Raw genomic sequence first — 288,358 nt, 5'->3', positions numbered from 1 at the left:
CACAACCCTCTTTCTTCTCTTTCCCTCTAACTTTCATAAACTCCTCCTGCTGCTTCCACTGCGTCTTTCCTCTTGATGGACCATCGCTCATTCACTCTGTCTGAACCAGCTTCTGCTTTTCGTCCCCTAAGCACCGGTTGCCTTCTCCCCAAATTGCCTTTATCTCCTCTCCCACGGTTTCTTTCCTCGCTGTGGAGCTCCCTGCCAGCCATGTTGTGCTGTGTTTTCTTCTCACCTGTGGGTGGAATTAATGTTGCAAGAGGAAAGGCCTCGTAGGAAGGGGAGGCGATCTTATTTCGAAACTGATTTCGCTTTTACTCGCACACCCGCATATGAGCAGTAAGATGCATGAACTCAAGCCGTCTGTCCAGTGGCCAGGCACCAAGAGACTTGCACCCAGTTGGCCCCGGCAGAGGTCCTTAGGGCGACCCAGAGAAGGTGGCTTGCCTGCTCAGAAGTCCTCCTCGCATCTCCTCGTCACTGCTTTGGCTGGGGAGGGTGGCTGGCTTGGGAAGTGCCCTTCGGGAGCTGCCCATGATTTTTTTTATCCGTCCTGTCCCACCTCTGCCAGTCATTAAGATTTCCTCGCTGGCCTTTCTCACCTCCTCTGAGCTGCCACGGGCTCCAGCCTGTTCTTTATCTTCCCACCATCGCCCCTCAGTCACTGAAGTCTTTATTTTAGCTTGGATATAGGCCACCCTTTCTATTCCAAGTAACTTGGAAAGCTGCACGTTGCTGTGCTAGGATCTTGATGACCTGCTAATCTGGGTGCTTCTTGCAGCCCTTCTGCCGATCCTCCTGCTTCTCCCTCGTCCCAGACCTTCCCAGTCATGCTCCCTTTATAGCAGTCGTCTTGTTTCCATTGCTGTTGTCTACACTGCAGTATATTGGGAGTCTGTGGGACTCAGGCTATGTGCTGCTGTATTTTGTAAAGCTTCTAACGAGCTGTTAGTTTCACAGTTTGCTGCTTAATAATTCTCATGGTAGGAAGGATGGATAACCCAGGTGCTGTAATTCACTAGAGATCAGTTAATTACTAGTACTCAGCATGAAGAAATGATGTTTGGATTGGCAAAGGGCACAAACTGAACTCCCATACCTGACATTCCTCTTGCTGTAAAGCTAACTCTGGCTTTGAATTCTCAGTTGAAACAAGCACAAAACTAAGCCTTAAACTGCCTGTGTGAACCAGCCACCCGAGCCCTGGGGAATGCTTCTTATTTAACTTGCAAGTATTTGTTTGCTCGGTATGCTGTTTTCCTTGTCTCGTAACCCATCATATAGAGTAACAGCAACAGCGCTTGGGTTTCAGAGACATTTTTGTCTCGACGTACTCTCTAAACCTATTAGCCTCGCGCCACCCATGTGGAAACCCTGAGGAATGAGAGGTACAAAATGCCTTCTCCAAGTCGCACTGGTCAGTGATGGAAGTTAAACTAAAAATTTCCATGTTCTCATACGTTATAAAGCACTGCCCCCGTTTTCGTGTGTGTATAGACATCCCATATCCAAATCTCAGGTATTCTACTGAAAAAGGCATTCAATCAAACTTCAGTCCTGGAGTGAGCTGCAATGTGTAATTCCTTTCTCTTGAAGAAATGCAAAAATCCAGGATGAAAATGTTCCTAGGGATATTCTAATGTCTTCTAAAAATCACGTCTCTGATTTTTTTTGTTTGTTTCTAGTGAATACACCACATATGCTGGCACATAGATGTAATTTCTGTAAGCAAAGGGTGTAACTTTGCTTTAACTGATAAATGACAGCATCCTCATGTTATTATACCTGCAATCCAGAGAAAAAAAGCACAGTTTACTTAAAGTGTGAGCAATGCTTAAAACATTAATTGGAAATACTTAATTCTAAGCAATATTAATGTTTTTATGTTCTCAGTTTTAAAGTACACTCTGAGATCTAGGCTTCCTCCAAAACCTAATCAAGTAAACCCTCCTTTTAATGAGCGGTGATCACAAAACCTGGGAATAATTGTCCTGACTTTCTGAGGAACAAAGCATTGCAGTGCCTATTGAACTCGGCACAAGATTAATCTTCCTGGGCAGCAGATTGTTGTTGTCCTGAAATAATATATACCCGTGTATAAGATCTGCACATCAGTACACTGGAGATCAATAGCGCTTTCCTTGATTCGGCCAAACGACGTTCTTTGGCTGGTGCGATCAGCCGGAGCTCTACTGGAAGGCTGAAACAAAGCATGTGTTATTGTTCGTGGTACTTTGTGTTTCTTGAAAGAGAATATGTTGAATTTCATAAGTGAATCGCAGAGTAATTGCAGACTCCTGTCAGCTAAGGCTGAGACAAAGCACTGCTTACAGAGCCCGAGTTCTTCTCTGGGGCTTGTTTATTACATGCACTTCATTCCTGATTAGCTCTTGTAATTGCCCTCTATGTACCTGCTGCTGTTTTGTATTATTTAGCTCAGGATAAAGCTTTATGAAATGTATCATAGCTAACTTTCACCTGTGCAGACTGTCCTGCTAGTTTGATGTAGTTTTATTTTCTGAGCCACGATCTGAGGTCTTGATCCCAACAACATTTACGCATGTTTTGGGACAAGGATGCCGCCTTAGCCTAGACAATAAATGTTTGAAAAAACCCTGAACTTTGCACAGGCTGACTTTCCCAAATTCAGAAGGGATATTAAGGACTCTGTGTTTTGTCAGCTTATTGATTATTTAATTTATTGCTCAGAAGCAGTGCATGGATTATTCAGTGGCCGTATGGGCAGTGGGTACAACCTCTGTCAAGAGCTCCTGTGTATCACAAGAGTTTCCTTTAGAGGGCACCATTGACTTCCCTGAGGTCCACTTAAATGTCTGTACTTGCTGTTAATGAGGCTTGTTATCCACATCTGGACATCTGAGGTCCATTTGAGTATTTTTTTTTTTTTTGCTCTAAATATTTGGGATGCTGTGGGCTAGAGCACATTATCTACTGTATGCATATATCTGACATAAAATACACCTTGCAGTAGACTTCTCGGGCTTTGGCTATGATGATTTTCTTCGTCACCAAGCAAAATGCTGGAAGGAACGTACACTCCAGGATGCTGAACCGTGTCTTCTAATAAAGGGTTTAAGAGGACTGGAAGGCTCAGCTTCAGGCCACAGAGGCCAGCACACAAGCGAGCCTTCCCTTCCACTGTGTGCTCTCAGAGCTGCAGGTTCTCCCATCCTGTGTAGCTGGCCACTGGATCTACAGAGATACTGGACTCTCCTTCCCTACTGGACTTCACCTGTTTTCCAGCAGAAGCGATGTTTCTGCAGCCAGATGTATCACTCCATCTCTCTGTCTCTCCCACTCACGCTTTCTTTTTCTGTACGCTGTACAGGATGCGGCTATGTGGTCATCTCGCTCGATAAAGTGATGCCAAAAGGGTGCAGAGGTCAATGGGTGACATGAGTTATTTTCTAGAATGAAGAAAGTTGCGTTTAGATCTCTTAATCTATTTTTCTGCTGCTTGTTTTTTAATGAAGAAGCACAGAGATCAGGGAACTACAGAAAGTGCCTACTGTAGTCTCCCAGCTTGAGGCAATGCACGGTTCAAGGGAAGTCCACGGTAATGTAAGCAGGATAATTGTGTAAATAAATGTCTGCTCAGCAACAAAAAATGAGCTTAATTTTAGAATTGAACCTTCAAAAGGATGTATCTCATTTGTCCAGGTAATTACTGTAATTTCATGGAGGTGAAGGAACATCCAACAAAATGGTCTTTCACATGCTTACCTTCTCTCTCGCTGCTTATTATGATTGCTTATACACTCTTCTGTGCAATTGCATCAACGTGGTCCTGATAATGGGGGTTTATATTTTATACTCATGCAGTTAATTAACTGCAGAGCTGCAGCGAGCCCATTTCTAACATTGCAGATGACTGGGGACTGTTCAGCGCGTTCACAGCCTCTGAACCAAATCATCGATCGTGCTCATAACATAGTTATCTTCATTGGCTTAAAAGGTACCGATAGCCTACAGCGGGAGCGGGCTGACTGGCGTGGGCAGAGTGGGAGGACTGGGTTGAAGAAAGAAGAAAAGCTCAGATGAGGGTGGAAAAGCCATCCTTTGGTGGCTCACGAAGGGTCTTTGCAAGTGCCACGGAGCGCTCGTAGGGCAGCAGCAATAGCTGGAAGGCAGCCCGGCAGACGTCCCTAGGTACGTAATCCTATGAATCTCACCAACCCATCACTTATCTCTTCTTCCATCCCTGCCGCAGGTGATTTTCATAACACCCAGTGGATTAAACCTCCTGGATGGACCTGATATTCAGGAAACTCAGCATAAACTTTTCTTGTGTTAGTGGGACTCATTGTTATGCCTCAATCCCCAAAAGCTTTGCAACCTCACTCTTGCAACACGTTGAAAATGTGAAATCTCTTCTAGAATGTTATACAATGTCCTTTTTTTTTTTTTTTCCCTTTTTTTTTTTTCCCCCTAGACCAAACTTCTGGTTTATTTGGGTAGTCCTCTATGGCAGGCATGTTTACATCTCTGTGATCCTAAACCTTAGGGAATTGCATTTCATTTCAGGGCTGCTGAGTCTCTGCAGATCCCATGAGATTTTTAGCTTTGATTTTAAAAAAACTGGGTGTTTTTTTTCTATGGTTGGGGAGAAAACCTTGAAAGATAGAAGCTAGAGTCCTCACAGAAAAAAAGAAATAGAAAGTACATTTAAGAAATAAAAATATATGATAAAATAATAAAATTTCCAAATGCCTATGTCATCTTGTACTTTTTCTGTTTTTTTTTAAATATCTTCATTTTCATGACAGAAGGCAACATTTCATGATTTTGGATGGGCTCAGAAAAATAGTTCTTTAAGTCTCCATAAATATGACCATGAGTAGTTTCAGGCTGGTTTGTGTCATTACACTGAATGCTGTATTCTTCCTAAATAAGAGAGAAATTACCCAATTAAATCCAATCCAATCAAGTAGGTGTATATTGTCAGTATCTCCGCCTTACAGGAGGAGAATGAGTACACAGAATCTGGCTCTTCCAGAGCTGCTGAGAACGCCTGGCTCTCAGGTGCATTAAGGGAGGCTTAGCCGCTCCGTACCCATGCCCAGTTGGCCCAGTTTCAGACTTGGAGTGCTGCGTTTTAATCTCAATTCATACGGGAGCCCGTGGGGCCGGTGACAACCTCTTTGTGACCGCAAGTTCGTCGTACCTCTGTTCCTCCCTCTTCTAAAAGGTAAGAACAGTGATGTGTCTCGGAGAGGTAGTAGTTAACTTACAAGTGTTCGTAACCCTTTCGGAGATCTTCCTCCCATAGTTCAAGGGTCTGAGGCACCTCAGAGTTGGGATCATTCCAGTGAAGCACAACCCAAATTTGAAGGAAATCAGTCACCTATTGATCTGTTTTCACCTGCTACGTTTCAAAACCATTTATAAAATACCTCACTCTTAAACCAGGTTCAAGAGCACTCGTGCACCTCATCCGCAGGGAAAACGGCGGCCGGTCGGTCCTGAAATCCTCCTGAGCATCTAGGGCACGAGTCTGGAGCTCCTCCGAGTGCCACGAGCCCGGCGGGCCGCAGCAACGTGTGGCTGGACCAGGGATGCTGTACGTGACATCTCGGGCTCGTAACGATTCTTCGTGAGACGAGCGGGTTCCCAGCGCTCAAAACCCAAAACTAGCAAAGGAGAAGGTGGCCGCAGACACAAACTAAACCTGAGCCTGGAGTCGGTCCTTGTGCTGACTCGCTGCTCGTGGCATAAGACATCTTCCCTTTTCAGTGCAGCTACCCGCCGCGGGCTCACCTCTAGCGTCAAAAAGGAAAGTACTTGGGACGTGGGTGTCTCGTAGGCTCCAAATTCACTTCTCTACTGCAAAGCAGCATAGGCAATTGTAGTCCCGAAGAGAGGTCCCATCGCAGTTGTGGGAGAGGCTTTCGGGAGCAGGGCAGGTTACTCCTCTTGTTAGAAGCGCACTCTTGGCTCTCCTCTTTCTGGAGGCTTGTCCCAAATATGACAGCACTTCACCTGCTTCAGCCTAAGAGAGGTTTTCTCCAAAAGAGACTTGTGCTCCTGGTCTTCTGAAGGCCAGTTACTGTCAAATGCTGCCACGGGATGGTCTGCAGTCATTGATGTGAAACTATGAAATTGTTCCTCTGTCACTATGCCCATAATGGGTTCTGCTTGAATTTTAAGTTAGACTTACCTTTCCAAAACACAGTCTGCTTCGTCCCTGGAAAGTCAGAATTCAGCTACATTTTCTTTATTTAAAGGGAAACTGCTGGTAATACAGCAATAGGGTTATATCAAAGACGATTGACTCCTTGTGCTCTGAATGTTGTCCCACAACTGCTCTGTGGGTCAGAAGCTCTCAGTGAAGAGACAGCGGTCAGTTGATGAGACTCTTCAGCACGGGGCGGGGGGGGAAATAAAAACGTCTGGGGTGGAGTGGGGGTACCACGAAAGTTATAAACCGCTCAATGACGCAATGGGTGGTGACAGTAGTATTAGAACTGAGGCGATGACATTAAAGCAACGTATTTAAATCAAATGGAAGGAAGTGCTTTTTTTGTTCAATGCTTAATTAAATTCTAGACTTGTTGCTGAAGGATATTGGGGAAGCTAGAGGCATAGATGTGGTTATAGCGGGACTAAATACATCCAAGAAGGATTGGTCCATCCCTCAATTGCAAAATGTTTGGCATGGGGCGCCATAGGAAAGATCATACCGTGGACACAAAGTTCATCCTGTTCCTCGTAGCCCTTCCTGAAAGGTTTGGACCGTGAGCAATCCTGGCTACTGCTCTCAATCGCTGTTGTCACTGTCGTACTTGGTTTCGGCTCACGTTAGCCTTTTTTTAGACTGGGCTCAGTACCAGGGCTTGCTGCGGTAGTGGGTTTGGTTTTTTTTAAATAATGTAAAATCATCTTATTTCTGAAAAATAAAGTTGACTTCTCATTTTCCTTTACGCTACCAGTCACATCCCGCGTCCCCGGTGTACGGCTTCTGCCCCTCCTGCTGTTGCCGATGGCACACCATCAAACCTCCCGTTCGCTCAAACCGCTGGCTTGCCCTTTGGTTGTAAAAGTGACGGTCAGGAGACTTCTGTTGCAGCCACCCCCGGTCATTCCGCAAGATTTAGCTATTGCCTGAATGGAAACATTGGACGATACGCCGTACGCTGTTCTGAGGGTTCGACTTCCTTCAGACATTGCTGCATCGTTAGGGTGACTTCTGACTTTTATAATGGAAAATAAATGGCTCATTGGTATGGCTGTACCTTCAGGAAGCCCGTTGCTTTAAAGCAGTGCCAGCGTCATATCTTTTTTTTATCTTTCTCAAGCTTTCTGTTTCTCTCTCTCTCGTTTTAGACACTCTCCAGTTCACCTCGATCCTGACACTGTGCCCCACTGCAGCCGTGCAAACCGCCATAGCACTCCAGCCTCCTAAACCTCTTTCACTTTTTGCCAAAAATTTTCCTTTTATGACCTTCATATAACTTTCCTACGCAGTTCAACTGTACCCACTTCTAGCCCCCGGCCCCTGTTTCAGTGTCACAGCAGAGAAGCAGACGGGACCTCTTCATCACGAAACCCGGTCCTGCACTCGGACAAGAAAACATGTCATATAATCCTCGACTTTAGCCGATTTAGCTCAGTTTTAAGTAAATTGGCTTTTGTGCCCCATGCTTCCTTCTAGAAAGCTATTCTCACTACTTTAGCGACAAGAAAGCCTCTGCTTGTCAAAATTACCCCGATGGTACCTTTCTGGTTCTCCACTGGCTGTAAGGTATTTCTGAAAGGAGAAATTGCTTTGCTTCGTGGTGCTAAACAAGTCAGGCTCCCCTTATCTCCTCTGGAAACATCGGCTCTGTAGCCCCTTTTCTGTCCTTACACCCTCCAAGTGTGTATGGAGCCCTCTCCTTAGGAGCTGGTCAGGCAGAGGTAAATTGGTGCAGGTGGCTGCTAGAGTCATTATATAGATTTTATCTTGAGTGGAAATTGATACGTGGATGTGAGCAGCTTCAAAGCCGAGGGAGCTACGACCCGGGCATATGATCTGTGCCTCATCTTTTAATAATTAATAATTATTATTTATTATTGATTATAGTAGTTTGCTCAATGAAAATGTGGCTGCAGCTCCAAAAAGCTGATAGCTTGATTAGCAGTTACATTAAAATTTTATGACAGTTCCTCAAATATATCATAATGAAATTTGTCATCCAATGTGTTGCTGATAACTGATGGGACCTATAGATAGAAGACTATATCCAACATACAGCCACAATCCCTGATGTTTTTCACCTTCACAGGATAACTGCCTTTCACACCTAGCTAACGTGAGGACAAAGGACTGAGAAGATGAGGGACAATTTCCCGTTGTTTCTGTTGAGGCCAGAAATGTTGTTTTTCAAGTAACCGGTGTTAAATATAGAGCTCATAGAAGCCCCTGCTCTTACTCAGTGTGCCATCCCTTATGCATTTAAAGATCCTGTTAACCCTTTAAGCCATCACCTTGCAGTGAAGCTTCATGATTAGCTGACCATCTACCGTGACTCTTCAACTTCTTCTCTTTTCCCCAGGGCATAATCTAAGCATAAATGTTCTTTTTCCAAGTATGTAACTATTTGGCTTCACTCTAAATGAATTCTGTTTGCTTGTTTGTGCTCAGTTTATTGCATCTGCTAGAGGGAAGACCACTCCTTTTTGTTATTTAACAATCCTCCTGGTTTTGCTTTATGTGCAAACTTTATCAGCAGTATTATATTTCTTTCCAGTTCACTGATAAAAGTCAAATAATATGAAGAGATGTGGAAACACACTAAAAATGCACCTCCTTAGTGAGGATTCCCTAGGTATGCTTACGTTTGAGATCGGTCAGTTAACTGGTTTTATCACCTACTGTTTTAGTGATGATTCAGCAGAAATATGATAATTGAAATTTCCTATATATACACATATATTTCATATATTGCATTGGCATTTATGCATTTATCAGCCAAATCTGTGGCATGATGAAAAAGGTACTGAGTTGCTTTGGAAAAAAATCTGCTTTTCTTATTTTCTTATTGATATTGATTGTACGTATCTGTTTCCATTTGTTTAATAATGAAGTCCCGCATCTGCTCTTTTGCTATATTTACTGGAACTGATATTAGGTTGACAGAAGAATGGTTAATTTTGTAATCCTTTTAATGCCTTTTGCGTTCTTGTACGTAGCTACGCTTTTTTTTCTTCCTGCTTCTTATTAAACGCACGTTCAAATGCCAGAAAATGTATGTCAAAAGATAGTTGCCTTTGGCATAAACCAGCGTATTGCCTTCTTTTCAGTTTGCGACAGGATGAGGTTACCAAAGTGCTTTTCTGTATTCAGACAGAAAAACGTGAGAGAATTCTCCCAAACAGACAGAGGAATATGTATTTGTATACTGAGTCCATCTATTTCCTGGGAGCATCCTTTAGTGATGGGAGAATTAATACCCTTTGCTTCTCTTCATCTTGTGGGTATGGTCACTGCTGCTGTGCTTTCACACTGATGCTTCTCCACCTTGACATACTCTTCTTTCTTCATTAATTTTAGGTGACTGCTGCTCTTGTCTCTGTTCTCGGCATCCTTTGTTGCTATTTACGGAGTAGGAAGGTCTGTTTGCTCTCTTGAGACTTACTTTGTTAATCCTGGCAAGATCCCATTTGTTTATCTGAGAAAATGGCTGAGATCTCATTACTTTTCTCATCAACCCACAGTGAGGTTTTCCGTTCACGTATAAATGTCTCAGACACCTGATAAGACTGGAGCTAGAGATGGGTAGGAAACAGTTTCCCCTTGCTGCAAAATTATTTCAGATTTCAAAAGCTCTCCAATCATGTTCTGGGACAAACCCAAGACTTTTCCAGGTATTTTATGTTCACACACAGGGCGAGAGAGCTGGAGGTGGTTCGGCATATGGGACATGCATTCGGACTCTGCAGCCCCCATCCAGGATGGGAATTTGGTGAGTCCTCTGCAGTGCCCACATGGCAGCTCTGCGGAGAAGGAGCAGGAGACAGGTACAGATTAAGAAACCTAAGTTTAGGTATCTGGCTGTAGGCTGTGAAAGCACGTCAGAAGTCTGAGCTTCTGCCGTTGATGAGTGTCAGTGGAGCCAGTTCAACTCTGAAGTAGGCGCCTCATGCCAAGTCAGCTGAAATATGTTGATCAGGTGCTTAGAATTATAGAATCATAGAATCATTTAGGTTGGAAAAGACCTTCAAGATCATCGAGTCCAACCATCAACCATGCCCGCTAAACCATGTCCTGAAGTGCCTCATCTATGTGCTTTTTGAATACCTCCAGGGATGGTGACTCAACCACTTCCCTGGGCAGCCTGTTCCAATGTCTGACAAAATACGTCAGACAAAAAATGCTTGATGCAGTCACCTACGTATGGGGCTTTGAAATGCCGTACGTTGCCTGCCTGCCCAGCTTTACAAGGGTGCGCACCTCTCTTACCCCTGTGTCATGTCTACTAGCCCTTTGTAACCCTTGCATTAAATAAACAGCCCCCGCTGGCCCTGGGCTAGGACTTTGGCCTGAATCCATTACCTCCCAAGTCAAGTAAAGAACAGGTTTCTTTCTCTGGTTGGTAGAGATGTCATTTACACATCGTGGAACAGCCTGGACAGCTGAGGAGAATTTGTTAGAGAGCGGTAGAAGAAGGATGAGAGCGAGCAACTCTTGCAGCTCAAAAGCTGTTGAATGTTGCCAGAGGAGGCATTGCTGATACTTCGATAAAAACTTCATGACAAAATTGTTATGAAAACTAGAATATTTTGGAAAAAAACCACCACCAAATCTTTGATAGCTGACGCCTTCCAACACACTTCCATATCCTTCCAACCTCCCCATGGCTAGGGAAGGCTCCCTTTGAAAGACGGCGTTGAACTGCTCGCTCCAGTGGCACTTGCAGCCCCGTGGCTGGCACCTTTCAGAGGCCAGAATGGCTCATTTGAAGCCTCTTTCTGTTTTCTGTCTCCACTTTGCTACTTAAGATTTAAGATTAAGAGGTTTGGAGATAAGTCTGTACTTCCAACTGTTGGCTTTTTTTTCCGCTTTAATTCCACTATAAAATGAGCCAAACCACTTCTCCTGACATCACTTCTTACCCAAGCCTTTTGGTTTTTAACCGTTGAGGAGGGAATGCAAACCCTTTCCTTAGACTGACGGGGTGTTCAAGTGATCTCAGATTTCCTCCATGGTGATGTCCTAACTTAGCTGTTGTGATTCTCTACTACTTAAGCAGTGATTTCTGCGTGATTCCTAAAGTTCAGCATGATTCTTCACCCCCTGTTGAAACTACTCTTCTTTTGAGGTTCCTGAGTCCAAAATGGCCTTGGTGCTGTAGGTTAGGATACGTCTTTTTTTTTTTTTTTTTTTTTTTTCTTTTTTTTTGCCCTCCCCTTCCTTGCTGTCTGGGATGACAAGCTTTGGATAAAAATGTCTAGGAAGTTATCATCAGCCCCAAATATACTGCTATTATATATCCACCTACCCCAGTGCAAGTCCTTTCAGTGTTACTACTTGGCTACAGTTCTCTGTTAACCATCAGGACAGATTTATTTTCCTGTTTTTTGAGGGCTGAATAAATTCATCATCTTCCTACATCTATACCCCAGCAAATCTGGAGTTTCCACTTTCAGAAATGCTTCTGAGAGGTCTCAGCTCAGAAAACTGCTTAATTTCTGACTCTATTAACAGGAACGTTTACAGAATTCCACATCTTTTCTGAGGTCCTTCATTCAGGTTCTTCTTCAGTCTTGGGGCTTGGAAGATTGTGTGCACTCCAGGTCACCCAGTGTTCAGGGTATTTGACACCCTTTGGAAACTAGAAATTTAGGAGTTGTTGGTGAGTGTTTCTAACAGGAGGATGAGCATCTTTTTGTGTACATACAGTGCTTGTTAAAATTAATCCAGGGAGGTATTCTCTTTCGGGTTGTGGGTGGCTGACAGCAAAGTACTATGGTTTTGGCAACTGTTTTCTGCGCACTTTTTTTTCTCTCATTTAAGAAGTATGCTGTCTATATATAGCCTAAGGGCATAGCCTCTGTACTGAAATGAGTTGAATTTTTTCCCACTGTTTTGTTCTTCCCTGACCCCATTCCATATATGCTTTGTCCTAAGGGCAATTACCGTCTGGAATGTGCTCTGCTGGCAGAACCAGTACGTAAGGACAAGGACAAACCAGCACCCATCCAGATCCACTGGGAAAAGGGACTCGTGTACTAAGGTCAGGCACAAATATCTGGAAGCTGGTTTAGCAGCTGAAGCACCCAAATGAGACAACTCTCATTGCAGAGCAAATACTTCTTCTACAGAGAGATACCTTCTTGTTCTCCCCCAGCTTCCAGACCTCCTCCTTCCTGCTTCTCCTTCTATTTCTCAAAACCTTACCAAGATCTTCAGGCCATCCTCCTCACCCACTTCTCTGTCTGGGATGCTCCAACGGAGCTCCGCTCTCTCTTCTTTTCTCTCCGTGTGTAGCTGCTGATCCCATATACAGCAAATATCTCTATGCAAGTGATAGAGCTGGTTTAACTTTCTTCTGGACCTCTCTCCAGTCCAGGTCTGTCTTGCTGGTAAGTCTTGGGTAATTATCAGGTCCCAGAATGACTAACAGATCTCAGCCAAGCCTTCTCCTGGCCTCCTTTTTTGGGGGGAAAGGGGGAAGATTGTGCTGGCCACCCCATGCTGCCAGCAGTCAAGGCCCTAGAACTGGGGATATGCCTCAAGTCATGCCTCTCATCTTCGGACTCTTCCTGCAACTTGCATAAACATAGACACAGACATGTCAAACGTCATAAGTATCCAATGTATTTATTGTGGCTTAACTCTTCTAGGAGATGCAGTTTCACTGTCCGTCACTTATCCAGAACTTCTGCCCAGGCTCACACCAACCCCTGCAGCATCTTCTTCTCTGGCCTCAAACTAGCTGTGCCCTAGCAATGCGACTTGGAGGGTGGCTTTTGCATTAATCTTGCCTCCTAGCATCCACTTCGGACCACGGAGGAGCATCCTTTTATCCCAGGAAAGCCACCAGATGTGGGTGGGAAGGCTCTCAGACTCTCCACGGCGAAGCCGGGCGAGAAGTCACAAACGGGTCCCAAGTGCGACTGCCCGTTCTTCCTGAGGCCGTTACACACAACCAGGTATCTCGTCGTTTTCTTACCGCTTGGTGCCAGTTCTGAGCAAGGACCTGGCATGGACCAGGCAGGGCTGGGAGATGCCCGTTGCTCTTCAGGACTGGGGAGGCAGAGGAGGAGCGGGGACTGACGCTGCTGCGGGTAACGGGATTGCCCCAGCCTGAGGTTTTCCTTGGGGTCAGCGGAGCGAAGACGGCTGCGAGGATGGCACTGTTGCCTAACGGGTGTCGCAAGGGAAGTTTGAACACTTATCGGACAACCCAACTGACTTGTCAGACAGCATCGCCCGCGTTTTGGACAGGTGAAAATTCAAACTCAGGCTCCTAAGCCAGGCAACGCCACTAACGACCTCAGATCTGTAACAATTAAGGGACTAATGGCCTTTTTGTTCTGGCTTTGTGCATCATGCAATGAGGTCTTGATCCATGACTACAACTCCTAAGCAATAAAGCAATACAAATAATTAATAATAAAAATGAGTTGGGTTTCATTACGTGTCTTGCACTGCATAAAATCCCCTGTGAGCAGTTACTGCCTGTGAGAATATTTAATGTCTTGCTGCAATTTGAAAATGTAGTGCAAATGACAGCGTAATAAACCAAAGAACTTCATCAACTTCTAATTGACATTAATGAGAACCGAACTACTGCATTGTGCATAAAAGAAGAGACTCTTCTCCAGCCTTAAAAGTGGTTGGCTCCAGGCGTGGCTCTGTTCGAATTACCTTCTTTTTCTACCTCAAACACTGTTTTTATTGCAGAAAACCAGTCTTGTTTCAGACAGACAGCAAATATCACATGGAGTAAGAAGTTAGACTTTTCTCTTGATTCCTGCAGAACTGTTTTCCCTATATACGTATCAGATCTGTAAGAAATGATGGCCATCTGTGTTTTGGGAGACTAGGAGCTGAAAATAACGTTCCTTACCTACAAGGCCATTTTCTACAATACTACTTCAGAAATTTGTGCATAGACCAAATCTTAACAAAAAAGGCTCTGTTATTTCAAGGTCATTTTATACCTCTGCAGCAGAGCTATGAAGGTTAGAAACGGCATCAGGCGAAAGCGCAGAGCACTGAGGCATGCCAGTGTGTTTGTCAGAATGGCTGTGGAAGCCCTTTTCCCATCCCCTGGCAGCAGAAGTGAATAACAGAGATGGTTGGTACTGGTCATTGCATTTTATGACCGTGCCATAACACAGGCAAATATGATTCTCCATGCTAACATTTGGCACCAGTATGATTTCACAGACCCCTAACGATTGCAGTGGGGCACAGCTCAAGCCACTCAGCTCCAGGTAACCAAAGTATTCCTGTCTTCAGAGTTACATGTGATATTTACTTTTCTAATAACTTTTTGCTATAAAACCTGCTAAACCAAGAATTGATCTTTTTTTTTTATTTTTTCTTTACTAGTTTGCACAGCTTTGCAGAGCTTTAAGAACGTCTAACTTGCTGTAAGCTTTAGCACAGCCATTTAGATCATTCCACATTAGTGTACTGCAGCTGTTTGTGTTACATCTTGTGGGTCACTTGTGAAGAGAAGAGTTGTTATGATGTTTTCTACTGCCAATAGCAGGCACAAATCAGGAGAATTGTAGTTGGAGGCATATCATTATATTTCAACAAACAGGTTTACTGGAGAAGTCATTCTTCCTTTGAGATCGCTAAAGCTGCCATTGTCCATAAACTATTTAAAAGACCTGAATAAAGGGCTACTTAAAGTCCTCAGCTGATAAGGCTTAATGCTGTGTTTTCTTCTTCCTTTGTTTCTTATTCCCCTACTTAATAGTTATATTCTTCTCAGTGCCAGAAAAAATTCTGCTCTTGGACACCTACTTTCAGTATTGTTAGAGGAATAGGATGTTTAAATACTGGCTCCGTCTAATACCTACAGAGAGACCTAAAGGTCTCTTAAGTTCTTTTGATGGCTGCAACATAAATGGACGGCTAGCTGGTGACAAAAGCGTGCCATACAAGCCTCTAAGAAGCTGACTTCAAGTGAGTGTCAGTCTTTACCTCAGATAATGTTGTTTTATTTCTTTTCATAGCAGTTATGTACACTGTTTCTAAAAATGATTATTTTTTGTATACCATCAGCCTATACCCTGGGTCTAATTCAAAGACTGTGAAGTCAATGGAGATTATTCTAAGCAAAGATAGAAAAGATTCTCTAGAAATAGGATAGAACTTGTGATATTTTGTTCTAATTTACTTTATCCAAATGCAAAGACATAAAAAATACAACTTCTCTTTTCTGAAAATGTGATTAGTCTTCCCCTTCCAGAGACTTAGAAAGCGGTGCCCAGAGTCCTCGTACTCTTCTCCAAAACGTTTACCCTCTTGGAACTAGAAACACCTTGTCGAAATCCCATCTTTCCTAATGGAATTTACTACTTCTTGGTGGAGAAGGATGCTTTCTGCAGCAGTATGATGCACTAACAAGGCATGAATCAATTTACATTTTAATCATAGGGGAGCCGATACCATCAATTGGTAAGAGTGCTTTTACTTTACCTGAACTCACAGTCATTGGACTGATCCCAGCAGATTTGCCTTTATGGTGACACTTGCTCTTACCGTGACATCCCTTGAGTGCTCAGTCTCCATAAAAATAAATTCTTCTGAAACTGTACTAAATTCATTACCAATGAATCTTCTTTCACTGTATGAAATTCTAAATAAAAAAGACAGGTTTATTTTAAGCTTTTAGCAGACTGTTGTAGTTAATGGTGTGTATCAGGCAAGAGGCTTGGTTGCTAAGAAAATCTTTGGCATGTTTCCATGGGATTTGTGTGTTATTGACAGAAAAAGTACCAAATGATAGGAAGTGCATCTGTTAATTTGAATAGTGAAACAAAAAAAAGAATAGAACAATTTTCTGCCCAACTTTTGAGTTAATGCAAGCCTAGGCCAAAAATAACATACTTCCCATCAATTTACAGAGTGGATATTTGGCTTTAAAGACTTGATTAAGATGAAAAAAATTGAATCCCCATTTCTATGTGGATAGAACATACAGACCTCCGGTTGTCAGTGGTTGCCCTTGCACTGCTGCACAGAAGTTCCTAGGGTGAGTTCAAAGCTAAATACATTAGTTATTTGCAGAAACACCCACCGTGCTTGTTACTTCCAGAAGAAATCTCAGTTGCGTTTACATTTAATGTTCTCCAGCGTGCGTTTGTCTGCCGCGTGATCAGACAGAGCTTTCTCCATAGTTTTTCCAGCTGTCCCGATTGCCATGGTCCAGAAGAGGGGGAGAAAGGATGGCCCGAGATGGGGGAAAGAAGACAGAGCGGAATCTCCTTTAAAAAGCCCTGATACTGCTTCCCTCAGCCGCAGACACGGCAGTAGGCATCCAGGGCTTTACCTGAATTAAGTCTGCCTAGAGGAACAGATGCCTGGTACTGGGACGTAGCCCGGAGCTCAAAATGCTGCCAGGGAAGTTCTGCCAGGTTCAAGGTGGACGCAGCCAGGATGCCGGCACGGACATACAGCCCTGCACAGGCCAAGGCTTAAAGACTGGCTGACCGTGAAAACCATACTTAGTCCACTTTGAAACTTTTAATTTTTGTATTTAAATATCGACTGGAATCACCTGGCAATCAAGAATCAAGCAATGGGGTTAGATCCTGTTGATATGTTCTCAGAAACTGTAATTTTAGGTGCTCTGTATTTAGACCCTTGGCTATGCTCCATAATCAGTACATGACCCCATAACTTACGATTTTGGAAAAGGAATGAGTCCCACAGGTCTACAGGCCAAATAAAACAGTGGATGCATCGTGGGAGGATATATTATTTAGCAGGATAGCAGAGTGCAATAAAGTAGCGCGGTGGACCAGGAGCCTATTCAGAGAATAAAGTTTCTGGGCACACTGAGAACATCGACCTACAGGGCAAGGTTGAGAAAATCCTGTGGAAAGTGAATTATTCTGTGAGATGATAATTTTATTTTGACTTCCTTAATTCATGTTGGGTTTAGGTATCATTTTTTATGCCTGGACAAGGAAAATCAACCCTACAGCTGAAGCCTACAGCTATACGTGGCACATGTACTGCTCAGTAATTGCCTTCTCCTGGTGAAAGAAATCTTGATTTTTGGTTCTCTCTCATTTAAATGATTCTTTCTTATTTCAGTTTAAACACAGGAGGATTTTATAGGCTGAGGAACAGGTTCCTGCCTCTGATTACTGTTGAGCTAATTAAGCAGCAAAACATCACTGGACAATGAGGGTATCTTATTGGAGGTAAGAAAATTGAGAATATAAGATACTCCGTTACAATTCAATAATAGCACTGGAGAGAATTATTCACTTGCTGGGGGAAATAAGCACTCAGGTTTTTCCTGTTTTCTTTCTGTTTCTATTATTTTACCCACTCTGTGACTTTGGGCAAGTCCTCCTAACTTCTTGGTCCCTCAGTCCTCCCTTTCCGCAAAACAACAAATCAAACTGCCTTGCCGGAATGCTGGAGGAATGGATGTAGTGCTTTATAAATACGTAACGAGCTCTATTTTTTGCTAGGAGGCAGAATGGACTAATATATATATATATATATTTAATGTTTGCCAGAGTTGTTGGTGTTTTTTCAAGACATAGCAATAAGAGAATAAACTTAAAAGCTACTGTGACATATCTCATTGAATGTCAGAGGTTTCTATCAAATATATGATTCAAGGTTCTCTGTGAGTCTGCTTTTAAAGTAGCACTGAGGCAAGGCACATTTGCTTAGCCTGCATATCCCTAGAAAGAAAACAGATATACATTTTTTAAAACATCTTCATTTACTTATGAGAAGCATATCTATCTGCAATACTTCATTTATAAAACGTTTTGTGCCTGCATAACATATGCACAGAGCATATGTTTTAATTTTAGTTCAGTACAATATTTCAAATTTAAACAAATTAGCCCAAGGCATAAAGTACCATCAACCATTTTTTTCTGTTTTTTAATACTTGCCAGATTGCAGAGAAGCCTTACAAATGAAAAGGGCAATCATATACCTGAGCATATTTTATCTGCTCCTCATTAAGGACACAATATACCTGTCTTTTTTTATTTAGAATTTCATATAGTGAAAGCAAATTCATTGGTAATGATCTTGTTATTTCTTCATAGATTTTTGTAATCATTGTTTCAAGGGCTTTTTGAGTTGAAGGTGCCATTCAAGCTTTGTTATTCAGGGCTGTTCTCCTTAAAGTTGTCCGATTTCCGTGCTCCGTAACCAAGGAACATGGACATCATGGTATCTGAACTCCTTCTAAGGTAGCTGCTAAAGATAACTAGGAAAAGCAGCTCAGAAGGCTTCAATTTTACTGTTCAGGAGTCCACATTTTTAATCCTGCGAAATGGTGTCTATTATGTATATTGAATATGTACTCCAGTAAACCCTCTTTCTCCCACAGAAAGCTTGGCTTAACATGGGATGCTATTTCTCCAGTTATAAATATTCTATGGCAGTGCAACACCAAAGGTGATTGCATTGCTAGTTATATAAAATTTATGACGAAGCCCCTTTAACTTAACTCAGAAGTCAGAATTCTCCTCCTGAAAATCCTCTCACTGAAGGGAAATTCAATAGTTAATGTTATTGCATGTTATTGAATACTCAGCTATTACAAGGGAAATTCAATAGTTAATATTATTGCATGTTATTGAATACTCAGCTATTGCAGACAATTGTGTAAGTCATCTGAATAGAAATAATGAACAGGCTGCGCTTTTTTCCTGTGCAGCAAAACGGCCATTGCTAGAAGAACATTAAAGACGAGCCCAGGTTTAATGCCCATGTGAAGCAATACCTTTAAGCCTCACACCAGAATTTATCTGAATGTTCCTTCCTCTGTCCACAAGGACCCTTTCATCACCGGCAGGGCTGCCTACAGGGCCCTCACGCCTTAAATCTTCTATATCTGTCTATCTGACCTGCTCACAGGAACCCGCCTCCGTTTGTCTTAAGCGCAATTACCTGGGATGGCCGGAGCAGAATTAATTTAGGTCTTTGCCAGCTTGGCTCTTGTTGTCAGAAATGGCTTAGGAGGATGAGGAGGGTGGAAACCTCTGGTGCAAAGAGGTAGGGAAAGGGAGAGAAAGGGAATTGTGTCTGTATTGAGGAGGAATGAGGGTGGGAGAAGCTCGCTGGGGAGGGAAACCTCTCCGCTTGGCTCAGCTGGGACTGGAGGCAGACGCGTCCAGGGCGAGGCGGCTCAGAAAGGCGTCCAAAGGATGAGCGCGGTGGAACTTGCCTTCAGGCGCTTCCCTAAAGTTGGGACACCGAGTGCAGCGCCGGGAGGTGCTGAGCACAGCGTGGGTGGCCAGGATCCCACCCTTCCCCTGGTCCCCGTGCCGCACGGAGAGATGCGCGCTCCCACAGCTCACCCTCTCCAGGCAGACGCCTTCACCCCTCAGAGAACGTCTCTCTCGCCCCCTGTTTCTCACCCGAAGAGGAGAAACCCGTGGGACTCACCTTTTAGAGTCTTCGAACAGTGAGAAACTTCCAGATCTCCCTCCCGTCACTCCTCTCGGGAGCCTCCAGCCCTGTATGGATAAAGAAATATTTGAACTTGACGTACCGTTTTCTGGAAACCTTCTGTTCCTTTCTCTACAGCAGCACCCGAGTACCCTCCTGAGGGGTTTCTGTCTCGGTAGTGAGCACGGGGGGGGTTCTGCGGGGAGCCCAGTCTTGCCAGCGCGCCCTCAGTATGTGCTGACGATGGGGGACGGACAAACCCCCGCGGGGACAAACGCTGCCTCCTCCCGGGGCAGCCCTACAGCCACCGGGCAGACACCAAACCGCTCGGCCTTGTTTGAAGGAGGGCCGCTCTCAAAATAAACGGGAGCCTGCCTTAGGTGTACACGGAACTGAAAAGCGCTCCCAGCATTAGACAGAACAGATTCAGGTCCTAAACTCTGTATGAATCTTGTTTTAATTTCCCTTTTTCTCTTCTTCGGGATCTGGTCCTAAAAGTCTTGCCTGGCATCACACAAAGATGCTGCGGTGGAGCAAAGAAGTGGAATTCTGTGTCCAACTCTCAGACTACTTGGCTACCTAATTTGTGTTTCGGAACAACTGCAAGACCTTATTTTTTTATTGAGAGATGCGTCAGTGCAGCAAAATAAACTTTTCATATGGGCTCCCACAGACCTGTTCTTGGTTTATGGCATTATACTAGAAGCTGAGTCAAGCTAATATTGTTCATCGGATATCAAGGGAACAAATTTTAAGTGCTCTGTTGAAGCGCTTTTCTATTTTGAATCATATGTGAAAACTAACAGAGTCTACTTCTACTTATTCCAGTGCGGATGAGAAGATAGTCTACTGCAACTACGGTGGATCAAAAGCAGCCTGTGTTTTAAACAGCCATTTCTTAACACGGTAGTCACTTTCTCATTTCTCTTTGTTTCTTGGTTATAATTAATCTTAAAAAGACGAATGGTTTAAAATCTAAATGAACTATAAAATCTATAAAATACAAAATGAAATATCCAAAACCAGGCACTTGACAATTACATTTATTATTGCACACTGACTGAACAAGATACTGCATTAGATACAGAAGGACAATTGACATCAAACAGGCACTCTACATAAAGTGCAACAATACGCATTAGAGAGGAAAGGCATTTGGGGGGCATTTGATTAATGTACTTTTAATTGGACTTTCCTGCCTCATTGCTTTTATTCTCTCAATTTAGCTCAAGCTGCTCAAATACATAAATAGCCAAAGCACCTACTATAATTAACAAAATACACTGTTTGCAAATTACCAGATTTGTCAGATTGTGTATAAACAAATAGTATATTATGCAAATGTTGTTGAATTCCTACAGAAATATAAACAGGCAAAGAAAGTCCAATATTCACTAAAAAAACCCCAACACCCTCCTCTTTAAAAGCTATTTGGGACACATGACCTTTGTGGTTTGCTTTCAACAGCAATTTTAACTTTAGTTCTATATTTCATTAAAAATGTTTAGGATGCTTTGCCAATGCCATTCAAGCTGGAATTTGAGTGTATGTACTAAGTTATGTGCCCCATGTGATGCTCTCTGGTCATATAAAGAATGTGTGAGACCATATTTGTATCACAAAATTCAAGCAACAAAACTGAAAAGCAGACATATATTGAAAGAAGGTTGCCTACAGCAAAGAAACTGAACAGAAAATGTTAGCTTCTATTGCTATTTATAACTTTGGAAAGATTCTAGGATTTTTAAGAATCCCCTGGTATGTGCTATAAATCTAGGATGTAATTCAAAAGGGTATTTAAAGTGCACGATAAAACAGATTAAACATTTAACAACTGAGAAAACCATATAGGTAATTTGGATTTGATACTGACATTCTCGGCAAATGTGAATGAAATCTGGGCAATAAAGCACATGGACAGAAATTCCATAGTCAGGGTATAAGTTGAGTGAACAATTTGTTGCAGGAATATTTGGAAGAAAAAGAACAGACTGAAAAATTTACATCCTCCATGATTGTTTGAGTGGTCATGTAGTTACACAGGATTTAAAAACCAGTTAGTATAATACTTCATATCTTTTTAGACATTTTGTGCTTTAACTACTCTTCAGTTACCAGATGAAGAACCTAAAAGAGCTCTCCTTCCTCAGTAAATCCTCTTTAATTTGCATTTTAGACTATGTACATTTCTACCCTGGGAGCACCACCTACTGTTGAACATCTACATGTACAGTGTGCGGGGGGAACTCCTACCAAGTGGAGGGTTCTTTCCAAACGTAGATTAGAAGAATACATAGCTTTTCATTTGAAACAAACGTGGAAAGTTAGGGGCACATTCCACAAGTCACCTGTATATTTTATGAGCCAAGAGGGAAAGATGTGATTCTTTTTGTCCCACAAAGAAGGGAAGCATTATTCGGGAGGAATCAAATGTTGGATTTATTACATAGTTACTACTCTCCACCCCTCCTTCACTACTCGCTCCTGCACAGAAGCGTCAAATGACTATTTGCTTTTTCTGTGCAGTGCTTTTCCACTTCACCTCACAAATTCAGTCAAAAAGGCTCCAATGCTTGAATAATTCTTAAAATGAATATAGTTTCCCTCATTAAGCATTCACAAATCATTTTACAAACATTATTGGGGTCCTCGTGTCTTCTTTACTTCACAGTTACAGAAAGCTAATAGTATCTGAGACAATACCATTTTTCTCATCGGGAAGGAGGATTTTTGAACTGATAGTGGTTTTGTGATGCTGATATTTCTGGGGAATACCTAGGTGACTTGCAGACTCACCGGGCACTGGGTGCTCGTTATTGCCCCAAAGCAAAAGGTTCTGTAACGTACATGCTTAGCTAAAGAATTAATTGTATAGGCGAAGAAGTTTAAATTGAATCTCCCTAGCTGTCTTGCTGAGGAAAACAGTAGTAAAGCAAAGCAAATGTCCATTAGGAGGTAATAGCTGGCGTATGCGCCAGCACCGCTGTTTCTGTGCTGATTATGTAAAACAGCTGTCAGTCAGGAAATTCCTTTGGGAAAACTGCTCTTCCTACTTTCCAAATTAATTACATTAAATGTGGTGAATTACATCAAGGAATGGGAGCATGGAGGAATGGTTATAGGAAGTTTACTTCCGTGCTCCCAAAAAGTTTCGATCAGCTGTTTTCATGGAGTATAACTGAACTTGCCATACTAATTTATTCTCCAGCTGGGATGAATATGGAAAAGACCTGGACCCTTTTAACACCTTTGTCGGCAACACGGACGGTGGGATGGAGTGCCCCCTCAGCAAGTTTGCCAACGACAGCAAGCTGTGTGGGGCGGTTGACACGCTGGAGGGAAGGGATGCCGTCCAGAGGGACCTTGACAGGCTGGAGCGGTGGGACCGTGTGAACTTCATGAGACCCAGCAAGGCCAAGTGCGAGGTCCTGCCCCTGGGTCGGGGCAATCCCAAGCACAAAGTACCGGCTGGGCAGAGAATGGACTGAGAGCAGCCCTGAGGAGGACTTGGGGGTGTTGGCTGACGAGAAGATCAACATGACCCAGCAATGTGCGTTTGTAGCCCAGAAAGCCAACTGTATTCTGGGCTGCATCAAAAGAAGCGTGACCAGCAGGTCGAGGGAGGTGACAACCGTGAGCAAGCTCTATAAATATTCCCTTGTGAGAGATCTCCAGTTTCTCTGCACATAGGTCCCACCCTGCAAGTGCAGGCAAGTATTATGTCGGGGTTCAGTGTAATTATTCGGCGCTCATAGAAATCAGAAATACTGGAGAGTGGATGAAAATCCCCCTCCATTGAAGATAGTGTATTGGCCTCAGTGAGACAGGATGTCACTCAAAGTGCAAGAAAGATTTTCTTTTTTTACTATATCCTCTAGGCATCTGCAATATACCTGAGGAAAGGCACTACTCTAACCATAGAGCTAATTTATGTCATTGGAAGTATTTATAGAAAATTGATGTTTTGATTAGTGAATTGTAATAACTATACCCAGCTGTTAAAATTGCTTATGATGCACCAAAGCCAAACTCACAAAGCATCTGTGATGAGAGATCAATCATTTCCTGGTATTTAACCGAGATGTAGCCAATTAGAACAATAAACAAGATTACACAGTTTTTCGGATTGTATCAGCAATTCATCTTTTATGATACTTAGCTTTGATTATAACCAACATTTGTTTTGCTGAATTCTGTCTAAACGTTCTCTCTGCTTCTCAACTCAAAATTGCTTTAATGCATTTCTAAAAATGTTCTAATTTACCTGTTTCGGCTTCTGAACTCACTCAAGCCCTTGAAAAGAATTTGCAGCGTATTAGCTTCTGTAACACATTATCTTTGCCCTTCATGTCATATGGCGGGTGCTTGCGGTACAAAGTATATTAATTTCAATATTGTAAGTTCTTTTGGTCTGAAGGATCATAGACAACTCCAGGGAACACAGACAACCACTTCAAACCATTTTAACACGTATTGTCATTTTATCTTGACTAGAAAGAAAGCTTAATCAACTTCAGTGCCAGATAGCCTGATCACCATTCACACAAATCAAAAGGATTTGTGGTCTCTAAGTATGTCTAAAATTCCGGCTATCAGGCGGGATTCATTTATCCAGTTTTAGCTCTCTAAAAGGAAGGGGCTTAGTCTAAGCCAGTTTCTAGATTTCACCTTCTCTCAGTGAAGAGGGACGGGCTCCTCCAGAACATGTTTCGTCCTGTCCGTCCTCGAAACTTGTGCTGTGTTCCTCCAGAAAGAGTCCAGCACTGATGAGGCTGCTAAGGGTAAAAGAGATGTACCCCACAGAGAGTGAGCAGATGAAAGCACATTATAGAAAAGCTGTTTCTACAGAAGCGAAATCAAGAAATCAAGAAAGGGAGACTAGCAGTGCAGCAACGCTACTCGAGCTTCCTCACCAGCTTGGACCACGTGTTATCACCGGCCACGGTCAGACTTCATCGTCGTGTCTTTGCAACTCCGATCCACCACTTCTTTTCGCAGCCGCTGCCCAACAGGACAGATTCCCCCATTCTTTCTCAGGCGTTGCCTGCGTTCTTTGTCCCACAGGTGTACGATTTCCCTCAGACTGTCCTGAAGCACATGTTCGACACATTGAAGAGCAATCCACGCTGCTGCCTGCCTTAGTCTCTTCGTTACTTGTTGCTTTCACACCTCCCTGTGTGATCTTCAAACATCATTAGCATCGGAATTTTGTTGCAGGTCCGGGCCCCTCAGCTGAACCCTGTGGCACCTGTAAGAAGGACCAGGTCACTGGTGATTCCAAATTTATGCCTGTATTTCAACACTGTCAGTTAAACAATTTATCCTTCTTTTATTACATAAGTGTACATATCAGTACACTTTAGATATGTACGATTTCTCAGTCAAAGGGTTGTGACATACCAGGTCATGTATTTTTTATTTATTCTATTACCTTTATAGATTAAACATGAAATCTCATTTAAAAAAAAAAAAAAAAAAAAAAATCAACATAGTAGGATTCAATCTATTTTCAGTAAACCCCTGTTAGCTGGTATTAATTATATTCCCCTCTTTTAATTCTTGATGAATCAAGTCCTATATCAGTCATTCCATTAATTTGCCCAGGATTGATATCAGGCTGTCAGAACTATAATTAGCTGGGTCATCCTGTTTGGCTTTAGTGTAAAAACTGGTCACACTCTTCTAAAGTCGTTATAACTAGATTATGCTCATTCTCTTCAATTAAAAAAAAATTCATTAGCTATGTGATTACTTGCTGTAAATCAGAATTGCTTCAAAGCAATTTTACAAAGCGGAGTTGTGTAGTATTAAAGTATCAGATTAACTCACAGTTTTCTTGCGGCCAAGGGAAGCATTCAGGAAGGGTGTTCTCCATCCTTAGACTGACGAGGGCTTGGCTGCAGCTTCCCTTCACAGCCTTTGTAAACATAATCATTTATGGCTGTTTGTGTGGCTGTTAAGGCCACCTCATCAAGCACGGAGACTTGCCTCCTTACTCTAATGAGAGCAGGGCCAGTCCCCATAGGCGCATTTCCAAACTGCAATCCAGCTGCTGCCACAGCTGTGCTCGGCTGATGAGCAGAAATCAGAAGTTATCTCAGACTCCTGGTCTTGAACGGACAATGCTTACAATATCATAGAATCGTTGAGGTTGGAAAAGACCTTTAAGATCATCAAGTCCAACCATTAACCTAGCACTGCCAAGTCCACCACTAAACCATGTCCCTGAGCGCCACATCTACACGTCTTTTGAATACCTCCAGGGGTGGTGACTCCACCACTTCCCCGGACAGCCTGTTCCAATGCTTGACAACCTTTTCGGTGAAGAAATTTTTTCCTAATATTCAGTCTAAACCTCCCCTGGTGCAACTTGAGGCCGTTTCCTCTCATCCTATCGCTTGCGACTTGACAGAAGAGACCAGCACCCACCTCGCTACACCCTCCTTCCAGGTAGTTGTCGGGAGCGATGAGGTCTCCCCTCAGCCTCCTTTTCTCCCGACTAACCAGCCCCAGCTCCCTCAGCCGCTCCTCACAGGACTTGTGCTCCAGGCCCCTCACCAGCTCGGTCGCCCTTCTCTGGACACGCTCCAGCACCTCCATGTCTCTCCTGCAGTGAGGGGCCCAAAACCGAACGCAGGACTCGAGGGGCGGCCTCACCGGTGCCCCGTACAGGGGGACACCCACCTCCCTGCTCCTGCTGGCCACACTATGTCTGACACAGGCCAGGATGCCGTTGGCCGCCTTGCCCACCTGGGCACGCTGCCGGCTCGTATCCAGCCGGCTGTCGACCAGCACCCCCAGGTCCTTTTCCAGCCACTCCTCCCCAAGCCTGCAGCGCCGCACGGGGTTGTTGTGACCCAAGTGCAGGACCCGGCCCTTGGCCTTGTTGAACCTCAAAATATGTTATGAGATGTATTCTGAAAACTGTATCTCATACCAGTACTTTGCAAGTGTAGGACATGGCTTTTGGGTTCCTCTGTTGCTACTGTCCTTCTAGGTAGGGACATAAGAAACGGGTCACACCAGTGGTCCACCTAGCCCTGTACTCTGTCGCTGAGCGCAGCAATGGGAGAGACTGTTTAGAGAGCGCACAGGACCCTTCTGGGTTCATTTTCTCCCACATCACCGTAAGCCACACTCGTATCACAGGGTACATCCCTGCTCATTTTCTTTACTATCTGGCTATCAACCCATTGGACATGAATTTGTCCAGCCCCTTTTGAAGCTGCTGATGCCATCTGGCCCCACAGCCCCCTGTGGCCACAAACCACAGAAGTTCACTATCCACTGTGTGAAGATGTACTTTCTTATACGTGCTTTAAAATGCCCTATCACTCATTTCACTGAATTTCCCTAGTTCCAGTATTGCAGGTTCCAGTGAATAACGGTTCAGTTTATCTACCACCTACATGTTTTTTTTTAAATCCCCCTTAGCTTTCTCCTCTCCAGACTGAAGAGTCCTGTGTTTTTTCAGGGGGAAGAACGGAAGGTTTTAAGCCCATCACCCTCTGTTTCATCCCATTTCCCACTCCAGAATGGCCATCCTTTCCTCTCGTTCCAAGAGCGATGGAAACACAGATAGCGCCGATGCTGCTGGAGGGGAGCGGGAGGCAGGGGCTGATAAAAAGGTTTGACTTTGCCTACGGCTGTGGGACAGCCCTGTTGTTGACAAGGCTCTTGCATCTATCCCGAGCTCCGTACCTAAGCCCTGCAAACAGCTATCCCTACAGGACTGCTACCCTCACAGGATTTGTGACAAGGCGGTTCATTAAACCCGTAACGTTGACGTACGTACGAGTGAGAGGCTCGGTGAGCTCTTTCCCCGTCCACACTCTGACTGCCGGGGCTGGAAGCTACTCCTGATGGTGCTGGTGTAAAGCAGTTTCTTCAAGGGCGACATTGAGTGCTGGTGAGACTCCTCAGCAATAGATCATCTTTTGAAAGTCCATCGGTTGAAGATGGATGTGCCTCTTTGTCTTTACAATTTTTTAAACTGCTAGTGCTTAACACTGTCTAACATGTGCTTAGTAATATATATTTGGCCAATTTTCTGCTTGCCAGTCTGGAAAATCAGCATAGAGTCATCTTTCAGTATTGAGCTTTGTACACAGCTAACGTTAAGGGAGAACACAGGACTGTTAACAAAGACAAAGAGCATGAGCTGACATTATTTCCTTCAAGCTTCATTCAGCAGGAATGCCCTGTCAAGTGGAGCACGTTATTCCCAAAAGCATTTTGAAAATGAGTGGGTGAACATCCTCTATCACTCTGTAATACTTGTTAAATATCAACAATAGTGCTGGGAGTGATGTACAGCCTCGAGGGGGTAGCTAGAGGACTGACACTCCCTAGCAAAGGGCAATAGAACACTTGTAATTTTTTAGTTAGTTCTTTGTAAAATAAATAAAGTACAGTTTAAGTGGGTGAAAAGCTGGACAAAGCCTGGCCCACGTTCACAGCTGAAATGTATGCACATAGAAAATACAGGACAGAGTCCTCTCTAAGCAAAATAATCTGCCGGTATTTGTCAGTGGATCTGTAGTACATCATTTACAAAAGCAAGAGTCATACAAATGTTTCCTTAATGGTTTCCTTAATTATTCTAATTAATGAGTGTCCAGTAGGTTGCTTCAGTCATTGGTCAACTCAAGTGCCTTGTCCTCAGGAATCCTGTAAGACAAGAAGTCAAGAATACAAAACAGTGATGAGGAAGTGACCAGCGACTAGAACTTGAAGGAAAATAATGAATAAAAGAATGACCATGATTTAAAATGTAGGTACAGTGCTGGAAAAAGTCACTGCTCCCAAGAACAGAGGAAAGATGGTTTACTGTCTTACTGCCTGGCATGATTAGTTGTGTTGTGGATTTCTTCCTTTTTTTGCTGGTCCTAGCGACAAGAGAACATACACTTGATAGAGCCTTTTCTTTCAGTATATATTGAGCTGCAACCTCACATTTTGAAAACAGCAGAGAATAATGTATTACTAGGCAATCTAATATCAAGTGATGAGCAAACAATTCAGGAATAAATTAAAGTCCCACTGAACCCAAATTGCTGCTTAAGCTGAACAAGCTATGAAAATATAATTATGTTTGGGGAGTTCATCTTGTCTTTCTGAATAACTCTAAATATTTATTTCACAGATCTGTTTATAGGTGGTGTTTTTGTTAACTTTCCAAAGTCAATTAATGCAATATAACACGAGAGTATGCGCAGTGTAGCAGTCCCATAACACTAGAGATGCAAGTTCATGTGTCTTTTGTTATTGTGGCTCTAGAAAGAATACTCTAATGTGTTACAGACTACTGGGCATCATTGCTTTGCAGTGAAATCCTGGTTGTCTGAATAGTTAGGTGACATCAAGGATTTGTACCTAATTGCAAATCAATACAAAAGAGGAAGATAATAGTGGAAGAAGTAGCTTATTAGAGGGAGAAGTTTGGGTCACAGGTTTTCAAATACTGGGGTTCTATTGTGTAATTAATCTTTCTCTTCCCAATGTAAAGCAGGTATCTGCTGTAAAATAATACTATCCATTTTTTCTGTAGGTGGAGTCAAAAGAAGCAGGAAAGTCATTAAGAGATGCTAACAAGGTGGTTCAATGGGCTTTATTCAGAACATGTCAGCAGAATTCTTTTTGCTTGAGAAGAGAAACGCTTTTTTCCTACTGACAATGTCTGAGTCCCTAGAAATCGCAGACCCTAACTGTACAATCTGATCCCAATCAACAGAGTGTTACATGCATGAAAAATGCCTCTGAAATCCATGCTGCTGACAGGGGTCCATTACGCTGATCACCTTAGAGAACCTGCCCACCAAGGTTCATTTCTAGTTGATTAGCTAAGGCATGGAAGAGAGACACGATTATAGCTGCAGTCAGCCCAAGAACATTAGCAGCACTAATGCTGTTAGTTCAAAAAGAAATTATTTGTAAACAAAAGTGGAGTCTCTGTGATCTGATCACTAATGTCAAGAAAATGCAGTAAGCATAGCCACAATTTTAGAGCAGGCAATAGCGCACTACAGCTCACTAGCTGAATTATTTTCCTTTTAATGTCAAACCGAATGTGCTGCTACAGAATGTTCAACACAGTAACACAGAGCATTTCATTAACTCTTTGCTTAGCAAAGGCTGAGCTTCCCAAGAAAGGAGGCTAGCAATAGCCAAGAGCTAGAAATCCATCCCAGTGAACTCTTTCTCTTGTATCTCTCCACTTCAGCATGAGCTTTTGAATTTTAATCTCTTGGTCTCCATTTCACATACTTTTTTTCAGACTGTAGAATTAATGCAGGAAATGTAGTATTTTTTTCCTCATAGTCTGTCTAACGATGGGCTGCACATGGCTCATTCTGGACCCCAGATACAATAAATGGTCTTAGAGACCCACGTCAGTTTTCGTTTTTCTTTTCCTTTCATAATTACAAGTGAAAATATAAAGTGATCCTTGGAGTGAACAGAATAGTATTGCAATAGTATTGCAAAATTTTGCCCTAGCCAAAAATGCTAAAACTGATTCTACCAAAATCAAAACAGAGGAAAGAAAGGCACACCCTGTATCTTCAAGTTCAGCACGGAGCTCATGACATATGAGGACAGGCTGAGAGATGTGGATTTGTTAAGCCTGAAAAGGAGGCTTAGGGGACTACTAGGGGCTTATAAAGAAGACAGAATCAGAGTCTTCTTCAAGGTAGTCAGAAATAAAGATGAGAGGCGATAGGCACAAATTGCTACAAAGAAATTCTGACTGGATAGAAGAAAAAAAAATAATTTACAGAAGAATGGCCAAGCAGTGGACCAGGTTGCCCAGAGTGGCTGTGGAATCTCAGTACCCACAGATACTCTGAATTCAACTGGACAAAAACCCGAGCAACCTAATCTGACTTTGAATTTAGGTCTGCCTTTGAGATGGAGGTTGAACTGGGTGACCTCCAGAGATCCTTTCCAACCTGAATTATCCTACAGTTCTGTTTGCCTCAATTCTCATTTTTCTAAGCTAGCCAAGCCAAACCTTTTTGTCTCCTCTCATAAAAGAGGAGAACCTCAAACTCATTTTCATCCAAAGTGGTAGATTATCATCTTTTCCTGTGTCAGCCAAGAATCTATAAGGAATGGGGTGTACTAAATTAATGTAACTGTTTGTAAGAAGTTGTCCTGGTTTCGGCTGGGCTAGAGTTAATTGTCTTCCTAGTAGCTGGTATAGTTTTGGGTTCAGTATGAGAAGAATGGTGATAACACACTGATGTTTTCAGTTGTTGCCAAGCAGTGTTTAGACTAAGTCAAGGATTTTTCAGCTTCTCATGCCCAGCCGGCAAGAAGGCTGGAGGGGCACAAGAAGTTGGCACAGGACGCAGCCAGGACAGCTGACCCCAACTGGCCAAAGGGGTATTCCAGACCATGTGACGTCATGCCCAGTATATAAACTGGGGGGAGTGGGGCTGGGGGGGGCGTGGATCGGTGCTCGGGAACTAACTGGGCGTCAGTCAGTGGGTGGTGAGCAATTGCATTGTGCATCACTTGTATATTCCAATCCTTTTAACATTATTATTGTCATTTTATTATTGTTATTATCATTATTATTTTCTTCCTTTCTGTTCTGTTAAACGGTTCTTATCTCAACCCATAAGTTTTACTTTTTTTCTGATTCTCTCCCCCATCCCACTGCAGGGCAGGGGGACCGAGTGAGCGGCTGCGTGGTGCTTAGTTGCTGGCCGGGGTTAAGCCACCACAGAAGTACATTTTCCTATTTACAGGTTGATATAAAATAGAAGCTCAGTAGATGGAGACACTTCACACTGAAACGTACACACAGAGTCACAACAAAGGGAGATGTTTTACTCCATGAGAAGTCAAGGTCAGCCAAGTACGGATGACACCTGCTCTGGCAGTGTGACATTTCCATCCTTGAAAAGGTGAGTCTATTCCTAAAACCACAGGAGGAAAATCATCTCTCGAATAATTAAGTGCAAGTAATTTGGGGGGCAGGATGACTGAATCTGAATGGATTGCCTTGAAACCTCTAGAGAAACAGTACTGGCTGTAAGAGTTCGGATGCTGTGCCAGGAGGCTGTTTCCACTGTGGGAGACAACATGTGAGAAGGACAGACAAGGAGACAGAATCAGTGAAGAGATGGGTACATCTATGCTGGTAAATAAGAGAGGACTGGGACCAATGCTTCACCCTGGGGCCAGATGGCATGGATTAGCAAAGGTCCCCACTGCTTAGGGCTAGAGCCCTCTAGAGAAATCAGCCACGTCCACACCACGGAGTACTTGGCATCGAGTCTCTTCTGGATCCTATGTATTGCCCCCAAGATCCTAAGACATAATTATTATCTTGAGTCTTTTTTTTTTTATCATAAAGTCTCTGAAACAGCTCCAGGACTACCTGGCAGCCTATCACTGTCATATCATTTGAGTCTGAAACTGGAGGGTTTGTGTTGTGTTCTCTAGGAAGCGAAAGCGTACAAAGCCTTGTAGGAGACTTTGCTGAAGGATTGCGTAGGGAGTTGAACCCGATAGTCTCTTTCTAACTGCCTGCTGGAACTGGTTGCTGGATTGAGCTACTCCCAAAATTGTATCTGGGTTTTTATCTTGCAGAGAATGTTAGAGGAGTCAAATGCAGAGCCAGGGATAAGCTGACAATTAAACAATTATATATCCATGCAGGCACTTCCCCCTCATCCCAGAGTTGCTTAGTTTCCTTACAACTTTTAATAGGACAACCATGGGGTCTAGTGTTAAAGCTCACTCCCTGGCCCTGTGTGTTTACCAGGGTAGAGGTGCCCAGTGTGTCTATAAAACGCTGACTGTAGAGAAGGAGATATTTTTGTTTTAGCTGTTGATCTTGGTACCAGCAGATTAAGCAGTTTCTTTTTGTTCCTATAAACTTTTGCAATTGTGACATCTGCTTTACATTCAGAATTAATATTTCATCTCTTTCTTTTGACCTAAGTATGATATCAAAGTAACGGGCTAAGAGGCACTGGTCCCACACCTCTCTTATTTAGCAAGACATTCCTTTAGATTGGCAAAGAGGCAATGAATTATTCAATTGGGATTTTAGCAACTGTCCAGCTTTCCTAGGATAGCCAAAGGGAAAAGAAGTGTATCCCCATGGTAGCTGCAAGAGCTGCTTTGAGAGTTTGCATCACAAAGATCGGGAAAGGAATTAGTGTGTTCCAGTGACAGCCAGAAAAGCTGTCTAGACTGTAGCAAAGGTGGTAGATGCTGGTCCTGAATGTCTACGGGCAGTTTGTGTCCATGCCTGTGTCTGCAGGCATCCTCCCAGGTGACCTTCAGACCCAGCGGTGCAGAGCATCCGCACTGTCCAAAACGAAACCTCCTCAAGCACAGACTGCTCATGCACACGCTGCACGGTACTTGACTTGGGTCTCCCTGTGGGTCTAAAACATCATCATCATCATCATCATCATCATCACAACAACAACAACAACTCTGTGTGTGTGTGTGTGTTGGTGTATGTGGTGGGATGAGGTTTCAGTTCAAAGTGACTATAAGGACTGTGCTGGATGGAGCCCACCAAAGTGCTCTTTTTATAGCATGACGGTGAAGGTAGGTATTGCCCTGGGACAAAGGATCGCCAGAACCGCACCAGAGAATGGTGGTCGATCCAAAAGATAGTCCAGGAACAGCTTTACATACGGTACTGCCACTTCCCGACACATCCCGGAATTGCATTTGCCTCTCACAGTCATATCGCCTTGGCACCACGTATTTCTCCTGCGGTCACCTGATGACAACCTCTGTACGTATAGCAAACACTCCTGTTCTTTGCTCCTAAGTCTACTGCTTTGCACTAGGCATTGTTGAATGCCATTCCACCCTCAAACTCCTCTCCAAACCTCTTTTATACCCTCTGATTCTGTTTTATACCCTCGATATTCAATCTTTTTCTATGTTAATGTTGCCTCTCAATTTTGTATCATCATCAGATTTCATTAGGATATGCACATTTTCCCATGACAATATATACTACATGAAAATATTAAATTAGAAATCAAGACAGACCAAAACTGCTCCTGGAGGAATTTTGCTACATACTTCCCCCTAGTATTATGACTATGTTTTCAGCACAAACTCCTGTCATCTGTATTCTAACTATCTTCTTTTCTATTCTTGTATATAACCTCTCCTTCATAAACTGGTGATTCTCTGTGTGGAATAGAAAGTGAGTAAGCAACATCCAAGTAGATTAAAACTATTGCATGTCAAGGGAGAGATAACAGAGAGAAAATATTTTTGTCTTAAAAAAAATGTGTTGTTATCATATAATCTACTTTTGGTGAATCACAGAATGGTTTGGGTTGGAAGGGACCTTAAAGATCATCCAGTTCCACCCCCCCTGCCATGGGCAGGGACACCTTCCACTAGACCACAAAAGAGATTTTGTTCCATTTATCCCAGACATACTGGCAAAAAGCAAGTAAGCTCAGCTTTGCTACATAAGACCCTGCTTCTTTTCTGATTGTCTTTTTGTTTATACAGCTAAAATTAAAATCTACTATTTTAATTGCCTTTACAGGATCTAATTCATCTTAACTGTCAGCAGTTCTTAATTTAGCTCTACACTTTTTGCCCTCCAGGAAACTGTTCAGTCTCTTTTTGCATTTCTCTAAGAGTGTCTACTTATTTCTAATATCCTTTTTCGGTGGTTAATAGTCCAGCTTGATTCTGAACCTTTTCATACCAGTTTCTGAACAAAAATTCCATACTATTTTTTGCAGTTTTGACTTCAGAAGAATCCAGTTCAAGCATTCCCTTCCCTAAGCACTTCAGTCCAGCCTGCTTCACTATATAGTTTTCCCAGCTTATCAAAGTTTGCCCATTTAAAATCCTCACTGTAGGTACAAATCACTTTTGTTAATCCTTCCATTTCATCACCATTCTTCGCTAGACAACAACGAGCTGCTTGGTGAATTCTCTTAGTCTAAAAGCCTATGAGTTCTGTTAGTTTTGGCTACAGTTTACATGTCCAGATGAATGAGTTTGAATGAAGTTGTTTTACCTGGGGCATCTCCCTTGCATTTGTTTGCAGATAAGATGAATGCAGTGCCCCTGGCTTTCCTGTCCTACCTGCATATATAAACATTTGAGTGTTTTAAAACATAAGGTTGTGGAGGAAGTCATGTAAATGTCTACGTCTGAGATAGTCACTGCAGGTTCCTCTTACAGTCCCCGAAGAGAAGCAGACATTTTAAGGTTGCAAATCAGAAACGAATAAGTCTAGTCCTTCCAGTGACTATTTTTGGGTAGGGAGGCTAGACAGTTAGCTCAGACGTAGGCATCTACACTGCAGATAACTGCTGTTAAAGGAGATGAATCAAACTCCTGCTGTGCTTTAACCAGTTGTTTCTGAAACAAACTATTGCACCCATTTCAGTGCTAACGAGGTTGTGGATTCTCTCTGTTCCCTATTACTACTCCTGGAGATAGGATACTGGGTTACTGGGACCTTTGATACGCTACAGTGTGGCATGTTCTTATTGCAGACATTTTTCAAGATAATTATGTCACTTAGGTTTTAGTTCACTGATAATTAATAGTAGTGAGATTCACCTACTAGGTAATAATTACTATTATCCTTCAATAGTCTTGTATATATTAAGTACAAAAGACAATGCTTGCTCAAAATGAAGTGCTGGTCTGAATATCTGCCTTAAATTATATATCAGGTTTTGTATAGAATACGATAGTTTCTGGAGATGTCTACAGTAGGTAGTGCATATAAGCTGGTGTATGTTCATACAAGGTTATCTACTAAAGTTAATTACTGAGTTGTCACATACTGCAAAAATAATGTGCCAATAAACATAAACATATTTGTCTAAAACCTTATGGTTCACTTAAATTTGTGTGGCCATAAAAAAACCCCACACAATTGCTTTCTTCACACTGAGTCGTCCTGATTAACTTTGTTTTCCCATATTATTAGTTAAGCAGTCAGTAAAAGATTAGTAAAAGATTTAATTTAATTCCTTCAAGCCAGGAATGGCTTTTCCTCTGATTGTCCATACAAAAATTTACTACTGAAAATATTATTCTAACAGCAAATAAGGCAATTAATTAGGTATTTGCTTTTGTTCAGTTATTGAATTGTTAGGTCCAACGTGCCATTTCTGTAAATATACGTTCTGGTTTGTTACTATATTAATCAGATATGTAAAGTAATAAATGATTTCTAAAGAAATATGTCAACTTTTACTGTAAGGCTAAGGAGAGCAGAGAAAACTGCACTGACTATTATATAATAAAGAAATACCTTGACATCTAGACCACTTTATGATACTATTATATCTTCAGGCTGACATATAAAAGAACAATAACACCGATATTAAGCAGTATAAAAATATCTAGTACTGCTGACATTTTGACATAAGAAAGCTTAAGGTGATATACAGATACTCGGTGCCAAAAGATTACCTGATTTCCACAAGCTCAGCTGAGATGATAGTCTGGTGAGGTGGAGGTGAATTTTCCCTGGAAGGTGGTGTGCAGTGATGGAAGGCAAGAGTACCACTTCCATTTCAGGAATGGGAAGTTCTGCATCAGGAAAGTTCTTCACAGAGCTGTACAGTCAGGGCATTTTCCAGATAATCACATTTCATCAAATTAAGCCCTACTTGTCCTTGTGAATACTTCAGCAACATTGATGACAGCGTTTAGGTTTGTAATATTTTACAGAGGTTACTTATTTTAAAATGCTTACTGATTTTTTTTATTTTTTTTTTTTGCATCAAAATTGTGTCTGGGTTTTTCCACATTATTATAAGCTCAGCTATTCTCTGGTTTTCACTGTGATGGGTTAACTCCTCACATCTTTTCTACTTCCTGATCGGACAGCAACTTTTTAAAACAGGTAGTAAACAATGGATAACAAGTACCATTTGTGGAAAAAGATACTTTCTTTTTATAAACACATAGCTACATCAGTGAGGAATAATCTAATGATTGCGGTTAGCATTACATAAAATTACCCATCACACTAAAATTAATTAATAAGTAATTCATTAATAATTGCCCATTACATAAAAAAAGACAATTGGGGTACAAGCATAGTTGTACGAGGCAGTTCTTTGGAATTTGAAAGACATACGCTCTTTACTGTAGTTTTTCATGTAAAACTGGCACAAATTTGAATAGTACATGGGATGGAGGTGGTCAAAACAGATTAGATTTTATATTTGGTTATATCAAAAGAGTCTAGCCTGAATTACCTGGTATTAATAAACAAAACCCATAAGCTATTTAACACATGCACGCCGCAATTCTATTACAGACATTACATGGTATTTGCCAGTAACTGATCTTTGAACATTAGCAGCTAGGGAACTTAACAATCAGATGCATTAAATTCAGCTGTCAAGTAGTACAGTGACTCACAAGAACTTAGAATGAATTTGGGAGGAAAAAACCCCAACTAATTCCAGGTCAGCACTTGCGTGAGAAAAAGCAGACTCCTCCCCATTGTGGCTATGATCTCAAGAACTAGTCTGAAAACCAAGTTAAAATACTTTAGAAAGCTCCTGGTTAGGAATACAGGAGGCTGAAAGGAAGGGAAAAGACATTATTTTATTATTTTTTTCCTCTTTCTTTGGTTTTCCTTTGGCTTAAAATACAGCAGAAGTGCCCCAGGGCTCTGAGCACCCTGTCAATTATCCTGAAATGTAACTAAACCAAACTTAGTACAATCAGTTCATGCTGTACTACCAGGTAGCTATATCCATACTCCCCTGTTCATCTGTCTGCGCGTTACTCCTCCAACCACTCTTCAAAGAGCAGCTAACACAAATAGGTGCTGGACGGGGGGAAGGAGGCAGCATCCCAGAGTCTTCATAGAGAATACATTCCCGACCGACCTCTTTCAATTCTGTTGCAGCATGTCTGCCAATTGCAACCTAGGCTCCCTTAGATATCGCATGTAAAGATATCCTAGGACATACTTGGTTCATGCTACTTTTAATTTATCTTACTATGCTAGTTCAGGAGAGCTTTACTGAAGCAGACTCATGTGGATTTACCCCCAGCTGTTTGAGGATAGAAAATAATAATGGAATTCGTAATTAGACAAATGCCAGTTTCATTTCTTCTGACCTCCATATCGCAGCCCGAGATAAAAGAACAACTGCTCCGTACTCCTAGATGAAAAACCATTTAGATCAAGGCTCGGCAAGGAGCCTTGGACAAACTTGATATATATATCTATTTAGAGCCATGACAGAGAAGAGCAATTTATCAACATCAGTAAATCCTGATGAATGCCAAGACACACAAGCCTCCTAAATCAAATAAGGGCCTCAACCAGGTTTTGTCTAATAATTGCTTGCTGAAAGCTGAATGCGAGGTAGGACATAATTAATTGGATTCTCCCTCCTCATAGCATAGCATAGCCCTAGAGTGCAGGCTGTGAAAGTTTAGGATGTTGAGCAGGAACAGAAAATTAACTTGCAGAAGATATAGGAATGGAATTCTCACCTTCTCCAGCAGGTAAGACCATGTGGGACTTGACAGGTTTTTTGACTGACATTTCCAAGCCCCCAAACCTGTTTTGAAAGTGAAGCTCTGCACTCCATCTGCTATCCCTGACTGTCCCATTTAGCCCAAATACTGTGAAGTTTCTGCATATACGTGGCAGATACGAGAAATCTGTATTTGTTTTAGGTACTATCTGATACTTAATTCCACCATAACAAGGTACTGATCTAGAAATGAAAGCGTTAAGGCACTATTTTGGGCTTGTTAAACAAATTAATGCACTATTTTGGCTTGTGAAACAAATCAAGCCTTGCTCCGCCAGGGAACAAATGTGATTTTGCATGACCATGCAGATATGTAATGTTGGGCAGGTCATTTACGCTTTCTTTCTCTGTTCCCTTTTTTCAAATGGGGATACCAGTGCCAGTCTGACAGCAATGGATTTATGGAAGAAACATGTGTTAAAGCTTATGACTATGCTGTAATAGTGGGGCTGTGTAAGTATCTTCCAACTAGAACAGTGACACTAATATTCCTCCCACATTTAACTAAGGTATAGAGCATGCGGATGAACCTGCAGGACCTGTGGCATCCAGCAGGTAGCAGGAATAAATGACAGAGGGAGAGCCATATTTATCCAGCTTCTGATGTTTCCCTGAGATGTAGATAATATGAGAAAAGAAAATTATAGGGTCTGCACCTGATGTGTTTGTGTTTTGCCACTGGGATACAAATATCACACACAAACACACATGCATATACGTGGAGGAAGAATTCACAGGAGTAAGCGAGCTTCCTTTCTTTTGTATCAGTTTCTTCCGTGCAGGGGGAAATAAGATCCTGAGAAACTCAATTTCCTTTAATTTGCCAGAAGACAGCTTTCCCTGAGAAACAAGCTTTCAAAATAAAAGGCAGACCAGCTCTAATATACACCCATCAGTAATCTCCTGTAAGGATTATACATTTTTAAAAGAAAGGGTTGTGTTCTGTGAAGATCCTTTTACTTCTCAACATTTTTCATAGTTGTTCTGTCAAGAAGTACTGCTTGAGAATACAGTCCTCGTGCAAGTGTGTAGGTGACGACGACTGTTGATGCTTTTCAAAACCTACTGGTAAAAATCCCCAAATCTCAGAAATACTAAATCCTAGGCATCAAGGCAATGATAGCCAAGATGCAGCTTATGTAGCTTTGCTGTCTAAAATGGAGGGTTTCCTGTTGTAAAATTAATTTAAGTGTTAGTCTCATTCTTGTAAGTCATCATCTTGGGGGGGGAGGGAGGGGGAGACAAAGGCAATGCACAGGAAATACAATCTAACCTTAATGAATGTTGAATTTCACTGACTTGTGCCAGCATGCTGCTTGTGCCAAAAAAATGGCAGAAGATGATATACAACATAATTAGTGCCTAGCTAGTGGAAGAAAAGGCAGATTAAAAGAAAATTTAGGGAAAGAGTAACCCGTTTCTTCTCCTGTGCATGAAAAAACCCCATGGAACCTGGATCTTGTAGCCACATGAAAATTCACTCAAAATTCATATGTCATTGGCTGCCACTGTCAACAACAAATTGACATTTCCACAGCCAGAGTCTGTGCTGTGAGCTGCAGGGCACCGACACCCTGCCCCAGTGGATTTACTGAAACTTACGGTGAGTGTGACCCCTCTGAACGGGGAACTCCCCAAAAAGTGTTTGGAGCTCAGCATAGGGGCTTCCCCCGACACGACCTATATTACCCTTTTCGGGGGTCAGTCAGCTGTAGTAGGCAAAAATGAACACTTCTTAGGTTGAGTAAAACCTTATCGAAACGGATGAATATAACAACTGCTCTTTGTTCAAGTTCATTATAAGGAACTGCGCAAGGGGCCTCATACCAAAACACAGCCACTTGTTACCACTCTAAACAAATGTGTGCCCTGTGAGATCCCACTCAGGAATTTGAGCTATCTGGGTGGAGGGCTTAGATAGGTGGAGTTTCTGTGGGTGCTCTTGTGGATGTGTGTGGGTGGGACAGAAAGAAAAAAAAAAGGGAGAGGGAAAGAGAAAGGCAGGGGAGGAAGCAGGAAGAGAACAGAGAGGGTATGTTTACACTTTTTTTTTTTTTCCCCCCCAAGCAGATGTGAGCTTGCTTTGGTTGTGCTCCAAGCAGACGCAACTTGTTGTGCCCACTATCAGCAAAGGCTTAGTAGCTCAGGCTTACTAACCATGGCTACACTGTTTATGGTTTGGAGCTGACTCATGCCCATCCAGAGTAAAGGCTCGCACTGTGCAGTTAAAACCAGAAGAGACCAGAAAAACAATTCCAGGCACAAGCAGAATAAGCAAGTTGTGTCTGCTCAGAAAGGTATACAGCTCTTAGACTTGCAGCGGGATACTGTCCATGAAAGTCTAAATTAATATTAGCACTGAGCCATGGGAATTTATCTTGCAGTTCTTGTGCTCCAGTGCAGTAATTTAGCACGGGGCTACACGTACTTTCTGGCAAAACTTCTGTTCTTCATTTTGAAACTGGAGGACACTCTTCAGTTACCTGCTCCATAAGTGAGCTAATCCTTACTGCTATTAAAAGTTCTGCTTTCAGCTGTGAGGTTGTGTTTGTCTCATTTTTCTGTTCTCTGCCATCTCACCCATATTGTGTGACATGGGCTAAATCCAGATGATATGCATCGAATCAAGTACCGATATGCACATAAAAAAAAGAGGGGTCAATGATTTCGGGCCCCAAACCCGGGTAAGAGATGCCCAAGTGCAAAATGACAATCTGAAAACCTTTGCTCATTCTGAACATACCACTACAGATCTCTCAGATTTCTTCTGAAGGTGTATGTGAAGCATCTCAGCACCTATCTCACACCTGCACCAGCTGAGGTAGCAAAACCATGATGTTCCTCTATTTCCCTGAGAAGAAAGAGGGAATATAGTCAGGAAGCCCGGTTGGCCTTAAAGAAACATCTGGAATCCGAGCTCTGCTTTGACAATTTCTACATTTTATAAGAAACAGTCAGCAAAGAAAATTCATGAACAGTTCTTGGAGCAAAACCTAAAAAAATAGCTCTCCCCCCTCCTGGGTAAAAGGCCCTAAGGCTGAGAAGCCTAGGATCACATCCTCTTTTCCACTGGGTGGAACTCAAAGACTTTTTTCATTCCTCTGGTGCTGATAAATTATTGGCAGTTGCAGCTCCAACAGGCTGCAGATGTCCAGAAATCCTAGCCAAAAGACCACTGATCTCAAGTTTGTAGATCTGCTCCTATTCTTAAAAAGGCATTGCTGCCACATGGCCTGAGGAGGGGAGAGATCCCTCTTACAGTGTCGAATGCCTAAGTCCCGGAGCAGAGCTGGAATTACAGCCAGCATTGGCTAGGTGTAGACAAGCCAAAACCTTAGAGCGTGCTGACTCTAACAACGCACTTAGTGCTACCTTCCTCTGACCACACGTAGTGCAGGGACCAGAGCTGACCCTATACAGAAATTTCATAAATCCTGCACGAGATCAAAGGGATTGCAACTTTCAATGCTGTGATGTTCACTCTTAGATAGAGGTGCAAACTCTCAAGAAAGATACTGATTTCTCAGCTATGGTGGTTGTATTGCATTTGTCCCGAGGATATGTATCATTTCAAGGGCAACCTTGAAATGATACATTTCAAGTCTTTTCATTTATTGATATGTCCTATGAATGTGTCTGAACTCTACACTGCAACAATCTTCAACAACAAAAGGATAATAATTCTGTATCTTGTGTTTTGGAATTTTGAGCCTAAGTAATTCAGTGAGAGGTTTGGGGTGGTTTTTTCCCTTAGTTTCAATAAGGATAGGATTTCATTCTTCATGCACATCTCATCTCTGTGTCTCACAACACGGTGGTCAAACCTGGCAATGTTTTTAGTCAGCGGCGGAGAGCGTCTCTATATTGGATAATGAAGGGTGTTACAGAGGGCTACCAAACAGAGCTGACTGAAAGCTGGTTGCTTCATGCTGGAGTGCCAAGTACATGCTGTGTGTTACAGAATTGCTCAGGCACATCTGCATTACAAGGTAACAGTAATTCTAGCAAATTTCTTTCTCATAATCTAGCTGCATAGGTAGATTCAGATAGGGTATTTAAAGGGAAACAAAGAAGCAGATGAACAGCAGATGTATGAAGCTGCAGAGGTGGGCTTGAGGCTATGACCCCAGTCATTTCCTCTCTAAGGACCAAGACAAACTTCCAATGAAGAAGCCAGAGAACCCTTAAATCAACAACGTAACTATATTTATATCCTATTCTGCGTATAAAATATAGCATGCTATATGCAACATATATTACAACAGTATATTACAATATACAATGATGTGTATTGTCTTATATTTTCTATTACATGTTATATCTCATGCCTATTTATACATTTTGTGTGTGTGTGTATATATAATTATATGCATAAATATAAGATCGAGTTTACTTCTTAATTTAATGAAAGGTTTAAAGATAAATGGCACTCAGTACAGCAGATAAATCTCACCTCTCCTCACCTTCAAAGACATGTCTCTGGCATATAGAGATACCGTCGCAAAACACTGAGGCAGTTTAACTTCACAAAGTACGCTGTAGAAGTGCTTTCAGAGTACATTAGCACACTGTGCTTCAGCAGCTTTGATTTCTTCTCAGAGAAGTTAAGAAATTCACTTAATCAGTACATCTAGGCTCAGCTTCCCAACTTCTTTTAATACTTTAATGTCTTTGTTGGAGATAGTACTGTGAACCCTCAAAAAACAATCATCACTTCTGCTGGCAATTAGGATGAAGAAAATTAAACCCGGGAGACACACTAGTTGTACATACAAAGCTAGTCCCCATGGGGGCGATTGCCTCACCTACTAGAGCATGCCAGAAACATCTCTTACGGCTTTACACCATCACCATACTGGAGAAAAAATTACTCTATAAAGTGTGTAGACCTCTGAAGTTTTCAGTTACAATGCCCTGACTTTGGCATTGCTACATCAGTAAAGGCCATACTAGTTACATAGCCTCAGCTGTGGATACCTGGTTGTTAAACAAAAATGAACAAACAAAAAGAGACCTTCAGTCAACTCCAGCTAACTATCTTCTCACTAACGTTCCCCACTGTTTAAATTCCAAATGCCTAAATTAGCAACTATGGGATCCCTTTAGCTCCTCACTGAAAACACTTGTTACTGTATTTGCTGACTTCCACTGTTCACCCCGCTGTACAGGTCCCCCTAAGATAACAACACATGCAATAGCTAATTGTTTATCATTTGGGGATTAGAAGCAGCAATATGAATTTTTGAGGAAGATCGGTTTCTTTTTAGTTCAGTTTGTGGTAAGGCATTTACAGAGCTAGTCATATAGGGTTGTAAACATTTTAAGTATAATACATATTTTCAAATGTTTTTCATCTTTGCCGTTGACAGGGAAAGGATTTGTAGAAGCACTCAGCTTTGGCCTAACTTTGCTTCTATCAAAGACAATGGTTTCATTGTTTTCAGTGGCAGCAGATAGCTGACACCAAATCCTTGGGAAATCCCACCGATGATGTCTCCTCAGTTTGAAGAGGATGCATGATGTAAAGTTTTGCGGGTTTGGAGGGTGGTGGTGCTTGGTTTATTTTTGTTTGGTTTTATTTATCTTACGGTGTTAGGAGAAGAAGTAGGTGGGCTGGTTATATTCTCGTATCTGTTTTTACTAGAGGGGATAATTATAAGATTAATTGGGGGGGGAAGGTTTGCATGTAATGAAAAAAAGAATGAGTGCAAGTATGCTGTAAAGAAAAAAAGAGTTTGTAAATACAGCCATATCTAACACACTAAAATTTTCATAAAGATATCTTATTAGAATATACCATGCCTGCATACCTATACAGGTTTTGTTTATTTATTTTTTTTTTTAAATAGTGACCAAATTTCACCAACAAATGCTTTTTTGGTACAATGTCTCTATACTGTTTACTGTACAGAAACAAGCACTCTTCCAATAACAGTTCTATCATGCATTCCTGAACTTTAAGCATTCTTTGAGCATTAATGCCTCTAAATCTCCTAAGTGGTTAGGTCTAATTGAGAACAAAACATATTTTTCAACAATGATTCTAAAGCAGCACTCTGGCAATGTTTTTTTAAAGAAGTGTTTAGAAGCTGTAATTTATGAAGTCCATAAAATGATACACTATCTTTATTTCCTGAGTTTCAATAACTGTTCCTCATGCCTTTGTTGACTGCTATGACTAGACTTTGATATATCAACAAACATAATTTCTGACTTTGTGGCTGGTTAATACGTTTACTTTACTGGTTAATATGTTGACATACTTCATTATCTAGCAGTTGATTTAGGATTTCCCATTTAAATTACACTGGCTTTTTAAAGGCCTTGTTTGATGAGGTTTCCATTGCATTGTCTTTTTCTTCCTGTCAGCTCAATCAATTATTTATTGACATATTTAGCATGAAATACACACAAAAAGGGACAAGCACAGTTAGCCCAGGAAAACATATGCAAGGAAGATGGAAAGACTTAATTAATATATATTTACACTACTTCCTTGCCACAAAATATCTAATAGACTAACTTAACGTCCCTAGTGTGAAGGCAGTATAGAAGACTGATTCATATTTAACAACTAACAGCAGCCTCTTATCCAGTACCAGATGCAGCCTCCGTGTAAAGGAGAGAGAAGGGCAATCTCATTGCTGTAATCCCACGAACTCTGTGCCAGACCACTGCAGCTACAGTTTGCGTTCTCTTGCATGCTTGCTACCTTTCCAGTTTGAGGCAGATGAATTGATAGCAGAGAACCTCTAAGCAAAGACTGAAAAGAACTAGTAACAGGGGATGCAGAGGAAGTGCTCGGGTTTTTTTCAGCTGGTCCAGAATTTCAAAAGAACATTAAAAGCATTGGTTTGAGCTGTTCAAAGAGTCACTAAGTGACGAGCTCAGAAATATTACTGTTGCTGTGTTGTAGCAGCATTTTGTCATTAGTCAAGGTGGACTCATCACATCTTCAACTACGATGAACTTTATACAGTATCTACACCAAAAAAACCACTTACCTTTTACCAAAGTAAATACGGGTGTACCCAGCACATTTAGAGAATTTTTTAAACAACTACTAAATTTTAGCTGATCCAATTAGTCCCTTTATAATATTCCCTACAGTTAAATTCTCGCTGATTATTGACAGCAGGGCTTAATGCTGTGGAACAGAAATAAGTCAGTAGTTCTTTGGGGGCGGGGGGCTGTTTTTTTCTCATTGTATGTTAACAGAGGACCTATCACTTACCTAAATTTGTCTTAAAATTAAACTCGATTTTAAAATTTAAAACAAACTCTTCCCTGGTTTTGTCCATCAGCTGTAGTATTTCAGAGAAGCATGATAGCGATGGAAACGCTACTCTATACTATCAGGAAAATATTAATCTAGATTTATGAATCTCTTCCCAGTATTTACACAGTTTTTGCAATTCCAAAGGGTCATTCAGAACCTTAACAGGATGATGTACCTCTTATAGCTGCCCAACTCCCTCCATCAATTAAAGGGGATGGATACTCAGGGCAGACAGTTTTCGGTGTTCACACAGCAAGTTCTGGCTGTAGCGAGGCTGAGTGAAGAACACCTGCGGCACTCCCAGCTGCTCACTACCACCCCCACCGTAGATTTCCACCTCCCAGGTTCCTCCAGTGTAACTTGTCTGATTGCTCCCCAACCTGTGTTGAAATGAGCCAGGCCCACTCACTTTCAATGACAGGTCTTTGCAGGTCCATTTTGGTTTGCCCGAACTAAAATAGAGAGTGACTGTTTGAAAGACTGGGCCAGCGGAATTGAGGGCATCAGCTTTCAGAGGATTTTTATGGCCAAGGAGGTGGAGGGGTCCCCTGACCTAGCAAAGCTGCAACTGAAACGGGGCATCACTGCAGTTAACTGTCTGAAGGCTAGAATGCTGCAGTACAACTGCAGTCAGACAGGCTGTTCGTTAGCAGCAGCTAAATGAAGTCTATTGCCCCCAGCTACAGATTACTGCCCTGCCTCATTAACTGGAGGTTAGCATTTGCCCAAACCCCACACTGTATCTGTGATTGCTCTCCGACTCAGGTCTATTAAACGGTTTGATTAATTAAATACTTCTAAATACTTGTGACCCCTTTGATAAGTAGTGAACGAGGGTGTGCCCACGTAAGTTGGTATATCAACAGACCTAAGAGCAATCTCTGGCTTTACCTGGTTCAGTGGTAGATGGAGTAATGTATAAGACCTTTGTTAAAGCCTTCTGAAGAGGAGTCAGGTCTAATTCTGCTCGCTTGATGTATACTGCAATGTGCAAAGCACTTCAGGGTGCTTCTCTGTTCTCATTTATTAGCTACTTCATTCTAGAAGGGCTTAGACATGCTAAGAATAAATGTGGAAAGCAGTGCGTTCAAGGTAAGTCTCCTACATTCGGAAAACAAATATTAATAGCACACTGGAAGTATGAGTGTGTACTTACAGGTATGTGTGTGTGGCTGCTTTTAGAAAGGGCTGGCATAGAATAAAAGACAGAGTTCTCAAGACAGGCCTACTGCAAGTAGGATGACTCAGGAGAAGGTTTAAGATGATAGAATTACTTCTCTGGAATTCTTGCCTAATGGAGATCAGAAAGGCTCTTCCCCTGGCTCTGCAGATTAATTCAAGATTTACTACTTTTAATACTACTTTATCTCAAAAGGCGGTATCTTTCTTGGTCCAGCTTTTGTACACAAGGAGATTAGAAGGGAGGAAGCTCAGACAAGGGACAGGAAAAATACTGTAAGAACATTGTTAGTTGTGGCAGTTTAGTGTCTATATTAGCATTTAGAAGGCATCACGGCTGGAGGTGTTGCTGAACCTGCGACAGGTGAAGGCCTTTGCTCTTGCTTCAGCAAGTCACGCAAAACAATGCACTTGTATAAATAGGTCATAAATTGCCTCAAGGATTTATGTAATAGAGTAAGCAAGCTAGAATGGCAGGTGGTTGCCTTACTTTGACAATGGGCTAGATAACCATGTGGTGTGCTTCTCATTTAACTCCAATAGTCACTTGCCTCTCCAGGGTGAGTGTTTCTACTGTACTACTGCATCAAGGCTTAACGGACTTGTTAGCTGTGGAACCCTGATTCTCCTCAGCTTTTTATAACTTACTGTCCTGCAGTCTTTATTTTTTTTTATAAATCACAGTGATTATTGTAGGTATCTAACTGTCCTGGATTAGGGAGGTTAGCCATCTTTTGCTTGGGAACTAACTATGCCTTGGCCTGCCTGTGGTAAGTGATTGCCTTTGCATCACTTGTTTTGTTTTCTTTCTCTCTTCTTCCACTTCTCTTTTGCTTATTAAACAATTTGCATCTTGACCCACAAGCTTTCTTGCTTTTACTCTTGTTTTCCTCTTCCCCTGTCCCACTGGGGTTGAGGGGGGAGTGATCAAGCAGCTGTCTGGTGCTTAGCTGTGTTACGGGTTTAACCCACAACACTTACAAACAATAAAGAACTGCTTGGGGTTCTGAAGGTCAAGGGCAGTCTTGGCTGTAGTGACCGTGAGGTGATGGAGTTCAGGATCCTGTGAGGAGGGAACAAGGCAAAAAGCAGGATCACAACCCTGGGCTTCAGAGGAGCAGATTCTGACCTGACCAGGGACCTGCCTGGAAGAATCCTGTGGGATATGCTCTGGGGGAAGAGGGGGGTGGGGTGGTGTCTTCTTCAGAAGACTGAAGAATGGTCCATCCTGATGTGCAGGAAGGCAAGCAAAAGTGGCAGGAGGCCTGCGTAGATAAGCAGGGAGCTCCTGACAAAACTTAAACACAAAAAGGAAGTGTGCAAGAGGTGGAAGCAGGGACAGATGACTTGGGAGAGATACAGAGCCACTCTCTGAAAGTTCAGTGATGGGGTTGGGAAAGCTGAAGACAGCCTGGTGTTGAATCTCGCAAGGGATGTGAAGAGCAGCAAGACTGGTTTCTTCAAGTGTATCGGCAGCAAAGGGAAGACTAGGGAAAATAAAATGGGCCTGTTGATGAATGGGGCAGGAGACCCGGTGACAGAGGACACAGAAAAAGACAAGATACTCGATGTCATCTTTGCCTCAATCTTTAGTGGCAAGGCTTGTCTTCAGGAGTCCCAAGTCCTTGAGACTCCTCGTTGGTGGAGGAGGATCAAGCTAGGGAAAGTTTAAAGGAACTGGCCATACACAAATCCCTGGGACCTGATGGGAGACACCAGCAAGTGCTGAGGGCACTGGCCAATGTCATTGCGAGGCCATTCTCTGTTATCTTTGAAAGGCCATGATGATCAGGAGAGGTTCCTGAGGACTGGAAGAAAGCAAATGTCACTCCTGTCTTCAAGAAGGAGGAATTACAGGCTGGTCAGCCCTGGTGAGACATACCTGGAGTGCCATGTCCAGTTCTGGGCTACCCAGTATGAGAGACATGGACATATCAGAGAGTCCAGGAAAGGTCCGTGAAGATGATGAAGGGATTGGAGCATCTGATGTGCAAAGTGAAGCAGAGTGAGCTGTGACTGTTCAGTCTGGAGAAAAGAAGGCTCAGGGGGATCTTATCCATGTGTACAAATACCTGACGGGAGGGAGTAAAGAAGCTGGACCCAGGGTCTCTTCAGTGATATTCAGTGGCAGGACAAGAGCCAATGGGCACAAACTGGACTACATGAAATTCCATCTGAATGTAAGAAGACACTTACTGCCATGGTGGTCAGACCCTGGAACAGGTTGCCCAGGGAGGCTGTGGAGTCTCCATCCTTGAAGATAGCCAGAACCCAATTAGACACAGCTCTAAGCAATCTGCTGTACCTGACCCTGCTTTGAGCAGAGGGTTGGACTAGACATTCTGCAGAGGTCCCTTCCCACTTCAATCATTCTGTGATTCTGTGACCTTAAATGTTAGCAACTTGTAGGCTGATCATAGCATGGAAGTGTCCAAAATAGTCCAAGTTCTCTGGGTTATATGGTGTTAGCCAAATTCTGCTCCAAACTTCATTGGTGTGGTTCCTGTTGACTTCTATGGAAACTGTGTATACCAGCTACTCTACTTCTGCAAATAATCAGGAGAAATTTACAGAAAAAAAAAAGAGAATCACTAGATTTCCAAATTCAACTGCCTTTCTAATATGCATGTGGAACTGATTGCACTTTTATTTGATTAGTATGGTAGAAAAGTTGGCGTTGCTTTCTGTTTTGTAGTAGCTAGCTACTAAATGTCTCTGTTTTCTGCTATTCCCTGCAGTATTTGTGCAGAGGACTACTGAATGAAAGTTCAAGAGGTTTAAAGTGTGGTTGTAGTGGTTCAAGGTGGTAGACATGTCCCTGAAACAATGGTAGAAGGAGCTTTGCTGAGGACTGCAACGTGTTCCAAAAGCTTGATAACTTGGAAACCATCATGATAGTAATGTGGTGAATGTGGAGCGCTTGAACTTTTTTTTTCTTATTCAGAGATAAACCATAAGGCTGTTCTGAAACTAATTTTAAACAGTTTATGGGTGTTCCTTCATACCAATTGAAGTGCTTGACAGGTTTCCTTTCAAAGGCAACTGTCTTAGATTATTTTTGCTTAAAAATAACAATTCTGAAGTAACAGTAATTTCTAAACAGCACCAGATATTAATATTGATAATAAAAGAAAATAATTACCAGGCTTCAGTGTTCCTATGTTTGAAAGAGTGGGACTAAGTAGAAGTATGTTGATTGCTTAGCTTGTATATCCGTCACCCCTTACCACCACCATTTTGAATTATTGGCCTAGAGCCACATATTCCTTTATAAGGAACTGATCACAATAATGTTTCTTTTGACAGTTCCAAGGCTATCTATCTGGGCAGCTCTGTATTACAAGTGTCATCCCTTGGACATGAAAGGTGATGTGGGGCTACATTACTTTGATCTGTGTAGTTTCTAATGTTGTTACAGAAAAGTGGTACTGTGTTACAGTTGCATCCCCTATTTAGTTAGAAACAGTGTGAAGTTAAAATAAGCTATAAACTAAATTCTATGACCACCAAAAATATGGTCAAAATATGGCTTTTCTAACATGGCCTACATCTGTGGTACAGAAGTTTTCATCACATATTGGAAGAGAGCATTTTTTGCATTTTCCTTTTGAAAACCTACAGATCAGCATTTTTCTTGTTGTTAGTGGCAGAGTTTTTCAGGCAAGAGGTATTTTTCAACACTAGCAGGTCAGGTATGATGGAAAAAGAAAACTGCTGCATAAAGAAGAAACTACCAGACAATTCCCATGCTTTTTTACTGAAGGCTGCAGCAGTAGGCCAGCCAGTCTGAACATAAATCCTGTTACAGAGGGAGGGTAACACAGGCACAGGAGGGCTGAGTATATGAGTAGCTGAAAAACAACTTGTTGCTATTCTCATGTGTCAGTGAATTACCCCTACAACCTGCCGCTATCCAGAGACTTGATAGGGCTTCTAGTGACAGAAAGTGACTAGAACAATTCTGTAGTGACCCAGAAAACACTGATGGAGTGAAGAAAGAGACCAACTGGACTGTCCTACAGAGCAGCAACTTTCCTAAGTGATTTCATCCTGAGGTGTGATGTTTCCATTGAACCAAACTCAGGTTCAATGGAGGGGAAAAAAAGGTTTTTCTTTCTGAATGGACAGCCCACAGTGAAGCTGTAGGGGTTGCTCCTATCATCCATAAATGATTAAGGACACGTGGGAAAAATGCTGGAGAACAAGTGAAAAAAAGAAATGGGGAAAGATTAAGGTATAGAGTTATTCTGACTTGTTTCCTTCTTATGTTAATCAATACCTAGGCATTACACTGTGTAAGGCAGGACTTAATCTTTTATTAGCACAGGCACCTCATGCTGAAGTGCATGTTTCTCTGTCTTTCTGTGTGGAACTATGCCACTTCATATAAAATACTTAAATGTACGGAAGCAGCATGCAAACAAGTGGGTGTGACTCCCTGGTTTGGTGGTTTATACACTTAACTGGGAGCAAACCCAGCTGGGTTCCTGCCCTGGTGAATCATTAGTACAAATTAATATTCAACAGAGCTGTTGGAACAGTATCAACAGGGCAATCTAAGTTCTCCGACATCAGAGATGCTGTAGTTTGTTGTCAAAATAATGTTATGGGAGAACAAGAAGTATGAGTTGAAATACCCTCAGGTAAAGGGGAAAATCAGGCCTTACGGCTGCCGCCACATTCTTGTGGCATCCCAAGTGCTTAGCTCCTGGCTAAAAGGCAGGTGACCAACCCCTTGGCAAACCTCTGCTTTCTGTTCTGCTGCTTCTGCAGGTGCTCAGGAGGGATCATTTAGTTTCAAACTGACAACGAGTCAATCGCTTTTCTTTTTCTCACGAAAATTTTGGAAAAAAGGCATTTGCTGGCCCTCCGACTTCACTGAAGAACTGCCTACACCACCTCGTAATGGAGCGTTTCTCTCTGCAGCACCGGTTTGCCTCGCTAGTGACTCAACAGGGTATGGGAAGAGGAGACTTAAAAAACCAGCTTCCTCACGTTTGAAGCGGGGGGGGGGGGGGGGGTGAACGCATTTACACGGCAAAATAAACCCCCGGGTCTGAGCAGGGAGAACGGTCGCGATGGGGAAAGACTGCGGCGGATTTCCCCCGAGGAGGAGAAACCGGAACCAGGGGGAGGAAAAAATGAAGGGAAATTTAAACAGGTTGCAATAATTCAGCCGTTACGACGGGCACCGTCGTTTCTTCGAGCGGATGCCGCTCGCACCTCGCCCGATGCGCCGCGACCTCCGCTTCGCCTTCCCAACCCTTTAACGAAGAACCTCGGCAGGGAGGGACGCGGTACCTGACGCCAGGCCTCAAGCGGCACCCCCCTACACACACGCCGCCCCCCCCGAGGGCGCTGGGCGGCCGAACCCGCCGCCGCCGCTCCTCCTCACAGGGCCCGCGGCCGCCGCCGCTCGCCCCAACGGTCCCCGCGCGCGCCCGCGCGGCCGGCCTCTGACCCGCGCGGGCTGCCCCTGATTAGCCCGCTCCCGCCGGAGAGGGGGGCGCGACGCAATTAGGGAACCAATCAGGAGCCGGAGCTGCCCCGTTCCGCCCGCCCCGTCGGCGAGGCGGGCGCTGGCGGTGGGGGCTGCCGGGGCGCCGGGGGCGGCGGGGCGGCGCGGCGGGCACCGGGCGCGGGCAGAGCTGCGGGCACCAGCGACGCCGGTGTCGCCGCCGCCGCCGCCACCACCACTACCACCACCACCACCACCACCACCGCCGGGCGGATCCGCGCTTCTGCCGGAGCTTCTTTTCGTCGCTTTACTTTCGCGGCCCGGAGCAGGGACATTATGCCGAAGAGAAAGGTAAGGCGCCCCGGCCCGGGGCGTGCGGCGGGTCCCGGGGTGGGGCGGGCCGGTGGGCGAAACGCCGCGTTGGGGGCCGCGGGGAGCGCCTGCTGCTCCCCCGCCGCCGTTCCGTTACGGTGCCCGCGGATTGCTCCCGAGCCCGGGTATTTTGCTGCCTGTTGCAAGCCCCCTCCACCCCTCCCCGCCGCCGCCGCCCCCTGTTTACTTTCCCGGCGCCGCGCGGGGCGGTGTCGCCCCCGTCCCCGGGGGGTGAAGTCGCTACCACAACTCCTGCCCCCCCCCCCCCCCCCCCCCCCCCGCGCCACCTCCTCCTCCTCCTCCTCTCTCCCTCCGCCGCCGGGGAGAAGCGCTGCAGCAGCTGCGGCTTCGCCCCTGGCCCCCGGCGGGAGGAGTTTCCTCCTTGCAAACTCCGCCGCTGTGGGGGTGTGTGTGTGTGTGTGTGTATGTGGGGGTGTGTGTGGGAGCAGCCCCCACCCGGGGCGACCGGATCCCACTACCACCTCCCGCCGTGCCCGGGTTGATGGCTCCGAGGTGGAAAGAGGAGGAGGGGAGGAGAGGCAAGCCATGTTTAAAACAAACTACACCCTTCTCCTCGCCTCCCGCGGCAGACCCGTATGTACCAACTCCGGCGCCCATCCGGGCAGGGCCCCCCCCCGGGGGCGGCGCCTCCTGAGGGAGCGCGCGCGAACCCCGCCAACCCCCCCACCCCCACCCCCCCCCGGAGGAAGCCATGGCGGCAGGGGGCTGAGGGGAGCCACGGCCGTGGGCACCCCCTCCCCTCAGCTCCCACCGCCGTCAGTTCTTTTTTGCTCTTGGGGCAGGGGGCCGGTTGGAAGATTGTCTTCCCGAAGGGAGAGAAACTTAGGCGGCCCTTCGGCTCGGCGTTGTGGGGGTTGTTTTTTGTGGTTTTTGGTTTTTTTGGTTGTTTTTTTTTTTTTTTTCCTCCTACCCCTCTCTTTCCTCCTTGAAGCCGGAGCCTTCGCTTGCGGTGCTGGCAGAAGGCAGGCTGAGGGGGGGGGGGGGGGGGGCTGTGTGGCAGCCGGTCCCCGCTCCGCTGTGAGGTGCCCGGCCGGCGGTCGGCTCGGCTCGGCCCGGTCCGGTCCGGCCCCCCCGAGGTCCTGGCAGAGAACTTGACCGCCCGCCTTCTGAGCGCGGCGAGAGGCTCGACGCTGGTCCCCCACTTCGGCAAGAAAGAATAGCTGCAGCCCTTCGGTTTTAACTGGGTCAGCCGAGGCAAAGCAGTTTGTGGTTTTGGGGGTTTCCCAAATGTGGCCTCCCAAAACACCGTGTCTGGGCTGGGGCTCAGATCGATTGTAATACGGTTACCGGTAGATGATGACTTCCACGTAGCTCGGTGTTCAGTTCTTGGCCTTTCCTTACGGGAGGCGTCAAAACATCAGATTGTCAAGTAAGCTGCCGAATTATTTAATTCATAGTTAAGAACCTGGTTCCCATTCTGAAAACAGGTACAACCGTGGGGTTGATTGCCTTTATTGGGATAACTGGGCTTGAAGTTAGGGAACATCGGGCAGTTTTTCCCCTTGCTCACCTGTTTTTGCAGCTTCGCGTAGGCCTCGCGTGCTTCTGCTCTTTTGGTGCCGTCACTTGTCATCAGGAAAAAGCTGAAAAGGATCCCATGCCCATAGCACTCTCTGCAACTTTGGAAACCTTGCAAACTTCCTACCCTGTTTCCTTTGCCCTCCTGTGTTCTTACGCTATGGATAGTGTTTCAGGCTTTTCTCCCTAAGAGGGGGGTAAAGTCACTTGTGTAGGTTTTTGTGGTCTGTTGTGAAATGTTTATCAAGAGAAACTATCTTCAAGTAGTAAGTCCACGAGAACATGACTTCTTTCTAGAAGATTATAAAAAAGTAATAGAAATGTTGCATGTGGGATCAGAGCAATGGAGATTAATTTTAATGGCACAGTACATTTTAGTTTACTTAGCACTGTACGGGTAAACATTTAAATTTTAAGATTATATGTGAAGTATGGGGTTTTGGAAGCACTGGTTCCAGGAAAAGTGTGTCGTTAATGGCTTTGCTTTTTGAGAAAAGTGGAATTGCAGTAAGTGTTCTAGAGTAGTCAATTTTATTCCAGAATAACATCCACAGAGTGAGAAGTTAGTGATACAGCAGTAGCTGAATAATTACACCAGTCAGCTTCCACATGGAGACAAAACCATCACGTGCAGCTAAGTCAGTTCTTCTATTAAAATTTCTGACTTGTAAAACTTTGTTAGCAGACTTTTTACAAGAAAGTAAACATAAAAAGTCATAATGAGAAATTGTCACAGTTGCGGGGCTAAGTAAATAAATAATATTGCAGAAAGGGCATGAATCCACCTGTACTTGTTTTTGCACATGCCTTAGTTATCTAAACTGGCTGGTCCTTTGTTTGCTTTTCTTTTCATCTCTATGTAAACTGAAGTCAGTTGCTGAGTCCCCGGCCTTATGTTCATTATGAATATTACGAACAAAAAAATGTAGACTGCCTCCCCTTCTCTAGAGGTCTGCGGCCTAAGGTATTGGGATATCGTTACTTGTTGCTTGAGAGTCACGGGGAAAAGGAAGGACTTTCTGTCTGTTGAAGTGGTTACTGTACTAAAACAAAAAGGGGTTGAACTCTCGACTCCTTCTGTCAGACTTCTGCACCCTTTGTCTGTTGTAATAACATGTTGTGGTGCGAACGTGGCCTTTCACAAGAATGGCATGCCAGTGTGGGATAAACCAGAATGCTTGTTGTGGTATTGATAGCAAGGAACGCCTTGAAATGGATTGGGGTGTTTTGTTCTGTCGCTTGTCTTGCTGGAATTAGCTCTTGGGTCACATTGGGAAAACTCCTTGACCTTGAAACAGCCCCAATAAAAACGTCTCGGTGTTAGCCATAAAAGGATGAAGAACCATTCTGTACCTCACGATAAGGAGAATCATGGTACGGTCACATATACCCATGTGCATAAGCATATGTACGTCAGCTTTAATGTGATCGTCATCAGGATGAACGGTACTTGCCCCTTTAAGTGGAATGTGTACCATCTCTGAGGGATATTAATAGGGCAGCTGGTGACTTGTCTAGTATTGGATGGGGAGCCTGTCAGTTAGTTGGGGTTGTGCTCCAAAATGACCCAACTTGTTCTTCAGTAGGACTCTGTGCAACATGACCTGCTCCTCATGTGTTGTTTTGAAAAGACTTGAAGTTGAATCAGATGTGAGGACTAAATGCACCTTTTTCGTCTTAATTTTTTTTTTTAAACTATAACATCTTTGAATATTGCTGTTGTTTCAGAGCAAATAAGAAATATTGTGGTCTAATTAGCCATTTCAATAGGCTATTTGCTGCCTTCTTGTAGTCAGGAATGTTAGTTTCTGCAGTACAGTCAATGCTGTAAAAATGTAATAGAGAACATCTGTGGCAGGTTCCTGTTCCATTATGCAAATTTACTTTCTTTAAAGTCAGAGAGACTAGTTGGTTGTATTTACTACAGAAAAACAAACCCTTTGAATATTTTGCTTTGAATGCTGCTGCTTTAGTGGAAGTTAGAAGGTGCCATGTTCCAGGGTTGTCCTATGGTAGTGCATTTAGTTACATGATCACGTGATAGTTTTCCTGTGGGACCCCTATGTTGCTAGTCATTTTGCCAACTGGGTATCTAATCAATGTATTTTCTAATCCTTGGGGTTAAATGCACGTTCTTACATGTACTATCCTAGAGCTGTTGAATTTTACTTAGGCTTTTTTGTCTGCACCTAAACTTAGTTCTCATTGTGAAATTCTTCTGCGTGTTTGAGTTTGCATTTCTCAAGTGTCATGGATATTCGAAGAGAAATGTTGTTCCTCATCCACTGGTAGGGAAATGGGGCATAGAAGTAAACGGCCGAGTTGTCGGACTGCTCCTTTCTTTCATCTTGGATTCTCAGGTTAAGATGTCTGTCTTGATTTTTTTTTTTTTATTCCCCCTAATAAACACCTCCTGCACTCAAGTGGTGTATTTGTTGCTACTTCTCCAAATTTGTCGTCTTGCTTCGCACTGTGTACACAGAGACTGAGGAACTTGCAATAATAACCGGTTCTCTAAAATTTTGTTGGAGCAACTTGTATGTGATCAAACACCAATTAACTAAGGAAGCTGAGGGTCCTGCAGATGACAGCTCTGTTTGCCGTGGCTCTGAATGATACCGCTGTCGCTCTTTGGTCCGTGGAATGAGGTGTAGATCTTGTGCAAAGAGTAGCAGGTGAGTTTGTGTTCGTAGTGCGGCAGTATGAAGTACACTCAAGTGCCGCTCAGCTCTTCTTCGTGTCCCTTTCCGTGTTTTGATACTTCAGCTGTGTATCAGTCCATGTCAGTTCAACATACCATATGTAACATAAGTGTTTTTTCTGCTAAAGTTCTCTTCATTTTGAAGCTACTTGGCAGGAAAAAAGCTCCAATGATGTCGTGGGGACCTGCACCTTCCAACAACTTGTTTCATCACTGAGGTTGGAAGTTCTTGGTCTTGTAGCAGAGGCAGTCTTCAGTTTATCCTAGAACACAACTCGCAGGGCACACTCTGTTAGCAGTGGGACGTAGAAATGGGGGAGGTTCTGTATTTTACTTCACGCTCTGGAGGTGATTGTAGATTAGAAGGGGAAAGGGGGTTAGTACCACATCCAGACGTCTTGGCTGCTGCCCTCTCTCCACTCCCATTCTGTCCCACTTCTTTCTCCAGACTTTCACTTGAACTGCTGCTGTGTTCCATGTTGGCTGTTTCCTCCTTTCCCCCTGTGCTACATGAGGACTAAGGGCATAAGTCAGAGCTCTGAAAAGGTAGTTTCCGCTTTTCCTGTTAGATCAATCCCAGACCATTCAGTAACTACTGGAATACAGGCTAGGCAGCAGCAGATGACCTTCTTTCCATCTGTGTCACTGAGGTACCCCTGATTGACAAACTCGTACCTAACGTGCCAGCAGAGTCCTCAGGTGGGCTTCTACCTTTGGCATCTTTTGCAGGGACAGGTAAAACGATTGTTACGCTGATATGCACTTAACGTTCAACCAAAGCAAACAGAACAGAGGCGTCAGAGCATCTTAAAAGATTGCAGGAGTCTTCTAATGCAAGGGAAAAGGATGTTTTGTCACTTACCAGTTTTAGAAATTGTACCACTCGTACTAAATTTGTAACTATTGAGAATTTTAAACCTTGATGTATTGAAAGCAATTGCAAACTGCTTAGTTGGCCTACTCCAGGTATTTGTTGACCAGACTGACTCAAAGGATCCACATCTTTCATAGAAAAATTAAGCAGAAAAGATCACAAATTTTTATCTGCGCATGGTACGCTTAGATATAATACAGTGTAGCAGTGTTGAGTGGCACTGAAGAGGAAACACACTTGAGTAGTGCTGCTACAGCATGTCACAGTAAATGATGTTTACAGGGCTATTAAGTACATGCAACAAATATTTGTCCATGTTTTATATTAAAGATACACTTTAAAATAGCTTAGAAAGAGATAATTGTATCATTTTAGCTATGACTATTTTTTAGAGTAGTGGAGATTAAAAGCTGATTTACTGAGGATTTATAGATCTCAAATGTTTCTGATCATTTTATATAAGTCTGTAAAAATCTGACCCATTTATTAACAATTGATGACAATGTATATAAATTTTCTTCTTAGACCACACTGAAATGCAATTGGACTTAATGAATGGGCAACCTAAAAATTCTTAGGTTTTGACTGAATTGTCAATTAAAAATCATTCCCAATGCTCCCTTGACTCACTAAAGCGCGATATCTGATAAGGTGTAGCCAGTAGTACAATCTACTTTGTAAGTCATCACCTCTTGAGTTCAAAACTAACCAGGTGCAGGTAATCTTTTTATATACAGTAGTTCAACAATCCAATGACAGGGGTAATATTATTTTGTATTCTAGAGTATCAGTATTGTTAAGGTTAAAAAAATAAAGTCCTGTGTGTAAATGGAATGTAGCGGGTATATGCTGTTTGGTTTAAGGCTGCTTTTCTTCTGTCTGTCTTGAAAAACTTCACTGCCTCTGGTGTTTCATGCCCAAGCAGTAGCTGTGTATAGGCCTGGTATGTTTCGAGGTGTATTGTTGTTTCAGAGAAATTGTATGAAGTTGAGTTTTGCTTGATGTGATTGTAATACTGTCTTTTGTGTAAAGGGTAAGTAAACCAGATCCAGAGGTTTCTCTTGGAAATTAGCACTTTGTAGGATTGTAATGGCCACCATCTATTTTCTGTTCTTTAACTGCACTAAGCTAGTACAGTGATTCATCCCATGGTCCAGTAGCTAAAGAGGTGTTTTCAGGTGCTGGACTTAAATTTGAGGCCATGAGCCTCTTAATGCTTATTTACTTCACAGGTTTGAATGTGCTTTTGAATTTTTTTATTATTATTATTTTTTTAATCCTGGATCATTTTACTGATCCAATTTAGAGATGCTGCACAGTGGCACAATGAATGTGTGGTAACCTGTTAATAGGGAGTAGAGCTGGGAATGAAGAACTGGCTGCATGGAGAAGTAAGATGCTCTTATACCAATTTTATTGTCAGCAAAATTGGCAGAGTGGGACTTCGCTGTTGGGACAGTAGTTCAATAGATATTTCAAGCTGGTGTGTACAGGTGAAAAGAAGCAATTCCAGGTACTCATTCCTGTCCTTAACTGTGGTTTAACCTGTGGGATATCACACGTGTTTGAGGTAGGTTTTGGCCAGACCTGCCTGCTGATCTAGCTTCCCGTACCTTGGCACAAAGAGCTAAGCTGGTTTATTGGCAGGAATGATTAGGTGGGGAAGGGCAGAACTCTTCTTAGCAGCAGCCAGGCACTCATCAGATGGCAGTCTTAGCCAGCCTTTCTTTGATTGTCCCTAACTTAGAGTGCATAGAGGAGTATTCTTTTATTCATTAGAATAATCAGGACAACTCAGTGGTCAGATTGCATCCTTGGACCATTGGGGGAGCAGGGGAAGGCATTGGGCTTGGTTTTTGTTTTGTTTTGGTTTTTTTTTTCCCCTTCCTGTCTTTGGAAATTACCAATTTTCAATTAATTACTCCTGTAACTTGGAGATACAGCTCCTGTCTTCCTGTAGTAAAGAGTGGGTGTACTTGGTAACAGTGAAAGCTGCAAATATAAAATGCTGTGTTCCCTAAGAATGTTGGGATCTGCCTGAACAAAAAAAAAAAACTGCATATGTTCCCATCAACACCGGCTTTGTTGGGACTGTTTGGTATGTTTGCTCTTCCCACCTAGCTTTCTCTGTTATCCTAATGCTACCCAAGTTAGTAGTAGGAGAGAGTGCTTCCATAGTTGGCAATCCAGTGTCTAATGACATTTTTACCTGTGCAGTGTTTTGTTCCTCTCAAACGGAGTTGAGGAGAGGTGTCGGTGCTCTATTTGTAGTAGGAAAACATCCTTTATCTCTGCTGCATCATTTCTTCCTTATCCTACCTGCACCCTCTTGAAGACATTTTACTTTTTTCTTCTCTTGAAACTGCATTTAGGTTGTCTATGAAGCTCTCCATTCTGGTTGCTGTAGTAGAGCAATGCTCCTGTTAACCCCAGCTGCAATTATTACTGGGATGTAAGAGGTCAGTGTATCTAAGGCGCTGTACCAGTTGTGTCTTTGGTACCTACCTATTACTCATGGACCTGCTACCATCATCATGGAGGTTTGATGTTCTGTAGTATCAGTTAGTTGAAACAACAACAAAAAAGGTTCTTTTCTAGATTATTGTGGTTTTATCACAGTTATGCCCTCTGGGAGGGGAGGAATTATACACCTTTTTACAGTCATTTGGAATACTTTTCTTTGTCAGAGGTGGCTATTTTCAGGAATCGTTTGTTACTGAAAGTAGTTGTCTAAATTTAATCTCTAAGTAGATGAAATAATTTTTTTTCCCTATTTTTTCAGAAGGACTTTGTGCTAGTTTTGCTTTGCAGATGTGATCAGTTCTATTTAGATACAGATTTCAGAACCTATCTTCAAGGTTTTAAAAACTGCCTCTGTATGTAGACTTGCAGGAGTTGATCAGCTTAATCTCACTTGCAGAACTAGCATCAGCTTTGAAAGGTCAGAGAAATAATATTATTAGGGATTGGATTTCATCCATCATGTTCTTCAAATCTGCCTTTTTATTTTATGGTGGAATTAAAATAGTTAAGTAAATATTGAGACAAGAATTTACTTACTACCTAGCTGAATTCTCATGTTTGGTGTTCAGGAGAAACTGAAAAATTTCAAATGCACTGTGCTCACTGCTCCGGTGGCTGATCTGTATTTTTCAAAATTCAGCTGATTACTTCACTGTCTGAAAAAGGAACTGTCTGTCTAATTTTAAATTACAATGCTGTTTTATTAAATCTAGCCCTCTAGAAACTGCTCTTATTTCTTTACTCTGCTATAGGTTGATGTCATATTCAAAAAAACTGACTACAGGGAAGACAAACTTGGAAGGAAGAATAAAAGCCAAACCAGTTGTGAGACTTCTAAAATGTCCCATCAAATATAAATGCATTTTAAATTATACTGGTCAATCTTTGGCCTCTTTTCAGTGGGAATAGCAAAACCTCAATCTACAATGAAGGAATTTGCCCTTTTGGAAAAGCATTTATTCTGTCTGGTTTTGGATATCTAGAAATACCCCAGGCCTCACTTGATTTCTGTCTCTTCTGTCTTGTCTGGAAGAGCATAAATCTCACAGAAGTTACCAGTTAAGAATTAAGGAATTTAATAAAATGCATTTTCTGAACCTGCTGATTTTGTTTATAATCAGGCAGTTTGTATTCTTATTTTCTTATATATTCTTTGAAAATGCAGTGCATGTTAACCAGTCGCTCTGGCTTGAATCTCTAAGTAAAAATGGAGACTTTGATCAGGAAATGTTTTCCCTGATTTTTTTTTTCCCCTAATTGCATATTAATACCAGGGGATATTAATGGTCATCTTTAAATATAAACTTTTAAGTACTGTTTGTCTTTTCAGAACTTTTATGATCTTGACATTCTCCCCCAAAGAATTAGAAAATTAAATATTCTGCTCTTAATAGATATGAGATGGAGGGATTTAAATTCTAAAAATGACATATTGTATAATATTTCATTGTCATAGTTCTAACCAGAAAAGATTAAAATATGATACATTTAAAGAATAAATATTTAACCAGGGTTTTTCTTGTTGTTAAGGTTTTTTTTTAGTGAAGAATATGTGCACATATATATACAAAAAACCCACCACCCTCAGATTTTTTGGAAGAGTGCAAGACATATCATTTTAGATAAGTATTTAAAAAATCCAGCCACTAACTAGATTTACTCTGTACTTCACTCGTGGTTCTGGCAGAATTACTTGCTTTTTAAATTAGTGGCATGCTTCCCCCCCCCCAATCCAGGATTAGGTTCTTGGTAGAAAAAAGAAATGAAATGGTGTAGTAGGTAGAATACCTGATTTCTTAAAGCTTTTATTAGGGAGAATTAATTTTACTTGCAAAGTTCATTCACATTGGCTTGGCAGTGGGCACTGTTATATCTGCTGAAAAAAGATCAAAGAACTAGCTATAAACAAAGGTTAACAGTAAGATGCGGGAGGAGCTAAATGAGGAAACAATGGTTAGAAGGTGTTGAAGGAGTTGGTTGGTATTAAATTAGTCAGCACGTAGTCTTAATTAATCTAAACCAAGAAATAAACAGCATTTTAATTACTTTTATGAACTGGCATGAAATTCAAGCTGCTCTGAAGACAAATAATTAGAAGATCTAGCATGTATGGGGAAACAGTTCATTGAATTAAATTTAGTCTAATGCAGAGTTCTCCTCAAAGGGAAATGAGTGGAGGAAAAATTTTAGAAAACAGTGCAGTAAACCCTGAAAAGGGCTTAGGACTGGATACGTCATCTTTTCTTGCACTGTGGTTTTGTTGCAAGCTTTTATCATATTTTGCTTGCTGAAAACAGTTGTTGGAGGAATGACCAACGCATTACATCATGGAAATTGCAGCTAGAACAGCGAGCCAGAAAAGTATCTACGGGCAAATCCCGTTGCAGGCAGTGTATCGAGATGTGGCTGAATAAAACAGCTTGCAAAGAAGGGAGGGAACGCTATAGAGAATACTCAAGTGCTAGGACAGTTAAGGCTTTCTGCCTTTCTAACTTCTTAACATGGTACTTAGAATGAAATTGGTATCTGCTTTTTTGTTGGTTGTTTTTTTTTTTTTTCACGCAGATATGAAAGGACTCACTTCTGTCCTATCAGAGCCAAGGTGTTGAGTTTCAGGTAGTAGTAAGATCCTTCAGAGAATGACCCATCTATTTAATTTTATAAACAACGATCTGTACTGAGTGTTACTTCTCACATACTTGTATTCTCATTCTTCATGCTTTTTAATATACTCCTTTATAATAGTACAATCCATTCATTTAAGTACAAATGAAATATTTATCCAAAAGCTGAACACTGCAAGTTCAAATATGTACCTTTGGATCTCTGAGATATCAATAACTTCACTACTTTGTGTTACTCTACTCTCGTTACATCCTGCTTATGTTTTGATGAGAAAAACTGAAGCTTTTTGTTTCTTCTGTGGTGCATCTCTACCAGGTAAACCAGCCTTAATAACAATAAAAAAAGGAATTTGCTTGTATGTTCTATTAAATGTTTCCTTAAAACAGTTACCTAGGTTTCTGTTTTCAACTTAAGTTCTGTAATGGTGTTGGCATTGCAGATACCTCAGTATTGTCCTGATGCGTGGAAACACTGGCTCTTATGTATACTTCACAGCTGGTGAAATGCAAGAACTGTGTATACAAACAAGCTCAATTTTAATATTCCTTTGGTTTTTTTTAAATGTTTTCTATCAGCTATTAACATTCCTTCCCCCCCCGCCCCGAATCCTCTCAAAATAATTTTCTAGGTTGTCCTTAAGAAGTGGAAAAAAGCAAACAAAAAAAAAAAAAGCTGGCTGCTGGTAGACACAGGGAATCTTGTATTCAACCTTCCAGCTTAATCTTGTGGTATAAAAATTATGCAGCTTTGACAGATCTTACAAAGCTTAGCTACAGCTTAATTTACAATCTTATTGCCCATATGTAGTGCTAATTGAGGTATGACACAATGTGTGGTCATCTGAACCTAAAACTTGCTGTTAGTTTAAATGTCAAAAGCATATTTAGAGTTAGCCAGTCAGCTTCTTTCCTTCTGTGTACCTCTATGATTGGGGGAGAATCACTATTATTTGTGTCCTTAATTGCTTTTTTATTTTATCCATCTTGTCTCTTGCAGGCATCCATACACGATCAGGCACAGCAGGCCTATAGGGACTACTTTATGAGTATAATACAGGCATATGATGGAGTACAGCTAAAGAATTACTGAGGCTGGAATACTGCCCTTGTCAAGTGATTCAGTGCTTGCATTGGTCTTTGATTTTGCTGCACAAAACTTGCAGTGTGGACAGTCCTGCTCCTGACAGTTTACGATGCAAGGCACAGTGTCCAGGGAGCATTTTAATGTGACTGGGGTGTCATGTGAAATACAGTGAGCCATAGCATTACGTCATGTGGAAAAACATGCCAAGGGGATGGGTTACTTATACTTAGTACGTTTGGTTGCTTTGAAACCAGAGGTCCTTCAGTAATTTGTCACCAGGACAAAAGATGGGGAGTGGGTTCTTTTGGAAGAGTTAGGGACAAGGACTTTAAGGATTTGGTGGTATCTACATAGAAGTCCTGTGACTTTCAGGTACTAGCACAGACAGTCACCACTTGTGGCATGCCAAGTTTCTTGGCTCAAATCTGTTCGTGTACAAATCTCTCTGGTCCCTAGGGAGAGGGGAAAGTACTGCAAAAACTAGCATGAAGATCCATATCAGCTGGGGCTCACTGGAATGTCTAAGCAGGACTCACAGAAGGGAAGATATGTTCTGTTCCTATTTTAACAAATATGCTGTAGCCACATCTGACATTTTTTTGGTGTGTCTATCAGCTTAAAGAGTCCCAGGCTGCTTGCAACTGCCCCATGCCACTTCATTCTGTTGTACTGGCTCAATTGTTTGTGCAGCTGTGCAGTAAAATGATTCTGCTGGAGCAGGGAAGACTATATATTTATAATTTGTATATATATTTATAATGGTTATGAATTTGTTTAAGCAGCAGGCTGTTTTTCAGCTGGATCAATTACCTTATTCATGGCATGGCCTCCCACACAGCTCTGCCAGCGTACTGGGGAGCCAAGGCCCTGGGAGGATGAGCGCAGCCTCCAAACACCTGGACTTGTAGCGATTGCAGAGAGCAGGTCTGAAATGGAAATGAGAGCGTGTCAGAACCCCTTGCTGCTTATTCACACCTCTGAGATTACTACTGTGCATGTCCCTCCGTGGAGAAAGTTATGTGGCCTTCAGAATTGCTGTTGGATTTTCTAAGTTGAGAGGGAATGCTGAGCTAATTCGTTAATTTAGGTATGTTGTGTAACATACAGTAGCATACAGTGGTTGTGGTTGCATTAAGAGTATTTTAATATACATTTTTTTCCCCTTGAAGTTAGCCTCATGAGCAGTTTTTAAAATCTGTTGTCAAGCAATAATATTGGCATCTAAAATCAGGCTGCCACGTCTATCAGAAGTGTAGGAGACTTGTCTTTCATTACCGCTAAAGAGAATGGGGTAGATTACTGTGTGTTAGCTGCGCAGTGTTGCAGGGTGAGAGTTTGCTCCTGGGCAATTACTGCAAGGCTATTGGCATATGGCAATGTCATCTTGTGATGATTTAGCCCTGTTTCAAAGCTCTGTGGTTCCTAAAAGTGAAGCAGGGTAAAACAGCCCGATGGTGGAGTGTCAGTCAGCTGCGTTTTGTTTATGGTGAGTTTTTTTACCCTGGCTTCTGAAGTACATGAATCATGCCGTCTTTCTGTCCCTACCCCTGTTAAGGCTTGAGCCTCTTGGCCACCCTGAGGAAAAGAATATCAAATCTGAGAGAACTTCCATATAAATAGGTGCCCAGGACAGGAGGGATGCTATTCGAGTTCCCTCCCAGGGAAAGGGTGCAGCGCAAAGTTTGTTAGACTTGAGAAAATTCATACAGGAGAAACAGATGTTACGAATTTGTGGACTACAGAGAAGCTATACGCAGAGCTTGTACCCTATCGTGAGCTGACAAGGGAAGTTGTAGGAAATAAGACGGTGTTACTGACAGGGATCATGGAACTGCTTGGTTTTGTTTTCCTTATGCCTTTTGATGCTCCCAGCATCGCTCCATCAAGCTGTAGCAACTCTTTAGTAACCAAACTGAAAGGCTTTTAAGAATGCAAACCTGAAACAATCCTGCAGGCGGCTGGTGAGGCTGCAGGAGCGTAGGGAGCAGTCAGGCTCCATTTTGGATGCCTGACTCGGTTGCTATTCCAAGTTGCTCTACGCTGCGCAGTGCCGCTTAACTTCCTGCTGTTTTCTAGCTACTTAGATGATCAGTCCTCGGCTTTTTTTAAACCGGCTGCTTTTGTGGCATGCTTCCTTTCTGTCAGGAGAGCACACAGTGACAAAGGCACGTTTTATTCTCTGGCGGGGGGTTGAAGAGTGTCTCTCGGTAAGCCTGTTAGAGCCCAATGCCAGGAGAAGCCAGCGGTCAACTGCTGTGAACTAGCCGGTCTTTTTCTCTGCTCCAAACCACGTCTAACTCCGAGACATTCCGTGTCAAAACCTGGGGGGAGGTTTGGGTTAGGATTGAAATCGAAAGACAAAGGAAAAGATAACTAGCCTGCTTCTTTACTGACTGAAAAAAGAAACAGCAACCAAATTGCCTTCTCTGCTGCCTGTTAAATGCCTTTTTGAAACACATGCCGTTCTTGCAGTTCTTTAACTGCGGCTGCTCCTTGCTGTTTTTCCAGGAATCGCTTGCTCCTAGGTGGAAACCCAGTCATTTGCAGAATGTGAAGGAATACATCTTGAGTTGTAAACAAAAGGCAGAAGCTTGATTGCCCCCTCTTCTCCCCCCCCCCTACCCCCCGCCTCGGGTGGTTAAACTAACATTTCTCTAGTACCTCTGGAAGACCAGTGTTAGAGGTGGTCGGGCTGATACTTTGCTCTTGTGAAGAAACATGTTTGTCCCTAGCTTTCCTGTCAATGTCTTGGTGTTTTACTGATTTTTGCTGTTCTGATGGAGGAGATGAGGGAAAGATACTGTTAAAGCTTCCAGCTGAGTGAGCCTAAGGCACAAAAGGAGTAAATGAGGTAAAGAAATCACTCATCTCAGTAATGCTGTGCTTTTTTGGTTCATCTTTTCACATCTCATTACTAGTTAAAGTTCATGTTTGGGAAGAAGGGTGTTAAATTTCTCAGGGATTTCAAAAGCCCTAGTAGAGAAAACCTAAGATTTCCAGTCCAGTTATGTTACCAACTGCTGATTAGATGGAGCTCCCACTGGAGCCTGTGGATGCTTTAGTTAATTGTCTAGAGGGACTGCTGAGGGATTCTGTGTGATATGATATGTATGTACCTGGTGATGATCAGTCCTTGTGTTCTTGCTTGGAAAATCTAGAATGGCTTTGGTACAATGCTGCTTGTAAATACTAACGTAAATTTGCTAGGCTGCTTTAAACTGGTGCAACGTATAGAAAGAAGAATCTTCACCATACTCTTTGTTTTGCTGTTGCCCGGATGCTTTTAAGTCTGTAATAAAAACACTGACTTAATATTTTCTTACAGTCTCCAGAGGGTGCTGAAGGCAAGGATGCAGCAAAAGTAACTAAACAAGAGGCAAGTGTATTTTTATTTTTTTTTTTTAATTTATTGTGGCATGTAATTATTTAACTGGAGATCTGCAGTCTTGTGTATCAGAAGACTGCCTTGCTTTGGCACTTCTGGTGAGGTGTTTTCAGAGAGAATAATGACAGTAAACCACATTTGTAGCTTATCTGGCATAATTTGGTTTTGGTGCACTGAGGATTCATACAGCTTAGTAGTACACTAAATTTCAGAAACACTTAGGACTTTGATAGACAAGCTCTGGTGGATCTTGTGGCAACAGTCTCTAGTGGGTTGGCAGAAGAGGGTTAATGCACACACCTCAGCCAGTCTTCTTCAAAACTATTAATGATGGAAGGGTGTCTTGAATTAAGATACCAGGCTGTAAACTGGAGCAGCTGACATAATTGTGCGTTTTCTTTGTCTGAATTTAAGGGTACAGTAACTTCTGTCAGAGAAGGCAAGGAGATAGCTGGTGATACCTTGACCTTTACAGTAAAGTTTGCTAGTGTGTCACAGCCCTTAATGAAAATTTAAAAAACAGGTAGAGAATTCTAAGGATTCATTTTCTTAGGTTGTCATCACTTGTGGCAGGCAAAGTTAAATCAGCACCTTGAAAAGAATAGGTGAATATTCAAATGAATTAACAATTAATTGCTCTTCTTGTAAATCTTTGAGCACATTTGAACAGGAAAAACAGTCTAACGAAATTTTACACTTTCTGAATTGAGAAGTTGGTTGTTGCTCTGGCAGAAAAAGATGGTACAATGGAAATGTCAAAATATTTCAAACAATAGTATTGTTTACAATAAGCTCCTGAAAGAAACAGGTGGGGTAGAAAGGATGTCTGAGAGGAACAGATTTTGATACCTCAGTATCTTCCTATGGAATTTCCTAGAAGACAAATTAGTTTCTTCTTCATAAAGTATGAAAGGGCTGACTGAATCATAGTAAAAATATAATCTCCTTTGCTCTGAATGAATGTTTTTCTCTGTCCAAGTTTAAATATTATTTCTTCAAGAGCCAGAAGAGTGTAAGTTTCCCTAAAAATCTGAGACCCGATTGCTACAATAAAGAAAAAAACCCGAAAAGCTTACAGAAATACACAGGCTCTCTGGGGAGAGCCCGCTGACTCTGAAATATGAGGGCTCTTAGAGTAGTCTTCAGTCAAGGTGAGATAATAGTGGCTGTTGATGCTACAGAAAAAAACCCACAACATTAAGATAGTCTCAGTAGATACACCTGTAGCTCTTAGTGTGCGGATGAGGAAAATAGTTGTAGAATTAGATTAGAGACTGTGGGAGCTCTTGGAATAGGTGGAACTTCTGTAGGAAGAGTGGCTTCAGTCTGAACCAAGAGAACTATGTGGATGGCACTGAGGAGATCTTCTGAATTGTGTGAAATTAAACATCTGAGGGGAGACTGGCAAGTTCCTTAGAGCAGGTAGGATGAAGTCAGAGCTCCCTATCTGGGCGGGGGGCTAGCACAGAAGCCATAAAAGTTTGCATCTGAAAAGGTAGAGAACAGTGTTGAGAAATAAAGCCCTGTTTAATTCATGCCTATGAAAACAGTTGAGCCAAAATTCAAAAGCTGCAAATCTAAATCTGGGCAACTTGGACTATCTGGCTTTAAATGAGGACATTGATAAAATGAGCAACTCGGAAATTTCTTGGGAGGCTGTGATGCCATGGCACAAATTATACAGGGTTGAGAGCTAAGTTGCATTAATGGTAGAATGGCTTTCTGTTATGTGTCTTTAATATTTTTCTAGATTAATTGTATCAACAAGTACAGCAGAATCTTTTATGGATTGCCAAGCCATGTGTAAATGGGAAGTATATAGTGTAGAAGTTGTGCCAGGTGTCATCTGACCACAATAGTAGAAGTGGCAATGGGATGTTAAGGAAGATCAGAGAGGCTCTGAGGACAGAAGCAGTGTTGATGGAGATTTCAGTTACCCTTCAGAGATTTGGTAAAAGGCATGGGATGGCATTACAAAGACAAAAAAGTTAAAACTATAAACGCTTGCTTCCTGGAGGAACAAATCAAAGGACCAGTGAAAGGATAATCAGCTCTTTATTTGGTCCTTGGTAGTATGTAGGAGCTAGTTAAAAAGACAGTTATCAGAGAACTAGTCTGTAATTATGACTGTAATATATTCAGGTTCGTTGTTCTTTGAGGAATGTAAGTGCAAATAAACTTTGCTATGCTAAGATTTGATATCAAGAAAGGGAATTTTATTAAAAATGAGAGCCTTTTAAAAGGAGCAGCTAAAAAGTTTAGTGGTTTCAGGTGGCAGAGAGGCTTTGTGGTATACCATGCTAGAGGCTTCCAGAAATGTGTAAATGTGTATTTATTTTTCAAAAGCACTGCCCCCCCCCCCAAAAAAAAAAAACCAAAAAAACAAAAAAAAAACAACCCAAAACAACAAAACCCCACCAAAGGTCAGAATGGCTTAATAGCAAAATAAGGGAAATTTATTATTTTTGAAAGGTGTTTTTTGTGTTGATGGGAAATAATGAGGAAAGGCACAAACCTTGCAGCATGGCAAATGTGAAGCTGAAAAATGGTAATGAAACTCCTGCTAGGGAGAATTCTTAGGGAGGTTCTCACAGTGGAGTCTTTTCTCATGGGTGTAGAGTCTGGAGGACATCCTTTAACTGAGTGTGAGTGAGAACTAGACAGTATTCACCAGCAATTGCCAAACTGTTAAGTGCAGTATGCAATTTACTGCTTGCATTGGCCTCAGTACCAGAGTAACTGAAGGTGATGAAATGCTTCCAGGACTTTAGATAAGGGATTCTTCTGGAAAATAAAGCCTGTGAGTCTAACTTGCAACAGTAGTTTGAAGAAGAAAAAAAAAAAAGTAGATGGAGACAAATGTATAATGGGAGAGTCAACATTAATTTTGCAGAGAGAAGTCATACTTCAGGCAGTTGAGTTCTCTGTAGAAGTCAACAGGTGTAAGAATGATAGTATGCCAGTTGATATAGTTGACTTGCATGTAAAGAACACTTTTTGATAAGGCTCCCCAAGCAGGTTCTTCAACTAAGCTAGCATAGATTAAAGGATAGATCTTCCTAAGAATTGCTAACAGGTAAAGATAAGAGAGTAGGGAAGTAGTAGTTAACTTTCATAATGGAGGAGAATTATCAGTGGAGTATTGGAAGGATTTGTGTTTGGGCTTGTGCTGCTGAATATATTCATTAATCATCTAGAAGAGGTACTGGAAAATGACAAAATTTGCTGAAGTTTATGAAAAATTGTCAGGGTAGTCAAGTGAGAGAGACTGAGAAGGCTGTTACGTCACTGATAACTAGGTGATAAAATACCAACACAAATTCAATATGGAGAAATGCAAATTAATACATGGGGAGGGGAAGACAGTGATGGTCATCAAATCAACTGTTAATTGGGGAGAGATTGCGAAATCACTGAATAGTTATTAGAAAATGTCAGTTCTTCTAAACAAAAGGTAACAAGACTATAGGAAAAAATACTAGAGGACAGATTGAGAAACATCAGTGTATCACAAGATTAATTTGTTGTGCACCCAGATGTGGGACTACTAAATGAAGTTCTCCTGACTCTTCCTTAAAAAAGTCATGATAGAATGAGAAGGACACCAAGTATAGTAGAGTAAACAGAGGATGCAGCTTAAAACAAACCAACCAACCAACCCCCAAACAAAAACCAAACGGAAAAAAAACCCCCAAAACCCCAAACAGTCTGGATTTTCTAGGATTCTTTTTATATAATGGAGGCATGATAAAATCATCAGTAACACAGAGAAAGGCAGTCAGGGAATTATTACTCATGTAACCTGAAAACGAAAGGAATCTAGTGAAAGTAAGAGGCAAGAAGTTTAAAGGAAAGGCAACAGAAGGGGAAAGTTTTGCTTTTTGTTTTCCACACAGTGCATAATCCTATTATGGAACTCATTGCATCATCACAGGATGTTATGGAACTGAACGTATAAATGGGTTCACTAGGTTATTAGACAAATTTATAGAGAAATTCCAATTTATGGAAAAAATGAGCCGCGGGGACTATTAAACACATGATGTGGGTATAATATCTAGGTTGGAAAGTTCGCAAGTGTAGATTGCCAGAAGCTGGTGCAGTAGAAGAGTGCAAAGCGTTGTTCTGTGTCTGCTCTGTTTCATAGACTCTTTCCAAAGATGTTTGCTAGTGGGGCAGTGCCAAATAGACTGTTGGGTGAGCTGCTCGTTTCTGGGTTAGTACAGCTGTTTGGAGGGGACAAGGGTTGCAAAAGCATGTTAAAATGTGACCTTTGCTGACTTCACTGCAGTTCCTCCCTTATCATCAGATAACATGAAATACATACAAACTCTGAATGAGAATTAAAATGACCTACCCATCAGGCATTTTTAAGGAACTGAGGGTTTATGCTGTCTTTCTTATGGCAATACAAGCCTTCTGTGAAACCAGTCATGGAACAGGAACTGTTGGGGATTATGGGAGGGAATTATAATTTATCTAAAACACCGTATTATCTTTTAAAAAGTAGAGCTAGCATAATATTCCTATGCCCAAATGCTGAGGGATAGAAATTATCAGTTAAGAAAACAGATTTGTAAAAGAAGATGCCTTGAGTTAGGAGTTCTTTGATTACCTGACCAAGTGAAATGCTTTATTTAACCTGTTGTAAAATAGTGCTAGGCTGCTTAACAAGCAGTTGATACATTAAATTGCCAAGAAAAGAGATTTGCCTTTTTTTTTTTGTTAATGATTCATAAATATTTGATAGCTGAAAATATCTTCAGGTGTTTTTTGACAAGACTTCTGTTTTGCTGGATGCAGACCTGAACTATTCACTGCTGCTTTCCACTAAGAATAATTAAATGGCTCCAATGAATACAAATTACTGCATTCCTCAGATATTAACGACAGCTTTTTCCTGTTGCAAGATGTGTGGAGCCATGTTTTTTCAGCTCAACTTAAATGCTTAATATGTAATTAAGAAGATATTTTTGATTCACTTTTTAAGCTGTGTTACATTGGATATTTGTTGCAGTTGAGTTGTCCCTTTATTTTGGCTACAAGTGTGATTCCAGTTTTATGACATAGACCAAACTTTAACTCTGATAACCATGCTGTGTAACTGGATCATGGGTTCATCTGTTTTAATGAATAGAAAAATATTGTGAACAAACTAATGAGCTTACAACTATTTCTAAGACTTAATTCATCTTCAGTAATAAATTTATCACAAAGAACAGAGTGAAATAAAATTTGATAAGGATGATGTGTTGAAGTGATAAAAGTGGAGGAAAGCAGAATAATCTGACTTTCTTCTTTCGTTTTGAGAATGGTGTTTAAATAGAAGAAGTAATTTCTCCCTCTCATCCTGCAGCTAGCTGTCTTTGTGCACCTGGACTATCACGGACTGGATGGAGTGTGCAGGGAACTGAGGAAGTGCAAGGACTTAGTTTCATGTTTTGAAATTGCAGCACACTGATACCCTCTAGGGAAGGATGTTAACTTTATTCTGCTGTTAATTAGATGGTATTTTTACCCGCTATTACAAGTAGCATCTGCTAGGTTATAGAAACATCATTCTAAGTATTTATGAGAAAGGTTCAGTGTCCTGTGCACAGGTAGTCAAGCTTGCTGTATTTGTGCACCTTTCATAGAGCAGCAAGGGACTTGGAAATACTTGTAAAATAGAGGAAGAAAAAAAAATTTAACCATATGGAGATTTAGATGTTATAATTCCTGAACAGTTTTTATTACTGATTTTCACATCACTTTGTGCCTTTAAAATTTAAAATTTGTCCCTTTAAAATCATCCAAGGTGAGGAAGATGGGAATTGTGTTTGGCAATAGAAATATATTTTGGGAGGGGCATGTTTTATGCTGTCACCATGAAATGACTGATATTTTGTTGCTTTGGATACTGTTTGCTGTGAGCCTATAAAAGTGTTTTCTCCTTTTTTTTCTTTCTCAGCCCACAAGACGATCAGCAAGATTGTCAGCTGTAAGTATGTGTAACAGCTCTTGGTATATACTTTTCTAGGCACATATGGTTTCTCAGACCAAACAGGTTTGTTATATTTTGCTTGATTCAGTTTTTATTCTTGCTGACAGATGTTTAAGAACTCTAGAGCTAAAGTTATCTGTGTTTTCTTGGTTTCAGGTTTTCAGGTTTCAGGTTGTTCTGACAAAAAGATGTATTTCCCCACCTCAGTGCAACACTGTCTGTTACGTGCAGTATGACTTCGTATAGTTTTACAGGCTGATGTTAATTGTGGAAATGCAGCTACGTCTCTGGGAAGGAGAAAGAGCCGTCCTTTAAGGACTTAATTTGATGCCACTACTAGTATTGGGTTTTAGTTCCTCTTCTCTCTTAAAACATTTTTTATTATTTTTTTTTTTAAATTTTTTTGTAGTGACTACTAATCTCCACATTTTACTCTTAGAATGACCCCCAAATTGCTTTGACCGCTAGATGAGTGAGCTAATGAAAATGGGTGTGTATAGTGATGAGGTGCATTTTTGTGCATTAAGGTTTTTCAGTCTTTTTTTCGAGATGCATACTAATGAGCAGGAAGTAAGGGAAGGTGTGGGCTGAGGGGAAGCTGGGGTGTGGAGGTGGCTGACTGGATTCTGGTAATGTCTAACACATTGTGCAACTAAAAATGTTTTATAGAAACCTGCTCCGCCAAAACCTGAACCCAAACCAAGGAAAACCACGAAGGTAAATGCTCTTCTTTTTAGTTGCCATCAGTGTAGCCAATAGTAAGCAAGTATACTTCTTGTTTGCATTGCAAACAGTTCAATTCACAGCGTTTTTGTGAGGCATCGGCTCCCCTGCCCTCCCTGCAGCTCCCTGCTGCCACCCCCACCCCCCCCACCCCCGCCCCCCGCCCGGAAAAAAAACAAATTAGATCATTCTTTTCTTTCTGTTCCACCCCTTCCTGGCCTCATTACTGGCCCAAACAAAACGTCTTGCCTGTTTGATATGCAGACCATGTTAGTTTGTAGTGAATTCCTAGTTTAAGAAAAATATTTACCTTTCCTATACCTTTCCTGAAATGTACAGGTTTGGTTGAGTAAGGTCTACCTGAGACCTAGCAATTTCTACAATAGAATTTGAGATCACTGTGTGCCATCCTGTTGCCTTCTCTAGAAGGGCAGTACTTCATTTCATAGTGAGAAACTCTTATCTGTTCTTGAAGCCTGGCTGTTGCTGAGAATGCACAATTATAATTAAAGGTGAAATTAAATATATTTAAATTGAATGGTTTGGGTTTTCTAGGCCAGTTACAGTCAAATTAAAATCTTATTAGTGTCTGAAATACCTTTTCAGGATTTCTGCATATAAATCACGTACTTCAGAAACTGTAGATTTATTTGTGCCCAAGAGCAATGTTAAACAAGAGCAATTGCTTCATTGGAAAAAAAACCATGCTGGAAACGGAGTCTAGCACTCCTCACGCTTAAATTTTTCAAGTCCTTTTATTGGTATCTCAGTTGGGCAAGTATCAGGATACAAAATCCATGTGTAAAAGTAAAACTCTATGACTTTGAACACATATGATTTATCAAATGAAATTACCAATAAAGTCTTGCTGAGTCCATCCTGCTCCCCTCCTAAAAACAGTATTAATAAAGAAGGGAATATGGTAGCTTCTATAGCTTTGTGTACATGTTGTGCAATGAGCTAGGTGTTATGGAGTCAGTCTAAAGTGCTCATTTCAGGCGACTCGAATCCTTTACAACATTATTCTAAGTAACTTTTAAATACAGTAATCTGCTTTTTTCCAAACTCTTAACTGGATCACATTTTAAAGAGTATGTTAATCTTGGTCTCCTAAACAGAAAACAGCAAGTGTGTGCTCTGAACCTGCTAGTAAAAAGCCAAAGATGGTATGGATTTGAGATAATTTTTAGTGTTAAAAGCTTGCAGATCATGGATTTACTAAGTCAAGTCCTTAGCTTGTTCTTTCGTAGGTGCAGAGTTAGGGCTATACTCACACCACCAATAAGCCTCTCAGTTAAGCACCACAGCTGCTGTGTAACACTGAAGCTGAAGTGTGAAAGGAGTAATTCAGGCTGCCCTGGAACTAGGATTACTGGCACTCCCTCCTCACTGCCCCACTCCTGTATTGGGGATCCCTGGGGAAAGGTAGTTAAGGAAGGGAGACTGACCTTAATATCCCTGTTCACAGCTACTGTTGCCATTTTGCATGGAGAATATGGAGCAAATGATCAACATGGAAGATCTCCACAGTGTTTATCAGAGCTACTTTAAATACTAACGTAAAATAGTCAGTTAAATACCATTTAAACTTTATCCCATTACCCTTAAAATCCTTAACCTATGTCTCTACTAGTCTTAGATAATAAATAGAAATATGTACATAGAACACAGATTTTTAAAAAAATAGACTTCAACATATGAATTGTTTAAGAGCAAATCTCCAAATGAAACTGTAGCTGTTAGCGTAGTTCCTTTTGATAAATTCTCTGCTTTGTGTTGCTGCAGATGGAATTTTATCAGTGTTTGCCTCCCCTGTGGATTGGTTAGTTCTTTCATTGACATAGAATGAGCATCATGTTATCAAACTAACAAAAGGACAGCCAACAAAAATGCTTAATTTTTAAAAAATCTAATTTAATATTTCATGTTAATTGAAAGTGTGGTGCTGTTACACAAACTGTGGTGTTTGTGCTTGGCTGAATAAGCTTTCAATATACTGTAACTGGATTTGTTCATACAGATATCTTTTATGTACCTCTGTATAATACAGCTCAGCTCTACCAAAGTAGTTTGAGGGGGTTTTGTATCCCTGTAAATTAGCAGAAACAATAAAGAAGCAGACATCAGCATTTTCTAGAAATTTTGAGAGTCTCTATATGACTGTTGTGGATATACATTTTTCCAGGTAGTCTTTAGCTGGTTTTCTGTTTCAGTCCAGCAAGTGCAGCTTGCCAAGATTTGCTTTTCAGTTCATATGAAGGATTTGGGTAAAGATGTAGGGTGCTGGCTACTTACACAATGTCTATGCCCATGTTTTTAATCTTCTGTCAGAAGGAACCTGGGACAAAGGCCAACAAAGGTGCTAAAGGGAAGAAGGATGAAAAGCAAGAAGCTGCAAAGGAAGGTACTACACCATCTGAAAATGGTGACAATAAAGCTGAAGAGGTACTTTCCACACATACCTCCTGCTGATTGAATCAGTGTTTTTTTAATTATTCAGCCTTTCAGACATTGATAGCATGTTCATAATGTTTCTTTTTATTGCCCATAATGTTATTGCAGATTCGCATCTCTCGCTCAACTGTTAGTGTTTCAACATCCAGAGGTGCCCCACCCAGCACACTGTCAGTAAAAGGGCAGATTGAAACAGTGAAAGTTAAGGGTACGGTAGAGCATTCAGCATGTGTGCAGTGAATAGAAACAGATAGTAGTGTGGTGCTTTTCAGTGTGAACAATGGAAGCTGACAGGTAAGGCTTGTATTGCTTTTGAAAAGCTGGGACCGATAATTTAAGAGAAGTGTGTGAATGTACCTGTTTCGTTTGTGTAAATGTAATACGGACATAGGTTTGAAACTGAGCTGTTGCAAATAAGAAGTCGAAGGAGTAAGGGTAGTTGGGGTGTTTAGGTATGTAATGGCAATTTACTATAGTAATTAATTTATTTCTTTCTTCTCCGCAGGCTCAGAAAACTGAATCTGTAGGTGACAAGAATGAATGAAATATCATGAAAATTTTGGGTTGATTTTATGTACCTCTTGGACAACTTTTAAAAGATATTTTTATCAAGTATTTTGTAAATGCTAATTTTTTTAGGACTATGATAGTTGACATATTAAACTGTATATGAACATTTCCCTTCTCATAACAGTGCTTTTAGAAATTCCCATTGTTGCCAAGTAATATAAATATCAACTTAATATTGCAAGGTATGTGTAAAATTGGATCAGCATTCCATACACTTGCTTTAAGAAATTAAGTCTTGTGCATATGGTGATGTTTTTACTGTGCGTATTTGAATTTTTCATGCAGTTTTTCTAGAGCAATAATCAGTGGTGCTTTTGTACTTAGGGTTTATGTGATTTTAATGAAACATGGATAGATGTGGCCACCTGCTGACTATTTTGGGTTCTTTTAATGGATTAAAATAAAAGGTCTCCTTGCCTGCAAAACTACAGCCTCCTAATGTTTTCTCTAGATCTGAGGAATGCCTTACTCATATTTTCAACTGTTACAAGGAAGACTAAATGATTTGGCAACAATTGTTTTGCATGCAGTCTGTTTGCTTTTTTGCTGATGTCTGATTAAAAATACCCACACAGGAGTAGGAGGCTGGGATTTTCTGTGGCCCACAACTTAAGGGACTTATAGATACATTCTTCATAAATACATTCTTCAGATATGCTGTCACAGGGTGAGTAGAGTTGCCATACTCTATCAGGATATTTTGTCTGTAATGAGCTATCAATACAGAATGAATTGCTTGATTGATAGGGACATACAGTAACTTAAAAGTAGCTTTGTTTCTCCCCCACGCTCTTTTCATTCATTTGCATCGTACTCTGTGGAAACCTTTCTATCTGCAGCCTCAAATTTAATATAAATAGTAATTGCTGTTCTGCTTCAGCTGAGGACAGTTGTTAATACATTGAAATCGCTGTTAAACAGCGCTATATATTTGGTACCTGGTAGAAATGGAACAATGAAAGATATTTTTGAGGTGATTGTGGTGATACGGTAGATTAGCTAATGATTTTTTTAGTGTCCATGTTTCAATTCTGCAGCTCATTCTAAGCACCTTTTATAATTTTTCTCCTTCTCTTTTCTCTAGGGGCCCTGGTATTTCTATTGTTACTTCTGGGATGGGAGGGGTGAGAGAAAAGATGTTCCCTGTTCTTCAGTAACATTGATTTGTATTGCTCAAGTGGTGGCCATTATGTCTGAGGATATCTTTTGCTTGTTTAAGTCAATAAATAAATGACTGTTGCCTGACCTAGCGTTCTATTTATTCTTTGGGAAGAAATCTCTAGTTGCCTTTTTTAATTAAAACAGAAAAGAAGCCAAGCCTCTCTATACTTAAAAATTGAAGATTGATCACTGAAACCCTATATGCTAACTAGAGCAGTAGTTAAGACCTGCATTGAGATGAATGCCACCTGTGCTCTTTTGATAGGCTTGCTACAGCCAAATAAGAGGAGTCTGTTCTCTGCATCATGAACTTAGTTTTGGAGGAAAATTTAAACTAATTCTCTGCTTTTGGTGATGGAAGGCAGAGGGCTGTAACAAAACTTGTAGCCTAATGAGAAGGAAAGTCCATATTGTTATTCGGTGATAGGTACTTTGTAGTTGTGCACAGTACTGATTTGCTTTCTGATGGACCCTGTTGAAAGTCTGTTAATTTAGACACTACAGTCATGGGAATTTTAACAGTCTGAACTTCTTCACAGAATCGTCAGTGCTGTTCCTAAGCATTTGTCGATTTACAGGTTTATCGTTCCTGTGAGGAGGGGTTTTCTATACTCTCATCATTTTGTGTGGATAACTGAGAGATTAGTTGCCTAATCCTATCTAGACAGTTGGAGTTCTTGAAATGACCCTTTTAACATAGATTTAACTTAGGCATGGCCATCACAAGACACTGCCACATCTTTGGACAGGCTTATTTTAAGAGAGCTCCTTCTAATAAATGCCTAAAAGGTGGGCAGAGTTTGGGTCCTTAAACACAGTATCCTAACCTAGTAATTTTGGCACAAAATTCTTCTGTTGGCTTGACTAGATTACGAGTTTCAGCTCAGTGCCAGAGCTCTTTTAGAAGCATTTAACAACAGAAGATCCACTTGGGTGAAGTTTAGTGAAACATACTATCCTGCTGATTTCACTTAACATTTCTGGTTTTTCAGAAGTACTTTGTAAATGTGATGCTTTCCTATCTTTTTTCCTCTGTGTGTCAAGTTTTCAGAAAAACTTAAAGCACTGTATCAAGTTCTAGAACACATTTTTTAAAATTAGAAGGGTTGCACATTCAAACATATGTAGCTAGAGTCTTCGTGGGCAGCTGGTGATCCGCAGAGCACCTTCAGGAAGTATGTATTTTAGTTTTGAAGAGGCACTTGAAAGTGCCAGGTGCTGCATCTCAGCCATGAAGAAACTTGCATCATCAGTATTTAATGACTAGCTGCTTCACACTTGAACACAAGGTTTGGAGGGATCCCCGAAAGTGGTATTTGCCCTTTGTGGGATGTAACAGATGGGTAGTTCAAGGTACATTTAATTAAAAAAAAAAAAAAATTGGGAAGGATGGGTTGTTTTTAAGTCTAAAGAGGGCAGGTACATCGGAAACAAGACAATGAATGATCAAAAAAAAAAGTAATTTGAGTAGTTAAAGGTCCACCTTCCCTTAGTTTTATATAATTTCTCTTGGTTGTGACTTTCTGCTGCTTCCCTATCCTTAACTGACTTTGGGCTAACTGGATATGTCAGCACAAGGTTACACTTGGTATTTTGTCTCTTCTAAATGGCAAAGGCAGCTTATTCTGAATGGAGAACTGTGCGGGTGAGGTGCAAGCATTTAATAGGAATGCCAATGGAAAGTTAATCTTTATGCTAAAGAGCAGTGAAAATTAAATTGTTTTGCTACATTTTGCTCAGCTCTCAAAAGTTTGAGAGTTATTTGTTCTGTTCATAACTGAAAAAAAAAAAAGTAGGGAAGGGGAGAAGGAATAGCAAGAAAATAAAGATCCCTTATTAGAATAAATAACATGTATATGTAAGAGTTAAATTTCTAGTGGAACAGGAAGAGGGTTTTTTGTATGCTCAGTTCTGTGTTTTGTTTGGTTTTTTTAATGTAGTTTTAGAAGGGGAAAATAAGGTCACTTAAATGTTCAAGGGAGAACATGGTTTAAAATAAAGCAGTTCTACAATCCTAAGGTGTACATCATGATACCAAGCCTCAAGAGCCACAATGTTGATTAAATTTCTACTGAAATTATACAAAAATTATAGAACTCTAAAGAGATTATACAACTGAGAAGCAAGTGGCCATTCTGTATTCTGTAAAGGTAAGGTGTCATCAGATGAGAAAGAGCAAAATAATCTGAAAGGTGAAGGAGTCTGTCTCTTCTGAATAAATTGCTTTTGACCCGGCTGCCGTACTGGACCTGTGTTCTCACTTGAGTCATTGTATCTGTAATACTGCTGGGCAGCTGACTGGTATCGGATTTAAAGCGACAATTTAGCCCACTATGTCAATTTACATTAAATAACTCGGTAAGCTTCTATATTTGAATCGAAGCACAAAAAGATAGAGGAGACTGTCTATAAACCCGTGGCAAGAACTCTGTCATCCTCCTAGCTGAAGGTTTATTATCATTCTTTTATTTGTAGGAAGACTTGAAGAATACTTTCACTGCTGGTTAAATTGCTGCATACATAAGAGTCAGGAGATGCACTAGAATGTTCAGTGCCAGTATTTTTTTGTAAAGGCAAGAATTTTCTACTGCTGTTCTCCATAATAAACATACTTTTTGCTTTATTCAGAAACTCTGAACTTACTATAAAGCTGTTACTTGGCTAGATATTGCTAAATTGCCACCAGTTGCCTTCTGTAATGTCCAATTCTGCATTTATAATAAATCAGAATGAAATAATTACGGCTTTCCTATAGAGAATGGACAAGATGAGAAGTAACTATTTTGATATATTACTCCCTTTGTGATGAACCATAGTATTAGCAACAAAGTTGTTCATGTGTACCAAGCATACAACAAGTGTTTGCTAGTACAACACAATCCTCTTCTAAGCACCTTCGAAAGTGCCTATAAATGAGTTCTGGTGAAAAATGACATTTCAAATTTGTCTATTGATACTAATTAGTCTTGGGGTTTTTTCCAGATGTGAATGGAAAAGGATATTTGCATACCTGCTAAGATAAGGATAAAGGTAGTAATTTAAATTCATGCTCAGAAAAAAAAGTGAGTGCATGAGGCCGTTGTGCTTAATTTTAGTACTGCATTTAAGTTACAGTAGTATAACTTGTAGGAATTTTTATCACTGTTTTGATTCTTACTCGGAAGCAAATTTCAGACTAGGGGACCATAAAAACTGAATTTGTATTGGACGATTTCAGGTACTAAGCTGTCCGCTACGAGTCTTCTAATAATGAACAATTTAATGGAAAGCAGTATAATTTAAGATGACAATGGAGTGACTGGAAGTAGCACTCTTGTCAAAATCCTCAGTCTGTTTCTAAAATGAATGTGAAATGTTACTGTAGTTCCTCACAAAATAAAGGTTGTGGAACGAGAACTTTTGCCTTATCCTGGGACTAAGCTGGAAGGCCATTCTAAGCTTTCTTTAGAAGTATCAGAATAAAATATCCTAAGGGTCTGATTTCTGAAAATCAAACCTCCTAATTTCTGATGTTATATATATATCAGAAATATTCTGTAAGACGGTGGAAGTTGTGAACTCTTAGCGTGAACGGATTCATAACCGTTAGAGAGAAAGAAACCGATGTATGTACGTCAGCTGCATCTAGAAGAACTGAGAATAAGAAAGTGAGCGGCGGGTCCGGAGAATTTCCATGATTTCGTTCAGAGTCACGTTAAGGATGGCTGCGTGGAATTCCCAGGAGGGAGGAGAGCTGCTGCTGTCGCAGCTGCGGGTTGTCCCAGGGTGAGGTTGGAAGCAAGTTCCCTCCCGGGTGGATGCGGGGGAGGAGACGCGCGAATATTCTGCAGCGATCGTGCGGCAATGTTGTTTTGTGGCAGATAAGCTGGGAGGGGAAGAAGTCTGACCCTGTAATCTGGTGGGTGGGTGCCGAGGAAGAGATCTCGCACAACACGGGAGAAACGTTTTTCTAGGAAGAGGTACGAAACGCAGCAGAATTCTTTGCATGTGTAAGCGAGCCTCAAATGTCACTGGATGTTATTTTTTTCCCCTCTCAGGTCTTTTATCAACAATTCGGTTATAGAGGGTACTTTATTTTTATTGTTTCCTCTGGGATATACTTCTGGTAAATCTTGTAACTTTAACAATTTTTTCTAGTTCTTGAGGGCGTTTTTGCACTTAAGTATCATTTGTGTATCGGTGCCAAATTTCCACTTGTAGGATAACTACTAGTTGTGTTGATGAACTTCTGGAGTTTTTTAGGAAGCTTTGCCTGCTTCACCTGCCAAGGGAACTAGGTATGTGAAACTCTAAGGTAATTCTGAGACAAAGTGCCCAGAACCTGTTTATTAAAGTTTACCACATTGTATTACACAGATTTATGAATGCATTATACTCAATTTGAAAACAGGTTTTGTGAGTCTCCAGCCAAGCCTGGCATTCGTGGTGAGAGGGTTCAGTGAGTTCAGGCTCCCTTCCAAAGCCAGCAGGAGAGCATCCTCCGCGATGTGAATGAAAGCCCACGGCAACGTTTCACCTCATCTTAAAATGAGGATAGAAGATAAAAATTTCGATGCCCCTTTTTGGCATGGAGGTGATCATACAGGATAAGCAGTCTGTCTGGCATCGAGATGCTACCGAGAAGTCTGCGATCTGCATCAGCGACAAGAGATACCAGCCTCTGAGGCGAGACGGAGGATTGCAAAGAAAGACGCAGAGCCAGGAGCAGGTCTCGTGAGCTTCGCCCCTCTGCTGCTATCCCGAGGCTTCTTTATAGAGTGGCCGTGCACCAGATGAGGTTTGCTTGGCCTCGGCAGCCAGAGGTGAGGTGCGGGCCACGAATTCCCGACGTACGTAGTGGTAGTGCCTCTGAGGGAGCGATGCGACTGCTGCCGATGTTCCGGTGCCAAGAGCAGGGGGAGGGCACGCTTCCCAGAGGTTGCGCAAGGATAGATTTGGTTGGGACTTTTTTGGCAGCTGGGTCTGTTAAATGACCGCAGTGAGTCAGACAGCTGGCGAGAATTATTTGAAGATGGTGGATGTGGATGGATAATGTTAATAGGAATTAATTACAAGAGACGGTTAGTTCTCTGGTAGTAGAGGTCCCGGTAGGACTATGGGAAGTGTATGAAACCGATTTTAAATGTTGAGTTGCAAGGGTCAATTATAGCAGCCGTTGAATATAGTTGTAAAGGTGACCCAAAGGCCAGCAAAAACCAAAACGATTTCCAAGTAGATGTCACCCTCGGTGATGGAACTGGAAGGGGGATCGCTGCCGCGTAAGTTTTCAGTGTCTGATGTTAGGACACTTTGGCTCTGTCAAGCCACTGTCCCATTCACGCTTGCAAGATCACAGGGTTGTCTTAACTTTTGAAATGCTCGATCTTTTAGGTGAAAATAATGACAACGCTTCTTATCTGATGAATGCTTCAGTGTTAGCATTGGGTTCACCCTTTCGTGGTGGAGTGGTGCTTTAGGTCTATAGATCCTAAAACTGAAGTAATACATAGGATGCAGCCTGCAGCACAAATACTGCATTCTTACAAAATTCAGCGAGTGATTCAGTTTATCACTAATAACGATAACCTTGCTTTATATCAACAAGCACGGAAGATGCTGACTGTCCCTTTTATTTCATGAAGCAATTAGACAACGCCTTTGCTGTCATCTCTCTCTTTACAACAGCGCATCTGTCACGTTTAGCAGGTTGTTACCTTTTATGTTATTGTTGGACCATGAATAAAGAGCTCTGTTATCTATTACTTTTTTCAAAACTTGGTGTTCCCCCAATAGTCCTATTTTCACCAGATGAAGAACAACGTAGCAGGAAGCTTTATGCCCAAATCCCGTTTAAGGATTCTTTTCAGTGCTTTTCATGCACTAGCCTTCCTGTTCCTAGTAAGGTCTGACAGAGTCTTTGATTCACGTAGCATCTCCTTTGCAATATCCCTCAGGCGTTTTTAAATAGGTTTGTTGCAAACAACTGCAACCAGCTCTTGACTACCTCTAACTAGAGGTGGTTACCAGTTCAGAACACTGTAAATGTTTGAGACATGCTGTGAATCTCCCGGACAGCTATTAACTTATGTTTACCTCCATTTAACGTTACATTGTTTTCTTTCAACTTCTCAGCTGCTTTGTACTTTCTGTTTTCCAGGTTTTTCTTCCACATCAACCCTTCCTTCAGTGATCCGTAGTGTGGCCCTGAGAAGCTTTTATGATCATTTTAAGCATTTCGGAACTTTCTGATTATTTGCTGGACAGAATAAAGAATCAAAATAATTTGGAGGCTGAGCGAAAATGAACTGAGACGCATTAGGGTTTGTTACAAACTAGCTAGGATTTCTCTCGGCCTCTAGAACGTCCTAAAAAAGAACACCTGTGTTGGACGTGTTCCGTACTTTATGTACTATACCTCATGATTCAGAAGTAAAGCACAACGGGCAGCCTGCGGTTTTGTTTGTTGCAGAGGCTGTGACTATGCTAGCAAATTAAAAGGTGGCAGGGAGCAGAGCCGGAGGCTTGAAGCCCGCTGCTTACACCGTTCAGTTGTTGTCAGGAGAGTCCCTGCCGTTGGACTCGCAGCGCGAGGGTTGCTCGTGCTCTCCCAAGCAACCCTTGGCGTGGCTGAGGGGTTAGCTCAGCCCCAGCTGACAATGCAGATGCGGCCATCCTGCTTTCGTGGCTAAAAGAGTTTAATAACATGGATATGGCCACTGGCATGAGGCAGTTAGTCTCAGAAATAGAGTGGGCACTAGTACCCTTCAGTTTACTAGTATGGGTAAAATTAAAAATGGAGGGATACTGCAACAAGTACTCCTTACCTGCTGCGTACTGGAATTCAAAGTTTTGTTGTCTGTAAATATGCCATGACCTGCCCTCCTGCAGAGGGTCCTGTGCTATTGGAAACATCCAACAGTGAATGAACTGAGAGGTGCACACACCGCTCTCCTAGAGGGAGGAGAAAAATCCAAGGACACTGGCTGCTGAAAAATTTCAAATGGAAAATCAGGGTTGGGAGAATACGGGAACAACACGTTTCAGAGTTACACTTAATCTGATGAAAACTTGGATGCACCGAGAGTGCTGGACCGTAAATCAAAAAGTCAATTTCAGTTGAGGGGTTTTCTAATTTTACTTGAATGTTAATTACTTAGCTTAGATTAAAAGACCCAAAGAAAGGGGATTTAGGGCTTCTAATTTGGACTGTTTTCGCTAGAACTTGTAGAAGGCTTCAAAAGAAAAGGACTTTGGAAAAAACAGAGCAGAGGTGCTGCTATGTTATTAGAATTTAAGTAGTGTGCAGTGTTTTGTTTTGTTTTGAAATGGGATTAGGTAGGTGAATACCTCCTCCTGATTTTTTAAGAACATCTACTACATAAGTTTTAAGTAATAACTTAAACAGCACCAGGGCCCTATGTTGTTAAAATGGTCAGCAGCTGCTATGCAGGGTCTGAGGAAAAGAATCATCATAGAATCATAGAACGGTTTGGGTTGGAAGGGACCTTTAAAGGTCACCTAGTCCAACCCCCCTGCAGTGAGCAGGGACATCTTCAACCAGATCAGGTTGCTCAGAGCCCCATCCAGCCTGACCTTCAATGTTTCCAGGGATGGGGCATCTGCCACCTCTCTGGGCAACCTGTGCCAGTGTTTCACCACCTTCCTGGTTAAAAATTTCTTCCTTATATCTAGTCTGAATCTACCCTTTTGTTTAAAACCATTACCCCTTGTCTTACTGCAACAAGCCCTGCTAAAAAGTTTGTCCCCATCTTTTTTATAAGCCCCCTTTAAGTACTGAAAGGCCACAAGAAGGTCACCCCGGAGCCTTCTCTCTTTCAGGCTGAACAACCCCAACTCTCTACCCTGTCTTCATAGGAGAGCTGTTCCAGCCCTCTGACCATTTTTGTGGCCCTCCTCTGGACCTGCTCCAACAGGTCCATGTCTTCCCTGTGCTGAGGATGGCAGAGCTGGATGCAGTACTGCAGGTGGGGTCTCACTGGAGTGGAGTAGAGGGGGAGAATCGCCTCCCTCGACCTGCTGGCCACGCTTCTTTTTATGCAGCCCAGGATATGGTTGGCTTTCTGGGCTGTGAGCGCATATTGCTGGGTCATGTCCAGCTTTTCATCTACCGGTACCCCCAAGTCCTCCTCCGCAGAGCTGCTCTCCATCCCTTCATCCCCCAGCCTGTATTGATCCCACTTTCTGTGTCATTGATGAAGGTACTAAACAGTACTGGTCCCAGTATGGACCCCTGAGGGACACCACTTGTCACCCATCTCTGTCTGGCCATCGAGCCGTTGACCACTACCCTCTGGATGCAACCATCCAACCAATTCCTCATCCACCGAACAGTCCACTGATCAAATCCGTATCTCTCCAATTTGGAGAGAAGGATGTTGTGGGGGACTGTGTCAAAGGCCTTACAGAAGTCCAGATAGGTGACAGCAGTAGCTCTTCCCTTGTCCGCTGCTGTAGTCACTCCTTCCTAGAAGGCCACTGGGTTGGTCAGGCAGGACTTGCCCTTGGTGAAGCCATGCTGGCTGTCTCCGATCACCTCCCTGTCCTCCCATGTGCCTTAGCAGAGCTTCTAGGAGGATCTGTTCCATGATCTTCCCAGGCACGGAGGGGGAGGCTGACAGGTCAGTAGTTCCCAGGGTCCTTTCTACCCCTTTTTAAAAAGGGGTGTGATGTTTGCCTTTTTCCAGTCACCAGGCACTTCACTTGACTGCTGTGACTTTTCAAGTATCGTGGCGACTGGCTTGGCCACTGCATCAGCCAATTCCCTCAGGACTCTGGGATGCATCTCGTCAGGTCCCATAGACTTCTGTATGTTCAGGTTCCTCAGGTGGTCTCCAACCTGATCTTCTCTTACCGTGGGAGGGACTTTGCTCCCCCAGGCCCTGTCTTGCAGTCCATCCACTCGAGAGGTGTGGGAGGAGAGGTTGCCAGTGAAGACTGAGGCAAACAAGTTGTTCAGTACCTCAGGCTTCTCCTCGTCCGTCGTCACCAGTTTGCCAGTCTGGCAAAAGGAATGGCCTGCTGGGGTTTGAGACCCTACTGTAATGTTTAACTCTCAGTAACCAGAAACCTCAATAGTAGAAGTTCAGGGGGAACCTCTGTGATTTTAAGGTACTGACTCTGAACTCTGGCATAAATCAATTCTTCCTTAACTTGGCCATTTACCTGAAGGATAGAAAGCTGCCATATCGTTTTTCTAAGGGACTGTCCAGTTTTTTAAATTTTTTTCCCATTTCTAAATGGCCTTCCTATAGCACAGGTCACTTACCCTGGATTTCTGCTGGTTTATTCACTACTTTCTCACTTTCTTGCTACACTCCTTCTTCATCCCTTAAAAACAGCAAAACCAAAACTAGAAAAACCTGACAACTAGCAGGCTCTGCAGGAAATATTTTTGGTAATGTATTAGGCAACCCTCTTGTCTGTTTGTACAAAACAAATTTTCCAGAATTCTCTGAAACTTAACTATGTCTTGAAATTTAAGCTTTGAGACATGAAAATTAAGTTCTGATGAAACTGTGATTCACAGGATCCATGTGGTCCTTTCTTTAAAAAGTCAGTATATTATTTTTAATGTTACCTAGATTTCATGTAGGTAATTCCTCTTGCAGCTCAGCAGAGCACACACACCCCCCCCCCCCCCCGCCTTGTTCTTCTCAAACCCTATGATTTTTATGAATTGTATTAGACTGCATGGGAGAAATTATGTTTTCTATTTTTATTTCTCAAATTGTGAGGAATTTTGTATTCTACTTTATTGTTCAGATCTAGAAGAAAGTAAACTGAAACCCTCAGCTTTCATTTCTAACAGATAAAACCTACAACATTGCTCAGCTGCTCTTTAAGAACAAAAATACCTTGCATGCAAACAAAAAGAACCTCACTATTTTTAGATAAGGATTTTGGAGGGTCCCAACTCCTCAAATGTCGACAAGCAGGTTTGGCATGACTTACATTTTAACTAGGAGATTCAAACTTCAGTTGTGTTTAGGTAGAAAGATTAATGAATCCTACAGAGTCACTTCCCTCTTAAAGCACTTTCAAACCTATATACAAAACACCTGATACATGGACTAAATAAATGTAGCTTTATTATAGCCAGAATAACCAACTCTAAAATTAGAACTATGTTAAAAACAAATACCCGTGTATTTCTTTAAATGCTCAAACTAGTCTTTGTAAGACACTGTGTTTCTTTACATTAGTTGATTGAGTTTTAGTGTTATTCAGTGCTTTACTTATAGGGGCCTGCCAAGAGGCAATTAGTAGTAGTCAAACTTGACGCTGAATGATCAAGTTCAATTCCTTTTTTATTTAAGCTTGGAAGCCTGAGCTTTAATAAAACGCACACGTGCAGAAACTCGCAGTGTGCTAATGCTCCAGAGCTTGTTGCAAGAATACCCATCGGCCATGAGCTGACCCAAAGCTGGGTGAGAACGTAACAGACTAACTATAAAATAATCTTTACGTTATGTTACCATTCAAAACGTAGATACTTAATTCTCTAAGAGTAAAAGTTTCTGGGTGCCTAAAAGACTTAGGAGTGTGCCCAAAGCTGCCTGTTCCGACTAGCTCACAATCCACAAATCTTCTGCTTGTCTTGCTTGCGCGCCCCATTCATGGAGCATTTCCAGAGCACGCTTACCAAACTAGGTCCCCACCAAAGTGGTGGCTGTGCCTTTCATCTAACAACTCTGTAGTTTTCACCCACTCTGGGGCGCAGAGGGATCCAATTTCAGTTCAAATTCTTCCACAGGGAAGAGAAAACAGTATTTTGTATCTCTGAAGGGAATGAGCTAGCCACCTGGGTAAATATCCTTGAAAGAGGGTTCTTCTTAGCCTCTGTTAAATAAGCTGCTCCACTTTGCATGGGAAAACTACACGTTAGTTGAGCTAGAGTGATCACAGTCTTTTAATCCTGTAGTAAGTCCTCACCTGGAAAAGGGAGGCAGACATGCCAATCTCCATCTTACATTAGTATTTGGTTACAAACAAGAAAGTAAACAAAAAATCTTAACCAGCATTACGTATATGCAAGGGTGATTTGTGGTCTAATCGTACTTCCTGTCTCTGGTACTCTAAAACCTGTAAAATCAAGAGATTGGTTCAATGGTTTTAAATCAGTGGTTACCTTACACAATTTATATCTCAATTAGCCACCAAATTACCTGGCACACCAAAACTCTTCTACGGTTTATCTGGGCAAACTGTAAAATATAAAATAATCCTTTCAAGGTACCAAGTTGATGCTATTGAGGAACAAAAATATTGAGAAATGTGGCTCAGTAGCCCAGTATTTTCTCAGAAGACTGAACAATAAATGAAGATCAGAATCTCAGTGATGTGTATTTCATGGATGATTGACAAATCACATATGCTACACAAAAGTAGGCACTGTCAGCCAAATGGTTCAATGCTAACAGCACTAAAATCTTTACTGTAAGTGCAAATATTGGTACTACTTGCACTACATCATTACTGTTTTGGGGAAAGCAGATATTTCAACTACACAAATAAAAATACTCAAACACCACTGGAAGGAAACACTCAGGAAGAACTAAGGATTGTCTTAAAGCTAGAAACATGGCAAGGCTGTGTTGGATCAGACTAATGATCTTTCTAACTAGGTGTGTGTACTGTCACTGGATGTTCTTACCTATAGAAGTGTCAGTTCTTCGGAAGACTGCTAAAATCCTTGCTCTAGTGATTTCTGAGGCAAAAGTAAAACCAGAATGGCTATACTTCGTGATGGGGGAAAACATCATTTTTAATTTGAAATCTTTCAACTATTTCAGTTCTTGAACTATGTCCTGGAGTTTACAGAAGATCCTGCTTTATCTTCTCTGAAACAGAGAACTTTTGTATGCCATACTTAAATATTACCTCCTCCAAACATTTTATTTGATTTCCTTGTCTTTAATCCTACTCCTAGAGCATTTTTTCTTGATCCTAACTATTTTCCTCGCCTATCTCTGAACTCTCATTCTTCAGAGATAAGGTGAAAGACTCAACGCAGTATTCCAACAGAAGAGGTGTCATTGTTTCGTCTCACTGGTCTCATCCTAGAGTTCTAGAAAAAAATTACCATATTCTCAATGTTTAATATGTAATAAACAGAATGGTCTTTTCAAAAGATTTACTACCGACTATCGAATAGACCTTTTTTTCTTACATTGGTTTAGAAGCCCATAAGGAGCATGACTGCCTCATATTATTTCTTCCAATAGATTATTTTGAATGTAACATAGTGAAATTTTACCTACATTGTTCTGCTCATCTCTTCTCCGGGTAGATCTCTGATATTTCTCATGGCCTCCTCTGGTTTTATCTAAATTGCACAATGAGCGTCTATAAACACTGAAATATTATTCCTTTGGCTTTTCCTGTAATTATACATTAACAAGTATATCAGACTACATCTCTGATATGACAGAATCAGTCAAGTTATTACACAGATGTAAATCTTTAATAGTCCACTGTATTAACTTCAGGGCAATTGCAAGTCTATACCAAAGCTACTGATAACCAGCCCCATTCTGAAGAGTCAAATAACCCCTCATCTGTATTTTAATAAGTTGCATTTCTAACAGGCTACAATTGTAATTGAAATAATCAAATCCAAACCCCTAATCACAAATGGCCCTAAAACTTTAGGTTAAACAGAAATCTAGACTTTCATTTAGAGAAACAGAAAGATAAATTGTCACTGAAGGACACTATTAAATTGTGTCTTAATAAACTTTATCAATATAAATAACATTTGTCGCTTAAGACTTAAAATAAGTCTTGTTAGACTTAGAACTCTAATATGAAACCAGTGAAACAAATCAATGACACACCTTATTTTGGGAGTCTTCTGCTCAGCAAAAATTGCCTTAGCATATTGGAACACCTTACTAGAAAGTGTAGTAACAGCAAACATTTTCAAGTTTTCTAGAAGTAATAATCTAGGAAAATAATTGTCAATATACAAAGCAACACAGTAAACATTCCTTCTTTCTGCTCCTATTTTCATTATGGAATAGCTCTCCTCTAAAATACACCCCATATATAAATTTTTTGAAAGCTCCACTTAAAAAAATCCACATAATCCTTAGAATTCTCAGAAAACTTTGGAGACATCAGATGGATGCGAAACTGAGCATGGCAAATAGCCAAGATTCTCTGTGAAGAAAAGCCCAATAGCAAACAATTAAGTACAGCAGTTTAATCATTTTCTCAAAATTCTCTGGGTAATTAGGGAATGTATTCAGCATAGAAAGTTGTACTGTCAAACTGATCCAGTAAATTTAATCGAAGGTCTTTTACAAAATACAGGAGCACAAATTAAATTGCTTTAAAACAAAAAAAAAAACCAAACCAAAACCCCACCATAAAACAGTAGAATTCCTTCATTCAGTAGGAATTACGTAGGCCTAATTCTTAGTTTCTTTTTGTAAGGGAAGTTTTTTTGTACTCAGAGATATAATAGTGAAACCAAAAGAATGTCATGGCTACTGCAATTCATATTTATTTGGGTAACAACAAACTAAAGAGGTTCTTAGGGTCACTGGATGAATTTCAGCCAGACTTATTTACTGCTCAAAATATAAATGGCATATAGATCTACTTTCAGAAGCTTGACAGTAAATTCGCGGTTTATTATTTATTCTTACACAAAAATGAATGATGTCTTTGTAAGTGACTTGATTTTGCTTTACCCTTCTAGCTGCGCATGAGAAGCACACCTAGAGACGTGCTTGTCAGAGGTTAATCTATTTGTGTGCTTTTACAAAATGTTAATTTGTCAATTCTGATGGTGGTTTGGGTAATACAGATACCTAATTCTACGCTACTTTTTACCAAAAGGGAGAAGCAAATGAAAGGTGAAATGGTGTGTGTTTTGGCTGGAGCGGGAAGACAGCCTTGTTCTATGGTAATGTGTGCACTGAAAAACAAAATAAAGGTAAAGAATAGAAGCATCTAGTTCATTATTTAGCATCTGATACGGGCAGAACACACAGCGGCTAAGCACTCTATAAGGAAGCAGGGTGTAGGAAGAATATATTCTTGCACGAGGCATGAACAAGCGAGTATTTAAAAGAATTTTGATGTGAAGCTACTTAAATTGTAGGTTATTGTTTAAAACTGCAGAAGGAATTTACTTATAGTAGTACTGTATTTTGGCACATTTGGTTCTTTCTTCAGGTATTTAATATACATGGTAATAATTAAAAAGTTGGCTGGCCTCCTAAGTACCATCACTCACTTCTTGCCCTTGTAAGACTAATGGTCGGTTTCAAGAGTAAGACTCAAGAGTCACAAAAAGGCAAGCAACTGGTGGTGGTAATTCTCATTTGAGGTGAAAAAAAAAAACCCACAAAAAATCCAAACCAAAACCCCAAACCAGCCAATCAAGAAAACCTGAGGAAAGCTTAGTCGATGCTTTATGTTTCTTTCAACCGACCCCCTCCCCCCCAATTTCATGCTTCAAATATTTAGCTACATTGTTCAGCTTAACAATTTACAAACCCTAAATACTTTCCTTTGTTTATACAGAAAAGATAAAGAGCAAATTTCACAAGAAACAGAAAGGATTATCATGTCAAGAACTGCTACCACCAAGTTTCAAGTAACACGCTTTCTGGTTGCAAGCTATTAAACCGTACTGACAACTGACAGAAACAATTATGAGGGAAAAAGTATCAGTAAAAAGTCCCCCCCGAACTATCAAGATACAGAAAAATCAAGAAGACACCAAAGATACCACAATCTTATCTGTCAAAAGTAACCAGTAGTTCAAGAAAATTCTAACATATCTGTATTTGGATACTTACAGTGCTTATAGCACTTTTGGGGGTGGGGAAGGGGGGAAGGAGAAGAAAAAAAAAAAAAAAAAAAAAAAAAAAAAAAAGGCCAAGGTAGGGAAACCCTCCCCCCTACAACCAACCAAACCAAAAACCAAACAACCCTTGGGATCAGTCCATAACTGACTGCAAGTTTTACTTATTAATTTTATTAACAGCAAAATCTAGTAAAATTTATTCTTGCTTTTTTGTAAAATTGTTGTAGTGAACGTGTGAATATTCGCATTTGAAAGTCACAAAATAACAGGACACAACATTTGCAAAAAGAGTATGTAAAACTATCAGATGGTAAAACAGTCTAATTACTAGTTTAAAATAATCTGAGATTTTAACTAACAATTGTTACATCTGAAAAAGGAAAATTCCATTACTACTTTTTTTTTTTTTTTAAGGCAGACCTTTCAGAGTAGAAATATCTCCTAAAAAACTATTAAATCTCACTGACAAAGCAAAACTGATCTATTTTTACTTAAGGATAATGTAAGGTGACAAGATCACACAAAAGAAAAGGAATTATTTGAAAGCAAAGCAATCAGTAAAAATTCAGAGACGAGGATATTTTTCTGCACTTGTGTACATAACAAAAACATCCTCAATTTAACTGCAACAGGGAAATTTTTTTTTTAAAATATCTCTGAAAAATTAATGGAGTATTTGTTACTGCTGCAGGAATTCTTAAGACTCATTCTAACGTGCGTCACCAAACAATAATAATTCTGCATCTTCTTTTGTGGCCTGTGTGACTCCCATGTTAAGCCACAAATAAAGAAAAAACCCCATCAGATTTCATCTGTAAGAAGAAGTGGAATGTATGTTTGTAAAAGCTGTTTATTAAATATTATTTGTAGTACTGCGGCACTGAGGCCCAAGTCAGGGACCGGGATTCCATTTTGCTTGGTGCTCTATGAAAATTAAAGACCAAACCAAACCAAAACCACAATCCTTATTTTACTGTCAAAACACCAAGAACATTTTGATTTTGTGGGCTGTATTTTAAACTGCATCAGGAAAAGTTAAAGAGCTGCCAAAAGAACAGGGAAGTTCAATATATTCAGGATAGTTTTCCTCTACTTTCAGACTCTCTAACTGCTAAAATTTCTCTATTCCTTGGTTTATAGTTTTAGTGATGTTGTATGTAAGTATACTTTCTTTAATGTAAACACCAATGGAAATTAAAATGTTAATCACATTATTCACGTAGCCCTTTGTTGCGAGAACCACCTATGAGAGATGTTACAATACATATTTTACATAGCTAAGAAAAGACTCAAGTCACTTTATTTTTTAAATCTTTATTAGATGGTAAATACGATTTCATTGCCATTTCAGTTATTTGAAGTGTGAATTTAAAATAAAGCTGAAACACAGAGTGGTCATTGTTATAAAAACTAGAAAAAGGGAGACACCCGAACATTCTGAAATATATAAAGTGAGCATAGCTACAGATCAAATGATTAAATCTAGTATGCACGATTTTACTTTACAAAAAAATAAATAAAATCTGTACTACAAAATACATTTACCCTCACGATTACAGACCACATGCTGGATTATGATTTTAATGATTTTTACCACATTTGATAATTGTATGTCAAAATACACAACAACTAGGCATCTAATTTTTATCACTTTTTGTAACAGGACTTTATGAAAATATGTAACATTTTAGCCTCCCTTCTCTAACCTTTCATGGTTACATTTGTGCAAAAAAGCAGAAGGGTGGCTGCAGCAAGCTTTCTCACCGTGCCAAGCACAAAGCTCAAGCAGTGGGCTCGTACACCGAGCTTGGGGGCCTTGGAAACGTATGTATAAAAAAAAGCTCAACTCAGCCTCCCCTCAGTTGCCCAGAAATACAGTTTCAATTGAATTTTATTAAAAGTTATACAGTTGAGACTTCAGGGTCTTCACGCACAAAATATTCTTTGTCTAGTTTCTACGTGATTTCAAACATACTTTTGGCCTCGCTTCACAAGTTACGTTAGTTAATAATCGGGGCAAAATAAATATTAAAAAATGACAGCTTCCCCCATTTACATCGATCCCTGCTAAATCCATTCATTGTCCGCAAACGATGTTCGTTCTTGCAAGGCCCCAGCTCGACCTACAAAAGCACAGATGCACTGCAAACCATAAAGACAAGTAATTACGCTCCTTTAAACCCCCTTCCTCATCGGATACCGATTTATTTTTAAAGGTAATTATCAGCGGCCATTTGCTTTGCTTTTATTTTCTTTTCCTTTTTGACTGCGAGCAGCAAATAAACAGTTACAGCACAAATCGGAGCGTTTATTCGGTACCGTCGCGCTACCGAACATTAAATAAATACAGGATTTGATCGCTAATCAGGCTCCGTACAACGCTGCAGCCTTTCAGGAACCTTCGGCACACTATTGATCCGCTAGTGAATTACCTCCAGTTCAGCCATAGGTTGCAGGCATCACCATCCCTCGCTTGTCCTCGCGTTGACAACCCTCCTCCTCCTCCTCCTCCTCCTCCTCTTGCCATCGCTCCCAGAAGCCAGAAGATTCGTCAGTCCCGCACGTCTGGTTTGGTTGGCGGCAAGAACAATGAATAAAATCGTTAATAGCTGTTTGGATTTGGGGTTTGTTTTTTTTTTTTTTAAGGAAACTTCTCAAACCGAGCTCCCTGCTTCACCCTCCGCCCCCGTGGCGTCGGCCCCAAGCAGAGCTGCCCGGGCAAGCCCCGCCGAAAGACGGCGGAAAAGCCCCTTTCTGGTGATTCTGTCGGGGTCGTTTCCCGCCCCAAACCCAAGGCACGACCCCGCGCCCGACGTGGCGAGGAGAAGAGAAGGACCACCAACGCCTGACACCGCCACTTACGCGCAGCCGCCATCGCCTCAGCGCCCCGAGGCCCCTGACGGGCTCTGAGGGAACCCGGGGCCGCCGAAACCCCGCGCGCGGGAGGGGCCTGGCGGCGGGGGAGCCGCGGAAAGGGGAAGGAGAAGGGGGGGGGGGGGTAAGGAGGAGGAGAGAGGGCGGGCCGGCCTTCCTCAGCCCGCCTCCCCAGCGGGGCCGCGCTCCCCGGGGGCATTTTGGCTTCGCTCGCTTCCCATTTCTGCGACACTAAAACTCGGTAACTTCCAGCCTCCCCGCCGCCGCCGCCGCGAATAGCGGCTGCCCACCCCCCGCCCCCCCCCTCCCGCTTCAACCCGCCCCGCCGCAGCCCCTCCTCCCCGTGCGTCGTATCCCTCCGCGCTCCGAGCCGCCCCGCACCTCGCAGAGAAAGCGCCTTTCAGCCGCCAGCCCGCCGCCGCCTTCCCGCCCACCCCGCCTCTGCCGCTCCGACATCTTCTGCCTCAGCCCGCCCGCTAATAAAAACACGTAGCGCTCGCCCTCGAACCCCCTTCTTCCCCTCAGCCGGGGGGGGGGGGGCCGCCGGAGCGGCGGCGGGGCGGGAGAAAGGGGGGGGGCTAGGAGAACCCAGCTTTTTCTCCCCCCCCCCCCCCCCTCCCCTTTTCCCCGCCTGGCCGCCGGGGACTGAGGGGCGCGGGGGGAGGGGCGGCGCGAGGGGCCGGGAGGGCTGAGGAGGGGGGCGCGGAGGAGGAGGAGGGGACTCTTTCTCCGGGCGGAGGGATCGCGCTCGCTCGCGCTGGCTGGCTGGCTGGCGGCGGCGGCGGCGGCAGCGGCGGCGGCGTTGGCGGTGGGTTGCTGTGAGTTGTTGTTTCCTCCTCCTGCCCGTGGGTTGAATGGTGGAGCCGAGACTCTTCCTGGTGAACGAACAGTGACAGCTACCGGGCGGGCGGACGCGTTTCGCTGGGCCCCGACGCTGCCGCGGGAGCGCGGCCCGAGCCCCCCCCCCCCCTACCCCCCACCCCCCTCCTCCTCCTCCTCCTCCTCCTCCTCCTCCTCCCCTCTCTCCTTCCTCCCCTCCCCTCCCCGGTTTTCGCCTCGCCATGTCCGGGGACGGCGGCAGCAGGCACACGGCGGAGCTGCGAGCGGGTGAGTGCCGGGGGAAAGCCGCCGTGCGGGGCGGCGGGAAGCGAGCGGGGGGCCAGAGAGGGGCGGCCGGGAGGGGGGGGGGGGGGGAGAAAGAAAGAAAGAAAGAAAAGCCCCGTGGGGAAGGGGCGAGCTGCAGCCCTCACCGCCTCTCCTCTCCCCTCAGAGCTCTACTTCCTCATCGCTCGCTTTCTGGAGGACGGACCCTGCCAGCAAGCGGCTCAGGTAGGGGAGGGAGAGAGGGAGGGAGGGAGGGATGGATGGATGGATGGATGGCGCCGCCGGGCCTGGCGGGGAGGGGGGCGGGCGGAGCGCTCGCAGCCTCGTCTTCTTATTTAAAAAAAAAAAAAAAAAAGCCGGCCCCCGTTTCTTATCCCCCCCCCCCCTCTCCCCCCTCCCTCCTTTTGTTGTTGCTGCAGGTCCTGATCCGAGAAGTGGCGGAGAAAGAGGTAAGCGGCGCCGCGCACCCGGCGCTCGCCCCGCCTGCGGCCTCCCTCCCCCTTCCCTCGCTCTCTCCCGCTTCCCCCGCCCCATCCCGGGCACTGCTGGGGGGCTCCCCGGGGGAGGGAGGGCCGCCCCTCACGGGGGTGTCTGTCCTCTCTTCCCTCCACCGCTAGCTGCTGCCCAAGCGGACGGACTGGACCGGCAAGGAGCATCCCCGGAGCTACGAGAACCTGGTGAGAGGAGCGGCCGGCCGCGGTGCGGCGGGCAAAGTTGCATTTTTTTATTATTATTTTTTTTTTAAGTTCCCCCTTCACTCTCCCTGAGCAGCCCAGCAAAAAAAATTGAATTTCCCGCAAAAAAGAAAAAAAAACCAAAACCACAACTTAAAAAAAACAAAACCAAACCACCACCACAAAAAAACTTTGGAGATCATTTTTTTAAAGAAAAATACCACCCTCGGCGCTCTCCTCCTCCCCGCTCTCGGCCCTGAAGGGAAACACCGGCTGAGGGAGGGGGGGTGGTGGTGGTGGTGTGAGACGGACCCCTCCGGAGCGGCGCGGGGTAAATAACAACAAGCGCCCCAAAGGGAGAGCGCCGGCCTCGCCGGGCTGCAAATAGAGGGACGTCACGGACGTGGTGCGGGCAGGGCGGGAGCAGCGCGGGGCGGGGCCAGCGCGGGCGGGCAGCAGGCAGCAGCAGGCAGCTGCCGGAACCGGCCGGGCCGCCAGCAGGGGGGGGGGGGGGGGGGGGGCGCTCTCCGCCGCGCCGCCCGCGCGCGCAGACACACACACACACACAATGGCTCCGCGCGCTGCCGCTGCGCACCGGCGGCTCCCTCCGCCGGAGAGAGGCCGCGGGTGGCCGGCTGGGAGGTGGGATCCCAGGTGGCCCGGAGGGGATATTGGGTTTGTTTCTTCTTTTTTTTGTTTCTTTCTTTATTCGCTTTTCCGTCAAGTTGGGTTGGGATCCGCACGGGGACCGGGGTTGCTTTTGAGGTGTCCGTCCCAGTTCGGTGTGTGGCTTTGCATTTTGGTTTTTTTTTTTTTTTTAGACACGACTGGTGTCTGGTGGGTAGGAATAACTGGACTTGGCAAGTTCACGTCGCAAATTTGACTTAACGTGGGTTTTTGTTTTGTGCCCCGCCCCCTCCATTGTGTTTTGTTTTTTTAATCTCCCAGCGTTTGCTTGTCATCTCAGGTGTAGATCAGTCAGTGATTAAAAAAAAAAAAAGCATTAGTTGCAGCGGTGTAGCTCTTGCTGGCAGACAGGGGCCTGGATATTTTTTTACAAATATGTTGTGAACTACAGTAGTTGAGAAAACAGCAATTAAGATGTCTGAATTGTGTCTGTTAGCAACTTGTTGCTAGTATTGTTTTCATTACAGGTGCACTGTTGTATAATTTAGTCTCTGAATTTCTTTCAGAGGAAGACTGAGCCCTGCTTGTAATGTTCATCAAAGCGAGATTTCCCTTCAGGCTTTTTGCCCGGTTTTAGTAGTTCTGAACTCCAGTACTTCTGAGACTTTAGACATGTGGAGAACTTTTGAGCTCACACAAAAGGAGGCGGAACGGTTCCCATCTGTAACGCGTCCGATAAAGACTGTTGGCATAGGCGTTATTTTAGTTATATTACAAATGTTACAGTATGCATCGTAGGTATTTACTGTAGTTGGAACGGGTTCGCTTGCTGCGTTGGTTTTCTCTGGAGCAAGAGATGGATTGGCCCAGGCATTTTAGTGCACGTGGTGTGGCAGAATTGGTAGCAACCGTCTTGTTGAAAGCATATTCATACCTACCAGTACTTTTCAGTGTTCCCTGAAATCAAAGATCATCAGGAAATTCGGTTGGGAATTCCAAAGCGCCGATACTTTTGCATGACATATTATGCTATTCTTTCTTTCTTTCTTTATTTATTTGTAAGACTGGAAGGCCTTATTATCCGTTTCAAACAATGGTCAGAAGTTGCTCGGTAAAACTTACCGTGAATCTTTCTCTTCTAGCCTATAAAATATAAAGAATTGGAGGCGCAGTCTTAGTGTGGAATGGATTTGGGTTTCTTCTGTGTAGTCGGAATATAAAAGGATGTGAAGAAAGAGGAAGTGAGGAAAAAGACGTTTTAAAGGTTGAAGTAAGAAGACTTGACTGAACTAAGTTCGTTCAGACCCTGCTTTCCAGGAAACATCTTTTGTTTGTTGGAATGCAGGTGAAGACTAATTTAGTCAGAATAGGTATGTAATTATGTAAGATGTAGTTCCTCAAAATTTGGACTTGATCCTGGATTACATATATTTGGAGATGTGATGCTGACTAGGTCCTTTCTCTGTTCCTAGTCTTCTGTTACTAGCAAAGTTTTCTTAGACTTCCTGATAAATGTTTTTGTGCCCTTTTCCACCTTGTCCCTACCTAGATGTTGGGAGGGGAGGGGGAAAGAAATGTTATTGATTTTTCTTGTTCTTGATGCTTCTCTCCATCCTCTCTGTCTGCTCTTGCTTCAGTTGTCAAAGGTGTCTGAACTTTTGTATTACTTGACATGTGCGGCCTGTGAAGGCTGGCACGAAGTGTATTTGCAGTGTGACAGTTACATTTCGTGCAAAAGAAGTGTCTTTTACAATGTCTTGTTGCATTAAACAAAAGCTTGTTTATCTCAAACCAAAGAATCTTCAGCTTGTAAGATAGAGGCTGATGATGAGCTGGCCTTCTGATTCTTCATTTTTTTTCATTTAAAAAAAATTTCCAGCTCTAAGATGCTGACTCTTCTGTCTGAGGACGGCATGTTTTGTCATGTTTTGGTACCACTTCTCAGACTTGAATGCCTTGAGCTTTTGCTAAACTTCATAGAAGGGGCTGAAGGGAGAAAAGCTAAGAAATAAAAATACCAGTAAATGTAGTGTTAGATGTCTGACTTTTACTCTAGGAGGGAATAAAGGCCCTGTGTAACCGGGGATGGAATTTAATCCCAGGTTTCTGTTTTGTTGTTTGCAAAATCATGCCTTTTACTATACATCTATTCAGGTGTCTCTTCTCAAGAGACAATGTTGTTCCTGGTTTTGTCCACATTTTGAAAACATTTATTTAGGAATTCTTATTAGAGTTAGCTTTCTTTTATTAGACTGAAATTTACAGCCTTAGATTTTATTTCTGTAACTTAATTTGTGTAAATAATGTTAAATCCAATGCAATTTTCATTGTATAGATTGCTTTCATTTTTCTGTTGGGTCAGTGAAAATAAATGTTTCATTTTCGTATAACCTAACACCATGCTGTGCATGCTTTTAATGCTGCGGGAAAATACATGAGTTCAGAAATGCCATTATGTTTTATATAATCTTAAGTGATTTTTCTTGAATTCCAAATGTTTCTATATTACATTTTTCTGCAGTCACCATTTGTGGTATAAACTGCTTGAATCTTGCTTTGAAAGTATAGTCTCTTACTTGAGAGTGCCCATCTCTTTTTTTACGCCATCAGTATTAAGATTTCTATTTGTGCTATAACCAAAGACTTGCAGAGAATTGAGTCCCTAGTAGGCCACTTTCGACCTAGGTGTACCATGGATGGTGGGACTCTTCAGTAACAGATCTCAGGATGTTTTGTATTCTCTTGCATTAGTTGTGAAAACTTACTAATGGTAAGCCAGCAATTTTTCTCTTTCTTTTTGAAAGACTGAGGATTTCTCATGATGAGGGACAGAAATTGAGGAGTTTTAAGAGTTAACAGCTCATTTTAGCAGAGCAAGGCAGCCTTGTGAATTGTTTATAGATTGTGGTTAAAGGTGTTGTTTAAGTGTTGTGTAGTTAGGCTTTAAAACATGTTTGGTAGGGCCTTGACACGTGAACAATCTATAGTGCATTATTTGACTCTGGGGTAATTGTTTTTTCATGTTGCAGTTTCACTAGGGGTGTAGCTGCTCTGATTGTATGCTGTGCATTTTTGCTGCATCCTTTGTGTAGGCACGAGTGCTCATCCAGATGTGTGGTTAGCTGGATAAGGCAGCTGAACTGTCTGAAAAATGAACAGTACAAAAATCCTTTTCAGATGGTTCAGCTCTCCATTCATGTGCAGCAACGTGGGTCCTACCACCACCATGAGGGAGATGATAGGAGTGCACGTGAAGGGCTTGGGGAATGCGTTGGGGTTGCTCCTTTGGGGATCGAAGTAGACTTCAGCTGGATGAAGCCGACTGTTAAGATTCACTGCAACAATGTAGAGCTACCATAGAGGGTGGTTGGGTGGTGTTTTTGTTTGTTTGTTTGATTGGTTTTGGTTTGTGGGGGTGTTTTTTTGGTGCGTTGGGTTTTTTTGGTTTTGTTGTTTTGGTTTTCTTTAAAGGTCTTCTAGGGCATGAGCATCGTAGTGTATATGATCAGAACCATTGTGTTAACTTTCTCTTTCTTATGCAAAATATTCACGTAACTGTCATTTTCTCTGTTGAATTAGAATTTTATTCTTGTTGGTGGTGGTTGAGGAGGAAGAAGGCAGGGAATTCGCATCAAGCAGGAAGGTGGTGCAATGGGTTTAGTAGGCAGTATGCCTTCTTGTTCTCAGGAACTGTTTATTACTATTTTGCTAACACTTGTCCCTTCCTCTTCCCCCAACCACAATAACTAAATATGATTTAAAGTGGAAATGACAAAACGCTATTTTCAGGCCATTCTACTGTTCGTTCTTTCAGGTTATGCGAAGGTACATGAAGTTACAAAGAGTATCTGTGGGACTGGGGCACATTGACACTGTATTTCGTTGTTTGTATAATACCTAACATAATAAAGTCTTTTAGGCAGCATTGTGGTTACTGTTTAATAATTCTGTTTCTCAATAAGTAACCAGATAATAAGTGGTTTGTTTCTTCAGGAAATCTTGTGCTGTAAACGTATTCAAAGAAATAGGGAGCAAAAGTAAAACGTGCATTGAGTCAGAGAGCTGTGTCATCATCTAGATTTAGTTATTAACAGTATTTTGGGGAAAGCCTGTGCAGTGTTTTGGAAGGTGGGCTGGAAGACTTGGCATTGGGGGTAAGAAAACCTGTGAAATGATTGTGGTTCTTAGCAGTGTTTTTGGTCTCATTACCAGTGCTTCTGTTGGACGTACATCAACTTAAATGATTTCCTTTTAGTTCTAAAAGACAAGCATTTCTGTTCTACAGAATATTCCCATAGCTGGGAATTCAGGTGATGTTAGAGCCTCTCTATTCAAACTATTGCGTTTTGATGAGGAGGAACTCCAGTTCATTGTGTGAAGTACCACACATTTATTTGTTCCACAGGTAATCAAGAGGATTGGCCAAGTCAACTGTTTTGTGCTGGTTCTTTCAAACTGAGACTAAGAAACACTGATGAGAGATGGGCTAAAGAGGAATGTCAAGTTTCTAAGGTGTACCTGCTATTAAAAAAAACCCAAACAACAAACCAAACCCCCAAACCCAACAAAACCCCCACAAAACATTATGAATGAGTTTAAGATGGGCAATAGCTACAGTGATAGGTATAGTTGAACATCTTAGGCCATAAGGCTGAAAATGCTGCTACTGTTCATACCTTCTCACATGCTAAGTAGCAAGTTTGTAGCAGTGTGTTTATACTAAGGTTTGAGTTTATCTGCTCTGGCCTCACACCCGTTAAAAGCATTAAACAGTTGAAAAACTAGTATGTTCTTGGGATTGCTGGTTTCATACAGGTCTATTTCATTAGAGGAAAAAGTAATCTTGCATTAATATTATAGGCATTCCTGTAGGAAATAGTGGCTCAGTATCCATATGCTTTTAGCTCAAGCATAACGAGAAAGTACATGAGAAATAAACAGGCTTTGGGGAAAATGGTTAATTCTCCAATTCTTCCCTCCCTGTTGTTTGTGGCTGCTCCCCCAGCCCCCCCCCCCCCCCCCCCCCCCAAAAAAAAAAAAAGCTTCAGAGAAAAGTAATTGCACTTCATTGCAATTCCTAATTTTAAAGTGATAAGGCAGTGGCTGGTGGTACAGGGTACTCAGATTGATAGTCTGATATAGTACAACAATTACTGTAATTCAATTTGGAGCTTGTTTTGGATAATATGTTACATAGCAGAATAGTTAAAGCTGGGGTAGCTGTGGGTAATAGTAAGATTGAGCTCTCACATCTTGAAATATAGGTTAGCTGACTGACTTAGATTTTGTTGTTAAATGGCCTTGTGCGGAAGGGTGTTTTTCTGAAAGATATTTACAGTCAAACTTGTAGTTAAGCATGTTAACTGTTAGCATGGGGGGGAAAAGAACCCCCAGCAATACTTTGGAGAACATTTTGGTATGCACAGTGCTTAGAGCAGGATCCAGAATAGGGTCATATTTTACTTGATGTCCAAAACACTGGCAGTGAATAACTGCATTATGTATTACAAATTTAACTAAAGAGTCTAGGTCAAATCATGATTCTGTAGATGCATTCATTGTGATTCCGATGCTGAATTATTCTGCAGAGTCATGCAGAATGAAAATATAAGCACTTGAGTCTATTTCAAAGGTAATAAAGATTTGAATGTTAGTCCAAATAGCAGTGTAGGTGCGTTTTTTGTATTCCCACGCTGTTTGTTCGGAATAAATAAAGTTGGGGTAGTAGGTAAAGGGTGAGGTTGAGAGTAATGCTGCTTCTTATTTTCTAGAAAATATTATTTGTGCTTAAGAGCTGAACATTTTGTACTTGCTAACAGAGTTCTGATTTTTATTACAGTAATGTTTAAGAAATGTTATTAACTTGTCTTATGTGAAAAGTCTATTCGGACAAAAAGAGGGTTCATTATTATACTTGTAAAAGCGTATCTTCTGTGCATTTCTATTGGAGGAAAAGAGCAGAATTAGATGATGCAGAAAGCCTAACAGGAGGAAAGCAGCTAGAATTTCAGCTAGGTGGGACTGGCAGAGGAAAAGATCTGTGCTGTTTATAGACTGTTTGACATCACAGTTTTGGCATAAAATTTTTAAATTCCTGTTTGTAGAGTCCAGTTTTCACTTCTCATTTAGAGCTATATGAATTTTAAATACTTGTACATCTGTTATTTTTTTCCTTTTGCTTTTACTTTCTCCTCTCAGAATCAGATTGATATCAAGACAAATTTCCATCATTCTGTTGAGTCGTTATGAGCTTTTCTGTCTCTGACAAAGCTTGTAAACTCATTTTTTTAAAAAAAGTTTTCTTTTTTGTCACTTACATCTGACTTAAAAGTACTCTTGACAGTAGTCTTTTTGTAATTATTATTTATTTTAGGAGCAGGACAGAGGGTGGTAGCTATATTTTACGTTGGTTCTAGCTTCTTTTTACAGTTTGTCAGGGCAAGAATTGTCTCCTGGTAGGCTGCAGCACCTAAGAACAATCCAAATAATTTTAGCTTTCAAGCCACTCTTTGTTGTTTAATATATCGAATAAACTTCCTTACTTTGTCCTTTCTTGACTTGTTGCTACCACATTGTGGTTCTCTCTGCAATTTTTTTTTTTTCTTCCTTTTTCAAAAGGGAGGAATCAGGACTAAGGTGATTTTCTGTTAGGCACTTCTTTCATTTGTGACTTTTACGGTTATGCTATTAGTCACACATACAAATTGGCACTGGAACAGGCTTCCTAAAGAGGCATCCATGCTCTAAGCCCGTCGGTGTTTAAGAGGCATTTGGACAATGCCCTTAACACCATGCTTTAGTTTTTGGTCAGCCCTGAGGTAGTCAGGCAGTTGGACTAGATGATCGTTGTAGGTCCTTTTCAACTGCAACTATTCTATTAGTATTGTTAAAAGAAAATTAATTTTTTCTGATGGAGAAGTACTTTACCTGGAGAAAACTTAAGTTCCACCATTTACTACTTTATAGCAGGACCATAAGGGAAAGAAGTAAGTCCAAGTAAAACCTATAATGAAATAACAGGGTTTTTCCCTAGCAGGTTTTGCAGCAAAGTGAAGCCTTTTTCATTTTTAAAAGTTTCTTGTGTGTGTCTTAGTCTTATATAGGAAATTGGGAGTCAAATATTGACTGTATGGTTCATGAAACAGTTTTATAAACTTTCTGGAACTGACAAGTGTTTAGATGGCCAGTGTCACTTTTTTTAAGTGTACAGCTCAGTCTAGTATTGTTGAATCAGTTTGTTAACGAGCTGGTTGCAAATGCCGCTTAGTAGCAAACAGTGGTTATTCAGACAAATGCTGTGCTGAAGCATCACAAAACTACTTCGTAACTTGGCATAAATAGCTGTTTTCATGCAAATGGACTTAAATGAGGAGAGACTATAGTGTGGGTGTAAGGTATATATTAAGATGAGATCTTTAATAGCTATGAGCAAGAATAATACAAATAGATTCCCCTTTTTCAAAACATTTGCTTAAAAAACTGCAGGAGGAATTGATCCTACCTAGTTTATGCTAAAATAAAAAAGTGAACACATGGCTTATGACAAATCATGGGAAGTATGACTCAAGATGTCAGCTATCTGTAGTTTTGGAACGTGTCAAAGCCGATTTGCTTCATTTACTTTAGATTTTGTGCATTTGTGAGGATGTGTAAAACTGAAGGGTCTGAAGCAGGATAAAACGACAACTGTATTGCATATGTAGTTCTAATATTTGTGGTTAAACCAAAAAAATCAGTAATTATTAATCTTTGAGAGACAAGTTTGGATTCTGCAGACATGAAGTCTGGTTTCAGATAGAATTATATGAAGGGCAGTATTCGTTAAGTTTCTGTGCTCCTTTTGATAGGAGCAGAGGAGACAAAAGCTAAGGAAATGTGTCAGGGCTGTTGATGGCAGAAACTACATAGCTTTGTCACTTCTTAGGGCTATTCTGGTATTTTAGGGCTCTCAAGCATGTATTTTGACTGATTCTTCCTTTAAGTAGAAAAAAGCAAGTTTTATTTGCATGTTACTGGTAAAAAAAAAAATTAATCAGAATAGCAAGTTCTGAATTCAGTGGATGATTTTTTGCCACTCTTCTAACAGGGTGCCTGTCTGATGTTGAATTTAGTAATTTTAAATGAACTGAGCGGCACAATCAACTGTAACTTTATTAAAAAAAATTACTAATATTTTTTAAAAAATCCTTTTTCTATTTTTCACTTGTGTGAATTTTGTAAGTCATTTAACTTTTAGGCAGTCAAATTCAAACAGCTTGCAAGGCCTTCTACAAAAGTAATATAATTCACAGAAGGAAGGCCCCGCTTTCCTGGAAACAGCTAAACATTCATCTGCCAATGGGAAGTAGTGAGTGAATTCCTTATTTTGCTTTTCTTGCCATGCAGCTTTTTGCTTTACCTATTAAACTGTCTTTGTCTAAACTCCTGAGTTTTTGCTCTTTCACCTTTCTGATTTTCTCCGCCACCCCACTGGGCAGGGGTGGGTGAGTGGCTGTGTGGGGCTGAGCTGCTGGCCAGGGTAAACCATGTCAAGAGCAAAAGAGAAAACGTTTACTCCTTCACTAGGAGGTTGTGGTGTTGTTGATGGGATTTACTGGTGTAAGCAAGGCTTCTCCAGAGCCTCCGTTTCACATAGCAGTACTCTTTATGTGAACAAACTGCTAGAATATATAAAGCGATAACAGTGTGTCAGCAAGATAGGAGCACATTTGATGAAGAACGAGGTATATTCCTGTTAATTGGGTGTAATACAGAAGCAGCGTTCTGCCTAAAATGTCAGTCACAGCCTTCTCTAGTTGCAGAATAACAAAACATCACAAGCTTTTACTGCAGTACGTTTTTTCCTCTGCAAACTAAAACTGTGAAGACATGTCTCAGGCTGTGCGAAGGATAAAACTACTGCATGCCAAATCCTGTACAAGAACTGAAGAAAATTGAGTTTCTGTCCTCGCTCTTAATTTTATTATTTTAAATTCTCTTTGTTATAGTCTAAGCTGACAATAGCTTATGCATTTAAAAAAATGCTATTTTTTAATGGAAAGCTTTATGTTAATAGGATATTACTGTTGTCACATTTTGAAGCTTTTTTCCTTGTTATATAAGATGGTCTTCTCATCTAGAATTATAGTAGCTCAAAAGAATGAGCTGGTTTTGTCTGGGCAGTCATTAATACCGGTTCAACATTGTTATAATCAAGGGGTGAGAAGACTGTTGCTGATAACAGGAGCTTGTTTTAGTACTGTGCAGTTGAAGACTAAGCAGTTACAAAAACTAGGCATGTTTGTAGGCTAATAGAGGACCATGTAGACCAATTTTAAAGTTGAATTCCTTAAGCCCACGTCTTTCTTTAAAAGCTTTAGATATTAAAAAAATCCAGTTGTGGAGCTTCGACAAGGTCTTGAAACCTAGGTGAGTTGAGGCAGAATGTTTTTGCATTGTCTGCTACACAGCTATGTTATGTATTTGGTACATGTGAATCTTCCAAAAATTCTGTGAATGTTGTTCTCCTTACAATCTTTGTCTCACCTTTATCTTACAGTAACTTAAATTGATCACACCACTATTTAAATATAATACTGAATATATACATTTTGTACTGTGATTATAAAGGAGCTTATTAGACTATGACCAACTGTGCCTTAAAGTCAGAAAGTAGTAAATACCAACAGTTCTTTGTATGAAGTGGCATGTGCTGAATAAAAGAATCAATTAGGACCAGCTGGAACACATTATTGTACTTAAAGGTCATTATTTGTTTTTATCCTTAATATACTATAGTTTTCTTATGAATTTGTGTATTAATATGGGGGAAAAAAAATTAAACCAGTAATTCTTCAGAAATACTATGTTTCTTATCAAATTTTTTGTTTGCTCTTTCATATAATAGGTGAAATATTACAGACACTTGGCACCTGATCACTTGCTTCAAATATGCCATCGGCTTGGACCGCTTCTAGAGCAAGAAATTCCCCAAAGTGTCCCTGGAGTGCAGACGTTATTAGGAGCTGGCAGACAGTCTTTGCTTCGTACAAACAAAAGTATGAAAATTTTATGAGAATTTTGAGAGTTCTTGATATGTTACGCCTTTTCTGTGTTTTCGCATGAAAAAACGCCTACATTTTTTGTGTAATTTTTTAAAAACAGGTTGCAAACATGTCGTATGGAAGGGATCTGCTCTTGCTGCACTACATTGTGGGAGGCCTCCAGAGTCCCCTGTAAATTATGGCAGTCCACCTAGTATAGGTAAGTCAATTTTATTCTGGCATTGCCTTTGTAATACCTAACTTCCAGGGTCATTGATTATTGTGATGATGAGAGCTAAGTAGTAGCTCTGTTTATATTTGTCTTTGTCATATATCTTACCTTTAGTATTATTTTTATTAAGATGTGTTGTCATATTTACCGGTGGGGGGGGGAGAAGGGTATTGTAAATTAATCTACTAGTTCTGCTACTTTTGTCTTTGAAGTATGAAATGGAATAAAATATATTTCAACAGTGAATACATACAAATAAAACTCTTTTTCTTAAAGATGTAATAAAGCTGTCAGTAGATAAATAATTAGTACTATATAACAACTTAAAACCAGGACAGTATAGCCTGCACCCATTGTTGGGGAGAATAAGTCATGGAGACTGGTAATGGTTTTCTTTGGAAAGATTTGAGTGTCTTGTAGAAGTTATCCTCTCTGGTCCATTCAGTAATGTTGTAGCTGTGCTTCGGTTTGCTATGCTATATCATGAATCATACACGCGCTGTCTGTACCATTGAAAAACTGGGAAGCTGGAGGTTGGAGGTATTCTTTTTCTTTTTTATTTATTATCTTTAAGCTCTCATATGGTCCCTAAAATGTTCATTGGCTTTCAACCTTTTAACAAGAAGATATGGTGGGTTTTTTTAGTTGCTAGAAGAATCAAGATGTGTGATATTTTGGGTATCTTTAAGGAGCATCCTTTTTGTTTTGTCATGGAGAGGAAAATGGGCAAAATCACTTGTGTCTTTTCATCTTTCTCTGCTGATGTCCAGGGAAGGGGGATTGATCAAGACCAAATTACCAGTGTGGTTTATACCAAAATGGTAGTTTCAGATGGATGTGCAGTGTTGGATTACAGTGGGCAGAGAATATTCAGTTGATGCTGCAAAGACACAGGTTTTGGTCTTGGCAAAAAAGAGACTAAAGGTATATTGGGGAACTAATGAATAACAGTGTACAAATATATAGGCAGGTGCTTTTTGCAACAGGCATTTTTAATGTGGTAGCTTGCTATTACAGTTTTTCAATCTCTAAACTCCTTTTGGAGGCCATTGGTAGCCTGTAAGTTTTCCATTAATTGGGAGATAAATATGTATTTTATGTACTTTCATATGTATGTGTGTGTGTATATATATATATGATAGAGCTTAATTTGGGCTATTTATATTATTTCTAATGTTGAAGAAACTCAAAATCAAATCTCAAAATGCATACCATTACACTTTACCCGGAGAATTACAGTTCTCTCGTAACAGCTGAAGCAGAAGCATGCTACAGCTAAGAAGCTCTTAAGTTGAGCACAGCCGATTTTGACTTGTTCAGATGGCAAAGTATTTGGTATCCTAATAGCTCTTTCATTTTAAAGCACGAGTTGCATGCTTTCCATGATATTTCTGTAGTTGCTTGGAATATAGGAAGAGAATGTGGTTTTGCTGGGTGTTCAGAGCCAAGTTTTCAGAACCTCCTCAGCTAGTATGTGTATTGGTCATAGGTGGTTCGCTTGAACTGCCATGTAGCACCTGCATCCATTCATCATTTGTTTACAGCTTCTGTTTTAGTATTCATGTAGAGAGTTGTTTCTGTGTTGTGCTCTGGATGTGGGGGAGAAAATGCTTGTTGCTGAATAGAATAATGCCCCTCTTGATTGACTGTGCATTGGCTTGAAGATTTTAAACTTGGAAAATCTTGGCCTAGATTAGCAGCTATTTCTGCAAGGTGACTGGAGGACGGAGCTTCCTAATAGCTGAGATTTCTTTAGTGGTTGCCTTACCTTTCCCTTTACTTGGGAACACATTTTAAAACGTGTTGGAGAAATCGGAATGGAAGAGGACTGTTTTGCATTGTACTGTAGCTTGGTCCATGGTATATAGTATTTAAAGGAAAAAAGACCAGTGTATGAAATGCATGGCAGCTGGAGTTCAAAGAAGGTTGTAGAGTTGCCATGGCAGTGGAATTAAATGTTAAGAAAAATAACTTTCAGACTCTTTTTAGGGAAGAACAAGTAAGGCTTTCTAAATTAATGTTATTTTTATTGAACCTTTTGCAGAACACTGAATATTTGCAAAATTACAGTTATTTCAACATACCACTTTTTTCATGACCAATAATTTCCTTTTCCAAACATTGAGATAAGTGCTGGTAAGTGAATGTGAAGTGTATTTGGATTTTTTGGATGTCTGGTTCAGAGCTGTGTGTTAAAGCATTTGTTTTTGATTTATCCTATTCTCGTCTGATCCTCTCAATGAAATCATGAACTGGAATGACACTTCTTTTATAAATTGAACTAGAAAATTTTGTTCTGTTTCCCTAAACTTCTCCATTTTCCCCTGGGAAGGCTGTATTTTATGTATTTGCCCAACAAAAAAGAAGTTGGAACCTGTTATTCTTCAGGCTGTATGTATTTCAGGTAGAGGACCCACTAATGGTTGAGGAACAGAAAAGATACTGAAGTCTTTCTATCTTGTGTAGGAAAACTTAATTTACATTTCAGTGAACATACAAAAATATTCATTCTTTTCCTAGCCTGATGAATCAATGCAATTATGATGCTGATGGGATATTCTTTAGAATTAAGTTTTTGTGTGTGTCGTTCCAGCTGCCTTGTAGGTAGCTGGTTTCTATGCAAATTTGTACAAATATATACTTCTCCAGAAAACTACAGAATATCTTTAGAACATAATAAAGAGAAACAAAACTTGAATATGGAATAATCTTTGTCCAGTTGCTATCACTTTTGCAACATATCTTATAAAAAGTTGCTGAAGTGTTTAATTAAGAACAAAAGGGCTATGTCATATGATAATTTGTTTTGTTAAAGGTCCTGTCTTCTTCGATGCAGAAACAGAAAAAGAACTCTTTCAGTAATTTCCAGGAACTGCTGAAAAAGCACAGAACCAAGGCATAAAGCTTTGAGAGCTTTGAGTTCAAAGCTCTTGGGGAAGCTGGCCACTCAGGTGTGAAGACCTGAATGAGACTGGCTGTTTGCACCAGACAATGAAGAATGTTTTTCCTGACTGGTGAATAATCTGCCTTTCAAAAATAGTATTTCATGGTCTTACTGACTACTCTACTTCAAGAAAAGTTCTGAGGCATTCTGCACTTTTCTCACAGTTTCTTTATTAAATGATGCTGCTGGTTTGGCTGTAAAGAGAATGTGAGGTTCGGAAAGTGGTGTAGATGTCTGTTGTTAGAAATATAGTAAATACTTCAGGCCCAAAAGCTAACCTAGGAGTACTTTGTGTAACTATATTATTCTGTCAATTATAGGAAAAAAAAAAAAAAAAAAACCACAAAAAACCACCCCACCTTGTGTTAAAGGATATGTGTAGAAGGTACCTGTCATACAAGGAGAAGCCAAGAGAACTGGGATTGTTTAGCCTTGAGAAGAAAAAGCATGGCATGGGGGTGTTACCAATGGGTATAAATACCTAAATAGGAGGGTGCGATGAAGATGGAGCCAAACTCTTCTCACTGGTGCCTCCTGGCAGGACAAGGGCGATGGACACAAACGGAAATAGAGGAACTTCAGTTTAAATGTAAGAAAACACCTTTTGGCAGTGATGAAAGCTCTGGCACAGGTTCCCCAGAGAGGTTGCAAAGTCTCCATCCTTGGAGGTATTCAGAACCTGACTGGACACAGCCCTGAGCAACCTGCTCTAGCTGACCTTGCTTGAGCAGGGGAATTGGACTAGATGATCTCTAGAGGTTCCTTTCTACCTCAACCGTTCTGTGGTATCAGAGCATTTCAGTCTTTAAGGCTGGTCATGTTGTATGAAGATGAGCCCAGTTACCTAAAAACTAGAAGCTAGTTCATTTTGTTTGGAACCGATTGGTAAACAACTGATAGCAACTTAAATGATAAAATTTGTGGCAAAGTTGTTTTTTTTTACATGTTTAAAACATCAACAAAATACATGGCTTTCTCAGGCATTGGTTTCTACTGATCAGTTAGCTTCATTATTAAATATGAAGGCTCCTGATTTTGAAACTAAAATGTCATTTGCAAGCAAGTGGTAGATTGTCATCCTGTGTTGCACAACAACTCTTCAGTAACATCTGGGGTTTTTTGTTTGTTTTAAATTTTATTTGTTTGTTTTTTAAAGCAGGATCTTATGTGTGAGTAGTAGACAGGCATGTACAGCTAAGTTAATGTTAATTTCCTTAGCTGGCCAGGCATTGGCTGGGAGTTCTTGCTGTGCAGTGTCCACTTCGCAGTGCCTTTCCAGCAAGGAACAGGCAATCTCTATTCTGTTGTTTTCTTCTTTCTTCCTTCCAACCCTTCTCTTCATTTTGATTGATGCACTGTGAGGCCCAGCCAGTGCTCTCTAACCCTTCCTGGGATAAAGTCTCATCCTCCTTCCCTGCCTTAATTATGTATGGTTTGTGGCTCCCACTGCAGCTGTTTAACTGCCTATACCTTATCACTCTTCCTGTGATTAACACCTTTGTTCATACTGAGTCATTTGTGTGAGGCCAAGCAAAATTTAAGCAAAGACAGAAAACCGCTAATGTGGCTAAAACAAGGGAGATACTAGACTTGCTGACACAAGGGTTTCTAAAATCACTTTTTTTCCAAATGCAGTTAAAATCAAGCTAAAATAAATTAGAGACCATATAACGCCTTACAAATGTTGATGCTAGATATGGGCAACAATCACTATAAAACCAAAGGTCTATAATGAGTACAAAGGCATTATTAACTGTAGCCTTTCTCACCATGGCTTGCACCAGAAAAGTCAACTTTATTGGATGGTTGCAGGAATTTATTCTTGAGACACAGCTTTTTAAAATTTTTTACCTGTACTCTGGAGGAAAGAAATAAATGCTGTTGTGCTAGCTAAGTGTGCAGGTGACACATTAGAGTCGTCAGTGTTTGGAATAAAAAGTGGGAACAGGTCAGAGAAATCAAGCTGGATCACTTGGCAGAGTCAGTGAGAGTAAATACAAATGTAGTTAAATGGAAGGAAATATTGAAGAGCAATGGTGGATGTGAGAATTTTGTTCAAAAAAACAACAAATAAACCAGTTTGAGAAGTCCTCTAAAAATTATATGTTTATGGACAGTGTTCAAACCTGCGGGAGATTGATTCTTCCTTTCTCCCTTGCCAGTTCCATGGTGTTTGTAAAAAAAAAAAAAAAAAAAAAAAAAAAATTCCCATAGAATGTAAGTTCATAATACTGTTTTTTTCCATGTCAAATCACTTTTTAATTAATTAAATTTTATTTTTAACTAGTTTTGGGATTTTTTTGTGTTTTTAAGTTTTGATGAAGGCCAAAGAGTGAAATAGATCCCAGTTTTCTTGTTTCCAGTATTGCTGTGTTGCCTCTTATTTCCTCCAGTAGGTTGTTACTGAGCAAGGGGCATTTCACCTGTTGAGTTTCCCAGGGATATGTGAACTAGTAGCAAGTTGCCCATTACCACTTCACATCAGCAAGAATACAATCAGAAATACTGGCTTAGGCTCTGTTAAACTTAATCATCTTCAGTAATTTAAAAAAAACCACACAAACCCAACAAACTTGAAATTTCATCTCAAGTACTTTAAAAGGTTTTTCATAAATTCAGATATATATTAAAAACTAAATGCTTATATGAAGTCATTGGTTGTTTTATCCTGAAGAGTCTGCTTACAGTTTTGATTTATTGTCAGAACATCTCTGCAAATTAAACTTTTAGTTAAGCTTTTTTCTGTTTTTGTGAGCTACAGTTTCACTTGAAGGCATTGCTAGAAGCTGATTTCCAGCAACCATCTCCATCTTACATTAAGAGCAAACAAAAGGTGACTTCTGAGTAGGTTGAGATTGTTGTGTAAGCTCACTTTATTGTTGTGACAAAGACCTTCCTTATTCTGTTTATGTGTGTGCATGTGTGTTAGGGTTTTCTGGGGGGGTGGGGTGAGGGGTTTGTTCAGTTTTTTGCTTGTTTGTTTGTTTTTTAAACTGTAGGATGATTTGTCAGAAACAAAACCTAGATTTATCTTGTGACTGAACTAATCTTGGTTTCCTGCTGTCTGAAGTAGACTGTTGGCAAGGAAAAGATTTGTCATAAAGCAAATGCAACTGCATCTTTTTCTTGTATAAGGGGAGGGTGAAGAGGATATAGTAGAGCCTTAAGGCAGTGACGCATTGACTAAAAATGCCTTGCTCCATAGTTAATGATCCTGTTCCTTCACAAAGCGTCTTGAACTAGGAAAACTTCCTTGAATCCTTAGGCTATGTAGGCAGTTAACTGAAATGTGTTAGGACTGTTTTTACGGCCTGAGGCCAGTGGGCTTGGCAGTTGTCCATACCACTAAGTGCTTTTGCTCCTTACCGAGTAGCTACAATCCAGTTTGCACATTTAATGTAGATTGACCTGTGCTGACTCATGAACCAGTGTCTGGTTGGTCTGGGCCAAAACCGAGCAATGCAAGAGGTTTGTAGCTGTTCCACAGTTGATGCTAGGAAGTGAATGTGATTCAGTGCCCAGACCCCTGTCCTGGTCCTGCTCAGTTCGCTAGTACAGACATAGCCTTGGTCACATATAAAGAATGGCTAACCAAAGTAGTAGTGAAAGTATTAGCTACCTCTCTTGGCACTGATAGATCTTGTTTTTCATGTGTGTGTATTGCTGTGGACATTGCTGGGCATTTATGTTTTTACTTTTCTCATATTCAGAAGCTGTAGATCTGAATACATTACCTGCTTTATCACAGATCTGTGGAATATACAATGTATTACTATTGCCATTCTTTGGTCTAATGATATGGGGGAGCATTTGACTGAATGTCTATGTATCCGTGCTCATAAGCATTATACTCTGTTGCTTTATCATTGCATGAGTAGCAGTTTAAAATTGGTAACACTGAGATTTATTTTTCTTCACTGAAGTTCTTGATCGAAGATTTCCATTTTGTTAAAACAAGGTAGATTCCTGCTCCTGGATCTTCTTAGCTTTTAAACTTGAAAAAAATCCCAAACTCTTTGAACAAGGTTCTGTTAGTCAAAATCAGAATTTTCTGTAAGGTTTTGGTAAATTTATATGTAATTTTTTTGTTTGGTGTTTTTTTGTTTAGCTGTAGTGGGTAGCAATATTCTTAAAAAAAAAATATTGTCTTGCAAGTGATGGATAAATGTTTGATTGCATAAATCTCAAAAAGCAGGTTGCCTTGGAGAAGATTTGAATGTTTGCTGATCTTTAGATGATAGCTACCTGGAAGCTGTTAGACTTTGTTACATTTGGGGTAGTTTATTCATCCATGGAAGCTGTGTCAGTCGTCCTGAATTTCTTACCGTAGGTATGAAGTGAGAAGCATATGTTTGGGCACTTAAAGTTGAAAGCTGTATTGCATCTTTATGCTCTGCTTGCAGTTTGGTACTTTTTTGCACACCTGTATCATAGGCTACTTTTTTGTATGTATTTTTCCCTAACTGCGGCAAAATGAGAGAATTACTATAGTAAGCTGTTCATATGGCAAGTGGTCCAGTGTTGAAAGAAACTTTCCATTCTGGAGAAGTATTTTAGTTTATGAACCCAGTATAAATGCTGTGTCTTTTTTTTTCTTTCTTTCCCCATTTGGTAGTGGATACCCTGTTTTCAAGAAAACTAAATGGAAAATACAGGCTTGAACGTCTTGTTCCAACTGCAGTCTATCAACATATGAAGATGCACAAACGTATTTTAGGACACTTGTCTTCTGTATACTGTGTAACTTTTGATCGGACTGGCAGGCGAATATTTACTGTAAGTACAAAATCTTTATTTTTGTAGATAATTTTTTTTAAAGTACAGGTAGCATGTCACTGAATTGTTTCCAAAACCTAAATGTACTGATGTTGTCTATCAAGAGTAGATAAATGCTCTACTACTGTTACTCTCATATATGCTTTTTAATAGCCATGCTGGTTTGCATTTTAAAATCATTTTGGAATAAGTGTCTAAAGGCTAGATGTGATGGTGATTGCTGATCTGTCAGAAAACTCAGGTTATTTTCAGTGGAAAGGATTTACCCTATGTAGGTTCTTTCCTCTGGACTTGTTTTCTCTAGAAAAAACATAAGCAAAAGAAAGGACCACCACCACAGAATTTGATTAGGAAGTCAGAGAGGACAATCAGTATGTAATTGAAGATCATTTTGACTCTTTTCTATTAACTTTTGTTAGATTTAAAGCACAAGTATTAAGTTTAACAGTCTGGTGATGCACTTAGATTTGGTACCGCATGTTGAAGGGAGCTAGAAAGCTGAAAACTCCCATGGCGTGTTGTAACGGATGTTGGTTCACAAGGAATTATCTTTATGAGATCCCAGGATTTTTTTTTTGTACCAGTGTTCTTAGTATTTTTAACTGTTGGCTTTTTTGTTGTTGTTAAAATATTGGATGGATGTCTGAAATCAGTTCTGAAATTGCAAGTTTCCCAAGGCATGGGAATTGTAAAAGCAGATAGATGTCAGTGTAATTTGGCTTTCTTGATAAATAGTCAAGTTTAGTAGAGCCAAAGATCTCATAAATATACACCTTGTGCCAATCTGGGACACTTTGGCTGCATTTATTGCCTTCCCACAAACACTGTATGTAATTGATACCTTTGTGGATCTAGGAGCTTGATTGTGTCTTTTCCAACCTCGTTGCAGGTAACTCAGAACAATGCAAGTGGAAATACAGTTCAGTTCTACTTTATGTATTGCAGTCCTAACTTCTAAAATTCTTTCACGGCAGTTGTAAATATAATTTGCCCTTTCACCCACATACATTTTGCTTTTTTGCGTGGAGGGATGTGCGGTGGCAGGGGTGGGACGCTTGCAGTGTTTTGAATAGACCTGTTTATTTGTTCGCTTGTTACTTCAGGCACAGCGGAGACTTTTTTCATATTTCTTTAGCTTTCATTAACAAGCTAAGTCCCTCAACAGTCATAGGCATTAAATTCTTATGTCCTGTAGTTTATGCATGATTAGCCTATCAGAAAAAGGACTCTCTGTTGTGGCTTTATTTTATATGTGACATGGCAGAATAGATTAGAGATTTTGTGTACTAAGTATAAAAATTGCCTATGCTTACCCTTTAAATAAGAACTTCTGTTTGTGCTTCCTAGATGAAGTGCATAAAAGTCTCTGTTCAGGTCTTCTGATTCTTGATTTTCCTAAAACTTCCTGTATTCCTAAAATCTTTCCTCTTCCAGAGATACACTAAACCTCCTGTTGGGTGCATCTGCAGTGATCATTTGTTGTTGCACATGCTCTTGTTTTTTGCAGTCTGATTTAAAAGTGATTGAAGAGAGGGAATTCTCTTGTCTGAAATGGAGTAGTGGGGAGCAATACTGCTTCTGCAACCCCAGAGCTTTGCTGGCAGTCCTTTGCTGGCAGATACACTGGTGTCCTGATATGATTGCTTGAAAAAGGTCCCAGTTTAGATCATGGTTACTTCAATCTAGTGTTAAATAAAGTGCCCATAGAAATAAATTGTGGCTGGTGAATTTTTATTTTGGAGGGCCTGGGACAGAACTTCTTACCTCTGCATTCTCGGGTAAATCCAGTGGTTTTTGTGTAGACGTTTAAGTGGTTGTTGGCAAATTGAAAACCAATGGGTTGTATTCCGCATTCCAGTAAAATCCAAGTTGCTGTAGCTGGTGTGATGTAGTCAGTGGATAGAGTCATGTACTGTCTCGTTGCAGTTGTGTCTGTATAATGAAATGGCGCCAATTCATTTTTAATCTAGACCACTACAATTTCTAAAGTCTCTAGTGTAGTAAGCAGAAGTAGGAATTTATAATAAAACGTAAGCCAGACTTCTTTCCAGAAGTGTCAGTTGCCAAGCATGTAAATTTGCCTGCATCAATAGGGAATTGTTCTTGCTCTACAATTTTACTCTACAACCTCCAGCATTCAGTGTGACATTAGCTAGATAAGAGTCTGTTTGAGACTTATGATTGGTTCTAGAAGATGTGTCATAACTGTTTCCTTTTCCTCCTGACCTCTGAAGGATTGAAAGTCTCTAAATTCAAGTTCTGTTTATGTTCGGCTTCAAATTAAAGGGCAAGAAAGTAATCTCGGCACATTTTTGAGTCATACTCTTCTGGGAGATGTTATCTTTGCTAGGAAGAAGATGCTCTTAGTTTGCCTAAAGGCAATGAAAACAGGACATTATGCAGTTTTCCTACTAGCTAGTAGGTCTGTATTGGGTTTGCGTGGCAAGGTTTTGGTGGTGAGGGGGCTACAGGGGTGGCTTCTGTGAGAAGCTGCTGGAAGCTTCCCCCATGTCCGACAGAGCTTATGCCAGCCAGCTTCAAGACGGACCCACCACTGGCCAAGGCCGAGCCCATCAGTGACGGTGGTAGTGCCTCTGGGAGAACGGATTTAAGAAGGGGGAAAAAAACCTGCACAATTGCAGCCATAGAAGAGAGGAGTGAGATGTGAGAGCACCAGCCCTGCAGACCCCCAGGTCAGTGTAGAAGGAAGGGGAGGAGGTGCTCCAGGCGCCGGAGCAGAGATTCCCCTGCAGCCCGTGGGGATGAAGACCATGGTGAGGCAGGCTGTCCCCCTGCAGCCCAGGGAGGTCCACGGGGGAGCAGATCTCCACCTGCAGCGTGGGGAGAGAGGACCCCACTCTGGAGCAGGGGGATGCCTGAAGGAGGCTGTGACCCCGTGGGAAGCCTGTGCTGGAGCAGGCTCCTGGCAGGACCTGCGGATCTGTGGAGAGAGAGGAGCCCATGCTGGAGCAGGTTTTCTGGCAGGACTTTTGACCCTGTGGAAGGGGCCCGTACTGGAGCAGTTTGTGAAGGACTCGCGTTGGAGAAATTTGTGGAGGACTGTCTCCTGTGGGAGGGACCCCATGCTGGAGCAGGGGCCGCGTGAGGAGTCCTGCCCCTGAGGAGGAAGGAGCAGCAGAGACAACATGTGATCAACTGACCCCAACCCCCATTCCCTGTCCCCCTGTGCCACTGCAGGGGAGAAGGGAGAGAAAATCGGGAGTGAAGCTGTGCCCAGGAAGAAGGGAGGGGTGGGGGGAAGGTGGTATTAAGATTAGGTTTTATTTCTCATTATCCTAGTCTGATTTGATTGGTAATAAATGAAACTCATTTCCCCAAGTTGAGTCTGTTTTGCCCGTGATGGTAATTAGTGAGTGATCTTTCCTTGTCCTTACCTCGACTAACAAGCCTTTTGTTACATTTTCTCTCCCCTGTCCAGCTGAGGAGGGGAGTGATAGAGCAGCTTTGGTGGGCACCTGGCATCCAGCCAGGGTCAATGCACCACAAGGTCATGCAATGACTGTTTCTATTTATATTCTTTTAGGGATTTCACAAAAGATTTCTGAAGATCAACCTCTTACCTGTTTTTTTTTTCTGAATATACAAAAATACTGTTACTATACAAACTGTGTTGTCTTGGTAATATAGGGTGTGTGTTTTTTTTTTTAATTAACTACAATTAAGGCATCTTTACTTGGCAAAAACACAGCTAAAAGACCTATCAGCCATCAGCGAAGAAAACCTAATTATTTCTGAGACTTCGTATTCTGGATCTCTTGAAAAATGTGACTTGCAGAATGCACACAGGGTAATAGAAACGAGCATTGTCTTCTCTGGTTCCTGCACTACTTAACTTTCTGACTGCAAAGAAGGGTGGCCATCTCCTTTTTCCCTACCTTTATCTTCCTGTCTCCTCAGAGATTACTCTTTCTAGGGAATAATAAACAGTGCTGTGTAATAGTCTGTGTAAGATTTCCAAACCAAGATTAATTTGTACATTTCTTGGCAGTTTCACTTCAGGCCACAAATCTGTGTAATGGTAGAAAAGTGAACAAGTTTTACTCCATACCTTGGCAATGATGTCATCAGTTCTCTCTTGGTACCAAATTTGTTCTAGTATTCACTTTTGACAAATATTTTTTAATAGGTTCATAATTCGTAGCAGTTGTAGACATAACCTTGGAAGCAGGAGCTGTGGTGTAAGCCAATGCCCTTGCTAGTAGAACTGCAGCAGTATTTTAAGAGCTGTGAATTGTCCCATTCAGTTCAGATAGAGTTCAAATAAATTCACGGGATTCTAATATTGTTATCTTGCCAAGATGCTACAGAATTTACAATTTTACCTTAGTCTTTTTTTTTCCTTATTTCCTTCTGTTGTTTTCCTTTTTTCTTGTTGAGTCTTGCTAACATTTAATTTTTCTTTGCAATGGAGACATGTACACATGCCTCTATAGCTATATTATACCCAGCTGGTAGGGAGCAGGCTCATTTTATGCTGATCTTCTTTCCTTGATTTGCTGTTATTAAATGGACCTCTGAGGACCCTGCACGTGGCATTAGGTCCCAGAACTAGCTTTTTTTTTCTTGCTGACGATTTTCCATCTTTAAGTGGTGGTTTTTTTTTTTTTTTTTTTTTTTTTTGTGCAGGTTGCTCTCCGTCAGTTACATTCTGCAAGCAGCTTTTTTGGGGTCTCATAATGCAGGGTTTGGTTTATTGGTTGACTTTTTTTTTTCTCTGTGCTTTGAACAATCTCTTCAACCAGTAAAATGACTGCAGTCTGTAAGCTTCCTGTAAAGTTAGTAGCTTATTCATAATATTGATCTGTACAATGTACGAATTGCAGAAGCATGTTTTATGTAATACGTATAGTTCTGTCGACAGTTTTTTGGGTGTTTTTTTGTTTGTTTGTTTTTAATTAGTGCAGCTCCAAGAAAAATGGGCCCAGTGGTTTGAGATTTCTAGACTATGATGCAATTAATATTAATGGCTTGGTTCTGTTCCCATGCATGTACTGCTTTGAGAAAGAGATTAATCCCCATGTGAGTGATTTCCACCCCTTGTAGTGTTTTGCAAGTTTGGGGTTTCCTATTCCCTTCTTCTTTCAGGTCTCTCTTTTGAGCAGTGAGGCTGTAATTTGTTGGCATCGGTTTTACACACCCACCCACCCCGTTTTTGTCTCCTTCACTTCTTGGGTTTTTTTGGTGCTAACTGCACTTTTGAGAAGAATACACAAGCTTCTTCATACTCTTAAGTTTAACATCATGATAACAGTAGAACAGAATGAGCTGATGCTATTATTCAGGTAATCATTGTATCAAGTAGGTATAGAGTTTGAACCTTTTTCAAGCTTTAGATACAGTGCAAATTTGAATCTAGAAACACAGAAACAGTTATGAACTAATTGAGTAGCATGGTAAAAAAAACCCAAACAAATCTGAGTGCTTTATAGAGTGCTTGTATGTTTGTTTTAAGGAAGCAAAGGGATTAAAACTAAATCTGCTTAGAGCTTTATAAGCAGAGTTTAGAGGAAAAAAAGGGGCCCTTTTTTCTCTAAACTGCTTATAAAGCTCTTAACAGCAAGTTTGCTAATTCTGTTGTGAACCTGTGTTAACTTGTTCATTGGAATTGATTTGGAAGTATGCATTACTGAGCTTGTTAACCAACTTTTTTCCTCTTCCTTTTTCCTTCTCTTTAGCTTCTCAGCAACTTAGTAGAAGTGAATAAATCCAAAGTATAATTGAAATTAGCCTGTGTGTATACAGTTGTCAAAAAGATTCTGTGAGCTAATAATTTAAAATTTTCTTTTTTTTTTTAAAAAAATAATACTGTGTGTCTCTTTCAAGTTATTCAATATGAGTGAGATTAGGAGCCTTTTCAAAAGCATTAAATGCTAACAACTACATTTAAATGCAGCTAAACATCTGTAAATTTAAGAGGTCCTTGAATCTTCTTTCTTCTCATAAACATTCTGGGTAGGTGAGCATCTTAGTGGGAGGTCCCAAGTTCTGACTATTAATTAGAACTTATTCCTGAAAGTGGTTTACTTTCTTTTCATACAGGTATTTAAGCTGAACTAAAAGTAGCAGTAAAGGTAGAATAGAATGCATAGTAGGTTCATTTATTGAGTCTTAGCTCAATAGATCTGAATCAAAAAATAGTCAGTAGTCTAGAAGGAAGTAGTCATTTCAAGGATTTGATAAATATTTTCAGAGAAAAAGATAAATAACAAATTAGAGTATTGAACACTTGCTTTTCCTATTCATACAGTCTTAATATGATGGGGCAAAGAGCAAAGACTGCAAGTGCTTGTGACAGTTTGTGTGAGGATACAATGTGAAGAAGTTTGGGGTAATTCAGAAAGACTTTTGAGGTTAATGCCAAATAATTGGGTTAGTACGTTGCTGTGTTGTGGTTAAAAGGACTACAAAAGTCCTAGCTTAGATGAAATTAAGAGAAATTACAGAATTTGTTGTACTTGTGCTAGACTGCTCTTTTTTCTTTTTTTCTTTTAAATAACACCCTAAGGATATTGGAGAAATTGAAGATTAATGGTCAGAAAAGAGTTGTGGCACTGTCCAAAGCTTTGGAAAACAGTGCCTGTTAGTAAGGTGCTCTAGCATGCTTGAGGTATAGAACTTCTAGTGTAAAAGCAAAGGGGTGGCTTGATTATTGTGCAGTTTTGTCTATGGGGTACTTTTTTTCTTTGGATCCTATTACAACTGCATTAACAGAGTAAATTCCAATTATAACAACTTTATTAAGGGCTTTAGTGATTTCTAACTTGTGGAGGTGCTGAAAGTATACTGGGGAGAGGAAGCTTTTTATTATGGATACTGAGGGATGTGAAAAGGAGAGTAAGAGGCAAATATGGGGCAAAGCATCTTTCTCAACAGGCTGGCCAACCTGGTGAGGAGAGTGTTAGAGTAGGAAAGATGTGGGAGGGAGACAACTCACAGTCATGTGAGGAAGTGGTAGACCACGTGGGTAAGCAAAGAATGTGGGGCGATGTAGTTTCAGGAGAAACCCTGAAAACAACAAAAAGGGCTGAAGAGGGACCACCCCAAGTGTATGCACACAGATCAAGAAGTGCATTATGGGGAAAGCTTTCATGCTTTGAGAAATCAGCCTGAGTGGGTTGGGTGCCCTTCTGAAGTGCCTGTACCCTAATGCATGCACTGTGGAGAAGAGGAGGAGGAATTGGATTCTGTATGTAGTTGCAGGGCTACAATCTCATCAGGACCAAAGAGGTGTGGTGGGGTTGGGTAGCTCACAGGACCCGGGGTGCTGCCGTGGATGGTTACAGGCCCTTCAGGAGGGGCAGGGCCGGATGGCAAGGAATGGGAGTTGCCCTTTACGCAAGAGTGGTGGGAATGCATGAAGCTCTGTCTGGGGACAGGCGGTGAGCCAGCTGGGAGCTCGTGGGTGAGGGTTAAAGGGCAGACCAGTGTGGTGACATTGGGGTGGGTGTCTGCTACAGCCTACCTGATGGGGAAGAAGTAGATGAAGCCTTCTTCAGGCAACTGGAAGAAGCCTGATCTGGTTCTCCTGGTGGACTTGAACCACCCTGGTATCTGCTAGAGGGGAAACACAGCAGCATGTGAGCAATCCAGGAAGTTTCTGCAGGAGTGCACTGATGACAGCTTCCTGGCACAGGTCATTTGGGAGCTGACAACAAAAGATGCTCTGCTGGATCTTACAGTTACAAACTGTAGGTCAAGGGCAGTCTTGACTGCAGTGACTATGAGGTGATGAAGTTCAGGATCCTGTGAGGAGGGAACAAGGCAAAAAGCAGGATCACAACCCTGGGCTTCAGAGGAGCAGATTCTGACCTGACCAGGGACCTGCCTGGAAGAATCCTGTGGGATATGCTCTGGAGGAAGGGGGGGTGTGTGTGTGGTGTCTTCTTCAGAAGACTGAAGAATGGTCCATCCTGATGTGCAGGAAGGCAAGCAAAAGTGGCAGGAGGCCTGCGTAGATAAGCAAGGAGCTCCTGACAAAACTTAAAACACAAAAAGGAAGTGTGCAAGAGGTGGAAGCAGGGACAGATGACTTGGGAGAGATACAGAGCCACTCTCTGAAAGTTCAGTGATGGGGTTGGGAAAGCTGAAGACAGCCTGGTGTTGAATCTCGCAAGGGATGTGAAGAGCAGCAAGACTGGTTTCTTCAAGTGTATCGGCAGCAAAGGGAAGACTAGGGAAAATAAAATGGGCCTGTTGATGAATGGGGCAGGAGACCCGGTGACAGAGGACACAGAAAAAGACAAGATACTTGATGTCATCTTTGCCTCAATCTTTAGTGGCAAGGCTTGTCTTCAGGAGTCCCAAGTCCCTGAGAGCAGAGGGATTGTAGAGCAAGGAAGACTCCTCGTTGTTGGAGGAAGATCAGGCTAGGGATTTAAATGAACTTGCCGTACACAAATCCCTGGGACCTGATGGGAGACACCAGCAAGTGCTGAGGGCACTGGCCAATGTCATTGTGAGGCCATTCTCTGTTATCTTTGAAAGGCCATGATGATCAGGAGAGATTCCTGAGGACTGGAAGAGAGCAAATGTCACTCCTGTCTTCAAGAATGGCGAGAATGTTGTTCCAGGGAACTACAGACCGTTCATCTCAATCACCTGAGGAAGTGATGGAGCAAACTCTCCTGAAAGCCATTTCCAAATGTACTAACAATAAGAAGGTGATCAGCATAGATCTGTGAAGGGGAAATCATTCCTGTCCAACTTGATAACCTTATATGATGAAATGACTAAGTTGTATGAGGGGCAGTAATGGATGTTTTTTTTCCTGACTGTAGTGAGGCTTTCAACGCTGTCCCCCATAGCATCCTTACTGACAAACTGATGAAGTACAGGCTGGATAAGTGGACAGATATTGAAAGTGGCCTGAACTGCCAGGTTTGAAGGGTTGTGATTAGTGGCACGAAGTCCAGCTGGAGGCCAGTCACTAGGGGTGTACCACAAGTTTTGGTACTGAGGCCATGTTTTTTTTAAGGACCTGAGTGATGGGACAGAGTACCTTTAGTAAATGTGCAGAAGATAACAAAACAGGAATAGTTGATACGTCATCCTGGGCAACCTTCTCTAGCTGACCCTACTTGAGCAGGGGGGTTGGACTAGATGATCTTCAGAGGTCCCTTCCCACCTCAATGATTCTGTGATTATGTCTGTCCATTGCTGTTCAAATCTACAGACTCTGGTTGTTTTCCCTGTGCTGGCACTGTAGCGGTCTAGCAGTTAGATAAGGCAAATGTGTACTACAGAATCTCGGTGTGGAAGTTTTATGCATAAGAAGAAATAATATAGGCTGTACCATTGCTCTCCTTACCCAAGAGGCAGAAAATGTAATTATTAACAAGCTTCACTTATCTCCTTTGTCAAATAGACACGTCCCTGCAACAATCCCCCTTATGACAAAGTTTTTAGAAGTAGAAATGGGCTGTTGCTTGCAGTTAACTAAACGACACTGCGCAAGGGAGCAGTCCTTGGCTGAGCGTTGAGGTTAAATGTTCAGAGTAGTATTCTTGTGTAATGCTGATTGCTCAGCCTCAGTGTCCTTAGAGGACCAAAGAGAAATGTGAAATCTCAAATGGTACTTTTCTGTTTGAGGGATGAGGGACCTTCTCTTAATAGAAGTACTTGTTTAAAATGAGTATGCAGCGACACAAGAGGTTTTTTGACAACCTTAATTGGAGGCTCAGATGCTTATGCCAAAAATGACTAGGGCAGAGGTGTGGGAGGAGTTTTCTTGCCCACATCTCTGTGTTCATGGGTGCACCTGTTGAATAGCTGGGAAGAAAGAAAAGTCATGCTCTTACAGTCATGCCCACCTGAGGAAGAGTAGAATAGAAGCATGACAGCTGGTAAATCAAACTTACCTACCAAGGCACTCCAGAAATCAAATACACAGTAAAGTTTTAAATTATCTTGATTTTGCATGTCTGGAGTCCCCCTGCAAAACATTCTGTTGTGTTAAAACGTCACTAAGGCTCCAAAGTAGCCTTTTTGCTGATGCTAAAGACCCTTCTGGAGAGAAGCAACCTGTATTTGTGATCTGTAGAAAAACATGCTCTCTCAATGTACCTAAGTACAATCAGTCGTCTTTTTACTATTTCAAGAACTGGGGCTGTATTGTATCTTGTTGTGTTAAGAGATATTTGTCTTGTCTGAATTAATACAAATGACATAGAAAGAGAGAAACTGCTGTGGATAACTGCCTGTGAGCCAGAAACAACTTCTGTTCACTAAGTGAAAAGTAAGCCTGAGGAAGTTGCCTGGTTTGCAGGGTATTGTTACAAATAAAAATGGGTGTGTAATTGTTAGGTAACGGCAGGTAGGCTGTTCCCCTCCTTCTCCCAGATAGTAGTTTTGAATCTGAACTAATGTAATGAGTAGAATTCAGCTATCCTTTCAAGTAGAGAACTGATTTTTTTTTTATAGTAACAACATAAAAGAAGTTAAGGAAATATGGGGAAATAAATTGTCTGTTCATCAGCGTTAATGTAATCTAAATAGGCTGGTCAGTATTTATTAAAAAAAAGGCAAAAAAAAAAAAAAAAAAAAAAAAAAAAGCTTTCCAAATTCTTTTATGTGTTCCAAAAACTGCAGGATGTGTCTGGGTTCCTTTTGAAAGTGTTTACTGGAGTGTTTGCCTGGCTTCCCAGCGGGACAGCTCTGCTTCACACATAGTGGCTGTGTTGGTGAAAACTTCCCAAACTGGGTATAGGTGTCATGGGATAGGGCTGCCCAGAACAGTAGCTAAATTGAGCCACGGCAGTGTGGGATTTCTATAGTTACAGGAATGTACTAAATAAGGAAAATAGACGTTATTTACCTGTTTACAGAAGCTGTAATGTTGAAAATAGCCTCTAAATATTTTTTGAGACTTTTGGTCGTTCACTGAATGCTTACTAGTCTCTTAAAAATCTGGCTGTTGGTCCCTGTACTTTGGATACCTTTTTTTATAAAAGGTGGGCGATAGTATTGTCCTGCCTTCTGACTTTAAAGAATAAATACTAGCTGAACTTGTGCAGAGGCACTGTAAGTAGATGGAAGAGTCAAAACCCAGGTAGAATTTTGTAATGATGGTGTCACATTGTAACTTGCAGCAGCACCTGTTTGTGTCCAGTAGCAGATCAGTGCTCCAGATGTTAAAATCCAACACTCAGCTTTGTATTGCTTCTGAACCTAAGCAAATAAATGTTTACAGCAAATCTCCTCTGTCAGTGTCTCTGTGCAGTGTTCAGCTGTCATTGTGTTGAGCAAGGTGCAAAGACTTTCAGGGAAGTGCAGGAATGCAATGAAAAATGAAGGGCTGAGTTGTGAAATTTTTGCTAGGGCTGTGAACTTGTTGTATACAGGCAAGCAGCTGTTACTGTGGTGTGGGAAGACCAGCAAAACGTTAGTTAAGTATGAATAGGTAGATGAAACCTCTGAAGTTTGTTGAGAAAGAGTGGTCATTTCAGTGTTTGTTAATGTGAATATCAAAGCAGATTTATAGTATTTTGACTTAATAATGGAATAGCTGTTCATACAGGCTCTTTACCTCACTGTTACTGTGGTAAGTATATGTCATGGTTTAACCCCAGGCAGCAACTAAGCACCACGCAGCTGTTCACTCACTTCGCCCGCACCCAGTGGGATGGGGGAGAGAATTGGGAAAGAAAAAAAGTAAAACCTGTGGGTTGAGATAAGAACAGTTCAATACGACAGAAAGGAAGAAAATAATAATTATAACAGTAATAAAATGACAATAATAATACTTAAAGGATTGGAATATACAAAACAAGCGATATACAACGCAGTTGCTCACCACGTGGCCACCAATGCCCAGTTAGTTCACAAGCAGTGATCCACCCTGCCAGGCCAGCTCCCCCCAGTTTGTATACTGGGCATGATGTCACATGGTATGGAATACCCCTTTGGCCAGTTTGGGTCAGCTGTCCTGGCTGTGTCCCCTCCCAACTTCTTGTGCCCCTCCAGCCTTCTTGCTGGCTGGGCATGAGAAGCTGAAAAATCCTTGACTTAAGTCTAAACACTACTTAGCAACAACTGAAAACATCAGTGTGTTATCAGCATTCTTCTCATACTGAATCCAAAACATAACACTATACCAGCTACTGGAAAGAAAATTAACTCTATCCCAGCCAAAACCAGGACACCAAGTATACTACTAACGCTGGTAGGGCATGAAGATCAAACTAGGAAGATAAGGAATGTAAGTGGTTATAATGCTAAATGGCAAACATGTTACTAATTCATAATTCATTTTCACATTTAATGTAAATTTTCATTTTAATGAATTGCAGCAGCTTCTTCAGTTTGTGCTGGAGTTTTGGAAAAAGTGTTTTACTGAGGAGCATAAATCCAACTTGCTGAAGGATTTGTGATCTGTATTAAAACGCATCATGCTTTGTATATACTATTGAGAATTACTGTAATCTTGTGTTTTGAGTGCAGTGTGGAAAACTTAAAAGCATGGGGGGGAATATTTATCTGTATATGCCACTAGTTCTATTTTTCAGTTCATTGTGTTAGTTAACTGTAATATCAAAACATCTAATGGTGTGGTTGAAATGATTTCTACCTTACTTCTAGGGATCAGATGATTGCCTTGTAAAAATCTGGGCAACAGATGATGGAAGGTTGTTGGCTACCCTGAGAGGGCATGCAGCTGAAATATCAGATATGGCAGTGAACTATGAAAACACCATGATAGCTGCGGGAAGCTGTGATAAAATGATCAGAGTTTGGTGCCTTCGAACTTGTGCACCCTTAGCAGTTCTGCAGGGCCACAGTGCATCTATAACATCGCTACAGGTAGGTTTTTGCTTTGCGAACTCACCCTAGCAATAAAATGCATCATTTGACTGAAAAAGGAACCACCTGAGAATGTTCTGTGTAATGAAAATGCGTGCCTGGCAACTAAGCCATGAAGTGAGACGGAATTTTCACAATACATATTGTGAAATAACACGTGTTTATTGTCAAAATGCCTGACCCTTGAAAAATGCCAGACATAATCCTTGTTCAAAAAAATTGCACAACACATGTGGGCAGTTCTGTTTTGAAGTATCATTCCTTTGCGGGCTGTGATTCTCAGCACAGGTACATTAAGAACTGTGGTCACTGCTGGAAACTTTGGTTTGTTTCCATTCAGAGTTGCATGCTGATGCACAACTTGGGTTGTGGGGAGGGAGAACCCAGAGTGTTTTGGCAAGTAACCCAGAAGGGTTGTTATGAAGGAAAAGAGTGACTCTGAGCAGCATCGTGTTATTTTTGTGTTCATTGCAATTTATTTTCCTTAAGCATGGTTTGAGACTTTTTTTTTTTGTGAGAAGTCAATGACTTGAGGAACTTCTTAGCACATCTGGAACAGATTAACAGGAGACCTTTTCTTTTTTCTTCCCCCCTCCCCCCAGTTCTCTCCACTGTGCAGTGGCTCAAAGAGATACTTATCTTCAACCGGGGCAGATGGAACAATATGCTTTTGGCTGTGGGATGCTGGCACCCTTAAAATAAAGTTAGTTGCTATTTTATTTGTTGCTATTTCTTTTTTTTTAAATAAGAATGATGTACAAATGTTGGAGAAAAATTTAACTTAAACAAAACTTGTCACTGGCTGGTTCACTCTGTGGTTGTCGGGTATGATCTATTTCTGACGTAGCTATAGCTTGCTTGCTTATCTTTTAAGGACTAAATTGATAATACAACTTTTTGTGGAGTGAAGCAAGTAAGTGTATACCCAGTTTTGCTGTTCTCTGTTATTTTAGTAAAAAAGTCTAATGATGGGTTTTTTTTGTAATGTGATGTCAAAATTGGCGCTTTTCAGTTCTGTTCTCATCTCTTAATCCCAAATGAAATGTAAATTATGTTGACAAAATGATTGCAATTTACACTTGAAAATCCAATATTTATTTTTGAGACGGTAATGTCCTAGTATAAATTAGGATGGGGTATTTTTTATGTTTGTTCTTTCCTTATCTGTATTACCTTCTCCTGGTTGCTCTTTGCTGTAGCATGGTAGGACGCAGAATTCTTGGGCAGCTGTGTATTGGTGGCTGAAGTTGAGCCTGAAATTTCTGCCTTCGAAGTTTAAGATATTAAAAATGTTGTCAGGACCCTCAAATAGAGATAGGTTTTTGTTGTTGTTGTGGTTTTGTTTTGTTTTGGTTTTTTTTATAAATTAACTTGTTCAATGACTTTCAAATGCTTTTTTGCTCCTTCCTTTTCTTTATTGCAAAACACCTGTAGCTTAAAATTGCAAATAGTTGTTTTAGTAATCATTGCTGATTTGGCTTTGGGGATGGAATGTGCTCTTAGAGATATATTCTTCTGGCAGGTAGGTTCCATTTTCTTGTAGTTTTGGTAATTGCTGTTAGAATCTCTTTCCTGCAGTGTGCCAAGGTTATGCAGGGCTTGTAGGTATGTTTGCGTAGGTACTTCTCTAGTTGTCTGGGCCTTAACTATTTTAGTGTTCTCTGGGGTGTTTTGGCTCTTTTTTTGATACTCTAGATGAAGCTGCTTCTCAGGCTGTTAATCCTCCGCTGACTGGCGCATGTGGAAATCAAAAGTAAGACTCTCCTCCTTACTGAGGAGAGGAGAAAACGGCTTACATGCTTATTTTTAATGTATGAAGGAGAGGAGTTGCCACCACATTATTTTTCTAAGTTCTCTCATGTCAGAGCTCTTATTGACAAGATGAAACTTTAATATGCCTGATTTGTAAACCTTTTGTGTCCACATGTTTCTCTCTCTTACTTTTTCCCTTTTTTTCTTTTTTCTCTTTTTCCTGAGTAAAGTTTGAGTCTATGGAATTGAATTTTGAAACAAATTATGTTATTAGAGAATAGTGGAATCCATGATACTTAGGTGAGTTACACTGTTATGAACTGGGAGATGAATATTTAGAAATCATGAATGTTTGGATGAGTCATGGAGTTGGATGGGATTTGTCTCAAGGTAAAACTTAGGGAGTGAGAAAGCTGGTGTCAGTTAAGGTAGGGGATTCTTAACTAATTCCTTTCCATGGTGATACATAAATGTAGAATAAAAATTTTCAGTGAGATGCACTTAGCAAATATTAAAGGAATAAAAGATTTTTGAGTAATGCTTTCATGTATAAGTAGTTGCAGCAGATGTGATCACACAGTGGCATAGAGAAAACAGATTAGTTCAGCTGTCTTGTGCAGTACAGCAAGGAAGTGGTCTGGCAACCCAAGTCATGCCAGTGATTCATGTTGCTGAACAACAGAGTGCAGAGTAAGTTTCAAGACTGGAATTTGTACCATCCTTACCTTCTGTTGTGGAAGTATTTTAAAGATTTTGCTTGAAAAGACAGAGGAACCCTTTAAGCTGTGTTTCTTCAGTCTGGAAAAAGATGAATGCATGAAGATGAGACATGTACAGCCATGAGTGTCTGGAGGAGGGCATATGATGAGTAATTGCTTGTTTGCCCTTAATGTACTAGAGGGTATCAGGTAAAGGTAGCCAATTCCAAATTGGAAGAATATGGTTCTTTACAAAACGTGCAGTTAATTTATGAAACTCCTTGCCACAGGGTATTATGCATTACATGGAGATATTAAAAGGCATCACTGTGTACTTTTTCTGCTCTTACACATCCAGTCTTGGCTACTTTGGAGGCAGGATACTGGTCTTAAATCTTTGTTTGAACTTAGTAGAGCTGTGAGGTATTTGATGCTTTTTGATTCAACCTACAACTTGTTAAAAATATGGTAAAGTCTAAATAAGAAACAGGTCTTTTGGGACTGGAACTTAATAGTATGTTACAATATCAAAATAGTCAGACACCCAGAAAAGTCTTAAAGGAGCTCTTCTGGAATTGAACAGTATACTAGTTCAGGGGAATTTGTTAGTTACAGGAAGCTTTATATAATGTGCTAAATTGTAAACGTTGTCATGCTTATTCCAGTAAACCAAAATAAATGATACTGGGAAACTTAGAGTCCAGTGTAATTTTCCAGAGGGAGGCTGCATTGTATGGACAGTGCATCTCAGTAATTAATGTATGTTGTCATAACAGTTTTTGATGAGGTGATTGTACTTCCTTACATCTTTATATCTGGATCTGCTTCCAGAGCTGTGGAAATATGTCAGGTTCCCTCCACATCCATTCAGTAATGTGCTGGGGGAAAACGAGTGCCAGCAAGATAAGAGCCTCAAAGGAAAGAAAGATTCCCATTAATTTTTTTCATAAGGCCCTTTGTGAGGTTCTTTTTTTAAAAATGTGATATGTAGGCCATCTGGAAGAGGAAATAACTGGTGGGGTGGGAAGTTTGTCCTTCCTTTTGCCGCTATAGTAAAAAATACAGGCTTGCTTCTGTTCAGTATCTCTAAAAAAGAGGAAGGCTGGCAGAGAAAATAAGATCTCTTACAACAATTGTTTAGGCTCTGAGCTTGCTGCCCTGTATCTCGGTTCTAGCACCACTCCCACCCCAGGAAGGAGAAATAGGAGCTTTCCAGCAACACCAAAAGATCTAAGTAGTACAGGTGAGGGGAGCTGTCACATGCTTAAGTCAGACCTTGATTTCATCCTCCTCCTGAGCATGACTGCAGCCTATCCTTTAAGAATAAGATTGCTGTCAGTGATGAAAGTGTGTTACTGAGTTGTCCAATATTTTAAATGGGGACTGGTGCTGAAGTCTTAAAATTTCAGCTGCTTAAAATAAAAAAAACCAACAACATATATACCCCACCTCCTGCTTTTTATAGTCAGCACTACTTGAATCATCTGGCAGGGAGTTGAGATTAACGAGATGCTGGGTAGCCTCATGATGATCATGCGGTTGATTGTAGTTTCAAGATGATTGGCAGTGCCAGCAGTACTTCACTGAACTTTTTAATGAAATATGGGAAAGGCAGCGTTTGGATACGCTACTGTGTTCAGTGTGCTCTTGAATTAAAAATAATCAGTTTTGTTCTTAACTATGCTGAAAACTGTTTCAGTGGAACCCAGCTTGGGTGGTTAAGTCTACTGGATCAACTCCCTGTGTTTAACTGAAAATTGGACTTAGTCCCTCCTGGGAGAAACTCCCTCTGAAGGGACTCTTTCCCTGTCAGCTTCTTCAGGAGATGAGGAAACTCAAAATTGTTCTTTATTCCCCACTTACAAGATGAAAATATTATGGAGCAATTATTTATCTCAACAGATAACAAATAATTGGAAAACTCACTACCTTGAAAACTAGTATTTGCCATTAAAATGGACTGTGACATCCTTTAAGCCTTCTAATGTCTAGTGCCCTACCCCAGTTCTCTTTTCCGTTTGTTTTTTTAATCTCTGCAAATGTTTATTTTGTTTCATTCTTAGATGGCAAAAATCCTTGTATTCAGCTTTGCCAGCAGCTCTGCTGCAGAATTAATAGTATCTCTGAAATTAGAGGCTTTCAGTGTTGGTCTCCCAATTTTTTGATAACCTTGTTAATTGGAGCATGTTCAATATCTAGGTCACACATACGGCCTGGACAGGAGATGCTTGGTGACTGAGCTCTGTTTTGATAACCTGCGAAAGGACACATTACAGTAGATTTGGTGCCATAGGATGAAACACAGACATTGGTATGGCTGGCCACAAAATTCTCATGTTGCTCAAAGGAGAGTAATCAGCCTTGTTCACATGCTTCTGTGACTAGTGTGGATGCATGCTCTTCAGTATTAGAGAGCCTCCTGTGTGCTCCTGTTCTTTCAGTGAGGAGATTTCTGACCAGGCAATTACCATGTATGCCTAAAAGCAGTAACATTCTAGGTAGATTAATTTGGTTTCCGGATAGAGGAGTGGTAAGGTTGGTTGTTGCTGCAGGTGGGTAAGTCAAAGAATGTGGCTCAAACAAGATTAAGGGGAAAAAAATTAAAATTCAGGCAATAAAGACTTTCCCTATATTTAGTCTCCTGTTACTATTCTGAATGGCAATAGAAAACACAAGAGTTGGATCCTGTATCAGTTGACAGTAGGGAGAAGAGAGAAAATCGGCCTTGGGTCATCAGAAATTGAAGAATAATCTGGCTCAACTTTAGGGGAGAATTATTACAACTGGTCAGTGCATCAAAGTTACATTAGTTGCACTGCAAAATATTTCCGTATGCATTTCCTCTGAGAAAGATGCTGAGTTTTCTTGTTGTTCTTCTGCCACCTGTTTGGATCACAAGTTTCCAGTGTTAGTCTGTTACTGGCAGACCGTATGAGCAAGGCAGCAGAACTGTCTCACAGATTTGGGTAGAGGAGTTTACTATACTGCTTTTCTCTTCTATTTTTCTCCCCCATAATTTTAAAAAGAGGAAAAAAACTTAGGAAAAACACGTGCTGATGATTTTGATGTTCCTGTTTTGGGTAAGGCGTCGATTTCTCAATTGTCATCAGTGTGGTGTGATACTTCCTGTCTGCTTTCTTAAGCAGAAGGCACTTGATGTTAAAAGGGCTGGTCATACGTCAGAATTTAAATATGCTGAACCTTATCCATTAGCTTGTGAACAAAGACTTAATCTGGAGAGGTTATATCACACATGTGTTTTCTGGGAAGAAGTCTTGCTTGAGCCACTACATGTCCAGAGTGAGGTTAGTCTGCAGGGCTTGGATTAGGTAACCATTCCTGCGCTGTTGCTGCATTTTGAAGATGAACTTGAGACGTTTATGTGGGTGAGCGTGTCCCTTAGTTGAGGGCACATAGACCAAATTGCTTCTTTGTCCGCTGCTCTGAGTCCAGATAATTTTTGGACTGCAGCCCTTCTCATTTCTAGATTCATGTTGAACTTAATACAGGTCTCCTCCAGGAGGAAAGTGGTTTACCAGGGCTTTTCTGGACCTGTCTGTGAAATGTTTGTGAAGGTATCTTGGTGCCTTCCAGCCACTTAATAATTGGATTGAGAATGTTTGTAAAGCAAAACAATTAGCTTTGTTTCCTTATGTTGCGAGAAATTATGCTTTTGTTCCCTTCCCTTGCTCCTCAAAAATACTGATTGCAGAGGTCATTTTGCAAAGACCGCAGTCTGCTCTATTGTAAAAGAATGCCATAATCTTTTGTCTCCTAATGTCTAAAATAACATGCATTAGAGAGACATAAGTTGGAGGATTTAACTTGGTTGTCCAAACTAGAACATAAGTGCATACTTGCTCTATTTTGCAGCTGTCCTAACTCCAAAGGCAGAGTTCACAAACCACAGTGGAAGAAAACAGCAGCCTTTTTATCTATTTACACTTGCTCCAAATTATGTAAGCTGCATATTGAATCATCTGATAGTTCTTTTTACGTCAGTATCTCAGTTAAGAAGGGTTTCAACTGTTTCGTAGAATAGGTCTTTGTCTTGTTTAGTGTATGTTGTTGTGAAGTTTCCTTGTTGTGAGTCTGCAGGGAGTTAGCTTAAAACTCCTAGAGGAAAGTTCACAGAAACAGCCTATACTGAATGGACAATTCAGAGAACGATTTCTTAACTGGTATTCCTGGTGTCTATTGCTTTGTTTTATGCACTAAGGTTTAATGCTTACTACTTTCTTTGAGAGAGCAATAGCTGATTAATGGAGAAAGGTCTCTTATGCATCTGCCTTCAGCTGAAATTAATTATATGGACCATTTTGCTTTTAAAAGAGAAAATTTTGAATAAGTTATGAATATGGATTCTTTTATGTTAAAACAAATCTTTAGTGATGACACTTGTGGGTGTAATGCTGCTGTTCTCTAGTAGGTTTATTCTTTGAGTGAAGATTGCAGATGGCATACTATGCAAGACCACCTACTGATTTGAGGTTGCTGCAGTGCATGAGCAGAATTGAAGTAATGATTGAAGAACCAGATCTGATTTGTTTTGGTTTTATACACTCTTAAAGTGCCAAATGCATTGAAGCTTTAGTTCTGCTTGCACATCAGGTTCTGAAATACCTAAAAGAAAGCACAGGCCATATAAAGCAAAATTCCTTACAAACTTCTAGCTATTGTCCTGACATTCTTTGGGCGCTATTTGAAACTAGCCCACAAAGAATGTATGTCCTCTGAAGAAAGTGGTATATTGTAATACTGTGGAAAACCTCCAAATTTATTATTATTTATTATTATTTTAATAATATTTGTATCCTTTTCTATAAAGAGTGCAAAGCTTGGTTTCTCTCTTGTAAAAGCAGCCATGTGCTGCAGGAGAAAACCAGAGTTCCGGCACACCCAGTGGTTTAAAACTGACTGTCATGGGCGATTGGCTCCAGTGTCTGTTCTGCTTTGCCAGTGACTTAAGGAGAGTGGTTTGTATAGCAATATTAGAGGGGAACAGGTTTTAAGTTGTGATACAACTCTCCTTGATACATGGATTACTTAGTCCATCTGGATATCTTAGTTTTCTAAAGATCAGATCATGAAGCATAGTCACACAAAATTGTTTATAGATGGGCAGCCATCTGTTCCTTCATATTTAATTTTGTCCTTCTGTGCTTTATTTCTAAGATACTGACTTATTTTTTGAAGCCCTATTAGGAAATTATTTAACTGTTTCTCTATTTGTAGTCCAAGGCCAACAAAGTTTACAGAACGCCCTCGGCCCGGAGTCCAAATGATCTGTTCTTCTTTTAGTGCTGGTAAAAGACTTTTTTTTTTTCCCCTCCCCTTCCTTTTTCTCCCTTGTATCAATATAAGAAGTCATTTGGAGAGTAAGATGAAGTACAATACAGTTACTGTAGCATATTTCTTGTTAATAAGATGGAATTGAGTTAAAGTAGCTATTAACACCCCCCCCCCCCCCCCCCCCCCCCCCCGATATTTAAAATAGAAAATCAGAATCTGTGAATTAACTCTTGGTGATACAGAAATTCTTGAAAACACTTAAATATAAAATGTTCACAGTAAGTTGCTTGTGACTGCAAGTCTCTTAAAACATGATATATACTTTTTTCTTAGAGTGATTCTGAGAGTTGGCTTTATCTGAGATGGAATTTATAGGGATTGGGACAAGAGGGTGTTGATTACCAGGTTCTCATGGTCTGAATTTCATTGATTCCAGAGTTGGCAATTGAAGAATGCAACATAAATAATTGGATAAAATATCAAAATGACAAAAACTTATTTTCAGAAGGGGTACTGGAGCTTTAGTTCCATTCAGTTTTTGTTAAGATAGAGGCTTCTAAGGGCTTAGTCACAAGCAAATTACTGTAGTGCTAATCTTTCAGATATAGCTGCAGATGCATATTTATCTGACAGCAAATGTGAAATAATTCAACTCCAGTTAAACCTTTGAGTTTCTAAATCTTGTTTTTACTTAAAGGTTAGTTACAGGAATAGCTGAAATGAGATACAGTTATAAGTGTGAGGGAATAAATTTTAAGTATTTGATGTTACAGCTGTTTGAAAATACTGTAATAACATTAGACTGCCTTTTTTTCTTAAGACTTATCTGTTTGTTTTTCTCAGGTGGAATGTTTTTGGCCACTGGGAGTACAGATCACATCATTAGGGTTTATTTCTTTGGATCAGGTCAGCCAGAGAAGATATCAGAGTTGGAGTTTCATACTGTAAATACTTTTTCAAAATTACATATGTATTTGATTAAAATAACAATTTGCATAAATTGAGATAGTTTGGAATCACATTTGGGTTTTTTTTCTACTTTTTTATATAGGACAAAGTTGACAGCATTCAGTTTTCTAATAGTAGTAGCAGGTAAGCACACGATTTATTTATTCAGAGCTAGTTTTTGGACATTGTGGACATTTGTAAATAGCAGTTTCTGGAAGTAGTTATGGAAAAAAAAAAAAGCTTTCTCTTTTGAGGTTCATCCAGTAAAATTATCTATAATGATTGGATTTTCACTGTTCTGTTTTCATAATACTCCTTTTTCAGTTTTACAGCTGTTTTCATTGTAATGAATGATTAAAGTATTTTGAATTTGCCAAAAATAAGGAGTATAAAAATACTTCAGATTTTTTTCTTAAGAAATATATGTGTATTTATATTCACATATAAAATACATGTATCTTTAGATATATTTAAACCTTTTTTCAGTTAAGTGACTGCTGGGTACATGAAGACTATCAAACTAGATCTAACAATATTTTGTTTAGCTAGCCCAATGTTTTTTCATGTTTCACTTTAAGTTCTGGAGGTTGAATGTGAAGGATGCTAAAGAAAAGAGTTCAGTTTGTTACGAAGTTTCTGACACTTCATTTAGTTGATGTTCTAATGTACACTTTTATTATGATATAAACCAAGCATCATTGTGTTCCACCCACCTTTTTCTCTTCCTTCTACCTCTGCACCCCAAAAAGGGGGAAGAAAAAGGTGGGGGAGAAACTCGAGCTGGGAAACACTTCTTCAGATAAGTGTCATAGTACTTACTCAACACACAGTGCTAGCTTACTGGGAGTATATTTCGTTTGTTTTAAATCATGTCTGCACTTCTGCTTGCAGGGCTCTCTTAGCCCTTAGACATTTTTACCCCTTAACTTTTTTTCCATAGCTTTACCTGGTGTGATAGGGTCAGTTTTTTAGAATGCTCATTGGGTTATGGTGTCCTGTGCCAGAGCAGTGTTATAACTCGGCAAGGTGCACCAAAGGTCAAAGTACAGTTAGTTTGGAAGGGTCTCAAGGTAGGGAAGCAGGTTCCACACTTTGCAGGCCTTCCATTATTACTGGTATGGGAGTGTTTTTCCTTTCAAACCAGTTGTACAGCATTCTGACGCTGTTTGGACTTCTTACTTATAGCTTCCTTTTTTGAATTCTAAATTCTGGAACTTCAATTTTCAAGTGCCTTTTCTGTACAGATCTGCCTTTGATATCTGAGTAACTTTTTTCCTCTTTTGTTAGATTTGTGAGTGGAAGCCGTGATGGAACAGCACGAATCTGGCAATTTAAGCGAAGGGAATGGAAAAGCATTTTGTTAGATATGGCTACTCGCCCAGCAGGGTAAGTAATATAAAATGTTCTGCTATCAGATAGATACTTGAAGGCCATTGATATAATTTGCTGACTTACTTTAAGGAAGGAAAAAAAAAAAAAAAAAAAAGGAGAGAGAAAGGGGAAAAAAGGTGGGGGCGCTTCTTAAATTATTATTGCTTAAATGCATATTATGCTTGTTTCGCTCTTGAAGTCCAGTGAAAACGAATATTTGACTACATATTCATTTGTGGAAACTAGCTTGTCCTGATAATAGCTCCACTGGTATTTTGATTAGATTAAAAGAATAAAAGATACTCAAACCCTGTTAAAAGTCAAATTTATATGACTTTTTACTTAGGTACTTATTTCTGGAGCAAGAAAACCAGGTCAGATCTGTTCTTGAGACTGCTTGCTTTTTAGTAATACTTAAAGATAGCGTGGAATCTGCATGTCCAGGAAAGCAGTATTGGGTTCTTTCATACCACATGCCAGAGCAAGAAAAGCGCTTGCTGTGTAATGGGTTCTCATTTGTTAAAACAGTCTTGAGAATTTACAAGTCTTTGTAGGTGTGGGAAACTTCTGTACACTAGAACAAGCAACAAAAGAGGCTTGAAGATGGAGAACAACTTAGTAGGATTTGTGGCTTGCACCTTTTTATTTTGGCATGGAGGAAACGTTTTCCAACTGACATACATTAGAAAGATTTATAATAGGTTTAACGGGTAAACCTTTTTCCCCTTACTGATCATACTGAGTGGTTTGAAGGATGATATTTAATAGAAGAAAAATTAAAATGGTTTCAGGAATAATCATGTGGAAAGATGTCTGACAGACCAAGAGAGAGATGGAAGAGAAGGCTAAATAAGCTATAATTTAGTTAGATGTTTAGATCGGAGAGTATTTTGTCAGTTACGGGCAGATTCAACAGAACATGAATATAAAACTGTTAGACAAGAGTGTATAAAACACTGGTACTTTGAGACTGAGTGAGTTTGTCTTGAAAATGCAGCCTGTAAAAATTCTTGGTTTTAACTGATGCTGGGAAAAATAGGAATGGATTCTTCTTCGTTGTGGTCACAAATGCTGATCTTTGAGAAAGTGAACTCCTCATTTCGGTAAAGCACCTTTAGCTGAATTCTGTTCTGCCCTTTTGACTAGAGGGATAAGTGCAGTTCCAAATTTGATCTTTTCTGCACAAGCACAATTTTATCAAGCAAAATGAAATTGCTGCACTGAAAGGAAAGAGTGAATTCAGCTTATAAAACCTCCTGGGTTCTGCATTGAATCTAGAAAGGAATCTGGCTATAACCACATTTTCTATTATCAAGTTGTACAGTATATACTATTGTGTAATGTATTGTAGTGCTTAGTATGTGGAAGATTCTGTATGTTGTCTGCCTACGTGGTGGTAACATGCTATTGTTTCATTTGGTTTATGTTTTCCCAGAAATTAATGTGCTAGAGAATTCAATGATGATTCATCTTTAAACCACACTGACAAAAATGTAATTTTGTAGTATTCTTATAGATTATATTACAGATGGCTAGTGTTTGGTTTTCTTAGGGATAAAAATAAAATACATGCAAGATTAAGCACCATTATTACCGATAGTAAAGTGATGTAAGGGTGGTGGTATAGTACTAAATACAGCCTGAGAATTTAATTCATTTAAAGGTATCAGAATACTTTCCTTATTTGTACCTACTTCCTAGAAATACTCTCCAGGACAAATTACTGTTCACTGGTTGACTAGTTTGTATTCTCGCTCTTCAGATGTCACAACAAATACTGTAGCTATCAAATTTAATTGGGTTAGGTCGTGTATAAAGAGGGCATTTTCTGGAAAAACACATCAGCATATTCAATATATTAAGAGGACCCTATAGTCATTCTTTAAACATCTACAATTCTTTGTGGTTTTATGTGCTACATAATGGAAAACATCTTGCATTTCTCAAGTTTCTTGAAGGAGTAATGCTTCTATTCTTAATAATAAAACAAAATACAGAAGTATTTTCACTTGTCATGGACATAAAAATGTTCCAGCAAACTAGGATTGTTTTGAAACTTTTTGCTCTTTTGTTTTAGACAATGTTTACAAGGAGTTGAAGATAAAATCACAAAGCTGAAAGTGACCATGGTGGCATGGGACCGCCATGACAACTCTGTTATAACTGCAGTAAACAACATGACTCTGAAAGTTTGGAATTCTTTCACTGGCCAACTCATTCATATTCTCATGGTAAGGTGTTCCATCTTTATTTACTAATCCTGAATGCAATTTTTATGTATGAGTCATCAAAAATTTTCCTTTTGCATTTTTTTTCTGTCTGAAAACTGCCTTAACAAATGTCTCCAGATAATTAAAGTGTAATAGAGGTGTCTGTCAGCTGCTTATTAGAAGATAAAGCTTTAAAGTCACAAATAACCATTGATGTTCAGGATGTCTGAAACTAATTTTGGACTTTATTTTTTTCCAAAAGTGCTATCTTTAAGGAGAGAAGGAAACAGTTATTTCTTTTTACCTTAATTTAATGTGACAAATGTAATAGTCTTCTAGCTAGAATAAATCAAACAACAGTTTTACTAATGCGTGATACTTTTTTTAACTGAGAAAATAGGTATTTCTAGGTAACTAGATGCTCCGCTAGAGATGGAAATATTTCCTGCAAAGCTTTAAAATTTAGTATTAATTTTGGAAATGTTGTTCTCTAACTTCTAGTTATATATTTGATTCTTTTTGAGTTTATATTACATTTCTAACTGCTAGTCTGCCTAAACAAATTGAAATCTGATGAGTGTTAAGACCAAAAATACCAAGTGTTGTGAACTCTAATCTTTTAAAATCATGGCAAAAGTATTGAGACATACTTGTTGTGAGGTGACATACTTGACATACCTCTTAGGAACCTAAAATTACAACTGGAAAGAGAAGAGTATAATACGCTGCTACAAAAAAAAAAAAAAAAAAAAGTTATGGTCAAAGTAGTTGTTCTTTGCTGGACACTTTCATAGGCTAATAGTGTGATTTGCTAGTGTTACCGTATTGAATTTTTGAGTGAGACAACCCTCTTGTTCATCTTGCTGTATCTTTAATTTCAGGGACATGAAGATGAAGTGTTTGTACTTGAACCTCATCCATTTGATCCAAGAGTTCTCTTCTCTGCTGGACATGATGGAAATGTCATAGTTTGGGATTTGGCAAGAGGGGTGAAAATCCGGTCTTACTTCAACATGGTAATTATTGTGCTTTATGCAGATATGCCAAAGCAACCTTTCTAAACCTTTTGCTTTTAGTACATTCTTATGTAGGCCATCTTGAAGCATGCATTTGTGTACAGGGCGAGATCCTGCATCCAGTGAAGTCAAGAGAAGTTCCTATTCAGTTTAGTGGGGCAAAGATTAAATCTGTAAAATGTAAAAAGTTGTTTCTTTGGCTGTATTTCGTAGTGTCATCTTTCTATATGCTTCATCCACATGAAGTTGGAGTGTTAGTTACATTGTCAGAGATCATGCGCAAGAGACACGGTGACAGAGACCCTCCTTTAGTGCTCTGTTTCCTGCCTGGGGAACCAAGGTGGATCTTGGTTTATTTTTGCATTACTAATTCTTAATCTGGCTAAAGCTCTTCAGGAGTCACCTGATCTCATACAATGTTGTATGCTGCCTTGGCCCATTGGACTGAATGCTGTTAGCCTTTCTGTGTAGAGCTCCTCCACATGCAGGTTTCAAATTCGGTCTGTTCTGCACTAAACTAATTCTTCTGGAAGATGGATGCAATAGGTATTTCCATCTGGTTCTTGATATTAATTGGGTCTTTGTACATATCTTTCCTCAAAAAGGTAATGATGTGTTTTGCAATTCAGACTTTGTCTCCCAGAGAAAATTGCCAGTCTTTGTAGAATATGAAGAATCATTGAGAATGCTGAGAGTAGGCAAATGGGCTTCATCCAGCCTTCAGCCATAGCGGAATGGCAGTCTTGGAGCATAAAGAAGATCATCTGAAGAAGAGACCTGCCATAGATCTACTCACAAAAAAGAAAAAGGGCATTTAAAAATGAAGTCAAGCCAAGAAGGTCACTCTGAACCTAAAGAAAGGTTTTGAGTTGTGCAGTGTGCAGTACAGTTCATAAAGTCTCTGAGGAAATTCAGCCAAGCTAAATGGGAGAGAGAGCAGCCTAGACTCCTTCAGCACTGACCTAGATTCAGTATTGTTCCCTCTGGATTGATTTCTGTAACGGAACTTACGAAGGATCAGAGACAATCATCTTGGAGCTATGAGAACAGATCTTTGTTACTCAGTGCTATTCACTGTTACCAGTTGAGGTGTATGATCTCATTGCATGGCTATGTTGCCTTTTCACTACTACTTAATGATGGATGTATGATAGCTTTCATGAAATTTAAGGTCAGAAGAGGCTGAGCTCATCTGCTCTTCATAAGACAAGTCCACTTAAGAGCTATCAGAATCTAAATTACAAATGCTCTTCATAAGACAAGTCCACTTAAGAGCTATCAGAATCTAAATTACAGATGCCTGTGATGTTAGGCAACCCCCTGAAAGACTGAGATGTTTATTTCAAGGGTGCAGTGCAACACAAACACCTAAAAAGGGTAAAAATCACATACATCTTAAGATCTCTGGAGTCAGAGAAATGTGTAGACAATCAGATCTCAGCAGCTAGTAATCTGTGTTTCATGCTAGAAATGAATGTGAGAAAGTCTGCCTGCTGTGTGAGGTAAGGGGAATTGTAAATCTGGCAATCAGTTTGTCTCAAACCAATGAATAAGTCATATGAGCCACGTATGCAAGAGAGGCATCTCTCTACAGTCTCTGAATATTTCACCAACCAGTCTTCCGTGTCTGATGCTTTAGAAGGCATGGGTTGAAATTAGGGGTTTTCTTATATGGGTGGGTGGGGGAAGATGCTTCTAGACCATGAGACTTGATTGCATAGTCACCTCTGCAGAGCTGCAAATGTTAAGTGTTCTGGTTTACTAAGGGAGGGCATGAATACACACAGAGCTGCCAGTCTTCTCCCAATTAACGAACTGGCATATCGGCTGGGAAAATCATTACATTAGCCACTATTAAATTACTCTGATAACCACTGTTAGCTTCATTGACTTGGTCAATATGTCATCTCATACTTATGAAAAACAGTGTTTGTATTTGTATTCAGGGTATGGGAAATTTTTACAGATTGGGTTCTTTTGGATCAGACAGGGAACATCGCCTGGAGGAACCAAACCTGAGAGTTGAATGACATGAGGTATCTGCTTTGCCATTCAAGAACCTCTTAATATCATTGCCTGATAAAACAGTGTCTGTGGTACCAGAACGAGCACTGGATGACTTTGTTGTAACAAAAGCTCTTAAAAAAAATTGGAGACCCTGGGGGTGTTGGTTGAATTAACAAAATCTTAGATGACTTAGCTTAATAATAGTCCAGTCAGGTATTCCCATCCTAAGATGGATTGCTTGGTACATCTAAAGCCTTGTGGCAAATCCCTAAAGTAGAGTTGAGTATTTTTAAGTTGTTTCCCTCCCTGCTCCACTTCCCCACCCCTCAATTCCTTCATTGTCAGCATCAAAAAAAAATAATAAATTCGAGGGATGCAAGAGGTGTCAATCAGTTTGAAGCTTAACTCATTTTATCCAGTCAGCAAATGTGAAATTGCAAAGTCATAGTAACCAAATACACTTTTTGTTTTGTATTTCACTTAAATGGGGCACTCAAAGTTTATTTGTGCCTTGCTGGTTACAGATAGGTGGCACTAGGAGACTCTGGTGGTCCTACAGAATATTCTCTCCCAGGTTTTTTAAATTAAGATTTGCTATTAAATCGACACAGTCATAGTTAATTTGAAGCATCTTTGGTCTGTTCACCAGATTTTGATCGTTATAATTAATAGTAAACTCAGTCTGGTAAATGACTGTCTACACACATGGGTTTACTCTCAGTAAGTATGTATATATTTTATATATTCCACATTTCACTTGTATTCTTCATTTAATCTAGTTCTGTAAGTATCACGTAACTCAGTGTCAGAGTTCATGGGCATTCAGAACTCGCTTAATTCAGTAACTTGAGTCGGCTAGACTCAGGGGATGAATTCACTACCCCAGAGAGTGAAATTTGCCATAGAAATATCAAGAGTGTGAGAGGGTTAAAGCTTTTTAGGCAATTTCGAGATTCAGCAAATAAGTCCTGGGATGGTTTTAAATTGTGTGTGCAAATACAGGTACTTGCTGTTTTGTGACCTGTGTAATATCCCTGCCAGTCCTGGCTTAATACAGCTGCTAATGAAAAACACATTCTCAGTGCATTTTTGTCATTCATTTTTCCAAGGAATCAATGAGGTCATGGCTTTGGTGTTATCATATTAGGGCAATTTCACCTGTTGTATTTCCCAGGTACAATTAGCATTTAGCAGACTTCTGAAGAAACAGGGTAATAAACCATACATGGTTGCTGCAGCCAATTGTTTCAGAGCTTATGTATTTCACAAAAATAGTCTTTTTGCTACAGAAGGACAGCACAAAGCCTTGAAAGTGTTTAAATTGTGGCTCATTACCCAGGGCCTAGGTTCAGTGAAGTACTTGACTGTTGTGGCACCTAAGTTGTTGGGGACCAAGTTCCTTAGTCTGCAAAGCGGACTGCAGTATCCTACCAAATCCTCAGTTTGCTGAGCAGTATATGAGATTTAGGTGTTTTAGGGGATGATCCAGGAAAAAAAATACACTGAGTGGTGGGCTGTCCAGTGAAAGCTGCTGCGTGATTAATGTACATAGAGATATATTTGAAATGCAGTTTCTTACTCAAAAGCTGTGATGAGGCATCTGGGTCCCTTGTGTGGTAAGGTACTTTTCCAATAACTGAGGGAGGTCCCTGCTCTCCTAAATGAGGACACAGAAGCAGATGGCACTCATCTTTTGGGATTGCCTTAACTAATGTTAAGCTATTGAGCTGGGAAATGAAAGACCTAGATTCTGTTCTCTCCTCAGTGGCAAGGTGTTCAAGTCAACATCTGCCACTTACCCAGGAGGGCATCTCAGCTATAAATGTCTAGACAGGACTTCTTCCCAACTTTCTCTTGAAGTTTTGCCACTGTGGAGAGATGTGAATCTGTAGCCTGTGGGTTTAGGCACTTCTAGGCTTGTTTACTTGGGTATGGAAATCATGTTCTAGGTAAATTTGGAAGTGTTAGAAATGGCCTTTGGCATCAAGCTTCAGGCAAGCTCTTGAACTTGCAGAATTAGTGCTGTGTTCAGTCATAAATAAAAGCTGTACACCACTCAGTTGTTGTCATAGGATCTGTTTTCTTTCAGGTGTTCTCACTTAAGTTACTTCTTAATAGACCTGTCACTATTGGTTTGTTAGGAATGCCAGGGTTGGTGCTTGGATGCTATGTGCTGCAGCTTAGCCTTACGCTTGTAGTTCCTGTAGGCTCTAAGCAGGAGTTTCTCAATTCTGAGAATGTATGAGGGGGAAAAAGAAAATTACAGGGACTTAAGAATCTTCCACATCAAAAAGGAGGTGCCTAGTAATAACATTAGGTGGATGCACAGGTTTTTGTTTAGTTTGGTGATTGGGTTTTTGTTGGTGGTGCAATTTGGACGTTAAGTACTGGTGTTCCTCAAGTCTGACCCCAGATAGGTTTGTGGTGTTACAGTGCTGGCCTTGATTTTTATTTTTTGGACTTAGGTGTTTTCCTTTAAGTGTGCTTTCCTTTAAGCAGTACCTCTCAAGGCTGAGCTCTACTGATTCAGACTGCTTGGAAAAGGCATTCTGTCTGGAGCCTTAAGAGTATGGGTTTCTCTTGTGGTAAAGCTGATAGTTCTTGTCCCATGAGTGGGCTGCCCTGTAGAAGAATATTAAAAAAAAGTTTCCTAAAAGATTGCAGGATATGTATGGGCCTGTAGCTCTGTTCTTTTTTTCTCTCTCTCTCTTTTTTTAATAATTCAGTTTACAGCATAGCTTTATGAACAGTTGCGGGAACATATGGTAACTGCAGTTACTTAAAAGTATGCCGTTGAAAATACGAAAACTGTACTACAGTAGCAAGAAAGACACACTAGGGGAGAGCAGGCATTTTTACAGTCTTTGTCACTGTAGAATGTTGGATTTTTGTACCGTATCTTTGAATGCAATTGCTTTGCCTGAATCTGATACCTGATGCAGCAGATTTGTAAGAAGGCATTGCAGTTACTGCAATGGGAAGCTTGTGTATTCTTTGATAAAGACTGGCCTTACGGTGTTTAAGAAATCCTTGTGTAATGTAGAAATTGATCAAGTAGGAATACTGATACCTTTAAATAAAAAGTGGTTCTTCTGGTCGACAGATTTCAAAAAAAAACCCCAAACAAAACCAACAACAAAAGATCTTTCACTACTAGGTGTTGCTTTTCTGTCTTACTGGACTGACTCTCATTGTGAGTTGCATCTTTGACAAGTCAGGCTTTGCTGTAGCCTGTAGTGGGTTTTCTTATGTCTGACATGATTCGTGTGCCTCAGGGGCCTCCTGTGTGCCTGGATGCCTGTTCAAGTCAGACTTCTGCTTCCTTGTAATCTTAATATGTTCCTCCTAGTGGTTGTGAAGAGTTTATTTGGACTGATTCTTGTTACGTTACCTTAATACTAAGACAGTCTTTCCGAGCACTGTCATGTATTACAGTGTTGTTTGTAACAGGCTCTGGGTGAGTGGTAGTTCTGGAACCCACTTTGAACTCAATGCAAAGGTGGCCTTAGTCCTTTCATCGTATTCTGAAGAATGCTTTGAAATACTGATACAAAAAGAATGTTTTTACAATCTCGTATTAAATTCACAGATCCAAATTCTTCAAAGTTCTCCTACCTTTGTGACTTTATTGGACTTGCTGAAAGGCTAAGCCACCTTAGCCTTTGACACTTAAAGGTCACAATATATATCTTCAGCTGTTGCGAATTTGATGAGTCTTTTTCTAAATGCCAAAGCACATTTAATCAGAGCATGTAGAAATACCACGAGTATATTTCAGAAATGCATTACAACTTGAGCTCTGTAAACTAGGGATTCAAAGCAACCTTCTGATTCTTTTTGAGGAGAGGAGGAGGAAGTAAAAAAAGAAAGCCTCACCAAACCTGTTCTCCCCCTCTACCACCTTCAGCTTCATTTGAAATGACAACTAACTCTCTTAGGTTTCTGAAAGAGAAGCTTTAATCTCTTCCAGAAACACCATTGTTCTCTTCTGTGTCACTGAGTAAATGTTGCTTGCCCTGGGAACCAGATTGGTACTTCAAGAATAGTGGATCATTTTTTACAGCAGTGTAACTGTTACTTCTTGAATTCATGTTTGTTGTTCTTATGCCTTGTCCTGCTTTTATGGAAACCATCAGAAAAAAGAAAAAACCCCAACATTAAAATTGCAAAGCCTGAGGGGGAGGCTGACCTGCCTGTTGCATCAGTGTTGGAGAAGATAAAGGATACAGTTGGATTTCTTGGCTGTTTTTGAAAAACACTGATCCTGGGGATAATACATGCTTTTTCACTGAGACCTAGAAAGACAACAATGTCTTTGATAGCTGTAGTTGCTGTAAGGTACGATGAGGCTTCTTACAGGTTTTCAGGTGTCCTAGAAAAAAAATTGTGATTTTTATCTTTTTTTAACTGGGGCATATTTTCATCTAGATCCCTGTACCAGAATCCTAGCTGTTTGCTTTCATTTCTAGGCCCTTTTCTGTTGGAAGCTCATGATGAGTAGTCCCACACTTTCATGTGTTGTGGTTTAACCCCAGCCGGCAATTCAGCCCCAGGTAGCCATTCGCTCACTCCCCCTTAGTGGGATGGGGGAGAGAATCAGAAGGGTAAAAGTGAGAAAACTCGTGGGCTGAGACAAAGACAGTTTAATAGGTAAAGCAAAATCCACGCATGCAAGCAAAGCAAACCAAGGACTCCATTCCCCACTTCCCACGGGCAGGCAGGTGTTCAGCCATCTCCAGGACAGCAGGGCTCCATCACGCCGAACGGGGACTTGGGAAGACAAACGCCATCACTCCCAACGTCCCCCCTTCCTCCTTCTTCCCCAGCTTTATGTGCCGAGCATGACGTCCGATGGTCTGGGATATCCCTGGGTCAGTTGGGGTCGGCTGCCCCGGCTGCGTCCCCTCCAACTCCTTGTGCCCCCCCAGCTCCTCGCTGGTGGGGTGGGGTGAGGAGCAGAACAGCCCTTGCCTCTGGGTAAGCCCTGCTCAGCAGGGACCAAAACAGCCCTGGCTTACCAGCACTGTTTCCAGCACAAATCCAAACCACAGCCCCATACCAGCTACTATGAAGAAAATTAACTCTATCCTAACCAAAACCAGCATACATGTAAAATACTTTACTTATATTTTATGTAAAGAGGCATTGTATCCAGAACTAGGAAGCTTGTGACTTGCATATGTTCTTTCCAATATGCTTATTAATTAGCAACAGATGATGAAACTTAAACCTTAAATATGAACACTTTTTAAACAAAGGACTTAAACACTTTTGTGTTTATTTCACAAAATGTTACAATAGTTTATTCAAAGATGAGTGACGAGCATGGTTTCTTCCATCTGTATTAAAAACCATACATTAAAACAGGTACACTGTAAGCAGCTGAATTGAAAAGTGTCAATTTTCTAACAAGCTAAAGTTTTTGCAGTTGCAATTTTAATATCAATTTAGTAATATGTGATTTTGTCAAACTTAATTTAAAATTGTCAGGCCAGAAGCAAATTACTTGAGTTTTTAGGATAAAGTCCAGATTTAACTGCATAAACAAAGTTATATTTCCTTTTTTTGTTCTTTTTTTCTTCTAAAGAAAGTTTGTGACAGCTAAAAGAAAAATGGGGACAAAACTTTTCTTTTTTGGAGTTTAGAGATCAAAGGACATCTTACTGGAACTTTATGTAAATGGTTATTGTTCCTTTCAGCAAGATAAAGTGATTTTGACTTTGCATCATATTGCCACATCAGAACTTAAATGTACTCATGCCCTTTAACAGGTACGTTAATGGGGAATAGCAACTCTGAAGTTCTTGGTACTGAAAAACTTGTCAAAGTACTTAAATATAAACTGTTGTTGAACATACCGTACCAAGGTATAAGTTACTGTATCAGTGGAGCTAACAAAACTGTAGGCTGATCTTTTTGCTTATGTTCTTGACTGGAGTTAGGGAAGTACTGTAGAAGTTAATAATCTTTGAAAGAAAGAAAGAAAAAAAACCCACCCCAAACCCGAAAAAGCTTGTAGCTTCGCAGCAGGGTAACACCATTAATGAGACTGTGAACTTTTTATCTATGGAATCATTTGGATTATGACTTCTTTTGCACAGCATTGAATTTCTTATTTTACCAAGTTGACCGGAAGCTTGGGTTGGCTTTTCTAATGAAGTTTCAAATTTGATGGGACAGTGCTTGTTATCTGAAATATAAATTGCAGAGCTGTACTTGAGAAAGCAGGTCAGGATTTCTTAGCAAGACTTAAGACTGGTCACCTGCTTAGCATGACCAACTTAATGTTTTTTGTTGTTTGGTGTTTTGTTTTTTTTACCACAAATTAAAGAGAAGATACCTGAAAAGGAAAAAAATACCACAGTTTGTTTATGTAGTTTTCAAGCAAACATGCGTAGTGCCTTTCTCAGTGTTATTTCAATTTTTAGAGAAATGACTATATATTGTTGTTACTTTAAAAGTAATTATCAATTAAACTTAAATCTCCTTTTTAATCTCTATACATCTATGTCAGGTGCATGAAGCAAGGCTATCATGTAAATAAAGCTTGATAGACAAAAAGTTGTAGTGGTTATGTCTGGGTAGTCCTTAAGTAATAGTTGTGAAGAGCAAAAGTTTTACTTCACTGGAAGATCTCTGTCTCTATATTGAGAAGATAAGACTCCAGCATCTGCTTTTTCACACTTAAAGGATTAAGACATGACCATATTATTAACAGTTACCACTAGAAAATTTAGGTAGAAGAAAAGGTGTGTTGGAAGGATCTTGTGATGATGCAGGACTGCTCATTAAAACCTTATTTACTTAGTACTCTGCTGCAGTAGCTTTCATTAGACTACGTTCTAACTTTATGCTGTGAAGTATATAATGCTTTCGTATGATCAAAAGAATAGACCTTGTTTGTGAACGCTCACAAACTTAATTTTAGGCCCCTTGATTTCCTGACCAGTCTTAAAGTTTAGACCCAAGCTCTTATGACTGTGGTATAGCAACGAAAAAGAATGTGATTCTTTTTGGTCTTTAGTTTTCTTTTTCAGGTTGCTTCTTTCTTGAGAAGCCTTTGGCTGGGGCAACAAAAAATGGATTTGATAAGCTTGTTTTGAAGGTGATCTCTGAAATTCCTTTATTTAATTTGATTGCCTTTGAAAACAAATGGAGTAGTAGAATCAGCAAGCAGATAACTAACCTACTGTGTTAAGGCCACCCTCTTCTGGTTACGTGATGATTATAGTTATATAGCTCTAAAGTGCTGCTGCTGTTTCAAATGGTGTCTTAATGAAACAGGTTATGCTTCTTAGAAATGCTGACACAAAATCAGGAAATGTAGTCATATACAGCAAAGCAGTAGTTGTATTTAAATCATTAAGCTTGTTTTTGAAATTGAAAATGTGTACTGTCACACATCCAGTGAGAAAGCTTGAAGTAAGTGGATACATTCAGACTAGTTTTGCTTTACATTCACTATGTGAAGTTCCCATGGTGAATATATGCCTTTACATAGCCAGATAGTTAATCTGTGTAAATGCAGATAAGTGTTTTATATTTAAAAAAAACCAACCTTGCATGTTGATGTTAAGGTTGAAAGTTCAGCCATATAGGCATTAAGAAATAATGACAAGATTGCTGAAGCTGATGTGTTGAGTTTTTTGTCCCCAAGTCTGTAGCTAGCTGGTTGTCTAAAGTTGTCTGGTACTATTCCTGGTTCCGTGCATTTCTTTTCAAGTGGGTCCTTAATGACTTTTATAGGATTTATGGCAGTTACATTGCATGGTCCTTTTGCAAGCTTATACATTTTCCCCAACTTTCTGACACTTAATGTATCATTTGAAAAATTTTAATAGAAGTACTTTCCTAGCTTTGTGAGCTTTGGATATGTTGTAGATTTTTTTGAAGCCATTAGCATAAGCAGTGACTGAAATTGTCATATGAAGAACTTGACCATAAAAGGTCAAGTTCAGGCAGCCCATAAGAATTTTCCTGATTTCTACAATGGAAAGTGTAGAGGGTATAATTTTGACCCTACTTGAAGTTAATGAAGGAAGAGTCTGCACTACGGTTGAAGAATCAGACCATTTGGATGCAGCGATGTGTTGGTGGTTGTCCCCCCCACCCCCAGTCTCTCTGCCTTCTTCCCGCATGTCTTACGTTTTTATATAATCAGTGAGAAAAATTGGGAATCCCCATGGAGGTGTTAGTAGTAATGTATTTCATAATGGCAACAATGTCTAGTTTTTGTGAATTTGGACACACACATCCCCTGTTTATGACTGTTTGAATGTTTTAGTACAGTTTGATCCTTGTTTTGCTTAGAATTTACTGTCAGTATTATGGCATCAACTGATTTAGGTCAAAAGGGTTTCTTCCTGCAAAGTGTCAATCAAGCAGAGGCTACTAAGTTGCAATCGGATTTTTCTGTGTGCTCCTGCTCCTTCAGAGAGCTGGTTGTTGACTCTGTCCTTTATTTTTGTGTGGATACTTCATTACAGGCAATTCCTATGCTATGCCTCCTTATGTCTGTGTATCTTAATGTTTTTCCTGCCCCATCTTTTGACGTCTGATCTTTACTGATATGTGTGATGCGGTTCCTTACTTTCTAATGCTGCTTCTATTTTCAATGCAACCTAACAGCATTATTACATTGCTTACAACATTGTTTCCTTTTTGTTAATCAGTAAACCTGCATGGCCTACCTAGATCTTTGTTGGCAAATACTTGATTAGTTTTAGTCTTAATGACATACCAAAAAAACCTGGAGTCCCTGTTGGAAGAACAACACGGAAGATCAGATTCCATCTAGGCAGTTCAGCAGAATGCTCTGTGCATGGATTTCCTGCCACGTGAGGTGATTTTTTGGACTGATGTCCAAAAGATAAACCGCTTGCTCCTATGGACAATGTATTGTAATCTCCAGTGTTAACTAGAGATTTAAAAACTGTTACTTCTTATGTTGTGGTCTTCATAAAGTCTGAAGAGACTTCCAGTTTTGCTAGGATTATATGGTATTGTATTTTTTAGGTCAGATTTTGTAGTCATCTGAAATACAGCATGACTTAGAGTAAGATTACAGAATGCGTTATTTTTGAATCAGTCAATGTAGTCCTACTGAGATGCTTTTGAAATTTTTGAGAGGTTCCACCTTTGAATAGTATGTAAGAGCAGACCCTGAAGAGCAAAGCTAGCATAATGCTCTAGTAGTCCAAGTAGAAGCCAGTACGGAGTTTGCAGGATGTTTATTAAGAAAAACTTTAACAAAAAAAAAAAAAAAAAAAAAAAAAAAGAAGCTGTAAGTACTCTTTATATAGCCTTCAGGCATCCATAGGGTGGGTGATCTATCAGATCTTTTCATTGATATGTTTATCTTTCAAGACAAACACTATTCCTGAGTGGATAACTAACTTGTGTGATAGGAAGACAGAAACATTTTTAGTAAATGTTTTAATTACTTCTTGTCCTCTTGGTACCATTTGATTCTTTGTTGCTGTTTTGGAAGCAGTGTAGAAGCCCTGTTGATTTTGATTTTTTTTATTATTTTTTTTTTTTTTCCTTAAGCTCACTTAAAAATTAAGTGTTCTTTCCACTCCTCCAAATCTGCAGCAACCTCTTCTAACTTTGCAGAAAGTCTGTAGATACTTTTTGGCTTGACATGGAAGCATGCTGTGATCGGAAATTGTTCCTTAAAGCAAAGGAGAACATAAACCTGCAAAGGAACTTCAAAATACTTGGAGACTGATTTGACTCAAGCAGCTGTGATGTAGTTTCATCACTTCTGAAAGAGGTTATATGTTTTGTAACAATTACTTAAGTTTGCTTTTATGTTAGTTTTAGAAAGTTCTAGCATACTTCTGTTGTGATCATTAGAATCTAAATTTCAGTTTTCAAGTTTGAACATTGCTTGTAGCTAATTTTCATTTGTTCCTATGCATTTAAGTAGAGTAGTTCTCTTCCTGCTAAAGGTCTTTTTGTATAGGCTTACAAAATAGTCCTCTTTCCTTAGTGTCCATGTGAAGAAGCTGAGCTCTTAGGTTTTCCGTTATCATGGTGAGTGGAAGCATTTCTTTGTAGCTGTTCCACTTAAAATTTACTTATCTTGAACGTGGGAAGCAAAAATTATGTGTATCGCTTTGGAAGAGTTTGTTCTTACTGTTGTCTGTTTGTCTAGCATGTATGTGCTTTCTCTTTCTCTTCTGGATATGCTTCTGGTATATTTTAGGATTATAGTGTTCTTTTTATTGTTACATTGTATGTGATGCATTGCAATGAATACATAGTGATCTTTCTCCCTGTGTTGCCAACTAATTGCCTCAGTCCCTTAATTTGAAGGACGGGAGAGAACGTTACCTACCTCAGGCTAGTAGAGGCTTAGTTCACTGACTTTTTAAACAGTGCTGATGAGTTGTGTTGGAAGGCATGATAGAAATGCATAGTGTCATTGTGCGTAGACTGAGTTCTATTATTTTTTCTGGCAGTAAATGTGTTAGTAAGTTATTTCTAATAACCTTACTAGGTTTCATGGCCTATTGCATTTTGTCCTGTTAGCTTTTAATTGCTTCAGTTGATACCGTTTCTGCTGTGTCTCAAATGTGTTCTCGGTGGATGATTTCCTAATAATCATTTCATCAACAGGCTGTAATTTTTTCTGTAGTCACTAACAGAAAGGCCTGGCTTGACAAACTTCACTGATGACATCCTTTTAGCTCTGTATGTCTTTCCAAAACTAATAACTGTTATCCTTTCCTTAGCAAGTTTACCTACTCTGCATTTCTCCTGTTAATCACAATCTGTTCCATTTGGACCAAGTTTTCAGTGCCATACCATGGCTGTGAAATCTAGCGATGTTGAATGAATTATATTTTCTTGGTATAAGAAAATCAGGTATTTTATTGGAGAAAGTCTGCTAAGTCTGTCTGGTACTCTCTACTCTTGATTAATTTTAATTTTACTTGATTTTTTTCCTTTTTTTTTTTTTTTTCCTCCCATGTCTTTTACTTTTCATAAAAACTAGGTTTTAAGTCTTTCATACTACCTATTGATACCAGGTCAGAAAGGCTTATTATTGAGCTCTCTCTCTCGGTAGGTGGTACTGCTCTTGTATTCATACAACAAATTAGTTTTATGAATCTAAGACATGTTATTTTGTGTACTAGTTTCACACCTCTATTCTCCCTGGTTTGGGGAAGAACAATAAACTCTTCAAAACTGAGAGGAAAAGAGTAACTTCCCTTTTTCATTCTCTTATTTCATCAACATTCCTCCCTTTGTGATATACCAACCTCCATCTCATTCCTTGCTAGTGAAAATACGGGCAAATAGCTTAATTCTTGGGGTTGAGACTAAAAGTAATCCTAATTTAGTCCTCATTGTATAGCATCACTGGTGGTTCTTTGTGGCTGAAGAGTCCTTGCTACTTGCTTTGCTATCAGCAGTGTCTTTAACATGTTTGCTCTTGGCAGCCCTTTGTTGGGACAGCTCTTAATTGACCAGTGCTTTTTCTGTTCTCATGAGCGGTCTCTTCCCTTCACTGTTGATGCCTTTGTTCAGCAGGGGAAGGTTCCAGGCAGAACAAACAGTTTATCTTCCTTGGGATACAGTCTTCACATAGTTCTTGCGTCTTTGGTTTAAAAGGGATGGAGTGGTGAAAGCAGCTTCCTTCTTGCTGAAATCCTTTACCTAGTTTGCTGAAGTTACTGCTTCACTGATTTACTACAGCTTTCCCTTTTGGAACTGACCAGCTCCTCTGTGTTAGCTTTATTGTTGAAGAAATTCCATTGTAAAGTGTCTTTTATTAATCTCCAGATATTTTTGTTGAAAAAAATTTTACCAGGTAGCACACTCTGGCAGGCTCTGCTCTTAAATTTGTAATAGTAATTACATCTTGGAAGCTTATCCCCAACAGTAATTTTTGTTCTTATGATATTAAAGATCTTTATTTCCAAGTAATTGTACATCAGACTTGAGGGGTTGTACCAAAAGGTCTTACTGCTGTCCTTTCCAAAAGTAGTTTTTAAACCAGATTCTGCCACATTTAGAGTAAAACCATTTGCACTGTACTAATCACTGATTTTGCACTGATCACTCTTCATTTATGTAAGATGGAAATGTCTTCCCTTATAATTCCCAGGGGTTTCTTGAAAATGGTCCATCCAAACCATTTCTTGCTGGGAAGGGTTAAAAAACCCCATCATCTTAATAGTCTGATTTTTTTATCCTTCTATTTCTTATTTTTGCCCTCACTATGGTTAGCAAATAGGTCTTCCCACAACATACCTTGTTTTCTTTGTAAAACAAAGCCTTCAAATCTTAGGCTCTAGGAGAACCCTGAAATTCTATTTTTGAAGGACTTGAATGTTAGGAAGCTTGATACTTTGATGTTTGTTTTTTTTTTGGAGGCAGGGAAAGGGAACAGAAATCTCTAAGTATTCCCTTTCCAAGTTTTTACTATACATCTGCAAAGCTTATTCTTGGGCTGAAGTTCTTTCCCCTTTCCACCTACCTCCCCAAACCATCTCCCTTTAACATGGTGAGCTTTCTACATACAAAAAGCAGCACAAAGTTGTAAGTTAAGTTTGGCTTGGTTGTTGGATCTTGCTTAGCCTAAATTCATTCTGCATTCCTAGCTGTTGTGATGTTAGTGTCACTTGCTTGAAGCTCTGTTTTTATTTTCCATCTCTTCCTATAGGATACTTCTGTTCATTTCTTCTGGAATAGTGGGCAAAATAGAACATAAAACTTCCATTGGTTTATGTTCCTCTTTTGCTGATCCAGAAACTCATTTGGCTTTTATGGAAAGTACTTGTAGTAAGACAGACCTTTATCAAATACCTAAAAGCACTGGTAATAGGTGTAGCAGCCTCTATCATTGGGGGGATATGCAGGGGTGCGGGTATGGATGTGTTGTAAGACCGTGGGCAAAAGATTTAGACTTCTTGCCTTTGTCTCAGCCTGTAAGATAGTGAGAACAGTACCTACCTCACATGTTTTTTGAGGCTCCGTTCGTTAACTTTTTAAAATAATGCTGACGGCCTCTGGAAGGTGCTACAGAAGTGCATAGTGGTACTGCCTGCAGGCTGAATACCACTGCTTTTTCTGGCAGTATGTAGACCTGCCACAGTTAGGGAAAGAATTTTGTTTGGTGTCTCTTTAAAGAAAATGCACAAGTGCTTTGCTGGGGAGAATAGAAAGGGGCTTTCTGAAGAGGTGCTGAAGACATGAAAATTCAGAGTGGTGATTGGTCACCTCTGCTTGATTGACAGGTTGCAGGGAAAAACAAAAACCCATTTGTTCTGGCTTAATGGAACTGGAAAACAGAAAATGAGTATCAGGTAAAAATTCCTTTTTTAAAATCTTTGCAGTTCTCCTTTAAAAAGTGGAGTTTTTACACAAATCTACACCTCCCCCACTCCAATAAGTTAGGAGTAGGAATTACAGAAATAGGCAGTTGCTAAGTTGCGTAATGTGGGTTGTCTATGTCAGTGCGTTTTCTAGTGGGCAGGTGTTCTGAAACACCGCAGCAGCCAATGCTACTGGGCTAGCTTAGCAAAAAGGCAGAGGATTGAAAGGGTGTAGTGACTAAGCCCTGAACTGGACCCAGCTCTCTGGTTAGGCTCATTAGCAGGACGTTCAAGGGGAAGCTTTTATTTTCACTTCCTATACTGTGCCTGCTTTGTGGATAAAGTCTGTCAGTTTCTACTACTATCAATTTGGCATCTTTCATGAGCATTATTACAAAATTCACTGAAAAGTGAATAGCTAAAAAGTAAACTATGTTTTAAAGTAACTTCCATCTAGCAGTATACTGTCTTACAGATTTTATGATAAATTTCAACATCAGCACCACAGTTCTGAGAATCATAATTGAAAATTATTTATTTCTGGTAACCTAATTATTTTGTATGTTGATGTATTTCAGATTGAAGGACAAGGACATGGTGCAGTTTTTGACTGCAAGTGCTCTCCTGATGGACAGCATTTTGCATGTACTGATTCTCACGGTCACCTTCTGATTTTTGGCTTTGGTTCCAGTAGCAAATATGACAAGGTACAGTGCAAGATGAAAATCAAAATGTTTGTCTGTGTTGAATGCATTCATGCAAACTTTCCTTCAGAGCTTCATTTCAAGAGGGTGTATCTTAACACAGTTTTGAGCTATTAATATGGGATGTTTCAGATTCCTGTTGTTGACATTGAGCTTTCTTTCACTGACTGTTTTTTAAACTATGGAAATGTGCTATTAAGCTACTGTTTACATGGGAAGTTAAAAATAATTTTAAAAGAAAACATTTTAAATTACCCAGTCACTGTCTACTCTCTTAAGTGACGAGGTTACTAGTGTCTACTAATGGGTCCAGGTGGATAATGTGAATAAACTGAAGTGGAATTGATAATAGTTAAACATTTTGTTTTAAATATTTTTCTGGTTCCTAACTAAGACCAAAAAAAAAAAAGGGCAGGAGGGTTTGTAATAGAACTAATTCCTGCTATCTGTATTTAAACATTGCATAACCCGGGAGACAATTACTTACAATAAATGTACTATATGTTCTAGTGATACAATTTTATGTATGTTAATGAAGTTCTGCTGTCGTGGATGCCTTGGTGCTTACACAGCAATGTTCCACTGTTACTGTGTGATTAAAATATTACATCTTTATTCTAATGTCATAGTCTACATTGTGTATTCTCAGTGTGGGTGTCTTGCCACAGACCCTCATGACCATAAAGATACCTGGTGTTTTATTTCTTTTCTCTGTGGATGAACATGCCCTATGAACCATACAGGCACCTAATTTGGAGTGCCCACAAGGTCCTAGTTTTTCTTTTACCACCCAGGGAAGAGGTGAGGCGTGTCTCTTCTCCCTCTTTCTAAGACTTAAGCAGACATATCTGCTCCAGGATTTTCATCTCTACTTGTGGTAGCTGATACTTGAAGGTTGTTTGTGAAGTGCTGGCTTCTGGATCTTGCCTCCTGTTTTGGATCTTTAGACTCAGGCTGGCCTTGAAAGCATTTTGCCAAATAGCAATGCAGAGGGGCATGAAGGAGGGAGAGGAAAAGGAATTTTAATCTTTGTCTTGTAAGCCACTGCATTTCTTTCTGTAGTCTGTCAACTCTTATTTTGGTGCTAGTTACAGCAACGTTCATGTATTGGGGATTTTTTTTTTCTCTCCTTGTCTCTCAACTATGATTTGAAGTATTTGATACTTGGCTGCTGTTGCTATGCCTCAGCTATTACTAGCTGTGCGTTTCCCTTTCTATTCTAAAGAAAACAGATGAGCAGAGACACCACAAGCGAGGAAAACCAGGATTATCAGCTCATTTTCAAGGTCTTTGTCTTTCAGAGTTCTTACTCTTCCAAAACTTTAAAGCCTGTTGTAATAGAAACATTTTTCTCACCATGTCCATGGATTGTTCCAGGTTTATTATTCTCTCCAATCATTTTGGAAGTGTGTAGCCCTCTGCTACTCAGAAATGTTGGAAATTAAATTGAAACAGAGAGCCTTTTTGTCTTTGCTGTGATAGACCAGGAGTTTCCTTTACACTGCCATTTGAGAATTTACCTTGTGAGGGATTAGATCTGTTCAAAGAATGAAAACAATTGCTTTTAACTTCTTGAATTCTGCAGACCCTTTGTTCTCTTGGGGTTTTTGCTGCAGCCTCTGAGAAATGATTATGTTTAAAATTTTTCACTTATTGGGTGATTTAAAATGATTCTCTCCAGCTGTTACTGTGCCTAGTGGTAATCTTGGCATTCTTGGCCATAGAAGAAATGGGAGCAAATAGGACTTAGATTTGTTACTGCTTTAATCTCAGTCTTCAACTCTCAGAAGACTCAGCTTGGAAGTTTCAGATCTCTTTCTCGTCTGGTTCCATCTTCTTTTTCATTTTTGTTTGACCTGTTTTATGGAAAAATGTAACTAAGATGGGTAGGTGCTGGAGAATAAATGTTCCTTTTCCTGTGTCTGTCCCCCGTCCCGTTCCTGTCCCCTCCCTCCCCCCTCAGATACTTGGGGTTTTTTCAGATATTCTTGTGAGAATATGCGCTGGTAGGACCTGCATTTTTTTTGCTTTAAAGTGGTTTCCATCCATCTTGGGGGATGATTTTTATAGAAGAAAGGAGTGTGGTGACCTGTTCTGTATTCCTGTGTTTGTGAGTCCTGCTCAGGACAATGATTATAGCTGAGATAGTGTTAGCTCTGCTGAGAGAACAAGCTCTTGGTTTTCCACATGTATGTTTTTTCATACTATGTTCAGATAGTGTCTGTGTTTCCTAGTTGACTGAACCACTGTCCAGGCCCCAGTGTGATCTTGGCCACAATGAAGCTGATGGGGTGGTTTTGGCTTGTTTTCTTTTTTTTTTTTGTTTTCTTTTTTTTTTTTTTTTTTTTGTTATTCTCGGTTTTGATGATACATGTTTTTGTGGAGTAATTCTTTAGTAGGGGAAAAAAAAAAAGAATACATTTGCTGCTTGTTTGGGGATCCTTTTTTATTTGACCCAGTTAAGGGAACCTTGAGCCAATCTCAGCTGATATTTCTGTGTGTGTGAAGATCATCAGAGATGAGATGAGCTCACTATCAACAGGGCACATGCATTTCAGAAGTTCTTTCTTAGGTGGAAACTTGTCCAGGAATGCCTAACTGTCCTAAAGCATAAGGTATTTTTCTGTCAATTTTAAATCTTAGATTGGACTAGATCTCTGAGCTTTCTAAGGCATTTTTTCCTTTAGACTGCCCAAACCACAGTTCTTTGTTCCAAGTTGACAGCTCCTGTGTGGTGTATTGGTGCAGTAGGGGGGAAAATCTCCTTACATCTGTGTAGGTGTGCCCATTTGGAGAAACTGAGTGTTCTGAATTTGTAGTGTAGTTACTGAAGGAGAGTCTTACTTGTAGAGCTCAAACCTTGTAGAAAGCTTTCGTGCTCAAACCCAAGCTGGGTTTGTGAAGCCATATGTACAAAGGATTCGTATGTCCTAATGGGGGTGTAGTATCTTCTTACTGTCATGAATTTGATTTCTAATAATATATCAAGAAATAGGTCTGATTGTTGGTACTTTTAACTGGTTGTCTGCTGAACATTATGCATTTTAAGATTCTCTGAAACGTCTAAGTCTTCTGGTTTTTCTCAGGACTTCAAATAACCTGAGGATAAGGTTGTTGCCCTGGGTTCCAGTAGGGACATTCCAGTGTTCTGCCTTAGAGTTGGTCTGAGCCTGGGTTCTCCATGAAATGCCATTCTTATCTTGTGGAGTAGAAGATTGTTGTTTAATCTCTCTACCATACCTGAGTGCAGTACAGAGTGCACAGAAGGGTAATTGCAAAGAAGTCCCTCAGGATCTTGCACCAGAGACTATTATGGTAGAGTTCACTGAATCTAAGGAGGGATTTTCAGATCTTCCCCTTGGTTACAAAACCAGGGATGCAGACAACACTGTAAGGCCATATCATAGCACATTAAAACTCACAGTCTGTGTGATCATGCCATTAGAATCTTCTTTCTCAATGGGGGAAATACTTAACAGGAAAATATACACTAGGTGAAAGTACTGGATGCTTTACTATTATGGTTCTAGAGAAAATCCTAAGTCCTCCTAGAGGACCTCTGTCTTTATCGTATAGAGCTGTTTGAGCTGAAGGGAACAAAGTTGTTAAGCAGGCCTTGATTCTGTCAGTCAGACACGTGAAAGTACTTCTGTCTTTCTCATTCGGCCTCTGTTAACAGAGAATCTGGCAACAAGACTTAAGTCAGGGCTTCTTACTTCAGTGGGATATCACCTTGTCTGTATGCAATTTGTAAGGGTAACCTTTTGAATCCTTGAAGTAAATTGTTTGCCATTGCATCTTTCCATGCATTTTCCCAATTTCTTCCTGTTCTTACTTTTCAGAATTTTTGTGGGATCCAGATCCTGTGATTCCTAAGATTTTTTAAAATTTTTATTTATGCACCTAATGTGGATGCATGTAGGCACTTTCTGATGTTGTAAATGATAGATGTTTGTCTTTGTCTTCCCTTCCTGGTCATCTCACACCCAGGGCAGGAGACCTTTGTCAGTGAGAGACCAGACCTCTGAGCAGATCCTATAACCTCTGCCTTACTGATTTCTACATAACAAGTTACTGGAAACTGTATTGTCGTGATAGAGCACGCTCTCCAGAAACTAGAGTGCATTCTGCAACATTATTCCTCTGTCTGTGCTCATATACCTGTATTTAACACTGAAGACAAGATATTTTGGAGATCTCTATGCCTTGAGTCAATTGTTTAATCATTTTTATACTGCACTGGAAATCTAATTTGCCTGAATGATGATTTTATTATTTTATTTTTACGTGTTCAAAGTTGATCTGAGTACATGAGCTGCCAAGGGGTTTGCTTGCCAGTAGTCGTGTTGGGATGTGTAGTATATGTGTCAGCTTGTCTTCTCTATTTCTTTTCTCCTTGTGGTTCAAGGAGATTGCACGATACTGAGATGCATGTGCAAAGGAGGGATGGAGCATAAGCCTTTTTTACATACTATTTGGACAAAAGAATTTCTCAGTCTTGAGTGTCTGTGGAAAGTCATCTAGAATAAATTATGAGCAGGTGGACTGAAATAAAAAAAAGAAAACTTTGAGCCTGGAGAATTCAACTTTAGATCAGCTTTGTTTTATCTACTGGAACTTTTTCATATATCTAGCATTATAACAGGAATATATACATTTGGCTGCTGTTGTTAAAGTATTTGGCAATGACGTGATAAATAGTTTCCTATTCCTCTTCTTCCTACACCATAGCTCCTAAGTCTGTGACACGCTTTTTGTTACCAGAATATATACTTATATATTCAGAGTATAGAAGAAAATTTGTAAACTATTTAATACTTCCAGGCTGTGTTCGGTCGATTGTCGTCCAGCAGTTAAACATTGCCCTATTCCCCTGTTCTTTAAATGCTCTCCACCCTTAAACATGTGGATTGTTCTCCTTGCACTATAATACAGAAAAGGAGTACTGAGAAAAGAAAGAACCACGGAGTCACTAAATTTTCCCCTTTAAAATGAGATAAACAGATCAGCTTATAACCTTGTTTTTTGCAAAAGTGACCATAAGTAACATTGTTAAAAATACTTTTGGCAGTTATCTTCTGTATGCTTTTTTTAATAGGTTCTTTAAAAAAAATTACAAAATGACTTTGTTTACAGATAGCAGATCAGATGTTCTTTCATAGTGATTATCGGCCCCTTATCCGTGATGCCAACAACTTTGTCCTGGATGAACAGACACAGCAGGCTCCACACCTTATGCCTCCCCCATTTTTGGTTGATGTGGATGGCAACCCTCATCCTGCAAGGTATCAAAGACTAGTTCCTGGTCGTGAGAACTGCAGGGAGGAACAGCTTATTCCTCAGATGGGAGTGACATCTTCAGGTATGGAAAATTTCACTTCACTACACAGTAGCCTATCTAGTTAACTCCAGGTGTTCTACACTTTCCCTTTCACCTTGTCCTTTTTCTTCATTTCTGGGCATAGTAGTTCATGTAGCGTGGAGGAATTGCAATGTCCTTGGCACTAATTGCTTGTGACAATTTCACTTGCAGTATTACCATTGATCAAGTCAGTACTAGTTGATGCTACAATGCCACTTAACTTGGAGTTCATTTCATTATTGGAACAGTGTATGTTGCTGAGTGAGATTTCATTTGATCTCTTTGGGGTAAGACTTCCTACTTCAGAAAACCTAGGAAATAGGCTGATCTTCCACAGATCAGTCAGAACAGGTAACACCTAAAAGAGAAAAATGAGAGAACACCTGAAGCATGCAAAAATCCTCTTTCTTTTTAGATGAAGGCAGTCATTCAAATTAAGCTTTGATGCTTTGGTTAGAGAACTCTGAAGACTTGATGAGGACTCAATCTAAGAAGTTCCTCGAAAGTTGTATCTCCTTGCATACAACACAGGAGAAACGTGCATAGTTTGGGCCAATGGCTGGCTGTTGGAAACTGCCTAAATGTAGCCCACATGGGTGGGGATGTAAAAACAATGCCTACTTGTTACTTGTCACTAGTTCAATGTTAGTATAAATGAGCAAACAGTAACTGGTGAAAGTAGTTTTAAATGTTTTCAAGATAAGCATTGTTAAGTATTTGGATATTCTTGAAAATATGGGAAAACTGCCTATGCCTGTAAATAGGGGCTCATACTCGCACCATACTTAAGCCTGTGGTGTGTCAGACATTCCAGGAAGGTTGACTGACAGTTTTGTTACCAAAAGATCTCTTTATCCTCATTTGTAGACTTGAGGATTATAAGCCACTGAATACTTAAAATAATAATTTTTAAGAGGCATTTCCATATTTCCCCCAAAATGATAGGAATAAATGCTACCTGAGAAGCAACTGTAAGAAGGAAAAAATCCTAGTGAATATGTGCCATGCTTTATCTCTAACTTTTTAGCTAGAGGCTTTGAAGCTAAATCAGATTTCCAAGGAAGGATGCAATTTTACTTCATTGTTACAGTTACAGCATGGATTCATGTGATTCTGAAATTCTGTAAATTTGGAAATGTCCTGGGCACATTCTCCAATATAAAATCTTGAAACAAGTCAGACTCTGCACACAGACCCAACAATATTAAATTTAATGATGTGGCTGCATGACACATGAATGCCTGTAGGAAGATGGTGACCATAACATTTTGTTTAATAGCAGGAAGCCATCAACCAGGCTGACAGAGAGCCAGAGAGATGATGGAGAGACAGTTCACCTCTCTACAGTTTAGCAACAATATATGCAGTCTTAAACAGAGCTAAACTGTGTTCATGTGTTTTATATGTTCCCTTTCACTAAGGAAGCTCCATTTCTTTCTGAAACTTTATTATGGGATTTGGTGGATATCCCTCAGAGCACTGACAATTTTATTTCTTGTCAAGTATTCTGTAGGGGCTTACAAGAGTAGAGGGAATTCTGATAGTGATGATTGATTTACTGCTTAGATGTATGTGAAGCTCCTTTAAACCAGATGTTTTTAGAAAATCAAATATGTACCAGTGTCTTTATTGTTTCATTTTTAGAAAAAAATTGTTGTTACTTGCAAAGGCAAAATCTCACAAGCTAGGTACATAGAAAACATTCATTTTGTTTAGGTAGAAGTTTCCTTATATAAGATCATTCTTTGATTATTAGTAGTATTTCCCATTGTTTTCAGTAGACAGTATGTCTGCTCATGAGATGACCAAATAAATCTGACAGTCTCACTACATGAGTCAGAAGACATCCAGCTGTGGTTATGCCAGAGCTCATTCCAAGATTCCAAGCTTCTGCTGCTTCAGGGAAGTTCACTTCAACTACAATAACCTTGAAGCCCTGAGAGCGCTATCTTAACTATTTATGTTCTTTCTGCATACCATCATCTATTAAGAGATGGCTGCTTCTGCCTAGCCACATAATCAAAGCTCTTCATTTCATAGCACAATTACTGTAATATCTTGTCTTTGATCTTGCAAAGTCCAATTTATACTATGATACCTCTTTGGAATCATGCTGGAAAAATAATTTCTGTAGCTTGTTTCTTCGAACATTATCATCCCTCATTACTAAGTTTTTGCAAGTTCTGCTTCTCTTGACCAGAGTTTCCCAGCACTCCACTCCACCATCTAACTTCCATGTGGAGGTACCTGACTTCCTTTTCAAATCAGTACTGTAACCCTTGACTTTTTCTCCATACTTCTCAATTTTTTTGTGACCATTGTGAGTATGATGAGAGGTTTTGTGTTGTTTACGCTTGCATGCTGTGTATCTTGCTTGCTGCACAGAAACAATATTATCATCTTGTAGTCACTTCTCTGGGAACTATTTCCTGTCTTTTATTCAAGAGATCTACCCAAAAGGAGGTTTCTTGACTGTTTTACATAACAAAGAAAGTTAGCATTACTTAACCTGTGTCATCACTATGTTTGGAGCTCAGTCAAGCATTTTTACTGCTTGGTGTTCTCCAGTATAGGTAATTCGTTTCTAATTGAGTTAGACCTTCTTGATTGAGGCTTATACTGAAGTGTTTTATAATGCATTTGGGGCAGGCTAAGCACACATTTGAACAATTTACATTGACTGAGCCAACAAACAACGGTTGTATTAAGCTTCTGTGACTTGCTGGCCCTTGATCAAATTTAAACTTTTATTGGGAGTGGCATATGATCATCTTGACCCTGCTCCAGAATATATAATGCTCTCAATGTATTAAGAAAAAAATTGTCCTATTTAAAAAATGGCTGTTAGAAAAATATGTATTAGCCCATACTTACACATGTGTTCATATACTGTACATGTAAGTTTCCAAGCTAAAACTCAGATGAGCTATTTATAACATTTCATTCTTCAAATCAAAATCTGTGTGGTGTTCTCTTGTATATTTTACTTCACAGGATTGAATCAAGTTCTTAGTCAACAAGCAAATCAAGAAGTTAGTCCATTGGATAGCATGATTCAAAGACTTCAGCAAGAGCAGGACCAGAGACGTTCTGGGGAGGCAGGAACCAGTAGTACCAGCCGGATAAGCAGAGGTAGATTACTGGGGGCTGGGTGTTGTGGCTTTTCTACTGAAGCAGCTGAGAGTTGGAAAAACATAAATCACATTATTGTGCATGATTTGTGCTCTTTGTTGAACAAATAGAAGGGGAGGTATGGAGCCATAGAAAATAATACAGCTTTCCCGTCTTTTTTTACCTTTCTGCAAAATCTCAGGGTGCTTAACATTACAAATTTATCTTTGTTAAAGTTGTTGTCTGCTCACGCAGGGAACTTGCAGCAACTGCATTCCCTTAGAAGTAACTGCCCTACTGTTTAATCTGGAATTGACCATCTACTTGATTGAAATCTGAATTGTCTCAAATAAGGAAATAGGAGGGAGAAAAGAGGAAGGACCTGCTTGTTTCTCCGTACAGCTGTCCATATTTCAGTGTCTTGCACTAGATTACACAGTAGTTTTCAACCCTTAAAATTCAACCCTTAAAAAATCATGATTGGCAGTCCACGTGAGTAAGCAAGAATAGCTTGCGTGTGGAAAGATGTTGAAATGTTGCTATGATGTAGGTGCTTGAAGGATCTTGTGTGTGTGGCTGTGTTTTGGTTTGTTTGTTTTTATATTTTCAACATTTCAATTTCTCGTCTGTAAATTTTACAGCTTGGATTCCTCGTAATTTCCAGTGTTGTGACTTCATTTTTTTTGAAGGTAGAAGACTGTTTAAGGAATATACTGATTCAGTGAGACAGCTCACTGTTTTATAATACAGAACTAGAGTGCAGTAACAATAGTCAGCTTCACAGAAACGTTTTCAAAAGCATTTTCAAAGAAAAGCAAACCAATAAAACATTTGCTTCACTTCAGATTGTTCATACATCTGCTTCTTTTCAGTGTGAATTTTTAAACAGAGTACTGCAGCCCAGTAGCTGTTTAAGTGTGTGTGTTGTGGTGACTATAGAAACTGCTGAAATAGTTCTAATCAGTTAATATTTTATTTCTTTTGAAGTAATAGATTAAGTAATATTTTTTTCTTTCATTTTGAGCTTTTCCTTTTAAGTTCTTGCCTTAGAATTTCAGATCAAGTACAACTATTGCTTTTTGGTTTTTTTAGGATCTGTAAGTTCTACCTCAGAAGTACATTCACCACCAAATATAGGTTTAAGACGTAGTGGACAAATTGAAGGTGTGCGTCAGATGCATAGCAACGCACCAAGGAGTGAAATAGCTACTGAGCGGGACCTTGTGGCTTGGAGTCGAAGGGTTGTAGTGCCTGAACTGTCTTCTGGTGTGGCCAGGTAAACATAAGACAAGTCTGCAGTGAATTTTAGTCTAGTGAACTTGATGAAATTGATCAGAAGTATTGTGAATAAAAATTGACTATTTAACAAATGATGGAGTAATTGAACTTGTATATGCAATGGTATCTAGCTGCCTCAGTGTTTTCTGACCTGTAGCATAAGATTACAGTATGTTTCAACTCCATTTTTTCCTGCCATTATATGACATTTTACGGCTGGGACACTGACCTAATCCATTAGGTGCCTGAGGTGAATTTTGGTTTCTAAACTGGAACATTATTTCGTTCAGTAATTAACTCTTGTGATGATTCTTATATCAATAAGTCAGAAAACCCCTACTAGCCACAGTCAAACATAAACTGCTCTAGCTTTTTGAAATAAGATTGAATTCTTACTTTGTTCAGAAAGGGTAATTTTGAAGCCATATTCTGACTGTAAAGAGAAGAACTACTATTCAAAGGATGTTATAAATGTTGAACGCTTATTCCTTGATTTGGAATGGATCTTCTCAGTTGTAGTATTTTTGCTTTAAAGTTAACATCTCAATTTTCTTTTTTCAGTAGGCAGGAAGAATGGAGAACGGCAAAGGGAGAAGAGGAAGTAAGGGTGTATCGGTCGGAAGAGAAAAGAAAACACATAACGAGTCACATTCAAAGAGAAAACAAAATACCTACTTTCTCTAAGGTAAATAGTCACTTGTACCTTATTACAATAAGTAGCATTAAATTTTAACTCGATGTGTTAGGCCATAGAAATTTAAATTCCTCCTCTTGGTTTTAAATTTTAAAAGCAGGGGTTTGTTTACCTCCCCAAAATGAGGAAGCATGTCTCTACTGATGTTTAACTATATTCTGAATAAACAATGGGGATTGCTTTTAGAACCCCCTAAATGAGAAGCCCTGCAAATGTGGTGTTAGAGACATGATTTGCTGTAGGGAGTCTGTCACTATTAATCAATACATTCTGCTACTGTTGTCTACTGTGTGACCTACTGTTCTGGGGAAAGGTTGGATTAAAACTCAAGTCACAGTTCTTAACTGTAACACATTTAAATACATCTCCAAATACAGAATTAGGTATTTTCTTTCGTAGTACTCCAATAATCATATTGAGGTTTTGTGTGGGGTATTTCTAAGTCCTCGTTTTTCCTAGAGCTGGATTATATTTCTCAGAAAAGAAGAAAACAGGATAGACAAAACAGAAGGGAATGAATTGCATTAAAAAGGAAATTGTCATAACTGACGATGTTTTCATATAACTTGCAAAATGTAATCTTATGCCTTTATATGCTGGTAAGAAAATGTGAAGGATGTATATTCTGTATTTACAAAAATCATTTTACATTGTTTGTTAGAAATTTGTTTCATCTATGCATCTTATGCTCATCTGTGCTTTCCTAGCTAAATAACCAACTATTTTATAATAAAGGAAGTAAATTTTAAACAACTCTAAAGGAGAACCCATGCTTTGGGTTTTGTAGTACGCTTACTTTAGATGAGATTGTTTCACCCTTAGTCAAAAGTGTAGTAAACTACAGGCCTTAGAGAATGCCTGCAAATTGTCCATTGAAAAGTAAAAATCACTTATGGGGTTCAAGGTGGAAAAATGAAGAAATGAAATACTAAGAACAAGTATACAAAAGACTGTGCAGCTCTTAACTTTATCAGAGTACCATACTTAATGCCTGTGCTATTTATTATTCACTTTCTTGGGGAGGAAGGGACGAAGATTGAAAGCAATCTGAACATAAGTAAATTTCACATGCTTAGTGCATCTCAAATTAGTGCTTCTTTATTGTTTAATAATGATGAATGAATTTTATATGCAATCAAAAGAGTAAATTTGAGATGGGCAAGTTTCTACTTAATACTAAATTTGAGTGTTAAGTTTTGCTTCTTTTTTCATACTCAACCAAAGTAAAGCTTTCAAAAGACAGGAAATGAACACTCCCCAACCCCCAAACAGTCCCATAATAATTTTCAATTTCTTAATTAAATTTCTTAAATTTTTCTTCAGTTTCTTCCTTATATTAAAATTGTGTGCATTGCTGTCTTAAGAAATGATACTGATACGGTAATTTCAATGCTGCAGTCACTATCATTAAGTGTGTTTGCCCAAGATAAACCAAACAAATATTTTTTCATTGTATCTCCACTTTTTGTACATAGATGGAAGAAGCTCTATACCACTTACGGTTTTGGAGGTGGCCATGGCAGGGCTCATTAATGAAATACCAGGACATCAGAAGTCTTTAACTTATTTTTCTCTTGGGAATAATAGAAAATGGGCCTCGCAAATTCAGATTTTAACAAAGTTATTTCTTGTCTTGAGGGGATGTGTGTTAATGCTGAATTATAGACTTCCTTTTATCTTAATTAAATGATTGCACTGCTCAAGGGTTTCTTTTTTTTTCTTTTTCTTGAGCTACAGCCTAGTCAAAAGATCCTTCCCGATAATGTGAATTCATACCAACTTACCCTTAAATTTCTAATTGGGTTACCATTTTCCTAAAATATCACTAGGATGTAAAAATAGCAGGGTAAGGTAGTTGGTCCAGTATTTTGGTTTCAGCAATTACTTTTATTCCATCTTTGAAACAAAGTAACTTAATACAGATGTTTTTGAAAATGTTTCCTCAGAGGAGAAATTTTTTTAGTCTCCAAACTTGAAAGGTAGCACTGGATCCTTCTGAGCCCCATATTTTTGTTGTGGATATTTATGCCCTTAAAATCCTTCAGAGCAAAAGCTAGCTTAGGAAAACCTTTCTTCAGTTTCATATATTTACCCAGAGAAGAATGTGTCCTTCATTTATCTCAGTCCCTAGAGGGTCTGTGATCTGGATTCTGATGCCCAGAATGTGAGGGAAAGATAACTTGGTAAATCCTTTAGTCACTTCCCACCTTCGTCCTGAGGAAATGCAGCAAAAAGTAGACAGTCATGGTCTCTGCAATTGAATATTTCAGTAAATTTTCTATATAGAAATTATTGCAGAATTCACTAACGCTATCAGAACATTTAAATAAATCCGTTTTAAACCCTACAGAATAGTTTTTTATGTCATCTTGGAACAAAAACCTCATACTCTTCCACAGTTTATTCTTCATTAAATTTGTCTCTTTTTGGAGGACTCGGGTTGTTGAGAAGTACAGTAATTCAAATCCTTTGAAATAAATCTCAGGGGGATTCAGAAATGAGTAGGTATCACATGAGCTTTAAATAAGCAAGTTTGAAGAAGGCAACGGTGCTTGATCCCAAGTGATTGAATCTCCCAAATAAAGCTGCTAAGATTTTAGCAATTTTCATTGTTGCTTATGGTTAGCATGAGCAACGCTTTTGCTCAGTAGTGTCTGAACAATAGGAATGGTGAATTGGAATTGTCGTCTCCTGTAGTGTCCGTAATAAACACGCACCTTGGAAGACAAGCAAGACTCATTGCACTCTAAAAACTGTTGTGTTCTATTTTTAGGGTTTTTTAAAATAGAAATTAGTAACTTAATTATATCAGCACTTCTGTTGCTGTTCTTTACAGTGACGATGTGGCTTTAAATACAAGCTGTGTTAGGTCAAAGATAGAACTGGAAAGTACTGTACAAATCTTCCTTTTCCTTGAGTGCATGCAGTAGGTTTTCATAATAATACCTTGTAATTACAGTAGTGTTGCGAGACTACAGTCCTTTTGTGTTGCATAATGAATTCTTAAGGGTTTAATAAGAGAATTTCTGATCTAGAAGAGATGGGGAACACCTCAAAATACAGGGGAGAACATTATCTTCTAGTAACCTATAGACCTAAGAATTACAGCGTCAAGAATTCTAGAAAGTATGTCATTCTACAGTTGTACAGTTGTATTCATGGTAGTAAGAAGTAGTAATTTTTATATCAACTTTTGAAATTTATCAGTTCTGTTCATATAATAATGATAAAATAATATTTTTCTTCTGTTCCCTTCTAACTGAAAGGAGTCAAAAATACACAAGTAAAATGAAAAGGAAGGCAGGAATGTTAGCATTTTGGATTATGAGCTAAAGTGTAGGTCAGTAAGGAAGAACACAGAGCAGCTGTAATTACTTTTTGAGGAGATTCCAAAGTCCTATTACTAATACTTAGTCCAGTGTCATTATAGGTTATGTTAAAAGTAGTACAGAATTATAGCTTAGTCTTTCTTCTTTAACAGTATCTGCAACTTAGATGGAAGTCACATAAGTGTTCTGGTATTTAAAGTTAGAAGCCCTATATTTCTTTGACACAGGTCACACTGGAAGTGTTTGTATGTGATTGCTTGAGGGACTAATGGAGTTGTGTGGGAAAGCCTAAAAGCTTGGGTATTTTGACCTGAATAGTATTTAGTATCACTAATCTGGGTGTCGAATGAAGAACTCATTTTGACTTTCAAAGTCATTGGTGAAGAAAAGGGTTTTCTCTGATCATTATTAAACAAAAACACTTTAAAAAAACAAACAAAACCCCCTAATGGCAGAGGATAGAATGTGGCATTGGAATTTTTGCATTTCCAAAGTGGAACTGTATTTCAAATTATTTTTTTTCCCTCAGGTGCATGCCAAAGATGAGAAGTGAGGTAAATAACATGCTTAGGTAAATGTTCCCAGTCCGAGTAATTAGAGTATTAGTTTATTAAACTACTGGGATGACAGAGCATTTTAATAAATATTAAAAGAGCATGAAATTTCTGTACACTAGAGGGTTGATGTGGTGTGTGTTGTAGTTAAAAAAAAAAAAAAAAGGACAAAAATGGAAATATTTTAATTACCACTAAGTGGGAATATGAAGCACAAATTTCAGAGAATTAAGATTGGAGATTGTTATGGATGGACAAAAGTAAGCATAGGCCTCTGTTGTGACAGGTGCAAATGACTGTATTGGAAACTAACAGAAACCAGTGATGAGAAAAGTGTGTGCTGTTTTGCTGAAGGTAGTTTAGTTGTGTTCCTCAAAAGTAGTAATTTTTCCACTTACATGTTATTTAAACACTTCCAGATAAATTGGCAAGATGTTAAGAGAAAAATAATGTAAAACCCAAGAAACTAGCACTTGGTGCCTAGTGTCTGTTATCTTCACTGCTTTTGGAAAGTTCTCAGTAATTTCTTGCATGTGTGTCATGTGGTAAGAGTAAAAACTAAGTAATTACAAGTACTGACCCAAACTTGAAGAGAATACGGAAGGATGCTCTTTAGCCAAAGACAAAATGACAGAATAAGAGGCAGTAGGCACAAACTGCTGAAACAGAGGAAGTTTTGCCTGAACGTAAGGAAGCACTTCATGGTGAGGGTGACTGAGCACTGAGTGAGGCTGTGGAGTGTCCAACCTTGGAGATACTCAAAAGCTGTCTGGACATGATCCTGGGCAAATGGCTCGGGGTGGCCCTGCTTGAGCAGGGGTTTTTGACAAGATGACCTCCAGCTGTCCCTTCCAATCTCAACCATTCTGTGAAATAAAAACCACTTTTATGCACTGACAGCTTGGGGGATTTGTTGTATTTGTCATCTGGGGAGAACTCATGGTCATTGAAGAATGTTAAATTTGGACAAAAGAATATATTAATGACATCTGTAATGCAAAAATATCCCTTTTCAGCAAAATAAGAACTGAAATTCAGTAAGGAAAAATTTAAGTTCAGAGATAAATGTTGGGTTGAATAATTTAACTAGCGTATCTAGTCAAGAATGAAAACAGTTATGTAGGCTACTTGACAAATTGATTTTTTTCAGCATAACATTTCAATTTTCAATACTTCTGAAAAGTATACGCAGACAAAAAAGCCAAAGTTTCCTTTATTTGTCTTAAAGAGGCTGTGAACATCTATTTAATGTTGGGGTTCTGATACTGGACATATGCTTGTGCCCTGCCCCTGTTTAACGTTGTAGTAGCGGCTAATTCCAGTTGTCTTAAGGAAGGAGGAACCATTTTCAAATAAAGAACAGATACCGCTGGTGAAAAAATACTATGAAACTGCTATAGCTAAAGCTTTCCAAAATTGCTGTGGGCCTGTATGAAAGTGCAGCAAAACTGTGTTTCCTGGTGGAGTCAGGGTCGTAAGGACAGAGAATGCAGTGGTCTGAGTTGTCAGGACACCACTGAGTTTCCAGTGTATGTTTCACAAATGGTGTTACAAGGACCCTCAGCAGTGTCCAGATGACATGTTTGTATCTATCCCTCTCAAATACAGGAAATGCAATCATTTGTATTTTGCAGAAAAACTGTTCTGACAGCAGCGGTAATTTCTAATGTATCTGTAGATGTGCTCTGATATTGACTGGAAGCCTTGGATATGATACAAGGTACTTGTCAGCATATATTGCTGTTCGTCAGATTGTATGGAGAGAGAAAGAGATGATTGAACCTCAAATCCCAGGTTATCATGGCTTTATTTCTGAGCCTTCCGTTAAGAGTTGAGAGTCTCAATTTCAAAGTCTTTCTCTAGGATATATATACACATATATCTTGGAGGATGGGGAAGACAAACTGTGTTTCCTCAGTGTTGAACATGTTGGTGATAGATTCCATTTTGTCAGAAAAAGCTTGTAATACTTTATCTTTTTAGTCAAAACTTCACGCTCCCCACCCCTTCCCCAAATAAGTAAGGGACTGCCTGACTTGCAGGTTCTCATCAGATTTTGGTAAAGTTGTGCTGAATAGGAGAGATGGTAAAATACATTTTTTTACAAGATGTGGAAGATGTACGTATACCATACGGTCCGTTTTCTGGTCCCTGCTTGAACAGTGAGGTTGGACAAGGTGACATCCAGAGGTCCCTTCCAACTTCAATCATTCTGTCATTCTGTTACTTACGGATAATTACTTGTGGTTTTGTTTTTGCGGTTTTTTCTCCATTCTTGTTTTGGCATTGCATCTTTCACAAAGCAGTTTGGTACCCTTTGGCATCGTTATGGCCCAGTATTTATACAGTGATGTTACTTGCTTTCATGAAGGAATAATCTTCTGGGGGGGTTTGGGGCTGGTTTGTTGTTTTGGTTTTTTTCCCCTCAAGCTTTGAACTGCCAAAAGAGAAGAACTCTTTCCAAAACCAAAGCGTAATGCAAAGTGCTTCAGTTTTCCAGGGATCCATAGTTCTAGTGTAAGTAGGGAGAAGCTGTATTTATAATAACCATTTGAGAAATCTCACCTCTGAATAGAAATGGGGATGTAAATTTTTAGGACTTTTGTTTCTAGAGAGAAGACATGAGCATTACAGTCAGGCTGTAACATAGCTTCTGCAAAATACATCCTCATTATTGTGAAGGATACTTGACTAATTTGTTTCATTGGGCTTATGTGATTACATTCTGTTGCCCATGCTTCCTCATACCATGTTTCGTGATGCTAAGAGGCAGATGGGCTTTATAATAAAAAAGTCACAATTCAGTAGCAGCAGCAAGTTGCTGTAACGCTGGCTTTTGTGACCTCTCTGCTTCAGCAGTGAATCTTGAGAGCATGACGAGAAGTGAGCAGCCCCAGAAGGCTGAGGGACAGAAGGCTGTGTGATGGGCTCAGCCACTAGTCTTCGGGCTGAACTCAGAGCTGTACTGGGTCAGGTCAGAGCGGCTTCAGGAGATCTGGTATGTGCTGCCAGTTTGAATCCAGAAGAAGGAATGCCCCAGGTCTCAAAAGTCTTGGGCAACGTTAAAATGCTAATTGCTGAGCAGTCCCATTAGAAGCGTCTCTGGTAGCTGTGCTCTCAGCGGTAGCTTCCCCAGCTTGAATTCACTGGACAGAACAAAAGAAACACAGTGCTCACTGAATAGAGCATAGAGCAGTTTGTGTTGGTCCCATGTGTTTTGTTGAAAACTAACGCAGTTGCACAGATTGGCGTGCTGGTCTACCCTACTAAACTGTTGCAGTCATGCCTGAAAAAGGTGTGTATCTTCTGACAGGGAGGGTAGAAGAAAAGCTTTTGCTATCAGAGTTCTGTATTTTAAGGAAAATTGTTGTGGCTAAGGAAACCCAAATCTTAGCTACTGCTGCTTAGCCAAGTTTCAGTACGGTTTTCACCAAAAAGTGGGTGTGTTTTTGGCGTTTTTTTCCCCCTTGACAAGAAAATGTAACCTCATGAACCAACTTTCATCATACATGACAGAAAAGACCTTCTCTTTCCTACAAAAGAAAAAAAATCCAAGAGTAATAGGTACAAGCAGTCTGCCCCTCTAGAAGGCTCTGATATTAGTATCTGTGGTTTGCTCCAGTTCTGCTTGCTTCATTTCTGGGACTGTTTTCTCAACCATATCAGCACCTATTAGATATCTGAGGTTTCCTTTATTGAAGAAAGAGAGCACTGGGGAAGTGTACCTCCTTTTGTGGCATCTAGAAATGTCTCCAGAAACTATTTCAATGGATCTGACCTAGGCTAAAGTTCAAATATGCATGCCGAAAAAATTAGCACAAAACTCTTGAAATCGAGATTATAGCTCTTTATTTTTTTGCCAGGGGTCAGGGATTAATACAAGATTACACACTTTGTGTTGAGAGCAAGCATTTGCGTTATGTGTATTCTACAGGAAGGGCAAAATCTCTTTGTGCTGGGGTGTGAAGTGTTTCTTAATTACTGCCTTATTTAATTCTTCTTATCTTCATAAGAACTCAGATTCTTTCCAACTGACTCATTCATTTGAACTCTTCCATGCGTCATCATACCATGTAAAGGCCTTTACTTGCTAAAAGTCATCTCTGTATGCTAAGGGATGTTATTATTGTGTGGGTCTCTCTTCTAACAGGTCAGACCCCTCAGCTGCAAAATAACACACTTTGGAGTTCTCTGTAAGAGTCCCCTTTTCTCTAATGGCCATTTTTAGTGTAATTTTGAGCTGTTACAAGCTGTTAGCAGCCTATCAGTAGTTAACTGATACATACCTTGCAGAGAACGAAGAGTTCTAATAATCAAAGATAAAAATTTTCTATTACATCTGGGAAGAAATTTTAATTATTTCCAGAATATACTGAACTGCTTGGTGCTTACATCTAACTATGCATGTGTGGAGTGTTTTCTTCAGCAGCTTTTTAATTTTGGACTCGTAGGCTGTGATGGTGAAACTTTTATCTTATTGCTACTGCAAAAGTTGCTTCCTGGAATACTACTGTTAAAGAAAATGCTATGTATTAATAAAATGTATACTAAAAAATGATGTATTTTGACTTTTGTATCTTCACAGAACCATTGTCATGATCATTTACTAGACACCAGCGACTCAAGAAAACAACAAGCTAATCAGCACAACTACCGTACGAGATACGCGGTAGAAGAAACTGCAAGGCCTGCTGAAGAGTTAGAAAATGGGCACAGTTCCTCAGATGTAAGATCCTTATTCATGAGGCAATCTTATATATTCCATTTCTACTCGTTAAGCTCCTGCTTCAGCTAATTAAATATTGTTTCTAGTGGAAACTCGGGTTCCATTTTTCATTGTGCATTTTCTTTCAACTCTTCAAGAAATTATGTTGAAATGTCAACTTAGGTTTTCACATGCTGTTGTATGTGTTTAGTCTTGACTAAAAAGTAATTGACAAGAGGGAGAACTGCTCATTTGTAAGGGCATTTTGTAAAGTGTATGTGTGCGATGTTAAATCTTTCCTGTATTTGTAAACCTATATCAGTATGACCCATATGGCCTAGCAGGTATGGTCGCTGGCTTTAAGTGGCCCTGCTAGAACAGGGAGGTTGGATAATACGACCTCCAGAGGTCCCTTCTAGCCTTAACCATGCTGTGCTTCTGTAGCAGTAGAGAAATGAGTAATAAGAGTATATAAAGTTTGTACTGGGTTTTTCTTTGATGTTGATTGAAAAGATGTGGAAATACTATATTAAAAGGTTTAGAAATAATTTTCAAAAAGGTAAGCTAGCCTTCTTAAATGGAGATTAAGAGGCACTCAGTTCTCCACTGGCTATGTGTTAAAAAAAACGTTGCTCTACACTGTGTGTCTGTCCAGGCATAGATATTTTCTCACTTCTTTTCATTTAATTAAGTCCATTAAAGTAAAGTAACTACCTGCAAACTAAAATGCCTTTTTAACAACATAAAGCTTTTATAATGCTATGTGTTTGTAACACGTAAAAAGCCTAGAAGAGTCTTAGTCATATTGTCACATATTATCACTTTTTTGTGTTCCAAAGTAAATGCTTTCTTTTTCCCTGTCTCCCCCTCTGCACTTGCGCCCCCTGCCCCTCCCACTCTTGTTAGGAAGGGGAAGTAGTTGTTGCCAGTGGTGGAACATCGGAAGATGATGAAAGAGCGTGGCACAGTGATGGCAGTTCTAGGTGAGTGACAGTGTATCTTACAAAGAAGAGTCCTGCTGATAAATTTTAAATAATCTTCTCTGTCAACAGTTAATAAGTAATAACTAAAACTTGTGCACATTTAGAAGAAAAGATGAAATAGAACTTAAATTTCAGGATGTAATATTCAGCTATATTACTAACTAAAACTTAGGGAAGATCTCATCCTTGTTTGCCACAAGCAGGTTGTTTCCGATTGGTTTTGCAGGAGAGTAGTTCTTTGCAGGCAAGTGGTAGCAGTTTCCTCTGACTGTCAGTCTGAGCTGTGTGTCTGCCTGTGCTGGCCCCTGGTTTGAAATTAGAGAGTAAAGATTGATGTAGCTTCAACACGTCCTTTGTTTCTTCTTTAGTGGAGTTATTTTCTGTTAACTTTTGTTCAAAGCTATTCAAAACCGGAAGTCCTAACAACAATATCCAGACTTTAACATGTATCATCTTGAATTGACCACGTAAACAGTGGTTTTATTTCTAGTGGTGCTAGGATTTAAGCTTCTTGCAAGACTGAATGATCTCAAGGCTTTTGGTTTACTACCGTTTAAGTTGTAGATACAATATAGGGTTTTAGGCACTGGTTTTTAACTATTAAAATATTGTAGTTATCTAGACTGTTAACTGTAATCTTGTATTGGGTTATATTATATAAGTCAATGCACTCTGAATTGCTTTTTAACTTTTGTTTTTCAATTTCCTTTTTTTCTTTGCTATATCATATGTAGTGACTACTCTAGTGATTATTCTGACTGGACAGCAGATGCAGGAATCAATTTGCAACCACCAAAGAAAATTCCTAAAATTAAAACAAAGAAAGCAGAAAGTAGTTCAGAGGATGAAGAAGGACCTGAAAAACAAAAGAAGCAAATGAAAAAGGAAAGGAAAAAAGGTATTGAGGAGAAAGATGGACCATCAACATCACCAAAGAAGAGGAAACCCAAAGAGAGAAAACAAAAGGTTAGATGTTTGTATATTACAGGATGCTCAGTCCTACTGTCTTAGAATTAGATGAATGATTCAGTTGCGTATATAACTTAATAGTGTCTAATTTGAAAACACATCATGACTTCTACTCATAATAAATTATAATTACTGGCCTTAGTAAGGCAAATAATAGATTGCTGTAATGATATGCTTTCTAAATATGATGCGTTTCACTTAAGGAACACTTTAATGTCCTTAACACCATCTTTCCTCAGACCAGAAACTTTCTTTCTATGGATGTATTTAGTAGTGGTGTAACATGTGTCTGTATTTTTTTCAGCTGTACTGACTGTCTTCCTGCTTAATTGCAATTTTTTTTAGGTCTGTGCAATTGTGTCATTTTTTTCTGTCAATTCCACCATGTATGATACTTGCATTATGCTTGCCACTATACTTCATCAAGGGGATTTACACTTTATCAGGGTTTTATTGTTGTCTGTGTTATGTTTGCTTTCTAATACAATGACATCATTCCAGTTTACATCAGTACATGGACATTTTCAGTGACTTTTGTTAATTTCAGTGGTTTTTTTGGGATGTTGTTTTGTTTTTAATTAAGCATTAGATCAGAAAACTTTGTTTCTTCATTCTTTCTTTACAGAGCCCAGAAGTGGTTTATCTGGTAGATACTAATTGCTTTCATAAGCTCATAGCTTCTATTTTTGCAATACCCAATGAAACCAACTGTAACATCTAAGAAACTAAATAACTGTATTTTGTATATTTATAAGATTAGTAGTCATCAGCATTCCTTAAGATGGTTATTTCAGCCCTCATTAGAAGACAAACTTACAAAACAGCTGTTTTAATATGCAGGTTGGAATAGTATCAGCTTTACTGTGAATCTTTGGTATGACGTGCAGGACGTTAGGTGGTAGTCTTTGATTAAGCTACTTTTTGTGTATTGTTCGCAGTCATTGGTTGTAGTGTCAATATTAATAGTGTCTTGGTATTTACACAGTGTGAAACCAGAAGAAGGTATGAGATCACGAAAATAGATGGTGGTGGGTTTTGGTTTTTTTAAATTTTTTTTTTTTTATGCTTGAAACGTCTACTATAGCTTTTTATTATAAGATATGAGAGTAGTATTTCCACTTAGATTAAAGCCAAACTGAGTGTTTTGGGAATCTTGCATCCATTTTGGTCCCAGTTATTGAGATACAGGAGGTCTTTGATTTCAAAATATCTGACTTGGATATTTCAGATTTTTAAAGATGACCTGCTCCTTTCTTGAATCACAAGAAAATACTAGGCTGGAAGGAATATCAGAAAATCATCCCTCTTCCCTCTGCCCCTAGGTAGAATTAATTATACCTGTCATTCTTGACAGGTATTTGTCTTTGAAGTTTCTTGTGGTGGAGAGTCTACCTCCTTACTGGGCAGAGAGCTCACAGTCCTTACCAGTAGAAAGTTATTCCTGAACCTGAATCAAAATTAGGGCTTTTCCATTGAGGAAAGAAGTTTTGACCATCTTTGTAGCTAGGCACAGAATCTTAGGAATTAAGAAAGGAGTAGAGAAAGAATGTGATTCTTCTCTAGTAATGCATGGGCTGTCAAGATTTTGAATGGTGTTTACATTTCTAATCCCCCTCCACCAAAAATCAATCTAAAAAATGATACATCAGTGAAGAAGGGCAAGAAAGGAGCACCAAGGAAGATCAAAGGGTACAGAGTATTTTTTCTTCGGGGCAGACACAAAGAGGCTGACTCTTAGAAGGGAGAGTGTTTGGAGGAGATATTTTTAAAAAACTTACATAAAACTATGAATGGTTTAGAAATGAATAAATGCAGAATGATTTCCTTCCTTGTTTTGTTACAGTGAGATGTAACACCCAATGACACAGACATGAAGCTCAAAAAAGAGCCCTTGCCCCATTCCACCCCCACCCCCTGAAAGCAAACAAAAACCCCAAACCACCTGAGCATGTAATCAGGTTGTGGAACTAATTACTAAAGGATTTAGTAGAGTTTCAGAAATGATTAGACAACTTCACTGGGACTAGTCTCTTCCTGATGATTAACTGAGTTCAGGGTTGGCTTCCAGAGGGTCTTAAACTTGTAATTAATGTGTGAAGTTGTAACAAGGGAAGATTTTCTGTTTAAAGGCTGTTTCTTACTACCTTCCCATAATTCACCAATGAGCTAGACAGGCTTTGCTCTGATGCAGTACATCAGTTTTTCACAGGACAGAACTGCTTGAACCTCAAAATCCACAAGGTGCTTCTGTGTTAGTGATTTATTGCAATGAAGAGGTTCTGTTTTGGTTTGTTTGTTATTAACTGTGTGTATGCTTTTTCCGGTGGTACCCACTGGTGCTCCAGTGGTGCACTCAAAGCCATTCCCATCCTGGTGAAACCACATTTGAATTTGTGCATTGGAGTTACAGTTGGAGTATCCCATTTGCAGTCTGAGGATGCAGAGTCTTCCATCAGTGGCTATATGGAGTGCATTTTAGTACAACTGTCCAAGGTTGCTTTCTGTACGCACACAAGATTCTGTTAATAACTTCAAAGCAACCTTGCTTGAATGGTTGTACAAAAACCTGCTTTATCTGGCCTATTAGATACAGACATGCAGCGAGCACCTAGGAGCAGCAACTGCAGTGAGCTTCCTTACAAATACATAATGTGGATGTACCATTTGAAAATGCAGTTCCACAGCACATTATAGTAAATATGCCAGTGGGTAACGTGTATGTACCCGGTCTGGGTCATTTCCACATGCTTTACCTCTGTTTATGTTAGTTAATCTCTTCCTCCTCATTTTGTGGCGTTCGTTAATTGGAGGCAGCTGTATAGTTGTAGTGTTTTATGGTCCAAGGCAACTGTGAATTTGGTTAAAGAGAATGGCATATTTCAGTTTTATCTTTTTGGGCAGGAGATGTAGTTACTGGAGTGTTAATGAATTCAGTCTTCGTCAGAAGAGTGCCACCACCAGCCCCAAAACCAACAAACTAGAAAAGACCCTAAAAACTCAGTTTTTCAGTTTATTAGTGGTTTTGGTTTTGGTGTTACTGTAAGCAGTTAAGTAAGATTTATCTTCACACTGGCAATAATTTCCTTTTTACATTAAATATATTTAAGAAATAGAAGTTGATTTTAATAAAACACTTCCCAAAATAAAAGGCTTCCCCAAATGTTAGTTTATTCATATTAATCTTCTGTGTGCATTTTTCTTCAGAGGCTGGCTGTAGGAGTTCTGGCAGAAAATGGTTTGACACTGGAAGAATGGTTGCCTTCAGCATGGATTACAGACACTGTTCCTCGTCGGTGCCCATTTGTGCCACAGATGGGAGATGAGGTATTGTAGTTTTTCCCTCTGTGTTGTTGCTACTTTCAGCTTGTATTTGCCTTTTTTATTTTCATCTGTGCATTTTTTCCAGAGATTTATTATCGGAATATTTTGGATTTTCTTCAAAACATTCTTTGATCTGGCTAAAATTTGCTTTCACTTCCTTTAGTCTTTCCCATACTTAAAAAATACTCAGCACAGTGTTGCTATAACTTGTTTTTATTCCATGCTGTTGCAGTAACGTTTCTTTTTGTACTATGTTTACTGTGTTAATTTCCTAATGACACATGTATACAAGCTATGTGAGATGCTTTATCTAGTGAAACTAGTCCTTAGTTGTAGAGCGTCTTGTACGCTGAAGAATAGGTAAGAAAGCAAATGCAAACTTAAGTTGTTTGGAAAACTTTGGTTTGGGACTTGAAGTACAAACCAGGAATTAAACCTCTGTGAGGAGGGTGGCTTTTTGTGTGTGGTGGTTTGGTGGGTTTTTTTTTTTGGGGGGGGGGGTTGGTTTTGGTTTGTGTGTTGGGGTTTTTTTTGTTTTGGTTTTTTTTTTTATCCGAGGAAAAACTCTAATATTGTCTTTTTTCACTTGTGTTTCTGATATCAGAAAACTTCTACTGGTCTCTTACAACAAAACCAGAAGCAAAGTTTTGTATATATGTGTTTTATATGAGCTAGACTGTAAACACTTTGTAAACATGGCCCAGATGTCTCAAAATACAGTACCAAAAGGACACCCACCAGTTTGTACTTTGGAATATATAGCATGTGACCATTACAGTGAATTGTATGAATAAGTAGTGTCAGATAGAAGGCAATCTTGAAAACCAGACTCTGTGCATGTTTCCTAAAATCCCCTTAGTTTAAAAATAAGAGGAAATAGCTAGCTTATGCTGTAACGTGTAGTCTGTTGGCTTTTCAGGGAGCAGCGCGTTTCTGAGGTACTAAACAGCATTCTTGTATAGCTCACACCTTCAGAATGCACTTGGAGAAATACTTGACATGGTGGTGAAGTTGCTTAACTTTGGCCCTGAGTTAGAGCTTTTTGTAGGCACCACCTTAGAAACTGAACTGGGAGCAGAGGTTGCATGTGCAAGCAGTTCTGTTTTTACTGGATCACTTCGCTGATGCAGTTCACAGCACAGCTATGCAAAAATTACATCGGCATTGTTAGTAAGGGAGGGAAGGAGCACTCCAAGTTGAGAGTTGCAACTGGAGAAAATGCTTATGTATTTATACCCTCCAGCAAGTATGTTTTGAAGACTGTGCTGTTCAGAAGATCAAGTCCAAATAAATATATTTGGTGCCTGATACCATCTGGATACTGTGAAGCAGCCAAGGATTTATCTGTACCATATTACTCTGGAGGCTTTAACATCGTATCGGTTTAGTAAGATAAACTGGTCTGTTTGGTTTGGCACCTGCTGAATAGCATGTGCAGTGTGTACTAGGAATATCTAAGTAGGCTGCATCCTTTTGCTGAAAAATGCTTTGTATTGGTGAACAGGAAATTCCTGTCCTGTGCCTAGAAAGTAGGAGTAGTTACACCAATAGAGAGTACATTTGTAATCAAGCTGCTCTGTCTAAAATTCCATCTCTGATACTTGCCCTTCCCAGATTTGCTTGAGATGTGAAAAGAAGCTATTCATCTAGAAAGTTACTTTTGAGAGCCACAGAAATAAAAGATTGGTTTTAGAGAAATATGATGAGAAGAGGTCTCGTGTGGCCTTCGAACATTTTGGTGGATGGTTGGTATGTTTTATAAGATTTGAGAGGAGAGATATTTCAAATTCGTTCTCTTACAGCTGTACAAACAAGTAAGAAAAAACAGTAGTGCTATATTTAGTTATACTCAGTGCATAAGACTAGCACATACCATCCCTTTTCCCTTTCTGAATACTGCCATTTACAGACCTTTGTGATGTGTCTTGAGGAACAGTGGAAACACACCAGACACATCAGACTGCAATTTCCCTGTCTGATTATTGAAATACAATGCATATTTGTTGTAGTATTCTGCCATTAACACAATAAAGAACAGTTTTGTCTGGGTACTCCAACAAACATGCAGAAGCAGGAATGTATCAAGATTAAAAATATAATTTCCTGGAAAAAGGCATAAGTTCTTTTTTCCACAGATATCTTTCTAATTTGTTCGTCTGACAACAGATGCAATGCTTAGAGCCATTTACAAAATAAAAATGTTTTACTTCTGTAAACAGTAGTTTGAATTTATGTAGAGGTTTAGCAGAAACAGTAAGTGTAGGAGGAATTGTTTGTAGCCTGTGCCACTAAGTGGATTTTTTTTGTTTTGATTCGCTGGAAGGTATGTGAAACAATTGTCACAACGTTGCAAGTGTAATTTAAGTTGGCGATATTTTAGATCTGTCTCTTGGTAGCCTCTGTTCCTTTTCCTGCCAGTTAGATTCTGACAGTGCATAGGAGATTCTCACTGCTTTCATGCCTTCTGTAACTACTGTGTGTTTTTTCCCTATGAGGATATTTTGCATGTCAAATACTCTGAAAAACAAGAGTTTATAAAAAAATCGGTGCTGTCGTCCTCCATTACAAAAAAAAAAAAAAAAAAAACCCGAACAAAAAAAATTAAGAAAGTTCAGTAACTGTTAATGTAGAAACTTGACAGACAGTTGTTTATAATCTTTTATGATACAACAGTTTTGGAAGGCATGTGGAAATACAAATATTAGTGTGTTTATTTGTAGAAATGTATTTTAAAACTTACTGAGGGCTTTTTACTCTGCTTTTTTTGTTGTGTTAGACCTTTACATTTAAGCTACTGTTCCCTCATCCTACTTGATGGAAAGCCTGTGTTTATGGCTTGGGGCACTTTTAGAGGATTTTTTTTATTTGGAATGCATCATACCTGGAATACAGCTGTTTATCAGATCTTTGTTCTAATTAGTTTGAGGAACATCTGTTTTGCATTTCAGATATGTTCCTTGAATATATGTTCAAGCTTTTCACCTTACTACTTCATTTCAGTGATGGCTTATAACAAAAACATTCATCCACATGGTATCATACACAATAAGATCAAAGTAAAACTAATAGACTCTGGATGTCTGAACCATGGAAATTTAGAGTGGAAGGATTTGAAAATTTTTAATCAGCACTTGAAATGTCTATATTCAGTTTGTTCATGTCTTTATTGGGCTGTTTGTTCAGTGATATGGAAGTGAATACCAAAATCTTACCAGAACAATAACAAACAGCTGAGTTTTCCTTCTAGAATATATTTCTTGTTCAAAAAAGATATGATTAGCCAGATAGTGAATTTAGTGATACTTGATTGTCATCTTAGGGCTGTCCTACAGTGATGAATAACCAGGTGGATTAGTGGAATTCATGTTACTGTCATTGAATTGTTCTGTAGTGTGATGATAAATACATGATGTTGTTACTGATTTCGTTTTGGTCTCACATGCATTATTTAGGATATTTTGCTCATAGGGAAAATGGTGTTCTAAATCTTCCCTACTTCTGTAAATGTTTCTATGATACTGGCTTTAATTGTCCACCACTTAATTTTTTGAGAACCTGTGACTTTTTCAGGAAAACAGAATGGAAAAAAATTGATGATAAAATAGAAAGTACACACATCATATGGCAGTGATATACTAGCATTTCAGCTCCTCAGAGTATTTGTTAGATAACTGTCACATTTCATTTCTAGGTCTACTATTTCCGACAAGGTCATGAAGCATACGTTGTAATGGCTAAGAAGAACAAAATATATAGTATTAACCCCAAGAAACAACCATGGCATAAAATGGAATTACGAGTATGACTTCTTCGTTTTTGTTTGTATCTTTAATATTAAAACATGTTTGGAAACTAACTGAAAGAAGATTCTTGATAAAGTTGTTTCTAATGTTGTGCTCTTAATATTTTAAGATAAAGCAAAAAAGTTAACTTAATAAGTAGTCAAATCAGACCTTAAACTGTACTACTTTTTGCATCTGCTTGAGCAGATGAGGTGGTTACACATCATAGCAAAATATTTTTCAAACAAGTTACATTGTGAAATAATAGCTTGTTTTAAAAGACTAAATTTCAGATACTTGATTTTGAGATGTTCTGGCAGAAACCTGCTCTTTTCAGTATACCCATATTTTCATGTTTTAGAAAGTTATTATAGTCATCTTAACTGCAGTGGTGGTACGTAATATATTGTTTATTCCAGGAGCAAGAGCTGATGAAAATAGTTGGGATTAAGTATGAAGTGGGATTGCCTACTCTCTGCTGTCTTAAACTAGCTTTTCTTGACCCTGATACGGGTAAATTAACTGGAGGATCATTCACCATGAAGTAAGGAAAGCAATATTATATTAAAATTGGGGGTTTTCTTGCGGGGGAGTGGGGTGGGGTAAGGTTGAAAGTTAAAAGCTATCATTAATGTTGTGACTTGAGGTTTTGCTTTTGAGGTGTTTAATTCAAAGCATTAATTTTTTTATGGAAGTGCTTTACTTTATGCTTTTGCCGTTTAATCGCTCAACAGTTGTGTGTTCTGTTGTAATTAGGTACCATGATATGCCAGATGTCATAGATTTCCTGGTGTTGAGGCAGCAGTTTGATGATGCAAAACATAGGCGATGGAATATAGGTGAGTTGTGCGGGGAGTTTTTTTGGTGTGTTTTTTGTTTGTTTGTTTTTCTAAGTGTCTACCTATTTTCATGATAGCTTATTAAAAAGTAGGTTATGGTAAATAAATCCTAGTACTGTGCTGAAATTGGAGAATAAACTCTGTCCATATTTGGATGTGGAGTCCTCCTTTGTCCTTGACTGAAGCTATAGCAAGCAAACAAAATACTGAAGGTGATCTATAAAAGAAGGTGCAAAGACAGTCTCAGTTGTGTGTTTGCAGAGAGGAATTAAGAATACTTTTTTCTTTTTGATTGAAGGCCCTCTTAACAACTGCATTGCTACTAGAATTTTTTTATCATTATTATTTCAATTTCTGGAATTTCTATTGGAAATATGGAAACACCTTCACCACCACTTGTACAATCTAGAGATGATGAATTTCAAAGGGAATGCCCTTCCTATCTCTTTATACTTGTTTGAATTCTGTTATAAACTGCATATGGTTTAGCTTCATTGAAGTGTATATAATTACAATTCACTGCTGTGTGATGTGGGTATGTTTTTGATTCAGTTTACTTTGCCTGTGCTTAGTTATTTTGAAGTGTTGGATACTGGAGAATGTCTGTGACAGGCATGTTCTCCAGTCAGATCTATTTCCTGGTCATCTTTTCCATATGATAACACAAAGATCACCTTTCAACAATGAAATCTAACTAGGGGGAGAGAAAGCTGCATTATGACAAAATGGTCCTCTAAGGTGTTGGTTTTGTTCAGGAAATCAGGATATATGTATGTTCTTATTCATAAGAATAGCCTTAGATTGTCCCTGAAACTTAAAAGGTTAAGTAAGTATTACTGATTCTTCAGAGTTCAGGATGAACTTTGTTCCCCTAACAGAGAAATTTGTATGTGATACCATGTTTACAGAATTACAGGCACCGTTAAGTCTTTTCCAGTATCTCAGTATATTCTGTGAAGTGACACATTCTCCCAAAAGTGAAATATTGATAGCCTTCCTTTTTTTTTTTTAAAGCAGGTCTCAATGTTGAACACATTTTCCGTAAAGTAGCAGTGGTTACTGTACCAACTCAATTCCTGCAGTTCTTCTATTCAGGAGCTGTAGGTAGCATGTACACAGCTGACTTGCCAGCATTTCTTGCCACTTCAGGCAAAGCATCATATAGGATAACGGAGGATTTTAATGCAAGAACATTATGGTCTATCTGATTGCCTGTGTAGAAACAACTGATAGGACATGTGTTTCTGCAAATATGCTGCCCCATTAGTCTGTGTTCACTATTCTAAAAGTGCTGTCCTCTCCTAAGTTCATTTTAGCTAAGTAACCTAAAGAAGTGGCACAACTGGATGTTAAAAGCTCTTTTTTTTGTTTCTTACCTGACTTTTCTGCCAGGAAAGGTGAATTGATCTCCTGTCCTTTGATGTACATCGTGATATCCTTGCTTAGGATGTCTGCCTTAGCAGTAAATATATAAATTGCATGATGGCATATTAATATGTTCCATATCATCTCATACTTTACGTTACGTTGTCTGAAAAGACAGCTAGTCTTCAACTCTGTAGGGAATTTGGTAAAGATCCTAGACTTCTGATTCAATAGGAAATGCAAACCTTGATTCCTTCTTTAAAGTTCATTTCAGTTTAAAGATCCCTTAAGAGACAAGATTGGTCATCATCTACTAATATGTCGCCAAGCTTTGCTCTCTCCTGCTGGTTATGGATCTGTGGTCTTGTCCTCCATGCCATACATGTTTTCACACAAGATCATGGCCAGCAGTAGAAGAATGACAGCCATCCCTTGTATGCGAACAGCCTCGGCAGAAGTCATCTGTCAGCTGTTGTGATAGAAATCCAGGAGTAGAGGAGGGACTTTGAAATGCTACCATTGCTGCTCTTAAGACTACGCGCACAGGTAGCAGCATCTCCTTCCTGGGCTGGCTTCTAGAAACTTGTGGTATGGGAAGAGTCAAAGCTCTACAAGAAGTGTGGAAAGTGCCAGAACCTTTTATCAAGCCTTCAGTGTAAACAATGTGAGTTTCAGGCCAGTAGTGTCTAATACCAGCTTGTAACTCTGAGAAGTGTGTATTAGAGTTCATTCATCAGTTCCATGTTTGGGTGGTAAAAATAGTGATAAAATAGTCATCTTCTTTGAGACGATATGAAATGCTAAAGCAGAGATAGCAAAGACACTGCTGTTAAAACTGTTACAGCTCTTCCAAGAGTCTTCCAGAGTGCTACTCTGCTCTTTGCATTGACACTTTGGATATTTTACTAGTGTATGCTTATGTACTTGGAACAAATTGTGCACTGTTTTTTGCAGTGTGGAACACAATATAAAACTGTTCCTTGAAAGTAGATTCTATTTTCAACCAAGATGAGGAGAAATGCCTTAGAACTGTACATGAAACTGTTCCTGACTACTTAATCACATGAATCTGAAATTCCCAAGATTTATCTGACATGCTTGAGTTGTCTGAACTTTAACCATAGCTCTTCATCAACAAACTGGTATTTTTTTTTCATGTCTTGCAGTTGCTGGTTTGTCTTCTCAGGACTGCTGTTACTATCTTTTATGATTTCTGGCACTTAGACTACAAATCAATGTTTTTATAGCTACTATTTGGAGAGTCACTAGATGTTAAATTTTCTGACTCCACTTTAAGTCATTAAAACATTGATCTTTTAACCAATAACAATTCTTGGTGTTTTTGTGGGATTTTTTTGTAGGGTTTTTTGTGAGGTGTTTTTGTTGTTGTTTGGGGTTTGTTTGTTTTAGGGAAGCATATTTGTTTATCTGTGATATTTATATTTTTTTAATATTAAATGTATGTTAATGTATGAATCCTTTCAGAAAGAACAAACTTACAAAGTTTGAGAAGTAAAAAGTTCTTATTTCTACTCAGATTCTATTTATTGCATGTCTTTGTCTTCTTATAGTTTAACTAGAAGATTAATACTTGGGCTGAAAGCTATTCCAGTAGGATTCCTGCAGCTTTAGCTGTATGTCTTAGAACAGTGTGCATACCTGCCTCTTACGTAGCAGCCACATTCAATTCAACAAATATTTTATATTTTCATCAAGCTAATGTTAATATGGTGATACACAGTTCGGGAAAACTATGCTAAATCCTTCTAATAAGAATTTTGGTCTACTGTCCACATAGATGAGGTAACACAGAGGACATTGGAAAAATAGTGATTTAAGAGATTGTTCTGTGGGCTTCTGCAATCATGTTTTCTGCTTTAGCATTCTGTCCGTAGGAACGCTGTGGCTCTTGAGAAATCGGAAGCGGCTGCCAATATACACTCCTTTAAGTGGTTTTGATCTGCTTAATGTTCAGCCCCATGAAGGCACTCACAGTTGTGCCTAAACACATTTCTTTGTAAAACTGATCACTAGGGAATGCCATATTGGGAGACTGTACTTTTAAGAGCTCTTCAGAATAATTTATTCCTTTAAAATAAAGCATCAGCCTTTACTTACATTTTTGATCTTGCATTTCAGATATTTCTGGTATACTTGCTTCTATTACATTCAGCACAATTAGGACTATTAATGGCAGCTTTGTAATTGTCCTAGAGTTACTTGCAATCCATTAAACGAAAAAAAAAAAAAAAGACAAAAAGTGCAGTAAAGACAGTGGAACATTTTTTATAGTATATTTACTTCCTATAAATTCAGGCAACTGCAGCAAGCATTTGGGCAGAGTGTGGATGTATTGAAATAGAACAAACATTGCAACAGTTGAGAAAATGTGTGTATATTTAAACCCCATGAAAACAAAAATATGCAGTTCTTGGAATCTCAGACTTAAATTACATTTGTTCCTGCATTGAGCAAGCTGACTACTTCACTAAAAATTGTTTCTAAATTCTGTGGCAAGTGTTACAGAAAACGTTAGAATTTATGGTGGCATGTAATACACATATTAACACGTGTAATTTTTTTTATAATGCTTCTGACCTTTTTTCTCAGCTAGGCGAATGCTTTGCAGTAGTGAAACCATTACAAGTCATAGTAAATTACTTTGCTAACCTTTTGAAGAAGCTTTAATAAATTCTATTCTTTCATTAGTCAGATTGTCTCCATAGTAAAGGGAATGAATCTCCGAGTTACATTTGGGTATCTGGAAAAGCACTTCAGAAACTAAGGAGGAGGAGCTCAGCAGCATGTAAAATATTCCCCGTACAAAAGTGTCACAGTGCTCAGTTATTTTAAGATAGCATGTAGTGTTTAATGCAAGTAGATTTGAGTCTTAAAGTTACACCATTGAAATGTCTTACCTTTTATATGAAATTAAGAAATAAATTCATACATAAAGAATATGTAGATAGATTTGCAAATTATTGGGTTTTTTAAATGCCATATTAACTTTCATTTTGGTTTAAAAGCAGCCTTCAGAAAGTACTTAGTAATACTTTTTTTACAAACTGAGTGGCTCATGTTTGTCTGTTGATGCTACAAGTGTTCAAAAGGATTTCTGTGTTCAAGATCAAGGCAAAGGTATCCAAAAACCTGCTTTTCTTGGGAGGAGTAAGTTGCCTTGTATTGATGAAATTATTTTGTGTTCTTACCTAGGTGATCGTTTCAGGTCAGTGATAGATGATGCTTGGTGGTTTGGAACAATCGAAAGCCAGGAGCCTCTTCAGCCTGATTATCCTGATAGCTTATTTCAGTGCTACAATGTCTGGTTAGCAAATTTATCTTCAATCTTTTATTTTAATTAGTTTTTTCATTTGAAGTACCGACTGAGCAACTTGCTTTCATTAAATTCAGTCATGCATCTCACTGTACCAGTTTGTTAAAATACTCTGTGTTATATAAATAAGTTATGTTACAAATATTAAATAATTACATTGTTGAAGCAATATTAGTAGATAATTTAAATGTGGTTATTTTTAAGCTGGGACAATGGTGATACTGAGAAGATGAGCCCCTGGGACATGGAGCTGATACCAAGTAATGGTATGATACATTAATAATATAATTTTCTTTAAGAGTGTATTTAAAGAAGAAAAAAAAAGTTGTATGGCTTCACCTAAATAATCCTGTTTCTCTTGGAGAGTGGGGGGAAGGCCCACAAACCAGTTGCATTTAAAGAACATCTATAAATCAATTATTAAGCTAAAAGCGAATCAAGACAAATGAACTGTGAAAAAACATACAGCTGTACTTAGACATACTTAATGTATGTTGGAAATAGACAGAAATGTTACAAAAGCTTCTAACAGAGGTACAGTTGAAGTTAACTTTTTGTACAGTTAGGGAGGGATTGAAGATAAACCAGTGCCCTATGTCAGCTTTGAGGAAACTGGCTGCTCTGAGACCTGTCAGCATGCCTGCAGACATTCAGTGCACTGAAGATGCAACATGCTCCTGTGAGATAGTTCGATAATAGTAGGATTTGCTCCCTGTCTGGCCCAGCATGTGTGGCAGATAGACATGCTGCAGACTGGACAGCATAGCGTGGGCACTGTTCACAGGCAAGAACGTAGTATTTCTTCTTTCCTCATTTAGTTTTTTTTGGAAGATTTCATATGGGTCTGGTTAAAAAATGTAGTAGAATCAGCATTTTTTCTTTGTGTCCTAGGAAACATTTGATAATATTGTCACTCATAAGTAACTGTAAATAATTCTTAATTCTTTTAGACTGTAAACGTGTCCATTTCAACTTTTCATTTCAGTTCGACCCTTCTTTTAATGGGTACCTCTTTGTCATAAGTAAAATGCAGAAGTTAGTGATAGCATGACTAAAATAGTCAATTAAAATAGGCAGATAACCAAACCTGAACCTGATTTTTTCTTTTACTGTATCCACAAATACTGACTTTTGTTACACCTTCTTTTAATATTTTTTTTTTTTATGAGAGGAGCACTTTCTGTCATACTGAAAATCTGCTGTTAGGTTATGAGTTGTCAAAGTTGGTAGGTCCTCAAGAATCCTAGGGTGATGGCACTTTTAATTTGCTTGCTCAGGAGCTCTGCTTGTAGCATTTGACTTCACAAAACTGTGACGAGGTGGAACCACTACCTGGAGAATTGATGTTTTAGCATCATCAAAGTAATTATCTTAAACTCCATCTGAAAATCATCAACCATTCATTAACAAAATAATTTATTACCAAGAATTTGGGTTTAAAAAAACCAAATAAACCACTAAAGTGATACCAAAACACAAACTTTAACTGTGATAAAGGAGAGTATTAGTTGGCTCTAAAATAAACTCTACAATTAGCTATTTGGAAGAGGAAAAAATCTTGTTTCATGGAGGACTTTACACCAAACTGCATTGTAAGGATTTAAATTTAACATACAACAATATACAGAAAGGATGCTGGATGCATCCAGTAGGTCTTTGAGCAAATCAAGAACTATGCATTTGTTTTCATTAGTAAAATGATGTTACATATCTTTGAATTACAGGTATATGTATTACACCAGATACAAAGATCTATGTTTTATTTAGTTTTCATGTTACATTCTAGCTGTGTTTCCAGAAGAACTGGGAACTAGTGTTCCCTTAACAGATGATGAACGTAGAACGCTGCTCTACAAACCTCTTGATGGAGAGTGGGGTTCCAGGACCCGAGACGAGGAGTGTGACAGAATTATTGCAGGGATAAACCAACTCATGACTCTAGGTAAATCCTGAATAATACGGGAAATCTTTTTTGTGTTGTATTTTTCAGACTATGCTCATGTGTACTTCTGAAATTACCAAAATGAATGTGATAAAATACACCTTTTACTTCTTGATTAACTGGAACAAAACTTTCTCATTGCACATTTTTAAATTTTTCATTTAGTGAGTACATAGAAAACCTAAATTTTCTACTGTTTTCAAAGGTGACTATTGCTTTTTGGTACATAATTTGACATATGGTAGGGGTTCGGGTTTTACATGCTAAAAACAAGTATTTGGTTTTTTACTGTAGCTGCCACAAGCTCTTATTGGGGTTAAATTTGAAACTTCATGATGAATAGAATATTAACTATATTACAGGCAGATGAGGGGGGGAAATCTTAAGTACTTTTAGAGAATGGATACTTATGTGTAGATTTACCCTTTTCTAATTCCCATTTGCTTTAGTTGTGCAAAATGTTGAGGAAAAAGTAACTGAATAACTTAGGAAGAGCCTCTTGCTATTTGGTTGTAGGGCAATTACTCTTTACAGGCAGCTTCTGAAAAAGTAATTGTTAAAACATTTAGCACCTTACTGCAACATTTCCATGATCAAAGATGGGTGTCTGAGATGGAGATCCATCAATGAAATACAGGCTGAATCCGAAGTCTTTTGTGTATTTTGTGATGAGCAAACTGTGTTAAGTCAGCAGTCTTAGGTTTTGGGGTAACAATGGTCATAAAGTAAATATATAAATTGCCACAGATAATTATTTTTTTAACTGATTTTTGAAGTACTTGAAGCAAGCTAAGACAAGTTTATAAAAAAGCCAGAAAACTCGTTAAGTCTCAAAATACTTCTGATACGTAAATGTTCCACATTATGGCTTTTTTGGTGACATACTGCATAAGAAGCTTCCCTTTGCTTCCAAAAGAAAGGACATATCCATACAGTGTAGTAATCTAAATTATAGAATTTCATTTAAAAAAAAACTGTGAGGAAATGAAATTTTCGTTGTTTTCATTGTATCTTAAGAGTAGTGGGTTTACGTTTTGCATTACGTTGTATGGCATACTGCTTAGTTTGGATTTAACTGTAGCTTATGTGGTACATATCGGTACAAAGTAGCAGTTGTTACAATGTTCATAAGAGTAAGTAAACAGCTTTTAGAAGAGCAGTCTGTTTAGCAACAACATATTTTCTGTTTTTAAAGACTTTCAAGAGAGACTTTAAAGTTTATGTTTTTGTATTATGGTATTGGCCCTTGAGGTATAAAATGTTAGAATGATGTGTCTAAGCACTCATGATGCTTCTAAGCACAGGAGGAAAAAACCAAGTTTCTGTAGGTGCACAGACTTAAATTGCTCAGCAGTCTTCTAGCATTATGGTGGATTGATTTTAGAAGGCTTCTTTGCTGTTCGGTAGGCACAGGAGATTGTGTTTCTATTTTATTTTGAGTGTGGATTTCCCCACACTCTTCTTAATGAGATTGAAATAGTACTGTAACTTTTATGGTAAGAATTTAATGAATTGCTTTGAAGATGGGAGAGTGGCAGTATAAAACCAAATTAAATGAGCCTGTGTTGTAAATAACAATACTGAATTGCATGTATTCATTTTTGTATAATTTATACATTTAAGTCTGCTTTTTCAAGTGTGTGTATTTTGCACGCACTTGCCATGTCTCTGTGTGGTGCTTCATGCATGACAGAATGGGTAGTCAATGCAGCGGTTATACTTACAGCATAGACCTTCGCAAGCACTTCTATATGTAGAACATCACAAATTGTTTGGAATATCTAGAGGAGTAGTTGTTGTTATTTTGGGGAAAGTATTACGTGTTTCAAACATGAAGAAATGGCATGTGTTGCAGGGGGTGAATCCTGAAACTGCTAAGGGACTTTTGTGGTATATAACTTTTGGGGTTTGTTTTTTTGTTTGTTGTTTGTGTTGGTTTTTTTTCATCTAGATATTGCTTCTGCGTTTGTGGCACCTGTGGATCTTCAAGCTTACCCGATGTATTGCACTGTTGTGGCATATCCCACAGACCTCAGTACCATTAAACAAAGACTGGAAAGCAGATTTTACAGGTTAGATCCACGTCTCGGTTCCTGCTGTGAAATACTGCCAACCATATTTTGGTAGCTCTTTGTCTTGTAATTCCCAACTAGGAGATGGGAACAGGTGTGCACTTTCCGTTTCTCCCATCTTCTATCCTTGATCTAGGTTTCCATTTTATAAAACTTTAAAAAGGATTGAACATCTCTTCTCCGAAATGTAATTTAGAATTATGTGGCATTCAGATTTCCTGCTTATGCAAATTACTTGTTCCATGTGAGATTCAAATTGCAGGACTAGAGACGAGGTCAGTAAAATGACTTTTAGTCAAAAGAATTAAGTTTCCACTTTATAATTTTTTAAATCTGTTTTTTAATAAGAGAAACCTCAGAAATATATCAAGTGTTTTTTTTCTAATGCACTTTAAAAAAAAATAAAAGTTGCATTATCACTTAAGGAGCTGCACAGAAAATAGCTTCTTAAATTATTGGCCTTGAAATTCTAAATTGTTGCACAGCAACAAAAAAAAGTTTTAGCTTTTTGACACTGTTTTGATATTTTCCTGAACTAGGATTGCAATTGCTGTATTTTTTTGCAGTAAATATTATCTATGTAGGAGCATGCTCCTTTAAATTACTTTTGTTTCCTTTGGTTCGTGGGATATTTCTGGCTTGAAAATCAGTGTCCCTCTAATACTTGTTTTGAACAAACATGGATAGCATTTTGTTTTGGGCCAAATTTCAAAGTTAATTTCTAGTACTTCATGCTAACTGAAGATTGAATTTTAAATTAAAATTACTTCTCATTTTCAAAAAATGCCCTGGTTTTTTTACACATTCTGATGCAATAATGCGCACTTATTGTTCCCTGTTTATTGTGTGATATAAGGTAATCCAGCTTTCACTTCTATAATGTACTACTTTGCAATCAGAGGTGGCAAAGACTTTTTGCTGGATTTTCTTTCTTTTGTCAAAAGAGTAAGCAGTTATTTTTGGTAATCAGCATACCTCCTTCGGTAAACCTGGTTTTAGTAGTTTGTGGTATTGTCAAGGCCTGGCTAGGTAACAAGCAACCACTTTGTGTTGTCCTTTCCATTGACATTTTTTTTCTTGGCATTCTGCAGGAGGGATTGTTCAGATCACGTGGGATTTTGGTCGCTTTTCATGAGGCTTAGCTGAAAACATTTTTTTTCTCTTCGGAGCCAGTAGTCTTAGCATGCCTGTATGTTTTTAAAAAATGCAAAACAAAACAGAAAAAATATGATCTTTCCCAGTCACTACTGGCATTATATAGAACTAAATGCTGGACCCATAAACATGATTAAGTTCCATCTAAACACTTACACTATGCTAAAGATGTTAAATGATCCCCCACTTCACTCTACAAAACACTTGTGCAGCATTTCTTTTTCATCATATTTTGCTAGTATGAAAATAGAAGATTGTATATATTTGTAACTTCTATGCTGTCAGACTTTTTATTTGAAATAGTGTGTATTTTCTGTTTTTTTTATTGTATCTTTTTAGATTTGAATCTAATTTTTTTTCAGTTATTTTTGCTTTTGTGCATCATTTTTCATAACGTGGCTATTCTGTAGTCAGGTCGTTAAATCGGAGCTATGTGAGGAAATCTGATCGTTGTCTATCTGTCAGAAAAATGTTTACTTCTAATAATTTTTTTTATTACTATTTTGTTAATTCTCAGCTGTGGCTTAAGAGGTCATATAGGGTGGGTTATGTACATCATAAAGGAATAATAAAAGCTGAAGCATCACAGCTGAATTTTCCCAAGGAGTGTCAGCTGAATATTCTTAAAGCTATTTGTATAAATTAAATCGGGACATAACATGAGAGCAGGAAGCCTGAGGAAGCTGCCTTCTGCTGGTCACACAGGGCAACATATCAAAGTGTGCATGTTTTCAGATTTAGTAAAAAAAAAAAAAAAAAAAAAAAAAAAGGATAAATGGGATAATACATTTGAAGAAGGATGTAAAGCTTTTTCTCCTGTTTCATATACATTGCTAGAAATAAGTCTGGGGGTATTTGTTTTCTTCCCCTCCCCTCTTTCCTTCTTTCATATACAGGCGCCTTTCTTCATTAATGTGGGAAGTCCGGTACATAGAACATAATACTCGAACGTTTAATGAACCTGGAAGTCCTATTGTCAAATCTGCCAAATTTGTCACAGATCTTCTGCTACACTTCATAAAGTGAGTTGCTTAGTAGGTCTGTTGTTATTCCTGTCTCTTAGCAAGGTGTTTAGCCTTTTAAGACCTGAATTCTAAAGTGAGATAGTTCTTTCTGCAGCTTGAATAAGTCTGTTGTCTGCTGTTGGGGCAGAAAAGAATAAAGCTTATCTTGACAAAGAATATAAAGTTTGCAAAACAAGATGAAGTTTTATAATACATTGATTGGCATAGATTGGCATGGCGTTTTATTTCAAGAGACTTTCTGCTAAATGATAAAAATGGGTCTGAGTATCTTCTTAGAGTGATATATTTATAGGTAAGTGAGGAATTCTCATTTTGAGTTTGAATACTGCCTATGTTAACATAATTGTGGGCATTTAATTACAAAGTCTTTAAAATTTATTATGTAATTGAAAATGGTGTTTGAGATGCAAAATAAAAATTGGAGGCTTTGTAGTCGACAGAAATAGTAGTTGTCTTTTCAGATGTTCTTTTTTATTTTGTCTATAGAAAAACTCGATGAGCAATGTTTCAGATTTCTCACAGTCAGTTGACACATCTGCAGACCTAAAGTTTGTAAGGAGAGCTTATGAGTGTGTCCACTGCCTTGATTTGCTTGTACACAGTGAATGCCGCTGTTCCCACCTTGTAGAAATGGCAAGATACTTCATTAGTTTAAGAAAAATAATGACATTTTTCGTGATTTAGTTTCTCAGTGTTAAATTGAATGCTGTTCTTTTTTATTTTTTGTGTTCTTAAAAACATGAGAATTGCATTATGTATTTGGAGATCTAGGACTTTGACTCTATACATAAATCTTTGATAACTTCAGTGCCTGTGGTTTCTGATACTGTCTGGAGAGTGAAAAATACTTATCTGCTTCAGATGTTAAAAGTTCTAGTGAAATACATATCTGTTCCTAAAGGTGTATCTAAAGGGCTTCTCTGTTACTCATTTTGTTCTTTAACATCTTCGTTCTATGTGGTGGTTTTCTGATTAATTAAGCAGCCCAGGGTTTTTCAAAGTGTGTGTTTTTAATTGGCTTGGCTAAATTAGTGCAACACATGGATATTCTTATTTAATAATGGCTTATAGCTTGTGCCTATTAATATACTCGTTTAAGTGAACTAGCAATGCATATAAAGGCCAGACTTTTTGTTTTTTAGGGTTCTAACTGTAGGGTAGAAGTCCTAGACCATGGAAGGCAAACCCCCATGGTCCTAATGAGAGTGAAACATCTAGATGCCTCTGAGAATCTAAGGCTTAGTCTCTTAAGTTACCAAAGTCTTTTAAACAGCAGAAAATGGGGGGAGGGGGTGGTGGTGCTTGGTTATTTTTTTTCACCTTCTCCCCCAGCTGTTCTAGTGATAATTGCAGTGGCCTGTGTTATGGATTATGATTCCAGTGTAGAGTTGCTGAGTATTTACTCCTTTTTTTCTGGTGGTTTGTATTGCTACATAGCAGAACACCTTTGGGCTTGCTTCTGTGTAGGGGTTTGCCTTGTTATACAAGAATTGAAAATTGGTGTTTGTTTTGCTGATTTAATTATGCAGGTTTATACAATAACAGTGTTAGGCCTTACACAAATAAACATAACATTAAAAATGTCTTACATTGTGGGTGCTAATGCATTAAATAATTAAACTGCACTTTTGTACACTACATCCACTGTAGTGTTTCTTACAAAGCTAGGTGGCCTCCAAAGCCCTTTATGTGGTATAGTATTAGATTTTTCCAATGCTAATAAATTCATGTAAAGGATTATGATTTTTAATTTTAAAACACTGACACTGTTAAGTGGTCTATATTTTACAAAGTGCAGATAATATTTTACAGCTTTGAGCAGAAGATTAGCTTTTCTTATTACTGCAGTCCTCTTAGTATTCATATAGCGCTAAACACTTTATCATTTTATTTGGGAATGGCTTCATAAACATTGTCCTTATCCTAGGCAAAATACAGTTGATTCCATAGGTGAAGATCAAAAATAAATGTTAGCATGTATTTCTTTTTACACAGAGACCAGAGTTGCTATGACATAATTCCATTGTACAATGCAATGAAGAAGAAAGTGTTGTCTGACTCTGATGAGGTAAGTGGTTGTGTCTTAGACATTGGCATTGAAAGACTGGAGAAACAGGTCTCCTGTCTCCTACTGGATACAAAAGTAGTTTTTTCAGTCAATGTAAGGGAGTGGGGTGTACTTTTCAGTCAATTCAATGTTTCTTTTTGTCAGTTGGGAAACTGGGTAGAAATCCAGCCTCCTCTCCTCCTTTAGTGCAGAGAGCTTTAACAGTTTACTGGAGAATATACATGCTTCTTAGCGTTCTCAAAACTGACAGTCTCATGAAATGCTTCGCAGAGGGACAGGGACAGAACTGTAAAGACTCAAATTATAAGTGAAATACAAAAGAGCTCGCCTACTCATATATGCTTGTATTTTTTTAACCTTTTTATGCGACTCATTATCTTGCTCAAAGGAAGAAGAGAAAGATACAAATGTGCCGGGAACTTCCACTAGAAAAAGAAAGGTAACGTGTTTTTTTATGACTCGTGCTATAAATGATTAGAAATGCATTTGTAACCAAAGGAATGCAAAACTGAAAATGTTTTCATTATCCTGTAATGTCAGCTTTCAGAAAGTTTTGAACTTAAAGTGATGTGTTGTTCTACTGAGCTGTTCAATGTAAAAGCATTTCTGTCTGTGCTGCTGCATGTTACGAATTCATTAGTTAGAATTTATGTCCTACAGGGTACCTTTTCCATTTGATTTTGTAAAAGCGGCTAGTTCATTTAATATATACCAGACAATATTGTCATTTCAGGATCATCAGCCAAAGCGGCGGCTACGTAATAGAGCTCAGTCATATGACATTCAGTCATGGAAGAAGCAATGCCAGGAGCTGCTGAATCTCATTTTTCAGTGCGAAGACTCTGAACCGTTTCGACAACCAGTGGATCTCCTTGAATATCCAGTGAGTATTTTAGAACAGGAAGGCTGGTTATAATCCAGTTGCTAGGTGGGGCTTTTTTTTCCAACTGTGACCATTTTTCCAACTCTTTTAATTGAAACTGCAGGCAGCTCTGTTGACAGAAATTTTTTTCAGTGCTTGGTTGTCACCTGATAATAATGTTTATTGTCTTTCTAAAATAATTTCAAAAGAAATTGTACTTGTACTCTCTTAAATGCTTTAGTTGCAAAATGCTTTACGTTCAGGGGTGCCTGTGCTAAGTAAATTGCAGCTTTTGCAGTTAAGATGTGTCTTTCCTTTTCTGAGTGGGAAATGGTCATACATAAAGTGTGTATGTTCGGTTGTTGCATGTGACAAATGTTGTCATGGATAGTTTTTTGTATTAATTTCAGAAGTACAAAAACTAAAAGTAATTTTCGTATCACAGTCATCTGGGCTTGATGCAGAAAAAGTGCCCACTGAAGAACTGTAGTGAACCAGAAGTCTTGTTGCCTTGGATCTCTTTTAGCCTTTTAGGCTAGTTTTACCTTAAGTAACAAAGCAAAGGTTTTGCATGCTCTTCTAGCATATCCTCAGTTGTTTTTTTTTAAAATACCACTCTAAGGTGATGAATTTGGGGGAAATTAATTGTCCCAATTAGAGAAAAGAAATGCTTCTCTTTCGGAAGTCACTAGGAGGTCTGTCCTGAGACTTTCGCAGCTTTTAGGCACCATGATTTTTGAAGTAACCTAAACTTTGTGCTGTGGCCAACCACAAGTGGCCCTTTGTCTCCGAGATCCTCAAATGAGCTAATAAGAGAGCACCTTACTAGGCTTGGGCATGAAACACTGCTCCCTGGTGTCACAAACCTGTTCAACGTTCGGAGGCATTCACACAGGTTCTATTTGCTCTGATGGATTAAGTTAACTCTTTGGTTAATTTTGGTATTTAAGCTCTTTGTCATATGTATATTCCTGTTTCTTCCATAGCCTAGAAAAAAAGTTCTGTCATGGGCTTGAACAGGGTCCTATTTAAGCCTGTGGAGCTTTCATTATTTTATTACTACTTTTCCTAAATTACCAGGTCTCCATTTGGGAAACTGCTCAGGTTTCAGCAAGGATGTGCTAAACCTTTAATCAGGTTCAAATATTCAAACTTCGTATTTTAAAGCTAATATGTAAAAACAGTATTATGCTTAGTACCAAGTTTGAGCTGTTAAGCCACCCAGAAGGCTTGCAGTCACACTTTCATATCACGGTTGTCTTCATAACAGTGTGTCAGTAATATAAGCCTTAGGATACAAAATTTTGAGCTCTGTATTTCAGTAAATCTGTTTACGAAATGAATTAAATCTTGTATCAGTTAACTTCTAACCGTGATCCTGTTGAGCATGTCTGTGAGGAGTTATGCTGTGTATGAGTAGAAAGGAGCAAAATGTCTTCAGCAGTCTTCCATACCTATTTAAAGAGGACCTTTGGTTTAAACAGGTTTATCAAATGCATCCTAATGAAAATGATACATTAAGGCTTGGAAAAAAAAATTATAATATATTGCTTTGCTATTTCTTAACAGGATTATAGAGATATTATTGACACTCCTATGGATTTTGCTACTGTTAGAGAAACGCTGGAAGCTGGCAACTATGAGTCACCGATGGAGTTATGTAAAGATGTGAGACTTATTTTCAGCAATTCCAAGGCCTATACACCAAGTAAAAGATCAAGGGTAAGACTTCATTATCTTTTTTGTTGTTGTTGTTTGAAGGAATACTTACATCTGAAAAATACAGGACAAAAACAGATGGTGTAATTCATTAGTTTAAAAACGAGTTTATTTCTGATCTTTAAATATGAATATTTCTGAAAAAGCAATGTAGCTTTGTATTTTAAAGGAAAGGAATGTATGCTGTTTAAATGCCTGAAGTTCTGGTATTCTGTAAGTGTGTTTCAAAAGTGAGTATTTGGACGTGGATCTAAAGGGAGAGCCACATTGAAGAAAAGATTTGTAGAAACATGATTGTGGCTACAATAGTGGAATTTAACTGATATTTTGGGGAAGAAACTAGATTTTCAAAACACACACACACAGCGCCCCAAACTCCTCTACTTTGGAGGTTGCCCCAAGCTGAAATATCCAGGTATAAAGAGTAGAGGATAATGAAATTCTCTGCTGTTCACCAGCATGCAGCGAGATTGTAATGAAGCACTTAGGATTTCTGGGAAACTGAACTGTTTACTTAAAGCATGAGCCTACAAAGCCATTCTTACTGAGCTGTTACTCAAATGCCCTGCCAGTGGTAGAGTTGTTGATATTTTCCCTCAGATTGACTTGTAGGTGCCAGTACCTGTTAGCAGTGAAAGTTATAAATGTATGCTTACACATGTTCAAGGCTTCTGTGTAGCTTTTCTTCTACTAATATGCATTAGGTATTAGACTAGAATTATTAATAGCTTTTATGTTCGGCTGTTCTAAATAGCAAATTAATCATGAGGACTTTAGTGTCTTAAACACAGGGAAAAATTCCTTAGTAGGTGATTGGCAAGAAGAACTGATCTGTGACAGATCTCTCTTCAGTCAGTAATAGCCAATCCCACTTGCTGTTTGGGCTGCCCAAGAATCAGTCCCTTGTCTTTTGGTTGCATCAAAGGGCAGGGCTTTTGGGGCAGGTATGAGTTCTTTCGTGGTTTTTCTTTCTCCTCTTGATCTCCTCAAACCAAGATAGGAAAATGCTTGACAGTATCTTAGCTCCATGTGGTTTCACAGATTCTTCTGACATTTTCGTATTTTTTCACGTTTCTTCCAAACAGACTGGGTGTAGTAGTAAACTTGTAGGTCTTTTTTATTTTATTTAGAAATGGATAGAAATGGAAGGTTTTGGTGTCAAGAATTTTAATGTTCTAGAACCTATGTACTTTCAGTGCATGCAACACATAGTTGTTGAATGGTGGTATTTTTACTCTGACTTGTCATTCAGTGATATTTTTAGCACCTTACTTTACATCACTGATGCTTACTTGAAGAGTAAACATAAACCTGTCAGCTTTTTTTTTTACTTGGCACATTAGACATACATTTTTTATATGTTTTTTTTAATATATTTTCTTAGAAAATTTCTTTGGATGTCCTATCCAGTAATGCAAGCAGAATCTGTCACACTTACTGTTTAGTCTGACACTCAGTTTGTCTGGTGTGTCATTATTAGGTAGGCAACTGTTTGATATTGTCTTTGTGTTTCATATTCTAAGAAGGTGCCGTGTCCCCTCTTGAAGCATCTAGACAGTTCACGTCCGTGTTTTTTGTTTCTGGAATTAATAGCAACTGTGTTCAAATAAGTAGTTGTGATCTAAACTGAGTTTGGTTGGGTCTCTCTCTAAATCATCCAAGGCTAGAGGGGAAAAAAACCAAAGAAGAAAAATGTGCATCTACATAATTCTAATACATTTATTGTACCTGTTGGAACCAACTCACTGATAGTATCAATTCATCCATAAGAGGACTAGACTGATGTTCAAATATAGCATATAAGAACACAGCTTGATACAGAAGAAAATTACGTTTCTTGACCCTGGGTATGATACAGTAAAGTACCATTAAGGATCTGTATCTGTCGTTTCTACTGAAGCTATAAAGGGATGCCTTCCGGAAAGGCAGTTGAAAAGGTGACTTTTCTAATTTTTCTTCTTATGCGTGATCTTCAGTTGTAATACACTTCTCAAAACCATAAAAATAGTTAAAGCAAACCTACACATGGATTAGTGTGAATTTGTTGAGACAGACTGTAAATGTTAATCAGTTTGCTTCTCTAGCTATTGTTCAATGATAAATAAGTAAAGTGATGCTTTGGAAAAGTATAAAACTTACTTGTTTACTGGCTTTTCTGTTTTAGATCTACAGCATGAGTTTGCGCCTTTCTGCTTTCTTTGAAGAACACATAAGTTCTATTTTATCGGATTACAAATCTGCCCTACGCTTTCACAAAAGAAATACAATAAAGAAACGAAGGAAAAAAAGAAGTAGAAGCAGCTCAGTTTCCAGTAGTGTTGCATCCAGGTACGTTAACTCCTTTACGGTATTCATGAAATGCTGCGCGAGTTTGACATACCTAAACAGTAGAATTTAGTGTGATTTTTTTTCTTAATACTTCCTTTACTATTCCCTATAGTGCAGAATGATAGCTTTGACATGCAAGTCCCTATGATGTGGAAGAGTTTTAAACTTTACTTAGAGCTATCCTAGTGTAAGTGCTTAAAATTCAAATGACTGCTAAACATGTACAGTAAACCAGCATCGTTAGGATAGTGATGGCATCATGCTTTCTCATGTAACTATAGCATTTATTGTAAAGATTCACTTTTCAGAGGCTCACAGCTACATGAATTTCCACAGTAAATGTCATATTTTTAACATACTTCATATGGAGATGATTGTTTTATTCCCACAATCTCAGACACTAGCATTTAGTTTTATTTATTCCTGTAAAATAAAAAAGCGGTCACCCGGGATACAAACTGTTACTCCTTTTGCAGCCCCGAAAGGAAGAGGAGATTAATAAAACCTCAGCTGAAGGCAGAAACTTCTGCCACTTCTTCATCTTCTGCACCTGCACGGTCAACAGCACTGAGACACGCTCCACCTCAGATGAATGGAAAAGCAGCTGAAACCTCTTCCCTTGTGCGCACTAGAAGCAATAGGGGGATAACAGATGTGGCTGTTACAGAGCAACCATCGACTTCTTCAGGAGCAAAGCCTTTAACAATAAAGCCTTTAATTACAAAGCCTAATACTACTGCAGGGTCGGGAAAGTCAGGCAAGTTGTTTTTTTGATTGTTTGGGGTTTTTTTTAAGCTGCGAATGTTTTTAAACAGAAAACTTGCTTTTTGGGAATCTAATGTATTTGTCTCAAGTAAGACTGGTTCTGTTTTCAAGCTGCTGGGCCTTTGAGGTTCTTCAGAGGAAAACTGAACAAGTTAGGCTATGTTGTTTTATCCAGGAAGCTTGCCGATTCACTGATTCAAATTTTTTGTAGTAGAACATGACTTCCTTTTTAGCCAGATAAGATTGAATGTGGTATAAACTACTTAACTTGAATAATATTTTCTTTTTGCCTTTCTAGTACTGGAGAATTCAACCAAACATTCCAAGAACCAGAATATTGTATCAATCCCTAGTCAATCTGATTACAGTCATAACACTAGGAATAACTCCACAAGAGAAAATCCCGAGAAAGAGAAGCAGATCAAGCGCAAAGTAAAATCTTCCACTGTTAATCAACAAGGTACGAAGTTAATTTGCAACTTTCCCCCCCAGTTACTGATGTAGTGGCTGTAGTGTTGTACTTTAGTTGTGCTAATTTGTGGGTGGGGCAATTAGTATGCATTATGATTTAGCAGAATAGGGAAGTCTAGTGGAACAACTTCAAGTCACAGTTAGTTTCCTTCTTGATAAATTAGCACGATTTTGACTACTCAGCGCCATTTCCATGGTGTGATAACTCTGTTGTCTAGCCAATTTTGATACGTTAACGTACCTGTACCTTCATTTAAATTATTACAAGGGTCACGGAATCTGAGAACTCATAACAAAGCAGACTTCTGCAGGGTCACACTTTAAACCCCGTCGGTTTACCTAATAACACTTATGTGGGTTATATTTGAGTCAGTAATGCTGAGTGTGATGACACTCTCCACTACCACGAGCATAAAGATCAGAGCATCCTAGCTGCAACTTCGTTCTTTCATTTTTTGCCACATCAGAATAGAACTATTCAGTGTTTACCGCTTTTGTTTAGTATATTTGTATGGACTGATCGGACCAAGTATCATGTAATCTTCTGACTGAACTTGCTTGGTCTTTTGATGTCTGGATACCTTAAAACTCAAAGCTTCTGCAGGGACTGAAATAAGATCTCCTAGTTGTAAAAGCTTTCCTGTTTATGAAGGAGCTTTGAACTGTTACGAAGCTGCTGTGAAGCAAGTAGATCCAGTAAGCGTCTTTTCTCCGGAGATGGAGAAACAGTAGTCTGCAAATTGGGCCCCATCTAATTATTCTGGTTACTCCTTGTAGTCTTCCTCTCCCTGAGGATTATCTGTTCTTTCTTACTCTTCCATGCTTCAGAAAAAGCAGCTTGTTGTCTGATAAGTTAAATCATCTGTCCATTCCTTGCAAGCTTTCTCACAAAGGCCTCAGCTGTTACTACATTGCATGGCTAAATATGCACCCGTGGTACAACTGGCTGTTTGGTCATGTCAGAGATCATGGTCATGTTGTTGACGTGATCCTGACTCTCCTGCACATCTACTTGTATGGTAGGGGAGGCTTGTGCTTTTAGTGCATGATGGGGCACACTTGAACACAGCAGGAGCTGTGCATGGATGTTCCATCAAAGGACTGGATGAATTATCACGCCGGCTCTAAGTCTGTTCCTGGTCTCGTTTTAGGCGAGGGCTGTGGTAGCAAAACATTTCCATAAGAGGTCCTGTGACATGCCTCACTGAGGAGGTTCAGTACCACTTACCTAAGAAAAACTCATAGCCCATAAAAGTCTCCAAGAAAATACCTTCTGCCGTGTGTCTGTTAATGTGAGAAATCTGTGCAAGTGGCATGCCTTTTTTTGTGTGTGTGTCTTAGTCTCCCATGTTTCTATCCTTTTCCTCGCTTGTTGTTGAAACAACCCTGGTCTAATGAACTGGCTATAAAGGATGCTACCTCAGGCTGAAAGAAACTTTTTAATTTCTCCAGAGATGACCTGCTGTGAAACATTCCTGATCCTTGCAGCAATGCTTTTTGAGCAACTTTTTGCTGTTGCAAATACCGAATAGGAGTTTCTGCCCACTGTATCAGCCAAGAAAAACACTTGAGCTGTTTCCTTTTTTCCTCCTTTCTGTTTTTCTTTTTTCTTTTCTTGCTCTTTCTCTCTTTTTTTCTTCCTTGTTTCTTCAAGCTAACTTGAACTAAACGCAACTAGAAGTCAGTCCTCATTGCATACTGGAATGAAGCTCTTTGAGCTCTACTTTGGGTTTCTTAGATTCTTGACAGATTGGCAATCACTGTGAATCCATTCAGATATTTTAGTTGAGTTTATTAAGGCAGTGTGAAAATGAATGTAAATGCAAATCTGTTATGTGATAGGTACTCTCATTTCTTTACAGCAGATTGCAGGAATAATGCTTTGGCATCAGGAAGCGTTCAGGTAAATGGACATGGAGGACAGCCTTCAAAACCTCCAGTTAAAAGAGGTCCCGGACGGAAACCGAAGGTGGAGACTAATAACAGTAGCTGTGAAGTGGTGCACAAGAAAAGAGGCAGAAAACCAAAAAAGCTACAAATGGTTGAACAGCAAAAGGTGGTAGAGCAGAATACAATCCAGACCACAAGGGATATCCCGGAAGAAGCCTCTGCTTCTACTGCATGCAATTCTCTTTCTGAAAATAATATGAAGGAAGACTTGTTACAAAAAAAAGGCCGTGGGGGTAGAAAGCCAAAAAGGAAGATAAAGACCCATCAGCCAGGCTCGGACCTCTTAGTTCCTGCAAATGTTAAAATGCAAACAAGAAGTAGGAGGAAAAAGATAGATGAGCCTATGGAGGAGGGTTCTGAAGAGCTTAAAGATTCTGAACCTCACATGAGAACTAGAAACCAGGGTAGGAGGACAGCCTTTTACAATGAAGATGACTCTGAGGAAGAGCAAAGGCAGCTATTGTTTGAAGACACCTCCTTAACTTTTGGAACATCTAGCAGAGGCAGAGTCCGAAAGTTGACTGAAAAAGCAAAAGCTAATTTAATTGGTTGGTGATTTTTACCAAGGGTTTTACTTCACAATGCTATGAAGCAGGTACAGTTAAGGAACAGCAGAACAGAAGACTTCTGCTTCCCTGCTGCTATTATGGGTTAGAAGAATATGTTCTGATTTGGGGAGAAAAATTTAGCAAAAAATAAACTGAAAGAACATTCTTTGAAAGAAATATATATTTTAAACTTTTGCTATTTATTGCCCTCCAAATAGGTTATGCATTTCAACAGTCATTTTGTTCACAGTTGAGAATAATTGAAGCAATTTCTGACTGACGTACAGAGTTGAGAGCTACTCTGCTCAAGTAGTGCGTAGTATCTCCACACAATTAAAAAAAAAAAAGGTGGTAGAACTTTTAATGCCACAAACTGAAAACAGAAGTCTATTTTTGACCAAGCAAGGTACACTTTGATTGTAAAGTCAAGTTGCCTAGGAAGGCAGATTTTGGCAAAAAGTGGCAGTAAATTCACTCACATTTCTATTCAATACAAAAATACCAAACTTTGCTGATCTGAAAATGCTTAATTTCAGTTGTGATGGAACATTCAACTGCAAAAGAAGCCTAGCACAGGCTGTTGGTTTATCCAAGTTCTGCCAAACATAGCAAAAATGTAATCACAAATATATATATATATCCACATTGGAAAAAGTTTGACTAATGTCTAATTTTTCAGACCTTGATTCTTGTATCAATCACTAAATCTCTGTTTATTGTGCCAAAGACTGAGAATCAGTGCAGTGGAAAGCCTTTCTTTCTTTTTGAGTGTCAGTACAGCATACCATTTGCAGTGATAAAAGCTGTGTATTGTTTTAAATAGTAAGTTGTTAACATTGTTCTGAAATGTATCCTTTTTGGTACTTTTGGTAGAAAATAATGCACTGGTGGGGTCCTTTGACAGAGATGTTTTAGACAAAATGTATAATTGGTTAAAGGATTCAAGGAAATTACAGGACAGGTATGGAATTACGATGTTTACTTTCTGATCCAGATTGATTGTTGTTTCTACAACTTTAGACATGCTTAAGAGGCTAAAATGACCTACAGAGAAGAGTGTATGTGTATATATTAATATATACATAAACACATACATATAAAATATTACCCAGGTATAAATTTTTTTCAGGATTTTTTAGATAGCACTAGAATCGAAAATAAATTTTAAAATGTCATACTTTATAGTTTAATTTTAAGGGGAAGATTGGTTATTTTCAATTAATAAGGTTAAAAGGCCAAATCACTTTTTATGCAATCATGTTTTATACAGTGGTCTCATTGCACATTGTGTTTTTTCTGCACTTTTTATGGTATATCACGCTGACATAAGTCAATATACACCCTAAAGAAAAATTCCATTTAATGATTGTGCCTTGTATTCTATTATTTCTTGCATCCTTAGTAAAATTAAGTTGTCTATTGTAAATGATAACTATATGACTTAGGGGAATGTATTGTTATATGTACTGCTCTGGAAAAGAAAAGCAGTTATTTATTTGTTTATGGTACATTTAGTTATTTTATACCTTTACAAACAAACTTTAATACCATTTTCTATCACTTAAAAAAGTATTGTCCAGTTTTAATGAAAAAAAATAATACAGAAGTAGTCATATTTTCTGAGATCTGGTATGGTACAAAAATGTAACCAAAATTTCCTGGTTATACATTATTTTGGAAGTTTGGGTAGTGTGAAAGATTTTTTTTTTTGTGTGTGACCCTAACTTAGTTGAAAAAATAAACCTGAAAAGAAACCTCAATTCTGTACACCCTTACTTAATAATAATATTTATTTTTTTTAAACATCATCTGCAATATCTGGAAGGGAGGGCATACAGAATTAAGACCTAAAATTTGCACAGATTCTGTATACGTATTTGCGGCCTGATTCTTCACTCTTTATTTTGTGTTACAAAAAAAAAGCTTAAATGTTTGGACAAAGAACATTGGCATCTGGCACCAAGAGGAGTAGAAATGTGCTACCGTGGGTAGCAAATTAGTATCCACCATACCTAGTTTTATGTAGTTCGTTACGTATTTTGCTACAAAAAATGACTAAAATATTTTCCAGATCCTCTTTGAATTGTTATGGATATGAATTTGGGGAGCAGGGATTAGTTTGCATTTCATCTGTTGGTATATTTATTTTTGTTCTACCAAGTATTTCTTTATCACTCAATTAAAATGGAGTCACTAAACATGTGGTAAGATAACAAGCTATGGTTGTACAGTTGCAATACAGCTTCACAATTCAAAGCTAATTGATTCTACTTGTTAATTTTGTCAAATCTCACTGATGAAGGCAATCATTTGAAAATGTGTAATTTCCTGATGTTATCTGCATTGTAATATATGAAATAGATTATATCTAAAATTCAGCTTCTGTATTTACTCCATTTGTAATAATGTTTTATATGGCATGTTTATGTATATATTTATATATCAAAAATACCTTGTATGTAAGTTTTGGAGACTGAAATAATATGCGTTCCCTTAACAGTAGGTAGAAAATTGTACATCTTAATTTTACGAGAATAGAAGGCCTTACCTGCAGAACATGGGTACTCCTTCCCACCCAGTAATATCGGTGACTTTAGCCAGTAATTTTTTAATTCATATTAGACACGTTAATGTTTTTCCTTTTAAAATAAATCGTGGATAATTTGGGTCAAATTTTTTTATAGAAACAACACTAAAAATTTATTCGAAATTAATGCCAGATTTATTTAAAAGTTATATTTTTATAATTTAATTTCACTAGATTGCAAACTTTATTTATGAGACTTTAGTCACCATCAGACTGTGCATTTTGGTCGGGGAAAAATGTATTATTTTAGGTTGTTGTGGCATACTGTATCAACACAGAAAAAGAGCTTTTGATTACAAAGTCTGCAGTTTTTTAATGTGAGCAATAAACTATTGGTCAGTGTTCTGAAATAATTTAAGAACTATAGTTATATGCATGTTTTATAATGCCATCTCAAGTACCTAACAACTGGTTCAGAAAATGGAGTATCAAAATCTCATGTGCTTGTTTCACATTTGCATTGTAAATAACATAGGTTCATAGTCATATACACACCAACAGTCTTACAGACCTGGCAGCAATTAACGCAGTTTTATTCATTAAATTCATTTATATTTGACATGGATATGAGGATACTGTTCTGGTATTTCTGCTCTATACTGGGAAAAGTTAAAATTGGTATTTACCGCTGAGTGGTATCTTAATAATGACAGTGTGTTCTCTTAACTACTGATGAGGAAATAACTTCTGTTTCTGTGATACCGGTGTGCTCTAAATGTTTAACAGAAATCATTGTATCTGTGCCTGACATACTTAACAACTCTTAGCCATTTTGTTTCTGTTGTTAGTGTCTTCTCTGGGAACTGAACTTAAATTTTACCACAGTAGTGTTCATTATTGTCAATATTGAACTAGAGAGCTCTTTGTCACTCGGCAATGACCAGTGATACAGCTTTACAGAAAAATGTCTTCCTCCAGTGATTAGACTGCTGTGATGTAGATTTACATATGTTTATTTGTACAGTGTCCGGTTTGTACATGTGATCAGTTTGTTGATAGAATTGTAAGATTGAGTTGGTTGAGTTAAGTATTACTATGGCTTAATATTTGTAAAACTATTAATTGATGAAGGACCCTGATGCAGCACGTAGGATATATTAATAGCTATAAAGAAAAAAATTGTAGTGTAGAGACAACTTATTCACTGTATTGCTGTACAAATATTTTTCAAGTACCAATTCTGATTCTGTGCCGGAGGCTTTTGTCTTACCAAAAGACTACATACAACAAAAAAAACAGTCTGTCCATTCGGTAACTTCAAGCTCGTTACAATTTTTACACCACATTGTTAAATCTTTTGCTCACATTTGTTGGTCCAAGGACTACAAGTAAATGCTTTAGCACGTAATTTGAATTTAGGCACACGTTAAATGGTCGACTGGTTCTGTAAAAGCAATAGGCTTAACTGGATGGGACCCTTTCACCCTGTACTTACATAGTAGATTGGAGGTTAGAGGTTTGTAAGTTCACTTTCATCAACGTTCGCATTTAATTTGAAGCATGCGAATCTTGCTGAGGTAATTTTAACATATTGCTGGGCAGTCAAGATACAGCCATACCACAATAATTACGTTATGTCCTGAGTCCTTACCTTACTCTAATGTAGTATATTTTGTCCACAGTAGTTTTTCAAAGGTTTTCCTTTTTGCCTTTTGTTTTTTAAAGAAGAGAGTTGGGTTGTTTAACAAGAATTTAAATACAACTCTGCAACAGTGCTGTGATAGAGAAGGTAGAGGGCTTTAAAACCTCACCTAGAAACAGCAAAAGCTCATTTTCTGTTTACTACCTAATGAAGGCAAATTAACTGTGTAAAATTACTATATAATATATTTTCTTTTACCCCTGAAGTTCTTGTAACAGATTGTTTCCAAGGGGACCTAGATATTCAACTGATAAAAGGGCTGTTAGTTTTCTGCTGTAAATTATTGTATATACATGCTTGTTCATATGCAGAGGAAAGCGTATTAAACTTCATAAAATTGGGCAAGGCTTGACCATGTGTTTCCAGTAACAAATCTGGTAGTGACAGCTTATGTAGTTTCCTGGTTTTGAATCGGGAATACAGCTTGTACACTTTCTACTATGTCTGGGGGAAATAACAGGTAGCTTTTAAACTAGAGCTAACGTCCAGGTACTCTTGCATTTGTGTTAATTTTAATGTGGGGATTAGCCGTGTAATTTTTACAGTGTGTTAGAGGAGGAAACACGCCAGGAAAGCTAGATTAAAAGACATCTTAAATTGCAGAAAAAGGTGATTAGCTGCTTCCCCCCCCCCCCCCCCCCCCTTTTCCCAAGGTTATAACAGCCTCAAGGCACTCCAGAGAGAAACCTTATATGCTGCAATAAAATAAAGCTGAATAAATATAGCTTTTAGGAGGTAGGTAGCCAGACAAGTAGTCATTTGGATCCTTTTTAATGCAGATAAATACATCAGGAAATTCACTTCAAATAATGCAAATTATACATTTTAGGGAGGGAAGGTAGTACTATACTATGAATTTCTGCCCTGAAAGAACAAAGAATGAGGTCATACAAATTAGGAGTAGAAAGAAATATGAGTACCTATCATGTACACATGCCTGTGTGATGTACATGTACTATTTTGTGCTTACAACTGCGTGTGTTGGTTTGCTAATACATTGAGACCGTACAGAAGTTACATTTTTGGACCATACTAAAACTGCAGAGTGTGGCGGACAACTGGATAATGATCTTGTGTGAATTAAATTCTGTCATAATGTTTAAATATGTATAGAATGGAGCTCAACTTCAAGGAAATGACCTAGAAAGGTTAATTTTCAAACTGACACATTTTCAGATTAAAAATTATGCTTATTTTGTACAGAATTATGTAAAACACAAATCTGTTGTATGTAATGAGTAACAGTTTTGGAAACTATAATTCTTTAGCTTTATCAAGGTTTTTTTCTTCCAGAAATCTGGATTATCATGTTATAACCTGAAGTATCTCACCAGGATAACAGTGCCCTTTCTTTTTGTACATATGGATTGGAAATTTCTTTACTGTTATGTGGACACTTTCTATGTTAGTTTTGATGCATAATACTTTGAATCCTTTTATACAAACTAGAATGTATGTGTAAGAATTACTGTCACTGCAATGTAGTAACTACAAACTTATTTTTAAATAAATAGAAAACATGTTTTTCTAAGCTGTCCAGCAGTGTTTGTTTCTATCTAGTGATTTACTGTGTTACGGGACGGTTGCTTATGGGTTCTTTAAAACAGCCTAAAAGCGGCTTGTTTTGACTCCTCGTGGAATACGGTGTAGCAGCATATGGTAGTATGGTGTACAGTGTATTATGTGGGAACAGACGAAATCATGACACCCAAAGCACTCTCTGCCAGAGATCAAAATCTGCTCTTTTGTAGGGTTTGTCTCTAAACCCTGCAGTTCTGGAGGCAATAGAAAGGCACTAGCATGTGGCACTGAAGACGCCCTGTTCCCAGTCCTCTTAGCTCGCTTCCACGTGTGCGGCAGGGTACCCCTGTCCTCCCGAGGAGCCATCCCTGTTCAGATGTACCAGAGCTCCATCCAGTCCATGTGGAAATCTCGGCTTCCCAACAATGCTAGCAGAAGGTAAAAACAAGTAAGCAGAGAGAAGTCCCCCGCCTCCCTGCACGTAGGGTCCTGGTCTCCAGTCCAGCTGCCCTGAACGGGTGATGCACAGAAAAGTCAATCCAGGACGAGTTTTCGCAACGCTGTGGCTTGGTTTGCTTTTGTCTGCGTGTTTCTGCTCAATAGATGGGAGAAGAAAGAAATATTTGGTATTTCAAATACTGCACCGTGTGGATTCTGTTTAATTTCACGTGTTATTTGCTTTATCAGGTGATCTTTTCCTGCTTACGTGCCTTACCTGAAGTCACAAGGAGGCGATGGAAGAAGCCCTTACTCGCCTCACAGATGCAGGTACGTGTGCTGCTGAGGAACGGGATCGGGGAATGGGCCTGGCAGAACCAGCCGAGTTCCCTCTAGCTTTCATACATGTCCACCGTGGAGTCTGGGAAAAGCCAAAACTTGTTCTAGCGTATGAGGAAAACTCTCTGTTGTCTCAAGCCTCTGTGCGAGTTTTAGTAATTGGCATGTTCTGCCTGGAGAGAAATAATTTGAGAATACTGAAAATGCAATATATGCTTCCTTCCGTGTTTCTGTTAAGTACTGGAGGTGGTAGTTGTATTGCGTATGCCTCTTCAGTATTCCAGCGTTATTGTAATGGTGGTGTGCTCTTCCAAAAACAAGCCACCCCATGTCCAGGGCTTTAGTTTTGTTACTGTGAATAGTCTTAAGCAATTCACGATTTTTTTGTTTGTTTGTTTGTTTTGAAAAGGTCTTTTTCCGTGTAACTTTGTACAGAATCCTTAAAATACAATTTTATCCCAGTTCTCTCCTCACTTGTGACAGGTGTCTTTTTGAAACCTACTGTGTGGTTGTTGAAGTAGGAATCGAGACTTTGCTTAGGATTAACAGATGCTGTGAAATGTTGGTATCTGACAGCTAGATGCTGACTGTGCCAGTACTAATGCTTCATTACCTTGTTAATACCATTTACTCCTGTTAGATCATAATGCTCATTAAATGAAGGAAATTATCCTTGAAGTTGACCGTTTTGTTTTCAAAGCAAAACGTTCTTGTACCAAAACCTGTGTTCTTTCCTGCTCTAGCAATCAATATGAGCTTTGCAAAAGAGTACGTTTGTCATTTTTCCCAAAGACAAATGAGCAAAATGTAATGGCTTTAAAAATTAATCAATGTTTCTACTTGAAGCACACGTGAACACAAAGCAAGTGCCAGAGAACTAAGCCAGCAAGCAACGTAGAAGGTGACTGGAATTTAAATGGCATATAATTGAGTTATTGTACACAAAATTAGCATGCAAAATACAATTTTTGTGGGTTTTACTGCTCTGGACGGTAAACTCAAAGCCCAAAATGTCAGGTTGTTTTTCTAGCTCAGACAAATCTTGTGTTAGATACCTGCACAATAGGCTCTTTCACAGGAGCGTGGTGAGGATTTATGAATTCTCTCTCGTACTTTGAAATCTGTGGGTGTGCTGAAGGGAGGGCAGGGTGGAGTATTCAGGAATGCTGTTTCTAATCTGGTAACAGCCGTACAAATTTCCTTCGTGCTTCCTTTTCTTGGCTCAGAAATGGGAAGGGTTTACCTAAACTTGGTCCTGCCTGCCTCTCATTTTACTTTGGCGTGTAGGCACATGAGTGAAAAATGGAGGAAACAAGAGTGGAGGCAGGTAATTAATTCATTCAGCATCGAGTTTCTGCAGAGGCATATTGCTGAGGATACCAAGTTCAAACTAAGTCGTAGTATTCAGGGGCCAGGCAGCCTCATCTGTTAATTTGTGCTTTGTCTCGTGTCTCTGAATTTGACTTTGAACAAGGATATTCAAAATAATGAAGACTAACTTAAAATGCAAAGGTAGTTAGAATATGACTAAAACACTAGAAAGAATTACCTTGTTTATAGTCTACACTAGAGAAATCTGATGGGGTTATTTTTCTAAATAGCATCCTAATTCAAAATTTGCATTCTCTTTATTATTAAGGAGTGTGGAGTAAGCTTCCATGAACTGCTAAGAAAGGGAATACAGCTGTCAAAACCTGCCCATTTACCAAGGTTTTGTGTTGAGGACATTTACAGAACAAAATCACTTAAAACAGTTAAGCTCTTGAATTAGTGCTCATGCCGGCATCTTTCAATACGCTGCGTATTTTTACCAAAGTAGAATCTCAACGTGAAGAGCTGGATGTATGTGCTCTCTGTACTATTGCTGTCTTTCACTTACATTGGTTAGTCGGAAGGCACAAGTACATTGGGAAGGATTAAAAATCTAATACTCGAAACTTTTATTCTGTTTAATGGTTGTAAAGGGTTTCAGGTTGTAAAATGTACGCTAATGCTAAACTGATAAAGTTCTAAGGGAAATGAGAGGTCAAATTGTGCAGGAAAACGATTAGAAAATTCAAATAAGCTTTGTCGTAAGAAAGGTAGATCATCTGAAATTCTCTTACGGACAGTGGTGTTTTCTTACATGCTAGTTCATCAAGTTGTAATTTTCCTCTGGCTTTGGAAATGTTCCAAGAAAATGCTTCAGTCTGTGTAGCATTGCGTGTAGCCTTTTTACAAAACTTACATTCTTACAAAACTTCTTGTGAGCTTTTGACCTTATTTTTGCACTTGTCTTGATGCCCTTGACTCCGTTAAGCCTCCTCTCTCATCCTTAGGGGATTGTTATCGTCAGAGAAGACTCATGGCAGAAATGCAGTTCGCTGATTAACAGTTCCTCATGCTGTGGGGAAAAAAAAACAAAAAAAAGAAGAAAATGTTTTCTAGTTTTTTAAAAGATACATATTTAGTCCAGGACAGTGAAAAGGTTGACTTTAGCAATCTTAACTTGAAATCATACCGTTGCCAAGAACAGATAAAGACTTGATGCAGAGAGAGAAAAACAACTAGTTCAGCACCTCTTCACTGCTTCATGTATCATTCACAAAAAAGTGTGTGGATTCAGATTGCTCTCAAACCACCCGACACCCCGCTGATGCTGTCAAGCCACAGCTGTTTTTTCACCAGAAGCCAATACAACATAATTCGGCCCATTACATGAGGCGATGTACCTCGTCCTTAAAGGAAAAGTATATAAGCATATATATAGTGTAACGTTGTTCTAGTGGAAGCCTTGCTCCTTACCTGCTGGACAGACCCTCATTGCCCAGAGGCTGACTGCAGAGATGTGCTAAAGGATTGCAAACGCTCCTCTTCGAGCAGCTTCCTCACCAGCTCGCCGATAACTTTGAATTTTTTTTTCACGTCGTGAATGTACGGAGAGACTTTCCCACTGCACAAATAACCTTTCTGCCACTAGGTAGGAATATGCTGTCTTGCAGGAAATTGTCTCTATTCAAGTAACAGCAAAAGTATCATCTCGGCCTCTCTATCGCTTCTTCCTCAGAGTTGCTGCCTTCAAACCTAGGTAGCCCATTTAAATGCTAGAAACATTATTCACAGCAGTCTGAGCCCCGAGCATCCACTTGGAGAAAGGCTTTCCAGGCACCAAGTGTCCTTTTCTGTCCCTGTTCCTCTTCCTTCCTGTTACTCAAAAGTTGTTCTGCCTTTTGATGCTGCCTAGGCTTGGAAGGAAAGTGGGGCTCTTCGAAGAAATAAATTCTTTCAATTTTTTTCCTGTTTGGGTCCTAGACTCATTCTTCTGTTACTGCAGTGACAGTGTAGGAGAAAAGCAGGCGTCTGCTCTGGCGTTGATGTGGCCGTGGTCTGTGACGTGTTTGTGATAAGCTGTTCCTAAATATCTGCAGAAAACTTAACCTGTTATGTTCCCCCTATAATGGAATTTTAATGGGGTTGAAGAATATTGCTTAAATTCTCCAAGCAAAGCTATTTCTGCTATATTTTATCTATAGAGGAACAACTGGATCGGTTACATTTTAAAAATGTATTTTTCTTAGGTTAAGTTTGTAGTCGTAGTCCAGGTCAGTATTACTGTGAGTTTTTAACTGGGCATACCTGCTATGTTGCACAGGTTTAAATCCACCAACAAACAAAACCCTAAGACCGGTTACTTAGTTCCCACGTGATTTATTTTCCACTAACGCTGTCTTGAAATCACTGTTGTAATTTTTGCCAACCGCTCGTTCTCTTTGTATAACCTTAGCGCAAGGAGGGTCTCAGGGCAGAGCCTGAGACGGCAGGAGAAAGGAAAAACAGCAAAAGGCAACACAAGCAACGGAGGAGGGAAAGCAGCAGCGCCAGATCTTGATGCTTTTTTCCCTTAGCTTCCTGCCTAGCTAAGGCACAGGAATTCAAAGCACTTTATGCACTAGAAAAATGGATTATCCTTGTCTGACCGCATGCCCCAGGATGCTGCATGTAAGCCTCCTGATACTATGCTTGCTTTTCTTAATTATCTTTCATGGGCCCCAGGCTCGGAACCACTGCCCGAGACAACTCAGTTCAGCCCAAGCACCAAGTCAAACTCTTCAAGCCAACAGCGTGCTCTGCTTAAAAGCTGACACCGCTCCTCTGCTCCGTCCGACATAGTGGAGGAGGTGCTGCGTGATTTCTCCCATCTTACAGGATCACTGAATGGTTTGGGTTGGAAGGGACCTTTAAAGGTCACCTAGTCCAACCCCCTGCAGTGAGCAGGGACATCTTCAACCAGATCAGGTTGCTCAGAGCCCCGTCCAGCCTGACCTGGAACGTTTCCAGGGATGGGGCATCTGCCACCTCTCTGGGCAACCTGTGCCAGTGTTTCACCACCTTCCTGGTTAAAAATTTCTTCCTTACATCTAGTCTGAATCTACCCTCTTTTAGTGTAAAACCATTACCCCTTGTCCTATCACTACAGGCCCTGTTAATGAAGAAGAGACATAACGATTCGATACGTTGCTGAGGAAACAATGAAAAGTAAGCCACGTTACTGAACTAGCTACAGCTCGATAGCATTTTTGCGGTACTGCCCTTCACAGAGATGTGCTCAGTAACCAAAAAGAGAGGGCCAGAACGTTTCCTCTCCCTTGGCAAGACCCGACATTCGCTACTGCCGAATTTCCCCCGGTGTCTGTAACGTTCCCGTTACTCTCCCGTCTCTGGGTCATTTGCCGTTCGAGTCTAGCTTTTTGCTTGCTCCTTCTCCGATTTGGGTGTCGTCAACGGATCTGATGGCTATTGGATTTACCCCCGAGAAACCCCTGAGGAAGAGGAGGTTCGTCAACAGGCTTCGACCCCGCGCGGCAGCCCCGAGGGCCGCTCCGCGCACGGCTGGCACGCGCGCCGGCGAAGCCACGCGGGACGCTTCTGTTTCGGCGGCGCCTTCGTCCCTGCCAAAACCGGGCCCGGGGACCAGCCCCGAGTGCTCTCTGAAACACCAGCAGGATGGTTGCAGGCACGCCGAGAGCCTGGGTGAAAAGTTCGTCTGAAAACACGCCGCCTTTTGCGTAAACTTCACGCTAGAGAACTTCCTCCTGGCTTCTGTTCATAGGAGCTTAAAGGGGCTTGTCCACCTTCACAGAAAAAAAAGGATGTGAACAAGGGAGTTACAAATATCATTTACTTTTATTTATTTTTGCAGGTTAATTTTTTCTTGTTTTCCTGCCCCCTGCCCCCCTTTTCCTGCCCCCTTTTCCCCCTTTTCCCCCTTTTCCCCCTTTTCCCCCTTTTCCCCCTTTTCCCCCTTTTCCCCCTTTTCCCCCCTTTTCCCCCCCTTTTCCCCCCCTTTTCCCCCCCTTTTCCCCCCCTTTTCCCCCTTTTCCCCCCCTTTTCCCCCTTTTCCCCCTTTTCCCCCCCTTTTCCCCCTTTTCCCCCCCTTGTCCCCCTTTTCCCCCCCTTTCCCCCCTTTCCCCCCTTTCCCCCCTTTCCCCCCTTTCCCCCCTTTTCCCCCTTTTCCCCCCTTTCCCCCCTTTCCCCCCCTTTTCCCCCTTTTCCCCCTTTTCCCCCTTTTCCCCCTTTTCCCCCTTTTCCCCCCCTTTTCCCCCTTTTCCCCCCCTTTTCCCCCCCTTTTCCCCCTTTTCCCCCTTTTCCCCCCCTTTTCCCCCCCTTTTCCCCCCTTTTCCCCCCTTTTCCCCCCTTTTCCCCCCCTTTTCCCCCCCTTTTCCCCCCCTTTTCCCCCCCTTTTCCCCCCCTTTTCCCCCCTTTTCCCCCCTTTTCCCCCCCTTTTCCCCCCCTTTTCCCCCCCTTTTCCCCCCCCTTTTCCCCCCCTTTTCCCCCCTTTTCCCCCCCTTTTCCCCCCCTTTTCCCCCCCTTTTCCCCCCCTTTTCCCCCCCTTTTCCCCCTTTTCCCCCCCTTTTCCCCCCCTTTTCCCCCTTTTCCCCCCCTTTCCCCCCCTTTCCCCCCCTTTCCCCCCCTTTTCCCCCCCTTTTCCCCCCCTTTTCCCCCCCTTTTCCCCCCCTTTTCCCCCCCTTTTCCCCCCTTTTCCCCCCCTTTTCCCCCCCTTTTCCCCCCCTTCCCCCCTTTTTCCCCCCCTTCCCCCTCCCTTCCCCTTTGTTCTGTCACATCCACAACAAGCACTGCATGTAATCAGGTTTTTCTTGAGGGCATCAATCTCGTATGTCGAACACGTTTAATGCACTTGATAAAGCAACACAATGAATTTTGTCCACGGCGGGCAGCTTTTCATTGCAAATCGGACAACCGTACAGCTTCCTGGTTCCTTTTTTTTTCCTTTTTTCTGTTTCCAGATGAGAGAGATGTCTGTATAACTCTTAACCAGGTTTCCGTTTGCTTTGTCTTGTGAAGCTGTCTACTTTAGTCTTCTGTTGCTTTTTATAAGTACCTTCAAATCTAATGCCGTTTGGTCTAATTTAGGTGTGCTCTGGCTCTAACAGAAATGCGTGTGTGCAGCTTGTATATTGTCTGGTGAACCAACAAAACAATCTGAAGGAACTTTGAAGTACTACATAGCTAACAAAGCTGACGGCTGCATTTTTTGTCTCTTTTTTTTTTTTTTCCCCTTCCTCTTTTCAGAGTGGAGAGCAGGACGCATCTTTGAAGAAAGTTCCTGTTGGAATTGTGCCGCTGTCTGCGCTTCCTGCGCGCTATTTCATATCCCGGTGGTACAGAACGGACTCTGCTCAGCGCATCCAAATCACAGAAAGGTTGTAAGTCTCTCCTTCTTTACTGTATTTATTTATAAGAGAGTTCTCTTTCTCATCCCCAATGACGCTTTGTCCTGGAAAGTTGGAGTGTGGGTTGGATGCGTTGGCCATTCCTCCGCGAAAACAACATTTTTTTGTGGCTTAATGTGACTGTATTTAGTTGTTTAAAGATGTCCTTCAAAATTGGAATAACAACCATTGTTTTCTTCACAAAAAATCTGTGTATGATCTGCCTGAGTGCACAGCTGTGCCTTAATCTCGTTTTGCTTTTGGACATTCCAATTCGTGTTACTATGGGTTATGTCCCTTTGCAAAGGGGGAAACGAAGCGTTTGATTAGTAAGACTATTTCTAACTTTCCATTACCTTTTGACACCTACTGTTAAAATAGGTTTGCTTGCATAGTATGACTCGGTACAGAGTCCTGAACAACAAAAACTCTTTTCACAGTAAATTACTTAAGGCAGTCACCGTGGTCTTCATCCCCACGGGCTGCAGGGGAATCTCTGCTCCGGCGCCTGGAGCACCTCCTGCCCTCCTGCTGCACCGACCTGGGGGGCTGCAGGGCTGGTTCTCTCACACCTTCTCACTCCTCTCTCCGGCTGCCGTTTCTGTTCAACAGCAACTTTTCCCCCTTCTGAAATCCGTTCTCCCAGAGGCACTAACACCATCGCTGATGGGCTCGGCCTTGGCCAGCGGTGGGTCCGTCCTGGAGCCGGCTGGCGTTGGCTCTGTCGGACACGGGGGAAGCTTCCAGCACCTTCTCACAGAAGCCGCCCCTGTAGCCTCCCCCACTACCAAAACCTTGCCACGCAAACCTAATAGAGTAAGTACGGTGTCCTGGTATGACATTGAATTAAGAAGTATGTATTGATTGGGTCGCCCACATCTATATACAAATGTAAAGTGGAGAATACTACATCAGGTTCAAATATTTGATAGTGGTAACGCCTGGCAAATGTTGGTATTCTGAAGAGGAGCCATGCGAAGAGAGACTTCTGTGACTTGGTTTTAACGCTGCAGCCTGCGTAGTGCATTGGTTGTGTGGTTGTGAACTTGTTCCTGGCCACTGACTTCTTTTTCCTGTTCACTACGGAAGCGAAGCCTTAAAGTTTAAATATTAAAAATATATATATAAAAATACTGGAGAAGGTTTTTAAAACAATGCGATGATCATTTTTACTACTGAAGGATAATTGCCCCTTGGAGCAGCTTTACGAAATCTTACCTGAGCCTGGATGCGTGGGCAGATCATTTAACTCTGTGGGTATCGCAGACAAGGGAGGATGTTACATACTGTCTACACTTCAGGGATAAATTTCAAACACGGCCTCTTCTTAACAGGAAGGTGTGCTCTAGGAGTGAAGTAAGTAACAAAGAGGAAGTATCTCTTATTTGCTTGTTGAGACTGATTTGGAACTTTCTACCAGTTTTAAGAAAAACTTGTGCCTATATCCTACACAAACATGCAATTTGAACTCCGTGCAAAACTAAATGTAAATCACGGCAGTATTTCTGTACATGTTATCATCCACCTGAAGTTTATCTGATTGTGAAGTCAGGATAATCAGCCATGTTAATGATTGTAAGCAGCTACACGTTTGTAGGAGCAGATCCTACAACACGGGATGGACATCCTATGCCGCGTATGGTAGTTCAAGAAAACTTGAAATTTAGTTAGAAAATGCAGATGGGAAATTTGTGCGTTTAGGAAGAAGGTGAAACTTGATTATTGGATACGTGACAGTGAGTTGGTCTAGAAAAAGTAGAATTATATCCATTTTTATATACGCCATTATAATTTAAGAAGACAGTTGCTTGGACTTGTTTGGGGAGGTTAAAGGGCTTGTCTGTGAGCTTTAGTTCTTGTACAGTAAAAATACTCCAAAGGTTTTGCCTTGTTTGGACTTTCAAAAATCCTTTATTATTGATCCACGTACAATAATCAAGGGTGTCAAGTCCTCTGAACTGTGGAAGATTCAGACCTAGTTTTGCCCCCAGGAAAACCCAGGGGGATGGTGTATGAATGGAAAGAGAAACCGTGCTTTTCTTAGGTTCACCATGAATTGCTTTGCAGCTTCGTGGAAAGCTCCAGGCATATCTATCTAAAGATAAAGCCTTCAAAGACCAAATGATCTGTTGATTATTTGTATATAGCTGGAGCTGCTTGTGTCTTCTGAGTATCTTACAATGTGAAGAATTGGTTATCCTAAAAATACAGTGACATTTGAGACCTTCCAAACATACTATATTAGCTGCTGTTTTCGACAATGCAGTCTGACAAGTCACGATATTTGCCCATTCCTGTTTCTGTTAAAAGGTATTTGTCAACCTTAAGTCTTCCTACAGATCTGAGCTAAACCAAGACTTTTAAAAAAACCGTTGTTTGCACAGTTGTGGAACCTGCTCTTACTTCTTCCAGGCAGGGTGAAGGGAGTAAGACTGAAAAGAGGGAAAGGTGGTGAACACCATAGAAGAGGAAAGAGACTGGACAACCTATAGTTCTTTGGCACCAACAGGGTGCTGACTGGTATGGATGGAGAATGTTAACCCAAATACAGCTGTTCACAGACTGCTCCTCTTACGTTGCCAGCAGAAGGAATATTTGAAAGCTCCCGCCTCCCCAGGAAATGTTCAGTTTGCTCATAGTTTCTTTACACTTTCTCATTTTCACAATGGCAATGAAAAACATAAAAATTCTAATGCACCTGTAGAGCTACATATCCGAAGAAATTGGATTCAGACTCTTCTTCCTGTTGGAACAAATTTCTTTTTCTTGTGTTTTTTTTAAAAGTGGTTTTAATGTAAAACTCTCATCCGAGCTTCAAATGGTGAAGAATTTTGTATCGAAGGCTTTGCAGTATCCCTCTATTCAGACAAATGCTTAAGAGAGTAATAATCAGAAGGCCAATTATCCTAAAACTCAGTTTCTAAAGAACTTGTTTGAATGTTGGGTTATTAATTTTACATTTTAGGAATTGGTACAATGGAGAAAAGAAAACTAAAAGTGGCGACAATGAAGCAGAAACCCATTCCATTCTTATTTTGCAGGTATTGGAGTCTTTGCAATCCTTTTGGATTTCGCTTGTGGTATTGTCATCTGTAAGGTATTCTATAGTGGATTTTCTTACATACTTTGTAAATGGTACTCTTTTTTTTTTCTCCTTCTCTCTAAACATTATTGATAACTTTCAGTAAGCAAAACAGAAAATGTAAAATCCAAGGCCTTTTCACCCTGTGTTGTATAACAGCATCAATATGAGATACTATATGTGTGTATCTATTTTCTGAAATAGATCTGAGTGTGCCTATTTTGTATTGATGTATGGAACAGTGGTATAGCTTTCACTTGATAGAAATGAACTGATTTAGATCAACTTCATAAAAAGAAAAAGAAACAGTTGATCAGTCTGCCTCTGGAAAAATAATTCCCGGCAATCAGACTGAATAGAAGAATTCTCTTACCTAAACTGGAGAAAAGTAATGGCATAATCGGTTAGTATGTGTAAGCACTGTAAAATAGTTTGTAAGGCTTAAGTAATTGTTAATACATACATGTGTTTATACTTTCCAAAACTCTGTTAAAAATCCTATGTGATACCAAAGGCATACAAATAGAAAAATGCCTGCCCTAGTGGGTGCTGCTTTGTCAAATATCACGGTAATATTCTGGGGGGGGAAAAACCAAAGTACCTGTTCCCTTGTTTACTTCCCCTATTAGTCTAATTGTCTTCCCCTATTAGTCTAATTGTCTTCCCCTATTAGTCTAATTGTCAGTTGTCTTCTGGCAGAAGTCAGAAGAGTTTCTGCTTAAATGTTTAATATACTTCCTCAAACACTTATCCTTGCTAAGTCTCTTTCTTTGTTAAACTAGAATCAACTCCTGTTCACAGTCCAAAGCCTGAATATATTCAGTTCAGTGGGGGACAGGTAATAGTTCACAAAAGATTCGGCTCTTTGGGAGTCGTTGTTGGATGGGATGTAAAAGGGTAACAGTCCAGAAGAATGGCTACAACCAAATACCCTCCAGCAAAACAGGTTTGAATTTATTAAACTCTTGCTTTAGTAATACATGCACAGAATAAGGCAGGTTAAAAAAACCTTCAGAAACGCTGTTACAGACAGACTTCCTGCTAACTTAATGGAAAACCCTTGGGAGCCCCATATCGCCTGTGCAGCGGAGCGGTACCTCCACTTCTTCTGCGCTGTTGTCCCGGCAGAGCTTTGCTTTTGCACCACTGACTGGTTAAGCTTCGCCGGTCAAGGTTGTACTGGACACGTCTGGAATTAAGATGACTCACTTTTAATACGGAGTTAGTTGTATTTACAGTAGCAGTGTGAACCTGCAACGTTTGGATGGATTTCTCCTGGTGTGTTACTGAAGTTGAGAGGCTGTTACCATCTTTTATCTGATCGTCCACAGTCGGTAACATCTCCATTGCACCTAAGAAAGGCAAGTAATCCTTTGTGTTTAATGAATTTCAGTTAGAAAGCAATGTTTTGGGGGATCTGGATACTTGGAATGTAAATCTATGTAACAACTTTTTTTTGTTACCATTCTTGAAGCTTTTGAAATTCTCTAGCTTAAGTCCTTGTTGTATTTGAAAATCAGATGCTAAATCTTTGTTGACAGTGCTGGTCTGATAATGCAGTGCTGCATACTCTGTGGGTTGGCTGCTGACATGCTGCTTAAGTGGCAGGAAGGCACTGATCATTAAGTCAAAGAGGACTGAAAATGAGAAAAAAATGAGAAACTCTGCCTGTAGCAGAGAATTCATGTTCAGCTGGGAGCAGACATTCAGTCCTGTTTTGTGCATTTTGTTCCTTCCCCGCTGTAATTTTATCCACCTGCCACTCATCTTTGGCTTCTAAAACACCTGCACCCTTGCTTGCTTTTCTCCTCTGCTCTTCTCCTCTCAGTAATGTTGTCACCAACCGAACACTCATGAATTCCCCATTATGGCGTTCTGATTCTTTTTATGTACCTTATATTGTTCCGTTCTCCCAGTGACCTTGTGTTCATCTTTATTGGTTTTCTAATTTCAATAGTCATGACGTGGTTTAAATGGGTGTCTTCTGGGGGTTTTTTAACTTGCCTTTGCCTATCATCTTACATGCATCAGCTCTGCAAAATGCCTTCTGACCTTTGCAAGGCAACTACTAAGCTCGGTCCTTGCAAATCCCAGGCTTTCAGCCCAACTTTTCTTTGCCTTTCTCTGACTTTCAGTTCTTTACTAAATTGTTGAGCCAGAGGCCACCGCCTGTCACACTGATCGATACAAACTGCTTCATAAACTCCAGTTATCTGTATCCCTCATTTTTTTTTTGTATTTAGATTGTGGGTTACTTTGGGCAGGAATGTTTATGGATAGTAGTGAGCGTGGTGGGACCCTGGCACACGATTTGTTTTCATAGGCACTGTAAAAATAATAGTAAGCCACACTTCTCCTTTCTTGGCTGGAAGATTTTTATATAAACATGTCAGTTGCCTTAGTGCTGTCCAGGATCAGGACCAAGATTGTCAGAGGTGGTATTATGTTCCAAATTTGTCTCTTTCTCTCTGGTGTTCTCTCTTGCCACTTGTGAAGGAAGAAGGGTGACTAACAAATTCTTATAGGACCTATATACAAAAAGCAGGGATATTCTAAGTCATGTTTCTTGCAAGATCTATGGGAGAAAATGTTAATTAAAATCTCGACTATTAAAAAATGTTTCAGATGTGCCAAGAACTTCACATATTACAGGTTTGATTGCTTTATATTTAATTTGCCAAACTGATGTTGGTGAGATCATAATAATGAATTTGCTGTATGTGTATATGGAGCGGGTTTAGGTTCTGTAAGCCTGGTGAGAGTTAACCGATTACATAATGCAATTTTCAGTCATCACCTCCCCTTGAGGCTATTTATTTTCCTTCTATTTTTACAGGATCTAAAAGATACTCCTCACTATTGAATTCTAATTAACAAAGCAAATGGATTTGGCAAATCTACAGCTTACATTCCGGAGGAAGAGATAACAATTATTATGGGATTAGAGGTAGTATTCATTTTTTATTCAGTTCCAACTTGTTTGTTATCCTGTGCGTTTAAAAGTTGGCTGACCTTTGGCTTAATAGATACTGTCTATTTTGCAAAGTTAGTGAAAACTAATAGAGAAAGCAGATAAACAAATTACTGCTCTACTTTCAAGTATGTGTTTTTGGAAGGTGATAAATGACCAAAGCCAGGTACCGCCTACTTCAGAGTATCCAACTGCTTAGTTTTTTAAGCGTTTTAGCAACAAGACTTCTGTTATATACAGGCTGTTGCAGACGTGGACTTTTCTTTTAGCACTTCACTGACCTGTCAAAGTTGGACGAGTCATTTAATCTTTCTGTACTGGCTCTAGCAAAGTACATTGGTTTTTCAGTTCCACTCTGAAAAATCTGCATTTCAATCAGCTCCTGCTCAGCTGCTGCCGAGACTGATCTGGAAAGCAGCCTTCAAGCATGCATGCCACATACAAACAGCTTTTTGCAAGTGATCCAGTGCTATTGTGGATGCCTTCTTTTAAATAGTAGATAGTGGCAGTATCTGTGTTTAAAATAACAGCAAGCAGCTGAACCATTCATCTAACAGGAGATGCTTGGGAGATTCAAATTGGCACCTTTTGCCTTTCAGGAGGCCTGAAGACACTCTGTGTTCTTTCTAGAAACTGTGCCACTGCATGTAAAGGACCCCCCTCAGTCAATGGGGCTGAACAGTGTGACACTATTACCCCTTTTATTTGAGAGAAGCCTTAGTTCCAGTCCTTGCTGCTTTTTAAGCCACTGATTGTAATACAAAATGTGCTAACGTGCCTGACTTAGGAGCGGGAACTATGCTGTCCCAGATAAATGTCATAAGTATTTAAAACTGGGTTCTCATCGCTCTAACTTACGTGTCTAAAGAATGCACCTTTCATTATGTCAGTCAGCTGGCTACCTTTGGTTTCCTTTATAGTCCATGGGGAGAAGCTAATACTTCACCCTAAAACATTTACCTTGCATAAACCAGCCTTTAGGATATCAGACCGCTTTATTCACCTGCATGACAGGCTAATTCTCCCCACAGATTGGGGGAACTGATGGTAACAAGTTCACAAAATCAGGTATTTGAAAGTTGTCTAGTTACAATTAATTGCAAATGGTGAGTCCTGCCTGTATCTCAAGTTGAAAAGGTCTGTGGATTGCCCTCACTCAGCCTTTCCTACAGCCTAATAGGCAATTTCCTGAAGAGTTGAGACTAATGGGAATGCTTAGACTTGTCCTAACCCTTTCCCACTTGACAGTTCTAACCCCCTCACTGTAGGCTTTCTGCATCCTGACACAGCATGTAACTTGGATTGCCCTTTGTGGATTCGAACCTTCAAGTTGGACATTGTGGAACCTAAGGCCATCAACTTGGTGTGACTTCAGCGTTTCCCCAACTGCTTCTTTACTGTTCCTGCTGCCTAATTGGATTAGATAACTGATCCAGCAGAAAAAAGTAACAATTAGCTCTATCGGCAACAAATGAGTGGCAAGTACTTCAATAAGAAATAGTGCCAACTTCAAAACATCAATGCCGGTGTAGATCTAGCATGTAGTATCTCATGAGATAGGTTCAACGTTTGTACAGTACTTTGAGAACGCCACTGTTCTGATGACATAAATTAGGTTAAGGTACGTGGAAAATCCCACTGAAAGTAACTCTATGTACGTAATGTACTTAAAAACTAATCAGGATTTTTCAAAAAGTTAACTGTAGTAACTTTAATGATTCTTTTAAGTATCAGTTTGTATTTCTAGCTAATTCTGGTGCTTATTCAACTGAAATATTATTTTCTCAGGTATATCACCCTGATACGAAAGCCTGTTTCAGTGGATATGATGGATCAAAATACATTATGCAGCCATGGTTGAAAAAAAGGTATCCTCATGACTGAAGTACTTGTGTTTCTATTTCCTTTTTGAATTTGAGCAAATAAGACACCAGGATAAAACTGATGTATATTTTTTCCTATGATGAAATAAAACATTCCTAAGCATGTTATATATATTGAACAATCCATTTTGTTAGAAGCAAACACACTGCATGTTCAGTTTACCATGACTCGGGACGGGGATTAATTTCCTTCCAGCGTTGGGAGGAAAGGTTTAAATATAGCCCAGTTTCAGCGAGGAGTACCAAAGGTTTTGCACATCAAATATCTTGCCCTTTTACAGGCGCCAGAGGAAGAAACTAAACAGTTAAGAGCTGTACTTTCAGAATTAATTGTAACCTTAATTTTAGGGGATAGAGCTAAATGAAGGGCAACAGGAACTGAAATATTTCTGGAGAGGGCTGCAGTAGGTAAATCCTGCGATACTTTGACTACATTCTCTACAAAAGCACGCACAGAATGATAGACCGGTTTGGGTTAGAAAGGACCTTAAAGATCATCCAGTTCCAACCCCCTGCCATGGGCAGGGACACCTTCCACTAGAGCAGGTTGCTCCAAGCCCCATCCAGCCTGGCCTTGGACACTGCCAGGGATGGGGCATCCGCAGCTTCTCTGGGCAACCTGTGCCAGTGCCTCACCACCCTCACAGTGGAGAACTTCTTCCTAATATTTAATCTAATGTAAATCTACCCTCTTTCAGTTTAAAACTGTTACCCCTTGTCCTATCACTACATGCCCTTGTAAAAAGTCCTTCCCCATCTTTCCTGCAGCCCCCCTTGAGGTACTGGCAGGCTGCTGTAAGGTCTCCCTGGACCCTTCTCTTCTCCAGGCTGAACAACCCCAACTCTCTCAGCCTGTCCTCATAGGAGAAGTTCTTCAGCCCCCTGGTCATCTTTGTGGCCCTCCTCTGGACCCGCTCCAACAGGTCCACGTCCTTCTTATGTTGGAGGCCCCAGAGCTAAATGCAGTACTCATTGTGCTGCTTTCAAATGACACATGCAAAGAAGAGAAGAGTTAGTCTACTTTTTTGCACCTGGACAGATATGTTAAGAAACCCTCTACTTTAGCTCACTCCACAAACCTCATTCTTAATATCCTCTCTTAACAATACTTGCTACCCTAAGAATAAAGTAAAAAAAAACAACAAAAAACTCAAAGCATAAAAATTTTATTAAGAAAATGTGTAGGATTTGAAAGTTCCTAGAGCAACTTGTGTCTTCTGTTTTCTTTTCCCTTTATCTCAAACACAGCAAACACTCTACAAGAAGCATAAGCAGTAGCATTCTGGATTCTTTCCTGCAGAGTCAGTGAATCTGGGGAGTTCGACAGATGACTGTCTATATGGCCTCCCCATTCTTTTGTTTCTTCTTCTTTTATTAATACAGGTTTTCCCAGTGACTGGCCAAACAGTCGACAGACTTCTTGAGCTTTCCGCCGTGTGTTTCCAACAGCTGCCACGCATACTTGACGGCTGAGAGGTAGAAAAAGCAGCACAATAACAAGCAGGGCCAACTGATGTACAAGTATTCCTGCCAAGCATTTTTGTTTTTAATGCCTCAGCTTTTCTAACTGCATAGAGGTAAGGCACGTCACCTTCCCCCAGCTTCTGGGTGGTAGTTTTGGAGTTTGAGGGAGGAGTTTGCGGAGGGAGTATCAGCATCCTCATCAGCTAGGGTCGAGCATTTCTAACACCTATATACTGCAGGCATCTGTGGTGTGTGGCGCAGGGCAAGATTTCAACCCTCGCTCCAGGCATTTGGGTGGCCCAGCTGTAAGGCATACTAGCACGTTAAACCTCACTGGCTCGATTTCCAGACTCCTGCGTAGATAGATGCCTTTGAGATAGATAGATACACTTCTGACATCTCCAGAACATTAGCAGCAGCTAGTTGAGCTTGCTTCTTGGAGCAGGCATGATTCTTTTCTTTAAAGAGGCAAAACACAAACCAGGATTAAACTTCTCTCTGCCCCACCAATGTCAATGGGAGAAGCAGGACGTTGAATAGTTAATGCCTAAAATATCAAGACCGTGAGCTTCAGGTTTCGGTGCTGAACAGGCACCGTACATGGTTCTTTTCAGGTCATGTCAGCAGCTAAGAGTAATGGGAATTGGCAAGGGTACTTAGAATTATCAACACCTGGTAACACACTTGTACCTTCATGAATAAATACAAATTAAATCTATACTTGCTGATGTAACCAAAGTCAAATTCTGTTGACCTAATATTCACAATAGGTTATACTCCCAATGGTAATCAGCGGGAAAATATTTTTTACTACATTCTACTTTTGCACAGGGACACTGTAAAAAGAACAAGCTGTATTTTCTAGGTTGAACGGCATTAATTTGTAAGTTATATTTAAAACAAATACTGAAATCTTTGAACATAAATTTTAATAGGTATGAAGGAAACTATTTGCTCCTACTACAAACAGTATAAATTATGTATTCATATTAACAGTTATCTGAGGGTGTAAATTTGTGACATGAGAGAGAACTTACCGAAGGGTGGCTACAGCTTCTGGTGTATGGTAGAAATGAGGTGGACTGATGGTAACAGAGGTTCCTAACTTTTCAATGAGTAGATTGCAAACATTCTGCATTTTTCCAAAATCGCTGAATATAATACAGACCTGGGAGTGAACACAGACATCACAGAAGTAATTTTTTTTCCATTTTTCCCCCTATGATTCAACACGTGTATTTAAACCAGTATAAAGCCAGATATGTACAAACTAAGCATACTAGTCCTGTATATAACTCCAACATTTATTTACTTACACCACTTTTATGTAGCCCTACAGTCTATCATTAGGTTTGCAACAGAACAAAGTTCATAAAACAGTTTAAAATTGAGGATTAAGAAATGCTCTTTTGTCAGGAAGTACGGTGTTCTTGGTACGTAGGCAATCTGAAGCATGAATGTGCTCTTTGGGACATGTGACTAGATGCATCCTGGCTCTTCCTTACTTAGATTACTATGTGTTAATTATGCAGAAGCCCAAGCAAAATGATATGGAAACCATTGTCCAGGAAGGACAATTAGGTTTTAATTCCAAGCATTAGGTTCAAGAAACCTAAACTATGAGACTAAACTAAACCTAGCCCAGTCTAGCTTGCAGCTGGCTCAAAACCCTGTGTTGGCTGAAGACTCACTCCAGTGCCTACAGAGAACAGGGCACTTCAGACTTGGATTAAAAACAGTTTAAACATCTAGCGGTCTGTGGCTTTGGCAATAAGAAACATTAAATACAGATGCAGCAGGAATACAGCTGCTACAAAGCAGGCATCACTATCAGCCCTGGATCTAGAGCCCTACAGCCTTCCTTCCAGGCAAGTGCCAGCGAGGTGGTGACTTTTCAGGCAGGAGCCAGCCTTTTTCTGTGGCAGAGCACAGTCGCCACGAGGGAAGCAATGATGCCAAGCTGCTACAGCATTCAGGAATCAGAAATCCTGGGTCCCAAACTCTTTTATAGGACTATACCCTCATCTTCACTTCCCAGTACAGTGCTCTCGCCACCAAGTCAGGCTCACCTTCTCTCTTATCCCTGACTCTTTCCTTTCTTTTTGCACAGTAATACAGCTTCAACAGGAGGGCAAGAAAAAAAGCTGTGGTAAAGCAAATTCCCTGTGATGTACAGTCACCCCTGTGATTGCTGCAGTCCTTACAGCAATGTATCCCAATAAAGGTGTATGGTGCAGAAGTCCAAGTTATGGCATGTCAGCTGCACTGCGGTAGCTTCCTGTGTGCATACCATAGATTTACCTTGCGGAAAATGAGGTAATTCAAGGAAGTTGAATCTCCCAGTAAGAGAGGAGGGGGCTACTTCATATACAGGGTAAGGTAAAAAAAATGGATATTGACAACTGTCACAAAGTAATTAATGCACATGTCTTGTTACCCTTGGTAGCCTCTCAGCGCAGTACATGTACCTCATCCTGGCTTGAATCCTTGCACTGGCTCAGTAGCTCTTCACGCAGCTGAGCCAGAGCTGGACATAGGGCTTTAAAAACTGACCATGATGGAGTGGCAGGGCAATTCCATCTCCTACAACGACAAAGGGTCACACCTGTTGTGCAAAACTGCACCAAGTCTGCATCTTAATCTTAGCCTCACACCCTTTGTCTGTAACTTGGGGGTTGGATCGCTTTCTGGAAGGTGCGGTACCAGTTTGAACAAAGACTGAAGATGAGCCTAAACCTAGATTTCTTTCTTTAGTGGGAGTTCTTGCCATGTATAAAAAGCACACATCATCTTGTAGTGTTTTGCCAAAAAACTGTCATAGTCGCATTTTGTGGAAAGTTGAAAGTCTCACTATGAGGACTGTCATAGTGTTTTCCAGATGGCTATCAGTGTTTACAAGATTAGTTCCCTCAAGGGGATGAGACATAAGAATGATCAAACAAAAGAACTGTGGGTCTAAGGCAAGAGATAAGCTGCTCAGACTGGGGCAGTTCTGGGCACTCAAGAACTTTGTTGTTAAAAAAGCAGCATGTAATCAGATACCCTCAGGGGCAGAAAACAACTGAGCAATAGCTGTGAATTTTGTTCTTTTTTCCTCCTAAAAATCACAGTTTTCATTTAGAGCTAGATGCAATAAATTCCACTTACATTTACAGAGGATACCCGAGAATTAAAGTGCAAATAAGTGTTTCAAATTCTTCAATAAAATTATGATTAAGGTTAAAAAGTGTAAAAAAGGAATATGAGGGTATGAAAAACCATTATGGACATTATAAGGTCTGAGTAAGGCTGTAAAGGACAAGAAGTTATGGTTTATAAGGAGGGAAGTATATTAAGAAATGCACAAAACCAACATAATCTTCATCCCATGAGATCATTATGCAATAAATGAACTATTATGATTAAGAAATTACAGAGCTTTGTGATCTCATAAACAACTTCATTCTTCTGCATCTTTTCCTTTGTTATAGCATGAATTAAAATTTATCTCCCTGCAGTTGAAAGCACATCTTGAATTCTTAATTGTACCTTAAAATAGTTATTTGTCTGGAATTTCTTGAGTCTTCTAAAAACTCTTTCAGTAGACAAATGGTAAAAAGAGTTTATAGAATGAAATAATGCATGACTTCCATGACTTTACAAATAACACAAATATAATGGCAAACTAAAGAAGCAAATGGAAGTTAATTTGAAATTCATTTATATTGGTAAACTATGCAAACACACTGGTCAATGGAACTTTATTGGTTTATGAAGCTGCACTAATGAAACAAGCGTGTACATAAAGGGGGAAGCAAGGAGAAACTAATCTCTGCATAAAGAGTGACCATACTGCTACTTAAGTGTACAGGGCAGCCAAACCAGCAGTACTATGGCTAGATTTTTCAAGTTCTGACACCCAGGTCCTAGGCAACCATACAACTTTTGAACAGCGATTACAGCTGGTCCAAGTTGCCTACAAATGAACACTAAATCCATGTGATTAGCTTTCCACTTACAATCTTTGTTGTATAAAAAATAATAGCAGAAGAGAGACGATTGGTTAAGTTACCAGTTAAGACTGAAGTTGTAAGCCTAAGGTTGTCTGTAGCCTAAATAATAATTTAATAATCCAATATAGATTTATTAATTTTTAAGTACAGGTCATCTAAAAAACATGGTGATTTAAGCTGTCATGATAGTAGGTGTCTATGTTTTGAAGTTAAAGTCATTCAGTTCTCTGAATCCTTATTTCTGTATTTATTGCTATTATTTACATGAGAATATGCTTTAAAGCAAGCAAACTAAAGAAGATGAACCCTGGTTTAGGGGATTGTAAACAACAGCTCTATGAAACAGCTATCCAGGTTTACTTCATAAAAATCTCTAAATTTGCTGGGTAGTGATTAAAGTTTGATTCTCTAAAAAGATCCATTGACTGAAAACACATCTTTTCCCTCAGTGAATGTTTCCAGCACAGCATTTATTTCTTACTATAGCACGAACGTGCAAAAATATGCTCCCTTAAGTTGCTTCTGAAGTAAATGGGATTATTCCCATAATATTTAGCTTTCACGCAGCACTTTTTACCTACAGAATTCCAAGTCAATTACCTAGGAAACAATTAGCTTTGCTTTACTTGCAGCAAGCTGATGGCAGAGTTGTGTAGAATAGATCAAAGTCCAGGTGCTGTTCAACTGTGGCTTAAACAGACCTAGATTAGGGCTGCCATGCCACTGTTGTCCCCCATCCACTCTTGTCCTCTGCCTTGCATTGCCTCCAGTTCAGGGAGCTAAAATAGTGGAAAAAAGAAAAGCTAACCTGGGAAAAAAAAAGTTATTAACTAGAGCAGCTTTCTGAACTGACCTATCATCTGATCACCTAAGTACAACTCCCTGCAAAAAAGCAGAGGGCAGGAAGGGCTATGGGTGAAGGAGAGCTTACACTGACACAGAACAACCACCTTAGAGCCCCAGAACCAGATATTCCCTTCTGTAGCATCGTGTAATATTTAAAAAGCACATATTAATCTGACAAGAAAATAATTCCTTTTATATTACAGTAGCAGAAAACAGGTTCTGCACACAACAGAAGACTGCAGCTGAACTCTGCTTTAAACTGCAGTCCTTCAATAGTTTCTTTGGACTATGCTGCCTTTACCATAGAGAACATCTACTCCTCAGTATTAGGAAAGACAGTCTGCAATTTTTCATCAGTCCTTGCAACATTTCTTATTCTTTTTTTATTATTATTTTTGGTTAGGTTGAATACATACCTCTGCTTCCATTTGGTAAGTATTTTCTACTCTACTGAAATCCTCTGTTACAGTCATATTTTCTTCCTAAAACAAAAGTACAAGAATATAATCTTAAAAGACAGAAATTAACCATCTGTTGGAAATGTATGTTCATGGCGTCCTGTAAAAGTTTAACTGTTTGGGCTTATTACTTATGACTCAGCAACAGAAATTTGGAATTTTCTATGCAAATCTCTTCAGTTAAGAATTAGCTGGGTGTTAAAGACTTCTTGACATTATTTAAAGTAAATTATACAGTAGCTCTATAATGTAATTTCACTGCTATTCACTTGAAGAAAACGATTAGGTCTTAAAAGTGACTGCTAGCTAGAAGCTGTGTGTATCAGTGTGTAACGGTAAATTCACCTGGTTCAAAACAACTAGAAGCTTCAATTGTTTTCAGAAAGTTAGTATGTGAAAAGTGCTTTTCAGGCCCCTATTTTAAGATATTTTAAGAGTAGCAGCTTGTAGCAAGGTGATGTGAACAATGACTGAGCACTGGTTATTCTGGCAGAATGGTAACCCTTAAAAGAGGTTATTCCACCAGTGACACTTTTGCATTAACAGCAGGTACATTATTCAACATAATGGCTGCACGGAGCACTAGCGAATCCTGTTAAGACTTATAAATAGGACACTGAACTAAGATACAGAATAACTCCAGTTATATCTGAATATTTGACCAGCTTGCTAGCAGTGTAACAATCACATTTCTTTCACCCACTTTGCTCTTCAGTAAACAGTTTGGATGAACAATTTATTGCAAAATTACTATAACACAACAAAAAGCACAGTTTTCAATTTAACTGTAAATATAACTTTGCATTTGATACCCAGGAACCATAGAAAAGCAGATACTAAGCCTTCCAATTGCTGAAAAAGTTTTACTTACTAAATTTATTTGTACAGGAAAACAGTATTTGCTTTTAGTGTCGACACATTTCAAAAGGTGCTTTGCGTCAGAATATTTCCTACAGAGACTCAAATCTTCAAGTTTATCATGTAGCATGCATGCGTAAGTTTTATATAAATGACATTAATCATGAGAACCATTTTCCTTTTAAAATATCATATGGAAATTAGATCCATAATTACCATTGCACAGCAGCCTACAAGAAAGAAATTTTGAAATTTTAATTTTATGATTGATTGGCAGTGCTCATATTCAAGAACAACAGTCCCATTTTTGGATAATCTCTTCTTGTAAGGGCAAGGATCAGGGCCAGTTAGTCCCTAAAAAACATATTTCCCTTTTTGCAGTCATAGGTTAGAGGTACTTTGGCAGCATGGCTGGCTGTGGTTTGCTAAAGAGCGCTCAAGTCAGTCCAGCACCAACTCCACATTTAATTTACAAAATGGAGCAATCTTACTATTTATGATAGAATCCCAATTACAATTGACAAGAAAGGTTTTTTCTGGAGCTCTTATGTATCTCATAGAAATAACCACACAGAAAAGCTTTCCGATACAACTCATATTTTACAGAAATAACTATACTGTAATAAAACTTCAGAGTAAACACAGAAAAAGTGCATGTTTTTCCTTGTCCCCGCTCCTTAATCCTTTTTAAACAAAAGTTCTTTCCTGCTGAACGGATTAAGGTCTTTTGGTTTTGCCCTCCACAAGCTCCCCGTGTATTTAGGGACAGTGCCATCCTGTGGCTCCAGGCACTATTGCAAGATCAATGCAATCGGAGTGAAAGATCATTTTGTGCCATCTATTACAAAATTTCCCTTACAGCTAATTTTTATCCCACCAGATATGACAGTAGCTGTACGTGTTATTGAAGATAAATTGACGAAATAATTGCTGAAGTCATAACAAGGTGGCCTCCTGTGATACATCTTCTGTTAGATACTTTGTTCCTGTTCAGGGGGTGTTTGGACAAAGATAGGGAAAAGACAGGTAGGTGATGATAGAATTTTCAATTGGAATCAGGACTTCGACTACATCAAAAGCAAAAGGCTTTTTTTCCTACTGCTTATGCCTACTGTTCATATTTTGGCTGAGGAACTATCCATTTGATTGCAGTAGCCACAGGAAAAAAGTTTTCACTGTGACTTACGGAAGGCTACACTTCTGATGTCTCAGGTATTCTGGACTTCTGGAATAACTTTCTCTATTTTCTAAATCTGTGGGCCAAGAATCACAGTAGGAAGATTAACTAAATATAACATTGTTATGTGATAACTCAATTACTCCAGAAGCCATTGAACAATCCTTAACAGAATCGCACTTGCATTCTGCTTATATAGCCCATTTTCTGAGCCAGCAGTGGCATGAACCATCACTGCTGCAGGTACTCTATAAACAAAAATGAAAAAGACAGTCAATATCCCACTGAGCTTATAATATCAAGTCTAGAACTGTGCTTTGCCTTATATTTTCCTTCTTTTCAACATAACAAAATCTTACGTAGCCCTTCCTCCTGCCTATCTGCTATTTCTGAACAATATCTTCTTCACAGGACCATCATGTCCACCCTCACGACACCATTGCTGTTTACAGGAGTGACTCCTTTCCCCAGAACAGGGAAAAGACTAAATAGATAATTTAGCAAAAGCACACCTCAAGGAGACAGCTATATAACAATACACTACAAGAAAAGCCTATCTGCACATAAAGTTGTGTGTTCTGCTCCCAGTTACTGAGTTAACAAACCTGTGAGACCTTTTTATGAAACACAAGACCAGCCTTAGCAAGGGAAAGCGTTTATAGTTTGGAAACATACGCTAATGCACCATGGTGGTAAGCTACGCTGATATGTGTAGTTATAAATAAAAAAATCTGGAGACACCCGGAAACAAGTCTTAAAATTTACTTGTACATTTGCACTGATACATCCAGTATAACTTTACATTATGAAAAAATGAAAGTATTTAAACAAATAAAAGAGTTCACTTCTTCCACCTCAACATAGCGGTTTTATTCTTAGTACTAAAGAAACGGGTAATGAGAGTCTTGATGTATGCTTATATCTCCTAACAGTCCATCCATCATAGTGTCCCCGGACAGTTACAGATGATCAGCACCTACAGTCAGCGTGTACCCCAGCTAGGCATTAGGTACCTGTGCCCCAGCCTCTCATCCTCTCACCCTGCCTCTTCTGTTTGGCATTAGACGGACAGAATGACAGCCTAAAAATCTATGGTGAAGAAGTTTCTGCTGCTTAATGTCCATTCATTAAGAAAGGTAAAAATCAGATTTGTACGCAGCAAATGTAAGGATACTTTGGGATATTTCTTAAAATACGCAGTACTCTAAAAAAGGTGATGCCTTATGCAGGTTTCTACATTTCTTATTCAAGGAGATACTGAAATTGGAAGATTTTGTAACTGAGTGACCAAACCTTCGAAATCTTTTTTTTTCACTGACTGTATGGATGTGCATCCATAACTGTGACTCCTAAATAACAAGCTCAAAATATGGAGAATATTGCACATATATCCAAGGATATATCCCAGTACAGCAAAACTCTAAGCCAGAGTCAACTGGATATAGTTTGTGAACTGGTTTATTTTGTTAAATAAACACTCTGACCAGTACAACAAATATTATCACAGTTATTTTTAAACAAGATGGCCAATGCCAATTGTTAGATGCAGTGAGTAAAGAAAACAAATGTCATCTCCACACCACTCCCCAAATAAATCACAGGTGGTAAATATGAAATCAGTTTGCTTCTAGAGAACGAGAAAAAAAACCATTACTTTTGAGCAGCTGGGCTGAGTAAGAGAGATTGGTTTCCCCATTGATTTTACTTTCCCTGCAGCCTTCAAAGCAGATTCTGTGCTCTGAAGTGCTGCATATACTTACAGCACTCTATAAATAAATGCTACTATGTGCATCTATTTCTGATTAAAATCCTGTGTAAATATATATGGAAATTAGGTGCTGCCTCCAGGCATCCTGACAAGCTGCTAATGCAAGCTCCTGCTGCTGCAAAGGTTACGCACTTCTGATCTCACAGCCTTCCTATGATAGCAACAACAAGGGCTAAGGAAATTGTTCTATAGATTAATTAAAAATAAATATATATAATAGCCAGCCAATTTCTAAAGAGGCCTTAGATAAGCTTGCAAAAACTAGAACTGTATGGAGATTGTGAAGAGATATTAATTTTACAGTGGTCTAGAATGGTATTAGCTACAAGTGATGTTAGCAAATGCAGTTAAGAACAAATTGCCAGCAGTGAGAGTGTCAGTAGAAAAGCTACAAGGCAAATAAAAGCTCCAGCAGTGGAGTGATTTAAAATTGGATGGAACAAAGCACTAAAAATTATACCGCAGGGAACTACTCTGAAAAACAAACCCCAAAAAATTTCATGTTGTTTTTCTCAGAGTTCCCTAGAGCTAACACTCTGCTAACACTGAGAAACCCACAGCTTAAGCAGCATTTCACACTTCCTCAAGTAAGTAGAAAAAACTAACATTTCCATTCTCCAATGCATGGCATCTCTGAAACAGCAAAAGATTACTGTGAAATTCTTATAAGTATGATAAGACACTGAATGCTCTGACGTTGTAAAAACAGTCCACTCTCCCCCTAGGTTACACCACCACTGCTTACCTGGTCCCATTACATTTCTGAATCTGACTGCATATACCCAAATATAACCATTTGTTTGTCCAGGTCATACTTCATTTTGCAATTCTTTTTTCTAGCCTGAAGTAGTGCACAGAGCCCCTCTAAAGCACGCTCACTTATTTCACATCCTGCCTACTCCTTTTGTGTGCCATCCGCCATTTGTTGAATGCTCCATGCTATCCTACTTCAGTCAGGCTCACGTCAAACGTGGAAGTCAGTTATTCAGATCCACTGTAGGTTAAATATCTGCAACTATCTTTTCTTACCTATCCACACTCTGAGGAGCTATTTAATTGCAGCCATGATGAAAAATACCCCATGATCTGATAGGTCACCACGGTGGTGGGTACAAAGCTTATAATTTTCTCTACTAATAAAAAGGAATGGATGATGAGTTGCCTTGTCTTCTGACTTTAAACTCCTATTAACTCACTTAATAGAAACTGAATGCACTCAACCTGTAATCCCATACAGAAATGCATGGTTTCCGACTGAACAAGTAATTCTGATGGCAACAGAATCGTGCTCCCCATGACAGACGTGCACCCAACTGTGCAAAGGGGAAAAATGCAGGGAGCAGGATCACATGGCTAGCCCACAGCAGCCTCCATGTCTCCTTGCCTTCTAGCCCCTTAGCTGCAATATCACCTTTTCCTAAATCAGTGGTTAAGGGGTCTTTTTATTCTCTTCTTTATTCCTGAACAAATGCTTTACTAGGCTACTACAGAAAAAAAAAAAAAAAAAAAAAAAGACAGCATCACCATCAGTTTTAAAAGAAAACAGTAAATCCGGGGGGGTTTGAGGAGGGAGGGGGGGGAAGTTGGACCCAGCTCTTATCTTTAAACGCATGCAACTTTTGAGACCTGTGCATGCCATTTCACTGTAAGCATATCACTGTTCAGGCCAAGTAACTTACTCTCTTACTTTGCATTTAGTAATACTGAATTCCCCTGTAACATCATGCAGTATCATTAAACCCTTCTGCAATTTTTTCGTTTTTACTCCATTGAATAATTTGGTGTTGATAGCAAAGTCTGTCACCTCCCTTTTCCCCAGCTTGTTTGTGAGTATGCTAAAAAGGCACAAATTTCCCAGGGAGCTCCAAGGGTAAGTAAATTTCAAAAGCAACCACTTATTCCATCAAAGATCAGCTTTGTAGTGTTTTTAAGGATCCTAGGTGTGGAACACTGCCCCAAACCGTTTTATAAAACCCAAACCCACCAGCAGCACGATTGCTAGGACACGTACTACCCTTACGGAGCATTTACAGCGCGGACAAAGCTTTCAAGGCAAGACTATGCTTTTCTCGTTGCCACAGAACGACTTCCTAAGGCCAAAAACCGCATTACGGTCAAGGAACTTTCTGAGTCCGCGCGGGGCTTCTGTCACTTCAGCCACCTTGATCACGCCTCGTGTTTTTTTCATACCTCTCTAATTAAAGAGAAGAAGAAAAAGAGGAAAAAGCTGCGTAGGCGCCTGTCGCTACGCTGTGGTAATCCCACAGTCACACCGCCGCTCCCGCGGACCCGTGGGTGAAGGGACGCCAGCCCGTGAGGAGGCCGTACCACACCAGCAGGCCCAACAGTCGAAGCAGGGCGGTTTTCAGACGCCGAAGGACCGACCCGTCGGAGAGCCCCGACGGGCCACGTTCCACCTTTTCCACAGGGGCTGCCGACCCTGCCGCCTCCCCGCCGCAGGCGGGCTGTCACGGCAGCCCCCGGCCCCGTTACTCCTCGGCTTCCCGCCTTTCCCCTCACAGGGCTGCCCCAGCCCGGCTTCCCCCGCTCCGAGCCCGGCGCCACGGAGGACCCCCCCCCCGCCTGCCTGCCTGCCTGCCTGCCTCCCTCCGCCGGGCGGCGGCTCTCACCGGGACGCCGCGCTGACGGGCGCTCTGGGCGATGTACTCCAGCCGGCGGGCCACGCTGCTCCGCGCCGCCCCGGCCGCCTCCTTTCGGCTACCCAACCGCAGCGACACCCGCGCCCGGTCCGGGCCGGCGCTCAGCTCCGCGCTGCCGCTTACATGCACCTCCCGCCCGGATGGCGCCGGCGCCGGGGCCGGGACCGGGGCCGGGAGGAGCTCGGCGAAGACGCGGGCCGGGGGCGGCGAGGGCAGCGCCATGGCGGCGGGCGCCTCACGGCACCATGGCAACCGACGCCCGCGGCAGCCGGGGAGGCGCCGAGGTGACGCCCTCCCTTCCGCTCCCGGGCGCCTGCCCGCCATGATGGGTACCGAGGCGGAAGTCCCGCTGCCGCCCGCCGAGGGGGGTCCGCCATGACAGTTAGCGAGGCGGGGCGCCTCCCGCCGGTCGCGGCAAAGGGAACGAGGCGGGCGGCAGCCCTGAGGAAGGCTGGGGCAGGGGGGAGTGCAGGGGCACGTCCTCTGGGACAAGGGGTCCCGTTTCTGCCGGTTTTGACCTGTTACCGTATTTTCCCAGCGTATTAAGGTGTGGAGTGACCCGAGAGTGTGAGGAGGAGTGCTGGAGAAAGGGCTGTAGTGGCTGTCTGTGGAGGGAAGGATGGCGTTTGTTGTGCCACAGCACGTCCGGATGAAAAACCTTTCTGGCGTTAATGCTGCTGGTTCTCCGCCGAGGGGTCTCGCGGCAGACACGTTGGCTTTGCTGATGTCTGCTGGCCGAGCCCTGGTCACGCTGCCCTCTCCTCAGGAAAGGCGGAGGGGTGCAGCCGGGCTTCTCGGAGAATCACCGACTGCTTGAGGTGGGAGGAGGCCTCCTGAGGGGGGGTCCAGTCCTTGGCCCAAGCAGGGTGAGCCAGAGCAGGTTGCCCAGGACCACATCCAGTTGGGCTTTGAGTGTTCCAAAGGATGGAGACTCCAGAACACCTCTGGGCAACCCATGCCAGTGTTTGACCACACTCACAGTAAAAATGAAGTGTTTTGTTACGTTCACGTGGAGTTTCACGTGTTTTAATCTGCGTCCCTTCTGTCCTGTCCTGTCCCTGGGCACCACTGGGAAGAGCCGGTCTCCCATGTCTTCCTTCTCTCCCATCAGGCATTTGTATACATCGATAAGATCCCCCAGAGCCTTCTCTTCCCAGGCTGTACAGTCCCAGCTCTTTCAGCCCTTCCTCGTAGGAGAGATGCTCCAGTCTCTTCATCAACTTCCTCACCTTTGGTTGGACTCTCTCCAGTATGTCCATATCTCACTTGTATTGGGGAGCCCAAAACTGGACCCAGCACTCCAGGTGTGTCTCACCAGCGCTGAGCAGAGGGGAAGGATCATCTCCCTCGACCTGCTGGCAACACTTCTCCTAATCCAGCCCAGGATGCTGTTGTCCTGCTTTGCCACGTGGGTGCATGATCCACTTCTTGTCAACCAGGACCCCCAAGTCCTCTTCTGCTTTCCAGCCAGTCAGGCCCCAGCGTGCACTGGTGCAGGGGGTTGTTCCTTCCCCAGGCACAGGATTTGGCGTTTCCCCTTGCTGAACCTCATGAGGTGCCTCTCAGCTCAGTTCTCCAGCCTGTCCGAGTGACTATGAAATGACGAGCTCAGTGACTAGCTCTGTATGTCTGGTCTCATTTGTATGAGGATTCTTGGGAAGGACTTTGGATATATCATTACTGTTTACATTTGTGGTACGTTGTGTTTTGATTACCTGAAAGCTGGAATCTGGCACAGGGGTTGGAAGCTGATGATACTGTATGTTTATACAAGGTTTTACAGCCTTCAGAATTCACGTTGCAAACGTTGGAAAGTCTGCGTGACATGATACAGGTAAATATTGCTATACTCTCCTTCTAGGTAAAAACATGACATGTAAAGACATCAAGACCTGATTTTACAAGTCAGATGCAGATTCCTTGGAGGTGGCAGGAAAGAGAAATACTAAGGGAAATGAAGCCCTGTCTTCTTTCCCCTCATTAGTCTGATTGGTGCGGTGTGCGCTTCATGTCCCATCATTAGGAAGATTCTGTACAAACTTCCCATCATTAATGTCACATCTGCCTTAAGAGGTATCAATGACTTTTGCATGCCTCATCACTTTTTGGTCTTCTGTCTTTGAATCTGGTTTTCTCTCCAGATTTGCAGAACACTTAAAGCTTCAAATGAAATGGATTGAACCTGTTAGGTATTCATTACCTCTGGAGATGACACTCCGTGTTTCTCAGCATGAATAACCAAAAGTAGGCACTCCTAAAATTTTGAGTGTAGCTGACTTTGATCAAAGTTATATGACAAGACAAGGAAGAAGCTTGTAATGGAACCCAGAAATATTAGTGCCTAGCCACTTAACATAAATCAATTTCAGAGCTTACATGAATAAATTCTGGGCATTGCTGACTTTAAGAAATAAAATGTAAAAGGAAAATGGGTAGAGAGGAAATTATAAATGTCTATTCCTCAGAAACAAATTCTTTCATTAAACAGGGAGTTAAAAATGCCTTTGAAAGTAGTCTGTCACAGCAGTACTTTTTTGGGTTTTTTTGTTTGTTTGTTTTTGTTTAGCCAAGATATTTGTAGAGGATTTACTTAAATATGTTACAGTATCAGTAGACACACTTGAAGTATTGAATGCTGCTTATCAAGAAATCATCAATAAGGCTTTTAAAGAAGTGTTGGATAATGTTATGAAGCCAAATTGTGTATTCTCCAGGTTGGTTTTGTGTGTTCAAGACTATTCTGATTTAACCGTTGATTAAAAGTGATTTGCCTTTTACTAAAGACAGCCTGTATCAGACAAAATCTGTTGGAGTAGTTACCTGCACATATGTAGATGTGCAATGAAATCTCGTATGTGTTACGCACTTCATAATTCAATGCTGTATGATTCTTAACTTTCCGGGAACACAGTGGGTCTTGTAGAAATACTACAAAAAGTTATCATAATTAAGAGCTTAATTGGATGAATCCTAGAAGACTTTTTCTAAGGCCGGTTATAAAACTACCTTGCATGCAAATTAATCTATGGAAAAATATGTTTTCTCTGAAACAAGGTCAAGTGTTATTGAGTAGTTAGCATGCACTATAAGAACATCATACACTAAGGATAATTTAATAACTATAGCCACATTTTTACTTTGCACTTTTTAAGGGTACTTTGCAAAGCTCCAGTTTTGGTATGTTGAGAGTCCGTTGCTCAGAATTTGAATGTAAAGCCAAAACTATGGATAATAAGCTTTTTCTGACTTACAGTTTGAGTAGGAGGCATTTCTGAAAATGATGGATTAAACTGTTGTTTCAGAGTTGGAAAAGCTAATTTAATTGTGAATATCATTCTGCTAACTTATAGTTGAATTAAAAATTTGAAAACTTAACAACAGACTATGAAGAGACGGAGAAGGTGCTAATTTGTGTGTGGGATTTGTTTTTTTCCTTAGGAAACAGATGGTTTTATGTTTGGATCTATTTCTGTGTGGTAGCAGTGAAGTGCTATATTGCTTATGACTTTCAGCAATGGAGCTGGATTTATTTAGTGAGGTAAGATTTTTGGAGATTTGGAATGTGTGTGAGGAGGAAATTTCTGTTAAAGCTGCTGCCAAATGCTTTTTTGTGAAAGGACATTTTGCAGTAGCCATGTTGACTGATGTCTTTCTGTCATGTGTCTCAGACGCTGACTTACTGCACTGTAAAGCATTTAATGAATGGAGGCCTTACGTCATGTCTCTGTATTACTTGTTATTCCTTACAATGGTTTTATGCAATGTCGGTCAGTCACCCACTTCTTACATGGTGTTGACAACCACTCTGTAGGGCAAATATCCACTGTAAGCCAGATTTGTTACCTTTTCAAAACCATGAGAGACACAAAATTGAGAAGGTTAGGTCTGAGAAAATAGAACATTCTTCTTCAAAATTTGAAATTAATTTGTCAGAGTTCTAAATTACTGAATTCTTAACTTGATAACGATCACCAAAGAGTTCCAAACATTTGCTTGAGCATTTTATATCTTTTAAGAAGAAACATGCATAGAAGAAAGAATAAAATTAGTAGCCCTGACCCTGCTGGTGTTTTATTTCCAAGACCAAAATTTACTGGATAAGCTGGAGCCAATGTAGAACTTAGATGATTTCTGTGAAATCTCCTATTTTAAGGAAACGTGTGTCCTCAGGAGCCTTTTTTCCCCTCATGGACTAATGAGAATAACTGAGACTTGCTGAGGCTTGAGGGGAACATTCTAGGGCTCACAGGAGGGGAGGCTGGTGAGAATTTTAAAGCAAAACAGAGGTTTTCCCTTTAACAACATACAGAGGTCTCTGGAGAAAGAGAAATGCCTTCAGTCTTCTCACTCTGACCGTGCCTACAGAGTTTCCAAGGGCTGTTAGGAATTTCTGTAGCTCAGGAGGTTGGTTGGTGAGTCTCTGCTCTAGATGTGGCTTGCTGGAAAACACACTCCTATGAGTAGAATTTGCAGCCCCGCTACGGGAAGTGGCAGTATTGCTGGAAAATATGAATGGATTCGTCACATTTTTACTTTCCTTTAAACAGCTCAGCATCTCACAGATTCAGAAAAGGCATCTGTCATTTCTTTGCCTCCCAGGCTTCCTCCTAAATAGTAATTTGACAGGATAAAGTGATTTTAGAGGTGACTCCATTACCAAACCACTGACTTAGGCTGGGCTCAGATGTGATACGACTTTTTCTAGTTTTAAATTGGTCCTGCTAATAAAAGTGGAGATTTCTTTACTCTGTTTTTCTAGGTCAACTTTAACATACAATGTGAGCAATGAAATTGTTCTCTGACTGTAGCTAGCCATTGATGTCGATTTAGTCTACTGGTTGAAAAGCCCACAGTACAAAAAAAAATAATAAATCGGAACATCATTATTGACCGTTTCTGTAAAACTGTAAAAAACTTAATACAGTTGCTACTGAAATCAGTTAAGACTGTGGTTGTCTTCAGTTGCAACTGAATGAAGCCCTAAATCATGGAGCATTCTGATACTAGTAATGCTGTCAGAGAGAAAGTTAGGTTAAGACTGGTAGAAGTAAGATTTAAATCTGGTCTCTGTCATAGATATCACTGAAATGTCTTGTGTTCTGTGCTCAGCAGCACCTAAAAGTGAAAAACGTCACAGTCTGTTTTCAAGTGTATGAACATTACAGAAAGGCTAAATGACTCCCTGAAGTGGTCTTCAGTATTGCATTTGTGAGGAAATGGCCTGGAATTATTCTCTGTAAGCAATAAATCTTTGCCAAAAATTTAGGTGGCAAAAGGAGCAGTATTTAAAAAATAAATTATAAATAAATTCATAACTTAAATATAGTAATCCTCCAGAATCTGATAATTAAAGTGTAATTTAAGATACTATAAGCAACTCTTAATTAAAATTTACATGCTTAACAATTTTAATACTGAGTCTTGGTTTGATGTTATTTAAAATGTTATCTGAGCTTTTGTGAGTTATGAAGGAAATAATATATATTTTCTTCAGTCTAGAATTTTATATTTTCTTAGAAGTTCACAGTAACTGTAGATGAACATACATGTATACTTCTCACATATATGCACTGCTTATCATCTTAGTGTTAACTGCCCATAAATACTCCTTTTTAGCAAGGCAATATACCTCGGTAATTTCACCACTGGGAACCTGGCTGTTACAGCAATTACATGTTCAGCAGAAACACTTGAAAGGCATTTTGTGGAGGCAAGCATGCAACTGGGGAGAATTACAGAATGCTGGGTGTTAAGACCAAAAGGAAGCCCTGTGTCCTGACCTCCGTCAGAGGCCATACAGCTTTCAGAAGTTTAGAAGTGAACTGACCGAACTTTTAGAAGACTGTTGTCTTAACGAAAAGATGTCATATTTTGGAGAGCCTCTTGCTGTTCTTGGGCAGATATTTATTGATTAATTATTCTGATTGCTAAAAAAAAAAAGATTAAATTACATGCCGCCTAGATTAACAGAAAATGCAGATTAGAAGAGGCTAGAAATTAACGGGTCTATTCTTTTCCAAGCAGTTCTTGGCAGATTTTAGGCTACCCACTTCTAAAAAGACCCTCTGATATTATTTGTTTCACTTCCTGGTGCCTTAGCTGTCCTCACTGTCTCTTGTTTGCTTCTATCCTTTTTGTCAGGAGACTGAAGGAATACGCTGTCTCAGCACTTAATTATAATCAGCAACAATGAAGAAGCACTGCTTTAAGAGACTGTAGTCTCTCTCTTTCCGAGCACGGTTCCTTAATTTCAGACGAGGTTCCCCACGCACCCTCTCTTTGACTTCCCTCTCTCACAACTGATTGCAGAGACCTTTGCCCCAGCTTCAAAATGCAAAAGAAAGGAGTTTTTAACCCAAGTGGATTTCCTTCTGGGGCTCGGTTCTTAGACCCTACTCTTTGCTCATGGGTATGGTCTGATTTGACAACAAGCCTTAAACTCTTAAGTGTGTGGGCCCAGGGCTGGTTTTCCCCATGGCAGCTTTTATCTGTCCTATTACTGGAATTTGTCTGCTCACTCGCATTTCTGTTAATGTAATGGAAATTACACAATGGAAAATAGATCAAGAAAATTTAAAAAGTCGGTACTTAAAAATTGTCTATCTGAACTTGAATTAGAGAATGGGTTTTTTTAATTAAAAAGTACACTTTCCCTTACACGTTATTTATTTACTTAACTATACTGAGCCTATCCCAGTGTCACAACACCATGGCATGGAGAAAAAACAGCTTCTTTTTCAGCAGGGCAAGTTACAGTTTAATGTCTTGAATCATAAGATTAGTTGGGTATGCAATGCAGCACATGTTAGCTTTCATAAGATTACACAGGCAGTCATTCTTAGAATTGACCCTATAATTTGAATCTCCTGCATCAAGGAAATCCATAGTTTGACTATGCACAGACCGAAGATTTCCTTTCCTTAGTTTTTCATTCCCAAGCTCCCAAGTAAATTCAGATGAGATCTTGCTGTTACACAGTTGGTGGAGGAAAAGGTAAAACCTGATCACTTTAAAACTAGGTCAGTCATTGGATGACCATCATTTTTTAGTTTGGGGTTTTTTTTTCAGTGCATGGCATCACAGCTTTTTAATATTTGCAGCAAGGTGTGACTTTGATTTTGTTATGGATCTTCTTAATGACTAAAATTATTGTCGGTGATGCCTATTGATCTGAAATGATGAATATACTAAATGACTGTAAAGGTGCATGTCAAGGCTTATAACAGATACTTGTTTTAAATATACACATGTTAAAAGATTAAGCTGCAGGTGCTGTAAAGGGGAGATACAAGAATAGCTATGGGAGGGTGTGACAATCCAGAAATTAGCTGAAATATGTCATGCAAGAATTTGGATGAGAAGAGGAAGCAGAGGTGGGAGACTCAGACCGGGGCAGGTGACAGCAAGAGACTGGTGTGCTTTCATGTACCATGACGAGAGTTCAAATTCTTGACTTTGAAGACCCTGGGTTTTAGCTATTTCCTGTGGGGTTTGCTTCCCTCCTTTTCCCAGCTCACTCTACTCAATGCAACTGATGTGTTTTTCACCTTCCTCTCCACGTTTTACAGATTTCCCCCACATTTCTGGAATTTCTTGGAGGACTGTGCTATCACTCTCTTCTTCATGTCCCTCCTCAGAAAAGGTTTCCCTAGAAACCCTAACCCTGTTGCCTAGGAAAAGTTAAGCCTAGTATTAAAGACTTAGAATAGCTCTCAGAGTATACCCAATGGTGCGGTTTGGAGTGAAACCCTGTAGAGCCGTAATACCAGTGTTTGCTGCCTAATATTGATCTTCCTGAATGTTTTTTGGATGTGTTTTTAGAGCCAGTTTCTCTGGCAGAAAAGACAGTTCAGCATGGTTTCTAAATGCAAGGGGAACTTAGGAGCCTGCCACCAAAAGCTTTTCTCCCTGAACCCATAGGCTCTCTCCTCTTCCACCCATAGGCACTGGTGAAACTGCCAGTGGGTGGGAGAATTGGGAACTGTGTCTCCGGATCTTGTTTTTGGTTAGCGGGGAACATTTTTCTAGGGTTTGAAATAGAAGAAGCAGTGCAATGTGACTTGCCAATGAGTAACTAAACATACAATGTAGATCACTTAGTAACTAAGATTTAAAGAAATGATATCTTAATAATTTTGCAGGAATGTCTGAGATAGATAGTTTTAGAATAGCCACTGCAATTGCAACAGCAACTGGGTTAGTGGAAATATAAATGATACAGCAGGAGAAGAGCCAAATCACAGTTCAAAGATCAGCCAAGAGAAAATGTCCACAGGAAAAATTGCCTATAAAAATGCTTTTGAAGAGCTCTGGAGGCTCCCTAATCAAAAATGGCTAAGCGCCAGAGAGAGAAAATGGAACAGGTAAGACCTGCAGAGACAGTAGGACAATGCATAGCAAATGACAGAAGAAGAGCTGTCAAAGCAGATGGTGTCAGGGCGATAGTTCTAGCAAGGTAGAGGTCTATTATCTGAAAGCTGTATCTCAGGAGAAGGTTGTGAGCATGCTTGGACTATGAATCTGGAGATCTGCAATATTGCTATTAAGTGTAAAATTAATTCAGAGGTAGAGACGACTGATTTGTAAAGAAACTTTTAAGCAGTTGTGAAGTAGCTGTGAAGTGGAGCAGACTGTCATTGTAGTTAGTAACCCTGAGGGACTAACATCTTTAAACACTTATGTGAAGTAGCATGTAATCAGGATCAGTTCAAAAGCCTCGCAAGATACATAGAAAAAGACTTGGGGGTGGTTTTTTTGTTCTTTTTTTTTTTTGCAAACAATAAATTGTATTTTTTAAAGTGCAATAGAGAGACTTATTATTCTCTGTACTATGAAACTTTTTTTTTTTACCTAAAATTTCCATGGTTACTTTATGCATACCTAGGGATGTGTAGGATACTCTTCAGCCTTACAAATGCATCATCTTTGGTTTAGAGTATGTGTTTGCTTGCTATTGAAGTTAAGCTAGCAAGTTATTTTATTGTAGGTCTCTGGACTATAATGTCTATGGACCTAGCTGGAAGTTGAATTCCCCGCTGAATAACCTCTGTTCCCTCAGCACATAAAAGGATATCATAGATATCTCATCAGGCTGAGAGAGTTGGGGTTGTTCAGCCTGGAGAAGATGAAGGAGGCTATTATTATTATTATTATTGCAGCCTTCCAGTACTTAAAGGGGGCTTATAAGAAAGATGGGGACAAACTTTTTAGCAGAACCTGTTGCAACAGGACAAGGGGTAATGGTTTTAAAGTAAAAGAGGGTAGATTCAGACTAGATATAAGGAAGAAATTTTTTACAATGAGAGTGGTGAAACACTGGCACAGGTTGCCCAGAGAGGTGGCAGATGCCCCATCCCTGGAAACGTTCCAGGTCAGGCTGGACGGGGCTCTGAGCAACCTGATCTGGTTGAAGATGTCCCTGCTCACTGCAGGGGGTTGGACTAGGTGACCTTTAAAGGTCCCTTCCAACCCAAACCGTTCTATGATACTACATTTTGTTTAAAAACATAAGTATTTTTTGCTATTTTAATATTAGCTGAACTTCATATCTGCTAACTGTACTTCCCTGCAGTTTTCAGGAGACCGGTGTTATCAGTGAGAAATAGGTTGGCCTTGTTAATCCATGCCACTTTTCTCTATATTTACTCTTCCTCTTTTTCTAGTAATAACACCTTTAATTAACTAGGTTTAGATTTGGAGGGGGAGGGGGGAAGTGCCAATATTTTTAATGACCTTGAGTATGACTCTAATATGCCTTTTTTACAGTGAGGGCCCTGTTTTGCACCTGAAATGGTGAATTAGGTCTCTTATGTTTAAAAATACAGACTACAGGGAGTTACACAAATACTAAGGAAAATAGATAATTGCAAGATTAACCATATGGTTCTGTTTATACCAATCTGGCATGTTTGGGGAGTTTTCAAGGTTCGATTCTGCACTCTTTCTCCTTGCAAGTAAGCAGAAAGCAGCAACTTAAAACTGTTTAGATTTCCCCACGTGGGAGTACGCCACAGAGCAGAGGGTTGTGACAAGGGCCAAACGATGTCTAAGAGTGGAGAACATAACATCAATTTGTCCTTTTTTGGGTAATATTAGTCTCTCAGGAAACTGAGCACAGAAGAAGATAATTTTGCTTTTAGATGGTAGGGTCCCACTGCATTAGTTAATTCTCCTGTGAATGTATTTTTGAGTGAGACACAGGAGTTGCTCCAGCGTTAGGGAAAGCCAAACAATGAAATACTTTGCATCTCTCATTTGATTGCATTGTCATTGAGAGTGATCACTGAAGTGTGTTTAAAAGGAGTTATTGTAGCACATATAGACGAATCAATACAAATGTTAGTTGTCTTGCAGCATTGTGCTTTGGGATTACAATAGCTGGGAATGGTTGAAGTCAATGCATTTTATGAAAATGGAGTTTATGTGGCATAAAATGTGATTGCAGACTTTGCTGTGAATTGGAAGGTTTGTTTACATTGGCGGTATTGAGAAGCTGAGCTCTATGTTAATTTTCACCAGCGCAGCAACAAGAACAAAACCACAACTGAGTGGGAGAAGGGAGCGGGAGAGAAATGAATCTATTTGCTCTAATATATCAGCCCCGAGATACTTTCTTTACTAAGCTCTAACCATCAATGTCTAGAGCAGAACTGAAATGGAGTGTTTTTTACAGATAGTGCTGGGGAAATACCTTGGCTAGTGGAAAATTTTTTAGAGTTGATGGGACCAGGAAAGGAGAAAACCCACTTTAACTCTTAGAGTTTAGGTTGAATTTTCATGCTTTGCTGGTAATGTGCCCAGCAGCGTTCCTTTACCCATAAACTGGAAATCTGATGTGGAATTCAAGAAAGAAGACACCCATAGAAGTCCAAAATGTAATTTACAGTAGTTTTTGAGAGAAAAACCCCCTGTTTTAAAAGTAAAGCTCATTGTAGTCCACTATTTTTTCTTGTGCCTCACTCATTTTGGTGTTCTGTCATTTAATGCTGTTTAAATCAGCAATTTTTGTAAATTATTTTTTGCTTGAATAATGTATACTGTGAATCTGTTTTCACCATTTGTCGGCATCTTTTTTACAGAAGGAAAGCTACAGGCCTACCTTCATTTACTTTGTAGTCCTTACGGAGTACTGGAATGGGAAATGTGGAGTCAATCAGTGCAAATGAGAATCAAGCCACATGTCTGAAAAGCAATAGTTTTGAAGGGGAGAGCTTGTAATTAGCCTTTCTAACATGATCCTCAAAGGTGCTGGGCATTTTCATTTCTCATCAACTTCAAAGAGAATTCAGTGTTCAATATTTTCTTGCAGAATTGGGGGTGCAGAAATGAGGGCCAGAGGATAATGAGCCGATAGGATGACAAACACTTACGAAAGGAAATGTTGTACGTGAGAAAGCATTTCTTTGACAATTTTTAGTATGCCATGGGTTGTGCAGTGACAAAAAATGGCATAAGATGGCAGTAAGAGATTGCAAAATATAGTAGTTTGGAGTGACACGTTCAAGTGAATCAACCCACTGGCTTGCAGTAAACATGATTGTATAACAAGTGACAAAATGGGGGTTGCTGAGCTCCATCTAGGCAGTGGTCTCTAACTTTTTTGCGTTTTTCTTTTCCTCAGAGGAAAATCTCCAGTGTATTTGACATTTATACTTTCATATCTGGGTGTGGGAAAATAGAATAGTATTTCGCACCACATTGCCATCTGCGTGAAAGAGCTTGAAATTCACTGCTCATACTTTTTTATCTGTGCTATATGAAAATGACTCCAAATTTAGAGTCCTATTAAATACGGCATCGTGTGCTGATAGGAGCAAGGTAGGTCGAAACAACCACGTCAGTAATGCACACGCAGCTTTACAGCCTCACTAGGGAAGCATAGGCAACATGAACGAGAGACTGTTAAGATCGTCCACTGCTAAACTCCAGTGTGGAGGACAGGTTATTGTGGGCTTAGACCCATGTTGGCAGATCTAGCCAAAGGCCAGGGGCTGTGCTTGGCCTGAGGAGGGTAAAGCTGGTGAGCCCTGGGGAAAGTTTTGTTAGGTGCTCTAGTAGGACCTAAGCTCTAGGGTCTTCTCGTAACCTTTCAGTCCAGGGTTATGACCTGGAGACACACAACTGCCTCTTCTTGGCCAGGGTAATGAGTTTTGAATATAAATATAATTACTGTTTGTGATAACTATATGAAAAGAAGCTGGAGATAAAGAGAGGGCTGTATTTCAGAAGGCTGATCCCAGTAGGATTTCTCCAACTTAAGCATTGCTAAAAAAGAGAATGCATGGGTTACTTGAAAAATATAGGTGTGTAATTTCTCAGCATCAATAATTTCATTACATCTGTGTTGGAATTTTCAGTAATGACTTTACATTAGTATTTAAAGCTATGTTCTATAGCTCCGGTGTATACTTTATGTTCCTTTCAAACAAAAAGATTCACATTTTCTGAATCATTTGCAGTGGAAATCATGATAGCATTTTTAGGTAGTGCTTTTCATCCTTAGATCTGAAAGTGCCTTATAAATGCACACATGACTTACCAAAAAGGTCTTTATGTGATCAAACAAAGTAAAATTAACATAAAGCAACAGTAAGCAATAAACGTTTTCTAACGTGACTTGCAATGCATTGCCTAAGCTCTGTCTTAGCAGGGAAAGGTAGACGTGGAAGAAATTTTTATGTTTGCCTAAGTTCATGATGACTTTCACTCAACAAAATGATTCTTTTCAGCATCTGCATTAATGTAATAGCTAGGGAGTTATGTGGTTATGTGTGATTTTTATCTGATATCTAAGCCAGAGGTCAAAACACAAAATTGGCATTTAGAAAGATGATGTGGATTTGTCCAGCTCCCTGAAGGTCTGTAAGCTGGGAGATGGATTACAATCAGATATGAATTTTTTCATCTTTGAGGTATAAAATCTTGTTTCACTGTAGTTCATATGCACCCGATTCCTTCCAATCAAGATTTTAACATTTCAGGAAATAAAAAGCAAAAGTCAATTGATATTTCCTCAGCATTTTTTTTAATAATGATATTTCTGGGAAGGTCAAGGGGGCATTTTCTCATATGTGTTTTCAGAGAAAAATATCACTTAATCATGTGATTTTGCCTCAATGACAAGCATGGAGACATTTAAATACGACATTTTTACATATTGCCCAAATCTAATAAAATTCTGATTAATTCTAGAATAGAGGGAATTCTAGAATTCAGGCTGAAAGTCCATTTTTCATCAAACTGTTACAGAAAGACTCTTGCAATACAGTTTTCTGAGAGAGTCTTGCACCTCTCATTGACCTTTGTACTGGCCAGAAGTGAACGACAACCATAAGGAGCAATTCTGATGCAGTTTACCAAGTTATGTATGGCAGCACAAGATATGAGGTCAAAAAGCTGCTAACCTTCTGGACTGAAGTGGGCTAATCAATACCTTGGCCCTGTCTTAAAGATTCAAGGGAGAACTGTACCTGCAGAGATGAAAGTAAACCGAGTTGCTGTTGTGTAATAATCTTGATGAGCGCTTTTGCCCTTGTACTACTTTTCCCTTAAGGTCTGATCCAAAGATCGGTCACAGCAAAGAGGATCTTCCAGCGGGCTTTGGCTCGGGTTGGTGAGTGAGGTCAGGTCAGGCATCATGAAGCTTGGCAGCGGTGGCAAGAAAAGGAACCAAGACCCAAAGACCACAAAGGTGAAGAAAATCCAACAGTTTCAGAGTGGAGTGAAAAATGACACTAGGGCAGGAATCATCTTAGCAGACTCGGGGATCTAAAAGTAACTTGTCACATTCCCTTCATAGCCATAGGATACGAAAGAAATGAGATAGTGATTCATTGAACCTGTCTTAGATATCTACTTTAGGATGAGATGAATTGCCTTCTAGAGGTGCCTCTTTCTCTCCTTTGACTATAAAGGAGCCCAGGGGACTAGCTGACATTTAGGCAGCTGAGTTTTAGATGATAAAGTTAGAAAATCCCTGTCAAGGGAATCTGTAGAAGTAGCTGTTGCTACTGCTGTCTCGCTCTCTCCCCTTTCCTCCTCCTGGCCATTAAGACAGTATCGCAGGTAGGTCTGCTGCTTGAAAAGGCACCCTTCTGATACACTGGGATGTCTACACTATGCTTTCCTCTAAAAAAATCTAGAGCTAGGAAACAGGTATCTAGTCATTTTACGTGAAATAAGTTCTCCTTTCTCTGAAAAAAACCAGATTTTTCTGATTCAAGAGTAATAATTGCAGTTGAATAAACTCTTAGTCTGATTACTTGCAGTAAGAATACAGCTCAAAGTTCAGCTGCACGTCTGTTTTCCTCCTGAATAGTTTAAATATCTCCTATTATTCCTTCCACCCCTTCTAACAATAGGTTAGCATGAATTCAAATATGGTTTTCCTATATGTCAGCTGCTGCTCTTAAGACTGGATTAAGGGCGGTGTCCAGGTAACACATTCTTGTTGAAATCAAAGACTGACACAGTTGACTTGGATTTAGTGTATATCTTTAGAAATCTGGCCCAATAGTTATTCAGGAGAATGCGTTCAGAAATTATTTCATTTCTTTCCTCATATTATTATAAAGAACAGAGTATAGTTGTGTCCTTCACGCAGAAGGAAAGCACCAAAAGGTACCCTCTATTTACTGCCATAGAGGAGTAAAACTGGCACCTAATTTGTTCAGACAGCTTGGTTACTGAGTTGTCTGAGTTAATTTTTCTCACATTTTCAAAGGACATTTTTTTACTAGTAGCTGGATTCTTAAAGGTATTTGGCTTCTAAAAATATATGTGGTTACATAGTGGGGTTTAACATAATACTGCATTTTTAAGGATGAATATCTTTGTACTGGACCCTCAATCTCATTGATCATCAATGACATTTAAGCTTCTAAATTTAATTAGAAAATATATTCGTACTACAAAGGTAGTTAATCTTTAGATGCTTTTGAAAATTTAGACTTGGATATAGAATGAATTTATGATTTCATACTCAGTAAAGACCATATCTCTTCATTCAAGTGCTACATTTTGGTTCATTGAAAACAAAAATTCTCAGGAAATTAATAGTTCAAATGGAAGCATCTCTGTTAACATACACACGATCTGTTTTAGAAATGATCATCACTTGAGATAGAGGCTTTGGTTTCTGTACTTTTTTCCTTTTTTTTTTTTCCACTGAGAGAGAACAAAGTGTTTGTTACAGCAAGGCAAGAAAAGAGAAGAAATAACTGTAAATAAAATACATCTGCTCATGAAATACTGTGAACATTATGGTGGGACATAATGTAGGTTGAAGTTGACAGTAGTTTAAATATATATGGAGCCAGGTTCTTTGCTAGAATCAGATACGTAAATTAAAGCCACTTTTGTTGTAGCAAGTGGAATTGGATCCTACCTACACCATCTACTAAGAAAAGGTCAGTTCTGTGACAAATAGAAATATTACTTTTATTTTAGTTACATGTTTAATGTTTGATTCTGCTCTTATGGGTATTTCTAAAAAATACAGTAAGCTATTTGGTATGGTTGTAGAGCCATGCTTCTTACTGAAGTTAATATGAGCTGTCAGCAAAATGTGAAAGCAAAATATATAATATAATAAAATAGTCCATGGTGTATTGTAAAATATTTAAAAATATTATTATTAATTAATTAAAATGCTTGTTAGAAAAAACATTTGCCAAATATAAAAATAAGTTAGTTTCTTTTCAGTGCAGTTCTCTGTTGGGTTAGCCAGAATTTTAAGCAGTTGCGGGAATGCTTTAGTGTTAAAATTTATGAAGGTAAATTTTTCTTTATCTGTTTCAATGTCTTAAGAAGATGCCTAGATTTCTGGTCTCCAGAAATATTTTGACTGGTACTCATCAAAACAGTCTTTCATTATCCTTTCTGAATCCCTGCACTAATTCCTCCAAAGCTTGAGGATTAGCTTGACTAATAAACTCAGTTCTGAATAAACTGAGTTCTGAATAAATATTGTTCTTTGTTGCTTATAAACATATCTGTGTACAACAATGAATCGGCCAAAAGCAAGAATGCCAGAGAAAAATTAAAATCCCGTTTCATGTGTTTTCAAGAAGAAATAATCCTTTCCCTTCTCTCTTAAGTTGGTTTTGAGGCTAGCGCTTGAGAAAGCACTAGCAATTCTCCTTGATGAGCAGGCTCTTGCCCGTAATCCATGCAGTTTTCTGGACTGAGAAATACGGAGGAAAGAAGAACATATTTCAGCAATTTAACTCTGCAAATTACATACACATTTTCCTCCTTAGGTTTAAGCAGGAAGCTGGAAATACTTTTCTGTAAACCAGTTATATCCATTCCCGGGTTGACTCGCCACACTTTACCTTTGGTGTAGCTACAGCCTGCTGTTCGTGTCGTGCCCAACGGAAGGATTTAGAGTTTGCAGGAGAACGACTGTGGGTGCTCGTCTTTGTGTCTGTATCTTCATGGATCCGGAGCACAAATGCAAACATGTGATTCAAACATAGACCTGCACATATCCCCTGCGCAAAGGAAAACGCAGTTGAATAGTTTATTAATAATGTGAATACACAAAGTAGAACTGATCCCAGATGGTTTTGTAAACTCTAGTAACTCAGCGAACACGTTAAATAAAGTGTGCTCTTCATTAGTCACAGTAGATGAACTAAATTATTAAACATGAATAAAAAAATATCTATATATAATTTTGATCTGTTTGGAATTTTAGGCCCACTCTTATGCTGAGCCATTATTTTAATGCAGGTGCAATGTTGTGGTGAGCAGATGATAGAAGACCAACTCTGCTGGCTCAGTTTTGGATCTCAGACCGATACAAACAACCCTCGTTCGTAAGGGTTAATAACTGGGAGTAAAAGTCGCAGAACAAGGTGTCTGAATATTGAAGTTATAAACTCCCCCAAAACACACCATTTTTCTTGATGTTTACAAAAGCTGGGAGTGAGTTTGCTGGATACAATTTGCATGAGCAAGCGTAGTCACCCAAATACTGAATAGGGATTCGTGTGCTTTTGTGTCCTTAGTCCAATGCTTGATGTAACTCCAGCAGTGGCTTCACAAATGAAAGGTTTCAGCATAAATGAACGCTTCACTTTCTGAGGGTGAGAGGAGCTGTGTTCCCTTGTGCTAGGAGCACATTCAGGCCATTGAAATGCAATCCTCATCTTTTGAATGCATAATATGGAAATCATCCCTTTTTCTTTGGTGACGTATATTTTAGCTTTTATAGACTGTAGGTTGAGGAACGCTGCTCTGTGGGGATTTCTCCATGCCAACGTGGGTGCCCGATTTCACCTACTTTATGCTGTTCATTTGTAGATTGTCAAATTCAGATGTTTGAATAGAGATTTATGTGTTTTGTCTATTTTATCGATCACTCTTGAGCTGTGCCTTGGGTTAATAAAAGTGATGTTATATCAAGTTTCCAGGAGCGAGAGAAAGTTCAAGTAAGGAGAACTTGGTAAGGGACTGTGTCATTTACAGCAAGTGATCCTGGCTCATTCTGCCCTTGCCCATCCAGGAGATACCTCCGGGAAGATTTCCCCCTGTGTGTACAGCTTTTTTAGGACCTCTTGTTCCCTGCTATCAGGTAAGAGTTTGTTCTAGGACGGTGTCGTTTCCTCTTCCCTTATGACTGTAGAGTCTGTGCGCAGGGCACAAAGCAACGTTGTGCCAGATATCCCGGGTGAAGGGCTGCAGTTTCCCGAGCAGGATAGCTGGGATGATGCGGGAGCCATTCTTGCTGAGGAGCAGAATATCTGGGCTATGGTAATGATAATAGGATCTCGTTGTTACCAGCAAACAGGCTAGGTTGATAATTTGGGTAGCACTGTGCTGAATTGTGCCGTAGACATACCCAGCAGGCAGGATGGAGGAAAAACTTGTGTCTGGTGCAGCAGGATCCTCAAAAGCATTACCCGTCTTAAAGGTTATTTTATGCCTTAATATCCCTGAGATTGTACAGCAATGAGCTGTCTAACACCTGGTTGTTGGGAGGGTTAAAATACCACTGTTTTGTAGATCCGATTATTCTTTGCCTGTCTGGAAGAGTGATCAGAATTATTTTCCCTCCCTCTGCCAATAGACCACCAGTCAACAGACCCCCCCGATTTCCTTTCCTAATCGTGACACTAAGTTAAAAAGAAAAGAAATTCACTTACATGGTATGAGTGTGTTGGAGGGCAGTGAGCAAATCCATCTCAGTTTGGATACTTACGCTTTTTCTTTAGCATGGCTGAAGGAAATTTCTATTTAAAAAATCCAAAGATCAGTAGGTTGCCTACATGATAATCCATCCAAAGAAATGTTCTATCTAACTATGAAAGTCAATCCATTGAAAATATGGTTGCTATGGCTTCTTTCATGGATTTTGCACGTACTGTCTGTAAAACGGATCATCAGTACCTATCTGTGATCTCCACACAAGGTGTCTCCAGACTCCTAGGGAAGTGATATTCAGCAATTCAGGAACAGACCAGGCACCCAAATTCTGTACTATGTTTTACACTGGACCCAATCTTAAGCACCTGTTCTGGAAATATTATTTGTAAGCGCATGCTGAATACTTAATTTCCTTCTGAATTTAATAGGGACCCTTAGGCATCTAGGATTGGTGTCAGCAATAGACAGCCCACAGGGATACACTGAAACAGCCTGTGGAAGCAGAACTGTCTCGCTGCCTCCTCATCCTCTTGATGCTTAGGTGAGAGTGGGATTTGCAGCCTAAAACTATTTCATGGACTCAGGCGATGAGCTTTTAGATAGGAAACTAATGTTCTTTCGGAGGAGTAATAGAGATGTTTTTTCCTTTTTGTAATAATTCAGCTCTCAGCCAGGCAAAATGGAAGTGCCTTTCTGCCGGGTTACTACCGCTCTAAGCAAATGCTGTCTGCAGTTTTCCCGTTGCAGCCGGACCACTGGGTAGCCAGGAGTGGAAGCTTCCATGGACACAGAGAAAAAGGGACCTGACACTGCTGGGTGGTGGTAAGAGCCACAGTTTGGGAGAAAGGTGTCACTCCTATCACTGTTCATGCTTTTTATGTAATTGCGTTCTAGTTATAAGTGCATAAATATAGTGGGGACAGAGATTAACACCAAAACTCTTGGACTCTTGACTCTCAGAGGAGTGTTACTTTACCCAAGTTCCCTGGGATTTATGTCACAGTGTCATCCCTGACATAAAACCAGTACCCAAATTGAAGAACAATGATTTAATTGGGGGTAAGATTCATCTGTCTCGACTTTAATTGCTTTGAAGTTAGCTGTTTAGTAAGAAAGTGATCTAGGCTCTTAATCAGCGGACGGAGAGAGAGAGGGCCAGAAAATGACTCAGCCCATCCTGAAACAGGACGTGCTGATGAACCGCTGAGCAGAAAGAAACCTCTGTCGAAAAATACTCCTTTGAGTATGGAGGGAATGGAGAAGACTTGCTTACCCTGAGTGTTGAGCTTGTGGACAGCTGAAATGGTGGGAGACAAATTGCACTTTAGGTCTGCTAATCAGAGCTTGGGTTCACTGTGAATCACACCGGGAGTTCCTTAATATGGTTGATTTTGAAGCGCAGATGGGATCTCAAAGGGGGAGTCCAGTTCTGTGAACATAAACGTCTGTCCAGTCTTCCTCTTGCATGTGCGAAAATTAAATTATTACATATGTATGGAGGAGTTACACACCAAAATAGCCTGAACAACATGGTCAGCAGTAACTCTTTTTGTGTGTACGAGGAAGCTGCAACAGAAAGCGCAGGTGGCTTTCAGAGATCTGGAGAGCCTTCTGAAATGTTAGCCCTTCATGTAAATTCAGTATATATATTTGAGGTGAAGAAAACCATTATGGGTATGTTTTATTTATATTTCTCTTCTGCAGAAAGGTAGCAGAATTTAAGGAAATGGGACGTGCTGTGCCCACAGGGGAAAATCTTCTTGTAGATATGTCCTGTACAGGCAAGGACAGAGCAAGTCATCTGGCAGGCATATTGCGTGTGTGCCTTGCTCCGTGGAAAATTGCAAGTTTAATTGGGTTTTTGTCCTGCTGTTTTTTAACAATACTGAACCTGTCACTATGCAGGGAACTTTGTATATGAAAAATGTCAAAAAAAGATTAAGATAAGTGGCATCCCAGTGAGTTCTTTAATGCTCAGGGCACAGATGGCAAATCTCAAAAGACTATGGCAACAATAGAAATAATACGTAAGAAAACAAAGCAAAAATTGCCACACAACATGGTTTAGTTATATGCAAATCAGGGAGCATTAAAAATCAGTATCCTAATATTTTTTAAGAAGGAAAACACAACACTCACAGCGAACGTTAAACTGCCTGGCCCCGGTGGTGACAGAAACCCTTTCAATCCCCGCGTGGCACCAGCAGCAGTAACGTAGGTTTCTGGACGCTCTACTCGTCGTGTGTCAACGCCAACGCGAGGGGTTCTCCAGGAGACGCAACGTGGTGACGTGAGCCCACCTCCAGCGACAGATTTCGGTGCTGGAGAGCTGAGGGTCTCTCTGTCTAGTCTCGCTTGAGGGTTCCTGCTGCCATACAGGCATCCACGGCGGAGGGCCTGGCGGTGGCTGTCCTCTGCCTCCCAAGGGATTCACGGTCAGCGCTTGGAGGGGAAAGTTGTCTTGAATCACTGCGAGGAGTAACTGGGAATAAGCTGTGCCTCCAGGAAGGTGCTTCCCTCCAGACAGGCTGCACTAAGTTGTTTGCCCCAGAAGTTTTCTTCAGACGTGGAGCAACAGTCATCTCCTGCAGGACGTTGGCAGAGAAGTAGTAGTGTCTTCTCTACACGCAGTCTTTATCGTGTAATCCTGAGTGGGCTGAGTACTCCACATGGGGTGCGATTCCACTCCCTTCTCCACCTCAAAGGACTCGAATCACCTCCCACCGCCCGGGTGGATGTCGCAGCCGGCAAGGCGTGGGTGCTCCGGCACACGTGAAAGGAAAGAGAAGGAAGAAGGGCAGAAGGAAAAAGGCTGTTATTTACATCTCTTTTAAAGGTTGCCTAAAATTCTATGGGACTGACCTAATTGTTAAGGTATTTCTGTGGGACAGGGGTCCCGGGAAAGAGCAAAACGGCTTGCCCACCCCTGGGGTGTCCAGCCTGGGGCCAGCCAGCCAGGAGCATCACTTTTGCACGGAAGGCAGAGTTCCTTTGCACTGTAGTTTCATCTGTCCAAATTAACTGAAAACTCGTGAAACACATCCGCTGCTTCACAGCTAGAGATTGCCAGAATTAAACCTCTCCTTTGACAATCTTCCCATTTTTCTGGCACATGTTTACTTAGAGATACATGCTGTTTAGGGCTCTTCCATATCCTTTCTCCCCCTTTTTTCAGAGTGTCTCTGCTGAAGCTTTTTGCTGTTCTTCCATTCATGGTGCTGTCTTTGATTTCTGTTTATTCCTGGTACCACACGGTGTCACATAATCAGACTGCATAGTGTCACTAAACAAATCCTTCCTTCCAAGCAGTGAATATATCATGCCATTGGACCTGAATAACGGTATACTCTCTTTCACAGGACCCATATTTCCAATATCACGTCTGGGCAGCTAATCCCATAAGGTAAGTTCCAACCACCACAGGATTCATTGAAATAGCCCCAGTTAATTTATTTTTTCTGAAAGTCCAGCACCTTTAAAAAAAAATAAAATTGCAAGTCTAACACTGAACTAAAGGAAGACGTGCTACAGACAAAAGTGAAGTTCGTAACAATTGTTTTCAATTTTTTTATCTGTCAGAAAAAGTGACTCTTCCTTTACACTTTTATCTTTATATTTTTAACTGATGAGTATGAAAATTTTCTCATTTAGCATTTAAGTAGCTGCTATGGGTCTCTTGTTGACTTCATGCCCCTTTGACTTATCCACAGACCAGGGCTTAGTGGTATGTTAGATGTCATGAGCAACCGCAAGAGTGTGTTTTGTTCCAGAGAGCTGTTAACTAATGCTGAAGAAATAATGCCATGATTTCACCACATATTCTGCACAAACTTAGGAATGTATTTTGTGAGTTAGCTGCAAAGCACCCATGTGCTTGGGAAGCTGTATCATTCACAAAGTGCTCTGCAGTGGGTGCAAACATGCAAGTGAAACGGATATATGGATATGATATAAATTTTGTATGAAATCCGCTTCTGTGTAGCAGGCTAATGAAAAGTCTAAACACCACTTCTTGTCTGATTTTAAGGAGAACTTGAGCTTTAAGTTTGCTATGTGTTTGCAATTTTAAGTTTAGCTAATATACCTACTGTGTGCAATATCACAGTAATGTTAAAATGCCAAGAATTTTCTTCTGCTGATATCCCTCACTGTCTGACTGTGCGTTTATACTCATACGGTTCAGTCATCTGACCGATTTACTTATCAGTGCTTTTTGGTTTGTAGACAACATTGATTAAATTTGGAATTTTGCTTCATTCTCCATCTCGTGCTGTTCTCAGATGATGAGGCTGCATTTGGCAGGTGCTGACAGCGCATGCATCCTATTTCAAATGTCCCTGCCCAAATCTAACCACACATTGGTTTAAGAGGGAACTTTTACAAATACTTGGTTGAGTATTTTACAAATACTTGGTGCTATTTCTTTATGTATGACCCCGTGAAATAGGATGCTAATTAATGGATTTTTTTTCCTTATTATTGTATTGCTTTGCTGTGTATTTTTGTCCACTTGCTTTCTTATATATCAGCTATAATCTCTGTAAGGCAGGGACTAGTCATTTTTTTTTTAGGCTGTGCACATCTTGAGGTCTTTATCTGTGACTGTATTTTTGTAACGCTCAAAATAATAAGCATAATTAATAGTGCTTTCCTGTTTTGTAATGTTAAGTTATTCCGTCAGATCTCAATGTGAAAAGTTGCTTCAAAGGGAAGCTACTGAGTATGAACACAGAAGGTTGTCAACTTGCAGAGTAGTTTGACTCCCGAAGAGAACGTTCCTGTTTAAAAATACTTACAACCTTTTGTAGTAGTTTTTGATCTTATGTTGAAGATTTTAAATTGGCTTTCAGGCCTGTGTTCTGCATATTACAGAGTTGAATTAATTGTGAGCTTTATGGGGTTCTTTTCTTGACAGATCATTCAGTTCCGTTTTCTCCTTAGAAAAATGTCATATGAGGCTCTCGTGAACCCACGAGAGAAAATGAAAGCTTGCAGTTGATAAAATGCATTTACTTGCGTGCAAGCTATGACTGGCTAAATGGAAGTTCCCCCGGCACTGCTGTTACTATATACCGTACATCTCCCACAGATATGCAAGACTCAAGGTCAGTGGGGAACAAAATTTTTTATATAAATGCTGGTATGCAAGACTCCTTCATCTTCTTGAAGCTCTCGTGCCCAAAGAAGTGTGAAAAAGCAGTGAGAAAATTTGCTGAAAGAACTATTGTTTGCCTTTACACTCAGCTGCTTCTCCCAGAGCAACACTTGCAGTTGCAGAGGTTTCTCTGAACAGATGCACAACGGTTGTGGTCCAGCCCACAGAGATTTTATAGCAGGGGGAAGTAGAGGAAGAAGGGGAGGAAGAAGGGGAGGAAGGAAAAACTCAAGTGCTCTCGTGTGCTGGGAAGGGTGCAAGAAGAAACGTTGCTCCCTCCGCTGCACTTCAGGACTGTCGTGTGCCGTGACCCATTTCCCCTTCTGGCAGCTCCTACACAAGGGCTGATTTGAAAGAAGTACTTGGCTTATAGCTTTGGTTTTCTTCTCTAGCTCAGGCCACATGAAGAGCTTGGCGGCAATGCTGAGAGTCTGCTGCTGAACACTGGCGAGACTTAACAAACTGATGTTTTCTGTGAAAGTAGATGAACCTCTCCCACTTCTCAGCTGAGGCTCATTTTAAATTGCTCGAGCTGCTCCTCAGATATATTAAAGACAGGACAACTGGTGACAGTGCTTGCTCTTATTACGAGCAGGTTGTGCCAGTGTCCCTTTGTCTTAGGAATGATAACTATCTGCTTATGTACTTACATCCTTTTTAAATCCTCAAACCTCCTTCAGACTTGATGCACCTCAACATTTTTGTGTCATCCAAATAGAGTCCCAGCAAACTATCTCCTGATTGTTTACCAATAACTTAAATATACGAAGTAATACTGCTCCTCTACAGCTACTTTTAAATTCTCACCATTTGCATGCCTAAATTCTCTACCTTTGTATCTTTTAATCAGTTTCAAATCCCAGGACAGAGCTTTGATATTTAACCCATGACTAATTAGCTTCCCTAATAGCCTTGAAAAGAACTTAATGAAAATCCAAATAAATTATACCTTACCAGTCTACTTTAGCTATTAGTCTGCTGACAAGAATTCTAATATGTTAGTAGAGACACAATTTTCTCATACAAAATCTCTTTGTCTCTGTTACCTTCCCTCTAAACCACACAAATAGCAGGAGCCAGACCTTCAGCATCACTTAACTAATTTCTTTGAAGCTGTGCTAATTTACATCAGTTGATGACTCCACCAGAAACATGGAGTTCTAAGAACCTCATCAAGCCATCCCTTCTCATGCAATTAGTCCTTAATCGTTTAAGTACTCCCACTGAGGTTAGTAGTGAGAAAAGATCATAGATTTTGGCAGCTAGGGGCTTTTGTAGCCAGGTAAGTCACAAAAAGGTGCCCCCGTCTGCAGGAGCGTTTACTTTGGTGCGACCTCTCGGTACCGCTGCTTCCCCAGCGCTGGTCAATGTGGTAGCTCTGGTCTCTCCAAACTTTGGAAGCTCAGTCAATGTCTGCCCGTGCTGCTGAGGGATGAGGTCCCAAGAATAGGAACCCTTCTCCTCCCCACCTTAAGCCTTGCTCCTCGAGGCTTATCTCAGTCAGGCAGTTAACGCCAATGTCCTTCATAAAGAAAATGAGATTGCCCTTCCCAAACAGCAGCAGCTGGGTAGCAGAGGCACCCTCTCGGTATGCATACAGCCTGACCCACATCAGGCGAAGGGAAGGCTTGGACCTGTGTCCCCGTGATGCCAAGTGCGTGCACTCTTTCTGTATAAACTTGCTGACGTTCACGTTGGTGGTGGGCTGCTCTTCTGTGGTTTTCCTGTGAGCTGCCCAAGAAGCATGCAGGCACACACTAGTTATTAATGGTGACCGGGCTCTGCTTGCTTTCAACATAGCTTTTCTCTGTAATAATTGAGAAAATCTTCTCCAGGGCTTCAGCTCAGGCCAAACCTTCAAGCAGCATGTTAGTTGTTGGGCTGTAAGGGTGATATACATACACGTGTACATATACGTGTGTCTATATAGGCTTTTTTTCCCACTGCTGTTGTCAGATACGTGGGTGCGTGCAGGGTCAGAGATGAGCAGAAGAGCAGTTCTGAGCTGCTGACACCGGGGTGCTAGCCCAGGCGGTGAAGCAGCTTGGTGGTTGTGTGCCGGAGGCAGCGCCTGTTTAGAGCCAGAAGTTCCACAGTAGATATGTCTGAAAAACCCACCATCATATTTTTTAAAAGGCCTGGATAAGATTGCCGTTAGAGTTGATAGATCTAGCCACAATGCTGCTGGAAAATATTTACTTAGAAGTAAGGAGAAGCAAAAGCTGCTGACAAATATTTGGGGATGCTGAACTGTGAATAGAAATCATTTGTCAGCTTCATCATCAAAGTAATATCCAAAGTTGATATCTTGTGAAAGAAAAATCACTGGAGAGAGATAACGCTGTGTTTCCTTTTTGTAAGCGAGCACTGAAATGGTGTTAATTTCAGCCAGGGTATTTTGTGTGGTTTTAGAAGGATGGTTTAGTGCTTTCATTCCCTTCTACTGGTTCACTGTACAAATGGCAGCTTAAATACTTTCACAACTGCAGATGAGCAGAGGGCATATTCCCTGGAGTCTCTCAGGCAGGAAAAATCACAGCATATGACAGTAAAAATATGACATTGAGCATTTGCTGTGTCTTCAGAGACCTATGATAAACCCAGAGCAGAAGCATAAATCTTTGTTCTGCATTTAAGACTGTGCCTAAACAGTATAGTCTAGCCTTCTAATTTAAATACAGTTTGGGGTTTTTTTTGGGGGGAACAATTAATTTACAGAAGAGTAAAAGTTCTAGCTGTCTCGAATTTATTCTTTGTGTTGTTGTCTTTCATCATTGAGGTTGTTAGATCTTCTGGGATGGACTATTTCCTACACTTAGGTATAAGATGCTATAAAACATGAGGCTGTGTAACTGATCATGTGTGGGCAAATAAGGTCCCTACTTTCACTGCTCATTATTAAAAAAAAATAAAATCTATTTAAGCATGAGACACAGAAATAGGCAGCCTGATCAAGTTCATGTGTACTGGAAAAATTCATATGAATATGAGTACTTTTCTACCAGTAATAGAAGTTTAAAAATGAAGAGGTGTGAACTAGAGTATGTGATTTTAAATGAAGATACTGACATCTCAAACTCAGCAGAAGGCAATTACAGGGATCCCAGTGAAAGTAGGGAACTAAGCTTAAAATGAATTCTTTTCATTGACATTCATTGGGGAAGATGTCCTACTGCAAAACCTTTCTTTATAGGAGGTGAGTCTGAGGAACTCTCTCAATATGAAATGACACCAGAAGAGGGTTTAGAAAAGTCAGTGGGAAGAGAAGAATCAAACTGATGACATCAGGCAGCATGAGCCCAGTATGTACCCACTGAACTCAGGGCTGAATTTGCTGAACAATTAATTGTAGCTTCCAACCTATTGTTTAAAATGTTCTTTTTCTTTTGGATGGTCGTGAAGTGGCAAATGTAACACCAGTTTTTATCAAAGGGCTGCAGAAAGAATTTGAGGAACCACAGAACAGTACCTCTGACTTTTGTGCTGGACAAATCAGTAGAAGCTGTAACAAATGACAGAAAAGAGTAGAGAGGTGAAATACACCATAAGGGAGAAGAGTCAAAGCAGATTTCGTAGACTGAAGTAATTCCTCAAAAATCTGTTCTAGTTCTTTGAAGAATATGTGAGTAAGGGTGATGCAGTTAATAATAACAAATTTCAAAAAAACTTTCAGCAATGCTTTTTACCAAAGGCTCTTGATGGCATTAAGATGTCACGGATTAATAACTGGTTAAATGAAAGAAGCCACAGGGTAGGAGTAAATGATCTCTGTTTTACAATAGAAGTGTCCACAGTCCCAGACTCTGTGCTGCTTAGGGTATTCATAAGAGATCTGGGAAAGAGGGTGAGTGATATGGTGACAACTGGTGCTTGATAAGACAAAATATTTCAGAATAGCCAAAACTCAGACCAACTACAAGTAGCATTAGAAGGATTTCTTGATATTAATTGACCATAAAATAAAAATGGCAGATGAAGCCTGGGGCCCATGTACCTTAAGTAATGCACCTGGGAAAACCAATCCCAAATATATGTACAAAATGATAATTTTCCTATTAGCTATAACAGTTTGAAGTTATTATATGTAATTTTCTAAAAAAAAATCGTTATAATGATCAATGATAATTGAAGCCCAAATGGAACATTAGAAGTTATAAGGAAAGGAATGGAGGATAAAACATCACCTTGTCACTGTTACATATACAGGGTGTGGAATAAAAAGCTCGTTTCTGATCTCTTAATCTCAAAACGATATAGTAGAGCTAGAAAAGATACAGAGAAGGACAATAAGGTTAGCCAGGAATCTGAAATGGCTTCTGCACACAGAGAGATTAAATGAGTTATGGCTTTTAGCCTGGGAAAGAGACTACTGAGGTGTATGTGCTGCAGTTCAGCTGGGGATGATCGTTCCCTGCCTCTCACAGCCTGTGCAGTATGGGCAGTGTAATGGTGCTGTTAGACATCTGGCTTAAAACGAGGAAGAAGAAGTACTTTTCCACACAGCCTGGAATACAGCTCAGGAACCCATCGCCATATGATGTGTCAGATGTAAAAAGCAGACGTGCGTTGAGCGACTTGGATGGATTTGGAGAAGAAAGGCCATCAAGAGCAAACTCTGGCACAGAGCAGCCTCAACCACCTGCTTGCTGGGAGGATCAGCTGTGGTCAACGGGGCTTTCTACGTGCCATGTTTCCTGGCAGTAGCATCTGCCGATAGCCACTGCCAGAGACCGGCTACAGGAACAAATGGACCTCTAGTCTGACCAAAGTGGCTTAAAATATTTATGCTCACATCCATTCTGTTGGTTACTTGGAGTTAATCCTGTTCTTCGCTGTTGACTGGGTGACCAAAGGCTGGCCTGGGCCAGAGGACTCGGGTGGCTGCCGCGGCTCCGATCTTCTGCCAGCGGGAGGTTGTGGCTCTGGTGAGCTGTCAGCCAGCCCTGCTTTCAGGTTGCACCAGCGCTTCTGCTCGTCTCACCATCTTGGACTTTCTTTTTGCCTCCCAAGCCTTGATTTTCTTAAAAGCTGGGTTTTAACTTCTGGTTTTTGTAAGGAACGTAAGTACAAGCTGGTGCCTTGAGGAGGCACGTGGGCACAATTCCAGCACATCTGTATGTTGGTCTCATAGCCAAAAGTCTTGTTGCGTTATTACCCAGCATGCGGTAAGCAGTGCAAGCTCTGCTGTCAGGATCTTTGCCTGCTTGGCGTGGAGGAAGGAAAGGTGTCCGCTAATGAGGCAGGTGATTCATTATGGTATGAAATGGACTGAATATGACTTCTTTGTAAATAACTTCTGGCTGCGTTTCCTAGCAGACAGGTAGAAGCTCCTTATTTGTATGCATTAATGACACATGCTTATCGAAGAGTGATAATGCAATGGACAAACAAATGGCATTTTCAGTATTAATATGTAAATTTCATGCAAAGAAGAAATGATCAAGGACTCCTGAAATACAGCAGCGAGCACTAATTGCATCCCTTGCCTTTCAATACACTGTGCACTGTAGATAGCTTTTTTCCCTAAAATGACCATTTAAAGCTTTCATTATGTCTTCGTCATGCTTAAATATTTCAGATACATTTTTTTCGTAGGTATTTTGTACTATTTGCTTATAATGCTTTGTTGTACTTCACAGTAGGCTGACATGACCAATGGTTTGCTTGAACAGCCTTTGGGTGCTTGGGTTCCCTAGAAATGTTTGTAGGTTATTCCTAGCTTGGGAACGGCAGGTACAGTACTGAGGTGGATTTCCTTGTGAGAAACCATGCCAAATAATGCCCTTTGGCAAACACACCCAGCCCTATCTTGGAAAACAATTGGGGGTTTTTGTTTGGTTCCTAGAATTTTTTTTCTGGAAATCTGTTCCAGAACTTCAGTCTCTGTATGGCTGGAAATCTCATTTCTTATTAACCGTTTTCTTCATATGCCAACACTGTCTGTGAGCTTGGAAAGTTCTCTTCTGTTTTCTCTCTGAAGTATTTGTAGCACAATCGCTCCCTGTCTCAGGATGTGGGTCTTTGCTATTTTTTTAGGCTGAATAAGTCATTTTGTAATAGTGTCCCCTTATAAGATGAATCTCCGTTTTTCCAGTCCTTTAGCTGGTATTCCCTGAACATGTGCCAGTCTGAGTTTCTCTTTCTCTAACATAAGCTGTTAGGAAATGTAAGTGCTGTGTGAGCTGAGGCCTTCCTTATCAGAGCTTAACCCAACAATGCTGCTCCTCTGCTGTCCTTATACAAGAAGTAGGTTGACTATGGAGATCATGGAGACTTGTACAAAATATCCTTCCAGATAAAGCATCTCCGAGTGAAAAGATCTTGGTGGAATAGAAAAGAATACCTCAATATTCAAAATAAGCTACATGAAGAACAGCTAGAATGGTGCCTCTCGAACCCCAGGAACTTGTGTAGGACACTTCAGGTTCGTCCTTGCTCCTGTCCAAGGGACTTCTGCAAGCCCAGCTCCTGGCCACCCAACATAGTGCTTTTTTGGGTGACTCGTGGCTGGGACCGTGCAATATTTAGGATTCCTTTTCCTTACTGGAGCTATGCAGAAGGATTACAATGAGGGAAGATCCCATTCACATACTCTTTTAGCAGCTCCTTCTGTTGGCTGAAGGAGTGAATTGCAAATGATTTCCCAGCTCCCTTTCTCCTTTGCCTATTTATTTGAATTTACCAAGAAGAACTGATAGACACTGGAGAAGGAAGTGCCTGGTGGGTGAGTCTCAGCAGGAATCTTCCCTATTCAGAGAGGGAAATTTGTACCGAAAGCCCTTTGGAATTGGCTTTATTTAAGTTTTCAGATGATACTCTGCTGTATCTAGCATTGGAAAAAGTGTAAGTTAGTTTTAGAGAGAGAATTCCTACATGCAAGTAGGAGTGGAAATTAGCCATTGGCAATGACAAGTAGCAATTCCTTCATGCCAGACACCTGAAATGATATGACAGCCTTCACTTTCTGAAAATGTGAGGTACTATTTGTTCTCGCTCGCAGCAGGCACGGTGGTGTTATGTAGTAATAGCTGTTCAGAGGAGTAGATTGGATACACTTGGTTTTAGATAGTTTCACTTTTAAAGCTGTCTAAAGCTTAGTCAGAAAAGTCATCTCTACTCCATGCATTTATGTTTACTCTCTTAATTTTTTAAAGATGTCCTTTAGACAGAGACACAAATAATTTCCTTTGCTTTAAAGTCCTACTTCTGAGTGTAGCAGTGAGATGCTGGAGAGGACTGGGGAGGGTGTTTTATTCATCAGGAAGCTAAAGGGAGACTTGAGGTGATCTCTCTGCCTCTGATGAAATTCATTCCTTTATCTGGAAGCTCTTAAATCATTCCTGGCAGAGGTGACATTATAAAAATAATTCTGAAGAACAAAAGTTCTCGCCCTTGGAATACACTGCATTGCACCAAATGGTAGGCATTTATTACGTTATTTTTTCTTAGGGAGGCTACAAAAGTTGAGAGACACATGGAAACTTTAGTTTCCTTTAGATTTCTTTAATCACTTTTTGCAAATTGATAGATTTCTTTTTTCCTCAAAAGAATACCTTGTGAAATAAGGTACGCAAAGGATCGCCAGGGTGGGGACTGGTAAAGGCCAGGGACTTGCTCAGGACACTTTGGGTTTGTGCCTGTCCCAGTTTCAGGGACTTTGGTGAACCCAGCCCCGGTTTGCCGTTCACCACCTCTGTGGCAGTCTGCGCCCGGGGAGCACTGCGCTGCTCTTCCCGTGTACTTGGTTGCAGCAGAGCGTGGCAAATATTTATTTAATTTTACATGAGTATTTAAGTGGGGATAAAATAATTCCTTTTCCTATGGCTTACTCCTTTGGCAGGCAGATGCGGTCTGGGGACGTAGACTTTCCTGCAAGATAGTAAGGAGAGAATTTTGTGGAAGTCTGTGTGCCTCATGAATGCCTAACACCCCTCAAATTCCCCTCTAGTGAAGGAGAATCTGTGGAATTCATTTTCCTTTTGAGTGACCGGGAGATGTTTCTGCCTCCTGATGGTGTAAAGAGGTGGAAGCTGGCACACCCTCAGGTGAATTTGTTCTTATTGGGGTTTTTTTGACAGTAAAAGTAATACTTAAGCTGTGCTGAAGCTGCATTATGGGAAAGCCTGCTAGTTTACAAGGACACTAACATCTGTCCCTTTCTGTAGATTATAAAAAAAAATAATTCCCAAAGTCTAGGAGATAGCAAATAAAGGATGAAGTGGTGAGTCTATGCCATTACGTTCAATGGGACCTAATTCAGTCTGAATAGAGTTACAACCTAAATGCACATATAATGTAATTTTGAAGTAATTTCTGTTGGTCATAGTGATTTTTCAGGACATATTTTGGAACGCCACTTGGTTTATGTTGTTCTGGAGGCATGTCAAGTCTGGTTTAATAAGCTTGTTTAAATTCTGCTTGGGAGCTTTTCCACTATATTGGAACAGTGTATTTGAACTTTTCTATTATGCAAAATATTTAGTGCGTGCATGAAAACTTGGAGTTGGTCTGCAGTTTAGCAACAGTGATAACTAGTTTACTGGACAGCATCTATTTTCTGTGTCCCTAGAGACAGAAACGGGCATTTGGGTGGCTTACGGCTCAGTAAGCCCAAGGTGCTGGCTCAGATTTTGGTCAGGGAGATTAGACACTCTTTAGAGAAAATCCACAGCTTAGCCAGGAGAAGACTCGGCCGCAAACACGCTGCATGGTCCAAGAAGCAAGTAGACAACTAGAATAAAAGCAGATGGGAAGAGGTGAGCTTTGACCTTTCTTTACGCAGCTTTTGCAAGCTTCTCCCCAGACTTTAACTCCCTAACATCTGATTTCTGTAGCTGTTATATATTTTAAATCATCAACTTGGTGCAGCTGCTCCAGTTTTTATTTCTCTTTGAGTATATTGCAATGATTTCTGCCATGTACTTTTGATACTGTTTTCCACAATACCACAAATGGCTTGAAATGGGAGCTGAGAATGACACTGTCTCAGCCACAGCAGCTACTACCGTCCTCTGAGCAGCTGCTCAATCTATGTGACAGTCAAGGGCTTCTAATAAAAAAAGCCATTTTACTGTGTACACCTGATTTGTTAGCCTGGTTTACAGCAGGTGATGAGTAATCCTTACCTTCAGATCGGTGCTGAGACACAGTAAGATGTCTGGAGGCTTTCCAGCAGCAAGGTTTTTAGTATAATATTCTAATTTGTAGTATAGTGTTCTGTTTAACATAACTCAGCTTTACAAATTGTCTGTCTCTGACCTTGGTATTCTCTCATATGGACTGATAATGGTGAATTTTGAGAATGCTCCTTGGTATCTGGTAAGGGAAATGCTATTTGGGAATCTGAAGGGCAGCACAGAACAGAGGTCTCTCCTCTAGGAGACAGCTTCATGCTGTCTGGACAGTGTGAAACTCACTTTTTTTTTTTTTCCCCCCAGGCATTAGGGAATTCAACTTTGTTGAGGAAACTTCCCTAGAGTAAGAAACCACTGCGTCAGCTCTTACCTCCCTCCTGATTGCTGGTATGTGGCTGAAAGTCCTATGGGTGGGCAAAGTCCCCGGTGCCAGGGTGGCTTTGGAAGCGGTGGGCAGTAAGGCTGCTCTAATGTGCAGGGCTGTGAGCAGTTCCAAAGACTTTCTAAATCTCTGTTGTAACCCCCCGACCATACTCTTTTCAGCTCCACTCCGCTGCTTTTATTAAGTAATCTGCCACCGACGTAGCATTCAGCTGGGTGTGAAAGCTTTAAAGAGCTTTCGGGTGGGGAGGGAAAGCGGTGCTGTGTCCAAAACTGGGACCAGGAGGCTCTCACCTGAGGTCTTAATGGGACTGGGACTGTGCTGCTCTGTCCTTTCTGCTTGTGGCCAAAACGCGACGCTCAGCCGACGTTACTCAGCAGTGGAGAAAAGTCATCGACAGCCTCTTAAAGAAGCATGTGAAGTTGGGCATCCAAACGGAGAAGTTTTTAGCCTTACTGCAATAGGCTGTATGTGGGGAGCAGCCCGTGGAACAGCATCTTGCGCTCGTGAGTGAACTGGGAGCTTGCTGCGTAATCGGTAAAGCTGCCCTCAGTCACAACAGTGACTTTATTGGGGTCACCTGCATAAATGGGGCCAGAATCCATGCGAGCTTGACAGGATACTGAAAGATTTCTGTCCCCAAATGTGATAATGAGCTGGTATTTAATTATTGCTTATGTTTGGTTTTTCCATGCACCATGTGGTTGAAGTAGTCAAGCCAGGTAAGCAAACTGAGACCCCTGGATGAAGTCAAGGTGGCAAAGCTCTAACTGATTTCAAAGAGGGCTGGCTGTCGTCCATAGCAATAAACAACCCCTGTCCCTAGCGCTAATGGCCTAAAAGCATTTTCAGCTTAGCTTGTCATGCTTTACCTACCACTTTATTGGCAAACATCTTTCATATTGTAAGCAATTCTACAATGTATACAGAGGCAGTAAAACAAGCAGTGATTCTGTACCTCTTAAAATTCACTTAGAGTGATGACACATTTGGCTTTATCTTGTATGACTTCCAAGGGAAAAAAGTATTAAAAGTTTTGTGTCCGAACATTTTCCTTAAAGATAGTTCTTTTGACACAAGTAGTCTCTTATTTCATCCTGCTAAGTATTTTTAATTTCTCAAGTGATGTAATTACATATATTTAAGGGAACTAACTCATATCCCTTAAAAACCCAAATATTATTCCCATCACATACTAAAAATTTACTGAAGAGAATTTTGGCTTGTTTACTTTTGATTTTTAAGATTTTAAAACATAAATAAAGCATGAATCATGAAGAGGGCACATGTGAAGGTGTGTGTATATGCATATAGACATACACACTTGCCTGTGAGTGTTTATACATGCATATAAGTATGTATACATAGCCCCCCCCAGATATCAGTGCAGAACTTCAGTTGCAGGATTAGTGCCACCTGAGTAGCATCTCCTGGTGCCCCAACACCAGAAGAGGACAGGGTCTTGTAAAAAATGTAACAAATAAGTTTAAAGAGGAAGGAAGGAAGGAAGGAAGGAAAGAAGGTGAGGATGGTATCACAAGATTATATAAATTATCTGTGGGCCCAGCATGGTGTTTCTAAATCATCAGAAAACATATTTAATAAGGAATGTGGCTTGTCCCTGAGTGCTGATAACAGGTGAGGATTGTTGTTTGGCGGATGGATGTCACAGCAGAAGCAGGTCTTGAGGAGAGATTTGAAAGAGAAGATTCCCATCAGATCTTTTTCAAAGGGTTCATTTTTTCCTTTAAATCAGTTGGAGTTCCCAGAGCTGAATCATTAATAAACATCTCTTCTGATGAAGTTCAGAGCCCCCCAGCACTGGGAGCAGGATGAAATTAAAGCTTGAGAGATTTGCCACACACTCAACCACACAAGGGCTCACTCTTCCAGAAGTTGCCTCGTGTTTTCCGGAGAGCTGTTGTGTGTAAACGAGTCATGGCTGTGCAATGTAATTTCTCTGCTCAGCATGTCCTGGGAATGTTTTTCAGGATGCGGTGGGGGAGTGACCTGAGGAGGTCGGTGCTGCCAGTCCTGGCAAGCAGAGGACTGAGGAGGTGCAAGTCCTGCAGCAGGACTTGCCAAGCCTGGGTCCAGGGCAAAGCTTTTGAAGTACTTTAAGAGGGAAAAACCCCCTGTTGCTAAGCCTGATTTCTCAGCTCTGTAAAAAACCCTTTCGGAGTACATCTGTGCTGCACAGAACCGAATAATGCTGTTGTTACTGGATTATATCTCAACAAGAAAAGTTAATTTAGTTCAGTCTTCAAATCCCTGTTAAAGCGTTGACTTTACGGTCAAGGTAGTAAATTTTAGTTAGAGATGGATGGAACAGGTAGGAGTTGGTTCATTTGTTTGTTTGTTTTAAATAGGGTTTGTGTTTTTATCTCATTTACAGGATCTCATCTTTACAGCTTTAGAGATTAGAATCTGAAAGGTAAATATTTGTGTAGCTTCTGCTGACTCCAGTTCACGGCAGGTGCCTACCTATCATTGAGGACCCAGATATAAGTACTGCATTCATTCCTTCCTGTGGGCCAAGCCAGAACATCCGCATGGGCTCACATCTAGATACCTTCACCTATGTCTGCTCACGCTGCTTTTTTTCATGAAAGCGGGGGCCTTTTCTTGCACTCCCCCTCGCTGGGAGGAGAGGCTGAATTCAACATTTCTGTCCAAGTGGAAATGGGGCTCCTAAGTTTGGATGTGGCTTACCAGGACTTGCTGCAGAAGAGAATTACTCATCTGCTGCAAAGTACTGATGAGGCCCATCTGGATTTGTGCCTCAAAATTCGACCTGCTGAAAACTTAATATGATACAGAATTTGGCACTAGTTTGGTCTGTGTCTAACTAGAGTGGTACTCTGATTTGCGTGTTATTCAAACACCCAGCTAGATGAGATTGAGCTTAATCATTAAAGAGATCATGAAATGTTATGGAGATCAATTAATTTCATACAGCAGTTGGACACTAACACAAGCTAGATTTGAGTCAGTCACTTACCGGTCCTCCACAACCTTCCCCTTTGCTCTGACTGAAGTGCAAGAAACACAGGTAAGCACAGTGCAGTAGCCAGAGAGAAACTCCGGAGCACCACAGCCCAGGGAGGCAGAGCTTCTACCCGCACCGTCACCACTGGGAGCAGTCAAACACACTTATATCCTGTATAGAAAGTCCATTACCCAAAATGAATGCATGTTCATAAAAACTGTTTGTTACTTTCTTCACTCAACATTAGCTTATTGGTAAGTGAAAGCAGACAGCTCGCTTTGTCTCTTCTTGCATGGAATAGCTCAAAGAAAGAGAGATGTTAGTTACATGGCAAATGCCGTTGCCTCTTTTCTTTTTTTTTTTTTGCTTAGTAAGCTTCAAAAGTTTTCTGAGAATCATTCAGACAAAAATGGTACCAACAGATGAGTCACAGAAGAGCTCGGGGATAAGCAGCTCCTATTGGGCCTGCGACTCCTTTCTTCACTCTCAGCAAATGTGATTCAGACCATTTCTGGGGTAGATGAGGCACAGTTTTGCTTTTGGGCTGTCAGAAAGCAGACTCCTGCTGTCATTAGCAAGGAACTGGTTTTCACATGGCAGTGTTATTTTTCCATTAGATGTAGGGCTTTTCCTCTTTTCCCAACCCTCAGGTGTGGAGCAAGAGGTTCCTCCGCTGTTTTCTGGCCATCTCCTCTCAGTATCCTCCTGTGGCACGTGGTGACATGGCAGCTAAGCACCTCTCCTGCTCTCTGCCTCCACAGGCACGCTAGTTCTGCTCTGTAATTTTTAGGAAAGCGAGTGATTTCCCTCCCTCCCCTCTTCCTCTGGCATGTAAGTCATTCCCCATCCCACAAATAAATCAAAAGCAGCATGGTTTGGAAGATGTCAGATGTGAACAAGAGGAAAAACAAATAAATAATCCCTACAAGCATTCCCAAATCCCCTTGATTTTGAGCTTAGTTCTGTCCTTGGGCAATTTTCTGACCCACATTGGGTTCCATATAGTGACATCTGTGAGCTGCGTTTTCTGGATGTTAGCAGATTTGCAGCCTCTTTGTGGCACTGAAGTCAAGTCAGAAGAAAGGTGAGGTGATGGAGGCTGTGACAACGTTGGGCCGGCAGGGTCCTGAGCCCCTTATCTCAACAGCCAGCTCTCCTTCTCCATCACCTTTCCCCACTACAACCTTCATCTTCTCAGAATTTACTTCCTTTTTTCCCTATCTATATCTAATCTCTATCTCTTTGAGTCCCTTCTTAATAATTTCACATGTAGCCCTACTTCATTGTTTGTCTCTCTTTATTCCCCCCCCTCTCCATTTAACCCTGCAAAATAATAGAACTGTCCAACTTTTGGTTCAAGGAGAGGTTTTTATTTTAGCCTGGTTTTTTCTGAGCAAACAAGAATTAGGAAAACATGCAGCATTTGCCTGGCTGGCTGTTAATCAGTTGTTCACAGTCCTGCCAACACCGGCCCCAAACTTTTGGACATGTGAGCTGATTTCATCCAAGCTTGTCAGAAAGGTAAAGCTGTAAGAAAAATAATAAACCCCTACAAGCTTTGTGAAAATAGTTGGTCAGGAAGAGGAGGCAGAAGTTCATGGAGAAGATTCATCAGGGGAGAAGCTGATGTGGAGTCCTGTTGCTTAGACATCAGAGAGTCCAGGGGAGAGCACAGCCCTGAGATACAGATCTGCAGGAAATCAGGTTTCATCATCTCTGCTGCTCCTAGAGGAGGCATTTAATTTCTCTCTCCCGAGAGAAACACTGAGTGTTTCTTCTTTATTCCCAGTGTGTCATTGCTGTGTTTGAACCTTTTATTTATTTACTGTATTGCGCTGTCAGTTATGATTAATTTAGGTATTGTTGATGCTGCTTATTGCATAGAAGACTTCTGACTATGACCTCTACGATGTGGAGTCTGTTCCCTGAGTTTTCTTCACTATTTTTATGTCTGTTCATGTACCAGAGGGGAAATAACGGCTGTGGTCCGAAGTGGGAAAATAACTACTAATGGATTAGGTTGTTATCAAATGGATTGTGAGACTGAGATAACCAGCCATAAAAGGGCTGAGGTTCCCAACTGTAACCACGATAAACCATCTGAAATTTATTGGTGGTAGAACTGAAAGTCATAACCCAGAGAGGAAGGTAACAGTTAGATAGATTCAGATTGACTGTGGAATAATAGTCCCATTCTTTTTTATTTTTTTTCCTCTCTCAGCTAAGAGATAAACCTTTAACATCACATCTTTTTCAAGACATGATTCGAAGATAAAAATAAGTAATTTTGTTGACATAATGTCTATTTCCACTGAGAGCTGTATCAAAAGAGATTGAATAGATATCTTCTTTCTGGAAAACCCAGATTAAAATCTACTGGCTGCCAGAGTCCTTCCAAGTGGCATAACGTGTTAAAGAGTAAGACTTGTTTTATTCCTTTATAAGTAAGTGAAGTAAGCTATGAATTTACGTGCTTCCTTTAATAAGGTCCCTAACTTGCGCTGTGGAAAAAGGTGGCAGTAAAGCTGTACTCTATCAGAGTTATGGGGACACATCTCTCTGGTTCTCACCAGACAAACTTGCAGCCTGCATGATCTCAGATTTAGTAGGACCAATAACATTTAATATCTACAATTTTCATAAAGTGTTGTGGCTTTAAAATGGTACAGTAATTACTTTCTTCTGTCTCAAGATATTCGTGATAAGTTTGCAATACATCGCCCGTGGAAATGGTTCAGCAGGAGGGGCATAGTGACTCCTCCTGCACGGCAACTTACTAATGAGCTGAGTTTGTCTTTTACTCAGATATTTGACTTCTCTCCCGTAGAATTTTTGTAGCCAAGTTTTTTAGCAAACCTGAAGAGATCAAAACAGAGATAGGAAACAGGCAGTATGTTAGTGGAAGAAAAGGTAAATAACATGGTCAAAGCTGATAAGAAAAATTAGATGGAATATTTTCACTGTCTTTTCAAATTTTATTTATTTTGCTGAAAACTCATTTTGGAGAAAAAGGATGAGACCATGTCAAAACATCCCATTGACAGTTGTCCCCACCTGTGACTTCTATGTCCATTGAAGCAAACTATTCAAAACTTAATTGTCAGAAGGGGGAAAAAAAAGAGAGGCAAGTGGGAGGATTTTCAAGTTTCAAAAATGTTCCTTTTGGTTACAAGGCAAAATTAAAATCTCAGAAACTTTTGTGGTTAAAAATCTTAAGAGCACACAGCTCGGGTGAATGTATATGGTGGTTTTGCTTAAATTTCAAAACAAAATACTTTGAATACACAAATTATAACTTTTTTCCTCAAATAAAACCATACAACAATTTGAAAACTTGCATTTCCTTTTTTTTTTTTTTTTTTTTTTTTTTTTTAATATGAAGAAAACTACCAGGTCTAAGTCTTTTCTACAAAAATTTTTAGCAAGACAAGATTTGCCACTGGGTAGGCGGGAGCCATTAATTGAAAAATTTCTCACCTGCTCTACAAAGAACTCTTAGATGGCTTTGATTGCAATTAGGAAGAGCATTTTCTGAAACGGGTGACTTGTGCTCTCTGCTCCTCCTTTCATCTAAATCAGAATGGTTACTACATGCTCAGAGCTTCAAACAGCCGCTGCTGTCAGTTTTAAGAATATACGGCCAAATTAACTGCATAATTTATCAAGATGTTATCAAAATTTCAAGACCAAATTTTTGAAGAACGCTTTGACATATGGCCCCTCTATTGTGAGCTAAGTTTAATATGATATTGAATACATGTTAAACTATTTGGTGACAAGGTAATCAAAAGTTATGGATTAGTCGGGACTCTGCATGGCCGGACATGTTCCCCTCTTAGATTACCCTTGACAGTTTCCTTATCAACTGATAATTGCCAGCTCTGCTGTAATACATCCATCTGTTTACTGGTTATTTCACATCATCGTGAGCCAACCCCCCACTGCCCTAGTGCTGCCCAAAGGTGGAACAAGAAGGCAGGCACACTCCTTGTTTGTTCTGCTTGGAAAAAAAAATAAAAGAAATTATCACTAGAAGAAGAGGGACAGGATCAAGCAATATTGTAATGGTCACAGTCAAAGCGGAATCACTCAATGTGTCATTTTGTCAGTGTGTGCTGTCTGAAACGTGTCTAGCTCTGGAGTTAAAATAAATCCACCAGCAAAATGCCACTTTTCACTTTAAAAACTTTTCTGGCTGTTAGTAGCCTGGAGGACATTTTTCATCTCAACTTTAGCAATCAAATCAAGCTGATTTAAAAGTTTACCAACTATCGTGCATGCTTACTATAGCTGTTGTTTATACAGAAGGCTTGCCTCTACTCAGTGATTGTGGGAGAAGTATAAATGTATTTAAATCTGGATAACCACTATGTTGATGTATTAGTTGATACCACCTATAAATATATTAACACCTTTATATTGATATAACTGTGTCTGCCTGAGCAGGCTGCAGTAATTTAGTTAAATCAGTTTTGCTATCAAGGCAGCTAAGTGAAGGGGGGAAAGGAAATGCTAGATACAGAGAAGGGCAGGTAATTTCTGTTACTACTTTGAAAACTGCTGGCTTTTCCAATCAACAGCAGATTTCTGTGAACAGAATAGGCATCCTTACAAAACCTGCAGTAAACGAAATGTCATTTTTATTGATGATGCTATTTGCTCTAGACAACTCTTTACTGTTACAAGAGCTGCTTCAGAACTTGCCAGTCCTGTCTCCGTCAACCTTACATTTCTCTGCAGCAAAGACATTAACTGAGTCCTATAAAGTTAATATTCAAGGATCTTGGGGATCGTTCCTTCAAAATTTTACATGAGCTTTTATCGGTAGCAGCGTTCTTTGTCAAGATGTACTTGCAGTACAAGACAGGGCTGATTTTCCCACTGGAAACAAGGAATGCTTAAATTCTTTTTTATTCTGCCCTCGATAAAACACAACATTGTTTAGGCTGTGTGTACGCTAGATTTTCACCCCCTCCGGGAGCTCCCAGACCTGCAAAAAAGAAAAAGTGTGGCACTAATTGAGTTTTCTTGTTTCCTTTCAAGTTTCAGCATCGTGACTCTGCTCGGGCATCTGGACGTGATTGTTTGTTCTCGCTCCTGCCAGGGGACCGACTCTCACACCTCGTTCCTCCCTTCGCCCCCGCCTGCTTCGTCTTCGCCTCCCTCCCAGAAGTCGCTTTTTCTTGAGGCACGGGAAAGCCATCAGCACGTCCTGCGGCTCCGGGGGCTGTTCGCTGGCCGTCTCTGCTCTCGGAGGTGGGTGACATCTGCTTTCTTTCGTGGGCTGCTCAGAAAGGCAGAACCGGCATCTTCCAGCCGAGTCCTTGGCACCCCCAGAAGGGCGGGAGGAGAGATGTCCCCGTGCTCCGTAGGTGACACGCGCGCCCGGCCGTGGAGCAGAAAGGACTGGGCGGGAGGTGGTGGATGATGGAGCAACTGGGGCAGAGCCGAGGGCCGCCCGCGACCAGCCTGCGCGGCTGGGATGGGGCGTAGAAAGGCTGTAAAAATCTCTCGCCCTCGGTGAACGCTGGCAGAGAAGGGGAAAGGCATCCGGCTGGCGTGGAAGAAGAGACTATGAATTACGGTTCTGCTTTGAGAATGACTTGTTGTTACCCTGTTTATCTGCCTGTTGGAGGCATTTCGTTTTTCTGCCTTTAATAAAAATATTCCTTGTTAAGCCGTTTGTTTCCTATTTGCCAGTGGGGACAGTTTGCTCGCTGAGTCATTTGCACTGCTCATTGAATCAGGATAATTTTCCCTGGTCTCTGGGTGAGGACTTGAACGATGCTGTAATGGTGATTTACCCTTAAATGTGAACCCACCTATGACTGTTTCCACCCAGGTCCTGGTGGAAGGGTTACAAAATGGCTCATACCAACCACAGTCTGGCCTTCAGCGTTTATCCAGTACCTGTTTACGAGGTGATGGTTACTAACGACCGCCAGCTCACCCAGATGCAAAGTGACAACTGGAAGGAGAAAGACTGTGTATCCTACCACCAAACTGAGGATGCCAGTCTGTGCCAGGGGAAGGTGTTTGGGAGACAACCAGACCCAACACCTTGGAAGGTGAGCTGCCTCTTGTGCCTAGTCCTGCTTTAACTGCAGAAAGACTTTCAATAAAATAGCTGCAAAGAGTATGTTAATGCCCTTGCACAGTATGACAGAGATTTAAATCACAGATTTTTATTTTTCTTTTTTAATTTTTATTAAATAAACAGAAGGTTGTTGAATTTCCACTAGAGCTTCTAAACCTGCTTAGAATTTCAAAACTGGTTTTAGACTGAAGAAAATAAATCCAACAACGAAGGAAAATATTCAAATCCTCCCCCACTCCCGCAAATAAAAGGAAAGAGGAAAAAATTGATATGTCACTTTAATATTAAAGTTAAAAGGCTTTGATGGTGAGGAGAACTTTGTAGAAGAGAAAATGATGGGAGTGACAAATCTTTAAAGAAGGGAAAACGGAGTGCTATTTTTAAAATTCTTTTATTCGTTTCAGATGGTGGTATTTTACAGAGCCTTACGGATGACAAAGCAGCTGCTTCCCCTGTGCTTGACTGAATGCTTTCTCCACACACCACTGGGTTGGTTTTTTTTTCTTTTTGTGTCACATTGATCTTCTCTTGTTGCGCTGCCTCTGACATGCCATTAGGCACCTCTGGCTGCCAATAGTGAGGGAGAGATCAGGTTCTTGTGGGTAAACCGCCGTTAGGCTCTTTCTGACATGACTTATAATATTATGGTCTGTGTCTACTCTTTGAAGATATTTTGAGAGGTAGAATCACCTTATTATTGTTTTCACTACTTGCACTGAAGGAGTTTCTGGGGGCCCTTGTCCAGATCTGCCATACAGGTGTTTCACAAATGGGTATTAAAAGGCAGCATCTGCCTCCCAGAGCTTGCTTTTGAACAACAAGTGAGACAGAAAAAAGGCAATTATTATCCCCAATTTGCAGCAGGTACCTAAAGCTCTCCAGTGCTGCACAGAAAAATTTCTGCAAGCTCTGAATAGAAGTAATACGGGCAAAGGAGAACGATAGTACATTTGTGCTAAAATAACCACCTTCTCGCAACCTCTAAGGTGAAGTGGCATGTTAAAGCAGTAATACAAGGTGCCCACGGTGGCTAACACGTGAAAACAGACTTAATCAGTTGTATTAGCCAGCCTGGCATCTCTCATTCCTACTAAAGATGTTGGTCGCTGCCCCAGTCGCCCCAGAAGGCCAAGACTACCTGCTCACCCGTTTTCGCGGGCACGCCAGTAAAGCTCATACTGCCCAATGCACTGCGGAGCAACTCCTGTAAACTTGTGCAAACCAGCTTTATTGTCCCCCCCCGGGTCTTCCCTTAAAATAGCTCTCTGCGTCTGTAATTTCTGCTAGGATGTGGCGACAATGAGGCCACTGGCATGCGGATGCTCTTGTCTATCACGCCAATCAATACCGTCTGATGGGTTCGTATCTGCCCGTAACGGTCTGTTCTCTCGTCGCTAAGGCTGTGGGTGGCTGGGGCAGCATTTCCAGCCTGTAGAGCACTTCACGCAGCAGAAACTTGGTAAATGTTGGGTTTCTAGGTTGTGGGGTAATACATCTATTCATAACAAATAATAATAATAAGCAACAAGAAATCTTTCTCCGACTGCACCTCTATGCTTGCATGCTCAAATGCCCTCTCCCTGCCCCCTGCTTTCTGCCACCCCGAAACACACTCAACACAGCTTGCCATACGTGGGAGCAATTTGCAGCCATTGATATTAAGGATGCCTGTCTTTAATAATTGAAAAGAATTAGCATAATGCTGGGCTCATTGAATTTCTGTGGGGAAACAGTAACCTCCAGTGGTCATTTAGAGTCCAGTCATGTTCTAACAGACTTCAGCGAGAGCAGTACTAGGTCCTTAATTTATACCTGGCTTTAAAATTTTCCTTGAAGCCCTAAATTATACATTCATAACCAATTTCTCATACAACACATAGCTGCTAGAACTGTGCTCCTTCAAAGGTTTATTTTGCGGTTATTTACCTTTGCCAAGGGCCTTGAGATCCAGAAATAAAAAATCCCTGTGAAAATGAAAAGCAATACCAATTTTTAGTAACGAGCACCAGTGCTATAACTTTTTTAAGGAAACAGTGCAATTCATGTAGTGTTTGAACTTGTCTTAGGAATTTAATCTTTTCTACTTTTTAAAGTGGGGGACATCCTCCAGTTAGAGGGAAGGCTAAGGCTATTTTCTTACCTATTTTCATTTATTTTTTTTTTAAGAGGTTAGAGTTAGAAGTTAGACATGCATTTAGGAGTTGCTCTACTTTGACCAGTCAGCAATCATAGGAAACAGGGATGGAAGGGGCCTTGGGAGGACTCCCAGCCTGTGTTTTTCAAGGCCAGGCCAGCTCTAGTTAAATCATTTCACCCCTCAGCTTCCCTCGGGCTGCGGTCCCGTGATACAGAGGGACAGGGAAGGCCGACAAAGTTTTATTTCTCTCTGTGGTTCCCTGGCTGAATTTGGTGCGGTACTGGAGCTGCTGTATGTTGCTGATAGTGGAAGGATTGCAGAAACCAGTGTGACTTTTCCTTTTCCTTCAGGAGAGTGAAAATTACTGCCTGGAAGCTCGGAGGCTTAAATCTTCAGAGTGCTACCTGGGGTTGCAACACATTAATCTGGACAAGCACAGCACAATTAGCCTTTCCGTGGTTGGGTTTGCGAGGAGGTTGAGGGTACGCCACTGAATATGACTTGGGAGATCACAAGTCCTCCCCTGGGGTTTTTAATTTTTATTCCCCTGAGGTTTTTAATTTTTATTGTCCACTGGGTGAGCTAAATGATTACTTCCATTTGATTAACGAGTGCTGTGTGAGTGTGTTTGTTTGTATTTATGCTCCTGGGTGGTTACTGTCAACATAACTACTGTTAAACTGCTCAGAGGTTTGAGTGGGCCCAATCTGTCAAACTGGGAATCGAATATATTAAACCCATCTCCTCCTCCCTGTGCAATTGTTTTGAGAACGTGCTACTGACAATGTTTGGAGCTGGGAGAAGTTTACGGCTGGGTGTGGAGGAAATTGATTTAGAGCAAAAGCAGCCGTGAGACACCAAAAAGAGAAGGGGGGGGGGGAAAGTCTTGCTGTGCCTCGGGGGCCACAACAGCATTAAAGGCTGCGTAGGAGCATCCCACCGTCCCACGAAACGGCCACCCAAGCTGCCTGTGCCGGCTCCTCGGACACCTCCTGCCTGGTTAGTCCCAAAGCGGCACGGGGACTCCGTTAGCTCTCTTAGCTTATCCCCATCGGAGGCACCGCGCGGACCGGGGGCTCACACCTAAACCGGGTGGTGC

At 40.1% G+C, this 288,358-nt stretch overlaps 3 protein-coding genes and 1 long non-coding RNA gene across 10 annotated transcripts; 2 read left to right on the top strand and 2 right to left on the bottom strand.

The window, feature by feature from the left end:
• The first annotated feature begins 52,197 nt into the window (after positions 1–52,197).
• On the top strand, positions 52,198–78,153 carry HMGN3 (high mobility group nucleosomal binding domain 3). 4 transcript variants are annotated; one of them, XR_007508249.1, is made up of 7 exons: positions 52,198–52,427; positions 67,119–67,169; positions 73,129–73,158; positions 73,831–73,878; positions 76,216–76,329; positions 76,447–77,575; positions 77,993–78,153. XR_007508249.1 is itself a non-coding variant. In XM_049818279.1 (7 exons), exons 1-7 carry the CDS (start codon positions 52,413–52,415, stop codon positions 76,855–76,857), a joined length of 372 nt encoding a protein of 123 aa, XP_049674236.1. In that variant the 5' UTR covers positions 52,198–52,412; the 3' UTR covers positions 76,858–78,153. The 4 variants fall into 4 exon arrangements, 3 of the variants coding, with proteins under 3 accessions (XP_049674236.1, XP_049674237.1, XP_049674235.1); XM_049818279.1 differs by having other exon boundaries at positions 76,447–76,546; positions 76,844–78,153; XM_049818280.1 differs by having other exon boundaries at positions 76,844–78,153.
• Positions 78,154–94,188: 16,035 nt separating this feature from the next.
• Positions 94,189–97,087, bottom strand: LOC126046197 (uncharacterized). 2 transcript variants are annotated; one of them, XR_007508251.1, is made up of 4 exons: positions 97,015–97,087; positions 96,146–96,639; positions 95,323–95,455; positions 94,189–95,013 (listed from the first exon to the last, which is right to left on the bottom strand). It is a non-coding gene; the product is annotated as an uncharacterized LOC126046197 (long non-coding RNA). The 2 variants fall into 2 exon arrangements; XR_007508250.1 differs by lacking the exons at positions 96,146–96,639; positions 97,015–97,087 and adding an exon at positions 95,753–96,050.
• PHIP (pleckstrin homology domain interacting protein) lies at positions 96,634–214,579 on the top strand. Of its 3 annotated transcripts, none has more exons than XM_049818273.1 (40): positions 96,634–96,871; positions 97,035–97,093; positions 97,288–97,317; positions 97,486–97,545; positions 108,056–108,206; positions 108,313–108,411; positions 115,983–116,143; positions 128,741–128,962; positions 129,565–129,665; positions 136,648–136,718; positions 137,548–137,648; positions 137,756–137,796; positions 138,940–139,038; positions 141,101–141,254; positions 142,115–142,249; positions 158,163–158,291; positions 163,425–163,650; positions 166,645–166,782; positions 167,854–168,037; positions 168,601–168,724; positions 177,202–177,342; positions 178,228–178,304; positions 179,039–179,270; positions 182,478–182,597; positions 186,286–186,393; positions 186,796–186,920; positions 187,133–187,215; positions 191,794–191,905; positions 192,119–192,180; positions 193,701–193,856; positions 195,808–195,928; positions 197,980–198,105; positions 200,104–200,176; positions 200,565–200,615; positions 200,910–201,059; positions 202,608–202,760; positions 204,922–205,085; positions 205,562–205,842; positions 206,149–206,310; positions 208,187–214,579. In XM_049818273.1, the coding sequence occupies exons 1-40, from the start codon at positions 96,826–96,828 to the stop codon at positions 208,825–208,827; spliced, it is 5,469 nt and encodes a 1,822-aa protein (XP_049674230.1). In that variant the 5' UTR covers positions 96,634–96,825; the 3' UTR covers positions 208,828–214,579. The 3 variants fall into 3 exon arrangements, with proteins under 3 accessions (XP_049674230.1, XP_049674229.1, XP_049674231.1); XM_049818272.1 differs by having other exon boundaries at positions 208,184–214,579; XM_049818274.1 differs by lacking the exons at positions 96,634–96,871; positions 97,035–97,093; positions 97,288–97,317; ... (4 more) ...; positions 128,741–128,962; positions 129,565–129,665 and adding an exon at positions 135,296–135,371 and having other exon boundaries at positions 208,184–214,579.
• A 16,577-nt stretch (positions 214,580–231,156) lies between these two features.
• Positions 231,157–243,464, bottom strand: IRAK1BP1 (interleukin 1 receptor associated kinase 1 binding protein 1). Its single transcript, XM_049818276.1, has 4 exons — positions 243,186–243,464; positions 236,711–236,776; positions 232,494–232,624; positions 231,157–231,461 (listed from the first exon to the last, which is right to left on the bottom strand). Exons 1-4 carry the CDS (start codon positions 243,435–243,437, stop codon positions 231,191–231,193), a joined length of 720 nt encoding a protein of 239 aa, XP_049674233.1. The 5' UTR covers positions 243,438–243,464; the 3' UTR covers positions 231,157–231,190.
• Between the last annotated feature and the right edge of the window lie 44,894 nt (positions 243,465–288,358).

This window comes from Accipiter gentilis, chromosome 15, assembly GCF_929443795.1.
Source record: "Accipiter gentilis chromosome 15, bAccGen1.1, whole genome shotgun sequence".
NCBI classification, from domain to species: Eukaryota; Metazoa; Chordata; class Aves; order Accipitriformes; family Accipitridae; genus Astur; species Astur gentilis.
This window is presented reverse-complemented; position numbering and strand designations above follow the sequence as displayed.

What these genes read in the sequence shown, in the direction of transcription:
- PHIP (XM_049818272.1), top strand. Translation starts at nt 96,826, where the DNA reads ATGTCCGGGGACGGCGGCAGCAGGCACACGGCGGAGCTGCGAGCGG. An exon ending in CCTGCCAGCAAGCGGCTCAG is followed by an intron (nt 97,094 to 97,287) that starts GTAGGGGAGGGA and finishes TTGTTGCTGCAG; the next exon opens with GTCCTGATCCGAGAAGTGGC. An exon ending in TGGATCTCCTTGAATATCCA is followed by an intron (nt 201,060 to 202,607) that starts GTGAGTATTTTA and finishes ATTTCTTAACAG; the next exon opens with GATTATAGAGATATTATTGA.
- HMGN3 (XM_049818278.1), top strand. An exon ending in GATCAGCAAGATTGTCAGCT is followed by an intron (nt 73,159 to 73,830) that starts GTAAGTATGTGT and finishes AATGTTTTATAG; the next exon opens with AAACCTGCTCCGCCAAAACC. An exon ending in GTGACAATAAAGCTGAAGAG is followed by an intron (nt 76,330 to 76,446) that starts GTACTTTCCACA and finishes ATGTTATTGCAG; the next exon opens with ATTCGCATCTCTCGCTCAAC.
- IRAK1BP1 (XM_049818276.1), bottom strand. Translation starts at nt 243,437, where the DNA reads ATGGCGCTGCCCTCGCCGCCCCCGGCCCGCGTCTTCGCCGAGCTCCTC. An exon ending in CCCGTCAGCGCGGCGTCCCG is followed by an intron (nt 236,777 to 243,185) that starts GTGAGAGCCGCC and finishes CTTTTGTTTTAG; the next exon opens with GAAGAAAATATGACTGTAAC. An exon ending in CTTACCAAATGGAAGCAGAG is followed by an intron (nt 232,625 to 236,710) that starts GTATGTATTCAA and finishes GTTCACTCCCAG; the next exon opens with GTCTGTATTATATTCAGCGA.